General features: G+C 43.5%; 3 protein-coding genes and 1 pseudogene across 4 annotated transcripts; 2 read left to right on the top strand and 2 right to left on the bottom strand.

The window, feature by feature from the left end:
* Positions 1-17,624: 17,624 nt before the first annotated feature.
* On the top strand, positions 17,625-28,490 carry PLA2G10 (phospholipase A2 group X; the record flags this gene model as incomplete). Its single annotated transcript, XM_084882133.1, has 5 exons — positions 17,625-17,697; positions 17,783-17,890; positions 20,662-20,812; positions 22,620-22,729; positions 28,100-28,490. The coding sequence occupies 5 exons, from the start codon at positions 17,625-17,627 to the stop codon at positions 28,240-28,242; spliced, it is 585 nt and encodes a 194-aa protein (XP_084738259.1). The 3' UTR covers positions 28,243-28,490.
* A 2,597-nt stretch (positions 28,491-31,087) lies between these two features.
* BFAR (bifunctional apoptosis regulator) lies at positions 31,088-55,076 on the bottom strand. The gene is made up of 8 exons (XM_084881143.1): positions 54,852-55,076; positions 45,583-45,919; positions 44,198-44,402; positions 43,338-43,507; positions 40,761-40,905; positions 36,911-37,084; positions 34,091-34,293; positions 31,088-32,586 (listed from the first exon to the last, which is right to left on the bottom strand). The coding sequence occupies exons 2-8, from the start codon at positions 45,843-45,845 to the stop codon at positions 32,394-32,396; spliced, it is 1,353 nt and encodes a 450-aa protein (XP_084737269.1). The 5' UTR covers positions 45,846-45,919; positions 54,852-55,076; the 3' UTR covers positions 31,088-32,393.
* A 2,673-nt stretch (positions 55,077-57,749) lies between these two features.
* PARN (poly(A)-specific ribonuclease) lies at positions 57,750-192,511 on the top strand. Its single transcript, XM_084881134.1, has 24 exons — positions 57,750-57,916; positions 58,329-58,406; positions 59,894-59,973; positions 60,543-60,610; positions 60,697-60,778; positions 62,988-63,048; positions 67,897-68,062; positions 68,828-68,893; positions 70,100-70,138; positions 70,446-70,488; positions 72,608-72,688; positions 77,972-78,028; positions 81,674-81,751; positions 86,315-86,358; positions 86,945-86,987; positions 87,642-87,717; positions 92,181-92,291; positions 92,736-92,805; positions 108,642-108,697; positions 109,799-109,885; positions 113,604-113,678; positions 161,853-162,039; positions 182,073-182,257; positions 191,537-192,511. Exons 1-24 carry the CDS (start codon positions 57,898-57,900, stop codon positions 191,587-191,589), a joined length of 1,905 nt encoding a protein of 634 aa, XP_084737260.1. The 5' UTR covers positions 57,750-57,897; the 3' UTR covers positions 191,590-192,511.
* On the bottom strand, positions 98,425-98,764 carry LOC311621281 (large ribosomal subunit protein eL42-like; annotated as a pseudogene). The gene has a single exon. The product of its transcript is annotated as a large ribosomal subunit protein eL42-like (transcript).
* Positions 192,512-251,304: the final 58,793 nt, after the last annotated feature.

Here is a 251,304-nt window from a genome sequence, read left to right on the forward strand (position 1 = left end):
GAAATTCCCTGCATGCTGAATCTCTTGTGACATAGTGTTTTAATTTAAGGGTTCAGGGGATCCCAGGCATGGTGGATTTGTGTTGGTGGCAGGAACAAGAGAGAAAAAATGACAAATACCATTTAAAGGCTGACTAAAGAATTTCTCATTTTGAAAGTCTTAATGCTAGGTTTAATCTAATAGAGGACAGCAGTTATTTAATTAAATATATGCAATAAAGTTTTATTGATGTGACTAGAGAGGCAGACACAAGTGGCAATATGAGAGAATGGATGGAGAGGTGACAGGGAATAAGCAGAAATGGCCTCCTCGCAACATATAGGTTTAGTCCTAAGACATGACTGACATATACGAGGCAGAAGTGGGAGGCATAGTCTAGCTTGACAAAATAGTAGTAAGCATCAAGGCAGCATGGAGTGATGTGGGATCATATATAGGGCGGGGCCAAAGTAGGTTCACAGTTGTTCATATGGAAAATAATACAATAATTAATAAATAGTAATACAAGAATAAACTTTGTGTTTTGCATACTCATATTGTAAACCCACTTTTGCCCCACACTGTATGGGTAATGGCAAGTAACTTAGTATGGCCATGGTGAAAGCTGGGTTCTGGGAAGAAAGAAGACCTGTCCAAAAAGCCTACATATCCCAAAGGTCTTCAGGACTGGCCCTTAGGCAATAACTCTTGAGCCTTTGGAATATGCTGCCTAATAAAAACATTTACATTTAAGATTAACACTTATTTAGTCGAAAATGATGGATATGAGTGTCAACCTCTGAACCAGGAAATCATGATTCAATTTCTGGTCAGGAAACATGCTCTGCGAATGACTTGATCCCCAGTAGGGGGCGTGCAGAAGGCAGCCTGTCAATGATTCTCATTGGTGTTTCTAGCTCTCTCTCCTTCCTTCCTCTCTGAAATTAATTAAAATATATTTAAAAAAGAAAGAAATGGAAACACTTAAATGAGAGTTTGCCATCTGTAATAAAGAGTCTGGCTCCATTTTACCAGTAATAAAAAAAGAGAGAGATTTGTTGTCCCACTTATTTATGCATTCATTGGTTCATTGTTTTTAATTTTTTTAATTTATTAATTTGAGAGAGGGAAATATCGATTTGTTGTTCCACTTATTTATGCATTCATTGCATAAATATGCAAGCTTCTTATATGTGCCCTGACTTCAAACTGGCAACTTTGGTGTATCAGGACAACACTAACTGAACTGCCCGGCCAGAGCATTGGTTGATTCTTGTATGCTCTCTGATAAGGGATCAAACCTTGTTGTATCAGGACAACATTCTAACCCCATGGTCCGCAAACTGTGGCTCACCAGCCACATGTGGCTCTTTGGCCCCTTGAGTTTGGCTCTTCCACAAAATACCACGGCCTGGGCAAGTCTATTCTGAAGGAGTGGTGTTAGAAGAAGTTTAAATTAAAAAAAATTTGGCTCTCAAAAGAAATTTCAGTCGTTGTACTGTTGATATTTGGCTCTGTTGATTAATGAGTGTGCTGACCACTGTTCTAACCAACTGAGCTACCTGGCCAGGAAAAATCCTACAACCTTTTAGGACTGGTAAATGGTTCACAATCGACGAGGACGCTCTCAGTTACCTCTAATTTAACTGTTGCCGGCATTTCAGGTATTTCCTCATTGCTATTCCACATCACACTCAGTCCCAGAGAGCCGCTTCACAAATAGAATGTTTGGGAAATGCGACATAACCAATTCTCTACAGGCTCTGGAAAAGTTTAAATGAAGACTTTTGCGTGTTAAACTCACTGCTCCCCATCATCTGATCCTTGAACCACTTTCCACCAAAGACCTTTTAGAATTCTGCAGAACTCACGCCATTAGAAACACATCTTCCAAATACCAAGTTTGAATACTCCAAATGATTTCCACAGGGTAGGCACTACACTGTAAGATCATTCTTTGACACCAAACCTTTTAATAGAAAGCTTTCCTCCTATCTGGTGAACCAATAATTTTCTCTGGCGTAAGTCAAGGAAGATATAGAAGATTCTACAATTCACACACTGTAAAACTGACTGTGTAGTGAAAGAACTTTGTAATTGGACAGATTTGTACTAGAGGACAGCGACAAAGAACATGGGCACTGGGGCTGCACTAGCTGCACTGGGTTCAAGTCTTGCCTCTGCCACTTTCTAACTACATTACTTTGGGCAAGTTGCTTAATCAAATTGCTTAAGGATACAGTTCACATCTCTCTCTAATAGTGTTTACCTCCTGAGGGTTGTAATTACCCAGCACATCACTAGTGCTCAACAACTATTTCTCTTAAGTTACTTTGAATTTTATATTTATTAAATTGTTACAGAATTCCAACATTGTTTTATTTTATTTCTCTTCACTCAAGGATATGATTATTGATTTTAGAGAGAGGAAGGGAAAAAGAGAGAGAAATATATCCATGTGAGAGAGAACACCAACCAGATGCCCTTCACATGTGCCCCGATCGAGCGATAGAACCTGCAACCCAGGTACGTGCCCTGACCAGGATTTTTGAAAAATGAAACTTCATTATTATCTCTTTCTCAGCTTAATCTATAGAGTAATGCCTGCTATTCTCGGTAATGTTTGCTAATTTCCCAATTCGTTTTAAATGAAAATACCTTATTTGACCAGAACTCTCCTTATCTTTAAAAAATTTTTTTTAAATTGGTTTCAGAGAGGAAGGGTGAAGGAGAGAGAGATAGAAACATCAATGATGAGATTTGACCCCACATGTGCTCCGACCGGGAATTGAATAGTGATCTCCTGGTTCATAGGTTGGCTCAAGCACTGAGCCACACTGGCCAGGCAGAACTCGCCTTATTTTTTTTTCAAAAAAAACCCCATGTTTTATTGATTTTTTACAGAGAGAAAGGGAGAGAAAAAGAGAGCTAGAAATGTCGATGAGAGAGAGACATCGACCAGCTGCCTCTTACACACCCCCTACCGGGGATGTGCCTGCAACCAATGTACATGCCCTTGACTAGAATCGAACCTGGGACCTTTCAGTCCGCAGACTGACACTCTATCCACTGAGCCAAACCGGTTTCAGCTCTCCTTATTTTTTAAAATGTCTTTTTCAGAGCCCTAGCCAGTGTGGTTCGATTGGTTCAGAATACTTTGTTGCTTTCTGGAAGTATCCCACTTCACTGGTGGATAAAAATCAAAACACACAACGCTATTATTTGCTCTTGATACTTAAAAAACAGTGCCCAATCAGTGATTCTCTCTCATCATTGATGCTTCTCTCTCTTTTTCCCTCTTCCTTCCTCTCTGAAATTAATAATAAAATTTTTTTTTAAGAAGCTCTAGCTGGTTTGGCTCAGTGGATAGAGTGTTGACCTGCAGACTAAAGGGTCTCAGGTTCGATTCTGGTCAAGGGCACATGCCCAGGTTGTGGCTCTATCCTCAGTGGGGAGCGTGCAGGAGGCACCCAATCAATGATTCTCTCTCATAATTCATGTATCTCTCTCTCTCTCTCTCTCTCTCTCTCTCTCTCTCTCTCTCTCCCTTCCTCTCTGAAATGAATATATATATTAAAAAAATAAAACAGTGCCAAGAATTTGCCTTTGAAGATTAGTAAGGAACTCTCTGGAGGTCCTATGGTGAGGCAGGTCTGCCTGATAGCTGCAGTGACAACCTTGTAAGGTTTCAGAATGTCATTCCCAGATGTCCCTCTGTGATATGGAGATTATTTTGAGCTAAAAACAACCAGGACCCTGGGGGTTCAAGAGACACTCCACCCCGCTTAACTACCTAGGAGAATTTAAATTAGGGGCTTTCCCCATAAGAATTATCACCAGAAAAAATTTTTATGACCCAATAACAGGGAAGAGCAAAGTAATTACTGAATGAATATCTACTCTTTTTATTGTCCTGCAATGAGCCTTCCTCCCTCTGAACACCCAGCTCACCTTACCTCAGCCTCAGCTGAGATGGTCTCATATGCTCGCTTTCCTTCTTTGTCTCTGAACCTCTCATGTATGAGGGGTCCCTGACTCATGTGTGCCCATATGTGTGTATGTAATGAAGTTTGCTTTTCTCTTGTTCATCTCTCTCTTATAGATTTAATTATTAGGCCACTGGAAAGTGCTATAAGGTAGAGGAAAGGTTCCTCCCCCACAGCCTCCTCATACCAGCAGGGCCAGGAATAGAGCATTTGGGATATCTTTCCTTTTTGATAAATTCAGAACGTACATATTTTTCAAATCTCTGTACCTTTCTTCTGACTCATAAGAATAGTGATAGGGCCGAAACCGGTTTGGCTCAGTGGATAGAGCATTAGCTTGGGGACTGAAGGGTCCCGGGTTCGATTCCGATCAAGGGCATGTACCTTGGTTGTGGGCACATCTTTAGTAGGGGGTGTGCAAGAGGCAGCTGGTCGATGACTCTCTCTCATCGATGTTTCTAACTCGCTATCTCTCTTCCTCTCTGTACAAAATCAATAAAATATATTAAAAAAAAAAAAGAATAGTGATAGGTCAGTGGGGAGAAAAAGGAAACATATTAATACTTTCAACAATAAAGATTAAAAAAGAATAGAGATAGAAGCTAAATTTAAACATCATATCAAAATTTTTATTTTTATTTTTTTAAATATATTTTATTGATTTTTTACAGAGAGGAGGAGAGAGGAATAGAGAGCTAGAAACGTCGATCAGCTGCCTCTTGCACACCCCCCACCGGGGATGTCCCCGCAACCAATGTACATGCCCTTGACCGGAATCGAACCTGGGACCCTTCAGTCCTCAGACCGACGCTCTACCACTGAGCCAAACCGGTTTCGGCCATATCAAAATTTTTAAAAAGCTCTCTGACCAGTTACAATACTATATTTCTCTAATACATTTAAAGTTAAAGAATATCCTGAAGACTAACAGTCATTACAATGCTTGATAAGCAGGAGGCATTGTAAGTCCACATGAAGGAGACTTTAACTTCAAGAGAAAAGTAAAAACACTTCTGAAGCATTTTATATGAAACTTTTATTTTATTTAGCTATTATGAAAAGTGGCTTTGTTGGAGCCAAAAAACTCTAACCACTTAGCATGTCACATCTTTTTATCCAATCATTAGTTGAAGGACATTTAGGTTATTTCCATGTCTTGGCTATTGTGAATGATGCCTTAGTTAGTTATAGGAATGGTCATATAATACTTTAATCCCCTGTTGTTAAGTATTTAGTTTTCCTAGTTTTCCCCAATTGTGGATGCAGAACATCATTGGATATAGTCTTATTGTATATATCCAATTATTTCCCTAGTGAAATTTCTAGTCCTTTGAAGAGACATTGTTCTTTCAAAGGGCATTCTCCTTAAATGCAGCCCCCTCGTTTAACAGGATGTTAAGCAGCAATTGCCTTGATGTCCCAGCATTGGTGACTAAGGTTTTGCTAGCTAGGGCAGGAGTCTTTCTCAGGGCATAAGACCCTCAGCCACTACCCTGACCATTAATCCCTTCCCCATTCTGTATAAAATGACCTGTAAAGGGGAGACATCAGGTGTGGGAGCTTTGTGGGCAGTGCCATAAAAAAGGCCCAAGCAACTTTAAAAAAAATATATATATATTTTATTGATTTTTTACAGAGAGGAAGAGAGAGGGATAGAGAGTTAGAAACATCAATGAGAGAGAAACATCGATCAGCTGCCTCTTGCACACCACCTACCAGGGATGTGCCCACAACCAAAGTACATGCCCTTGACCGGAATCGAACCTGGGACCTTTCAGTCCACAGGTCAATGCTCTATCCACTGAGCCAAACCGGTTTCAGCCCGAGCAACTTCTTATAGAAGGACTCAGAGGAAGGGACTATAAAAAGGAGAGACTGGGTGGATGGATGTGTACTAAGGCAGAGAGAGGAGGACTGATGAGAAGGCAAGAGAGAATGCTGGTGCTGGGGCAGCCAGTCTCTCCACCATCTGGTGTAGCAAAGATGTGGGAGTCTTCCCTGCTCAGATGGACACTGGGGAGGTGGAAGGTTTGCAATAGAAATTACAGAAGTATAAATTTTGAAAGATTGAGATAAAGATGAAGTAAATTTTTTTTTTAAATCTTGCCAACCATATGGCTTTATACTATCATTAAAATCTTAGGACTTAATGCCTACTTAGGATAATAAGATTCATTGTTAACAATAGTGGATACAAATGCTTAACTCAAGTAGCCTTATTGCCGAGACCGGTTTGGCTCAATGGATAGAGCATCAGCTTGGGGACTGAAGGGTCCCGGGTTCAATTCTGGTCAAGGGCATGTGCCTTGGTTGTGGGCATATCCCCAGTAGGGGGTGTGCAAGAGGCAGCTGATCAATGACTCTCTCTCATCAATGTTTCTAGCTCTCCATCTCTCTCCCTTCCTCTCTGTACAAAATCAATAAAATATATTTTTTAAAAAAAGAAATTATTAACAATTTTCCATTTTCTTGATCTGTTTTTTTTCTTCAGGTATAATTGTTATTTTTGCCTCAAATGTAGCTGGAGAAAAGAAAGAAGCATTAGCTCTGCTTTTTCCTTGTTTCTCACCATTTTCTGAAGGTTAGTTTATTTAGAACTATAATATGATTTGTAAATCCAATAACTGGATATTGTAAGACACAGTAAATGCTAAAAATGAAAACATATGAGAGGAGGCCACTCGTAACCCCTTTGTGTTGTGGTACTTCCACTCTTCCGTTAGTATAACTCCGTGATGACCTGACTCCTGGAACATGTGCGCATGACATCACTCACCAGTCAACATTACATTATCAGGAAGCTTAATTTATTTTTTCTTTTTAAATAAAAACAAATGTAAGTAGAATTTTTCATCTTTGATCGCACACCCCGATGGGTTCTTTCACTCCCTGTGGTTGATGCACCTCTCCATGAAGACCGCTGGCTTAGAAAAGGGAAGGAGAGGGAATGAAGAAAGGTGATGTCCCACCCCCTCCACTTTGGGTCTGTCCTGCAAAGTAGGGAAGAGGAAGAACCTTACATCCTTTATGAGAGTGGAGCTTTAAACTGAAGTGGGATTTTTAAAAAATGTATTTTATTGATTTTTTACAGAGAGGAAGGGAGAGGGATAGAGTTAGAAACATCGATGAGAGAGAAACATTGATCAGCTGCCTGCTGCACACTTCCTTCTGGGGATGTGCCCACAACCAAGGTATAAGCCCTTGACTGGAATTGAACCTGGGACCTTTCAGTCCGAGGGCCGACGCTCTGTCCACTGAGCCAAACTGTTAGGGCGAAGTGGAATTTTTTTTTTTTTAAGCAAGGAAGAGTTGTATTTTTTTGTGTTTTTAAATATTTTTTTATTATGTAAAAAAATCTTGGTGACACATGATAGGGAGAGGGAGAGGGAGAGATACATCGATAATGAGAGAGAATATAGATTGGCTGCCTCCTGCATGCCCTCCACCAGCAATCGAGCCTGCCACCCAGGCATATGCCCTGACCAGGAATTGAACATAGATTGACGCTCAAACCTTGAGCCACACCAACCGGGCTGAAGTACAATTTTTTTTTAAAAGATTTTATTTGTTTGAAAGCAGTTTTAGGTTTACAACAAAGTTAAGAGGGAGGTACAGAGATTTCCCATATATCTCCTGCTCCTGCTTCTATTACCAACATCACTCACCAGGACGGTACATTTTTTATTTATTTATTTATTTATTTATTTATTTATTTATTTATTTACCAAGGATGGACCTATATTGACACATCATAATCACGCAAAGTCCATAGTTTGCCATAGGGTTTGCTCAGTGTTGTGGGTTTTATGGGTTTAGATGAAGGTGTGATGATATTAGACTATCATTATAATACTAGAGGCCTAGAGCATTTTCCTTGTCTGAAAGGTGCTCTGTGCTGGGCCTATTCATCTCGCTCATTTTCCACAGCCATGGATCATTTTGTTGCTCCCATCACTTTGCCTTTTCCAGAATATCATATTGTTGAAATCATACAGTTGTAGATTGACCTTTTTTTCCACTTAGTTATATGCATTTATGGTTCCTCCATGTTCTTTCATGGCTTGAAAACTCATTTCATTTTAGCACCAAATAATATTCCATTGTCTATATGTACCACGGTATTCATTCACTTCGCCTCCACATTTTGGCCGTTATAGTTAAAGCTGCTGTAAATACCATATGCAGGTTTTCGTGTGCACAGAAGCTTTTCAACTCCCTTTGGATCAATACCGAGGAGAGTGATTGCCAGATCATATGGTAAAAATATGTGTTGTTTTGTAAGCAATCACCAAACTGTCAAAGAGACTATACCATTTTGCATCCCTGTCACTGCACAGCCTCACCGACATTTGGTGTTGTCAGTGTTCTAGATTTGGACATTCGAATAGGTGTGTAATGGCTTCACGTTGTTTAAATTTTCACTCTCCCTCTTTTCCCTCATCCCCACCAATTGATTTTAGAGAGAGTGAAAGGAAAGGGGAGAGACACACAGAGAGAAACATTGATGTGAGAGAGACACATCAATTGGTTGCCTCCTGTATGTGCCCTGACCAGGGCCAGGGATCAAGCCTGCAACCAAGGTACATGCCCTTTACCAGAATCGAACCAGGACCCTTCAGTCCGCAGGCTGACGCTCTATCCACTGAGCCAAACTGGCTAAAGCTAGGGCTGAATTTTCTTGATGACACCCAGCAGGAGTTACAGCGAGAACTACAGTTTTCTCCTCTTTGATGAGGAGCACATTTTCATGTGCTTCTTTGCTATCTGTTTATCATCCTTGGTGAAGTGTTTGTAAAGCTCTTTTGTCTATTTTAAAATCAGGTTGCTTTCTTATTGTTCTTTAACAAGTTTGGATCATTTGCAAATATTTTCCCCAAGTCTGTGGCTTGTTTTCTTATTTTCTTGACAGTGTTTTTCACAAAGATGTTTTTAATTCTAATGAAGTCTGGTTTATCAATTTTTTCATTCATGAATCCTGTTTCATCTAAAAAGTCATCACTGAATGCAATGTTGCCATTATCACTTAACCTTTTCCCAGCATTCTTTCAGGTACTAGAGTCACAACGTTAAACAAGAAATTGTCCTTATTCTCTAAAATGAATGCAATTCTTGAGACATTGGATAATAATACCAAGTAATGTGGGCAATGCCAGGGTCTTTCACAAACTATTATGAGACTTGACTAACTGACATATGGAATAGGCTGGAGAAATAGAATTGTAAAATAAAGCAATGTGGTACTCTTGCTTACATTAAAGAAAAAGAAATCTACTAAAAAATATATAAATAAATAAATAAATAAAAAGTCATCACTGAAAAAGAGATAATTAAAAAATAAAAAGTCATCACCATCCTGGCCAGTTTGGCTTGGGAGATGGTGTACAAATCCTGAGGACTGAAGAGCCCTGGGTTCGATTCCAGTCGGGTACACGTACCCCGGTTGCAGGCTTGATCCCCAGCCCCAGTTGGAGTATGTGTGAGGGGCAACTTATCAATGTATCTCACATAGATGATTCTCCCTTTCTGTTTCTCCCCTTTCTTTCCACTCTCTGTAAAAGTCAATGGAAAAATATCCTTGGATGAGGGTTAACAAACAAACAAAAGTCATCACCATAATCAAGATCATCTAGATTTTCTCTGATGTCTTCTAGGCATTATACATACATATATACATGTATGTATGTGTGTATGTATGTATGTATGTATATGTATATATGTATGTATAATGCCTAGAAGACATCAGAGAAAATCTAGATATATATATACATTTAGGTCTCTGATCCATTTCAGTTATTTTTTGTGAAGGGTACAGCCTATTTATACTTTCTTACTTTTTTTCATATGTATGTCAAACTTTTCCAGTATCACTTGTTGAAAACTCTGCCTTTGTTCCATTGTATTACATTTGTTCTTTTGTGTGGAACTAATATCTGGCTTGTCTATTTTGTTCCATTGATCTATTTGGCTGGCCTTTCACCAATACCACAATGCCTTGATTACTGTAGCTTTAGAGTAAGTCTTAAAGCTGAGTAGTATCAGTTCTCTGGCTTTGTTCTCTTTCTTCAATATTGTTGTTGACTATTTTGAGTCTTTTCCTTCTCCACATAAACTTTAGAACTATTTTGTCAATATTTAAAAAAGAACGTGCTGGAATTTTTATTGGGATTGCATTGAATCTATCTATCAAATTGAAGCATCTTGGTAACATTAAGTATTCCTGTCCATGAACATGAAATAATTCTCCATTTTCTTAGTACTTCCTGGATTCGTTAATCAGTTTTTGTAGTTTTCCTCATAGATCCTGAACATAGTTTGTAAGATTTAGGCCAAAGTATTTCATTTTGGGAGTTGTAATGTAACTGGTATTGTGTTGTTAATTTCAAATCCATTTGTTCATTGCTGTATACAGGAAAGCAATTGGATTTTGTATATTAATCTTGTATACGGCAACCTTTTTATAATTGCTTATTAGTTCCAAGATTTTGTACATAGACAATCATGTCATCTATAACCGAAGGCAGTTTTATTCATAACCAATGTATTTATTCTTTCTTCTTGTTGTCATATTGCATTAGTGTCTTAGTCCCTTTGGGCTGCAGTAACAAATTACTACGGACTGGGTGGCTTATAAACTATAGATTTTTCCCCCCTCACAGTTCTAGAGGCTGGGGAATCTAAGATCAAGGTTGCAGCAGATTTAGTATCTGGTGAGGCTTACTTCCTGGTTCATAGATGGCTATCTTTTCTCCGTGTGTCCTCACATGGAGGAACGGAGTGAGAGAGCACCTTGGGGTCTCTTTCTTATAAGGGCACTAATTGCATTTATGAGGGCTTTACCCTCAGGACCTCATTGCCTCCCAAGTACTGTCACCTTGGTGGTTAGGTTTCAGCATATGAATTTGGGAGGACACAAACGTTCAGCAATTAGCTAGGACTCTCAGCATAACGTTGAAAAAGGGTGGTGAGAGAGGACACCTTTGCCTTATTCGTGGTGATAGCAGGAAAGCTTCTAGTTTCTCACCATTAGCTATGATATTAGTTGTAGGTTTTGTGAAGATATTCTTCATCAAGAGGAAGAAATTTCCTCTATTCATAATTTGCTGTATTCACTTTATTTTAAAATTTGTATACCATCACCATTAGCAGTAAGTTGGCTGAACAATTTAGGATTGCTTGGTGTAGGTGTTCTGTCCTTAGTATGTGCAGTCAAAATGGCATATATTCAAATCTCTTGAAATAATTTCCCTCCTTGTGGTTTTCTACCAACTACTTATACAGACAGATTCACTTGTTTCAGTTTGTTTTTATCTTTAGAGATATTGTTCTTGTAATTTAATTTTAACTTAAATTAAAATGAAAACTTTCACATGAATCTGTAATCAAAACTAATAAAAATAAAATACATTAAGAGAAGTCTATCTATTACCCTTTCCTTAGTCTTATTCTCTATCAGTAACCTAGGCAACCATTCTTGTTATTGTTATTAATCCTCACCTGGGGATATTTTTTCCATTGCTTTTTAGAGAGAGAGTGGAAGTGAGGGAGGAAAAGAAGGAGGGAGGGAAAGAGAGAGAGAGAGAGAGAGAGAGAGAGAGAGAGAGAGAGAGAGAGAGAGAGAGGAGAGAGGAGAGAGAGAGGAACAGAGAGAGAGAGATATGACAGAGACACATCGTTTGGTTGCCTCTCCGACCATAGCCAAGGATCGAACCCGTAACCCAGGTACTTGCCCTTGACCTGGAATCAAACCAGCGACCCTTTGATGCACAGGTCGACACTCTAACCATTGAACAATACCATCCAGGTCTAGGTAACCATTTTTATTAATTTTTGGTTTATCTTTCAGTTGTTACTTTTATATACAGAAAAAGTTATATGTACCTATATGCATTTATATCCTCCTTCCCTTTTAAACAAAACAGGGCCTACTGTACATACTATTTTACACCTTGCCTTTTCTTTTCACTTGACAATATGTTCTGGAGGTCACTCTTAGCTATATGCAAAATTCTTCCTAATTAAAACTGTACCGTTTCTAATGAACAGTTATTAAAATGGTGAAGCGGTACCATTTCCCTATGGATAGGCATTTCTGTTGTTTCCATTACTTTACTATTATAAGTGTTAAAATGAATAGCTTTGAGCATATGCCATTTCATGTTTTTGCCAGTATGTTTGAGATAGATTCTTAGAATTGTATTGCTGGATCCAAAGGTGAATGCATATGAGCATTGGCAGAGCACCAAAAGGTGGTGGGTTCGATTCCTGGTCATGGGCACATACCTGGGTTGCAGGTTTTTTCCCTGGCCCCAGGGTTGGGGTGCTGCTGGAGGCAACCAACCAATCAATGTGTCTCTCTCACATTTATGTTTCTCTCTCTCTCTCTCTTTCTCTCTCTCTCTCTCTCTCAATTCCTCCCTCACTCTCTTCCAGGCTCTCTAAAATTAGTGGAATAAAAAACATCCTTAGGCCGAAACCGGTTTGGCTCAGCGGTAGAGCGTTGGTCTGCGGACTGAAAGGTCCCGGGTTCGATTCCGGTCAAGGGCATGTACATTGGTTGTGGGCACATCCCCAGTCAGGGGTGTGCAAGAGGCAGCTGGTCGATGTTTCTCTCTCATCGATGTTTCTAACTCTCTATCTCTCTCCCTTCCTCTCTGTAAGAAAAATCAATAAAATATATTATAAAAAACAAAAACAAAAACATCCTCAGGTGACAATTAACAAAAGCAAAAAAAAAGGTGTATGCGTATGTATTTACTCCATACTCATTAAACAACACCCTCTTCTCCCTCCCTGCAGTCCCTGGTAACCACAGGAATACAGTCTTTTAAAAACCACAAAAGGGAAACCAAAAACTGATGAGTATTGTTATCCTTATGTCTGTGTCTCTGTGTTTTTAGAATAATATCAAGATATCTTTTCTCAATAGACGAGCTTTATTTAATTAAAGTCTAATTTTGTTTTTATTTTAATTTTTTATCTGAATCATAAAAGTTTAGGTTTTAATAGAAATTTGGAAAATTAAGAGACAACAATAAAAATAATGCAACTCCACCACCAGAAGATAACCAAAGTTAGATTTTGTTACATTTTATTCATTTTTTCCCCTGTCTTTCTTCTTCCCTCTCCCTCCCATTCCCTCCAGAGAGCCATGTGTATATTGGAGTGGGTATGTGCATATAGATATACTTATTTATATACGGCTCTCTTTTAGTTGTGTGGTCTGTGACTATAAAGGTAGGATTATACTGTGAATTTCTACTTTTTAGAGTATTTTTAAATGGCCATTAAATATTATTCAAAAATACAATATTAGAATGATGCATATTCTAGCATATGAAAAATCTCATAATTTAACTATATTTTTATTGTTGAATATTTAGGTTGCTTCTCAGTTGTTTTTGCTCTTTGTTAAGGATCAATTTTGTGTATACATCTTGTCTGAGTATTTTCTCTTCTTTTTCTTTTTGAGTATTTTATTTTCTTAGAGCTATTTCTAGAAACAGGTTACTAGGTCAAAGGGTGTGCTGGTCTATATAGGGATGCACCATTCTTTTATATGTGGTCTCATGAGCTAGAAAAAGCACCCAGATTCACAAGCTTCTTGGTATGTGTAGTTATTTTACTTTCTAGCCATAGAGGAGTCCCCACTTTTGTTATAAAGAAGAAATCCTTTTACTCATCAAACCTTTGTAGCAACCTTTGGTCAGTAGACCAGAATGAAATCTGAAGATGTGGCTAAACTGGGACCCACAATAGAGCATAGTTAATTCATATGCATAACTCACCCCTAGGCAGTGAAACCGATTTCTGATTCTATTCACCTTCTGTCATAACCCCAAATCTCTCAGCACACTCAACTGAGGCCCTTTTGGACATGATTTATAATTTACATTTTTTTAAAATATATATTTTATTGATTTTATACAGAGAGGAAGGGAGAGAGATAGAGAGCCAGAAACATCGATGAGAGAGAGTCATCGATCAGCTGCCTCTTGCATACCCCCTACTGGGGATATGCCCGCAACCAAGGTACATGCCCTTGACCGGAATCGAACCCGGGACCCTTCAGTCCCCAAGCCGATGCTCTATCCATTGAGCCAAACCGGTCCCGGCTATAATTTACATTTTTAATATGATAATTTAGGGGAGAGTGTAGGACATTAATATATTTGGTAATGGCCCCCATGCCCTGGTTATCTAACATAATTAGGAGCAAATTATTCTGTATGAATGAGTTTTGCAGATGATTGAGGCTAACCAGTTACAGTGGTTGATTTTTGTTAGATTAAATTATAATTAAAGATTATAATTATGATTTCCTAACTTTTTAATTATAATGGACTTGCCAGTTTAAATGAGGTTTTCTCTGTGCACATGGATTGGGAAATTCCTTGAAAGCAAAAGTCTTTCTCCATATATTTATGTGGGATATTTTATCTCCCATTGCTCATAGGAGATCCTTAGAAGAAAGACAACGCTTTTTATCCCATGTTTTGGAGAGTCTGGAGAGCCTCATTGAATACTTGTGTGCCAGGCAGGCCCATGTGAGGGGTTCAAAAGGAGAGACCATGCCTTGAGGAGCTCACTCCAGTGGAGAGAATGACTGAGAGTGGCAGATGAATGGCCTGCTGCCTTAAGTTTTCATAGAAGTGTTACGGAAAGGGGACTGCCCTAGGGTCAGGTGGTAAGTGTGTGGATTCTTGACTTACGTGCAGGAAAGATTTTACAACATTGGCCCAGGTGATTTTGAGGGTACATTTATTAAAACCGGGGACAGTGATACAAGGAAGGGCCTAAGATAGAAGAAACTACAGAAGAGAGCCTAGGTGGGGTGGCTTTGGCTCTCTAGAAATGTTATAAGAAAGAAATGAGCTCTGGCAGGGTTGCTTTAGCTCACTGGTAAGTCTAAGAATGGCGGAGGGTGTCTTAGAAACAGGTTCAGGGGTTAGCCCAGGACAAGCTGTCACTGACCAATGCTCCCCTGGTTGCAAGTTTCGTGAGGTCCCTTAGAGTTTAGGTGATGCATGCCTGTACGGGGAAGGAAAAGACTTGGGTGTGCTCCCCAGGATGGAGAGCTCTTGCTGGATGGGACTTTTCATTTTGAGGCTTTGGGACTGAGTCAACCACCTGACTTGCATGGGACAATGTGAGCTATTCGTGAAAGTTGAATCAGAAGCGTGGGGCCCTTCCCACTCTTAAAAATGTCTATTTGCATATCTCTAGCTCATCTATTTTTAGTATTACTTTGGTAAGATTTTGATGCAAAGACCCTATCTATGGTGTTATGGGAATAAATAGTATTTTCATTTGGAAAAAAAAGGCTGGGAGTTTAGGGGAGGTCTTAGGAAAGGATCTCAATAGAATATTCATCATTTTTATGCTGATGTGCCAAAATGAGATTTATTCCCTTAATTCCATCTGTCCTTGGCACAAATGGCACTAGTTGGATTTCTGCTACCTATCTCCCTTAGTAGGGTGATTTAAACTAATTAGCCTCTGGATGAGGAGAAGTGTAAGCCATTTATTCTTGTCTTTGGTTTAGGGAAGATAGGATTACTAGATGGTTGCAAGCTGCTTGGTCATTTATCTATCTGTTTCCGTATTTCACTTGCCCAGGAATTTTCCTAGCGTCTTACTATCCTGCCTCAAGAAGGAGGCAGACAGAGATTTGGCAACATGTAGAAACCAATTTGAATCTGGGGACCCACCATTCATGGTTCTTAACCTCTGAGCCTCAATTTTTTCCTGTGAAATGGGGACACCAGAGAGATCTGAGGCTGTGCTAAGATCATGTGTCTGGCCCTGGCCAGTTTAGCTCAGTGGTAAGAGCATCAGCCCATGCACCGAAGGGTCTCGGGTTCGATTCCAGGTCCAAGGCACACACCTGGGTTGCAGGCTTGATCCTAAACGGGGCACATGTGGGAGGCAACCAGTCGATGTGTCTCTCTCACATCAATAAATATTTCTCTTTCTTACTCTCCCCCCACGCTTCCACTCTCCAAAATTCTAAAAGGTGAGGATTCTTAACACGTTATAGCTAGTGAGACATAGTTACCTAGGGCCATTGTTGCCTAGGGCCAGCCAGTAGTGTGTGGGTTCTTGACTTTGAGCAGGAAAAACTTCACAATACCAGTCCAGGTGAATATTAGAGAACGTTTATTCAGTCTGGGGAACCATGAAACAAGGAAATGAAACAATGTCTGCTTTTGGCTCACTAAAAAGTCAGAGTAAAGGGGGCCCTAGGGACGTGTGCAGGAGTTTTGCCTGGGGACTAACTGCTGTAGTATTTGCTGCCCTGATTACAAGCCTCGTGAAGTCCCTTTAGGCATGCCTGTGGGGAAACTAGTGGGGGGGGGGCGGGAGGATGGGCATGGTCCCGGGAGGGAGAGAGAGGGCTCCTTTGTCTGGATGATTTTATCTCTCTTGCAAGCAGGAATTTTAGGGAAGGTCTCAGGAGACGGTTTCAGCAGGATATCCATCCGTTTTCTGGTGTGCTCCTTCGGGATTGTGATCTTTACTGATTTATCAATGTCAGGGGGTCCTTAGTCAATGCAGCTGGCCCTGGTGTCACCCACCTGGTCTTGCTGCTTCTCTGGGCCTGGAGCTGAAATACAACTGAGGGCCAGACGTTATCTCTAGGGAGGTGACCTTCTGTATCTGCCGTGAATTGCTCTGCCCCTTTGTTCAGCTCTCTGTCTCAATTTCCCTGTTCCACTCACTGGCCTGTCTCAACATGACCATTATTAGTTGCCATTATTATTATTATTTTTTACGAGAGCTTGGCTGTGGAGAGGAGAGGACCCTCGGAGTTCTACTCTCAGAAGTAGTTATAACGAGAAATCATCAGCAATCGATGACACTGGGTAGGGACAAAGGGGGACAGACGTGTGCCACAGCTGTCACTTCCTTTCCATGCTGAGCACCTCCTGTGTCCGTCTTCACTACCTCGATGTGTCCCTTGGAGGAGGCTTTAGGACCCTCCCAGATGAGAAGCCTGAGGCCGAAAGGGCATGGGGTGTGAGGTCAGGGCCCCTCCTACGCCAGTTCAGCTCTTTCACCAGAACCCACGTGGGGCAAATCTTTGACTCCTTCAGTTTCCCAACTGTGGCGGAAGTGGTGGGGAGGGGGCAGTGCAGAGCTGATTTCTAGAGGTATTTGGAACACCAAGTTTCCTACATTTAAAGCGTTTAAAATAATTTGCCTCTCCCTAACTGGTCTGGCTCAGTGGATAGAGCATCGGCCTTCGGACTCAAGGGTCCCAGGTTTGGTTCGAGTCAAGGGCATGTACCCTGGTTGCAGGCACATCCCCAGTGGGGGGTGTGCAAGAGGCAGCTGATCGGTGTTTCTCTCTCATTGATGTTTCCAACTCTCTATTAAAAAAATCAATAAAATACATTTAAAAAACACACCACACAAACAAAAAAAAAAAATAGTTTGTCTCTCCCTCTCCTCCAACTAACTCTTCTTTTGGATGCCCAGGTGAGGGCTGGAAGGGGACTGTAGGTAATCATAATGTTAATAGAGCCCCGTTTTGAGCATTTACGTGGTGGGTCGACCTGTGCTACACTCCTTCCCTCCCTAATTCTCCCCAAACCCTAATCCGAGGTTTCCTGGGCCAGAGACTCTCTTTTGGCCTCCAGCGCCCATCCCTGGACCAAGATGCAGAGGTCCGGGAGGGACTTCTCTGGCCGCCCCAGGGGCCTGCCCTGGCCGGGCTCCCTCCAGCCCTGCGGTAAGGTGAGGGCAGGGGCGGGACTGGGCGGGGCGCGGGGGAGGGGGCTTGGGCCCCAGTTTGGTGACTATATTACACGGGTCAGCCAGATCGCCCCACACCTGCCGCCTTCCTGTGGGTCAGCTGCCCCCGTGCCAGCCAGTAATGCTGCCGCTTCTGCTCCTCCTGGTACCAGGACTCCTGCCCAGCGCAGGTGAGTGAGGAGCGCGCCCCTCCTGGGACTCCTTCAGCCCTCCCTCCGCCCCAGCCCCGCTCCCCACCCCTCTGCAAAGAACTCCAGCTTACCAGCCCTTTCCAAGGTCCCAGGAGCCCCACAGCCCCAGCCCTCCTTTCTCTGGCTCACTGACACATTTCTTACCAGGTTTCTAAGAGCCTTTTCCCCAGTCCTCCTCAAGAGCTTCCACTCATCCATTCCTCCCTGGGACCCAAACTGGGCTAGCCCTTCCCAGGGGCTCGGTGTCCTCCCCAGACACCCCCTCCATCACCGTAACCATCTTCAGCGACCAGACCCTCCCGGTGTCCACCTGTCCCCGGGGTCTGACTACCAAGGGGAGGAGCAGGGGAAGAAGGGACTGCCCTACCTGGGGTGGCAGAAGAACATAAGGTTGAGGAGAGGTCCCCTCAGTGACTGCCCGTTTTTGGGGTGCGCAGGCACACACTCACAGGGAGATATACAGACACCACATCCTATACATACACACCCCCAGCCTCACCTGGGCACTTAGGTGTAGGGCTCATGGACAGACTCACACACAGACACAAGCAAAGATACCCCAAGGAGAACACACACACACACTCTCTCTCTCTCTCTCTCTCTCTCCCTCCCCCCCCCCCCCCTCAGGCCCATAGGAATATAGGAAGCCCAGACAGCCTTGGCACTCCTGGCAAGGCTGCCGTGGGCAGACAGAGCAAACAGACCCCAGCGTGACCTGCCCCACCTAAGAGGGAGTGTTTTCCTTGGTTCCAAACCCGGTGCTGGGCCTCTGCCCCATGCTTGGGTTCTCCGAAGGGCTGTCCCCAGGACCCTGAGATGCCAGAGTGTGGTTAGGTCAGGGTGGCGGGGGGGACCTCTGGGGACAGCTGGGGGGTATAGGATTAAGACTGGGGTCCTGCATATATGCTTAGACTGGGGCTTGGTGGACCCAAAGGTCAAGGGACCTTGTATGGAAGCCAGCTGTGTGCCAGGGCATCTGGAGCTGCCTATGGCAGAGATCTGCCCTCCAAGAGCTCCCCGTAAGCAGATGGCAGCACCATGGGACAAGGCTCCTGTGGTTGACCTGAGGGTGAGGCAGATTCTAGGAGCTGACAGGTGAGCCGGGTGCGGATGAGGTGAGGGCATTTGCAGCACAGGATAGATATGTAGCAGGAAATGTAACTGGAGGGACAGGAAATGATGAGCAAGATCTGTGTGGTGGGCATTCAGAGGGGACACTGCAGAGGAGGGAGGGGCAGGCTCCTGCAGGGCTCCTGGGCTGCCGTGAGGCCCCTGAGCTTCCTCTGAAGAGTGATTTCAGGCAAAGGCGTGGGCAGCCGGGAGCAGCACATGGCAAATCCTGAGAGAGCGAGTGGGACTGAATTCCGGTCTGTAGTCCTAAAAAGAGTCAGTGGAGTAAAAACTTCTTCTAGAAAAGAGACACGATGACTAGATGTAATGCATAAATCTCTGGATTGGCAGTCCCAGAGCCATGGAGAGCAGAATCCCAGGGATCAGGCAGGTCTGGCTGGGCCTGGGCGTCTGCTCTGAGGCTCACCAGCCCTGTGACCTGGGATGGGTCCTTGCGCCTCTCTTCGTCTGAGTCACAGGGAGTGTGTTCTCTGATGCCCACCTCACAGAGAGCTTGGAGGTGCCTGACCCTGTGCAGGGGCCCCCTCCCTGGTGCCCCTCAGCTCTGGCACCCTGGCAGGTCTCCTTCCCCTGCTGTTATTGGGCAAGGAGGACTGAGCACTGGATTGGGAGTCAGAAGTCTGGGTCAGAGCCCCCAATCAGCCAGGTTCTTGTTGGCTGAGTGGCTGTGAAAGGCAGGGGTTCCCATTGCTATGCGACACATATGGCTATGTGTAAGAGCCATCATTGGGCTCGGGCCCCAGGGCCTCCCTGTGTGGGAGGGAGCTGTGCGTAGGCAGTGAAAATAGGAGACGGAAAGGGCCCTGAACCAGCGTCTGGATGGAAGTGGTGGTGATGGTGGTGGAGAGAACCAGGGACGGAGATGCCTGCACAGAGGAGCCCTCGTGGTGGCAGGGACCCTGTTTAGCTCATCTCTGATGTCCAATGCTCATCACAGGCAATAGGACAGACATTTTTAAAATATATATTTTATTGATTTTTTACAGAGAGGAGGGGAGAGGGATAAAGAGTTAGAAACATTGATGAGAAACATTGGTTAGCTGCCTCCTGCACACCCTCTACTGGGGATGAGCCCACAACCAACATACATGCCCTTGACCAGAATCGAACCTGGGACCCTTCAGTCAGTCCACAGGCCAACGGTCTATCCACTGAGCCAAACCGGTGAGGGCAGTGGGACAGACATTCGATGCACAACGTAGACTCTGACCGTGTCAGAAATTGACAAGGGCAGGAGATTGGGAATCAGGGCATTGCAGGAAGAGGGCCTAGCGGTGAGATCCTTCAGATGCTGTGGCTCTGTGTCTTGTTTTCTCTTTCATGGCTGCCTTGAAGATATTGGTAATAATACCTAGAGCTTGCTATATGCCAGGTGCTTTACATACATGATCTCATTTCATTCTATGAAGATAGAGGCACTTACACCCGTAATTTTATAGATGAAGAAAACAAGGCACAGAGAGTTTGAATAAGTGGTTCACGGTCACCCAGCCAGGGACTAGGAGGAGCAGGATTCAAACCCAGGCAGGCAGTCATCGCGGCTCTTTTCAGGCCAGTGACCTTTCCAAGGCCCAGGGGAAGACGTGACCTTCACCCTCTAACTTTTGTTTCCTCCCCAGCTTCCTCGAAGTCACATGTGCACCGACGTGGGCTCGTAGAACTGGCAGGGACCATACACTGTGTCGGCCCCCGCAACCCTCTGGCCTACATTAGCTACGGCTGCTACTGTGGCCTGGGAGGCCAAGGCGAGCCCGTCGATGCCATTGACCGGTGAGTTTGTGTGTGGGCCAGGCTAGAGGGTCTCCCACCCTCTGGGGGAAGGTAAGGCCCATGAGGAGATGGCACACTGCACTATCTTGGAGGCAGAAGTCCTCCTGGGGAACATTGTCAACTGCCCCCTCACTCTGGTTATGGGATGATTTCTTTGGCTGAAAAACAACAACTCACACAAAACTGATCAGACTTCAAGTGCACCAGAAACTGGAGAACCCCTTGGAGTCCTCACCACAATCCCATTTCAGAAATGAGGAAACTGAGGCACAGAAAGATTAAGTAACGTGCTTGGGGCCACATAGAGAGGAAGGGATGTGGGTTTATGGCCCTAATCGCTGCCCTCTGCTGTCTGTCATGTGAGAAGTGCCTGTTCTGTACAGGACTGTGGACGCATATCTATCCATGACTTCTCATTCACCCTCATGGCCATCCTTCAAAACAGGCACAATGGCCATCCCTGTTTTATGGACAAGGGCCCGAGACTCAGACAGGCACAGCCACTCAAGGTTTCCCCGCAGCTAGCACGCGGCAGAGGATTTGACTGTCTCCTCCTTATCTCAGAGGATGTGATTGTGATAAGCAAGTCTGGACTCAGCCTTGCGCCTTCCAGGCTCTTGCTGCCGGCCATGCCCTCCCACACGCTGGTTGTCTGGTTCCTGCACTTCTTTCCAGATGCAGATCAGCATTACTTCCTCTAGGAATTCTTTCCTGAAACCCAGTTGGGCTTGGCACCTCCTCTGGCTTCCAGAACCCTCTCTTACCCCTCATCCCAGCACTTCTCACTATGCATGTAGCACCTGGTGGCTTGTCTGCTTCCCTCACCAGACTGGGAGCTCCTTGAGGGCAGAGTGAAATCTGGCTGACCTGTCCCTGCCAGATCAGCTGAGGGCTCAACACAGCGTGGGGCTGGTGGCTGGGTGGAGATAATACCAGTGAATGAATGAATAATGGGCAGGTTTAGGGGTATTTGTAGGTGTCCCTTAGGAAATTTTTCAATAGTAAATTATTATTATTATTATTATTATTATTATTATTATTATTGAAGTCCTATATGTGGCAGGCCATGGGTTGGATACTGGTGACACTGTGAGAAATGGTCCCACATCTTAGAGTGAGGAGGACCTTCTTGCTAATGAGGGTCTCATTATAAACCTGCCCTGAAGGGAGGTCCCCTGGTTTTCTGAGAGGGTGTAACAAGGAGCCCCCTGGGAAGTAGGGGGCCTGATGACCTTCTGGGGATGGGAGCTAGTACTTAGGCTGAGACCTAAAGGAGGAAGAGTGGGCATACAGTTGTCCTAGCCCAGTGGTCGGCAAACTCATTAGTCCACAGAGCCAAATATCAACAGTACAAGGATTGAAATTTCTTTTGAGAGCCACATTTTTTTAAACTTAAACTTCTTCTAACTCCACTTCTTCAAAATAGACTCGCTCAGGCCGTGGTATTTTGTGGAAGAGCCACACTCAAGGGGCCAAAGAGCCGACTGTGGCTTGCGAGCCGCAGTTTGCCGACCACGGTCCTAGGCAGAGGGCAAAGGTGGGAGGCAGGCTCGTTCTAGCAACAGAGAGGAGCGTAGTTCTGCTGGAGCTCAGAGACTAAGGGAGTGAAGCAGGCCGGGCCAGGCTCGAGCATGGCTAGAGATGGTGGCAATGCAGGACCCCCGGAGGTCAGTAGAAGTATTTCCCAAGTTAGGAGTCTCAGGAACAGAGTTTGGACCAGAAGATGCTCACCATAGTCCTGGCATGAAAAGATAACCAGGAGAGCAGCCTTCACCCACCGGCTGGTCTGCCTGTCTGCCATCCACAGGTGCTGCTATCATCATGATTGCTGCTACCAGCGCGCCAAGAAGGAGGCCGGCTGCATCACCAAGCTGCAGTCCTACCCCTGGACGTGCAACGATCAGCGCATTGAATGCGGTGAGTGCCCAGCAACACCCACACCAGCCTTCCCCGGCGCTCCTGGGGCATCTGCTTGTAATAACTTACCACTGCTTCCAACCCCCCAGAGACCACCCTTTGGATTGATCTAAAATAAGTAATTGTTAATGCTGAACACTTAAAAAAATAAACAAAAAAAACCTTTTTCTTTCTTTAAAAATAATTTAAAAATATATAGTTTTATTGATTTCAGAGAGGAAGGGAGAAGGAGAGAGAGATGGAAATATCAATGATGAGAGAGAACCATTGATCGGCTGCCTCTTGCAAACCCCCTCCTGGGGATTGAGCCCACAACCCAGGCATATGCCCTTGATCAGAATTGAACTCGGGACCCTTCAGTCTGCAGGCCGACGCTCTATCCACTGAGCCAAACCAGCTAGGGCCGAAGAAACCCATTCCTTTTCTGTCTGGACAAAAATAGAAAAAGAGAGAAATGATACCAGATATAAACCACGTAACTGTCCATCGGATGGGGCCTGGGTATATAAACCCATGACATATCCTCACTGAAGGATCTAGCCTCACTGAAGGATCTAGCCTCACTGTGGAAGACGGCAGCCTGGAGAAAGGATAAGGTGGAGCCTTATGCTGATGTGGAAAGATGTTGAGTGAAAAAGCAAACTACAGAATGACATGTTCAATAAAGCACCGCTGTGTCAAAAAGAATAACTTGCAAATAGTGCCATGCTACTTTCCGTAACTACATGTGGACGGACACTTGTAAAACTCAGAATAATGTAAAGATACACTCCAAACTGAGGATGACTGTGGTCATTTCTAGGGACAGAATCAGGTCGAGGGGAGTGATGATAGAAGGCAATGTTATGTTCTCTGTAATGTTTCCATTTTTTTTTTTTTTTAAAAAAGATTACCTTCATGAATTATTTGTGAATTAAAAACTAAAAAGAAAAGGAAAATACAGACTGATGGGATCTAGGCAAATTACTTTGACATGCAATGAAACAAAATTAAAAAAATGTGGAGGAGGATGGATTGACAGATTACTTTCTTAGAGATGGTATTTATTAGTGGGGTGATTAGTATATCTCATTATGGTTTTTATTAGCTTTTCCCTAATGATGTTGAGCATCTTTTCATGTGCTTGTTGGCCATTTTTATATCTTTGGAGAAATGACTATTCAGGTGTTTTGCTCATTTTTAATTGGGTTATTTGTCTTTTTGTTGTTGAGTTATAAGAGTTTTTTTTTTTTAATATATTTTATTGATTTTACACAGAGAGGAATTGAGAGGGACAGAGAGTTAGAAACGTCGATGAGAGAGAAACATCGACCAGCTGCCTCTTGCACACCCCTCACTGGGGATGTGCCCGCAACCAAGGTACGTGCCCTTGACCGGAATCGAACCTGGGACCTTTCAGTCCACAGGCCGACGCTCTATCCACTGAGCTAAACCGGTTTCAGCGAGTTATAAGAGTTTTTAATATATTCTGGGTACTGCATCCCTATAAGATATGTGACTTACAAATATGCTCTCCCATTCTATAGGTTATCTTTTTCCTTTCCTTTCTTTCTCCTTTCCTAGTTAATCATCAGCCGAGGATATTTTTTCCATTGCTTTTCAGAGAGAAAGAGAGAGTAGAAGGATCGGAGACAAGGGAAGGAGAAACAGAGACAGAGACAGGAGAGAGAGAAAGAGAGGGAGAGAGAGAATGTGAAAAAGACAGCCTGGGCCGAAACCGGTTGCGGGCATATCCCCAGTAGGGGGTGTGCAAGAGGCGGCTGATCAATGACTCTCTCTCATCGATGTTTCTAACTCTCTATCTCTCTCCCTTCCTCTCTGTACAAAATCAATAAAATATATTAAAAAAAACAAAACAAAAAAACCCAAAACAAAACCTTTAAAAAAAAGAAAAGAAAAGAAAAGATAGCCTGGGGAGGGGACGAACCTGCACCCCAGGTATGTGCCCTTGACTGGGAATCAAACCTTGGACCCTTCGGTGCTCAGGCTGACCTTCTCATCACTGAGTCACACCAGCCAGGGCTGTTTTCATTTCCTTGAAAATGGTTTTTGTTAATGTTTTTATTGATTTTTAGAGAGAGAGAGGGAGAGGAAGAGAGAAACATGGATGAGAGAGAAAGCTCATTGATCAGCTGCTTTCCACACACCTCCTACTGGGAATTGAGCCTGAAATTTGGGCAGGTGCTCTGACTGGGAATTGAACCAGTGACTTCTTGATTCATGGGTTGAGTCTCAACCACTGAACCACACTGGCCAAGGCTCTTTTCCTATTCTTTTCTTTTAAAAATATATATATATTTTATTGACTTCAGAGGGGAAGGGAGAGAGAGAGAGAGAGGGATAGAAATACCAATGATGAGATAGAATCATTGACTGGCTGCCTTCTGTACATCCCCTACTGGGGATCAAGCTCACAACCCAGGCATGTGCCCTTGGCTAGAATTGAACCTAGAACCCTTCAATTGTAGGCTGATGCTCTATCCACTGAACAACTGGCCAGGGCTATTTTATTGGTCATGTCTTTGGTGTCCTATCTATGAACCCATTGCTGGATCCAAGGCCATGAAGCCGTATGTCCCTGTTTCCTTCTAATAGTTTTATCATTTGAATCTTGCATTTAGGTCATTGATCCACTTTGAGCTAATTTGTGTATATGGTGTGTGGTAAAGGTCTAACTTCATTGTTTTGCATGGACTCTCCAGTTGTCCCGGTACTGTTTGTATAAGAAACTATTCTTTCCCTTGATGAAAATCTCTTGGTCCTAGATGGATGCTCTCTCTGGTCCTCAGTTTCCTGACCTTGAAGATGCATGTAGCAGAGATGAAACAAGGGTTTATAATCTGACAAACAGATTGGGCAGAGGTTACTACTCTCTCCCATCTCCGCTCCTCCCTCTCTCATCCTGATCTGAACCTCTCTCTGACCCACTACCTCCCACTAGAGGGAACTGAGGTTCTGAAGTGATTTTTCCACTGGAACCCTACCTCCTGCAGTGTGGTCTGTTCTGGAGGCAAGGAGTTACTAGAAGGATGGTCTTCGATAGGCACAGATCCTCAGCCATATCTCCTGGCATAAGAACAAGGCTGATTTCCTATTGAGAGACAACATTAGTGTTTAGGACTGAAAGTGGCCCAGGCATCATCTCGTCCAGCCCTCTCCTATGGAGTGGGAGAAACTGAAGAAAGGGAAAGAAGTGACTTGCCTGACGTGGTGGTGATGTGCCTACTTCTGGGCACATTCCCTGTCCCCAAACTGCCCCTTCCGGTGTGAGCGGGGAGGAGGTGAAATGGGCCTTGAGTTGGAAATCTTAAAGATCTTCCCCTTCTTCCCTTCAACTTGCCCCTAACCATGTTAAGATGGAATTTGTAAAGTATTTGTTGATGGAGTCTGTGCCTGTTTACAGAACTGCCCTCCCTGAACCAAAGGAAGAGAACCAAAATATGTATTATACACTTTTGACTAAAAATATTCTCTTATTCTGTTTGGAGATATTCTGAACATAGTTGTTTATTTAATTACAGGTGTGGCCCATTTTCCATTTATGGGCCTGACTTAAATATACTTAAAAATGTTAAGCATATAATAATATTTACTGGCAGGCCTTTATTTTAAACTTAACCCATGGGAGCTATTTTTCCTTTTACATTTTTATTATTCTTGAATAACATGATGCTATTAGGTTCCTGAGGCTATGGAGTAGTGAGACCAAGACTTGCTTTTGAAAGAATCTTTCTTGCTCAGAGATGAGGGTGGGAACAGAAGGGAGGTACAGGTGCGGGATCATTAGATCCTGGGCTATAGTCCTGGTCCACCCCTTTCCAGCTCTGTGTCCTTGGACAAGCTACTGAATTCCACTGAGCCTCCCTCACTTTACGCATCCATAAAATGGGAATAGTAACAATTAGATGCAGTGTTTGTGTGAGAATTGGAAATGATGTGTGGCTTTTCCATATTCTCTCAACAAATATTATTGAGAATATATTCTGTGCCAGCCTCTATACTAGGATTTAGGTAAGACAGAGAAGTGTAGGCCAGCTGGTGTAGCTCAGAGGTTGAATGTTGACCCCATGAATCAGGGGGTCATGACTTGTTCCTGGTCAGGGCATGTGCCGGGGTCTTGGGTTCGATTCCCAGTAGTGGGTGTGTGGGAGAAGACCAATGAATGATTCTCTTTCATTATTGATGTTTCTCTCTTTGAAATTAATAAAAACATAAAAAATAAAAAAAAGAAGTCTAAAAGGAGAATGGGAAATTGTCTGTGCCAAGTGCTTTTATAACTGCTGTGTCAGAAAATAAAGCAGGTGAAGTACTTAATCTGCTACAATATGGATGAACCTTGAAAATGTGATACAAGGAGCTAAGTGCAAGAAACCAGGCACAAAAGATCACATGCTGTATGATTCCAAGTGTTTACAATATCCAGAATAGGCAGATCTAATGGTTGACAGACTCAAGAGAGAGGTTTTGGGAACAACATCTTTATCTGTACAATATCTCTTGGGGGTGATAGAAATGTTTTGGAACTAGATAGAGGTGATGGTTACCCAATATTATGAATGTACTAAACCCCACTGATTTGTGCACTTTTAAATGGTAAATTTTGATATGGGAATTTTTCCTCAATAAAACAGCAGGGATGCAGTGTGGGGGCTATCCTTTTATAATGAATGGTCAGAGTAGCGGCAACTTTAGGAGGTCAGCTTCAGCTTACTAGTATCCTGTATCTCCTGCATTTTACCCATTTGGTCTCTTTCCATTCTCTCAACAGTCCTTAGAAGTAGGTACTATTAGTATCCCTGGGTTGCACTTCAGGGAGGGTGAAGTGATGTGCTATAGGCGCATATCTACTACATTCAATGTTGATCGAGTGCAGGTTCAGTGCCAAGTCTCCCCTGGGCACATGACGTAGGCGTCCTCACCCAGGCTTCCCAGTAATCCTGCAAAGTGAATAATGCCCCATTGTAAATGAGGACTTGACTCATTTAGGCAAGATCACACAGCTAGGAAACAGCAGAGCAGGCATTAAAAAAAAAAAAAAAAAAAAAAAGGCCTTGATGGTTCCCTACTGCTAATGGATCATCAAATGAAATTGTGTAATATTGATACAAAAGAGAAGCTAGCTCAAATGGACTTTGGACTCAGCATTTCAAAACACTTCTCTGACAACTTCATTTCCATTTCAGCAAGATGGGGCCAATAGCACTCCCTCCTGGAGTTGCCCTGACGGTGGAGACCACATAGTGAATTGTCAAGTGTCACACGCATACAATTTATGACCCTTACTGCCAACAGTGTTACTGGTTTCCCGGATGTGTATCCTCAAGTCTCTGCAAGTTTCTGCTCTAACCTCGGTTTACCCATTTCTTTCAGGACCAACGGAGGATAAATGTGAAGAACTCTTGTGCAAGTGTGACCAGGAGCTTGCTTACTGCTTAGCCCTAGCTGAGTACCATTTAAAGTACCTCTTCTATCCACGTTTCTTATGTGGGTCGGGCCCGCTCAAATGTGACTGACTAGTTTGACTTGAAATGTTTTGCACAAGGAAATAAAACTCTTTTTTTCACTAATCAACAGCCACATTCAGTTCATATTCAGAGGGGAACCGAGTTAAAGTGTTAAAGCTGCAACCTGTGTTTGTTCTTCCTCCCTCTCCAAACTTGGGGCTGGAGCCTGTTTGGTTGCCAGTTTGACTAAGGTCAAAACCCCATCCTATTTACAAAACCATGACAGTGTTTGTAACTGTATTGGATCTGGTACCATGTTTGAGGTTCAACTTTTCTGAAAAGGCTGAGCTTGTCTTCTAACCTGCTCTTGATGGACAAACACCTGCTAAGTGCCTGGCCTTGTTCTAAGTTCTGGGTTGAGGCAATAAACAAGATGACCACATGATACCATCCACCCTTGTGAAGTTCAGGTCTAGTAATTGTTACCTCAAGAAAGAGTATTCTTGCCCATCCTACTCCACCTTTTTTTATTTGTTATTTTTTTTTTATTTAAATCCTCACCTGAGGATACTTTTTCCATTGAGTTTTAGAGAGTGGAAGGGAAGGAGGAGGTGGAGAGAAAAACATTGACATGAGAGACACATTAATTGGTTGTCTCCTGCATGGGCCCCTACCAGTGCTGGGGAACTTGCAATCAAGGTACGAGGTACATGCCCTTGACCGGGAATCAAACCCAACACCTTGTAGGCCAATGCTCTAACCACTAAGCAACCAACCAGAGCCATCCTACCCCATTTTTACTAGTTAAAATTTATTTCCTGATTATAAAATACTGCTTTCTAAAAAAGGCAAATTATCACTGCTTTCTAAAAAAGGCAAATACAGAGAAATATAAAGGGGGAAAAATTATCCCATTTCCCACAAACCATAATGACCACTTTTAGCATTTTAGTTTGTTGTCCATCAGTCTTTTCTATATTAAAAAAAAAAAATGTAGTTGAATCCTGGCTGGTGTGGCTCAGTTGGTTGTGGATCTTCCCATGCATGGAAATATGCTGATTCAATTCCTGGTCAGAGCACATCCCCAGGTTGTGGGCTTGATCACTGTTTCTCTCTCCCTTCCTCTCTCTAAAAATCAACAAACTATTCTTCTTTAAAATGTAGTCGAAACTCTTTGTTTCTTCTAAGCTTTTCTCCAGGTCATTAAAAAATATTTAATTTTTTGTTGCTAATCTCACCTGAGGAAATGTTTTTCCCCCATTGATTTTGAGAAAGACACATCGACTGGTTGCCTCCCGCATGTGTTGGGGATCAAGCTTGCAACTGAGTTATGTGCCCTTGACCAGAATCGAACCCACAACCCTTGTCTCAGACCAAGGCTCTAATCACAGAACAAACTGGCCAGGGCTGGAAACTCCATTTTAAATAGGTATTATGTACCAGTTTATAAATTGCTCACTTTAGAGTATTGGTGGTTTCCTATTTTGACCAATTACTCATGTGTTGGCAATACTTGTGAATACATCTGCCAAATCCCACAGCCCACCTTTTCATCATCCCTTAACTCAGATTTGCAGAAATGGAATTCTTCAAAGGGTCTGAATATTCTAAATGGACACCCTCTTTTGCTGCATGTAAACCTGCTATGACTGAGGTCTGAGGGAGCAGAGGCAGCTGTGGCTCTGGCTCTGAAGTACCTGTCCTCCTGCTGACTATTAGTGCAAGTCCAGCCCAGCCCATTTGCTCTCGGCCAGGTCTCTTTGGCTCTCCCCTGAGCAGATATGGATAGCTGTGGGGAGCTGCCCTGAATGCAGGGGTCCTATATGCCTGAATGCAGGCATGGGTGTAGGACACAGCTCTCCATGTGCCCCCTTTCCATTAACCTAAGTGGAAAATTACTACTACCCCTAGGAATGCTGCTACCTGCAGATGTCTTTGCTTTAGGATAAAACAATTGGTAGGAGCCTGCTGACACAGAAGGAGCTGCAGTTAAGAGGAAGATAGGTGGTTGTAAAAGGTCAGATGGTTGTAAAAGGTCAGGTGCTGAAGGAACTTATCTGTACAGGAACTCATCATGTTAGCAGAAACGGCCACCTGCATGATTGCCTGAAATAAATACTTCCTCCTTCAGAATTGTATTTAAAGGTTGGAAAAATAAAATTCGGGACTGCAGACCTCGGGACTGAGCCCTCCCGACCCCATCTGTTCTTGTCTGTCTTTTTCTTATCCTCACCCCCTCATTCAGGTACTGTTCGTTGCCCGCAGGTTCCGGCAGATAGCACCCCATTTGAAGTAGAATATGGGGAGTGGGTGGAGGGCACTATTCTAGGAGTCTGGCAACCTGTAGTCCAGCCTGTGTCCTGCTCCACTAGTGCCACCCAGTCTCCATCTCTTTATCTGGAAAGAACAGCAACCCCTCAAGGCAGGAGACCAGGGATGTGCAAATACTGCAGTGTCCCCAAACTTGCAGTGCCGCCAGCGTCTCCGGCGAGTCATGGGTGTTAAGCAGGAAAAGTCAGGCAGTCCTGGGCCTGATGAGCAAACACAGGAGGAAGAAACCATTTTCCCTCCTTTCACTTAAGAAACCTTAGGGCAGGGGTCTTCAAACTACGGCCCGCAGGCCACATGCAGCCCCCAGGGGAGTCTGATCCTGCCCGCCCGCCAGGTTTTTTGGGCAGTGAGGGCAGCCAAGGTGTTACAGTAGGAATTAGTAGTTCATATAGTCTGGCCCTCCAGCTCTCTGAGGGACCGTGATCTGGCCCCCACTTTAAAAAGTTTAAGAGGACCCCTGCCTTAGGGTGACTCCTAGACTCAACGTTCCCATCAGGCAGGGAGACTTCAGCATGACTAGTAGGTTGTAGTGAGCAATTCAGATTTTCATCATGTTTTCTAAACAATGTTTTTTCTACAGAAGTTTTGTCTTTATAAAAAATATTTTATTTTTATTTCAAGTAATTTCTTTAAAGTTTCAGATGCAAAGTCTGAGTGAAATCTTCAGAGATACAAAGGATTAATGAATGATTCACGGAGTCACAAAGAAACCCTTTGGACGCAATTTGTCTCGAGGCCTGTCAGGGGTCACATTAGGATGAAATAAGAGGCAGAGTTCATCTCATTCATATTTACAATTACATTTTGTGTAATTACTCTTGCTGTTTTATACATCAGAACAAGATGATAAAGATTATACAGTGTGAGGTCAATGTATAAAATGCTTCATTAAACAAAAGAACTATCCTGGATTTTACATTATTCAAAACAAAGCAAACCTCAAAACAAAACAATTTTTCAAATCCTCACCTGAGGAAATGTTTTTGTTTTTTTTTAATTTTTAAAAATTGATTTTAGATTAGGGAGAGAAACATCAATGTGAGAAAAACATTGACTGGTTGCCTCCTGTACATGCCCAGACTGGGACTTGAATCTGCAACCTTGGTGTACAGGATGACACTCCAACTGAGCCACCTGGCCAGGGACAATTTTAAGTAGCACTGAGGCAGCACAGCCTGATATCAATTACCCTCTGTTAATACCCTGACATCCCACTCAATCCTCCAATTCAGAGAAAGAGATCCAAACTTTCAATGATTAGAAGTTAGAAACAGGATGAGTGTAACCGTCATTCTGGTCTCAAACTGAATCTTTTAGGTATTTAACTCTTCAACCTCTTAGCAACTGTTCAATAAAAACAATTGTATACTGAATTTTGGTGTTTCCTCTGTATTTTTTTGTGTGCAACTGTCTATGCCTATGACAAAGTCTTCTCCCATTTTCCTAAACTTGACTTCAAGGACAGGCCTGCCTCCAATAAGCCGGATCTCGGGCTGAGTCTCAGAACTCCAGCTTGCCCTGGCAGCCTTGGTCAATCACTGGAGTTAGGACTGCTGACGTGGCAGCCTTCTGATGTCACCCCCACCACGTCCTCTGAGGACCCTGGTTCTATGCAAGCTGTAGGGGATGGGGCCTCCCAAGTTCCTGTGAGCAAGTAGATGGGAGGTGCTGCTGCTGTGTCGGCCCAGCTCTGGGATGTCAGTCCCTGCTGCCACATGACAGGCAGAGGGAGAGAGGACCTGGTTGTAGGCTTTGACAGAGAAAGCAGCACCTTGTTTACTAGGGAAAGAAAACAGGAAGGCGAGCGCGCCCAATCTCTCTTCACGTAAGCATCGAGGCTCAGATGTCAGGGAGGCTGCAGGAGTCCCTCAGAGCGTGGGCAGTGCCACTCAAAAAACTTGGGTTTCCAGCCGTCGGACTTCCTTGACCACAAGATCGATGTTAATAATTGGGTTAAAGTACAGGGCCCAGTAAAATAAGCAGTTGCAAACAAACTGAGGAATGAGGGGCCAGAACATGGCCACAAAAAGCCCCTGTGTTGATACTTTCCAAAAATGGCTCCACATCCTCTGAGGCACAGTCCTGAAAAAGAGGAGAAGCATTTGAGGGGTGGAATAGTGCTGGCGATTCTACAGACAACACCAAAGTGCTCAGACTTTGGCCGCCTCCCAGTGCAGAGTCAGGTGGCCTTGCTTTCTGTCCCCATTGCCTGAGACACAGCTTTGCCTGACCCATCCATCTTCAACGCCCAGGCTGCAGCCTAGACGGTGCTTCTCCAGGGCGCTATCTACACCAGGTGAGGCATCCCACTTTAGCCCCAACTCCACTTGCTTCATCCTGTGCTCATTTGTATATATTTAATATACATATTTTCTCTGCGAGGCTGTAGACCTTCAGAGTAAAGACTGTCTAGTTATCAAAAGTCTGCAATGCCCAGAAGAAAGCCAGGGGTGGAGAAGGGGCTCAATTACTGTACATGAAGAAAGGAGCTCACTGAATTGAAATAAATGAGGGAGAGTCTTGTCAGGTTCTCAGAACTATTGATAATGCTGCTCCTGATTGTTGAAGCCAAGACCTGTGAGTTCTATAGGACATTTCAGACTTCAAGGATACTGTGGTTATGTTACTTCTGCCTGCCAAGCAGCCATTCCTTTCTTCTAACAACACCTTCTAAGTTTTCCTTTGGGGGTGCCTCCCTCCTGCACTCTTTTCCATGGGGTCTGGGTGGGGCTGAAGCCAGCCCTGGTGGGGGATGAGCACATGCCTGAGCCTGGACAAGGAGAGCCCCACATACCCTGTACCAAGCGATGGGCTCAGGGGAGCACGTGACCCAGTCTGGGCCAATCAGAGAAAGGCATGTGAGCCCCGAGGCTCACGAGTACTATAGGGAAAGAAGTGCTCTCCTTCCAAGTGCTAAGCTGCTCCGATCTATGCGTGGAGCGACCCAAGGCCCTCACTTAAAGAGGCTGCCTAAGGCTGACCTGTTAACAGGAAAGAGCCAAGTTGCAAGAGGGAGACAGCGCCAGTTTGGATGGTTACATTTATGTCTCTGCACCCAGCTAAGTGGGAAGCCTTAAATGGGCATTTCCCTTTTCAGGAAAGCCAATTCAGATTGGTTTCTGTCACTTGCAACCAAGAGTCTTAAGTCAGTGACTGTCTAGTCCGATTCTCAGTTTAGGCATTGATCCAGAGACTTTATTACTGCTCCAGTTGGCAGCAGAGCAGGATTAGAACTCATGCCCACAGGATCTTTCACCATATGCTTTACCATAATGCTGTTGTTTTTTATAAAACACTTTCATTTTCCCCACTTCTTTATCCCCTAATTATTAAAATCTTCCATGTACACCCTCCACTCCCAGGAATTATGTGGTTGGGTATGTGGGATAAGATATATGGAGAAACTTTAACAATGAGCACCATGAAAACCTCTCCACCCTGCTACCACAAGGTGACTTTTCCTCTTTGCTGCTTAAGTAGGTGCTTAAAAACCAGAGCACGAGGAGTCTTTGTGTCTAAGTAATACTTTAGACACCTTTTCCAGTCCCCGTGGCTCCAACTATATCCAATATGAAAACACACTTACTTCAGTTCACTTCTTGACCAGATCCTCCAAAAGGAGAATAATTCCAGAACCGAGAGTAACATGGCATTGACGATGAGAAACCGAGACGTCCAATAATGGACTTCTAGCCAGTCCCAAGCAAATTCAGCAATCAGCTGGTACGGAAGGAAGGAGTATTTGACAAGGAATTCTCTCCACTGCTTCCATGTGGGCTCTCTAAGATCCTTTAAAAATAACACACAAATAAAAATGGATAAAAAAATTATGATCAACTTTTATACAAAATATATTGTAGTTATTCAATGAATTTTACATTTATTCACACACACACACACACACACGCACCTAAACCATCTAAAATGAAATTTCCATCAACTCACCTTATAATAATTAATCTTACAATGGCTAAATATTACCAAAAAGGTTGAACTGAGATGCTTGTTACATAATTCTAGAAGTTCAGAAGTAAAAATCTAATCATGAATGATAAAAAATGGGGTTGATATGAATTGAAATGAACCAGTTTTATAATTTCATCATCACTGCATGTGTAGCTCAGTTTCCTAAATTCAACGTCTTAGCTGTGGTAGAGAGTTAATAGGTCATGGAAAAATTAAACACAAACTTTGGAAAAATAATTTTTGGGAAAATAATATCTGATTACAGATATTAGCAGATAATTAACAAAGGTATTTAAACAATCCAGAGGCATCCAGAAGTTAATGGAAGGTCAGCACAACGGTGTGCAATGAGTATTCCAAGAAACAAGTTAGCCTGGTGCACAGGCAGGGGTTGCTGGGCTTGTTAAATGGAAAGATCAGGTAAGTTTCTAAGCTCCCAGTCCAGCAAGGCAGTAACAGCTAGAAAGTGGGTAATTAAAGAAACATTGTGCAAAGGGGCTCATCAGCAGGCTTTAAACCAGTGTTTCCCAAACTTCTCTCAAAATGAGAATCACCTGGTGGAGGTGTTAAAAACACAGATTCCTGAATCCCAACTAAGAAGTGCTAAACTAGAATTTTTGGGAACATATAGGTAAAATTGTATACTTAACTACAACATATAAGTAAAATTGTATACTTAAGTAATTGCACACTTAAGCTTAGAGCACTAGTTGGGAACATATAGGTAAAATTGTATACTGAACTGGAACATATAGGTAAAATTGTATACTTAATCTTAGAGCACTAGTTAAGTATATAATTTTACCTATATGTTCCCAAAAGTTCTAGTTTAGCACTTCTTAGTTGGGATTCAGGAATCTGTATTTTTAACACCTCCACCAGGTGATTCTCATCAGGAGAGAAGTTCGGGAAACACTGCTTTAAACTATACCCAAGGCTGAAGTCAGGTAGGATACTTGCCTAAAATGTTTTAAAAAGGACATTAGGAGATTTAGGAATTCTATTTCAACATTTATGGGTGTGGATCATAAATGACAATTCCTATATCCATATGACTTTTAAAATATATTTATATATATATTTTTTTAATTCATTTTTTTTTATAGAGAGGAAGGAAGAGGGATAGAGACAGAAACATCTATGAGAGAAACATCGATCAGCTGCCTCCTGCACACCCCCTACTGGGAATGTGCCCGAAACCAAGGTACATGCCCTTGGCTGGAATAGAACCTCGGACCCTTCAGTCTGCAGGACAACCCTCTATCCACTGAGCCAAACTGTTAGGGCCTATGTGATTTTTTGATGTAAACAGATCAGAGGGATTGCCCAAGAGCAGCAATGCAAAGGACAATATACCCTCAAAACACAAGATATCACCTAATCAATGGGATCCACCAATGATTCTGAAGAATCCATGGGTCAAACTGAAGAAACAAGGGCCATGATGGGCAACCATTTCAGGTTATAAAGGACTCCCATCAGTGAGCTGGACGCTGGCTTACTGCAGTGTTTTTCAACCTTTTTTGGGCAAAGGCACACTTGTTTCATGAAAAAAATCACGAGGCACACCACCATTAGAAAATGTTAAAAAATTTAACTCTGTGCCTATATTGACTATATATAAAGTAATTCTCTTGAATAGGAATCAAATAAACACAAAGAAAGTATTTTATAATTACTTTATTATGAAATATTAAGTAAACAAAATAGTGAAAAATTATAAAATTCTTGTCTTGTCTGCACCTACGGCACACCAGGCAACATCTCGCGGCACGGAACAGCGGTTGAAAAACGCTGGCTTACTGTTATATCTTGTGGTAAGAAAAGCAATCATTCACCCTTTGGGGATCCTATTAAAGACAGATTACCAAACTAGCAGACTCGTAATCTCACCGTCAGACAATCTGGACCTGTCCTCTCCTTTATAATAAAAGAAATGCTGGTTTTCCCTCCTATACATTTTAAGTCCAGAAGGTAGCCCCTCTTGCTATGCAACGTGGGAAACAAAAGAGGGTTTTTTGGGTGGGAAAGTTCTTTTTAAAAAAAGTCCTCACCCAAAGGTATTTTTCCATTAATTTTTTAGAGAATGGAGGGGAGGGAGGTGGAGGAGAGAAAGAAAACATCGATCTGAGAGAGACACATCTAGTGGGTGTTCCTGCACACACCCTGACCTTGGATCAAGCCTGCAACGTAAGTGCCCTTGGCTGGGAATTGAGCCCACAGCCCTTCGGTCCTCCTGGGCTGATGCTCCCACCATTCAGCCAGACCAGCCAGGGCAAACATTCCTTCTTCATTTTCTTTTGTAAGGGATCTCCTTACAGAATCCAAATGAAAGCCAGGAGTTGTTTGCTCTTTATGACAGGCTGCCACCGTGTCTCCAGTTCTGCAGCACGCTGAGAAATGGTAGAATAAGTTCATTCAAGGCACTCCGCAGACCTACCAAAAGTTTGGTGAGGATGTCCTCCTCGGAGCTGTCTTCTTGCAGAGGACAGATGGTGTGGATGAAGGGCAGGAAGGTGTCTGTGTAGTCAAACAGGTAGAGGTACAGCAGACCAAGCCTGGGGGAACTCCTGAGGGCATACAGCAGGAACAGGGACCTGCCTGGGTTCACAGCCTGCAGAAGATAGTAAGCACAAGGCCATGTTACAACCATGGCAGCCAGCTCTCACCTACACTCTGTCTGCAACCTCATGCCCTTTGCCATCAGCCATTTTTTGCATTGTTTGCATAAACAATGAATAGCAGAAACCGGTTTGGCTCAGTGGTAGAGCGTTGGTTGGTCTGCGGACTGAAAGGTCCCAGGTTGGATTCCGGCCAGGGGCGTGTATGTTGGTTGCGGGCCCATCCCCGGTGGGGGGTGTGCAAGAGGCAGCTGGTCGGTGTTTCTCTCTCATCGACATTTCTAGCTCTCTATCTCTCTCCCTTCCTCTCTGTAAAAAATCAATAAAAATATATTTAAAAAAACAAAACAAAACAAAACAAAACAATGAATGAATAAATGGAGAGAAAAGGCTAAGTTATATAAAGATCCAACCTCTCTCCACAGCTAGGAAGGGGAGGGGGAATGAGAAGCATATTCTGAGGCACTACTAGTAGAACACAACCTTTTTATCCGAAACCAGTTTGGCTCAGTGGATAGAGCGTCGGCCTGGGGACTGAAAGGTCCCGGGTTCGATTCCGGTCAAGGGCATGTACGTTGGTTGTGAGCACATCCCCAGTAGGGGGTGTGCAAGAGGCAATTGATAGATGATTCTCTCTCATCGATGTTTCTAACTCTCTATCCCTCTCTCTTCCTCTCTGTAAAAAAATCAGTAAAATATATTAAAAAAAAAAAAAAAAAAGACCACAACCTTTTTATTGTAGAAAGCAATTCTGCAAAATTAATCACTCTTTTTAAAAATATTTTTTATTGATTTCAGAGGAGAGGGAAGATGAAGAGAGATAGAAACATCAATGACGAGAGAGAATCACTGATTAGCTGCCTCTTGCATGCCCCCTACTGGGGATCAAGCCCACAACCTGGGTATGTGCCCTTGACTGGAATTGAACCCGGGAAACGTCAGTCTACAGACTGTCCCTCTATCTACTGAGCCAAACCAGCAAGGGCCAAAATGTATCACTCTTAAAAATGTTTTAATTTAACCAATTTATTAGTGGGCACCACTTAACAAACATATTCTGAAGTGAAGAAGGTCTTATGTACAAAATGCTTAGCATTGCATTGTGTTATGATAGAGAAAAAATAAAATCTGCGACCTAAGTAATAAAGTTCCAGTAGATATTTAACCACTGAAAAATGACTATGAAAAGTTTTGGAAAATGCTCATGAACAAAGATGGAATGATATGAGCATCAATTAGAATAATTACTGAAATGATTAAACACATCAAGAATGTTAAAATCTACAGTTAATGATCCCAAAGAAAGATCAGGGTGGATCTTTCCTGGTTGCTGGCAGCCAGCCCCGTCCCTGCCATCAGTCACCGTCTGTGTGTGGGGCGACTGGCGGGGTGATTGGGGCCCCACTCACTTGTACCCACCTTGGCCTGGTGCTGCCCAGGTCTGCCACCATCCACCCTGGTTCCCTGTTTACCCTGGGGAGATTGGAGCCTGCTGGCTGGGGGAAGGGACCAAGAGGTTGCTCAGCAGTCTCCAATTAGGCAATCAGGGCCTGCATGCTGGGAGCAGCTTCTGCATTAAGCGCATGCCCCCTGGTGGTCAGTGCGTGTCATAGTGGCTGGTCGTTCCACTGTCTGGTCGATTTGTATATTAGGCTTTTATTTATATTAGAGGCCCAGTGTATGAAAATTTATGCACTGGAAGGGGGTCCCTCAGCCTGGCCTGCCCTCTCTCAGGGGCAGGAGCCCTCAGGAGTGGGAGGCGACCCAACAATCAGGGGAAGACGACACCATATCACACCTCTGTTGCTGCCACTGCTGGAAGCACAAGCCTCAGCCAGCCCTGGTTACCTGAGCCTCAGGTGGCCCTGGGAGGCTGGGCAGCTGCCATCGAAGGCTTGCCTGCACCTTGGGCCAGCCTAGGCCTCTGGGGGGCTAAGGGGGCTGGGGGATTCCGGAGGCAGGTTGCAGAGCAACAAGGCCCACCTGATGCCCCTGCGGGGCTGAGGGGACTGGGCACCACCATCTTGTGGTTGTGGGTGCCACCATCTTTATGGGTGGGGTAGTCAATTAGCATATTTCCTTCTTATTGGCTGTAAGTGCTTCATCTTTGTGATGACATGAGGGAGGGTCAATTAGCATATTCCCTCTTTATTAGATAGGGCGAGCCTCTTGATGGGAGAAAACACCCTTATCTATGAGACAGCCTTGCCAAAATAAGAAACTGAAACCAAAGCAAGCCTCTAGATCAAATTACTAGAGTACAGGATATGTTAGGGACAAAGGGACCTGTTGGGTGACAACACAGAGATAATTAGCAAAATTCAAGATGTGGGAAAACTACAGGACAAATTATCTGGTTTCTTCAACAAATAAATACAAGGTAACAAAACCAAGGGGGAGGACCCATAGACTAAGAGACTTAGGAAATATAACAACCAAAAGTGGGCTTTGTTTGTACCCTGTTGGGAACAAATCTACGGGAAGGAAAAAATGATGTGGGATATTTGAATACTGACAAGCGATAATATATAGAGAATTATTTTTGGGGGTACAATGGTGGTATTTTAATTATTTTTATTTTTTTTTCAGGCTTTATTCTCCCCCCCCCCCTTTCTAATTGAATTTATTGGAGTGACAATGATTAATAAAATTATATAGGTTTCAGGTGTACAATTCTATACTACATCATCTGTATATTGTATTGTGTATTCAACTCCCCAAGTCAAGTCTTTTAAGGGCTCCTTAAGGGGTAAATCCTCTCAGATTTTCAAAATAATCTTTAGGTGAGGGTATTGTTGAAATAGACATGGCCCTGGTATGGACAGATGGCAGTTGTTATCCTGCTTTTGTGTATGTTTGAAATTTCCCATACTAATAGTTTTTACAAAGTCTAACTTCTAAAAATAAAAATTTGTGCCCTAACTTAGGTGAGACATGAACATATATGGGAATACTTCATTCTAAAGTATCGTTTCCCAACGTTTTTTTCATTATTATCCCTTAAGAAGTCCTTAAAAGACATTTCTCATTAACTACCCCCATGCCCATGAATTATTAATACCACATAAACATACAGTTAATACAGAAATGAGAATAATCTCAGTGTACACCAACAGGAGAATGCACCACATTGTCACAAATTAGTGCAATGGAAAACTGCCCACAAGAGAAAACGAATGAACTAGAGCAGCAGAGATAAACACCACTTGCAGAAGGACAGGCTCAGTTCATGCTTCTTAGGTTAAGGTTAAAAACCTATAGAACAGCCCTAACCAGTTTTGCTCAGTGGATAGAGCGTTGGCCTGTGGACTCAAGGGTCCCAGGTTCAAATCCGGTCAAAGGCATATACCTTGGCTGCAGGCACATCCCCAGTTGGGGTGTGCGGGAGGCAGCTGATTGATGTCTTTCTCTCTCATCGATATTTCTAGCTCTCTTTCCCTCTCCCTTCCTCTCTGTAGAAAAATCAATAAAATATATTAAACAACAACAAAAACACCTATAGAACAAATGCTCGTAGTGCTTGTAGCCCCACTGTAGGATTGTGGGACCTACTATATAGTGAGGATGGGAGGCAGGGCTGTGATGTTTTCTTAAGCAGTTGGGCATGCAGATGATTTAAGTTGTTCTCTATACTCTTTTCAATTAAAAAAAAGAAAAAAAAGAATTCACCTTATATTCCCAGAGATTTTGGGGGGGCTTCACGCCTAGTGCTTTGACGCGCTCCAATTCCATGAGGATGGCTCTTCTGTGGCTGCTGTTTTCTATGGTATATGGTGCCCTTGAAAATTCTTCTTCTGTCAAAGTTAAAAGCAATCTGTGGTGGAGAAAGTGATAGGAGATTTTTTTTGAGGTTGTGTACTGGAAGCAAACTTTCCACAGAGTTCCAATTTATCAACACAAATAAATACTTAAGCCTTGAGGTAATGTAAGACACTTAATATGTGAAATACTATTAATAGCAGCAAACAACTGACTGCCTATCTGCCAATGACTATGTGAAAATACTTTCAAAAATCATCACTGATCCATTTAACAATTCTGTATGGTAAGTGGCCTTATGCTCATTTTGTGGATGTGAAAACTGGCTCAGAGAAATAAAGTGACCTATCCAAGCCACATTCAGGTCTGCTTTGCTCATAACCTTTGATCTTTCAGCTATGTACTCTAACCTCTCACATATTACTGTTTTTTCTTTTTCTTTTTTTAAACATCAGAAATGGGACAATTTTATTTATTTCATTGGAGAGGAGGTAGAGAGAGAAACAGAGAGACATCGATGTGAGAGAGAAACATCAACTGGTTGCCTCTTGTAGGAGCCCCAACTGGGTATCAAACCCACAACCTGGGTATGTGTCTTGACCTGGAATTAAATCTGCCACCTTTTGGTGTATGGGACAATGGATGCTCCAATCAACTGAGCCACACTGGCCAGGGCTTACTCTGTTTTTTAAAATTGTGTGTGCAACCCTAATTGGTTTGGCTCAGTGGACAGAGAGTTGGCCTGCGGACTGAAGGGTCCCAGGTTTGATTCTGGTCAAGAACATGTACCTTGTTTTTGGGCACATCCCAGGTGGGGAGTGTGCAGGAGGCAGCTGATCGATGTCTCTCTCTCATCGATATTTCTAACTCTCTATTCCTCTTCCATCCTCTCTGTAAAAAATCAACAAAAATATATTTTAAAAAAATTGTGTGTGCATAGAAAAAAAGTTGGGAAGAAAGCCAATAAAACATTAGAACATTAGAAGTAGTTGTTTTGGGGTATTAATTTAATAAGAATAATTGTAGATGTCTTATCTCTTCTCTTTCATCAGAAAACACAAATCTACCTGCACAGTGATTCATGTTAGAAACTCTCTTGCGCACTGGCAGGGGAGCCACCACCAGCACTGTTGGAGGCCTGTGCACTGATGTCCTTCTGTGGGTAATTCGGTAATATCTAAGTAGCAAAGGTCTACTCCCTTTGATCCAGCAATTCCAGGTTTAGGAATCTGTCCTCTGGAAGAAAGACAGTTCAGTTATGCAAAAATATAATGTATTAACTAGAATTTTTTTTTAAACTACAATTCTGGGCTGGGGGAGGGGGTACACTTTTACACACACACAAAAAAAAACTCCAGACAATTACAGTGGGAGCATTCTGGTTCCACAAGAGAGTCATATATTGGAAGTTCAGGAAGGAAGGAAAGTGGAACAGTCACACAGCCTGGCAGTGAGTGGATTCCAAGTCTGAAACAAGCAGCTACTCTCAGCACTGCATGGTGTTCTAAGAAACATCCCTACACAGTCCCTCCAAGGAAGGGAGGGATCCCAGTAAAGATGGACAGTGCTCTGGAAGGGAAGGGTTTGTTGATGGGCAATAGCAGGCCTCTTCAAGCAACTTGTGAGTTCCTCATACTAACGAGTTCCCCCAGGTACTTGCTACAAGGTTGTGTGAAACTGTCTATAAAGGAAAAAGAAAATAATCCAAACATATTTTGGTAGAGATCAATTAAATAGACTCTAGCACAGCGGTCGGCAACCTTTCGGACCTCATGGACCACCAGTGGTCTGAGGAGACCTCTGCTCTAGCATATAAACATACGTATGTTTATGTGTACATGTACACAAATATGTAAATATAGACACAGATCTATTTAGTACACTGTATTTTCAGTTTAAAACAGTTTGACAGTTTCTCAAAAAGTTAAACACACACTTATGATCCAGCAATTCCACTCCAAGAGTACTTAAATATATGCCCACACAAAAACTTGTACACAAATGATCACAGCAGAATTGTTCATAAGAGTCCTAAACTGGAATCAACCCAAATATCCACAAACTAAAGAATGGATAAATAAAATGTGGTATAGCCATATAATGGAATATTATTCAGCCATAAAAAATGAATGTTACTTGGATGAACTCTTAAAACGTGATAAGTGAACAAGCCAGACCTAAAAGGCCACATATTGTATAATTCCATTTGTATTAAATATTCTGAATAGGCAAATCCACAGAGACAGACAGTAGAATGGTGGTACATAGGGCAGAGTGATGGGGGAAACAAGGATTGACAGCTAAAGGGTAAGAGCTTTCTTTTGGGGGTGATGAAAATGTTCTAAAACTAGAACATTATTGTATCTGTGAATACATTAAAAACCACTGACTGTACACTTTAAATGGTGAACTTTCTGGTATGTAAATATGTCTCAAGAAAGCTGTTTTGAAAGATGTCAGAAATGTGTCCAAGGTTCTGCTCCTCACCTTCCATTTACTCTTTCGGCCAAAAACCTGTCCCTGTAGAGAGAGGCCCAGGGGCCCAGCTGCTCCAGCCAGAGGACCACCTCTTCCGCCGTCCACTTGGCCACCGCCTTGTGCACCAGGAGGTCGTGCTCGGATTCCCTGCTGCTCCAGTGGTACACGAGCAGGACCACCTGCGGAAAAGTGACAGGGTTCTTAAGACATAGCGAAGGTAGAGGTGCCAGTTTCTGAATGTGGGGCAGGGGAGGGAAGAGGCTGAGCTTGAAGGGAATTATGCCAAGTCTGTACACAGAAGCAGGGCAAGGCCAGTGCCAGGAAGCGGAGGAGCACGACTCTTGGCAGGCTCAACTCTCTGCTGACTGTTGGGTCGTAAGGCAAGAGAGACCGGAGTGGGACTCTTCACAGGGTACCTGGGAACACTGAATCCATGACCCCATCATCCTGGCCAACATGACTAATCATGTGCTTTTTCTATTGAAAAATTTATAACGTTTAGATTTCTGTAGCATGGAACTTAAATAAAGGAAATAGTCTTTACACTGGGAGTTAGTAAAAGGCTGTGCTCAGGACTCTATCAAGGGAGACATGGTCTTATATTCCAATTCTGTCACCTATTTCCTCATCTCTAAAATGGGAGGAAGATGAAATGAGAGAAAGTTAACATTTACCGGGCTCTGTCTATTACATTGTCTACTTGAGTAAGCAACATCCTCAAAGAATCATACAACTCAGCAGATTACAACGATTGTGCTGAAATACCACAAACAGCTATGTCATCAATCAATCATTTAGGTTATTTAAACAGAACTGGCTTCAGTAGAAACCCTGGGAGGGTGGGGACAGTGAAAAAGTTACAAACTTACTGCCACACCAGTTAAAGCTGTGAGCACTCCTGAAAAGAATCCCCCTCCTCTCTGCTGATTCACTCGGCCTGTGTTGGGAGCTAAAGAAATCTGATCATTCCCATATTTCTGAAAGGCTGCAAGACTCTGGACTATGTCATTATTCTGCTGAATGTCTTCAAATCGCATCCTAATGGCATCAGGAAATAACTTTTCAATGGCATCCCTATGGAGAACAGAAAAAAAGAAATCACAACAGAGTTGTTTTTCTAAATATACTTACAATGTTTAAAAGCCAAAACAAAACTGTCAACATTTAATAATATGCAAGTACTCTAGTACTTTTGAAACAGCAAAAAAGTAGTACATATTAAGAAAACAGCTAAATAAAACACAGTATATTAATACAATGGAACACTACATAGTTTTAAAAATGAATTTCCTGGATATCAGTTTACCAAGATGGATAAATTTAAGACATACATATTGTTGAATGAAAACAGTAAACTTTAGAACTATACAGATAGAATACCACTGATATGAGAAAGTCTTATTGGCGCGCATATTTGTTTAAAAGTCTGAAAGAAATCACAACTAAGTCATAACTGACGCTACTGTGGGGCAAAGGAAGGAAGGATTATGAGACGGGGATGAGGTCAAGAAATTTTTAGCTTTATCAGTAATGCTCTAATATTTTAAAAGTAATGCAAACAAATGAATGTACGTACTTCTTAGGTCAGTGGTTGGCAAACTCATTAGTCAACAGAGCCAAATATCAACAGTACAATGATTAAAATTTCTTTTGAGAGCTGAAAACCGACTTCTGCGCATGGGCCACCAAGTTTCAATTGCACCATATATAGATAGCCTTTTCCCCATTAGACCTAGGGTGTTTTCACTGAATACACAACAATAAAAAGTATTATATGGCCTGGCTGGTGTGGCTCAGTGGTTAAGTGATGACCTATGAACCAGGTCACAGTTTGATTTACCGTCAGGGTACAATCCCAGGTTGTGGGTTTAATTCCCAGTGTGGGGGCGGGGAGGGGGTGCAGGAGGCAGCTAATCAATGATTCTCTCTCATCACTGATGTTTCTATCTCTCTCCCCTTCTCCTTTCCTCTCTGAAATCAATAAAAAAATATTTTAAAAATGTATTATATGGCAAAGGATTACAAGCAATGGTCTGATAACAAGAAATGCTTGACTGTAAACAAATCACAGTCACCTATGAGGAAGGGAGTCTGGGTTTTCAGGTCCTTGAGCTCCCCGATTTACATCCCAGCAAATTCAGAATGACAGCAGTAGAAGTCAGCCCTGTGTCTCTGTGTTTTTCAGACATGGCTGCCCCAGTAAGAGAAACATATCGAATAAGCTGTATGTGCTGTTAACATGGACTGAACATACCTGAGGAGAATATTGACTCTGGGGAAACCTTCCCATTTTTCTCTGCATTCTGGACACTCTGTTTTCTTTGAAGAGGTCCACCATAAAGCTAGGCAGTGCCGACAGAAGCTGTGCCCACAGTTCAAGGTGGTGGGGTTAACCAGGATGTCGTAACAGCAGTGGCAAGAAAATTCACTAACAGAAATCTGAGGGCCGGTGCTCTCGAGGGGATCATCTTGCTCCAGGGTCATCGTGTGCAGGTCATGTTGCTGAGACTCCTCCATCTCTTAGCAAATCGTGGGATTCACAGGCATAGAAAATTTCAGACTTAGAAAACTGCTATAAAGCATCATTAAATCTAGAAAAAGAGAGACAGCAACAGAAATAGGACAATTCGTTTAGTAGGTATTTGAGATTATTGCCATTCAATTAAAGCTAATTTTTAAATGTGACAAATTTGATTTCTAAAAATTCACATTCCAAAAACCAGATAAACATTATTGAATTTCTTCCTGGCCTATCTGTCTTACTCTTGAAAATTAGGCAAAGCAAAATAGTGTAGTGGCAAGTTCAATAGACTTGGGTGACAGTGTGGAAAATTCTAGATCCTTCTCTTTCACTAATTTCTTCTGAAAATTTAATTCTCTAGCCTCAGTTTTCTCAATTAAAATCTTTTCAATGGGTGTGATTTAAAATAAACCAGCTTCTTGGCCTGGTAAAATGTCTGGAGTTGGCAATAATAGATGTATTGAAGCCCTAGCCAGTTTGGCTCAGTGGATAGAGCATTGGCCTGCAGATCCAAGTTCCTGGGTTCAATTCCAGCCAAAGGCATGTACTTTGGTTGCAAGCTCCTCGCCGGCCCGGGCCCTGGTCGGGGCTCATGCTGGAGGCAACCAACTGATGTGTTTCTCTCACATCGATGTTTCTCTCTGTCTTTCCCTTTCTCTTCTGCTCTCCTTAAAAATCAATGGAAAAATATCCTTGAGTGCAGATTAACAAAAAACAAAACCCATACACATGTATTTCATGTAAATAACACATTTTGTCCAGATAAACATGCCTTTCCGTTAGGTAATTATTTGTTTTATAAGCATTCGGTTTCAGAGGCTCCCGCAGGGGCAGGTCCAGGGAGTGAGGGAAGCCTTGTTTTTGAGATGCTCTGTGCCCGATCAACCCCACCATGGCTCAATGTTACCCTTTTCCCCAAAGCAGCCCAAACATGCATATCATGCCCTCTGCATCTGGCCAATTTGTCCCAGAGAAATATGCTAATATCACTAATATGCAAATGGCAAAGGACCCATTCTCTTCTTATTCTCAGCTGGGTCTCAGGAGACTTGATTAAGAGGCAGTATGATGGAGAATACCATGGAGTTAGAATCTCAACTCTCCAACTCACTAGCTGTGACTGCATAAAATTTCCTGAGCTCCCTGAGACTTTATTCTCAGCTATGAAATGGTGGGAACAGTACAAAACCTTCAAGACTTACTGTGAGGATTAGAGACTGTGACAGTAAAGTGGTTAGGATGGTGTGGTTGTAAACAGGGGCTAAAAAATGATTACTTATTGTGTTTCCAGCATTATCACAATATAGGCACTAGTGGGTGAGTTTCTTAATGTTGCTATTGTGAAAAGAAAAAAAAAAAAAGTAAATCAGTCACACTGATCACACAGAACTCAGTTTACCCTCTGCAGGCACAGCAGGTAAGAACACAAGTCCCAAGTCTGGCCAGTGTTGCTCAGTGATTGAGCATTGACCCATGCCCCAGGAGGTTGCCAATTCAATTCTGGGTTGCAGGCTTGGTACCCCTTGGGGACATGAAGGAGGCAGCCGATGATGTTTTTCTCTGCCTCTTCCTATCCCTGAAATCAATAAAAACATATTGAAAAAAAGAAAAGAAAAAAAAAGAACACAGGTCCCAGGATTGGGCTGCCTTGGTTTTTACCCCACCTCTGCCCTTTACCAGTTGTGGATCTGGACCTCTTTGAGTCTCAGCTTTTTCATGTATAAATGGGGGTGGTAATAGATTTACTCCATCAGGGGTTTTTTGTTTGTTTTTAATATTCTAAGAATTTTTATGACCAGTTAAAGAGAAGAGTCCATATTAACTTGAGAATACAGTATCGGTCACTCTGTATCACTGAACCTATCTTTTTTTAAAAAGGTATTTTTCTTTTATTTATTTATTTATTTATTTATTTTATTTTAATATATTTTATTGATTTTTTACAGAGAGGAAGGGAGAGAGATAGAGAGTTAGAAACATCAATGAGAGAGAGTCATTGATCAGCTGCCTCTTGCACACCCCCTACTGGGGATATGCCCGCAACCAAGGTACATGCCCTTGACCGGAATCGAACCCGGGACCCTTCAGTCCCCAAGCCGACGCTCTATCCATTGAGCCAAACCGGTCCCGGCTAAAAAGGTATTTTTCAATTACAGTTGATGTTCAATATTATATTTGATTCAAATCTCCTTTGGGAGGTTTTAAGGATGAAATGAGAAAAATGCAAGTATAAAGTGCCTAGTACAGATTGGGCATACGGCAATTTACCTAATTTTCAAATGTTGTGATATGAGAATTTTATCACCCCTTAAAGGGTGAACATTTTTACATAGAACATGAAAACACTATAATTTAAACTAGCAAATCTATAAATAAAGACTAGAAGAACATACAATGAAGTATTAGTAGTGGGTGTGTTGGGTGGAGAGGGTCATGATTGGTTGGTTGGTTGGTGTTTTTTTTGTACGTATGAAGCTGATCTTAATGAAAATGTCTGACATTATAATAATTGTAAAACACACACACACACACACACACATATCCCTAGCCAGTTTGGCTCAGTAGATAGAGCATCAGCCTGCGAACTGAAAGGTCCCAGGTTCAATTCCAGTCAAGGGCACATGCCCAGGTTATGGGCTTGATCCCCAGTGGGGGACTTGCAGGAGGCAGCTGATCCATGATTCTCTCTCATCATGGATGTTTCTTTCTTTCTTTTTTAAAATATATTTTATTGATTTTTCACAGAGAGGAAGGGAGAGAGATAGAGAGCTAGAAACGTCGATGAGAAAGAAACATCGACCAGCTGCCTCTTGCACACCCCCTACCGGGGATGTCCCCGCAACCAACGTACATGCCCTTGACCGGAATCGAACCTGGGACCTTTCAGTCCGCAGACCGACGCTCTATCCACTGAGCCAAACCGGTTTTGGCTCATCGTTGATGTTTCTATCTCTCTCTACCTCTTCCTTCCTCTCTGAAATCAATAAAAATATATTGATAAAACTATATTAAGTATACTGTATTGTATTTCTTTTGGCCAAACACTAATGGGAGATTTTCTTTTTTTTTCAATTATTTTATTGATTTTTTACAGAGAGGAAGAGAGAGGGAAAGAGAGATAGAAACATCGATGAGAGAGAATCATCGACCAGCTGCCTCTTACACACCCCCAACAGGGGATGTGCCCACGACCAAGGTACATGCCCTTGACCGGAATCGAACCAGGGACCTTTCAGTCTGCAGGCTGACGCTCTATCCACTGAGCCAAACCGGTTTCGGCTCTAATGGGAGATTTTCAACTCAGAATAAACAGAATTAAAGTTTAAGCTTAGTGTTAATTTAAATAAATAAAATAATACAGCTGTTTACAATCGATGGTAGCAAAGAGGGAAACAATCTTTGTACAGGCCTATTAAAAACTATTCTATTTGGAAGAAAAGAACCTAAAAAAATGTTCTTAATGACAAATTCTAAATTATTTCTGATAATCACATTTGCTCATTACTTATATGTTTAGGAACACTTTTTGTTGTTGTTATTAATCTTCACATGAGGGTATTTTTTCTATTGATTTTTTATTTTAGAGAGAGCAGAAAGAAGGGTGAGATGGGGAGAGAGAAAAATAATCAATGTAAGGACAGGGAAGGCTAGGGGTGGGGGTAGCGGAGAGCGAGCCTGCAACCCAGACATGTGCCTTTGACAGGGAATTGACCTGAGACCTTTTGTTCACAGGCTGATGGTCTAACCACTAAGTAACACTGGCCAGAGCTGTTTAAGAACCTTGAAAAATTAAGTGTTTTATCTTGTAGTCTCTTCAAATTGCTAAAGAAGTGAGAGATCTTATATATAGGTTTCTGGAAAAAGAAATCATATTTTGAGTAGTTTCTTTACTTGGTTAATATTTAGTTATTAAACAACTACCATGTGGACAGTATCATCCCAGGAAATAACTGAAACACTGCTATTTACTAAACTTTTCCTATGAGCTTTGACACTGGGAAGGCCCTTTAGGTATATTCATGTTCACATCTGGACTCAGTGTCAAAGGAAAGATACAAGGCTTCCATGGAGGGCTGGGCAAGGGGTCAGAAAAGATGGGCCTGACTTGGGCGCTGCTCTCAGTGTTTTCATGGGGAGCAGTGAGTGATACAGGAGCTACAGGTCAGATACAGGGTCTAATATGCCTGGTTAAAGACAGGTGAGCCAATGGGAGCGCAAAAAGGTTTCAGAGGCAATGAGATCAGCACAGCTGTGCTTTAGGATAATAAATCTCATCAAGAAGGATTAGGTTGGAACAAGTTACAAATTAATTGTTATCACTGTTGGAACTAGGTGATAAAGATGAAAATGGCAAAGATAGTAAAAGAAAGGGATCAATCTATTCAAAAGATATTAAGAAAATAATTTATGGCCGAGGCTGGTTTGGAGCATCAGCCTGCGGACTGAAAGGTCCCGGGTTCGATCCCGGTCAAGGGCATGTACTAGTAGGGGGTGTGCAAGAGGCAGCTGATTGATGATTCTCTCTCATTGATGTTTCTAACTCTCTATCCCTCTCTCTTCCTCTCTGTAAAAAAATCAATAAAATATATACTTAAAAAAATAATTTCTGTCTCTCCCCTCCTTTCTACTTTTTAAAAATCAATGGAAAAATATCCTCAAGTGAGGATTTAAAAAAAAAAAAAAAGAGGGAGAACAAGTGTATGGATTTTAATCATTTGCAGAGAAATGACTGTATATGAAGTTAATTTCTCACAAATTAGCCTTTTAAAACTAGAATGCCCCAGTAGCTCCTAGCTTACCAGATCTGAAAGTTTGTTTTTCATGAGAGAAAACCAATCACCCACTGACATCAGAGAGTATTTTATAACTCCTATTTTGAAAAATTGAGGTAGTCACCGTTTTATAATTGTCTTCAACAAACTAAAAACTGCATAGACTTTGAATACAACTTAGGAATTTAGCTAGTTTCATTTTACCCTAAATTCAAAAAGTGAAAGCTAATAGAAAGAATGTACATCTTAACCAAATTCAGTTGATCTTTTCTGCTATTTCTAGTGTATATATTAGGGTTATTTCCATTAAAAAGGAAGAAACATCGTGTATATATTAGAGTTATTTCCATTAAAAAGAAAAAAAAAGCAGCAATTTTAAACGATGAAAGTGCCTCTTCAGTGATAAAATCGAGCGCAGACACTGAAGTTCCCCGCTGAGGGTTCTGACCTGGGTAACACACCCTCCTCCACTGGTGGTGAGTAAAAGCTGCTTTGAGAAGGCCCAGTGTTCATGAGGCTGCTTATAGCTGTTCTCAGCACGCTCACCAGCAGGCTGGCGCTGTGAGGTTCCTGGCTCTTTCTGAGCTCCTTCACAAGTAAGCATGTGTTAGAACATCCCTGTAGCCTCCTGGTCTTTTCCCCTTGTCTCAAAGGCCTCAGGGAGACTGGGGGCCTATGGTTAGGATTGATGCAAGAGAGTCATCCCATTCCCACCTCCAGAGCCCCATTTACATGGATACACTTAAAAGTCTGTCCTTATAACACTACATTATCCCAATAATGTAATCAATAACAGTTATTAGTTCAAAGGACTGAGCTGCTCCTTTACTATCAAGGCCACACCAGAGAGCTGCTATTGCAAAGCTGGGAAGTCCAAACCAGTGAAAACAAACTAGAATCTAACAACACTGCATTTTGAAACATGAACTCTCACATGTGACTCCTACAGTGAGTATGGTGTCCTAGGAGATAAATAAGCAAACATTCACAAGAGAAATAGGGGTGAGGTCCTGGACAGGGTGGCTCAGTTGGTTGGGTGTTGTCCTGAGCACTGAAAAGCTGCTGTTTAATTCCCAGTAGGAAGGCATGCAGGGGCAGCAAATTGTATTTCACTGTCATGATGTTTCTCTCTCCTTCTCCCTTCCTCTCTCTCTCAAAATCAATTAAAAATCTTTTAAAAAAGGAAAAAGAAATAGGGGTGAGGGTAGTGGGAGCACCCCATTTCTGGCACCCAAGTCCACCTCTGGGACACCACTGTTAAACAATACCCAAATACTACAGACATTAGCAAATGTTCAAAGAGTGACTGCGCATTTCTAGTGACTATGAAAAAAAAAAAAAAAAAAGTGCCCAAATGTAAGCAGGGCAAGAGTCAGCGATGGCAATAAAAGAGACTTATGTGCACTTCTGGCAGGTGGCAAAACTGGCTTTGATTAAGAGAAGCCTTTACAAGAGAAGAACTTCCAGGCTCTTACCATACAGAACCTGGTGTTTTTCCTGGCCCCAAACAGATCTTCTTTCTGGGTGAGGTCAGAAATCACTGGGACAAAGGTAGCGAGTAGCTCACTGGATGTTGACTTGCTGCCTGAATGTCTTCGCCCGTGATTTACTGCCTGTGAGCGGTGTTGAGCAAGAACGCACTGAAAAGGGTGTCCTGGCTCTCTCTAGAGACTGTCCTCTTTCATTTCTGTTACATGGCATATATTAAATGATCCATCTGTATTAAATGCTGTAGATATACAACGACTCAGAAAATTATCCAAAACTACTGGTAAGTACCAGTAAACCATACCTTAGCTGTTATTTATAAGCGATTCTGTTATGATTCACATATTAAAAACTGACGTGTCCTTTCCAGGTTTAGCTTGCTCTTATACTTTTTGCACATTATTGTTTGAGTAGTCTTTGCCTTTTGGACCAAATCCTGAGGTCAGAAACCAATTATCACACCTGAGTTGCTGGGCTCCAGAAATTTGTAAATGAAAATCAAATCAACAAAAATTGACTCCCTATCACAGTAATTTCTTAGATCCTCCATCAGAATCACCTGGGAAGTTTGATGCTCTCTGGGAAAGAGAATATCACCAAAGGATATCTGGGAGAGAGGCTCAGGAATGTCCATGGTAAGCGGCTCAGGAGAGATTCTTATGCACACATAAGTTTGGTAACTACACAGCTGTTCCATATGGGAGCATCTCCTTTTATTGTGCTTCTATTATTGCAGTTCACAGATGTTGCATTTTTTAAATTATAGGCAGGTCCCTTTACCAGCAAAAAGATTGCAACTTGTTTTATTGAGATGGCCTGGAACCAAAACCAAACCCACAATATTTCTGAGGCAGGCCTGTACAACAAACATTTATATGCTCTAAATATAAGTTTCAGACAACATATGGGTAAGGTGTGAACAGAATAAAGTTTCAGTAACACTACTAATCGCATGTGCTCTTCCCTCCAGTCCCTCCACACACCACTGCCCAAACCATCCTCCTGAAACACAATTCGGATCAAGCCCTTCCTTTGCTCAAGCCAGTTCCACCAATTATTAGTTGTTTGGCCTCAGGCAAACCGCTCGACCTTTGTTCTGTTTCCTCATGTGTAAAATGGGGATATTCATAGCATCTCCATGATAGGGTTGTTGATGAAATGAATTAACATGTGCACAGCACTGAGAATAGTGCCTAGCACCTAGTGCAATTTAAGAGTTAACTATTATTATTGTGGTTATCCCTTACTATGCACCTACTTCATACTCTAGTCCTACATATTAATTCCTGCTCCTTTGCCATATCACGCTGTTCCCTCCGTCTGTAACACAGCTCCACACCATCCGCGTCAAAAGTGTCCAGCTGGCAAGACCCAAATTAACTTTCTATTTGAACGTCTTTAACGATTACCTGCCTTCCGCCCAATTAATCCTCCCTGTCTCTGTTACCTCACCTCAAATACTGAGATTTTCCTGGAGAAGCTGTTATAGTTCAGTCAGTATAGTCTTCAGAATGAGAGAGACCTGGGTTCCAAAGCAGGCCTCATTTATTCTCCCTGAGCCTCTAATTTCCCATTTATTAAGTTCCGGAAAATAATATATACGTTGAAGGAGGCTTAAGTGGTAACTTCTAACCATAACTACTGAATAGTCCACACTATTAATAGTTGTATTTACCGAGTATCAGCTATATAAGTAGTGCCAGCACCAAATACTAGAGCATTTAAAAAACAAAAGAAGAAAAAAAGAACTGGAGAAACAATATTTTATCAAGTTTTTGAAGACAGACAGGTAACAAAACAGCCATAGCAAAAACAAACCAAATAATTCACTACGCACGTGTGCACCGCCAGGACTCTGGGGTGTGTTGAGGAATGGAAGGGGGAGTGACCCTCCTTCCTATTGGCCTTTCGGAGCGTGACATAAAGACAACCCCCCATGGACTGACGAATGGGCTTCGGCGGGGAGGACCCAACAGCTATTGACTCACTCCTCTCCACAAAGCAGGAGGGCAGCCACCCGGGGCACTGACAGGCCCTGCCAAAGATTCCGTTAGACCCACAGCCTGAATCTTATGTGCCTATTAAAAAAAAAAAAATTCCCTTTTGCACAAGTTCAGAATTCTTCCCGTAAGTACGGAACCACAGAGCTGGTTCTAGCCTTTCCCCAGTGTGACTGCGCGGTTTCACTTTCGCCTTCCTGCGCACCCGTTATCCGGGTTTAAAACGGGGAGCAATCGTTCCGTTTTGTGGCAGGGAGTGCCTCGCCAATTAGAACTGAATAAATGCCCCGCCAGGCATTCAGGAGAAGCCTAATAAATTCTGATCGCACTGTCGCAGGCTGCGGCAGGTGCTCCTCGGGGGCACCAATCATTCCCCCCTTCACCGTGTGTGTGTGTGTGTGTGTGTGTGTGTGTGTGTGTGTGTGTGGAAGCGACCCCCCCCCCCGCCCTGGGGTGATGCCGGAGCGACAGGTGGATGCTGACCCTCGAGGGCACACCAGCGAGGCCCGCTGACCCGCCGTGGGCTCTAGGGAAGGGATGGGGGGAAGTTGGCCAAGAAGGGGGTCTTCTGCGCCTCAAGGCCAGGACTGAGGTTGCTCAGAACTCGGGCCTGGATAAGGAAAGCCCCGCGCGCCTCCTCGGACCTCGAACCCCGAACCCCAGGACGCCCGTTCTCTATCCTCACGCCCCGAAATCGAGCCCGGGTCTCCCTCTCGCTCTCCCCCGCCGCGCGGCTGCTTACCCCTGCGCTCAGGCCGGGGCCCACGCGTCCGCTGCCCCAGCCTGGACCCCGCGGAAGTAGAGGAGGTGGCAGCTTCACTTCCGGAAGTAACCTAAGACAGCCAGGGAAGGTGCCCGGGGCTCGGACCATAGAGGAAAGGTCGCACTGGTTTCCCAGCTCCCCCACCCCGCGACCTCCCCGCCGCCTAGAGCGGCCACTCCCCGCCGAGGAGCTCCACGCATGCGTACCAAGCCGGCCACGCCCCTTCCTCTTCAGGGACCCCGGAGGGCAGTGCGTGTAACGCCCGGAGGCTGGGGTTCCTGTGCGTGTGCTCCTGGCTGCTGTGTTTGAGTCTGGAGTTTCGCAGAAATTAAAATAATATGACAAGTCCGCAGTGTACTTCACATAGGGTTTTTTTTCCCCCCCCCGCATTCACATTTTTATGCAGAAAATCAGAGGACTGTGGCTAACGTGCCATTTACAGTATAAAGAATCAGAATGAAAATGACCACTTTTCCCCCCCTCAAGCCTCTTGATACGTTGAGAATTCATGCTGAGTTAATCCGTTTTAAATGGATGGTCTGGAGATGGTAAAATTGGTCATTTGGATGACTTCTACCTATGAAAGTGGCAAAGAGTAAAAAGAAATCTGCCTATCCTGACATCCAATCAGGAAATATTTGTTCCCTGATTGGATGTCAGGATAGGCAGATTTCTTCTAAACAGAATGCCCCGCCTGTGCCAGTGCCCGAAGTCTGTGAATTCCTTTTCTGGAGGATAATCTGGTAATAGGTGTCAGCGTGTGTGTGTGTGTGTGTGTGTGTGTGTGTGTGTGTGTATGTGTTAAAGATATACGTAATATAAAAGTTACCATCCCCCCCCCCCCCCATTTTTAAGTGTTACAGTTCAGTGGCAATAAGTATATCCACAGTGTTATGCAACCATCATTACTATTCATTTTCAGGATTTTTTTTCGTCTTCCCAAACTGAAATTCCATATCCACGTAACACCTCCTCATGGTCCCCTTCCCACAGCCTCTGTCTACTTTCTGTCTCTAGACTCTGACTACTCTAGTTACCACACATAATTGGAATTGTACAGTATTTTATTGTGACTGGCTTAAGTCACTTACATAAATAAATTGAACTGCAACCTTTAGTGTTCAGGACGACACACCAACCAACTGAACAACCCACCCAGGGCAGAATTTCCTTATTTTATATATATATATATATATATATATATATATATATATATATATATATATTATTGATTTTTTACAGAGAGGAAGAGAGAGGGATAGAGAGTTAGAAACATCGATGAGAGAGAAACATCGATCAGCTGCCTCTTGCACACCCCCTACTGGGGATGTGCCCTTGACCGGAATCGAACCTGGGACCTTTCAGTCCGCAGGCCGACGCTCTATCCACTGAGCCAAACTGGTCTTGGCTCCTTATTTTTTTGTCTAAATAATATTGCACTGTATGTACATATCACATTTTGCTTATTCATCTGTTGATATGGACACTTGGGATGTTTCCAGCTTTTGGCTATGGTGAAAAATGCTGCTAATAAATGAATTAGCATATATAATTACCCATAACTTAAAATAATATTACAAGTCCACAGTGTACTTTACATAGAATATTTTTGGTGAAGTTAAAAAACTAAGTGGAATTGCTGCATCATATAATTCTATTTTTAATTTTTTAAGAGCCACCATTGTGGCTGCACATTTTACATTCCCTCCAGCAGTACAGGAAGTTCTAATTTCTCAAAAAATGGATATGAAATGGTAACTTATTGTGATTTTGATTTGCAGTAGTGAAATTGATCATTTTTTCATGTACTTGTTGGCCATTTGTATATCTTCTTTGGATAAATGTTTATTCAAGTCCTTTTTACATTTTTTAATAGGATTGTTTTTGAGTTGCTGAGTTGCAAGAATTCTTTATATGTTATGGATATTAACCCTTTATCAAATATATTATCAGATATATGATTTGCAAATATTTTCTCCTGTTCCATGCATGGGTTGTCATTTTACCTTGTTGGATAAGTGTCCTTTGATACACAAGTGTTTTTAATTTTTAAAAATATATATACTTTTAAAATAGATTTTTTTTTTATTTCAGAGAGGAAGGGAGAGGAAGAGATAGAAATTTCCGTGTTGAGAAAGTATTATTGATCAGCTGCCTCCCCCAGGCTCCCTACTGGGGATGTGCCCCTGACTGGAATGACAATTGGGACCCTTCAGTCCCAGGCCCTTCAGTTCCCAGGCCAAAGCTATCCACTGAGTCAAACCAGCTAGGGCTAAAAATATATTTCTATTGATTTCAGAAAGGAAGGGAGAGATGGAAACATCAGTGATGAGAGAGAATCACTGATCTGCTGCCTCCTGCAGGCCTTCTGCTGGGGATCCAGGCTGCAAGCCAGGCATAGGCCCTGACTGAAATAGAACCTGGACCCCCTGGTTCACAGGTTGAAACTCAATCACTGAGCAACACTGGCTGGGCCCACATTACCTTCTTAAATAGCCCTCTCTCACATTATTATTATTATTGTATCATCCTGCTCTTTTCAAAAAGATCGTCATGCTTCCAAGTGGCAAGTTTGATTCCTGCTTTACTTTCCCCTCTTCCCCCAAGTTAAGCTCCAGTGGGCCAGGGACCTAGTCTTCTGTTCATCTCTGTATCCCCATTCCTTAAAGCGTGCCTGGAAGATACTAGGAACCCAGGAAATATTTGTTCCCTGATTGGATGTCAGGATAGGCCGATTTCTTTTAAACAGAATGCCCTGCCTAAGTGAGATCCCCTAGCCTAGGGGACTTCGGAAGCCACGCCCCTCCCCTGTCCCTGGAAGGAGTGAGGGAAGCCCAGCCCTGGCTCCGCCCCCGCCGTGACGCTGGGTCACGTGACTGCGCGCCCGCGCGCCCCGTTCCCGGAAGTCGCCACTGCGGTCTCTGTAGCTGGTGCCTCAGCCGCTGCCGCTGCTGCCGCTGCGGAACTCGAGGAGTAGAACGGCCGCGGCGGCCCGGGCGGGCCCGGCTTCCGGCCACCCTACAGAATGGAGATAATCAGGAGCAGTGCGTGTCGTCCGTGCACCTCCCCGCGTCCCCACGGCCCCCTTCACTCGGCCTTCTAGGCCCCCGGATCACGGCCCGCCAATCTGCTTGGTGGGGCCGGAGGCGGAGGCAGCCTCTTACGAGTGTACCCGCCTCTCCCCCAAGCCTGTGTGCCTTTTGGGGCGCTTGTTCCTCTCTGTCCCGTGCCCCCTCAGGGCCTTGCTCCTCCCTGGTCCGTACACCCTCAGTCCTTGTCCCTTTCCGGCCCCTGCACCCCTTTAGGGCCTGGACCATCTAGATTCCTTGCATCCCCGCAGTGCTTGTCCTCGGGCCCCAGGCCTTAGGAGCTCCGTGGCCCTCCTCCCCTAGCCCTTTAGGCGACTGTGGGCAGAAGACCAAGCCACCGGTTCTGAGCTTCTCGGTTTTTCCGCAGATTTTAAGAGTAATCTTCACAAAGTGTACCAGGCCATAGAGGAGGCGGACTTCTTTGCCATCGATGGGGAGTTTTCAGGTATCCCTCCCTCTTTGCAAGCTCGCGGCCGGCACCTCGCAGTGCGTGGCCCGGCTCCTCCTGACACCCTCCCTGCCCCTGACTTCTGCTTGCTGGCCCCCTTCCCCTGTGTATGGCCTTGGAAAAGTTTACGTGAGTCTCTCAACATTTCCTCTTCAGGGTTTCAAAAGCAGGGAAGTGGGGGCTTTTTGATGGTTGGGGCTCTGAGGGTTTCGGATAGAATATGGCTTTGGTGCTGCTTAAAGCAATTTGACAGAGCTTCAGGGTTAGTTAGGGTCAGGCTTTTGTGTGTGTGTGTGTGTGTGTGTGTGTGTGTTAGATAAATACACAACATAAAATTGACCATTTTAACCACTTGAAAATAGGTAATTGGCACTAAGTACATCCACATTTTGTGCAACCATCTCCACCATCCTAAACTTTTTCATCTTCCCAAACTGGAACTCTATATCCTTTGAACAACTCCCAATTCCTCCTCCCTCCCCAGCCTCTGGCAACCACTATTTCTATCTTTATGGATCTGACTATTCGAGGCACTGCCTATAAATAGAATCATACAATATTTGTCCCTTGTGACTGACTTTTGGGTTAGACTTTATGCATTTGTGGAAGTGTTTATTTCCCACCTTGGCCTGGGTGTGTATATGTGTATAATACTTTACCAACACATACAATTGCAAGGAGTTTTTCTTTTTGGATTAGATTCATTTTTTTTTTTAGAGATTAATTTTTAAAGTGTTAAAGTTAATATGAACAGTAGACTTGCTTTGGTATAGATATCCATTTTCACTCTGATTTTACACATTTGAAAATTCTTCAGCGCTTTCTAAAGGAATGCATGCTGAGAGTAAATACAGGGTGTTCCCCCAAAGTGTATAAAAGCTCATTTCGATTGATTCTTTTAAATTTTGAAAATGAACTGTATGTTAATAAATTCTGACTTTATAATCTTAAAGTGTGTATAGATTTTTGGGGGACACCCTGTAGATCCTTGGCTTTAACTATACATACATGCCTTTTCCAGTTGGATTCAGTTCTCTGGGAAGCTAAGAGTTTTCACCAGAAATAATTTTCTCTTGACCTGGAATATACCTTTTGTTGTATAGATGTTACTCCAAACTGTTGGCCAAGGCTGGGACTCTAACAATAATAAACATCAGAATTTGTTGATATCAGATTATGCTTTAAACTTTTGAAAGCAGTAAAACTTAATCATAGATATTATTTTCTTAATTCTTGTGTTTTGAAACCTATTTTAGACACTGGAACTGCCAATTCTGAAATAGAAACATTCACATTCCTAAATTTGTTATTATAGAGTTTAGCTTGGTCACCAGTGAAATGAATGCTGATTTTGAAAAAGTGAAATAAGGAGCACTTTGTAATACATGAGATTATAAAATTACAGAGCCACTGAATAGGTGACTGACATTTTTTACGTTAGTATTTACTAACAAGTTAAAAAGCTTTTATTTATTAAAATCTAGGAATCAGTGATGGACCTTCTGTCACCACATTAACAAATGGTTTTGACACTCCAGAAGAGAGGTATCAGAAGCTCAAAAAGGTAAGTGGATGTGCTAGACACCCCTCTCCTCCATGTTGGTCCTCCTTACATTGAATTATAGAGAAATCTAATCATTAAACTTGCACATTGACTTCTCAACCCGAGCTATGAAATGATATTTTAGTGTTGTTTAAAACAACAGCAAAAATAGTTGTTTGCTGGAAAACATTTTGGGAGAAGGTTTAGTATTTTTAGTGTTAATTTGATTTATAGGAAGTATGATGTGGTTATTTTAATAATTTGAAAGTAGACCTAATATGATGCTCTGGATGGTGGATAGCTGTCTGAATGGGAAGAACATTAAGAGATGTATATAAATAAATAATGCTTCTAATACATAATCTGTAATCTGTTCTTAGACCCACCTCCATCGCACCCATGGATCCCGTAGAATTTCCTGTAACTCAGCCTAGGAATCCCTGCTCTAATTTCGGCCTCTTCCCTCCTTGTCCAACAGTATTCTAGCAAAGTCAAATTTAGTAATTAGAAAGCCCACCTGATTGAGAATGCTGTTGCTCACATAAAACATACAGCATTGTTTTGACAGATGTTTTATTTCCCTTTTCCAGCATTCCATGGACTTTTTGCTGTTTCAGTTTGGCCTTTGCGCTTTTAAGTATGACTGCACACATTCAAAGTAGGTTGTCTTAACAAGTGGTGGGAATGCTTTTGTCGTGGCATAATGTAACCCCCTAAATCTCCTTGTATATCTTGTGTCCCCAGGTATATAATAAAGTCATTTAACTTCTACGTTTTCCCGAAACCCTTCAATAGATCCTCACCAGATGTCAAATTTGTTTGTCAGGTTAGTAACATAATTGAGGGTTTTTTTTTCCCCCCTGATATGAATTGCTGATGAGTCCGTGGGCTTATGTGGAATCAGAATTCTCTTTAAAATTTGGTTCTGCCACTAATTTTGAGCTTTGGACAAACTTATTTCATCTCTGACCTTCAGTTTTATTTATTTTATGTTTTAATTTTTCCTTTTCATTGAATTTACTAGAGGCCCAGTACACAAATTTATTATATACCAGTTGGGGGCAGGGCCAGCCCTGGGGAGGGGCTGTGGATAGTGGGTTGGCTGGCCCTTTATAATCCTGTGTCTGGCTTCTCTTCCAGTAGCAATATAAGTTCATTTATGTCATCTCAACTTTCCTTTCTCCTGTGTGTAAGTAGTAATGCAGTTAAGAAACCCTGAAGGGTAGGCTTCTGGGTGACTGAGTCATGTCACATTCTTTCTATAATGAGGTAGTGTATAAGCAAATAAAATTGAGAGTTAATCTCAGGTATGCCTGGGGGTGAAGAGAAAAGATGAAGGTAATTTTAGTCTTGTAACCGATTTAAAAAATTTTTTTATTTTTTATTTTTTATGACTTAGCTGGTTTGGCTCAGTGGATAGAGCATTGGCCTGCATACGGAAGGGTCCCAGGTTTGATTTTGGTCAAGGGCATGTACCTCAGTTGTAGGTTCCTCCCTGGCTCGGGCTCCTCAGGGTGCATGCAGGAAGCAACCAGTCGATGTTTCTCTCACATGGATATTTTTATCTGTCTTTCCCTCTCTCTTCCACTCTCTCTAAAAAATCAATAAGAAATATCCTGGGGTGAGGATTAAAATTTTTTTTAAAAAGTTGATTTTTAGTGAGAGAGGGAGAGGGAAAGAGAAACATTGATGGAACATTTCCCCTTCCATTTTCATAAAGAAATCATTAATGTAGAAAACCTACTCTTTAACCATATCTCTCAAGCAAATACTGTAATGCATTTAATGGGACAGTACGACAGTCTGGATTGATGGTATAATGTCAAAGAATAGTTCAGGAAAGGTAATTCTCTGAGGGGTTAGAGTAAAATGATTCATTTGCATTGCCTATTCAATTCAGACTTAAGACAAGAGTAAAATTAGAGTAGCTACAGTAATATTTCTTACTCTTCAACCAGTTTGAGTAAGAACTTTGTGATTTTGCCATTCTTCTATACATTGTGTAATATTTTTTACTTAATGTTTTTATTTAAATTTACTTAAATATTTCAACTCACCCTAGGTTTCAGATGTTTGTTGAATATCTTGTTACTGGGAATTTTTATCTATTTTGATCTTGAATGTAAAGAACATCCAGTCAAGATTTTGGATTTTCAGAATCCCAACGGTAATTTTAAGTAGATAGTGATATTTTATAACCTGCACATTTGAGCTACCTTAAAGTTGAACTGGGGTGAGATAGTATAAATATATTTTATTTTTACTTCTAGTCTCCTAGTCAGTACAGTGATCAGGAGTTTTCTGCCTATTGGCGAATATATGTTCACCAAGTAGTTTTCTTAAATATTGTGAAACAAAGAATATTTGTTTTCTCTCTCTCTCCCTCTCTCTCTCTCTCTCTCTCTCTCTCTCTCTCTCTCTCTCTCTCTCTATATATATATATATATATATATATATATATATATATATATATATAATAAAAGGCTAAGTGACTGCCTGACCGTCCAACTGGCCGATACATCTGATGCACATTGAGCTACGGTGACTTGGCAGTGTCGGTTCTTGGGTGACACACCCAGAACCAGAGAGGAGGGAGCTCCATTCCTTGCAGGACCATGCAATTCCACCTTTGGCCGTGGGTTATATTGCTGTGGCACTGTCGGCCCTGAATCTGGTTTACTGCCAAGCTTTGGTGACTTCTATTATAGAGAAAGGGCAAATAGTGATATTAAAATTTTCTTCTAATTAATTTCCTTTCAATGTGCACAGATCTGTGCACCAGGTCATTTGTAAGTTCTAAAGGAGCCTGGATAGTTTTTTTTTTTTAGTTTTTTTTTTAATTAGTCTGGATAGTTTAAGTCAATTAATGGGTTGTTTGGCAGCCTGGGAGTAGAAATACCTTGTCTTCTGACTTTTGACATGTTGTTTCCTTGTCTGGTTGCTTATGTTTACTCACCTGAGTTACTTCTCCGCTTCTGTTTACATAACTGCCATTAAAATCACTGAAATGTATGTCCTGTTTACTCTTGTTTCAGAGCTCAAGCATTGACTTTCTAGCAAGCCAAGGATTTGATTTCAACAAAGTTTTCCGCAATGGTAAGATTATCTGTGACTTTAGAACGTGAAAATGTGGATTTGGTTGAGAATTATCTTGTTGTGCTTGCTCTCTAAAAGAGAATCTCACATTTTCAGTATATCACATGCAGCCTTCTAGGTTTAAAAAAGTTATTTTTTTTTAACTTAAAAAAATTATACCATTAGTTGTCCTGGTTTCTGAAATTTATAGTTGTTTTTTTTTTATTTGTTTATTTTTTAATTCTTACCCAAGGATATTTTCCCCATTGATTTCCAGATAGAGTGGAAGGGAGGAAGGAGGGGGAGAGAGAGAGAGAAAGAAAATTAATGTGAGAGAAACACATCGATTGGTTGCCTATCTCATGTGCCTCTACCAGGGTTGGAGAACCTGCAACTGAAGTATGTGTCCTTGACCAGGAATTGAACCCGGGACCCTTCTGTCCTTGGGCTGATGCTCTAAGCATGGCCAGGGCAAGTTTTTGAAACCTTTATTGTGCCTTTCCCCCCAAACCTAGTTACCCATGAACTGAACAGGAGAGTAGACACTACTTAACTGGCTCTAATGAAACCTCTCAAACTCCCGATTTTATTGAGTAAAGCTTACTCATAGTTTATTCTATGAATTAATTACTTATACATAGTTAATAACAGAATAACATAGTTATTCATAATTTGTTCTATGTGACTTGTCTAAAATTTGTGGGGAATGCTTTCCTGTTATCTTTCAGTAAGACAAGTAGTATGGTATAGTACTTTAAAAAGTAACTGTATTTCAGTAATCTGTAATGAAAAACTCCCTTTTCCTATTGGTGTTTGTTTTATCACTTGAGATGGTTTCTCTGTTTCTCATGGGAGAAAAAAAGTCTGTGTAGACTGTACCATCATGATGGCTAACTTGCTGGTGTGATAGGCTGCTGAGCACTCTGAGTAAAGGGACTGTGTCTCATTTCTGCCCTTCGTGCATAGTATGATTCCTCCTCTTCATCAGGGGGAAGTGGCCATTAAATATCTAATGAGTGCATGTCTGATAATAGAGCATACAAGAGTGGTTTTCCTTCTTTCACTCATTTCCCGAACATTGTTTGGAAAACCTGTGGTTTTTATCAGCATTATTAAGCACCTGCTGCTGGTAAGGTCAATAACTCCTTTTACTGTAATTATTTCCCTAAATTGTATTCTTTCCCATGGTGAATGTAGAATTATTGAGTAAGGTGAGGAAGGAAATTTTTTTAAACAAAAGTACTAGAACATAGACTTTAAATAAATTCACTTCCTCTCAATGTGGTCTTCCTGGGAGGCCTTTAGAATGCATGCTATGTTTATTTTTTTTTCTTTATTGATTAAGGCATTACATATGTGTCCTTATCCCCCATTGCCCCTCACCCCCATGCCCTCACCCCCCTGGTATCTGTGTCAATTGGTTATGCTTATATGCATGCATACTAGTCCTTTGGTTGATCTCCCTCCCTTACTCTCCTCTGAGGTTTGATGGTCTGATTGATGCTTCTGTGTCTCTGGATATGTTTTTGATATGTTGTTTTTTAATTGCTTCAGTGGTGCTGTATCTTAATTTCTATTGTTGATTTTGACTTTTGGAGATAACTAAAAAGTATTGGAGCCCAAACTGCTTAACATAGTGGGTAAACCAAGTGGGTAATACAATTTGGATATGTAAAATAATTTTTTTTTTCTTTTGGCTCATACTTGGTTCGGAAAACCATTATAAAATACAAGTCCCAAATGTAGTCAGAACACTTTGTTGGCATAAGCACAAAATTCTTTTTAAGGAATTACTTTAACCAAACTCATATGGATGTAGTATAGTTTCCAACTTGATGGTTTTATTTTCATAAAAGGAGAGAAACAGCCAAATTAGAGTGTGTCTCTTTTTATTGTTTTGTAGTCAGAATAATTGGGATATTTTAGTCACAGATGGATCAGGACCCCCAGGCCATCTATTGTTACCAGGATTTTTTCTTCATGCTGTTGTTGGTATTCTAAATCTGATATAGACCTTCACTTTTCTTCCTTATCAGATCTTTCCAGTCACTCTTTGTAAATGCCAGACCCCTTTCTCTTGGTAGCTTTGTCAGAAGTGTATTGACTTCCTTTTATGAAGTGGAACCAGGTGACTCCTTGTTAATGTTCTCCCTGAAGCATCAAACGAAGGTCGTTTTTCCCAGCTCTCTGTTTATACCTCCAGCCAGGCAGTAGTAGGCATCCTTGCTTCCCCATGCCACTTTCAAACCATTTGAATTTTCTCTTCTCAGGAGCTACAGTTTTTGTCAGGACCGTCACCTAGCTCTGCCACCCCTCTTTCTGCTGCCTTCATGGGCATAGCATTCACTGACAACTTTGGCTTATTTGTCTTTCCACTCCTACCTTTCTCCTCATTCTGGGTGAACTCTGCATCCACAAGGATGACCAGCAAGTGCTCTGTCTTACTGTTTCTTGATCAGGTGGTCAGTAGTCCTTGCCTCTACCTCCCTTAGCCATTTACTCCTTTGATAGCATCATGGGTCTTATCACCCACTCCCAACATTTCTTGTTGAGAGCACTAACTTCTGTTCTTCTCATTCACTTACTCCAGTACCTTATTTCAGCAATCTGTTGACCTGCATTGCGTTTTCACTGTCAGTATCCTTCCACTCTCTTGTTCCACTCTCCTGTTTTTACTTCCCTCCGTATCCATGTGGTCCATCATATCCTTCCTTCTTTCCCTCTCCCTCCATTGCACTTACCTAACAAAGTTTCAACCCTGGTTGGATCTGACTCTCCACCTTCTCTGTTTCTGAACATCTGAATATTTCTGGAAAACAACACATCTGAGCTAATTCGTTACTTTAAATTCATGATCACAAGCTCCAAATAAACATTCATGCCCAAAAATCCTACTTTATTGACTTAGAAATTCCCTTTCCAGCTCTCTCTTTTGTTTTTTTTACAATCTCTTTCTCCAAACTTCTCACCCTGTCTCTGCCTCTCGTTGAAAATAGAAAAAAGCAGAGAAGAGCTGCTACAAGTTCTCGCCACCAGACTCATGTCTGAACCCAGCCTTCCTACTTCTGTTCTTTACAGTGAAGAGGAGTTCCTGCGACTGTCAACGGCTAGTCCCTGTCTCCTTGTCAAGCACTGGCTTCTCCAGTTTCCCCTTCTCTTTTCCTGAATTATTTTCTCTTCTCCACTGCATCATTCCTGTATATTTTCTCAAACTTTGAACTGAATTTGGTAATTTCAGTTTCTTCTGTAATGAATGTAGGCAATAACCTTAGCAGTGTTGTTATTTGTTGACAGATGTGATTTAATTCCATCATTCTTTCTACAAAGTTTGTTAGTATCCCATGGCTTTTAAAACCATACATATCCCAATGATATCTAAATTTCTCTCTCAACACCTGTACCTTAATGATTTTATATATTCAGGAGGTAGCTTTTAGTTTTCATCTTTGAAGCCTCAATCCTATTTGCCTAGTTTCCCCACACCTCATTAAGTGGCACTATCATCTTCCTAATTGCTTAAATTTAATAGCATCATTTTTTATTTTGCTCTTTTCTTTATCCCTCATCTCTAGTATATCAGTAGGTTTGTCTGTTGTATCTTTAAAATTACTCTTCCCATCTTTAGAATAGCCTAAAATATTCTAAATCTGTAATACTGGCCTTCTGCCTATCCTATATAATAAAAGCCTAATATGCTAAGTGTCGGACTGTTCAACTGTTTGACCAATTGCCATGACGTGTAATGACCACCAGGGGGCAGACACTCTGACTGGTAGGTTAGCTTCCTGCTGGGGTCTGGCCAATTGGGACTGGGTGAGACAGGCCGTACATGCCCTGGAGCCTTCCTGCCATCCCTCCTCACCCTGATGGTGCACCAGTGGGGTCCCTCAGCCTGGCCTGCACCCTCTTGCAATCCGAGAAGCCTTGAGTGATTTCTGAGAGCCGGTTTTGGCCCAATTCCATGCACCGGGCCTTTAGTTTTGTAAATAAAATTTTATTAGAACACAATTGTGGCCATTCATTTACTCATTGTATATTACTCTTTTCATGCCACAAGAGCAGAGCTGAATAGTTGCAACAGCTACCCCCATACATCCCACAAACTTAAAACATTTACTACTTGTCCCTTTAAGAAAAAGTTTACTGATCTCTGATCTAAGTGATCATCTCTTGCCTGGACAATTATAGAGGACAATTGCTTGTAGCACTGACTTCCCGACTCCAGGTGATCTTTTTAAAACATGAGGCAGGTAATTTAGTTACCTTGTTTAAAATCTTCTAATGGCATTCCATTGCTCTTAGAATATAACAAATTTTTACTGTGGCCTGTAATCTTGCTCCATTCTCTCTCCAGCCTAGTGTCATGCCATCTTCCTGTTCTTTGTGTTCTGGCCATACCAGCTTCCTTGCTGTTTTTGGAATAGTCCATGCCATGTCCATCCTCAGTACATTTATATTTACTTCCCTGCTGGAGATACTCTTTCTTTTTTTGCATATCTGAATCATTCTTATGCTTTGTGCCTCAGTCACAGTGGCCTTCTCTGATCATCCTGGCTAAAGCCATTTTATTTACTACACAGTAAGATGCATCTAATTTGCTCACTGGTAGATTCCCTAGTACCTTATACATTTCCTGAAACAATGTTTAAGTGCCAAATAAAATTTTGTTAAAAGAATAAGTGAATGGAGTGTATGAATAGAAAACATATTTCAAAATCATTTGCTTTTTCTGCTGATTTTTTAAATTTTTTTTTAGATATAGTTAAATTAGACCTTTCTTGAGTATTTTAGGCTCTTTGGTTTGTTAAACAATTTTCATGTTAACACAGTTACTTCTACTAATACATTTTTCTTAAAAACTCTGTTTAGGAATTCCATATTTAAATCAGGAAGAAGAAAGACAGTTAAGAGAGCAGTATGATGAAAAACGTTTACAGTCCAATGGTGCAGGAGCTCTATCATATGTGTCTCCTAACACATCAAAGTGTCCTGTGACGATTCCTGAGGATCAGAAGAAGTTTATTGACCAAGTGGTGTAAGTTCATAAACTGGAACCAAATATGCATTGTGTAATGTGTATTGGGGGCAGGACTGACATCTGTATCTTGAACCTGTGCTGCCCATACATACTACTCACAGAGGTGTGATGTTGTGATTGGAAGGATTTAATTATGGCATATCTGAATGTGTGTGATAACAGCACATAGTAAATAGGATTCTGTTTACTATACTTAGACTTGTCATGTCACTGTGAAGGCCTTCTGCAAAAGCCTGGTAGCCACTGTCTAGTTCCTCTGAAGGCAGAGCAATGAAACAGGCCCATCCACATGTTTACAACATGTCCATGTGTTTTTCTTTCACAGTGAAGTTTCTGATAAGCCATTGTACCATTGAAGGAGTGTCTAGGCTTTTTTAGATTATTTATCAGTATAACTGCTTTACTAGAAAAGTAAAAATTTAAATCATTTGTATGGGTGTAGCCTTGAGTTGTCATTAATTTATTGAGAACAACAATAAAAATGAATAAGCCAGAATAAATTAATTTTCTTCAAGCCTTATTGTGACCTTATCCCTTAAAGCAGTGTTTCCCAAACTTTTGACATATGTGTACCCCTTCTATAATTTTAGTAACGCTGAGTACCCCTTGTACTCACGAGAAGGTAGAATTGGGCCCAGCTAAGCACGGTGCAGTGCATATCCCCACCAAACTCTTCCCGTACCTCTGGGGGTACGCGTACCACACTTTGGGAAACACTGCCTTAAAGGTATTGACATTGATGTTTTTATTTTAACTTTTCAGAGAGAAAATAGAAGATTTGTTACAGAGTGAAGAAAATAAGAACTTGGACTTAGACCCATGCACTGGGTTAGTTGCCCTGAATCTTTTCACATCTTTTTGGGGAAAGGTAGATGATTTTTGACATGTGCTGTATTTGGCCTTGGTGAACAAAATAGCTTCAAAGGCATGGAGCCATGGAACAGATTGACATACCTCAGTGGGGAGGGACGGAGGAGATGGGAAGAGATTAACCAAAGAAATTACATACATATGTCATAACCAATGGACACAGACAATAGTGTGGTAAAGGCCTGGAGTGGGGCAGGAGCTGGGAGGAAGGGAGTGAAAGGGGGGAAAATTGGAGGACATCTGTAACACTGTCAACTATTACAAAATTAAATGAGCAATAGAAAAAAAAAAAAGACAAAACAAAACAAAAACATTTTCATAAATAGTGTTTTTATTGTAGTCATACTCCCAAAATCTAAGCACTAACTTTAACATTAATTCAGTGGGTCTGATAATATATAGAAACACTGAATGAGAGCTTTGTCTCATCCTGCAAAGGCTTAAACTGTTGTGGAACTTTGGTTTAAGTTATGCTTAAGAGTGGCATAATTGTTTTAGTCTCGAGGAGTACTTAATTTATAAAGGCTTCAGAAGAGAATTTACTCTCAGACTACTTCTATGCTTTTAATTTTTCTGTGGTAAAAAAAAAAAAAAAATCAGTGTTTCAAAGAGTCAGTAACTTAAACATTGTACTTTTTTCTTTGTGACTAGTTTCACAAAAGTATTTAAGTGCATCTGTCTACCTTAACTCGATATAAGCCACAGGAAGTAAAACTTCGGTTAGAAGGGAACTCCAACCTCTTCTATAAAGGTAGTACAATAATATTAAAGAACACTTTGATGAAGGCAAGTGGTGAGGAATCCTCACACTTCAAACATCCTGCCCATTTAAAAAAATATATTTTTTATTGATTTCAGAGAGGAAGGGAGAGGGAGAGAGAGACAAACATTAGTGGTGATAGAGAATCATTGATCAGCTGCCTCCCACACACCTCCTACTGGGAATTGAGCCCAAATCCTGGGCATGTGCCCTGACTCCCTGGTTCATAGGTCAATGTTCAACCACTGAGCCACGTCTGCCGGACATTCTGCCCATTTGCATATTACCTGTCACTTTTATTGAAGTTCTTAAAAAAATTAAATGTCTTTCCCTACCAGTGCTTGATCAATTAGGATTTTCTTTGAATAAGCCAAAACCAATGTCTTTTTCTCTTGTTTTTATAGGTTCCAAAGAAAACTAATTTACCAAACTTTGAACTGGAAGTAAGTGTTTATATTATATACAAGAATTCTGTGAGGGACCCAGGATTTAAAAGTGAAATATAATCTTTTAGCTCTCATTTCATTTATAGAATTCTACTGTACTTGGTGATTTGACTATTTTAAATTATTGTGCAGCGCTTTATTTTACTTCTTCCTGGGGTGTGGGCTCATTTAGCAGCTGAAATATTATGGACTGTTTTGTCATAGTAATACTTATTTCATATTTAATGATTTAATTAAATTATAGTTATATTAGTTGCTGTCATTTTCTCCTCTACTGATGTGATGTGTTCTTCCTTTTCTTTAGGTATCCCAAAGGCATTCATGTTGAGACTTTAGAAACTGAAAAGGTAACCTCAAGCATTATCCAGGGCTAATAAACACATGCAATGGTACATTGATATGTCAGAAGTCGGAATTCACTTCTTGGCCCTGCTATTTATGAGCTGGGTGACCTTTAGCAAGTTCTTTAACTGCTTAAAGCCTCATTTTTCTCATTTGTACATGGGCATGGTAATGCTGATCTGTAATGCTTTTTTATGCTGATCCAGTAGAAGTGAGCAGGCTTGTGAATTTGAAAGCATGCAAATGTTAGTACATGTTTTAATTAAAGCATTCCTGTTATGTGGACAAGCAAAATTAAAGTTTAGAATTTAGGCCATAATTGTATGCATAAGTATTGTCAGTATCCCCAAGGTGTACTGACAGAACTATGATGGGTGATGGTGAGTTGATGATGGGTTCCTTTTGCAAAATTTTAGGATTTTAGAATTTAGGTGTTGCTCTGAAGTCAGATGTCAAATTATATAAAAGACTAGAGGCCTGGTGCACAAATTTGTGCATGGGTGGGATTCCTTGGTTTGGCAGGCAGTGGGGGCTGATCAGGGCCATCTTGTCCAATCCTATTGGGGCTGGCCAGCAGGGGAGAGGGACTGTGGGAAGTTGGCTGGGCATGGAAGGTTGGCTGTGGGAGCGCACTGACCACCAGGGAGCAGCTCCTGCATTGAGCGCCTGCCCTTTGGTGGTCAGTGCGTGTCATAGCAGCCAGTCAGCCGGTGGACTGGTCGTAAAGGTCGCTTAGGCTTTTAATTAATTAATTAATTAATTAAAATATATTTTATTGATTTTTTACAGAGGGAAAGGGAGAGATATAGAGAGAGATAGAAACGTAGATGAGAGAGAAACATCAACCAGCTGCCTCTTGCACACCCCCTGCTGGGGATGTGCCCGCAACTCAGGTACATGCCCTTGACCGGAATCAAACCTGGGACCTTTCAGTCCGCAGACCGACGCTCTACCACTGAGCCAAACCAGTTTCGGCTAGGCTTTTATATATATAGATTAAGTGAATTAAGAAACAATCTTGCTAGAAATAAATCTCAAACTTTGACATAGAAGATTTTATGGTGTGTTTAATTGATAAAAAATACAATATATGAGGAAGAAGGTATCTGACAAATTATTAGAAAATCCAGGATTTTTTCTATGTTCATGAAATATGATGTACAAACTTTATTTTAAAACCAACTGTTTAGATGCAATATAATTTCTTAGTATTTATCTTGAAAAGTGTCTTATTCTCACAGTCTGTTGATAATTTTTTATTTTTTAAAATATATTTTATTGATTTTTTACAGAGGGAAGGGAGAGGGAGAGAGAGAAATATCAATCAGCTTCCTCCTGCACACCCCCACTTGGTATGTGCCTGCAACCAAGGCACATGCCCCTGACTGGAATTGAACCTGGGACCTTTGAGTCTGCAGGCTAACACTCCATCCACTGAGCCAAAACCGGCCAGGGCAATAATTAAAAATAAATTTTTTTTTATTGATTTCAGAGAGGAAGAGAGAGAGAGAGAGAGATAAAGAGATCAAGGATGAGAGAGAATCATTGATGGGCTGCCTCCTGCACACCCCCTACTGGGGATCGAGCCCACCACCAGGGCACCGGAATTGAACCCGGGACCCTTCAGTCTGCAGGCCGACGCTCTATCCACTGAGCCAAACCAGCTAAGGCTGTTGATACTTTTTTTTTTATTGTTTTTTTTACAGAGAGGAAGAGAGGGATAGAGAGTTAGAAACATTGATCAACTGCCTCTTGCACACCCCCTACTGGGGATGTGCCTGCAACCAAGGTACATGCCTTTGACCGGAATCGAACCTGGGACTTTTCAGTCCGCAGGCCGATGCTCTAACCACTGAACCAAACCGGTTTCGGCGCTGTTGATACTTTTAACTGCTGTTGTGTTGGATTAATAAACCATGGGAAATTGTCATGAAACACAGAAGCAGGATTTTAGTTTGTAATGCATCAACTCAACTTTTGGTGGCATTTAAAAATCCTTTCAGTGTTTTTAGCTCATGAAAGACATGAAGTGATAAAAATGATAACTTCTCATGGTAGCAGAATTTGGAATTTTGTGGGTCAAGTTGCTTCCAGAAAAGTGTATGTTGGTTTTATGTCTTTTAGAAAGAGCGATACATAGTTGTCAGCAAAGTGGATGAAGAAGAACGCAAAAGAAGAGAGCAGCAGAAACATGCTAAAGAACAGGTAATTGAGTTACATTCATTTCCTTCCGATGATAAATGAGACCCAAAAGAAATAACTTTCTCTATATTTATAGATCATTTGTTGCATTCAATTTAATGATTAGTTTCCTACAATAGAAAAATTGAATTGGTAGGAAAATCTAGAATAGAACAAGGCGAACTTAAGTATTTAGACATAGCCAACAAAGTGAGTCTGACATGGTTGACCAATCTTCCCTTGTATGAAGCAGTCTTGAAAAAAGTGTTTTTGATTATCATTGGGATTATGTGTCATTGGCTTTCATTGACTGTTAACTAATACCACTATGTCTGATTTCAAGCAAGTTACCAGTTTTACTACAACAAAGTTTAGAATATATGATTTGACAGATTAGGATGATATGGTCGTATTTGTGTTGTTGGAACATCATCTTGATTGCTATCTAGAGAATGGATTTGAGAAAGACTAGAGGCAGGGAGGCCTGTTAAGCTGTGGTATAACATAGCTGAGATATATCAGTGATCTGGAATAGGGTAGTTAGTAGTAGTTTTGGTGAAATCTGGAGATATTTAGAAGGTATAATCAGTGAATTTGTGATTGGATGTGTGTGGTGAAAGGGGAAAAGGGAAGGAAGATGCTGATGCTCAAGCTTGACATTTGAGCAACTGGGTAGACTGATGTCAGTTCACTTAGACGGAGCGGGCTTGAATGATATTGGTGGGGGACACAAGTGAAGAAGGTTTTTTTTTGTGTGTGGGTGCATGTCAAACTGACATATAAGGTAGGATCACATCTGACTGATTCAACCAATAAAGACACAATAAACCATTTTTAGATTTAGATGTTTTATTACTTACATAGAGAAGGAAGCTCAGCCAAAGGTGCCAGCTACATGTGGTCCTTGTTCCATACACAAAAAGACAACTGAAAAAAAAAAGGGGCCAGATGGCTGCAACATGAATTGTGGATACTCCATTATTAAGGAACCAATTCTAGATTGCAGCCAGGTGCTTTGATATTCTGCAGCTTTCTTCTGACAAGGGTAGGCTGCTGGTGGTGTGGTGGTGAGGCAGCAAGTCCCAAGCCTCATCAGAATCTGGGAGGCAGTGAGAAACTATCTCAGCCTCCTGGGACAGAGGGAGGTTGGTGGAAGATGGCATATTAGCAACTCCTTGCAAGCTTCTGCCTCCCATCCTTTCTTCCTGGGATGTTTCACCAAGATGCAGATTACTTGCAGCTCAAGCCTTCACCTGTGTGGCCTATTTGGATTTGTATGGGGTCACCAGGGTCTTTGGGACATCCAAGGGTAGGTGTCCGTAGGCAGAGTTGTCATTCTGGAGCATAGGACAGAGGTGAGGGCTACACTTGATTGTTGTTGGCAGAGAGACGGACTGGATTAGAGTACATACAGTGTGTAGGAGGAATGAGAAGAGGACTTAGTGTAGGATTCTAAAGACCAGCATTTAAATGATAGAAGTAGAAAAATGCACCAGGAGGTTATTGTGACACAGCAGCCAATGGGAGGGAATGTTTGAAGAAGGGGATGTCAACAGTGTCTGCTACTCTAGGGAAGGGTAAGGATATGGTTATTGGGTTTAGTCTTTGGAATTGTTTTTCTTTTTTAAAAAAAAATATATTTTTATTGATTTTTTACAGAGAGGGATAGAGAGTTAGAAACATCAATGAGAGAGAAACATCTATCAGTTGCCTCCTGCACACCCTCCACTGGGGATGTGCCTGCAACCAAGGTACATGCCCCTGACCAGAATCGAACCTGGGACCCTTCAGTCTGCAGGTCGATGCTCTATCCACTGAGCCAAACTGGTTTCAGCTTTTTCTTTTCTTTTTTTTTTTTCTTTTTTAAATTTTTTTCCATTTTTTTAAATTAAGGTATTATATGTATACATATCTTACCATTGCCTTCCTCCCCACTCCCATACATGCCCTTCCTCCCCAGTTTTTCATCCATTGGTTTTGCTTATATGCATGCATACAAGTCTTTCAGTTGATCTCTTATCTTCCCCATATTTCCCTACCCTCCCCGCTGTAATTTGACAGTCTGTCTGTTGCTTTACTGTCTCTGTACCTATCTTTTTGTTCACCAGTTTATAATGTTCTTTATCATCCATAAATGAGTGAGATCATGTTGTGTTTTTCTTCGGCTTTTTCTTTTTAAAATATTCTTTTAAAATGTTGTGTTTTCATTGTGGTAAAGTAACACAGAATTTACCATCGTAACTATTTTTAATTGTACAATACCATAGTGTTACATACATTCAGATTGTTGTGTAACCATCAGCACATCTATCTCCAGAAGTCTTTTCATCCTGCAAAACTGAACTCTGTACCCCTTAGACATAGCTCCCCATTTCTCCCTCTTACCGGCTCCAGGTACTTTCTGTCTCTGAATTTGACTACTCTGGGTATCTCATATAAGTGGAATTATACAGTATTACTGTCTTATTTCACTTAGCGTAAAATCCTCAAGGTTCATTCATTTTATAGTGTGTAACAGAATTCCTTTCTTTTTGAGGCTCAATAATATCCCATTTGTATACCACATTTTCTTTATCCATTCATCACATTTTCTTTATCTATTCATTTGTCCACGAACAGTTGGGTTGCTTCAACCCTTTTGTTCTGAATAATGCTACTATGAACATAGGTGTACAAGTATTTCTGAGTTCTTGCTTTCTTTTGTTAAAAATATTTTTTTATTGATTTCAGAGATGAAGGGAGAGGAACAGAGAGTTAGAAACAGCAATGATGAGAGAATTATCGATCAGCTGCCTCCTGCACACCCCACACTGGGTATTGAGATCCCACGTGGGCCTGTGCCCCTGGCCAGGAATTGAACCCTGACCTCCTTGTTCATAGGTCGATGCTCAACCACTGAGCCAAACTGGCTGGCTGAGTCCTTTGGTGTATATACCCAGAAGTGGAATTGTTGGATCAAATGGAAATTCTGTTTAATTTTTTGAGGAACTGCCGTATTGTTTCCCATAGTGACTATACCACTCTGCATTCCCACCAACAGGTCACAAGTGGTCCTATTTCTAGTAATACTAGTTAGCTTTGGGCGTTGTTTAAAGAGGTGAGCAATTTCATTGAGGGTGATGCTAGAGAGCAGAAGGCTGCGAGTATCTGGGGTTAAACTGGAGCTAGTTAGTGGAGGAAAGTCTTTAAAGTAATTTATATTAGGTCTAGTAATAATTAATGTCGTTTTATAATACTTTTTTAAATCGAATTTATTTAAACAATACAACAAAATTTAATCAACAATATAGTTGCCGTTGTTTTCTACTACTTGTGCCCAACGCTCAGGAAGCATTTTAATCCCTCTGTTGTAAAATTCTTGTGATTTTGATACAAAAAATTCAGTCAATGCATTTTTGAGGCATTCTTCATTATTAAATTTTTTTCCAAGAAGAAAGTTTTGCAAAGAACGAAACAAATGGTAATCGGAAGGGGCAATATCAGGAGAATATGCAGGTTGAGGGAGAACTTCCCATTCCAACTGGTGCAGTTTTTCAGCAGTGATTCTTGCAGTATGCGGTCGTGCGTTATCGTGGTGAAGAATTACGCCCTTCCAATTAATCAGCGCGGGTTCTTTTTCTCTTAAAGCTTGGGCTAACCTTTCCAATTGGGCACTATACACTGCACTTGTAATGGTTTGGTTAGATGGTAAAAGTTCATAATGAAGAATTCCTTTAAAATTCCACCAAACACACAACATCACTTTTTTCGCATGCAAGTCAGGTTTTGGCGTGGGCTGCGGAGCCTCATTTTTGTCCAACCATTGAGGCCGCCTTTTCAAATTAACATACAGCACCCATTTTTCATCTCCGGTAACAATTTGCTCTAAAAACGGCAAACGGTTTTGACGAGAGAGGAGCGAACTGCAAATTGTGACTCTTTGATTACAGTTGTTGTCGGTCAACTCATGAGGAACCCATTTTCCAAACTTTTGGACTTTGCCAAGTGCACGCAATTGATTGGAAATTGTTTTTTGTGAACAATTTAAAGTTGTCGCAAGCTCTTGTTGGGTAATTTGAGGATTTTGCACCAAAAGAGCTTGAAGAGCTTCTTGATCAAAATTGGACACACGGCCTCAACCACTCTTGTCATCTAACGAAAAATTTCCCTCGCGAAATTTCTCAAACCAACGCTGGCATTTTCTGGCGCTAACTGCATCTTGACCAAGAGCACTACAGATGTTTTTTGCAGCCTCACTTGCTTTTCTTCCTAATTGGAACTCGTAAAGCATGCAGTGCCGAATATGCTCTTCATCCGCCATCTTCTTAGCCCTAGTTTTGCAACAAAAACCAAACCAAACACAAACTTTTTCAAGCAAAACTTATTAATTGCATTTCACACGTTCTGTAGATACCACGTGTTTGAAGGTTATGTCAATACAATTCAACGCCAAGCAAGATTTTAAACGAATGTTAAAAAACGACATTAATTATTACTAGACCTGTAAAGAGATAAGAAGGGAAAGTAAGTAGTTGCATGGAGCTTAGAGTTAAGGAAGGAGTTTCTAGATAGGAGAGAAAAATTGAGCCATTGAGCCTATTTCAACACTGTTAGTAAGGAAAATAGGAAAGAAAACACAGGGGATGAGTTTCAGAATGCTGTACTATAAAATTTTATAAAAATGCTTTCGATAAGGAACAAAAACAAGAAATTAGAGCCTGGCTGGTGTGGCTCAATGGTTGAGCATTGACCCAGGAACCTGGAGGTCAGGGCACATGCGAGGGTTGCCAGCTGGATTCCCAGTAGAGGGTGTGCAGGAAATAGCCAGTCAACGATTCTCTCTCATCATTGATGTTTCTCTCTCTCCTTCTCCCTTTCTCTCTGAAATCAATAAAAACATTTTTAAAAAGGATTATGGGAATGCTATTTTGATAAGTTGACTGCTGCATGGATGTCCTAAAAATTTAATTCAGTATTGAATTTGGCCAGCAGGTGGCAGATTTTAAAAGTTGTATTTTTAAGATGGGTTGATAGACTTTGAAATTGCAAGTGATGGTAAGCCCCAGCACTGTTATTTTAGTAATTAATCAATAATTAAAAAAAATTTTTTTGCCTCCTGCTCATTCCACTTTCTAAAACAGAATAAAGGAATACTATAAATCATTTGAGATGCAGTTTTAGGGATGATAGATGCAAAGCAGGTGAAAATAAGCTAACTCACTATAAAATTTCAGTGGTTTTTTTTTTCCCCCTTTGGCTAGGGTTTAACCCATGAAAATATAGGAATATAGTAAGTGAGTAGTTTTTTGTTTGTTTGTTTTACATTAGGAAGAACTGAATGATGCTGTGGGATTTTCTAGAGTCATTCATGCCATTGCTAATTCGGTAAGTGAACTGGACTTTTTGCTTTTAACTAGATTCCAGAACATAACATTGAAGGTGAAATGCCTAGTTATCATTGCAATTAATCATTTGGTTACATTTAGAGTGTTTACCTGGTATGGAGGAAAAAGTTAGAACTTCATAAAGGTAGATTGTTGTTATGATATGCTTGGTTTGACATAATTGCTGTCACCATTTTTTAATCCAAAGCACTTTTTTTAGAAAACTTCTCTTATAAATTCATAGGAGGATTATAATATGAGGTCCTTATATGGCTACATGAAGCCAATATTTATTATTTTCAAAACCAATAAGAAGTAGGGTAAAAAAATAAGGAACATAAGGCAAAACAGTCAGGTGTTGGAAGGTGTTTTTTTCTCTTAAAAGAATCTAAAGGATGAAAAATAATTGTCTGTGTTGAGTTATTCTGCATAACTGTAATGGAATCTTATATCGAATAGCCTAAAAAATATTTGACATTTTAAAAATGTGGTTAGCATTTGTGTAAATGTGCTAGAGGGTTCTGTGGTATATATGGTAGACATTTTTTGTTTTGTTTTCTAAGTCATTTTGGAAAAGAGGCATCCACATGCTGAATAGATAAACTGGATCATGCTGCTTGCGGTTTTATTAATTACATATCCAAGTCAGATTGCTTGCTTGGATGCTAAATTTCATTTTTTTCCTTGAATAGTTGGGCTTGGGAGAAGGACTCATTTTTCTGAAAAGAATTCGTCTTGTCCCTAAGATGTTGAGCTTTGCACCAGAAGCTTTAAGGCCGTAGAGACCCTGTCAGAGTTCCATGGCTGTCTCACCATTGTCTTCAACTGGGGGGAAATAGAAATTACAGAAAAGGGCTGGCTCCTAGGAGCTCCTTCTCTAAAGTAAGCAATCTGATTATCTCTAAAGTAAGCATTTTGATTATCTAATCAGAATGGAATAGTAAGCTGGCTGAGCCTGGAGGAAAGATGAGAGTCTCTTCAGAAGTGGCTAAGGTCACAGGTATCTAGAAAAACAGTCACATTTGCTCACCTTATACACACTTAGCTAGAAGACTTCAGATAAGTAGTTGGCTTGACTGAGGCTGACCCTAAAGAAAGAGATGTGGGACATTAGTAGGCTTTGAGTTCTCTTGTAGCATTCATTATAGTTTAGTTAGCTGGGACATTTGTTCACCTTGTACAAATTCGGATACCATATCTTGCTGAGTTTCTGTGTTTCCTCTCTTGTCTTCCACAGAATAATTCATAGTATGTGGCTGACCTTTGATAGTTTATGTCACAAACCATACTATGAAAAAAAGCTCTATTAGTGATGCAGATGTTTAAAATTTAAAAGTTACATGCCTTAAAAATGCTAACATTTTAGGTTAAGCTCTGTAAAGCTAGTGAACAGTAAATACTCTTAAATAGCTATGTCACACCAAGTTCTTTTCCTGTCACTTTAGTAATAAATCTATGTTTTCTATAGTTTTAAAAACTATTTTTACTGACTTTACACTTACAGCAAAGTTGCAAAAATACGGGCTGGCTTTAGCTCAGCGGTTCCTTCGAGTACAAAAATAGTACAGAGTTTCCATGTGTTCCTCACCTACCTACTCCTAATGTCAACTTCTTATATAGCCAGACAGCAATCAGAACCAGGGAAGTAACGTTGGCACAATATTATGAATTAAACTGTAGACCTTATTTGAATTTCACCAGTTTTTTTCACTAAGTATTTTTTGTGTTGTTGATTTTATCTAAGATCACACATTACATTTACTTGTTATTTCTCCTTAGTCTTCTGCCTTGATATTTTTAAACAGTATTGCTTGCATTTCATCAAATGTTCCTCAGTTTGGATTTATCTGATCTTTTGTATGATTCGACTGAGGATACTAATATGCAGTTTATAAACCAATATTGCTGAAATGGTGGTTCAAAGTGTTGACAAGATGATGTCTGCTAGACTTGTACACTGTGAAATTATTACTTTTCCCTTGGTGGATAATAAATATCTCAGGAGAGATTTTGAGCCTATGAAAATCTGTATTTTCTCAAACTTCGGCTCACAGCATCTATCAGTGAGTCTTACCTGCAGCCATTATTACTCTGATGATGTTTGGCGAATTTGTATTTTCCTCTTTTTACATTTGTTCTTGGCATTCTTTTGTAAGGAAGAGCTATCCCTTCTCCCCTGTTTATTTAATAATTTAAAAAATGTATGAGTATGGACTCAGGGAAATACATTTATTCTACAGATTATAATGTAGTATTTTTATTACTTATGCTAGAGGCCCATTGCACAAAATTTGTCCATTGGTAGGGTCCCTAGCAGCTGCTGGCTGCTGGCTGCTGGCTGTCAGCTGGGTACTCCCTTCCTTCCCTCGGCTGGCCCCCCTGGTTGAACTCCTGGATGAACTCCTGGTTGAAGGGACAATTTGCATACGTACTACACTTTTATTATGTAGGGTTGTTTTTCAATTTGTACCACCTTTGACATCTAGTCACGATACTGTGTTTTTTGTTCTTTTCTTTCCAGCCTCCTTCATTTATAATATAGTTAGGTTTTATTAGTGTTAGCATTCCATATTGGATTTCCTCCACAACTTTTCTATAGTTTCAATCAGTGCTTGATATTTTAGCATTGAATTAGGTATTCACAATGTGCAGAAACACTGAGCCTCAAGGACAGCTTGTCTGTTAGATTTGGGAAATTTTATATAGAATTATTTATTTCAAATAATTATGTTTAGTCCAATGAGTCAAGAAGTGTTACTCTGAAGGTCCACTGGAACATAGTAAAAAGCTCCACTATAGTGACCTGATGCTTTATGTTAAAAACTAGAGTCCCAATGCATGAATTTGTGCAAGGGGCTCAGATGCCTCAGCCTCGCAGCCCCAACTGCCTTGTGGCCCCGTGGCCCTGCCCACTGGTCATTCTGGAAGGTCGTTCCAGCATCTGGTCTAATTAGCATAATAGCTATTTATTATACAGGAATTTATAGGATGGTGTTATCTGGCTAGCTAAATCTAAGTTGATATTCCATTTTGGTAGTTTAATTTTTATCAAAATGGAGTGAACTTATTGCATGCATATTGTACTTTAGTTGGTTGAAAGCAATGATTTTGTTGAAAATGGTATTTAAGAACATGCCCATGAATTTTGACATAAGTGATAAAGGAAATGAAAATTTATTTTGTTTATTATAATTAGAAAGTAATTTTTATCTTTCAGCATTGTTATGAATGTATCTTTTAAAAATAAATGAGTTGTTTTAAAGAACACAGTTCTAAAGTAGATATTTGGAGTTCACAAATAATTTGATAGTGCAAGGGACCTAGTGTTTTCAGATTTTACCTTTTTAACTTGAGACCTTCAATCAAAATTTAGTACTCTTGATTCTTGTGGGTGGCAAGATTAATAAAAAATTAGAGAAGATCAATGAAATCAAAACCATTTGGAGCTTTTATTTTGCATTCTATATTTAACATCCCAAAGTTTAAAAAGGATGAAGTCAACCCTAAATTTCTTATTTGCGTATATTTATGTTTTTTTTTAATGTGGTAAAATAAGTTTAGTAGAAAATCCTCATGGATTTTCATTCTCCAGCCCTACTATAATTTTGTACCAGGACTTCTTTTTCCTAACCTTGACTTTCTTTAGGGAAAACTTATTATTGGACACAATATGCTCTTGGATGTTATGCACACAGTTCATCAGTTCTGCTGTCCTCTGCCTGAGGTAAGTGACTTGCCAGCCTGTGTTGAAAATTCATGATTCTTTATTACTGAGAGAGTGTTCTCTACTTGAGTGTTATTTTCTTGTATGCAGCATGTTCCCAGAGAGGGAGGTCATGTGCTTAGGTGTACATTAAAAAAAATAAAAAAAATAAAAAAAATATGTGTGTGTATATATATATATATATATATATATATATATATATATATATATATGTATAAAATTGACTTTTTACAGAGAAGAAGGGAGAGGAATAGAGAGTTAGAAACATCAATCAGCTGGCTCCTGCACACTCCCTACTTGGTATGTGCCTGCAACCAAGGTACATTCTCTTAACTGGAATTGAACCTGAGACCCTGTAGTCCACAGGCCAATGCTCTATCCACTGAGCCAAACCGGTTAGGGCTTAGATGTACATTTTTAAAAAAAATATCTTTTTATTGATTTCAGAGAGAGGAAGGGAGAGGAAAGAGAGATAGAAACATCAATGATGAGAGAGAATCATTGATGACAGAGAATCATTGATTGGCTGCCTCCTGCATGCCTCCCCTACTGGGGATCAAGCCAGCAACTCGGGCATGTGCCCTGACCAGGAGTCAAACTGTAACTTCCTGGTTCATGGGTGGATGCTCAACCCTGAGCCACACTGGCCGGGCTTGGTTTTACATTTTTGAAGGGGTGTACATGTATGTACAGGGCATTTTAAGGGATCTTCAATCATCTGCCATTGCCAGAGCAAGGCTACACATTTGCTTTATCTTAATGTCAGTGGTTTGCTCATTAGTGCTGGGTAGGGGTTCCTCAGCCACAGGTGTGGTTGTCTAATTTGCTAACCCTAACATTAGACATAGCAGGGCCATTGAAGCTGAGTGGTGCATTAGATCCAGTGAATTGGATCGGCTCCTGCAGAGTTCTTGATTACCTCTTGCTAAGCTGCTTCCCTTAGATTTTCTGTTGACCTTGTTTTTTTTTCTTTTGCTCTTGGAGCCAGGGCGTCTCAGTGCATGAAAGCATGAGCCTCTTTGGCTCAGGAAAAGAGCTTCTCTTCTGTCTCTTTCCTTCTGCTCCCTAACTTCACATGGCCTCATCTCACTTGTCCTCCCATCACCTGTATTTACTCTTCGTATTTTCTGTCTTTTAGTGGTCTCACTCACTTTTGTAACTTCAGCTGAAGACACTGACATTAGTCTCTTCAGCTGTGATCTCTCTTAGAACTGGGAATACAGTTGATGCTGGATTCCACATGTCCCTACCTGGAGAGCCTTCAGACTGAATGGTCTTTAAAATTAACAAGTTTCAGCCAAAGCCGGTTTGGCTCAGTGGTAGAGCATCGGTCTGCTGACTGAAAAGTCCCAGGTTTGATTCCGGGCAAGGGCATGTACGTTGGTTGTGGGCACATCCCCGGTGGGGGTGTGTGCAAGAGGCAGCTGGTCGATGTTTCTCTCTCATCGACGTTTCTAGCTCTCTATCTCTTTCCCTTCCTCTCCGTAAAACAATCAATAAAATATATTAAAAAAAAAAAAGTTTCAAAGGAGATATGTAACTTGCATTACCTTTTCTTTCCTTCTTATTGCCTTGAAATGAGTTCCTTCTATGGATTCCTTTATTATAAATGATACCCAGGAACCAAGACTATATTTAACATTGGTTTTGACTTTTTCTCTTCCCCCAGACTTGGTCAGTTAAAAATCCTGACAATTTTGTTTCCATGCTGTGTCTTGCATTTGGATTCTTTTTATTTCAATTGCAAATAGACTGTTTTTCATCTGGCGTTCAGCAAATTTCAGACAGCATTCCTTGACTCACTTTATCCTTCAGCCCAACCTTTAAATCACACGTAGACTTTTCCTATAAAGGGCCAAGTGGTAAGATAAGTATTTGGGGCTTTCCAGACTGCACAGCCTCTGTCATAACACAACACTGCTGTTGTAGTCCCAAAACTGCCATAGAATGCATAAAGAAATGGATGTGGCTTTGTTCTAAAAAACTTTGCTTAAAAAGTAGGTGGTGGGCCAGGGTGTGAATTTGCATTGTATAAATCTAAAGATCTAATATTTATCTCTTACTGGCCAAAAAAGTAGCAGCTTTTCTCACTTAAAAAAAAAATGTTTTCATTGAGTTTTAGAGAGAGAGAGGAAGAGGGATGGAGGAGATAGAAACATTGATGAGAGAGGAACATCATCAATCGGCTCCTGCCTGCACACCCCCTACTGGGCTCGAGCTCACAACCCCAGCATATGCCCTGACCCTTTCAGGTCCTGGGTCGATGCTCAACTTCTGAGCCACACCAGCCAGGCTCTTGTGACGTTTTGACCTTTAAAGCAATGAAGTTATCAGTGAGGAAAGAGGAAAGTGTATTTAATACCATGTTTATAGGTGTTTTGGATACCAAGCAGAGTTTGGCACATTGTCGGTATTGAATATTGATTTAACAAATGAGTGCTTTCCCACTGTGCCAGTTTTATAATCTTCTGATAATGTATGTCTCTGTTCACATCATTGACCCTGCTTAAAATTCTGAACAATTCCACATTCTTTCTCTATGCAGTTGACTCTTTTTAGCTTGGTATATTAAGCTTTCTGTGATCTAGCCTAACGTTCTCTCATAGTCTAGCCACTTGTTATTCTCCTTATTCCAAGCCAGAATGGCTCATTTGTTCCCTGAGAAGTGCTTTGTATTTTGTGGTTTTGGAATATAATTTCCTCCAACTTGAATACTCTCTAGCCTTTCTCAGTACTTGCTGTATACAACTTTACCTATCTACCATGGTCCAGCTTATGCCTCCTCCGGGAAGTTTTCCCTGCCTGCCCAACAGGTGATCTTTTCTTTTTCTGACCTCCCACAGAACTGTGTGCCTGTTATGGTGCATGGATTTTGTCTTTACAGCTTACCCCCCTTTCTCCTGTTAGGTGATTAGTGTCTTGGACAAGGAGTCTAACCTTGTTGTTGTCTTTGTATAAATGTCCAGCATAACAAACAAACAAAATAAATGCCTAGCATAGCTTCTTGTAGGTAAGCACTTAATAAATGTTACCTTGAATGAAACCATTTTTGAATCACATTTTAGTAGAAAGAGCACGTGATCTGTTGCAGAGCAGGAGGTGGATTAAGATAAGTGGTTTTATCCCTTGATTATTACTAAGGTAACCTGAGTAAGTTACTTAACCCATGTTCTATCATTGCCAGAAGAAAGTCGTTTTCTTCCATCTATCTTCGGAAGCAGTGATATAAATGAGAAAACCTATATAAAATGGTAGAACTTTTACAAACACTGGTACTAAAACATGCATTTGAAAGTAACTAAAGAATCTTTATTTTGGAGCTACCTTTTTAAGGGAAAGTCTCTTAATCTTCATGGACGTTTAGAAGGCGCTGGTTTAGAACTTTGCTATTGCTGGCCCTGGAAGTAGCCATAATTCTAAATTTTTCTTGCTATGAAGCTTTGTAATGGTATTGAGAGATTATAAACAGTACTCATTGCATTTTTATTTGAGTTAGCTTTGAAACCCCTTGTTCACGTATTGTCCATTAATTTAATGATAGCCATTTGAAAGCTGGTGAATTTTACAAAGTAGCTACATTCAGTCTGTATTTACAGTTTGAAGAGCTCATTGGGAATGGCTGAAGAGAAGTGTAGTTACAAAGGGTCAGGAATATGACTGTCAGCCTAGTGAGGCAATTATGCAGGTAAATGAGTTAATTTAAAATTAGAGCAGTCTCATTCAGCTTTAGACTTCCTGATTAAAATAAACTTGGAAAATGAATTGTCTAATGTAGGTACTTGCTGTTGGTGCCATTTTAGTAATTTTCTGAGTACCTAAAACAGGAGTCATGTGTACTGGTATATTGGAAACTGTGTGTTTTAATGGTAATTTTTATTTTTTAATATATATTTTTATTGATTTCAGAGAGGAAGGGAGAGGGCGAGAGAAAGGGATAGAAATATCAATGATGAGAGAGAATCATTGATTGGCTGCCTCCTGCATGCCCCCTACTGGGAATCGAGCCTGCAACCTGGGCATGTGCCTTTAATGGGAATAGAACTGTGACCTCCTGGTTCATAGATTGACGTTCAACCACTGAGCCACACCAGTCAGGCTTTAGTGGTCATTTTAACGAACATTTCAAAAGTATTCCCAATGAAAGAATAATCTAGTTTACTAGTACAGTATCCATTTCCTGTATAAACCATTTTTAAAAATAAAATTTCTAGTTTCTTTATAATGATGAATTTGTGTAATAGAGTTATTACTGAAAGTTTTCTCTATATAATAGAAACCTATTTCTCCTACTCCTATTTCAGTCATAAAATACTTAAATTTGTTTTGGTTTTGAAAAGGTTTCATCTCAGGCCATATGATTCCCAATCAGTGAGGAAATTATGAAGATTTTTATAAAGTTATTATCAACTAGAAACAGGTCTGGCAGTATAGCTTTAAAGGGCCTGTATGAGGTATAACAGTTAGTTTAAGAAGAGATCTATGCTACTATAAATATTAATGTATGTTTTTAAAACTGTGAGTGTACCAGTAAAAGTTTAACAAGTCCATTTTCTTGTTTTTTAGGACTTAAATGAATTTAAGGAGATGACAACATCTGTTTTCCCCAAGTAAGCTTCCTTTCCGGATTTATCTTTCATTTAAAATTAGAGGCCCGGTGCACTAAATTCACTTATGTGAAAAGAAACAGTTTTCATATTAGTCTCTATCTCTCTCTGTTTTTTATTATTCCATTCACTGAAACAGAATAATAAGAAATTACAATAATATAAACTTACCAAATGCAGATTTTGACCCTCTAAGAATTTATAGTGTATAAACGTGGGCAGTAGTGGTAGATAGTAATGACTTGGCAATATTAGACCTGTAGCAGTTTTTGGACCATGTAAAAACATATGAGGATATTTGACTTCTTCTTGAGATTGATGTAGCCCACACCCTCTCAGGATACAAGCAAATCCAGAACTTGTGCTCTGGGTATGGCAGAGTGTGGACTGTCCTGCAGCCTCTTGAGCAAGTCCCTGGGTGAGGAGACCAAGTTCCCAGTCTAACTTAGCAGGGATGCCAGCGCCAGGCTTACAATGGCTAATGTGCTTAATTTCCCTGTCCACTTTTAAGACAATAGGCTTTTCATTTGAGTACATTTTGAACATTGATATACATTTTATTTACCTTTAAAAATTCTTTTGTTTTTAGGCTCTTGGATACTAAATTGATGGCCAGCACACAACCTTTTAAGGTATTTGAAAAATTTGAACTATATTTGAAGTTCTTAAAATTGCTAAGAGCTTTGGAATTCTGGTCTATTTAAATGTTTTTGATAAAATCCATTCCCCAAAAAGAAAAAAGAGAAGAGCGAAAAAGAAAAAAAGAATTGGCAGAACACTAGAAATAAATATATCAAAATGTGAATAGCGGTTGTCTTTTGATGGTGGAATTGTATTTCTCCCCCTTTATTCTTTTTGAATGTAAATTTTTAACATTAAAATAGATAATTATATTTTTGAATAGGTTACACAGGCACACACTTCTTCCTTTATTTTTCTTATTTTATATATGTGCTAATCAAGAAAATTTAAGTAAAGGTATAATCATTTGCTACTTTGTGAAGGGACTTTATACAGCTGAGTGAAATGAATGTCAGCACAGTATAAGAACAAATATAGCTTTCTGGCCCAAGGTCTGTAAGTATTTAGCACATCTGTTTAAAATCTTTCATATGGCTAAACCTTCTATATGCTGAAAATTAAACTTGCTGGTTTTCTTTTACATTGAATAAACGATGACTCCACACTTATGTTTCTTTAAAGAACACAAGGGGGCAGTATCTCTTTAATATATATATTGCACTGAGATGATGAAGGCTTGTAATTCTCTACTTACTGGTTTGCAGGATATCATTAATAACACATCCCTTGCAGAATTGGAAAAGCGGTTAAAAGAGGCACCTTTCAATCCTCCTAAAGTTGGTAAGAATACAGAATATAAAATGAAAATCCAAACCTTTTTGTGATAATGATATATTGATTTATATTGTAGAAGAAAGGTGAAACTGCTCTAGCAACAACATTGTACATTTATAGATTTTGGCTAGATTAACTTGCTTATGCTCTGTGTTGAATTCATGCTTTCTCAGTAGAAGTGATCTTCTAATCTTACATCTATTTTATGTGCATGGATTTGGGTAGCCTGCTCTTTGAGAGCTTTAGCAATTAAACCTTCAGGGCTTTTATTTCCTAGTGCTTAGAATTCTCCCCAAACGGTGTGTTCTTTCTATGGTGTATTGTTTAAAGCAGAGACAAAAAGTAGGTGATTAATTGTCAGGACTAGAATGAAAATATCCTTTTTGTTTCAGAAAAGCCCAAGGTTTTCAGATGAGAAAAGAGAGTCCTTTCCATCCTTTCCTCCTTCAGAGGTAGCTCCGGAGTGGAATAGCAGCACTGAGGGAAACTAGAAGTAGGGAGGAATATTTCTCAGGCCAGAGATGTTTTGCCAACCTGGCTGTGGCCCCAACCCAGGTATTTGGTGAATCTTCCAGGTGTCACTTCCTGGTTTCCTGATTGCCTAATTGTGCTGGTGATACTGTAATTAGTCTCCCATTAGCTGTAATTTCTAAATTCTGAAGACATTGATAATAGGACTAAGAGCTCAGAAATTGTCAATGACAGGTACTAAAGTAGTCAAGAATACTGGTTATTTTCTTTCCTTTCTGGGTAATAGTCCAGAAAAGGAGTTAAGAAAAGCAGTGAGTGGCCCTCGCCTGTGTGGCTCAATTGGTTGAGCATGGTCCTGTGTACTGAAAGGTTGCTGGTTGGATTCCCAGTCAGGGCACGTGCCTGGATTGCAGGCTTGATCCCCAGTAAGGAGGGTGCAGAAGGCAGCCCGTCGATATTTTGCTCTCACATCTATGATTCTCTTTCTCCCTCTCCCTCCCACCTCCTCTAAAAGTCAATAAAAAAATCTTTAGGAAAAAAAGCAAAGGGACCGGGACCGGTTTGGCTCAGTGGTGGAGTGTCGGCCTGCGGACTGGGGGGTCCCAGGTTCGATTCCGGTCGGGGGCATGTGCCTTGGTTGCGGGCGCGTCCCCGGTGGAGGGTGTGCAGGAGGCAGCTGGTTGATGTTTCTCTCTCATCGACATTTCTGACTCTCTCTCCCTCTCAGTTCCTCTCTGGGTAAAATCAATAAAATATATATTTAAAAAAAAAAAAAAAAAAAGCAAAGGGGCGTGGGTGGGGGAATGGAAACCTGATGTTTTTCTATAACAATATAACTATAACGGAAATGATTTTGGAAATCTGTGTTTCAGCTGATGGTAGAATAGAGGCTATTAATTAGTTTGCTATTGTGTTATATAAGATTTAAAACATATATATATATTTTTTGATTTTAGAGAAAGGAAGGAAGGATAGATAGAAACATTGATGAGAAATATCGGTTGGCTGCCTCCTTTACTCCCCCTAGTGGGCATGTGCCCTGACTAGGAATTGAACGATGACCTCTTGGTTCATGCTTTGAGGCTCAACCATTGAGCCACACCAGCTTGGCTAATATTTTTTTTAAACTTAAGTCTTAATATTTAATACTTACAGAGGCTAAAAATTTTTGTACAGAATTGTATTGATGTAAAAATAGTTATAGCCTTTTCATTGGTAATTTCCCTTCATGATTTTGATTTTGTTGTAACCTTTTTGATACTCATTTTTTGAATAGTTCTAGGAAATAATTTGAGTTACAGTTGTATCATATTATTTCCATATATTACTATTCTGGTGTCTGGTAGAGAATTTACTCTAAAACAGGTAGGTCACTCTTCTCAGACAATATCCTCTCAGCATCTACATATATCCATGTGACAAAAGATTTATTATAAAATGGTCTATACTATGAGGTGGCCCCATGTTTCAAGGGATGCGTTACAGAGAGTTCTGAACTGCTTTTTTGGAGTTTGTTGTGCTTTCATCTTTAGATCTGTAAGCTTGGCAACATAGTAAAGGACAATATTGAATTGAACTATCAATATTGATTGGAGTCTTACTTTTGGGAGGATTATCTGCAGTGTTGACAGATAATAATTAGTGAGTATTTACTTTGTATCAAGCACTATATAAGATCTTTACTTAGCTCTTTATATCCTCACCAAAAAGGGGGACTTTGATTATCATCTTCATTCTACCAAAATGGAGGACCAGAGGTGAAGCCCAAGATCACATAGCAAATAAGCTGTGAGCAGAGATTCAAACTTAAACACAGTGGGGTTCCAGAGTCCATGTCTTTTTTTTTTTTTTTTTTTTTTCCTCCCCCAGAGTCCATGTTTAATCATTATTCTGAAATTCCTGTTGTGTCCCAGTGCTATCATTGTCTCTAAGAGTAGACACTCCTTAGAGAAATAGAAGAGGAATCATTGTCATAAAGTGAGGCGTGTTTGTAAATAGCACTGACATCTGTGCAATGGGGAGGCCTATGGCTCTCTTTGATAACATAACTGAGGCACTGCTCTTGTCTAGACAAAAGCCCTCATTTTTAGTGACTCTGTTATCTCATATTGTAAGGGCTTATGTGTAGAGAAATTCAGAAATTGTAGATTCACTGCAATTCCTATCAAAATATCAATGGTGTATTTTATAGAACTAGAACAAATAATCCAAAAGTTAATGTGGAACCACAAAATACCTTTATTAGCCACAGAAATCTTGAGAAAGAAGAACAAAGTTGGAGGTATCGTGCTGCTAGATTTCAAACTATCCAAGGCTGGATATAAAACTGTTACAAGGCTATAGTAATCAAAACAAGATGGTACTGGCATAAAAACAGTCATAAACAGATCAGTGGAACAGAATAGAGAGCCCAGAAATAAACCCATGCCTATAAGGTTAATTAATATTTGACAAAGGAGGCAAGAACATACAGTGGGGTAAAGACAGTCTATTTAATAACTGGTGTTGGGAAAATTGGACAGGTATATGCAAAAAAATGAAACTAGACCACCTTCTTATACCATATACAAGAATAAACTCAAAATACATTAAAAAATTTGAGTGTAAGACTTGAAACTTAGAACTTCAGGAAGAAAACATAGGCAGTAAAAACTCTGACATTTCTCTTAGCAATATTTTTTTTTTTATATGTTTCCTCAGACAAGGGGAACAAAATTAAAAAAATAAACAAATAGGACTACTTTAAACTAAAAAGTGTTTACGCAGCCAAATAAAGCATTAAAACAAAAAGATAACCCATGGAATGGGAGAACATATTCACCAATGACACAGCTGATATCTAACGTTTATAAAGAATTCATATAACTCAACTCCAAAAAGTAATCCCGTTAAAAAAATGGACAAATGACCTGAATAGACACTTTTCCAAAGAGGACATACCAGTAGTCAATGGATATATGAAAATATGCTCAAGGTCTCTAATCGTCAGAGAAATAAAATTAAAACCACAATGAGATATCATTTTACAGTTGTCAGAATGGCTATCATCAATAAGTCAGCAGACAGTGTTGGAAAGGATGTGGGGGAAAGGAAACCCTCGTGCACTGTTGATAGGAATGCAGATTGGTGCAGTTGCTATGGAAAACAATGTGGAGAGTCCTCAAAACATTAAAAATGGAACTGTCTTATGACCCAGCAGTTCCACTTCTGGGTATATATATCCTGAGAATCCTTAAACACCAACCAGAAAGAATATATGCACCTCTGTGTTCATTACAAGAGTTATTTGCAATAACCAAGATATGGAAGTGACCCAGATACCCGCCAGTATATGAATGGACAAAAATCTGTGGTACATGTATTTAATGGGATATTACTCAGCCATAAAAAAAGAATGAAATTTTACCATTTGTGATAGCACGGATGAACCTAGGGAGTATTATGCTGAACGAAATAAGTCAGTCAGAGAAAGACAGATACTAAATGATTTCATTTATATGAAGAACCTAAAGAATAACTATAAATGAACAAACAAAACAGAAACAGACTCATAGATACAGAGAACATACAGATGTCTGCCAGAGGGGTGGGGCATTGGGTGACTGGGTAAAAAAGGTGAAGGGATTAAGGAGTACAGGTTGGTAGTTAGAAATCAGTCGTAGGAATGTAAAGCATAGCATAAGAAATAGTCAATAGTATTGTTAATAACTATGTATAGTGCCAGGTGGGCACTGACATATCAGGAGAAATACTTGGTAAAGTATATGGTTGTCTAAGAGTCTCACTGTGTTGTACACCTGAGACTGATATAAAATAATATGAATGTAAACTGTGATTGAAAAATAAAGTTAAAAAAAGTTTTAAAATGCTTATTTAGGATATTTCTATAGCACATTCTGCATACAATTTGGATTTGGTAGGGCAATACACTTACCAGTCTTTATGATTTGTAATGTCCTTGGAAAAACTGTTTTTTCTTTCTTTTTTCTTTTCTTTAGAAAGTGCAGAAGGTTTTCCAAGTTATGACACAGCTTCTGAACAGCTCCACGAGGCAGGCTATGATGCTTATATCACAGGACTGTGTTTCATCTCCATGACAAATTACCTAGGTATTCACTGTACATGTTTCTGTCAAACACAGTGGTCTAAAGTGGATCTTACCTGTTTACTAGTTCCCTGGGATCCACTCACCCAGTTAGAAATGGGAGGGGACGGAGTCTGAGGAGATTGGGTTGGAGCAGGTGGAGAGTATACAAGGAGGAACCATTGACTTGTACCTGTGGAATGGTACTTGGCTCATATAAGTACTTTTTAAAAAATTTTTATTTATTATTTATTTATTTAATATATTTTATTGATTTTTTTTTTGCTCCCTTCCTTCCCTCCCATACATACCCTCCCTCCTCAGAGTTTTATGTCCATTGGTTGTACTTAACATATAAGTACTTTTTATCCTTACTGACCCATACTATTGATTTAAATATATTTTCCCCTGAATTTTCAGGCTTTGTCTACTTGACTATACATAATACTCTTTTTCTTTTCTTTATTAGGTTCTTTTCTTAGTCCTCCAAAAAATCATGTGCCTGCCAGTTCAAAACTCATTGAACCTTTTATCAACAAGTAAGTAATCAGTGGGTGTGGTATAGTCTAGTATTTGGAATGTTAATTAGGGATTGGGAGGTGTAGTACATCATCATTATTATTATTATTATTATTATTATTATTGTTACTAGAGGCCTGGTGCATGAAATTTGTGCAAGGTTCTTGGCCTTCGCAGTCATGACAGCTGCCTAGGCTCTTGCAGCTCTGGTTTTGTCCAGAGGTTGTCCGGCTGTCTGGTCTAATTAGCATATGCTAATTTATTATTATAGATTACTAGAGGCCTGGTGCACGAAAATTCATGCACTGGGAGGGCGGGTGGGGGGGGTCCTCAACCTGTCCTGCACCACGGGGATCGGGCCTAAGCCACAGTCTGAACTCCCTTTGCGGGAGGCAACCTGGCAGGCCCATCAGGATCAGGGGATGGCACCATCCACAACACCCCCTACAGCCTCTGCCAGTCTTTCTCTGTGGGATTGGCCTGGCCCTGCCCCCATCATCCCACCGCTGCCATGCTGGTGGCCTCCCACTGTGGGAGGCACCCAGGTGGGCCCCCCATTCTCTGTTTTCTCCCTCTGCCTGCTGGCAAGCGCTTTGGCTAGCCTGGCGCTGCCTGCTTGCGGGCCTCGCCCCCTGCCAACTGGTTGTTCTGCTGTTGGGTTGATTTGCATATTATGCTTTTATTATATAGGATTATTTTTTGTTAAGCCTCACCTGGTGATTTTTTCCCATTGACTTTTAGAGAGCGTGGAAGGAAGAGGGAGAGACACAGAGAGAGAAACATTGATGTAAGAGAGACACATCAATTGGTTGCTCTTTGCATGCCCCCAACCAGAGCTAGGGACTGAGCCTGAAACTGAGGTACATGCCTGTGGCCGGAGTTGAACCTGGGACCCTTTAGTCCAGTAGTTGCCAACCTTGGACCACAGGTTGGCAACTCCTGCTTTAGTCTATGGGCCATGTGCTCTATCCACTGTGCCAAACTGGCTAGGGCTGTAGTGCATTTTTAGATGAAATGTTTCTCATCTCTAGTGACTGAGATGTTTTTGAAAATAGAAATTGATCTTTTGGGAAATTATTTATTTATTAATAATATATATATATTTTTATTGTTTTCAGAAAGGGAGAGGGAGAGAGAGAGAAACAACAATGATAAAAGAGAATCATTGATCGGCTGTTTCCTGCACGCCCCACACTAGGGAATTGAGCCCCCAATCATGGGCATATTCATTCACTGGGAATCAAACTGTGACCTCCTAGTTCATAAGTCTATGTCCAACCACTGAGCAACATGGGCTGGGCTAATTTATTAAACATATTAGCTAAAAAAAAGAAAGGAAAGAAAACATTGCCAATGATAGTGCATCTCATCTAAGCCAAAACACTGTTTTATGTTTAGATTACCTATAAAGGAGGCTGTGTGTGTGTGTGTGTGTATAGTGACATATAACTTACTCCTAACAAACTTTATATGTGAGATTATTATTTAAAGTTGTATTGTTATCTGATTAAATATTGTTTCTAAGAAGGTGTTGGTCATACAAATGGCTTTTAAAATAATCTATGGAGCTTTGATTGTCATTGCATCCTGAGCCCTCATCTGAATAGATCCAATGTACCTTCATTGTTGGGAGAAGTCAGTGTGATTTAGGGAGAAGTCTAAGTTCAGAACATTTTCAAAGAATCTCAAAATTATTACTTCAAAGTGCGGTTTGTGCTTTCTTGGCACAGTTAAGACTAAAGTTATGGATGTTCTCCTCCAGCAGGCCACAGTTTGGCTTTGTTCCAGAGCCCTAAACCTTCATCTTTATTCCAGCTTTCTTGGCAGGGTTGGTTCCGGGAGATTCTGGGCGAGCCAGAGAGAACAAGCGATCACCACCATGGGGGAAAATTATTTTGGTGTTGGGTTGGTTACATCATTTCCTTACATTTTGTGCAACACTTTACAATTCTGTCAGTGCTTTATTGGGTAAGAATTCTGTCTCCTTAGAACGTCTGAATAAACACTAGTATTAATGTGCTTGTATTTAGGTGACATGCTGCAAAGACAGATGTTAATTCCAAACATCTGGATTGCTACAGGTTCAGGATTTGTGTAGTCTCAGGGAATTTTATCATGCTGTGGCTTCTTATTTTTTAATCTTTATTCCTTACAATGGAAGTTCAGAAGTAATTGTGTTTGATTTTCCAGACATCTTTCAAAGTGGACTGGATAACAGCGTGGTGTATATTAGAAATTAAATTTTCTATAAATAGTTAGAAAATTAATTCTGCTAATAATTGAGTCCTTGCCATCTATCTAGATCTTATAGGTATTACAGGATTTTCTTAGCTCTTAACTCTTATTTTGGGGCAGTGCTTAGCTTTTTATTTTTTTATTTTTTATTTTAAAAAATATATATATTTTATTGATTTTTTTACAGAGAGGAAGAGAGAGGGATAAAGAGTTAGAAACATCAATGAGAGAGAATCATCGACCAGCTGCCTCTTGCACCACCCCCACCAGGATGTGCCCGCAACCAAGGTACATGCCCTTGACTGGAATCGAACCTGGGACCTTTCAGTTCTCAGGCCGACGCTCTATCCACTGAGCCAGACCGGTCCCGGCAGTGCTTAGCTTTTTAAATCTTTGAAAGGACAGCTTATTTCGTAGGCTATGAAACCTATAGGTGACACTAAATATTGTTTGGATCATGGTTATTCTTTACATTTTAATGTGCGTGATGTTAAGTTCATAGTTCAACAATATTTTTCAAAAATTTCAGCTGGGAGATATTTACTTATTTCCATGAAATCAACTTCTTATAAAACCAGATGATACAAACTGGGTTAGCTACAGGAAGCACCTATTTTATCAGTGATCTTTGTGAGCAACATGCACTCAAAGTAAGCTTTGATTAAAAAGCTTAAGAGTTTATGCATTTCTAGATCAGTTTAATATCCTATATAATAAAACTCTAATATGCAAATAGAGCAAATGGTGGAATGATTGGTGGAACGACTGGTTACTATGATGCGCACTGACCACCAGGGGACAGACACTCAACACGGGAGCTGCCCCTGGTGGTCAGTGCGCTCCCACAGGGACAGCACTGCTCAGCCAGAAGCCGGGCTCAAAGCTGGCGAGCACAGTGGCAGTAATGGGAGCCTCTCTCCTGCCTCCGCAGCAGCACTAAGGAGCAGTGAGCCTGGCTTCTAAGTGGTTTTCCCGCAGGTGGACAGTAAGGAGCGAGGGGTCTGGGACTGTGAGAGCTCCAGACTGCCAGCTTAGGTTCGATCCCTACAGTAGGTGTACATCCCCTGAGGGGTCCCGGAGTATAAGAGGGCACAGGCTGGGCTGAGGGGACTCCCCTTTCCCCAGTACACAAATTTTGTGCACTGGGCCTCTAGTTGCTAATGATCTGTAAGACCATTGCTCAAAAGAACTGGATTGTAAACACATAGCTTCACTTTAAACTAGAACATGGCTCCATTCAGATTTTTTTCTAAAACCTAGATACAGAGTATCTGAAAATTCTTGCCTAATTTGATTTTTTTGCGTTATTTTCCCCATCAATAAAGGAAGAATATTTTCTTCATCTTCGGAGGAAAATAAAATTCCAGAGGTTTTTGAAATGAAAAATAGGAACGGTCTTTAAAAAATATATATTTTTATTGTTATCAGAGAGGAAGGGAAAAGGAGAGAGAGATAGAAACATTAATGATGAGAGAGTATCATTGATTGACTGTCTTCTGCACACCCCACACTGGGAATCCGGGTTATACCAGGACATGTGCCCTGACTGGGAATTGAACCTCAACCTCCTGATTTGCAGGTCAATGCTCAACCACTGACCCACGCACCAGACAGAACTGTTTTTATTATTCTGTATTGGAACAGCCTGGTCAAGTACAGGCAAACATTCTTAACTTATTTAGAAAGTAGGAAAAGTAGTTGCTTCTTTTGACATCATTCTGTGTTAATATTGACCTCATTCTAATTATATGCAGGTTTGATTTATGATATATATTTTTAAATATATTTTATTGATTTTTGTACAGAGAGGAAGGGAGAGAGATAGAGTTAGAAACATCGATGAGAGAGAGTCATCGACCAGCTGCCTCTTGCACACCCCCTACTGGGGATATGCCCGCAACCAAGGTACATGCCCTTGACCGGAATCGAACCCGGGACCTTTCAGTCCCCAAGCCGACGCTCTATCCATTGAGTCAAACCGGTTTCGGCTGATTTATGATATTTTTTTAAGATTGCCCTTAAAGGAAAATATACAACAATTGTCATAAACATTATATTAAGAGGTTGATTTCATAAAAATTAGTTACTTTTCTGAGGGTTTTTATATTTTGGCATCAGGCTTTTATCAGTGTACCTCATCCAAATATGCATAGTTCTAACATAAATTTGGAAGGACATTAAACTGCTCCTGTATGCAAATAATTTGTTTCTCTGTTACCAGATTTATATTTAAAAAGTAAACCCAAAGGGAAGTAACTCTACCTATTTCCATATTATCCTAAACTGGCATTTGACTGCATTAGACATCTCTTTGGGAGCTTCATTGAGTCAACTCTTGAGAAGATCCCAAGATACCTGGTGGTTGAGCACTATGCAGACACTGAATGTAATATATGTTCTGTGCCATATTTGTCTACAGAATGTTCCGTCAGAGTTTTGTATGGTACCATTTTGTCTCTTTCATGGTGAGGGTACCTCCCATATTTCTGCTTAGTTTGTTGGACTCAGAATGAAAGTCAAGAGAGCTGAGCGATGGAAATCATGATCAGACCACTGCTAATGACAGGCTGTGTGGAATGTGCTCTTCGTTTAAGTTGTAGGCTCTCTGGTCAGGAAATGATTTTCGTTCTTTTATAATTTTGGTCAGTTTTAATCAATGAATGAAAAACCAGACTTAGAGGAAGATCCTTTGGTTAAATCCTTTTAAGCTTGAAAGAGCTAAAAATACTCTTTGCTTTTAGTTTTATTGCACCACAGAAAGCACAAAATCAGACTTCTGCCTTATGTTTTTTTTTTTTTAACAGTCATCTGTGTCTGAAAGACCGCTTGAACTCTCTTATGGATAACCTTTTTAAAGGTTTTTTGGGAAGGTTATTTTCCATATACCTCAGTTCTTAGAAAGAGAAGGGAAATGACTAAGTTTCTAATTTTGGCTATTCTCTATAAATAATTGAATTAAAAAGAAATTACGTGCAATTTACTATACACGTAGGATGGCCCTCTTGTTCTTGACACCAGTATTCTGAATCTGAATAGGATGCCTCTAGAAGCCAAGGTCTTTCTGGGATGACCCTACCACATGTTCTTTCTAAGCTGCAGATGAGGAGAGAAACCATTAGAAAGGATGCTGGGCTCTTGGACAAGTGGTTTCCTCCTTTGTAAAATGGGGATGACACTGTTCCCCTCCCACGGAGATTATAGATGGGATGATATGCAAAAGAACTTTGATAGTTCTTACTATTTCCCTATATATATTATTTTTCTTTCTTGACATATAAGAAAATTAAACATACTAGCAAATTAAAAAGTAGATATAGTAGTGGGATGTGTTTTTGGTTTTTTTTTGAGGTTAACATATCAAGATTTTATTGTCATATAATAAAACAAGATATGACGTTCTAGAACTAGATCACTTGACCCTTTCTCTTCTTATCTCCTCCCAGTTCAAAATGCTTTCATCTCTTGATAGCCAGCATTCTCTTAGATCTGCAGTTAGGCTCAATGCATTCAAGCCTCAGCACAATCTTCTTTGTAGTTTTAGCCTTTTTTCCCCCCGGAAAATAGGCTTAGTCTGCCCACCATAGCCACTTTGCTTCCTGTCATAATGCCACTTTCCCTGCGCATACAGAGAATCCTTGCCCTTCTTGTACTGTGTTACTCTGTGGGGTTGATGCTTGCCACACTTCTTACAGAAAGTTCGGCGGGTTTTAGGAACGTTCACCATGTTTGCGAGCGCTATCAGCAGTGAAAAGGTGTTTTGTTTTTTTGTTCAGTGATACAGAAGAAAATAAGTTACCACGTGGATGTAAAATGGGAATACAGTGGCAGCAGATGTGGTCTTCACGTTTGCTTATACCTACCTTTTAGTATTTGCTTATGAAAAAAATCATGATAAAGTGAGTCAGATTGGTATATAGCGAAAGCAAGGTTGCTTTGATTTGAAGCATTTCAGTTTTGCTATTCAAATGAATACAACAATTTGTCGAGGGTAGTATAGGTATATAGTATATGAAGGAGGAACCATTATGGTGCCTAAGATAAAGCACACCAATGTTTCGCCCTGTTTTCTCCATGGGAAGTAATCATGTTGGCAGTAAGTTGTTTTGGACATATGCATGTGCTTCATATTTAACATCAGAGAGATTTTAAACTGAAGGATTATAGGAAAAGAAAGAACTGAAGATCAGGGTTGTATAGTCATTCCTATCCAAAGGGGATTGATTCTAGGACCCCCTGCAGTTACCAAAATCCACAAATGCTCAAGTCTCCTATATAAAAACTAGCCTTCTCCTGGCTGCCGGCACCAACTTTCCTCTGGCACCCGAGTCCCAGGCTTCTCTCACAGCCCTGGCTTCATCCGGAAGGTTGTCCAGAAGGATGTCCAGTCTTAATTAGCATATTACCCCTTTATTATTATAGATGGTGTAGTATTTATGTATAATCTATGCATATTCTCCCATATACTTTGTCATCTTTAGATTACTTGTGGTATCTAATACAATGTAAATGCTATTTAAATAATTGTTATATTGAATTGTTTAGAGAATAATTATTATTATATATAATAATAATAGTAATGACAAGAAAAAAATATCTGTACAGTAGGCCTGACCACATAGTACATGTCAGCAACAACATAATGTTAAGAAAAATTTTTTTTCTATTTGTGATTGGTTGAATCTGCAGAGGGCCAACTGCACCTCCTTTCTTCCCAGCCCTTTCACTGTTAGTGGACTGAACAATTCTTACTTGCCTCATTTACTAGCAACTTGCTATTCATGCTCCACTGCATGGTATGCCAGGTCACGTTCCAGTCAGTAGTAGGCTATCAGTAGGCCACGTGTCTAGAAGAGCAGACTGCTTGTTTCTCAGGAGGGTGCCACCTGCAAGGTGGCTCTCACTGAATCTTCTCTTGTCCTGCCTTCCCCTCCTCAGAGGAACAAGAAGACAAGGCTACGGTAACTATTCTGATTCCCAGTGTTTCTGTTGTTTTTTAGCATCCTGGGTGATGGACTGAATGTATCTTTCTCATATACTATTCTGGTCAGGTATCTGAACAATTAGGTCCATAGTTTTAAGTGTTACAATAACCCCCACCTCATGCCCAGCACTCACATGGGACTTCCAACTCCCATGAGCAAGAGCTATAGCACAGTTTGCACATTTCCTTAAGAGATTCTAGTAATGCTGGAATCTTTGAAAGATTTCTTCTTCTCTCAGCCCGAGCAGTAATTATAATAGACTAGAGGCCCGGTGCCTGAAAATTTATGCACTGGAGGGGGGTGTCCCTCAGCCCAGCCTGCCCCCTCTGACAGTCTGGGAGCCCTCAGGGGCAGGAGGTGATTTGGCGATCAGGGGAAGGTGATGCCCCATCACACCCCTGCTGCTGCCACTGCTAGCAGCACAAGCTTTGGCTGGCTTTGGTTACCTGAGCCTGGGTTGGCCCTGGGCTGCTGGGCAGCCACCATCTGAGGCTTGCCTGTGCCTGGGGCTAGCCTTGAAGGCCTGGGGGGCTGAGGGGACTGGGCGCCACTATCTTCGAGGGTGCGGCAGTCAATTAGCGTATACCCTCCTTATTGGCTGTGAGTGCCACCATCTTTGTGAGGGCACGGCGGTCAATTAGCATATTCCCTCTTTATGTGGGAAAGGTACCCCACTCACATTTGGCTTTTAATCTGATAGGATGTTACTTTGACCATTAGATTGTGTTGGGCTGATTTCCTCTGACATTTTATAATCTTGTTTTGAGGTCCTGCAGAAGTTACCTCTGTCTAACGCTTAATTTAACATTTTTTTATTTGATGTAATTTGATATGGTTCATTTGATGGATACTGTACAAATCAGCTGCTGGTTTTCTCTTTTGTTTCCCCTTTCTTCCCTTCCCCCCTTATTTCTGGTGGTGTATTTCTGTTTAGAAAGGACAAGAGTTGGCTTCAGGACAAATGTCGGGTAACACTCTATTTGTCAAAACATCAAGTTGACTGGATTGAAAATTGTATGCTCCCCCCCTGAGTGAATTTAAAATAACTGATGGCACAGTAACTCCCTGCTAGCCAGTGGTTGCCTTTTGATTTTACATAAGAGCTTTAGTAAGCAAAATAAATGGGCTTATTTTCTGAGAGATGTCTGAATGCTTCCTACCCTACATGATGAAATTAGTTTTTTATAGCACATAAATATGTATAATGATGAACCCTTGCATACAAGGTTCTTATAAAGTGCTTTTACTGCTGTGCCCTGAAGGAAATACCAAGATCATTTGCAAGTACAGTAGAGCTGACAGTCATTAAAGGTTTCAATTTTCTTTTGGAAGGCTTGAGACTTAGGGTGAATTACAAATTAATTCACTGCTTCAGTTGTGTTGAGATTAGATTTTATACAACAATTCTGTATCCCAGTTTAGTGTTATGAGAGGAGTGCAGTTTTCCTTGGAAATCTTTTTTTTTTTTTTTAGGTAAAAGCTTTTTAGTAAGAAAAGTACAGTCTTGAAGAAAGCAGATGAACAAATGCAAATTGTTACTCATTGAATTAAATACTGAGTTTTTAGGAGGAAGAAGGAAAGTTTGGGGACTTGCAGTTTCTCTTTTTTTGCTAAGGAAAGAGATCAGAATAAACAGTTTTTTAAAATAATGATATGTTGTAACATTAGAAGTCCTTCTAGATCATTCAGGCCTGTGTGTACAAATCTGACATTACATAAAGTAAGTTCCTATATATTTAGATACCTCAATGTCTCGCTCAACCCTGAGGCAAACCTATTTGCTAGTTTTCCTGATGGTGATCATGGTGTGTGTGGACACATGTGACTGGAAAGCCGGATGCCCAGGTAGCCCAGATAGCAGCTCTTCCTGTGCTACAAATATGGGAAGTTTGTCCCTTTGAACTGTGGCAACATAGCTCTCTTCAGTGCCTGTTCCCATTGCCTAGAAAATTCAGTCTACCTAAAGCTTCTTCTCTTGTATCTAGGCTCTGCTCATCACATGAAGCCATAATTTAACCAGCCCCAAAGCATTACAAAAAAAAGTTTCTGAGATCTTATATCTTGAGCTCATGCTTCACTTATATACACTAGGGGGTTGGGTTTGGGTAGTAATTCAGGACTAAAACCTGACTTGTCCCTACATGCTCCTGCACATGGAGGCTTTAGACATTGTTCAGGTTAAAAGCCAAATGTGAGTGGGGTACCTTTCACACATAGCATTGGCAAGCATGCTGCTGCAGGAGCAAAATTAAATACTTTCTTTTATTTCTGAATAGAATCATTGTTTTCCATAGATTTGGTAATGTAGAATTTTAAAGAACTTTAATGATCTTTTCAGTTCCCTGAGATCTGAGCCTCTTGGACTTAGTATTCCTAAATCGCCATCAGGAATTTTGCATGCATTTTTGAATATAACTTTTGTCGTTTTTTTTTTTGTTTTTTTTTTTTTTTAATATATTTTATTGATTTCGTACAGAGAGGAAAGGAGAGAGATAGAGAGTTAGAAACATCGATGAGAGAGAGTCATCAATCAGCTGCCTCTTGCACACCCCCTACTGGGGATATGCCCACAACCAAGGTACATGCCCTTGACCAGAATCGAACCTGGGACCCTGCAGTCCCCAAACCGACGCTCTATCCATTGAGCCAAACCGGTCTTGGCAACTTTTGTCGTTTTTGTTTTCTAGAGATCAGCTGAATAAAATGGGTTAATACTGGCATTGTTTTACAATCTGATTTTATTCATGGACATCCAGGGAGTGGTTCAGTTAAGCTGGTGTCATCAAAGGATACCTTTGATCTTGTGTACTTCTTAAAGCAGCCTAATGTGTTTTGTGGTTGCCAGAATCTGTGTCTGAAACTTGTTGGTAAGGTTGGAGAATTTTGATAAATTTTAGAGGTGTCTGATTGTTTGTTTGTCAGTCTTCAGTGCTGCATTATTGGCTCAAGTTTAATTTGTGATGCTGGAGGTGTTCATTTGTGGCCAACTTAAAGAAACAGCTTGGACTTTTGCCAGTGAGATGCCAAGAGAGTAGTATAAGTAGTCTTTTATTCTTTCTTCTTAAAAATGAGAAAAATAGCTGCCAGAACAGTAACTTCCCCCAATTTACTTCTTGCATAGAACCTAGTTTCTTGCTGCAGTTGACCTGGTTTCAGAAAGTACTAGAAGCGTTATATTATTGCTTCCTGGACTTTGAGGTAGTCCTTGGTATATGTTTTAATAATTTTGTGTTTTTCTAAGCCAAAAACATTTAATATAAAAAATCATTAACACTAATACTTTTTTTGGAGAAGTTGGCTCAAATCATTATTATCCAGCTGATTAATTAATCATCATTAATGGCAATTAACCACACAACCCTAAACATACTCTTATTAACTAGTGATTCTCAATTCTGAGTTTCTGAGGCAATAGGATTAGGTGTGGCTCAGGAATTTGCATTTCAATCAAGTTCCCTGGTGATGTTGCTGTTGCTTTTCTGGGGAACCACATATATAAGGACTCAAGGTTCTAAGGGCTCAAGGCCCCTAAGAAGTTTTATATCTGAAATGAAATTCTTTTGTGAATAGTGAGCTTTCTTACACAGTCAGGTCATAGTATCATACTTCCTTGGTCGGAAAAAATGTTAGCAGATGGCTTTCTGTGAGTGCCATTCAGCTTAAGAGCAACAAAGGTGACTCTGGAGATAAAGGTGTTGAACATAGCCTATACGCTGTGTAGCCTGTTAAGAGGCTGAGCTCAAGCTACTCTGTCTGCTTTATCCTTGGATCTTTCCAGACATGTTTGAAAGCTGAGATAAACAACATCACCAGACGTATAATCACAGAATGTTTAAAAAAACTGACAAATGCCAAAAGGGCTAAAATTTGTTTTATGGCATCTGGAATGTCAACTTGAGTTATACAGTTTATTAGGATAAAATCCTGGTATAAATTTGGCTGTTGTATCAAATGGGAATTTTAATTTTGCCTGCATCGGTGTCAGTCCTTTAGAGAAGAAGTGCTAAAATACAGTTCATCAGAAAGTTTGCAGGAATGTGGCGAGACTCCCGCACAGTCTTCAATGTCTTTACCCAATTATAGCCATCTTGAATCTTCACTAAAATAGAGAAAACGTTTCATGAAAGTGTTGGGCCAAGTATCTTTTTGAATTTTCCCAAAAAAAGGCCTTCTGGGAGAAATTGCTCTTCAATGCACTTCACAGTGAAGAGACATCTTTTCAAATATTTATTAGCATTTCTGCTTTTCCAGTGCATTTCCTCATATGTTAAAATGAAAGCTGTCTAGTCCAGCGATCCATATGTGAAGTGTTTTATCAAATCATGCTAAGGAGTCAGTGTAGGCCTTTTGACAGCCAGTTTGTATGAGGCATTCATACAATCAAACATTTTAATTTCACTTTAAAAGGGCATGGATGTTACCAGAGCAGTGGCTTGCAAGTAGCCCTGAGTAAAGGGATGGGAGGCCACTGGGGAGTTTACTTTGGTTCAGTTCCACAGAGGCTCAGCTACAGTTTTAGAGTCGGTTTTCCAATTGCATGGCTCTCTCCAGCGGCACAGGCTGCCAAGTCACACACACAGTTGGTTTTCGTGTTCTTCCAGGGTTTGGAGCTATTCATTTCTCTCTAAAGCCCAGACACGGAGGTGGAGGCCTACGGGAAGAGTGAGAAGTGCTATTAATAATTCATTTGAAAAGGGTTTCTGTTTAGTTAAAGTATCAAGTAAGCAACCAAGATAGTATAGGATTAACTAACTGTAAAAAAATCTTTTGAGTATTTTAGCAAAGAATCAGTATTATTTCTTTTAATGAGAGATGAAACTTCAAAGTTAGATGAAATTTTAGAGAACAAATAGTCTGTATATTGCTTGACAAGAAATATCTTTATAAATTTTTCAGTTACAGTTGACATTCAACATTGTTTTATATTAGAGGCGCGAGGAGGTGCCCTGCCTCCCGCTGTGTGAGGAGGTACCCTATGTGGGGAGAGGGGGACCAGGATCCTAGCCTGACTCGCAGCGTCCCATGGCCCCCCTGCCTGTGTCTCTGTCTCTGCTCCTTCTGTCCGGTCATAACCCGTTAGGGAGTCCTGGCCTAATGTGCATATTGCCTCTCTCTCTCTCTCTCTCTCTCTCTCTCTCTCTCTCTCTCTATATATATATATATATATATATATATATATATATATATGGATTAGTTTCAGGTAATTGAATAGTGGTTGGATGGTTATATAATTTACAAAGTGATCCCCCTGATAGTTCTAATATCCACCTGGCATTATATATAGCTACTAGAGGCCCTGTGCACAAAATTCATGCATGGGTAGGGTCCCTGAGCTGATGGGGCCTTCCGGCTGCCAGTCAGGGCCTCCCTTCATTCCACCATGCCCCCTGTTGGTCAGTGCATGTCATAGTGAGCAATCAAACTCCTGGTCTCCTGATCGAACTCCCAAGGGTCCACTTTGCGCATTAGCCTTTTAAATATATAGATTACAATATATTCTATATGTTGTACTTTATATCCTCGTGAATATTTTATAACTACCAATTTGTACTTTTTTACCCAGCCACCTATCCTGCCTCCCATCTTGAAACTTTGTTTGTTCTCTGTATCTGAGGGTTTATTTATGTTTTGATTATTTTGTTCTTATAGATTTCACATATAAGTGAAATCATATGGTATTTGACTTTCTCTGTATGACTTATTTCACTTAGCACAATACCCTCTAGATCCATTCATATTGTCCCAAATGGTAAGATTTCATTCTTTTTTTACAGCAGAGTAATATTCTATTGTATATCTTGTCTATTTATGGACGCTTCGGTTGCTTCCATATCTTGGATGTTGTAAATAATGATACAGTGAACATAGGGGTGCTTATATCTTTTTAAATTAGTGTTTTGGATTTCTTTGTGTGTACAGGGTGGGGCAAAAGTAGTTTTATAGTTGTTTTATGGGAAATAATACAATAATTAACAAATAATAATATAAGGACAAACTCTATTTCACATAAACCTGTGAACTATTTTTGTCCTACCCTGTGTACTCAGAAGTGGATTCTCTCTCATCACTGATGTTTCTGGCTTTCTCTCTCTTTCCCTTCCTCTCTGAAATAAGTTAAAAAAAAATAGTTCAATGTAGTACCATTTGTTTATTTTTTCTCAGAAAAGATATCTTTCAAAAAAATTTTCAACCTTTATATGGTGAAATAAACTGGGGAAGTATTCTTTTTCAATGCTTTACTTGTATATAAGGACACTAGGTCTCCTAAACTTATTATTGAGGTACCATGATTTTAGAAAGAAAACAATATTTAGTAAGAAATAAAGTAATTGCTGACTCAGAACTTATGATTTTGCTTTATATTCTCCTCCTTCACAACAGGTGAGATGGTACACAGGATGCATAAGATTGACTCATTTGGCACTTCCAGCTGGGCTTTCTCTAAGAAAGTCGCTAGTTATTTACCCTGAGCCTCTCACTTCTGGTAGCCTTTATTATTATTTTTTTAAGTTTAAAAATAATAGTAAAATAATTTTGAAAAACAAAGTTTTGTTTCACAAAACCATTGGGATGGAGGTATTTTTCATTGTTGTTTTAATGACTAAATATTTTACGAAGCTGTAATTGCAGTATAAACTTCTGTGCTTATTTAAAACTTGAAATTGTATCACGATTTTTTATGTTGTGAAGTTTTCAAAAGTTACTTTGAGTTTATTTTGATTGTTTAATGTTCTGTTGAAATGATGAACTATAATTTATCAGCCCCACATATTATTAAATCTTGAGGTTGACTTTGATTATTGGTGTATCTGGCAGTATAGCCAGGAACATCTTGCTGGTTCAACTTTATTCTTCTAGCCTAACCCATGTAGCTCAATGGTTATCTTCTGTTGAAATTAAGATTAAAAAGTTAAATTATTTTTATAGTACTTGTTAACTTTTAAAATAAAGTATTTTTTATTTGGCTTTTAGAATTTGGGGACCATTGCTAAAGTTACTAAATGGAGAATTTAAAGTTATTTATAATAATAAAAGGAAAGCATGCTAATTAGACTGGATGTCTTCCAGACATCCTTCCTGATGAAGGTGGGGCTAGGGGGGGAAGCCAGGAGCCAGGGGAGAAGCCAGCCGGGGTCCCAGGTTCCTGTGGGGGCCCCAGGGGAAGCCAGCCCGGGATCTGGGTGCCTGCTGGCAGCTGGAGGAGGGAAGCCGGTGCCAGCAGCCAGGGGAAGGCCTACTCTTTCATTTTTTGTGTATCGGGCCTCTAGTACGAAGCATAAAAATACTTCTAACTGAGCTTCCTAATGAGGAATATCTTTCTAGGTTCTGGTTGGCAGTGGTGAGAATAGCTACTTGCAAGCAAAAACCTGTTGTTACGTGCTTTATATGCTTTGTTTTCTATTGGCATTGCAGTATTAATTAAATTGGATAAAGTAACTATCAGAACCAGAACAGTAAACTTGAGCCTAAATTAGTGCACTAAAAATAAATTTGGTTTCTTAGCCATAGGATTTGGTTTATTAAATTGTAGGCTAGGCAACAAGTTTTCAAACCACAGAGTACCATAGCTTTTTTTTTTTCCCCTAGTGTTAATGGAACAGTGTTATTCAGACTGATGGTTCCATTTGTAAACTGAATCATGCCTAGCTTGGCTTTTGAATGTCTGCTAATAAAATGCCTTAATTGTGGGTCAGTGAAGCCAAACTAATTGCTTGTTAGGCACTTGGATTGCTTTTTTAATTTCCTGTATAATGCAGTTTCTACCAAAAGTACACAATATATCGTTATCTAAATAAAACTCATTAAAATCATCTCACATACAACAGAATGTTTGATGTTTTGTCCATAATCTTGCAAAAAAGAGAAAATTGAGTGGCATTACAGAGGCTTCTAATTTACAAGTACTATTTTTTAAGTGCCTTTGTTTCCATTTTGGAAGTTATATATAAAATGACTGCTATGGTTTATGTCAGTGTGATAATTTTCTGTAAAAAAGATACCTTTGCTGTTTTCTTAATTCACAAAACAGCAATTAGAGGGGTAACCTCTACAATTTAGGGAACAATTGTTTATTGGTTGGTAAGATGTTTAGCACTAAAATACTGGTTTTCTCTCATTTTCTCTGGATTGACAGGCAGCTTTATAGAGGACTTTCTTTAGTTTTTCCTTACTAATTCCATTCATTTAACAGTTCATAAGTGCCAGGAACTGTTGTAGGTGTTGGGGTTACTCAAGGTTCTTTTTTCTTTTTTAAATGATAAATATTTAGCCATAGAGAAAAATTGTTGAAATGAATCTTAAGAGCTTTTCTTTTCTTAAAAAAAATTTTTTTTTTTATTGATTTTTTACAGAGAGGAAGGGAGAGAGATAGAAATATCAGTGAGAGAAAAACATCGATCACCTGCCTCCTGCACACCCCCTACTGTGCCTGCAACCAAGGTACATGCCCTTGACTGGAATCGAACCCGGGATCCTTCATTCTGCAGGCCAACGCTCTATCCACTGAACCAAACCGGTTTTGGCCTAAGAGCTTTTAAAATGATTTAAAACAGAGTAATTTGTTTAAGAAATTTCTAAAATATTTAATAGATGCCTGTGATTTTTAAGTATAAATTAGTTCATTATCTTTCTTTTTGTAGGTTATTTCTTATGAGAGTCATGGATATTCCCTATCTAAACTTGGAAGGACCAGACTGTAAGTGAAATTTTATTTTCTTACGCATCTACACATTTAAGTATGTGGTCTGGAAGGAATAACAGGAAAAGTATGATTGAAGAAAGAGCTTTATTCACTTAAAGATAGGCAGAGGTTTTTGTGGTTGATATGAATAGTATGCTTAAGTTAATGGTACCCTTGAGCCTAGATTAACTCATCTTTTTACTTGCATTTTCAAGTTTATGAGTATTGAATTAAAAATACATAATTTTGTTTCACTCAGAACTCTAAATTTATAATTTCTTATAATGCATAGTAGATTTTAAGATGTGTTATATCAGTACCAGTAAGTTCTCTATTTTCTAATTATTGGAGTACAGTATATTTAAGTTTAGTAGGTGATTTTGTTGTTATTGAAAACCTCAAAAAGCTAATATATTTGGGAGGTGGTTGCTTCTTCTTCTGATTAATCTGTACTTTATCTACATTGCCCCATTTTTCTTTTCCAAGCCTTTGGATGTTGGTCTTAATATATACTATAGGATCTAGGAATGGGTAAACTATACTTGATGATAATCATTGCAATGATACTGATTTGAGGACATACTGTTGCACTCCATATTAGTTTTACATTGTAATCTGTCATTCTCATAAATGTTCTGCAAGGTGAATATCGTCATTCCCAATTTAGAACCATGATTGGTTACAGTGGTTAGTTCCCTTGCTTGGAGTTGCACAGTTACACAATTAGCCCATTTAATTTGAAACAGTGTGGTGTGTGTTTTAGCTAATAAACATGTGGACAACTAGATTAAAAGGAGAAAGTTAAAATGTTTAGTGAAACTTCTCAAACTGAGCAGCTGTTTTTTGTTTTTTTCTTCTTTAAATAATTTTCACAGGAACTTCATGAGCAAAGATGTTTCTGCATAGAATTTTTATTATTATGTGTTCTATAAAATATCAAGCCTGATGTCTAGGTTAAGATGGCAGAGTACTGCCATTCCTAAGAATGCTTTTAGGAGTTGTCTGGTAATCAGGAGGCATTCATAATAATTCCCCAAGTTACTGTGGACTTAGAGAACCCTTGGAGTATAGTTCACTTCCCAGCTTTCAGCCTTTTATCAAAAATTTGTCTTGTAGTACAACCTAAACGTGATCATGTTCTCCATGTGACATTCCCCAAAGAATGGAAAACCAGTGACCTTTACCAGCTTTTTAGTGCCTTTGGTAAGTAACTCAAAGTATATATGTCCTTTTAACACTTTGCTCTTCTTTTGGTCAAGGAGATCAGAGGTATTCAGGTGCATAAAAGAATATTAATATGTAAGGCTTTAATCTGACTTAAGAAATTTTTGGGAGTTTGACATACTGCTATCTTTGTGCTAATATGATCTGAGGAACTTTTTTTTTAAGTCCAGATTTAGTTTTTAATCCTCACCTGAAGACATGTATAATTGATTTTAGAGAGAGAAGAAAAGGAGAGGGAGAAAGATAGAAACATCAGTGTGAGAGCAAAACATTGATTGGTGAAACATCAATTGGTTGCCTTCTTTAGGCACTACGAGGATTGAACTGGCAACCTGGGTATGTGCCCTGGCCTGTAATTGAACCTTTGACCTTTCAGTGTACGGCAACATGCTTCGTTTACTTGCATGGTAGGTGATGGTGCTCCAGTTAAACTGAGCTACACCGGCCAGGGCGATCTGAGGAACTTTTAATAGCACCCCACAGTAGAGATATATTATTAATTCGTGAAAAGCAAGATAGGATTACTATAACTTCCCTTCCTGCTGACCATGGAAAATAAATCCAGGCTCACGATATATCACTTTTAAGATTAAGGGCAGCCAATCACTCACTGTTTGACATTGAACATTCCAAGCAGATGAACACAGATGTTTGAGAGGACCAAGATATGTGATATGTGTCAAGTAGGGCAGCTTTTCGTTTTCCTTTTTATCAAGTCAGGGGATTAGGTTAAATTGAACAGTCTTCTGATTAGGGTTTATAAAGACCTTTCTGATTATAAGTCTTCAGCAATGCCTTCACCCATTATTTATTTATTTATTTATTTATTTATTTATTTATTTATTTAAATAAATTAAGTATGTAGGCTATTTTCTTTGGATATTCTTGAATAAAGCGAAAGCAGCAAAAACCTAAATGTCCAATAATAACATTTAGTAAATGTTTATCTATTTCAATAGACTAGTATGTAGCCATTTAAAAATATTTGAAAAGCCCATTTAAAAATATTTGAAAAGTCCATTGGCATGGCTCAATGGTTGAGCATAGACCTATGAACTAGGAAGTCAGGGTTCAATTCCAGGTGAGGGCACATCCCCTGGTTATGGACTTGATTCTCCGTGTGGGGCATGCAGGAGGCAGCCCATCAATGATTTTTCTCATTATTGATGTTTCTCTTTTTTCCTCTCCTCTCTGAAATTAATGAAAATATATTTAAAAAAAACAAAAAATATTTTGTTTATTAAAAGATGATAAAGTAATTATATATTTTAGCATTTAGAATAAAAAGCAGATACAAAGTAGGATTTCTGTGTAACTAAAATTATTATTTTTTACAAACTTGCATAGAAACTGTATTGAAAAGAAACATCATACTAGCATCACTGAATGTTTTAGATATAATTTTTTTCTTTATGCTTTCTGTATCTTCTAAAGCAGCATTTTTCAACCGCTGTTCCGCGGCGGCACACTAGATGTTGCCTGGTGTGCCGTAGGTGCAGACAAGACAAGAATTTTATAATTTTTCACTATTTTGTTTACTTAATATTTCATAATAAAGTAATTATAAAATACTTTCTTTGTGTTTATTTGATTCCTATTCAAGAGAATTACTTTATATATAGTCAATATAGGCACAGAGTTAAATTTTTTAACATTTTCTAATGGTGGTGTGCCTCGTGATTTTTTTCATGAAACAAGTGTGCCTTTGCCCAAAAAAGGTTGAAAAACACTGTTCTAAAGTATATATTAGTTGTTTTTTTAAAATATATTTTATTGATTTTTTTACAGAGAGGAAGAGAGAGGGATAGAGAGTTAGGAACATCGATGACCGAGAATTATCGATCAGCTGCCTCTTGCACACCCCCTACTTGGGATGTGCCCACAACCAAAGCACATGCCCTTGAGCGGAATCAAACCCGGGACCTTTCAGTCTGCAGGCTGACGCTCTATCCACTGAGCCAAACCGGTTTTGGCTATATTAGTTTTTTAAGTAAAACCTTTACACACTTAAATTTTAGAAAAGTAATTGAAAGCAGGCATATTTTCGGAAAGTTATCCTAATCTTTGCAGATAGTCTTCATGTCTTCTAAAATTCTAATTCTGCTTTTAAACTTAAAACACAGGTATAGAAATGCAGTAAATTTCACAGCTCATTTCTTTTGAAAGCTTTTGATGTTGTTTCTCATCTTTTATTGTTATGCTCTTATCCCCATATGGTCAAACTTTAATTGGCTAAATTAAGTAGAAAGCTCTGAGTAAATTAAAAAAATTTTTTAATTAAAGAAAATTACTTTGTGATATTGGACAAGTAACCCTTCTGTATTTTTGTTTACTCATCGGAACTGATGATGATGGTAATGATGATGATGATAAAATAATAATAATGTCACCCATTTCATAGACATGTCACGAAGATTAAATGAGCTAATCCATGGAAGGCATTTACAATAGTATGTGGCATATAGTAACTACTTAATAAATGTTAGCTATTATTATTTATGACAAAGACAGTATACTGGATAGAGAGGCAACAAAATAATAGTAAGTGACTTTCTAATTAAGTCATTATGGCACCTCATTGTGCAGCAGGAAGTGGGAGTTTTATCCTGTGATAGTAAAATAAACTAATTTCCTAGCCTTTGAAAATTTAATTGGAATTAAAATAGTTTTTCATTGCTAAATTCCAGTGTGTTTACCTTTTTTTGTTATTGTTGTTAATCCTTACCCAAGGATATTTTTCCGTTGATTTTTAGAGAGAGTGGGAGGGGAAGAGACAGAGAGAGAAACATAAATGATTGCTTCTAGCACACATCTCAACCAGGCCCGAGGATTGAGCCTGCAACCCAGGTTTGTGCCTGGGGATCATGCCCTTGACTGGAATCAAGCCCGAGAACTTTCAGTCTGACTGAGCCAAACTGGCTAGGGCTGTTTACCCCTTTTTTTTTTTCTTTTTTTTAAATTTCAGTTTTCTGTATTTTTTTTTAAAAAAAGAGTTGTAGCAGAATAATTAGATCTCCGGTTTTCTCTTTAGTTTTCTGCATCTTTCTAATCCATTCCTCTTTCCTTCTCAGTGCTCTCCTATATCCCATTCTGTTCACCCTTAACCATTTTTGAGGATTAGTCTCTGTGTGAAAATCATTTTGTTTTATTATACTGTTTTCTGCCCCTCTGTTTTTTCCCCCTCTGTTAGACTGACGTGGTTTCCTCTCTCTGACACCTTTTCTTTTCCCTTCATTCTGTTACCTGTTTTCTTTACTTGGCTTGAGATCAAATTGACTTTTTCTTATTTTTTGCTACATTGATTCCCATTGGTAATTTTCTAAGTTTATGTCTTTGAAAAGAAATGGTTGTGTTTTTTTTTAACTTATGTGGCCTCTGAATTTTGTTAGTGATCTTGATAGGAACAAAGTTTCCAGTTCTGGCAGGACACAAATCATGAAGGATATTTCTTTTGTTTATTAAAACAAAATTTTAAAGCTCCTTTTTTTTTTCTTTCTTCTTGGAAGTTTTAACTGAAGTAACTGCTGTAGTAGATTTATGATTACCTTTTAATAGTGATAAGATTTTGATTATATTTTAAACCACCTCATAGTTCTCTAAATTAACACATATACTGAAATATAACAGAGATATAAATGAAATCTGATAGCTATCTAAATGGTCAAGTGTTCACTTTATGTTTAATACAATATTACAGGGAACATTCAGGTATCATGGATTGATGACACGTCAGCATTTGTTTCTCTCAGTCAGCCTGAGCAAGTACAAATTGGTAAGTGTTTTGGACATTGTTTTGTTTATTAAAGTGGAAGCTTGCCCCCCACATCCCGAGGGGGTACATTCAGCTAATTCACAAGCATTGTAGCCTGGTATGTTTTGAGATTGTCTATAAAATAAAGAAACTAATTAGTGAGTCATGTTTACAAAAGAAAGTAAGACAAATTTATTGATTCATTACACATATTGCATAATATCTTTTTTTTTTTTTTACTTACCTCTATTCTGTTCCTTTCCCATTGCATTTTTTTTTTTCCTAAAATGAATTGCAGATTTACTTGTAGGTTAGAAGTAGCAAATTGAGAGGAATGGGAAACACCAAAAAATGATACCTATATTTACCCTTTGATCTCTACTTTCCCCATTATTTAATTTTTTGTGATCTATTTATTCCATTACTTGTATAAAATACTGTTTTAGAAGCAAATAAACTGAAAGCTATATTGTTTGCTTAAAATTTTTTTTCTTTTATTGATTTTTTTTTTTTTTTTTAAGAGAGAGAGAGAAGGGAGAGGGGGAGATGGAAAGAAACATCTTTCCTGCATGCCCTCTGTTGGGGATCAAGACAACAACTGGGGATTCAAACCTGTGGCCTCCTGGTACATAGGTTGACACTCAACCACTGAGCCACACTTTTTATAATAGGGTTATAAAAAGATTGAGTATCACACCGAGACCGGTTTGGCTCAATGGATAGAGCGTCGGCTTGGGGACTGAAGGGTCCCGGGCTTGATTCCGGTCAAGGGCATGTACATTGGTTGTGGGCACATCCCCGGTAGGGGGTGTGCAGGAGGCAGCTGATCGATGATTCTCTCTCATTGATGTTTATAACTCTCTATTCCTCTCTCTCTTCCTCTCTGTAAAAAATCAATAAAATATATATATTTAAAAAAAAAAGTTATTAAAAAAAAAAAAAAAGATTGAGTATCACATCTCTAGTTGAACCCTAAGTAATTTTGATATTAACCATCACAAAGCATTTCATTTTCTTAGGATGAAAAGTTATTGAATAAAATATTGAAAAAAATATGTAGTGTTAAGCTACTTATTCAAATAGATTTAAAGTTTCATGGTGCTTAATAATGTAAAAGGTATGAAAATTTTAAGTGATATATCTAATTAATTTTTTCTTATTCTTTAACAAAAGTGTCACTTACTAAAACTAACAATTTTGATAATGTAACTATAAGAGTAATTATATATGAAAACGTCTACAAACATACAGACCAGAGTATCTTGATATTTTTTAATATTATATGGCCATCACAGGCATACAGGCTGTTATAGAGATGAAAACCTTAGGTTCTGCATCATATTTTGTTGTACTACCTATAGTTATATGACCTTGGACAAGTTATTTAACCTTGGTAGATAAGCTGCTTCTCTCCATAAATTGAGGATGATAGCATGGAGTTCTTAGGGTTATTGTGTGGATTACATGAGCTCATGTACATAAAGCTTGACATAGCTTTGGACTTTTATTATGGTTATTAATAGTAGATTTCACTGTGAAATGTACTTCAGGAGCCCATGACACATCAGAAATAGCATCAGATGCAGGCTGTGAATGATGTTGCATGTTAAAAATTTTAATATTTGCTTATTTTTGTGATCCATTCCCTCATTATCCTTTGAAAGACAATTTAGGTAGAATCCAAAGGGGTTGGATTATTAGAGAACTAAAGATAAGTTCAAGTGGGAAGATAGGAATTCTGAGATTAAGAGTGTAGTGAAACTTCAGTGTGGCTGAAAGAACATTGAACAAGAACTCCCTACCTGCCTGGCTAATGTGGCTCAGTGGTTGAAGTTTGACATATGAACCAGGAAGTCACAATTTGATTTCTAGTCAGGGCACATGCCTGGGTTTTGGGCTCAATCCCCATTGTTGGGTGTGCAAGAGGGAGCCAATCACTAATTTTCTCTCATCATTGATGTTTCTATCTCCGTCTTTTCTTTATCTCTGAAATCAGTAAATATATATATAAAAAAACAACAACAACACACACACAAAACTCTCTACCCAAAGTCTAGTCACACCTTCTCTGCTCAGTGTCACACTGTAGCAGCCTCACTGTTCACATTTGGGTAACATTGAAGCCTTGCAGTAGGGAGAAGGAGGTGTACAGTCTATGACATCAGACTGACATGGGGACTAATTTTGCCTCTGCCACTTGTTAGCCATGCATCTTTGGGCAAATTATGTAAATTCTCTAAGACACAGGTTCCTCGTTTGAGAAATGGGGTTGATGACAGTTACTCTGTGAAATGAGACTAATTTATTCCCAACAAAGTACCTGCCATTCCACAAGCAGTGCTTGACAAATAGTAGGTAATTATTAAAATACTAGAGGTCCGGTGCACAAAATTCATGCACTGGGAGGGGGGTGGCCCTCAGCCCGGCCTATACCCTCTTGTAGTCTGGGAGTCCTTGGGGGATGTCTGATTAACAGGGAGCAGGCCTAAGCTGTCAATCGGACATCTTGAATGCTGCTGAAGATGTGGGACCCTTGTGAGAGCACACTGACCACCAGGGGACAGCTCCTGCATTAAGCATCTGCCCCTGGTGGTCAGTGCACTTTATAGTGAGTTGTCCCTGTCAGGCCAAAACCAGCTCTCCCAGCATCACCTGAGAGGGTGCAGGCCAGGCTGAGGGGACCTACCGGTGCACACTTGATGCTGGGGCAGGACATGGAGGTTGGCCAGTCGGGGATGGACCGTGGAAGGGCTCTAGGGTGTGCCTGGCCCTTCTCGCTCAGTCCTAATCAGCTGGACCCCAGCAGCAAGCTAACCTACTGGTGGGAGCATCTGCCCCCTGGTGGTCAGTGCACATCATAGTGACTGATCAACTCTCAGCCCTCTGGTGATCAGTGCATGTCATAGTGAGCAGTTGAGTGGCCTTAGCATATTATTAGCATATTATGCTTTAATTGGTAGAACGGACGACCTGACGACTGGACACTTAGCATATTATGCCTTTTTTATATAAGATCTGCTTGGCCTCTCTTGCTTTGTACAGAAAAAATGAGTGTGTGTAAATGCATTGACATCTGTAAAACACTAATTAGTAGCATTTACTTGAAAATACAAGCATAATTTTTGTTTATGTGTACGGGATGTCAAAGCTTCTTTTAATCTTTCCATTATACCATATTTGATGTTCAGTATTGATTTCTCCCTTACTTATTATTTGAAAGAGTCTTCAAACAGTAGCTTTTAAACTCAGTATTTTAGTCAATGACTTCAGAATCAGGTAGCCATAGAAGCACTCTGTTTGATTGTTTGCCTATGTTTGTTGTTTCCCTGACGGTAATATTGAGTCCACCTTATTCACCATTGAATCCTTCTCTAGTGTCTGGCACACACTGTGGCATGAATAAATAAATGTGTGTTTGAATGGGTAATATGGGGAATAGGCCAGGATGACATTGTGACATTTTTACCGTTTTCCTCAGAGATTAAGAAGTAGAGATGCCTATGTCTTTTTTCCACTGTTGTGTAATTTTCCACTGTGGTCTCTCTTCTTACACAAGAGGCAACTCTTAACATAAATACTTGGCTATTTGCACATCACCTAGGTCCCTTTAGAGCCAGACTGTGTCCTCTTTCTCCCCTCATCTCAGCTTCAATGTCCACTTCTCCGGATGTTTCTCTGACTCCATTTGAAGGGGAATGTAACTTGTTTTCTGTGCTAGCCTGGCATCCTTCATTGACACACCTTGGTTTTCTTCCCTGATAGACTATAAACTCTTTTAGTGCAGGGACCATATTTCTTGTTCACCATCATGTTTTCAGTGCTTAGGATAGTATTGTCTGACATTAGTTAGTGTACGTTAAATATTTATGTATCTTAAATGATATTCAAGGTATTATGACTTAAAATGTGTTTGTGCATGTGACGGATATATCTACTGTCTCTGGTCTTTAGCTATGATTTCTAAAATTATGCATGTTTCATTGAAAGACAATTTAAAATATGTTCTTTATGGTAATAATTCTTATGTGCTACAAACCCTATTAATATAATCTTAAATTACTTATTCATTTTTGCAGAAATGGAGGACCTGTTAGATCAGTATTGTAACATAGGAAAAATCATTAAATGCCTATTTATATAGCAAGCAGCTCATAATGGCTTCTTTGGCCCAGTTACAGGTTTTTTTTGTTGTTGTTAATCCTCACTTGAGGATATTTTTCCCATTGCTTTCAAGTGGAAGGGAAGTGGAGAGGGAGGGGGGGAGGGAGGAAAGGAGGGAGGGAGAAACTTCTATGTGAGAGAGACACATCAATTGGTTGCCTCCTGCACATGCCCTGACTGGGGGAGGCCTGCCTGCAACCAAGGTACATGCCCTTGACTGGAATTGAACCGCAACATTTCAGTCTGTGGACCAATGCTTTAACCACTGAGCAAATAGGATAGGGCTGGTTTTATTTATTTTTAAATCTCTAGAAGGTTGGTCTTTGCATTTACTCTAGTTCATAGCCTTTGCTAAGAGATTGGGGCCAAATTAAATTTATCTGGGAACCTGCCATATCTATAAATGCTGCACAAAATAATAAATGGGTCATTGGTTTTCAAGAATTGGTGACAGTGCACTTTAGTTCCTAATTTATTTATAGTTCATAAAAATTATCCCTTGACAAACAAAATTGTAAAAAAAAGAAAAGAAAAGAAAGAAATCCTACTTGATGAATTAATCTTTTGATAAACATTAAAATATTGTTTACATAAATGATAATGAAATGAGTCAAGGTGGGGAGATGAACAAACACAGGGATGAACGGATGAAGGAATGAATGAATACAGATGACATGTTTTTTTGTGTTCAGAGGAAGGAGAGATGACCGAGCTAAAATTCATCAATTGTTAATTGTCTCACCCAGTAGTCTTGGCTTCTCAACGTGGGGACTGTCTATAGCTATTATTTTACTTCCTGGGTGTTTGGGACATGCCGGGCACTCATTGGGAATGACATTGAGGAGAGGCCTTTGTTTGGCCCTTGAAGGAGGTCTGATTCTGGGTTTGCAGAGAAGAGGATCATGTCAGAGGTTGGAATGAAAGTGGATGTTTACTATAGTGTTTGTCAGACTGTGGCTCACACTCTCTCAGTGGGTTGTGAAATCATTTCAGTGAGTGTGATCAGCATTTTTATAAAAGGAAGACATTAGAAAAGTTCAGTGTACATCTTAAATAAAAAAGGTAGGTTTGCTTTTTTTAAATGTAACTTTTGTTCAGGTACACATCTGTACATGTATGGGGATAGGGTTGTAAGAAAAATGTATCGTAGGTCATGGCCAAAAAAGTTTGAAGTCAGATGGTTTAGGAGACTATCCCATGAGTGCAGAACACTGTGGCTGGGGAGGAAGCAAAGGGAACCCTGACAAAGGTCCTGATCCTCAGGTGCATTTTGGGGCTGGGGATTTGTGCGGACAGCATCTGGGAGAATCGCTTGTTCCTTTATCCTTACATCTCCGTGGGCCAGGAGTCTCGTCTTGTTTCTCACCAAGAAAGGAAGGTTGTGGTTATAGTGTATGACCCCACTCTCTATCCCCCTTGCTTTGTCTTCCTCATGGAAGGACAAATGGCATATCCGATGAGTGAAATCAGAAAAAGGCTGGCTTCAGGGGCCTTTGAGTGGGGTTACTGCATTGAAGAAGGCAGACCTGCAAATCAGCTGCTGGGGTCTGTTCTGGCAGCAGAGATTTGGAAGTAGTTCAGACTCTCCTTGCAGCTGTCATATTTCTTCATTGATGGGGCCTCCTGGTCTGGATTTATTTAGAAGGTGGCGGCAGTTATAGTATAAAGTACCACTTAGACTTCAGGCTACATCCATCTCAGCACACTGTACTAAGGAGTCCTGTACTTTGAGGGAACAGAAAGGTGATGCTAAGTCATGTACTTTGGGGGAATAGAAAGGTGATACTAAGTCATCATTAGCTCTTCTACTTCAATTTGTTCTTCAATTTGTTCAGACCTGTGAGAGTCGATGGTGCTCCCTAACTGCTAACCAGTATTAGTGGGAGATAGGGAAAGGGACAGATTCCGAGGGCCTTGACAGTGATTGTCACCTCCATCAAATTTTGACTTTGTGTGTGAACAGCAGAGAGCCTATATGCGCACCCCTTCAGGTGTGGGTGTTACTCTTAAATTACAGGTTAAGAAATTTCTTTCATAAAGCATGATTCTACAGTATGAGAGAGCTGAGAGGCTGGGTGTGGCTGCAGTGATTGCAAAAGTGGAATGACGACCAGCAGTGACCTATAGTTAAAAAAAATTTTTATTCTACGATTGGTCTGTGAAGGTGTTTACTTACTGCCAACATTGTTCAGAATTTTTGGAAGCTAATTTTCTAGTTTGCCACCCTTCTGGATTACTAAACTGTTTAAGTGCTTTTTAACGTCAGATATGACTTTCTATGTCTCAATTCCATTTCACCAACCAGAAGGTGGTGCTGTTGTGTTGGAACTAATTTACCTTTCCCTCTTCAAGTAAAATTTGTCAACTGAGCCGGGACCGGTTTGGCTCAATGGATAGAGCGTCGGCTTGGGGACTGAAGGGACCCGGGTTCGATTCCGGTCAAGAGCATGTACCTTGGTTGCGGGCATATCCCCAGTAGGGGGTGTGCAAGAGGCAGCTGATCGATGACTCTCTCTCATTGATGTTTCTAACTCTCTATCTCTCTCCCTTCCTCTCTGTACAAAAATCAATAAAATATATTTAAAAAAAAATTTGTCAATTGAATGCTTATTCATACTAAATCATGTGGACACATTTAGCATGTGTTGTTTATAGTATACCCTTCATGCAGAATTGGATCAGATGGGCAACATGAAACATTTTTAGGGTCAAACTTACAAAGTGAGGGGCTAGAGAAACTAGGCATAGGGGCTTTGATTAGCTGTTTGCTCAGGGCCACCTTTGCATGCAGGGTAAAGTGACAGTCTTATAGGAGACAGGATGGAGATGTCTGTTAGGTGCTGTTTGATCTATGTGTATTCTTCTATGATTTGGTTTAAAGATCTATGAATAGAAGTGAGAGAAATTTCCATAGAAAAAGAAACATTTTTTTCCTCTTCTCTTTTTGGAAAAGATCTGAGTTTCCTAGAGAAAAAGTCATGAATTGAGTTTATAAGAAATACTTTACTCAATTCAATGCTTACCTGAATACTCAACTAGCTGAAACACCCAAGCAATCTCTTATTTTAACCTCTTGAAAGGAATCCAGATGGTATAATGGACTTGGAGTAAATTGGTTGTGTGATAGTGAGTGCTTGAGCCCTCGGCTGTAAAATGAAGATGAGAACCTCTACTTCTTAGATCTGGGAAGAATTGATCTGGGTAATAAAGGTGATGTTAACACAGTGCCTGGCAGTAAATGTTCACTTCTTCCCCCATCTCACCTGCATCCAGAAATCCAGACATTAAAACAATCCTACCAAATTGAAGCAGTATTACACAGTGTATGTATTGCTGCATCACGGAGACTAAGTGTAAAACTTGTGGTGTTTGCTCAGCTTGAAGAATGACGTGCCCCTCAGGTAGGGCCATGTCTGTTCCTGTAAGTGACCTGGAGTTAAAGTCTTCTCCTTCTTGTACCTTTTGAACAAAAAACCAAAACTCTTGCCATGATGATTCTTGGTTGTCTCTCTTTTTCTTTCCCATGGCTTCCTATAGTAGGTATCATTCTGGTTACTCTCTTATCCAAGCAGTCAGGGGTCTCCCTCGGAGCTCACTCAGAGAGCTCCCTGAGTTACTGGAGCAGCTTTCTGGTATAGAAGTTAGCTTTTGAGTAGGTTCTTAGATACCATGAAGGTTCCAGAAAATTTTATAAGATTGCTGTAAGATCGGTCTATGGATTTATTCTCAGACTTAGGGTGAGAAGCTGGTTTGGGAATGGTCTCAAAAGTACAGTCACTTCTCGTATGCAGATTCTGTGCTTGTGAATTCACCTACTCATTAACATTTTTTCATAACCTCAAAATCAGTCCTCACAGAGCTCTTGGAGTCATTTATGGATATCTATAGAGAATGGTGACATTTTAGTCTCTCGACGCACAGGTTCCCCAGTGGAGGGGGAACAAGAAAACACTCTGCCTTCTTGTTGAAACTCTCATGGTGTAAACAAGCGTTCTTTTCACAGTATAGTTAGAGCCATGTTTTACACGTTTTTGTCCTTTTTGTTGGTGATTTGACTGTTAAAAATGGCCCCCAACTATAGTGTCAAAGTGCTACCTAGTGTTCCTAAGCTAAAGAACACCATTATGTGCCTTATGGAGAAAATATGAGTTATTAGATAAGCATCATCCATGCATGAGTTCAATATTAGTGAACCGACAATGTATATTAAATAAGGTTTCTTTAAACAGAAGCTCACACAAAACAAGGGTATGTGCTGATTGGTAAACAAAACCGTGTCTAAAGGCTTGCAGGAACCTAACCCTGGTTGTCCCTTAGAAGCAATGGTTCAGTGTTTGTGGACACTTCATAGAACAGAACTACCAGGAATAATGAGATTTGAGACTTTATTCTTTGTTCTTTTTCCTTCAGGGTATTTGACCCTAGGGAAAAGGTCAGAATATTTATAAATTTTAGAACCAGTTTTTATAAATATTAGAGCCCTTAAGGAAAAGGCTTTCTGAGCTGCTTACTCTTTGCTTTCCATCGAGTGGTCCCTGGCACAGAGTTCTGGAGAGTTGTGTCTGATAGAGACGCTGCTATAAAATGGGCTTGCTGTAGGGTGGTACAGCCTCTCCTAGCCTAGCAGGGCTCTGAGTCGGTTCCATGTGCTGGGTAGTTTGGTGCATGGGGACTTAGGATCTTCATTTGGTGAGATGAAGACAATGAACCATAGCCTCAGTGTATTGTGAGTTTGGCCATTTTTTCTTATTAGAGTTGAATAGCTAAAGGATTGAGGTTAGTTAATTCTGTGGTATGTTGAACATCTCTTCTGCACCTAGAATCCCTACAACTACTGAATTTGACTTTAATTGAAAGGTGATGTCTTTGTTTCTTCTTTTTCTTGATACCATATTTCTGCCAGGGAATCTTCTTATTGTGGATTTTCACCTTTTTTGTAATGTGGTGAGGAAATCAGGGACATGTGCTTTAGATTGCCAACATATTTATTTCAGCCACATTTTAACAACTTGTACCTTGGCTCCTTTAAAAAAGAAGGGGCCTAAGATGGGAAATGGTAAAAAGCAGTGGAAGAGCCACTTGATTCTTTTGCAGGTACTTGGGAAAAGTAACATGTAGCAAATTTGGTTGAAGTCAAAGTAAGAACACTCAGTGTCCCATTATGTAATCTGTCTTTTCCCCTCTCTACGTATAACACAGAGTACCATCTTTTCCTAGTGGAGCCTGCAATTAAGGACAGTATTGCTCTTAGGTTTGCTGAGCTAATCAAAGCCTTGGATTTACTGGCCACCTCTGACCTGGCATTTGGCATGTGGGTGATACTGAAGAGGGCTGCAGGGAGTACGGTGGCCATGCCTAGCAGGACCGTCCTGTGCCCCATCAGATCCCACAACTGGCATGCTGCTGCCTTAACTCATCTACTTGGAAGCTTGTTCCACAGACATGGCCATACTGACTGTCATTCGAATGGGGTGCTTGTGCATCCTGCGCTTGGGTGCCCTGCTTTGCTGGGCCTCAGAGATGTCCCTTTTATGACCGCTGCATTGATGTGACTGTATCAGGGTTAAGTACTGAAACTGACAGGTCTTGGACAACTTCAAACCAGGCTTCCTGTGTTTTCCAGACACATCCTTATCTTTCACATGGGAGAAGTCATCTGTTTTATTTCTTGACAGAGAACAGCTTTATCCTTTGGTGCCTTTACTTTCTCATGTACAGAGTCACATTTAGTAAGAGTGGCATGGGAACTCAATGAGATTTTTCTCAGACATCTTCAAACTGAATTCCATAATTATCTGTAAATATTCTAGATAACTTCAGATAAGCAGAAGAAAGGAAATACATTATTTACTCTCTTTTTTTGTGTGGTATTATTTGTTCTGGAAAGTACTGTATCTGTTATAGACTGGTTTAAAATCTGTCATTGTTTAAATTCTTTTTCTCCTTTCTCATGAAATTAGATCTTCCTTCCTCTTCATTACATATACTGTGTTGAGTTATATTTAAAGGGGAGATTTATTTTGATGTACAAGATATGTATAAAAAATACTACCATGCTCAGTAGGTGTGGCTTAGTGGTTGAGCATCCACCTGTGAACTAAGAGGTCGTCAGTTTGATTCCCCATCAGGGCAAGTGCCTGGGTTTTAGGCTCAACCCCTCAGTTGGGGTAAGCAGGCGGTAGCCAATTGGTGTTTTTCTCTCATTGATATGTCTATGTTTCTATTTCTCTCCCTACCTCTCTCTCTAACATCAATAAGAACATTAAAAAAAAAAAAAAGACATCTTTATTTAAAAAATACTACCATAATGTCTGGTAATGGAAAGATTTAATGGACTGAATGGGAAAGAGCCACATAAAAACCACAGGGGAGGATCTGAATGATACCATCGGTTATATTTTGTTGATGCTAATTCCTTGAAGAAATTTTTACAAGCAGTTGATACTCAATTTTAATACTGCTTCAGAGACATTTTTACTGAATAATGTGTGGGGAATTATATATAAGTGAGATCAGATGTTTTCAGTAAAGTATTTGAAGTAAATTTAAAGACTTTCCTCTAAATTGTCATTAGATTTCTAATTTGAGTAAAGGGAACTTCCCCCGCCTAGTCCTTCACCCCTTTTAAATCCTTACAAGCATTTTGAAAAGTGATTATGTTAGAGCTTGATCTTTGTCTTCTTATCTTGATAACTCCATTACTCTTAATGCTGCAATTTAACAGCAGTGGTGAACAACAGCTGCCCTTAGGAGTAAAGATCTTTTTTTCATAATTCATGTTTGGACAGGAATGTATTCCTGGTAATGAATCTTGGTTATCTAAACCAGTGGTCGCCAACTGGTGGTCCGTGGACCACTGGTGGTCCATGAGGTCCGAGAGGTTGGCGACCGCTGGCTTAAGGAAACCTTTTGGAGCAGTGGTCGCCAACCGGTGGTCCTCGGACCACTGGTGGGCCGTAAGGTCCGAGAGGTTGGCGACCCGAAAGGTTGGCGACTGCTGAAAACTGTCAGTGATGGACTAAGGTCTGATAATATGCTGGTTTGCCTTCAGGCTTAGCTCCTCTTGGAGAGCTTACTGATAAGGGAAAACAAAACAAAGAATTTATAATTAGGTAGTTGACTTGGGAAAACAGCGGCTCAGGAAATGTTTTAAGTGTTTTAGGCTAAGAAATTTTTTAATTTTAATAAAACTCAACAGGTTATCAACCTGTGAAAAACCACCTGCTTGCTTTGTTTCTAGGCTTCCCTCTCCAGAATGTCTTGGCCCTTTAACTCCTTAATCCCTGCATCACTCCAGGGTGATGCACATGATCAAGCAGGTTTTGTTTTCTTCGTGGAATTGATTAGTTAGCTGCTCTGTGCAATAGTTAATTTTTTTTAAATAAATATTTTAGAGTTGAAGAGAGAGGGAGAGAGATAGAAACATCAATGGTGAGAGAGAATCATTGATCGGCTGCCTCCTGCACACTGTCTATTGGGAATCAAGCCGGCAACCTGGGCATGTGCCCTGACCGGAATTGAACTGTGATCTTCTGTTTCATAGGTCCAAGCTCAACCACTGAGTCACACCAGCTGGGCCACTATCTAGGCCACTCCTGTTTTATCTTTATCAAATGCATGCTCTCTCCCTTTTTATTTTATTTTGAAGCATATTCTAGTACCAAATAATGCTCACTGGTAAATATTAAATATTTCAGTGTGTATCTCTAAAAGACAAATTCTCTTTTTATTTTTATTTTAAAAAACATTTTATTGATTTTTTTTTACAGAGAGGAAGGGAGAAGGGTAAAGAGTTATAAACATCGATGAGAGAGAAGCATTGATCAGCTGCCTCCTGCCATAATCATTCCATGTTCTATATAAATGTTTAGCCTTTCCTACATCAGCTTATTCCCATATAATATTCACTTTAGTTTCGAGTATAGACATCTCTGATTGTGATCAGAGAATTAGGACAGAAAGTAGAGATTGTTCTAATTTGTACCCTCGTCCCTGCTATATGATATTTGTTGCATCTTGCTTTATGACCTAAGTCAGTTTTTATAAATATTCCAAGGTTGTTTGAAAGGAAAGTGTAATTTTCTAAATGTGAAGTGGTGTATGGTTCCATAGGTCCATCCAGTAGATCAAGCTGTTAATTTATTTACTAATTACATTTCTTTGCTTGATTTATAAGTTGATAATTGGAATATATTTTTGAAAAACTACTGTGGTTTTGAAATTGTTGTTTTTTCCTTGCAATTCTGTCAGTTTTTGCTGTTGTTTTAATAGTGTTTTGTTCTGTGTTTTGTCCTGAACTGTTTTCTCTGATATAAAATACACCAAGTTTTCCCTGTTTTGTTTAGTACTTGCCTCAAATATCTTTTTTAATCCTCTTATTTTTAACCAGTCTGAAGTTGCTTTAGATGTGTCTCTGGAATAGCATAGATATGCCAGTTTGCTTTTCTTCAATCTGAGAATCTCTGTCTTTGAAATAGTGAATTTGGTCAATTTATCTTGACTGTTTACCATGCATATTTCTTTTTTCTTAATACCACTTGTGGAGCAAGCATGAGTTGTGATTTCTCTTACACATTCTTCCCACCTAAGGCCTTAGGAAGGCACAAGTGACATTGCCAAATCTCAGGACCAGTTGATGAGAGAGATTAGCTCTTGTATGTCCCTAGCTTTATGCCCTCGTCCAGTTCCTGCTCCTCACAGGCCTGAAACTGTGTCTGGGTCTCTGTATGGCTTCTGGAAGTTGGGGTCCGCACTTAGATCTTACACCTCTCCCTCCCCTTTGGCTGCCCCAGCCTTCTCTTGCTCTTAACTCTGCATTTAAGTTCTCTCTTATTTCTGACACCTGAGGATTTTCTTTTATTTTCTTTAAAGTCAGCTGTACAATTAAAAAAAAAACAAAAAAAACCTGGCTGATGTGTCCCAATGGTTGAATATTGACTCATGAACAAGAGGTCATTTATTCGATTCCCAGTCAGGGCACATGCCCTGGTTGCAGGCATGAGTGTTCATGAGGGTAACACAGTGTGGTATAGTCATCAGAGAAGTGAATACGATGGCGAGTCTTGAACCATAGGAAACTTCCCCGAGGAGTGTGAGCAAAGGGAGAGGAAAGGCTCCTTTGGTCTGGTTGTTGGTTTGAATTTTTAAAAGATAATCCTAAAAGACAGAAGAATATAATGAATACTCACCTCCTCTCCCTGCCACTATCTAGGCCACTCCTGTTTTATCTTTATCAAATGCATGCTCTCTCCCTTTTTATTTTATTTTGAAGCATATTCTAGTACCAAATAATGCTCACTGGTAAATATTAAATATTTCAGTGTGTATCTCTAAAAGACAAATTCTCTTTTTATTTTTATTTTAAAAAACATTTTATTGATTTTTTTTACAGAGAGGAAGGGAGAAGGGTAAAGAGTTATAAACATCGATGAGAGAGAAGCATTGATCAGCTGCCTCCTGCATACCCCCTACTGGGGATGTGCCCGCAACCAATCGAACCTGGGACCCTTCAGTTTCCAGGCTGACCCTCTATAAAGTGAGCCAAACTGGCTAGGGCCAAATTATTATTTTTTAAAAAAAACGAAGCAACAATATTATAATTGTTCCTTAAAAATAAATCTTTATTATTATTAAATATTTACTTACTATTAAAATTCCCAAATGATCTCAAGGGTAGTGAGTCTTTATTTTTCCATTTCAGTCAAAGATCCATATAAGGGCCATATACTGTGAATATTGAAATGTCTAATATGTCTCTTAACTTATAGCTCTTTGTTTCTCTCATTTGTTGAAGAAACAGGGTCATTTAACCTGTAGAGTTTCCTGCAGCCTGATTTTACTAGTTTTAATCCCTTGGAGTTGTTTCATATATTTTCCTGTCCTGTTTAACCTAGATCCATTATTTCATTAGAGGTTGCAATATGGTGATATTATAATTCTAGCATTCCTCTTTTTTTTTTTGTTGTTGTTGGAATACATCTCTAAAGAAAAACTTATCTGGAGTTTGCAAAAAGGACAGAATATAGTTTTGATTCTTTCCCTAAACCTACTGCCTTTTAAAGAGTGAGTTGATTTACTATAATTCTCCAATGGGGACTAGTCAGTTATTTTGTTTTAGGGTCATTATGAACTTGTGGACATAATGGCATGTAAGCATCTACAGTGTAATTCAGTCAGTTGCACTTTTGACCCTTACTAATGATGCAGTTGTCCTAGCCTCTCTTGGTTGGCCATTTTTTTTTTCCCCCTTCCCCTGTGTTATGACAAGGTGTTCCAGGCTCATCTTGTACATGTTCTGACCCAGACTCAAAATCAGCACATCTCCAAGGAAGCTCTGGTTACTTTTCAAGGAAAATCATATTTCCAGACCATAGTCTGGGTGCTAGAGTGCCAATTGTATTGGGCTGGTCATTGTTTCTGAGCCTTTACAACAGAGAAGCTAAGAAAATTTTATTTCTTCTTTCTCCTCCTCCTCTCCCCTCCTTTCAAATAAAAATACATCATGCGTAGAAATAGAATATACAACTATTCATTTGCTTTATCCCATTACATAAATCAGCAGTCTCATATAACGAAACCAACCAATGCAGTCACCACTGATAGGATAATTGAGAACAGTTTAAGACATTTTGCAGTTCTTTTTGCCTTAGGGTATCACCCTTGAGGGACTCCTTTTCCATTAGTCCCCTCTCTGTGAGTTTTATACCCCCAGCTGATACATTTATGTTCATTTGTTTTCTTATATTTTCTTAGTGATTGCTTTTAAAATTTAATTGTTTTGTAATTACTTACAATTTTCTCAGGGTTCCAAAGTCAAAGTTAAAAAACAAGATATACTGTATTTAGAAAAGTCCGAATTTTATCCCCATTTCCTCTGCTTTTCTCTCCCTTCCCTTATAAGTAACTACTAAAACTTTGTTTGTGCTCTATCCTTCCATTGCTTGTGTAGGTAAGTTTATATATTTATATTTTCTATTGCTTAGATAAATTATAATCTATATTTACTTTTTTTAAATTTTTTTTTCATTTCATAAGTTATCTAGATTACTTCTTAGTAATACCACTATAGTAATAGAGCATATTGTTGGATTTTATTTTGATAGCCATTCTGAATTTTTTTCTTTCCTTTTGTTTACTTTTTATTTTTAAAAAGAAAATTGTATTTAAGGAAAAGGGGATTGGAGATGAGAATATCCAAAGGGAAGGACTACACAGAGGAAAGGGGGTGTTGGAGACAGGCTCTGAGAGTTAGCCCAGAATGAGTGCCACTACCCATTGCTCCTCTGCTTTCAAGTCAAGGGGTCTCTTGGAAGTTAGGGGATATGTGCTTGTGGGGAGGCAAGTGGAAAGGGAATAGCACGGGTGTGCTCCTTGGAGGGAGAGTGTCCCTGATTTTTTTTTATTTTATTATAATTAGGTGAATTTGAGCCCATTTAAATATATTCATATAACCGATATGTTTGGCCTCAGTTTTGTCTCATTGTTTTATGTGACATATATATATATATATATATATATATATATATATATATATATATACACACACACACACACACACACACACACACACAAAGTCTTTTATATAAATAATCTTTCTCTGTATAGTCTGTTTTATTCATTCTCTCCCCCCATTACTTAGTATGATTTTGCTCGTTTATTGTTTTGTGTGGTTTTTTAAAAGAGCAACTTACATTATGTTCTAAGGGCTACTATATTCTAATGCCATTATGTAACTACACCTTAGTTATTTGCCCCCTTTTTTCATTGCCCATTAGTTCCCTCTGTTTGCATTATTCTTATTAACACACCTTTAGCCAAATCAGGCCACATGTCAATCTGAGATTCAAAGGGAGCAGTAAATACAGTGCACCTCTTGTTGAGGAAGGCAGAAAAGTCACATTGGAAAGGCTGTGCATAAAAAAAGGAAGAGTCCTAGCTGGTGTAGCTTAGTGGATAGATCATCGGCCTGAGAGCACTGAAGGGTCTCAGGTTCAATTCCCGGTCAAGGTCACAATTCTGGGTTGCAGGTTTGATTCCCCAGCTCTAGTCGGGGTATGTGCAGGAGGCAATCGATCCATATTTCTTTCTCTCTCTCTCCCCCTCCCTCCCTCCTCCACCTCCTCATTCCCGCTCACTCCACTCCCCCTCTTTTCCACTTTCTGAAAATCAACGGGAAAAATATCCTCCAGTGAGGAATTTTGGCCATTTTACAGTCTGCCACAACTAACATTATATTATATTTTAATCTTATCTATTTTTAGTTATTATTTATTGGCTCCCTGCTAAAATTAGCTAATAATCTTTTAGTTCTCCTGCCTTCCGTTTTCTCTGCATCTCATTTGAAGAAATACTAATTCTAAGGAAGGTAGCATTATTATTCTACTCCTCTTGTATGCCCTCTCATTCTCCTTTCTTTTTTAAATAACTATACTGTATCTACATTGTTAGAGCCAACAGCCGCTATGCATCCTACTCTCACTTAAAACCATCATTGAGTGTTAGTTTTACATGTAAATCCGTATACATATAATGCTTACTATCAGTACTTAAGATGACATATCTTCAATTAATTTGATTGTCCAAAGCTTATCCTTTAGTACATGTTTCAGAAAGTCATGGGAAAATGCTCCTGGAACTGTTGCATGTTAGTTTTCTATAACTTTTGAAAGTTTGTTTAGATAGATATACATTTTGATATAACAGAATATAGGTTCAAATATTATTTTCTTGAGTATTTTAAACACACTATTCTAGTTTCTTCTGGCTTTAAGTGCTTCTCTCAAAGTGTTATGGCAATCTGATTTTTTCCCTCCTTTTCAAGTGACTTGCTCTTTTTGATTTTTTACTTTACATGCATTCTGCTTCAAGTATTTAATATACACGTTCCACTCATCATCTCACTTAAATCACGTAAGTCATGATTATCATTGTTTTACAAAGGTGCAAACTGAGACTCGGAGAGATTCAGAAACTTACTAACGGCCAGTCCTAAGATGGATGTGGCTCAGATAGAATTTTAGCCCAGCGCTGCCTGATTTGCCAGCAACAAGGTCAGGCTCACCATGTGAAGTTGCTTGGATTATATCTTCAGGTAAAGTTAAAGATATTCGAGAAATGTTTGAAGGAATTAAGATGTCTCACCTGCAGAGAAGTAGATTCAAGGAGCCTATACCAAATGTCTGTAGGTAATCAAAAGGCTGTTAAAGGGAAGAAATTCCAGATTTATTCTGTGGCTCTACATAGAGAATTGGAACAAATAAGAAGACAGTCTTTTAAAAATATATATATTTTTATTTATTTCAGAGAGGAAGGGAGAAGGGAAAACAAGATAGAATCATCGATAGGCTACCTCCTGCATGCCCCACACTGGAGATTGAGCCCTCAACTCTGGCGTGTGTTCTGACTGGGAATCAAACTGTGACCTCCTGGTTCATTGGTCGATGCTCAACCACTGAGCCATGCCGGCTGGACGAAGACAGTCTCATTACTCGATATTAAGAACTGTCTAACAATTATGGTTGTCCAACAATGGAATATGCTGCTATTATAAGTAATGTTTCCCTGTAACTGGAGATATTCAAGCAAAAGTTTAATGACCATGTCTTGGGAATGTAGAAGAGACTCATGAATCAAATAATAACTGGTCTAAGTACAGTCAAGGCCCTGTCAGCTGTGCTATAATTTGGATACCGAAGTTGTTTTTTCTTAGCCAATGGATAAATGTTCAGTTCTCAGTAAAACCCCCTATTTTTTTGCTTTTGTTTTTGTTTATGAGAACTGCTATTATATCTATTTGAATCTTCTTTGCCTATCTTCTGTATCATTTTTCAAATCATTCTTTAAATCTCTTTATTTCCTTTTGATTTAAAATTTTTCTTTTTATTTTCTCTGTCTCTTAAAGTATATTGCATTCATTTATTCTTATGTACTTTGTATTTTGGTCTTCATTTGTAACATGCTTTCTTTGATACCTAATTGTTTCTTGTGTTCTGATATATTTTTTTAGTACTATTACTCCTTTCTGAGTTCTAATTCTGATTTTGTTTTCTCATATATTATATAATTTCCTTAATTTTTTAAAAGTTTATTTTAAAATATTAGATGCTGTTTTCATTCCTTTCATAGGGATGTCTTTTTGGCATGCTTTTATTGACCATACATGTAATTTTTCTGCTTCTTCTTTATAATAACTTCCTATGAGATTTGATCAAAATCCACTTCTGTTTCTTATTTTGGCTTATTTTATTTTTACTATTAAAACCTTTTAAAATTATTTATTTATTTATTATTGAATTTATTGGGGTGACATTTGGGTAATAAAATTATATAGGTTTCAGGTATACAATTCCACCATATATCATCTGTATATTGCACTATTAAAGCCTTTGAAGAAACATTAAATTGGTAACAAAATATTCTTTAAAAAATATTTTTATTGAGAGGGAGAGGAAGAGAGAGAAACATCAATGATGAGAAAGAATCATTGATCCGCTGCCTCCTTCATGACCCCTATTAGGGATCAAGCCTGCATCCTGGGCATGTGTCCAGACTGGGAATCGAACAATGACCTCTGGTTTATAGGTTGACACTCAGCACTAAGCCATACTGGCTGGCTCACGTATATATATTTGAGTTCAGTTGTCAGTCCCAGTGATTTAACTGCAATGAATTTGCCACTTCAAGTGGGTTAAAGCCATTTAATGTTTACATTGGGGATGTTGTTTTATTTTTATTTTTCCTTTGATTTTTAGAGAGAGGGGAAGAGAGAAGAGAGAGACAGAGATAGATAGACATTGATGTGAGGGAGACACATCAATTGGTTGCTTCCCACTTGCGTCCGTCCCCTACCAGGGCAAGGGATTGATCATGCAACTGAGGTAGTACGTGCCCTTGATTGGAATTGAATCTGGGTCCCTTCCGTCTGTGGACCGATACTCTATCCACTGCGCCAAACTGGCTAGGGCAGAGACATTGTTTTAAAAAGGAATTTAGCATCTCTAAGTACATAGCTTCAAGTTATGTAAGAAATGCTTATGGCTAAACAGTGAGAGACAGGAGCAGGTATATATTTTGGGATTTGACTAGCACAAGGGCAAGTTTGTTTGGAGGGGACAGTAAGGAACAGGTAAGTGTTGACTTGGGGCCTATGTAAAGTCATTTGTTCTATAGACCACATAGTGTGTTACTACCAACAAAGTCGTTATCTGAAGAACACTTAGCTTCACCTTGACATCTGTGATAATTAGCAGCTTCAGTTTATGTGACTTTTCTGTGTCATCTCATTTATTTAAAACGTCACTATTGAGTGCCCACTATATGAGAACTGCTTGTTCCAGGCACCCTCCTGCTGTAGGCCTTTTCACTGGTTACTTCCTCCACCTGGGATGATCTTTCCCCAGATATTAGGTGACACACTCCCGTATCTCACCTCTGTCCAGTCATTGTTCAAAATTTGTTTACCATTCCAATTAAAAGTAACCCTTTCCTTCCCACCCATACCATTGCCTTATTGTTCTCAAAAGCACTGTAATTGTTTGATTTTTTTTTTTTTCATTTTGTCTATACCCTTACCCCTAAGTCTATTTCCCCTTATTAGCATCTAAGGCTCATGATTTTATATATCCCTGGTGCCTAGAACAGTTCCTGACATGCACTGGCACTCAGCGGTTTGTTGTATGAATGTATATGTGCTGTGCACTGAGCTAAGTGCTGAGGATAATGTTGCACAAACAGGTGCCTCACCCTCAGGGAATCTGTAGTCTAGTGGGAGAGGCATAAGTTAGTCAAAAAAATGTGGAAGGTGCCGTATGGGAGCGCAGAACAGGGAATACATACGTAGCTAGTCTAGAGCAGTCAGGGTAGGCTTCACTGTGAAAGAGAGTTTTGAGCTAAGAAGTGAAAGAATAGTGTGAGCTTTGTGACAGAGGTGGGGAATTTCCAGGAAGATGGAGTACCTTTTAAAAAGGCTCAGTGGCAAGAGGGAGCAAGGCTTGACACGTTCAGTTAAACAACTTGGAAGAAGGCCAGTGCTGTGGGGGAATAGGGGAGAGGTGAGCAGAAAAGCTGGGCATGGCTCTGTGAAGCAGAGCTTTTAGGCCAACTTTGCTCAGTGTACTGTCTATAAAGTAGTACCAGTCACAGCCACATAGATTGGGTCACAACTCAGATAATATGGTAAATCACAATATGTATAATAAATACAGGATTTAACAGCATTTTCAAGCACAGAACTATAATAAGTGACGATGGAATCCATTTCTCAAGACCTAAGTCTGGTTCCCTCATAGCAATTTTGAGAGACAACAGATAAAATGCATGTAGTAGGCATGACAAATAGTTTGTATTTGTGTTACATACTAGAGGCTCGTAGCACGAAGATCCGTGCAATAGGCCTTCCTTCCTCTGGCTGCTGGCACTGGTTTTCCCCTGGCACCCAGGATCCAGGCCTTCCTTCCATCTTCACTTCGGTCAGAGTCTTCTCCGGCTGGAGCCTTGATTCTTTGTTTGGCATGGCTGCCCTCGCCTCCTGGGGCTAGTGATGGTCCCAGGAGGCTGCGGGTTTGGCGTCTGCCCCAGGGACCCAGGCCACTTGGTGCCTACATATGCAAATTAACTCATCAGCTTTGTTGGGTTAATTTGCATACTCCCGATTGGCTGGTGGGCATCGTGGCGGTATGATCAATTTGCTTCTTTCTCATTTATTAGTGTATTATAGATTAGCAAGGTCATAGTACTTTAATATTTCTGTTTTTAATAGTGTACTTGCTGAAGTTCTGAAAATATTTTTTAAGTGCTCCTGGAAAAGAAGCATTTATTATAGTTTAAGATTCTTTTTTAAAATTTTTATTTTGTTTAAAATATTACACATAGTAGTACATATATCTTCCTCCCTTCCCCCCATTGACCTTCCCTCAGTCTTCCCTATGCCCTCATCCCTTTCGCATGCCCTCATCCCACCCCCTCAGTGTCTTGTGTCCATTGGTTGTGCTTATATGCATGTATACAAATCCTTTGGTTGATCTTTTCCCCCTCTCCCCAACACTCCCCAGCTTTCCCGCTGTAATATTTTTGTTTTTAATAGTGTACTTTACCTGCTGAAGTTCTGAAAATATTTTTAAGTGCTCTGGAAAAGAAGCATTTATTGTAGTTGAAAGATTCTTTTAAAAGAAAGAAAAAACTTTTGCTTTGTAAAAGATGATCAGTTTTATTGCTAGGAGTGTGTGGATTAAAAAAGGGATCAGAGCAGTAATGCAGAGTGGACAGAGCAGGCCCTTTTGGAGTTCCATAGGTTCACTTTGATTTCTGAGGCCTGTTTCTTATGAGCCTCAGAAATCAAGGCTGGGAAAACTGCCTACTGAGGCATAATCAAATGCCTGTATAGAACCACATATCATGTTTGCTAGTTTCACATCTAGGCTTCCTGAGCATAGTCCAGAGCAGTTTCATCCAGTGTAAAGCTAAGCCGAAATAGTACTATGCTCATCTATCTATAACTAGTCAGTGAACCTCTTCCTCATAGGGGCCCCCTTGCCAGTAGCTTCTTTGTCATAGGCCTCTCAGGATCAGTGAGGATGAATGAAAATTATAGTAATACAATACTTAGCACAGGCCTGGCACTTAAGAATTGCTCAATAAATGGTAGATCTTATCTACAGAATGGAAGATAAAAATGATATATCTTACTGGGTTTTGTATATAATCCATGGCTTTTTAACTTATGCCTTCTAGAGAGAGAAAAGAAGATCACTTCTCTTTAGACCCTCAGGCTGTCATAGTTACTTTTTAGATGCATCTAACCATTTAGGTACATGGATCTCAACTTGAATCATTCAGGAGGCAGAGGAGAGCCAAAGATATCTCAGCCTCATATTTTTGTCATGATTTCAGCGCATTGATTCAAGCTTATGTTATGTGTGATGTATTATTAGCTACCCTCTCTGACTAGTGTTTGGAATTTGTCTGCTGCTTGAATATGTCCCAAGTAAAAATATTTTTTTAATAAACCATCAAACAGGATGTGGCTTGGTGTTTTCTCAACATTTGGAATAGATTTGTGTTAATATGTCTAGATTCTCTTTCCTTCTCTTCTGTGAACAACAGCATTTATTTCTGAATAGTGTGTTAAGGGTACCAGGGTATATACCGTATTTCCCCAAAAATAAGACATCCTCTGAAAAAAAGACCTACCTACAGGTTTCCTTCTGAATGAAATATAACGCATCCCCTGAAAATAAGCCCCCCCCTCCCCGTAGGCTAAACATGAGAGATTTGGTCCACTGATTCTGAAAGAAATGGAGTCACAAGAAATTCACCAGGAAATTGAGGAATTGGATTGTTATGATGATGTTCCAGAAGATGATGACATGATTGTCATTGAATAAATGAGTAAATTCTTGATACTGTAGGATTCAGTTTGTCTGGTTTGTGTTGACAACTACCGTACTACCGTACCGTATACAGGTAATAAATTTCCTTTATTTTCATTTAACAATAAATGTGTACCATATTCTTCTTCATGGAAAAATAAGACATCCCCTGAAAATAAGACCTAGGGCATCTTTGGGAGCAAAAATTAATATTAGACACTGTCTTATTTTCAGGGAAACAGGGTAGATTGTGTCCCTAGGACAGGCCAACCTATCTCATCCTTGACCTTTAAAAGATAATGGAACCTTGGACTTAACACTGTGTCACCTCATAGAGATAAGCAAGCTGTACGCTTTAGGGTTTGAGCTAGCAGTGAATTTGTAATTTTGTTTAATTTTTTAATATAAGGGAAGACTTTTCTACTATTTAAAGGAAATATTTGTATAGGTTACAGATAATAGAAGAGTAAGAACTTGTGATCTGACTTTTGTGTATTTTGGGGACTCCTTAAAAGGTGAAATGGTTTAGAAACTACCTTTATTGATCAACCCTATGGTTACCAGCATTCACAACTTTTGATATTGGTGAATATATTTTTCCTCTGTGACTCACTTGTCTACATTTCCTGCAATCTGTATAGATTTCTTTTCCTCTCTTGTCTTAGTTTAGCATAGCAGAAAAGCAAGTGTGGCTAGATGATAAACATTGCTGCACAGCAAAGTCAAAACACCCTGTCAGAAGATGGTAGTAGCTGGATGGTCTGCTGCTCTGTGCTTCTGAGGTTGTCAGAGAGACCTAGGCCTAAAATGCACCGTTCTGATGTGGTCTTTGGAAAAGCAAAGTGATAGGTTAAGAAACTAAGTCCAGCTGAAGATTTGGGTTTCATTATTTGTCCTTTGAAATAAGCCATTTTTTTTTGTGTGTGTTTGTTTTGCTCTTTAAGACCTTGATAATCATCTTCCTCCTCTTGTTCAAGTCATACAGGTTAATTTTTCTCCTTAATTTGTGATTTTAGGTCAATTTTTATAAAATCCTACATGAATTGTGGTTCTATAATATACAGGCACTTAATTATGCCTAAATAGGTAGTTTTCCCAGCCTTTATATTTTTCCAGAAGTGATAAAAATGATAGAAAAATATAGTACTGGTTAACTTGGCTGTTCTCTCCTCTGGGGAGAGAGCCTGGGGCTGTAAAATGCTTGAAATGCCATGCAGCAACACTGAGTAGGGTCAGTTAGTAATCTGTGGGTGTCTGGGAATCTTGTCTCAGTGTGAGTGTTTGCATGAGTTGTTTTAGTTATTGTTTTGTTGGGATGTATTTTGTTTGTTTATTGGCTCTGGGTGAGAATTTAGAACTCTGCACAGAAAAACTGTTGGGAATATGTTAGCATGATAAGTTGTATATCTTAACTCTGGTGAGTTGTGAAACCCATTTCTTAGGGATAGGACAAGAACACTTAACCATATTCTTCTTTACTAAATAAATTTAATGCCACAATGTTTATTCCTTCAAGAACAGGGAAATATGTACAAGCCTCCCCTAGAGTTGGGAAGTGCACTTGTTCATACGAAGCAGGTTTCTACCTGTAACAATAGCTTCTATAGGATTTTTTTCCCCTCCATCTACTAAAAAATCTGGTATTTATTTTAATACATTTTGCCTTAACACTGTATATTACAGTTAAAATTACAAATAAAAATGCTTTCAGGTGCTCCTCCATATTGGTGATATTTGACCATTATTAGAGCTGAATATTTGTGGGTTTTAAATTATAATAATGATGATAAAAGTTTATCATTTGATATCTCTCTTGTTGTGGGTTAGAGTGGAGTTTAGGGTTTAAAATTTTTAACCATCAAATATCCCTTTTCACAGAAAATAGATCGGTAATTACACTGCTTTATCACTTGTGACAACGTTTTAAAATAGTCTCTCAGCCAAAGAAAAAGTTCCTAAATAATCATATATTAAATCACATTTATTGAATAAAGCCTTTCTTCCCCTTCTCTCCACATTAGTTCAGTAAGTTTGTTCTTTCTGCGAGTTAGCAGGGCCAGCCAAATGATGCTATTGTTGTCATAATGCCAGGGTTCTTTTCCCAGCCTTACAAAGGGTTCAGCATTCTGGAGAAAGAGGCTGTGCGTAGATGATTGCGAAGTTGTCCGGAGACAAAAGATAATTTTGAAAGGCATTGGGGGTCAGAGGACCTCCAGTTAAAGGAACTGAAGACTCCTACCTTGACCAAGGACCTGTGCTTTTATTCTGACACAATTTGTCCTTAAGGCAAGGTGGACATATACACTTCAAACAGTAAGGTGGTAAGGTATCAAAGGGTACGGAAGCATTGTTAGTTTGGGGAATAGCCTACAGCTGTTCAGGTGTTTGGCCAACAGGAGGCAATAAAATGCCCTGAGGTGTCTGGCAGCAGACAATCCTATTCAGGTTTGGGGGAAGTGCCATTTAGCCGTTTCCAACAGGTAAACTACATATGTGGCCCACCTTTGTTCAACCCCCAAGTTCCATTAACCTTTTCATGGAACTCTTGTAATTATTACATGCTGGAATTGTTTCCCGGCATATTATTCCCAAATGCAGACCGGAAGTCAGGGTGCCCACCACATCAGGGGTAAATGGTCAGGAAATCAAACAAGTTGACACACTGTTTACATTTTTTCTTGGCTTTTTGAGAAATCTTTCAGTGATTTATTTCTTAGGATAATTTCCAAATAATTTTATTTACTTGCAATTTAGCTAATTTTTCAGAAATTTTACTTTTTAAAAGTTTTATCTTCTGATAATTTCATTATTCTCAGAACAATTTGCTTCTAAGAATAATTTAAAAATTCTGCCAAACATTAGCAGTTGTTGGCTTAAGGTATTTATTGAATATATCAAAAGATATAGGGATTTTAATTCCATTTGTGATAACTCTGTTTTCTTAAGCTTATAAATATAAATGAAGAATTGTGTTCAGTCTAGTATAGGATTTTTGAGGTTGAGCTATAGCCAAACACCAAGATAATAAATAGCCAAAACCAGTTTGGCTCAATGGATAGAGCGTCGGCTTGGGGACTGAGGGGTCCCGGGTTCGATTCCGGTCAAAGGCATGTACCTTGGTTGTGGGCATATCCCCAGTAGGGGATGTGCAGGAGGCAGCTGATCGATGACTCTCTCTCGTCAATGTTTCTAACTCTCTATCTCTCTTCTTTCCTCTCTGTACAAAATCAATAAAATATATTAAAATAAGATAATTAAATAAAAAATTGAGACTTCTTTTTCAAAGAAAATTTATTTGGTCTTTACTGGCATTGAATCAATCCGTTATTATTAATACGCTGAGTATAACATTTCAGCGTATTAATAATAATATATGTAAATGTATTCATAACTCAACCTTCCTGTGTACAGTAATTTAAAAAAATTTTGCTATACCACAGTCAGCTCAAAAGTTATCTTTTAAAATAGGGCTCTCTCCTAGTTATTACAGAGAGCAATGTGTGGGGATATGAGCCTGTGTTCCCTGCACACAGCTTTCAGATAATCTAATCAGTTAAATACAATAACAAAAAATTTTGCTAAATGGAATTGGAGAACATTATGCTGAGTGAAATAAGCCAGTCAATGAAAGAAAAACACAACATGATCTCACTCATTTATGGATAATAAAGAACATTATAAACTGATGAACAAAAAGATAGATACAGAGAAAGTAAAACAACAAATAGACTGTCAAATTATAGTGGGAAGGGTAGAGAGATATGGGGGAGATAAGAGATCAACTGAAGGACTTGTATGCATGCATATAAGCAAAACCAGTGGATGAAAAACTGGGGAGGGAGGGCATGTATATGAGTGGGAGGGGCAATGGAAAGATATGTACACATATAATACCTTAATTTAAAAAGAATGAGGAAAAATTTTTTTGCTATAGACCAAGTCTAAAAATGCCAGTTTTTGTGTATTTTTTATTTTTTAAAACACATGCTCATTACAGAAAATTGGGGAGAAACACACATACACCTAAATGGAATTTTAAAAAATTACCTAGAAGTAATCATGATAACATTCTGGTATATTTTCTTTCTTTATCTTGCCTCTTTATGTGGAGATAATCATACTATATATAGAATTTTAGGTTTTACTTTTTTCATTAATAGCTGTGAGAAATTTCCTCAAGTTACTTTAATTCTATGAAAACATGTTAACTGGCTGCATTAGTTAAATAAGCCATCAAGTGAATGTAATTTACTCAACAATATTCTTAAATATTAAATTTAAAAAAAATCTTTACTGCTATAAATAATACTCTCAAATTTCTTTGGGCTCAAGAATTTTGTGTGAAAGAAGGAATTCCAAGTACAAAATTAGAAGTTTCTGAAATTTTACTTAGCCTCTATTAATTACATGATAGATTCAGAGAATTGGATTTTTTAAGTTATAAAAATAAAACATTCTCATATATTGTCAGATTGCCCTATATAAATGTTGTAATCAATTTATAATCGATCCAATTAAAAAACCATTCTTATTAGCAGTTCTTTGATTACCTAGAATTTATTTTTTTTTGCAATTAGACTTCATACATTTTATTTTTTCAAATTTTTATTTTGAAAAATTTTAAGCCTATAGATAAGATGGCAATATTTTGTCATATTTGCTTTATCTCCTTCTTGCTCTGCATGCATGAATGTGCGCGTGTGCGTATACACACATATGTATTCATAATCCTACATAATAAAAGAGTAATATGCGAATTAACCATCAATCTGCTATACCCACAAGCCACACCCACCAGCCAATTAGAGCGAGTATGCAAATAAATCCAACCAAGATGGCTACTGCTCCCCTGCTGGCCTGATGGCCCCCAACTGCCCTCCCCTACTGGCCTGATGACCCCCAACTGCCCTTTCTTGCTGGCCTGATGGCCCCCAACTGCCCTACCCTGCTGGCCTGATTGCCCCCAACTGCCCTCCCTTGCTTGATCCCCAACTACTCTCCCCTGCCTGGGCCTGATGGCCCCCATTGCCCTCCCTTGCCAGCCTGATCGCCCTCAACTGCCCTCCCCTGCCAGTCTGATCGCCTGCAACTGCCCTCCCCTGCCACGGCCCGTCGGGACCCACCTTCTCCACATGAGGCAATGGAGACTCTGGGATTAGCTTCCTCTGCACCATGCAGAGCTGTGGGACCCTCAGGCCTCACTGTGTGGAGTGGCCACCAGGCCCTGCCTCTGCTGTGCATGTGACCATCTTGTGGCGATGTCGTGCGAGAGCGTGACACCACCTAGGTTTTTATTATATAAGGTACTAGAGGCCCAGTGCACGAATTTGTGCATGGTGGCGGGGAGATTGACCGGCCAGGGGAGGGACCACAGGAGCTTGGCTGCTGGCTCCAAGGCGGGAGCCAGCCCTCTGCCCCCCTGGGAAAGGGACCGTATTTGCTGCCACACATCCCTGGTTTCCTATCCCAGCTCCCTAAGGACCTGGTGGGATCAGGAGAGGAGGCGATAGTTGATGGGCCAGGTGCAGAAGAAATGAACACCAGTGCCAATACTGCCCTCGGCACCCTGCAACTGTGCGGTTCTCCCCCTCCTCCTTCCCTCACCACTGCGCTGCCACCATGGCGGGTGGGCGGCCCCTGGGGAAGAGAGAGGATGGGAGCAAGATAAACCCTTGTATTGAGGGCCGAACTTTCAATAGATTGCAATGAGGGAGCTGCTCTGCTACATATGAAACCCCAACCCAGAAGCAGGTCTCTACAAATGGCTTAGCACCAGAAGCTAATGGGGGTTGGCCAGCCAGGGGGAGGGGGTCGTGGGAGATTGGCTGTGGGAGCACACTGACCAACAGAGGGCAACTTCTGTGTTGAGCGTCTGCCCCATGGTGGTCAGTGTGTGTCATAGCAACTGGTTGACCGGTTGTTCCAGTTGTTCAGTTGTAACGGATGCTTAGGCTTTTATATATATAGACTAGAGGCCTGGTGCACGGATTCATACACCAGTGGGATCCCTCAGCCTGGCCTGTGGGGATGGGGCCAAAACCAGCTCTCCAACATCCCCCAAGGGGTCCTGGATTGTGAGAGGGTATTCTTGGGTGATGCACCCTAGAATCGAGCTCCCTTCTTTCTGGTTCTGGGTGTGTCACCTGAGAACCACAGTTGCCACGTCACTGCAGCTTAGCAGCTCCTGTGTTGAGCATCTTCCCCCTGGTGGTCATTATGCGTCATAGCTTTCGGTTGGACGGTCGCTTAGGCTTACACACACACACACACACACACACACACACACACACACACTATGGGTAGTACTTGAGCAAAAATGCCATTAAAATTTCAGTTTTCTGCCGAAACCGGTTTGGCACAATGGATAGAGCGTCAGCCGGTGGACTGAAAGGTCCCGGTTCAATTCCGGTTGAGGGCATGTACATTGGTTGCGGGCACATCCCTGGTGGGGGGTGTGCAAGAGGCAGCTGATCGATGATTCTCTCTCATCGATGTTTCTAACTCTCTATCCCTCTCTCTTCCTCTCTGTAAAAAGTCAATAAAATATATATATTTTTAAAAATTCAGTTTTCTGTATTGTTAAAGCAGCACTAGAATTATTTTGAAAAGTTTAATTGGTTCTTATTTTATGAGTTGTGTGCTTTTCTTATTGATTTGTAAGTACACTCTTTTATGATTATTCATTTTTAACATTTAATGAGTTATTAGTTATTAGATACTAGGTGCTGTTCTGAAATCTTTATAACAGTTCTATGAAATGCAGGTACCATTTCCCCCTTCACTTCATAGAAGAAACTGAAGCTTAAAGAGATTCATTCTGGGTTTTGCATTTTGCAAATATTTGTCCCATTTTATTTTGTACTTTTTTTTTTTTTTTAAATATATTTTATTGATTTTGTAGAGAGGTAGGGAGAGAGATAGAGAGTTAGAAACATCGATGAGAGAGAGTCATCGATCAGCTGCCTCTTGCACACCCCCTACTGGGGATATGCCCGCAACCAAGGTACATGCCCTTGACCGGAATCGAACCCGGGACCTCTCAGTCTCCAAGCCGATGCTCTATCCATTGAGCCAAACCGGTCTTGGCTATTTTGTACTTCTTGATATGTACTTCTATTTTGCTACATCAAAATGTTACATTTTCCCATAGTAACAACTATCAACTTATTCTTTTATAATTTCTGCAATTAAAAATTCCACATATTATATAAAATATACTAAAAATTTCTTGCTTATCTGAAATTCAGCTTTAATTGTGAGTCCTGTATTTGTATTTGACAACACTATTACTGAGACTCACCCTGCCCACTTTAGTAAAAAGTACAACTCCAATTTAAGCACTCCCTGCTTTTCTTTTTCTCCATACCATTGTATATATACAATGTATGTTACTTTTTTTATGTAGTATCTGTATTCCACTGCTGGGATGTAAATTCCATGAAGCCAAGCTTTTTTTAAATTTAGATTTAATATAGAAATAGGATAGTACATGCATTGGAAATGTATTACTCTATGAATTATTTCAAAGTGAACATACCCAGACAACTACCATCCAGGAGGACAGAGATTTTTATTTTGAATATATTTTTAATGCCTAAAAGGTACCCGACACATAGTGATCAGCAAATATTTGTTAAATGAATGTAACCGTGAGCTCGGCATTCAAGTTACTTTTGTCCAAATACAATAACTAGCCAGAAAATTTATTGGTTATTATTGTTTGTTATTCTATTGAAAGGCATAATTTTTGATGACTATGAATATCATAATTATTTAGCTTTCCCCCATTGTTGAACACTTAGGAGGTTTGTTTTTGCTTTTTTAAATGTATATGTGTATGTATGTGTGTGTGTATGTATATGTCTGTATGTATTGTATTTTTGATCTTCAAACATCTTTGTGCATTAAAAATTAGTCCTCATTTCAGATTGCTTTCATATACTGTTTTCCCAAAAGAAATTACTAGGTCAAAGCTATGAGCATCTCTAAGCCTTTTCTCATTCTGCAGGCAGTGGACCTGTCTGCTGAAGAAGGCACATAGGAAGAATTGACACCATGGCCCTGTGTTCCCTGCTTCAGAGAACAGCTAGCAGAGTAGGTGGCCAGTGCACGGTAGTTTCCTTGACATCATTTTCTTTGGTTGGTAGAGTGACTGAACTACTTTGGGTTTGAAGGCCTGTTATTCTCCTTACAGCAGCGATAAGATGTTGGCAAGTCATTCAACAGATTTCAGGTTTCTCCTCTATACAGGAAGGGTTCAGGGTCCATGGCATTTGACAGTGTGCACTACCTGCAGTGTAACCTCAGGAACTGATGACTGTAGCTTTAGTGCAGGTGTCCCCGGTGCTCAGAACTTACCCAGTCTTTGGTCCAGACCATCTGATCGATAAGCTTACTGATACAAGGCGACTACTTCCCTGGGACAAGAAGTACTTGTCAAGTGAATTAGGGCCAGGATGTGAGCTTAAATGGAAATATCACCTTCCCATTGTGGCCACTGGTATGCGGGGTTATAATCCCTTTCAGACAGATTTCTTTAACTCTGAGAGCGTATCTTCTCAGTTTAAGCTGCCCTCATCTTCCCTTGCTTGTACATGATACATCCCTATCTGTAACCTTTGCTGGAGAAATAGATATTGCATTACCCCTTTCTCAGACCAGTGAGCTCTTTCCAGGATTGCACTCAGTCATAAAGAGCTCCTAACAGCTCCATGAGTGTCGTTAGTGAGTCTAGAGTACAAATTGTCTGTAAACTACTCTGTGAGGACATTACATTCACCACTTCGCTGCCAAGAAAAGAGGTGAGGTTTTCTTCTCTCTCTGATGTGATCACTTTATCAGGAAGGAGACTTGATTACTCATTCAGCTAATATTTATTACTACAGGCTTCTGTGGGAGATATATTATACTTATCCCATTGAAAGGTGTAATTTTTAATGAATATGAATAGAATAATTATTTAGCTATTCCCTTGCTGTTGAACATTTAGGAGATTTGTTTGTGTCTGTGGGAGGAAGTTATTCTTAAGCTTTCACTAAGCGTCTCAACACCAAAGGAGAGCAGTTAGGAAAGCTTGGGGGTTGTGGGGAGAGAGTCAGTAGAGGAGGGGGTACAAGATGGAATTTCTCTGCAGTCTTTTGTTTAAACCATTCTTGCAAATATAAAAAATTCAACTCTAAAATACATACATTTTATTTTAATCTTAAAATGTGTTAAATGACCAGATAGAGTATTTAACTTTTCCTCCTTGATAATAAGTAAAATCTATGGTAAGAAAGTTAAGCCATGGTTATTCAGTGGCTTGTAGTAACTGCAAGCACAGGTCTGTTTGAAAGCTCTGTTAAATATTCTCTCCTGGAGAAATATCACGGGTGATATAAAATGTACTAAAACACATTCTCTGTCTTCAAAGAACCAGCTAGGGTTTGTATGATCAGAGGATAGGCACAAAGGTATGGAATGTATACAGAGATTGGAAAAAGTAGACTTATAGTACAAATAAATAATGAAATAATAAGTAATAACACAAGAATAAACTCTTTTGCATACTCACAACTGTAAACCTACTTTTGCTCACCCCATATTCACTAGGTTCCAACTATAGTTGCATCAGAAAAGTTTGATTCAAAGTATAAATTCAGATTTGCTCCTTTGGGGAAATTATTATTTCAGTAGTGAGACTGGTTTTGCTTGTCACTCCACTCAGTGAAAGAAGGTGTCCAAGTGAGTCGGAAATGAAATGGGAGATATGGATCTGCTTTTCCCACGTGAATATCAGTTCTCTCATTCTGCGTGTACTCGAGCATTCCACTGCTTAGAAACCATGTATGCTAGCATGAGTTTGTGTCCTGTAACATGATCTTTCCTCTGGTGTGAAAGAGAAGAAACAGCAGTGTGTTCCGACACTGGAGGGACGTGTTGGAGGCCAGTGTGGTGCCTGGGAAGGGAAGTTTCAAAGGGCAGTTTTATTTTTTAATCCTTACCTGCCTGAGGATATGTTTTTATTGATCTTTAGAGAGAGAAAGCAGGGCAGGGGAGGGGGTGTGGAAAGTGATAGGTACCGAGAGAAAGAGAAACATCGATTTGTTGTTCCACTTATTTATGCATTCATTGGTTGACTCCTGTATGTGCCCTGACTGGGGATCAAACCCACAATCTTGGCATAATGGGATGACACTCCAACCAGCTGAGCTACCTGGCCAGGGCCGAGGGTAATTTTGAATAAACAGTTTTCTCCCTTAGTCTCCCCTTCCCGCTCCCCCAATGCTGCTGCAACTCCATAGTGCTCGATTTCCCTGAAATGAACTACGGAAAGCACCTCAGCTCAAGGATAAGAACGCAGTTGTCCAGGGAGGGGAAGTGGTAGAACTGTCTCACCCCCAAGTGCACACTCACCACACTGCGCCATTCTGCTCATACAGTGGATATTAAAATCCTTTAAATAATGAAGCAGTCAAATTTTTATGTTATGTATAATCTTGACAGCATTCAGTCAAGGCTTCTGGAGAACCAAGCACAGGGTCTGCCTATGCTCTTTTTGGCAACAGCCACGAATCCTGGCTGCACTCTGGCTTAAGTTGGAAAAGGAACAAGCCCCAGTTGGTCTGTGTTTTGCTCCTTGTCCTTGATTTTCGGTTTACTTTCAGGTAGCTGCTTCCTCCTGCAGTCTCGCAAGAGCATATTTATGGGGAGAGACTGTGCAAGGGGAGGTGACCAGCTGTGAGCCTGGGAGAGAACACATGACACAGCATTCCAGCCAGCCCCCTGAGGATTCTCACCGCTCCTGCTTTAATAAAATGTGGCAGGTTGCCTGGCAACCTGAGAGGCGTGGGGCTTTTTTCTACCTACTTTACCAAAAGGCCCTCTATCAGCTCTTGGCTGTGAACACTCAGGGTGGAGTAGCAGATAAACTTGGCTCTGCTAGCCGACTTCCTTCTTTATTTTTCATGCCTCTGCCTGCATTTTAACATTTGCTGTCTCTTCTGTTCTCGTTTGTATATCACTTAAATGTAGTAGCTCCCAAATCAAGATGGGAATTAGTTAATGAAAATATGTTCCTTTTTATATTAATCAAAATGATTTCATTTGTGATTCAAACCTGTAGATTATCTGTTATATAGCAGCAGTCTGTAACATGCATTTCCTAGACTCCAATTTAAAAAATTTTTTTTTACTGATTTTTCACAGAGAGGAAGGGAGAGAGATAGATAGTTAGAAACATCGATGAGAGAGAATCATCGACCAGCTGCCTCTTGCACACCCTCCACTGGGGATGTGCCCGCAACCAATGTACATGCCCTTGACCGGAATCGAGCCTGGGACTCTTCAGTCCGCAGACCGACGCTCTATCCACTGAGCCAAACTGGTTTCAGCTCCAATTTGGTTTTGACAGAAGGATCAAGTTGTAGGCTTCGAAGCAAGCCTTGCTTGTTCTTTTCCTGTTGGTGAAGGACTCTAATTGTTGTCCTAATCAGGCACTGAGCTGAGACGCTGTCTGTGAGCTCACTGAAAAAATGTGGTTTGTGGAGCTTTACATCTGGGTCTCAGGGAAATTGCTGTCACATATACATATTTTTCTTCATTAAAATTATAGCATAGAGCCCCTACTGGGTGGCTCACTGGGAGTGTCATCCCATACACCAAAAAGGTTTATGGGTTCAATTCTAGTTAGGACATATACCTAGGTTGTGGGTTTGATCCCCTGTTGGGACACGTATGGGAGGCAACCAATCGATGTTTCTTTCTCTCTCCTCTCCCTTCCTCTCTCTCTAAAAAAAAAAAATCAATAAACATATTCTTGGGTGAATATTAGAAATTAAAAAAAATAATACCTATGCAAAGGCAGGATAAGTAAATTTATTCATTAAACAGACATACTTGAGTTTACATGCTTCAAAATGAGACTTACGTTAGAGGCATTAGACCTCAGGTTATAATTTAAAGGATGGTAATATTTTTATAGGGAAAAATAAATGTAGAGAGTATTTTTTTTAATCCACGAATGCTCCATTATTGAACATTCTGTGTACCACTGTGCAGATACTTGACTTTCCAAAGTTGTTTTTCAAATTCCTAATTTGTGTTGAGTATTTTGACATTGTGGGAAACCTTTACATCATTGGGAATTTTAAGATGCAATCTTATAAAATATCCCAAAACTTTTTAATATGTAGCAGTTTTATAACACTTGCCATTGTGTTGATTATTTGTATGTAAATGTTTTCAAGTGCAAGACATGACTTTTAAAAATCTAACCAGTTTATTTTGCATTGTCCAAATAGAAAAAAAGATCTACATTAATTTCACCTTATGATGTAAAAAAAAAATAAGATGAATATTTATAACAACTTAGAGATATTAACAACTGGAAGACAGGAATGCTGAACAATGTCAGTATCACTTTTAAAAAAAATTTCCTTATTCTCCTGCTGGCAAAGAATTTCACAGGTTCTTTAAATGTGCATGAATGGTGAAGAACTTGTTAGTTCTCTGAATTTTGGGAGTTGCCACCTTCTAAAAGTACTTACTCATCAAATGGGAAAAACTCTCATGCTGGCATGCTCTCCCTGCCTCCTTTCTCCCTGTCCCACTTTCCCTCTTTCTCTTCTTTCCTTCTCCTGCTTCTCTGTGTATAAAGTATTTGTTTGACTAGAGAAATGTCACTGCACTTGTTTAAGCTGCTTTGGCACCTAAATGTGTTCATGCCAGACCTTAACACCGCTTGTAGCAATGGCCTTTCGTAACAGGGAAACCAATTATGGGCGAGGAAAATAAAGAGGTGACATAGTTTTCCTAAAATCATAAAGGCTACAGTGATGAAATTTGGTAATTTAAAAGGCAAAAATAGTAGAATGAATGTGTTAAATGCCAAGATGGGGCTTTAAAAAAAATTTTTTTTTGTTTAGTTTTGTGCTGTCCTTTTGGGATGTTTGATAATCCTTAGGGTTTCCGTGTACAATCTGCAGATGGAACCCATCAGAGAAATAAATCAGTTGTCGGGCTCATCGTCTCAGCAAAGGGAAAGAGTAGTAACATTGATGTGGAAAATAGGACTAACTTCATCATTCTTCATTTATTTCCCCATTGAAAAAGTGTGTGACTTTCCGTATACTTCTGTTCTGAAGTCAGACATTGCCGGTTATAACAAATGCATTTCCTTGTCCCAAGGCAACCTGTACTCTGAAGAGCAGGATTGCTTCCTTTTGTTGTTAACCTATTTACTCTCCACAGCGGGCTGGCGCAGTGCCAGTTAGGGTTCCAGGAGGGCACGGAGGCAGCTGGCCTAAGTGTTAATGAAGTTGTACTGGCATTTTTCAAACGTTTTTGGTGGTGACAGATCATATGTGGGATGTCCTGGAGACACTGAAACGATGCGTGGACATTTGATGAAGATTTCAGAATGTCCTGCATCTATAGAAGGATCTCAGGGGTGAGGAGTGGGGAAGAGATGAAAGGCAGGGCCAGAAGGAGGACTCTTGTTCATAGGGTAGCACCATGGTGCCATCGTGAGAGCACTGACTGATTCCAGAGTGGCGGTGTGGCAAGGAACGGTTAGAGAACCACGGCAGAATTGCCCCATCTATGTGGAGTTTATAGTAATTTCTGTAACTCCTTTCTTACTAGGTTTGGAGAGGCCTTTTTTTGGTGACTGATTTCCTCCTTCCCAAGGGTAATGACTCATCTTTCACGTGAGATAGCTCAGCCCTGCCTGGCTGATAAGGGCCTGTCATTCTCATTTTTTTCTTCTTTTCCCTGGGATTTCAGTTGGCTAATGAATAAGCTGAGTCAGGAAGTGTAACTAAGTTCTTTTATCAAATGAAAACCACATCAAAACATCCACAGAGAGACATCTAATGAAAGTGCAAATATTGCCGCACAGCATCTCGCATTTCTGGTTGGCTTATAAACAGACTTTAAGCCTTTCAACTATTGAAACCTTTCAGTATGAAAATGTGATGCCCTGTCAAGCTTTTTGTAAGCCTGATTATGGGAGGTGGGGAAAAGATGGTGAACTTATGTTTTATTACAATAGCATTAATATTGTGGCGGACTCAGTGATTCATAAACAGCTGCACAAGCTGCCAATGTTAAGTAGTCCAAAAGTATTGTCTTGGTGTATGAGGTGTACATTTTTATTTGGTGTGTATTTGTATCTGACAACCAAAGCTTTGTTAGCAAGAACTAGTCCAGATTAAAGAACCCTGCTTAATTCTGACTTTAAACCCAATCACTATCTCCAGCAGTTCATTACACGCAGACTCTGATTGGTGAATAGGTTGTGTCCTGAAAGTCCTTTTGTTGATTAACCTTTTAAAACACAAAGCGCATTGTTACCTAGAAATGCCATTTTGAAAGGTGGGTGTCAGTGAGCTGTGGTGTGCCTCAAACTTTGGGTCAGGGCCCATTAGTGGGCCAGGAAATCAGTGCTGGTTGACACCAGTATAAAAAAAGAAGGGAGAAAGAAACAGAGAAAACATCAGAGTGGGTTCTGTGTAGGAAAGGTAGGTATTGTCTGGTGATACTATTGTAATTTAAAACCTATTGCACACTGTGCTGCCATCAGAGTGTAAAAGGCACTCCTGGAGTGCCATTTACCACCATCAAGCACCATAAACACCAGGCAAGTGACTTAACCTCTCCATTTGTTCAAATTCGTATTCAAAACAAGACTGTTTTGTATAAGTATAATTAGAGATGAAAGGGAATATGTTAAGATTAATATATTAAGGATATTGCAGAATACAGAATAATATGCAGGGTGCCCCAAAAAATGTATACTCACTTTAACATTGGATGGCTCAGTTTTGAAAATGAAATGTATTTTAATAAGCACTGCCTTTATAATTATTCAGAGTATGCATGTATACATTTTTGGGAGCACCCTGTATTAGGACTAGAGCCAGTGCAGCACCTGATGCATGGTGACCTCTCTATACCATGATTATTCTTTATTTTTTATTTATTTAATAAATCTTTATTGTTTAAATTATTACAATTGTTCCTCTTTTTCCCCCCATAGCTCCTCTCCACCAGGTTCCCACCCCACCTTCTGCCCTTCCCTCCCCCCCCCCCACTGTCCACATCTATAGGTATACAATTTTTGTCCAGTCTCTTCCTACACTCCCCACATCCCTTTCCCCCTGAGAATTGTCAGTCCACTCCCATTCTATGCCCCTGATTTTTATTATATTCACCAGTTTATTCTGTTCATCAGATTTTTTTCCCCACTCAATTTTTAGATTCACTTGTTGATAGATATGTGTTTGTTGTTCATAATTTTTACCTTTACCGTTTTCTTCTTTTCCCTCTTCTTAAAGAATACCTTTCAGCATTTCATATAATACTGGTTTGATAGTGATGAATTCCTTTAGCTTTTTCTTATCTGTGAAGCTCTTTAGCTGACCTTCAATTCTGAATGATAGCTTTGCTGGGTAGAGTACTCTGGTTCTAGGTTCTTGCTATTCATCACTTTGAATATTTCTTGCCATTCCTGTCTGGCCTGCATAGTTTCTGTTGAGAAATCAGCTGACTGTTGTATGGATTCTCCCTTGTAGGTAACTAACTGTTTTTCTCTTGCTGCTTTTAATATTTTCTCTTTCTCTTTTGCTCTTGGCATTTTAATTATGATGTGTCTTGGTGTGGTACTCTTTGGGTTCCTTTTGTTTGGGGTTCTGTGTGCTTCCTGGGCTTGTAAGTCTATTTCTTTCACCAGGTGGGGGAAGTTTTCGGTCATTATTTCTTCAAATAGGTTTTCAATATCTTGCTCTCTCCCTTCTTCTGGCACCCCCATAATTCTGATGTTGGTATGCTTGAAGTTGTCCCAGAGGCTTCTTACACTATCTTCATGTTTTTAGATTCTTTTTACTTTTCTGGTCGGGCGTTTTTTGCTTTTTTGTATTTCAAATTTTTTATTTGATTCTTGCGATCCTCTTGTCTGCTGTTGGATCTCTATATATTATTTTTTATTTCAGTCAGTGTATGCTTAATTTCTAGTTGGTCCTTTTTCATTTCCTCCAGGGTCTCACTAAATTTATTGACCTTTTCTAGGAAATTCTTGGAAAACTTTATAACCATGGTTTTGAACTTTATATCCAGTCGTTTGCTTTCCTCCATTTCTTTCATTTGGACCTGTTTCTTTGTCTCTCATTTTGGCTGCTTCTCTGAGTTAATAGAGTGGCTTTGTGTGCTAGGTGTCCTATAGGGCCCAGTGGTTCAGCTTCCCCAATTACTGAGGTGGACACTCTTGGTGCACCGCTTTGTGGGCTGTTTGCACAGTTTTGTTGTAGTTAAGACTTTATTGTTGTTGGTATCACTGGGAGGAATTGACCTCCAGGCCAATTGGCTGTAAGGATCAGCTGTGTCTACACTGGGAGAACTTATGTGCTAGAGACATCCTTATGAGACAAGACTTGCAAAAGCCTCTGTGCTCAGCTTGGATGGAGCAGAGTCTCAGGGCAGAGCAGACAGCATGGACTTCCTGTCAGCGCTGCTCTAAGAGGCTCCTGAATCTCAGTGTCCCGCAGTAATCGCTGCAAGCACCACTGAGAAAAAGCCACCCTTGAGTTTTGCCCGCTGCCAGACAGTTCAGTTTCTCCCCAAATGAGTCTGGGTCTCCAGAGTCTCACCCAGAACAGGGGTTCAGCTCAGTCAGGAGCTTTTTATCTCCCTCCCATTTGAGAAAGCCAGCCGCGTACTCAGTTGCCAGTCCTCTCTGTGTACGTCTCTGTACCTCTGCCTTCTGCAGCTCCTGTGAGTCTCAGTGTGCTTTTCTCTTTCCTTCTAGTTGTAGAATTTCCACTCAGCTAGCCTTCCTGTGGTTCTGGATGATGTCCATTTTGTCTTTTAGTTGTAATTTTCAAATTGTTGTGTGAGGCAGCAGTTTAGGTATTTACCTATGCTGCCATCTTGGTTTCTCCACCATGATTATTCTTTATTTGTAATCTTGTGATATGTTTATAAGCCTTATAGATAATAGTCTAACTAAAAACCGAGTACTTCCCTGGAGAAGAATTATTCAGCGTTCTTAATGTTTAGGATCTGCCATTTCCCATAGTCTAGAAGAGTTTTGATTTTGCTTTAAATTATTCTTGGGTAGTTGAGACATCAATCCTAATTTTCTCCCAAGAAGTGTGAAGAATTGTTAGGCCTTTCAGCTGTCTGTCAAGTTCATCAAGACTGTTAAGTATGGAATTGCTTCCCAACTCCCTATTTTAAGTTATGTATTTTGTCTTAAAAAAAAAAAAAGTTTTCTCTTTTTCTCTCTCAACTACCAATTCTAAACTTTTTTGGAACTCCATCTATTCCTGTGTGAGTCCATCCTAAAATTCCTTCTTAATTGCTGCATATCACTACCCCATCTTTTCAGGAGTATGTCAGCATTCGTGAAACACCTTTGTTTGTTTGTTTGTTTGTTTGTTTGTTTGTTTGACTTAGGCTTAGAGCAGCTGCTTTGTTGACAGCTTGGAGGAGTAGGTTAAAGTAGTCTTCAAAATCATAGGGAGATCGGGATTCAAATCCAGATCTGCCAGTTAGTTATTTTGGCCCTCGGCAGGTTACTCATCCTCTTTCAGCCTATTCTTGTGTGAGTAAAAAGAGAGCTACTGCCCACCTTGAGAGGCTGATTCGAGGAGAAAAAGAGCAGATTGGTAACTCTGCAAAGAAGGCCACTATCGCAGGCAGGGTCCTCACAGTAACCAGCCCATGGGCTTTACTCTCTTTCTGTCCTTCTAATCTCCAACCCTGGAACTCAGGAAGACCTCCTCCAACACCCCCAGGAAACAGCCAACTTCCAGGCTCAGCCTCATTCCCCCAGGGTCACAAAGCTCTACACACACCGCCCTTCTCTCAAATGTGGATCCCACACATCTCCCCCTTGGGCCTTGCGCTATCCCTCACCCTGGGGCCCACCTAGAAGCTTCTTTCCAAAGGCATGAAAACCTGCTGGATCCCTTCCATCTTTTGAGAAGAACTCCCGAGATCCCCAATTCATCTTTGCTCCTGATCATTTCCCTCCTTTGACAAATTAAGGTGTTCTGCATCCACCCTCCCCGCACTGTGTCCTCTTACTCTCATCCTACTGTGGTTTTTCCTCATAGCACCGAGCTTACTCTTACTAAGCTCCCAGCGTCCTCTGTGCCATAGCACCACTGGACCCTCTCCTCTTACCTGGTGACCAAGTCCATTGATTTTCTCATTCTTGAGCTCTCTATCACCGTCTTCTCTGGGCTAGTCCTCCTCTTTTTCAGCCTGCAGCTTCCCAGGCCCTGTGTATGCCCTTCCCCATCTATATGATGATTAAATGTCTGTGCTCCTATTTTCATTAGGAATTCTTTTCTTATTCTGTGCCTTTCCATTCCTATTACTGTTCTTCCCTCCTCACCCACCGTGAGGTAGAAGTGCACATCAGAGCATATCCTTTTCCTGACTAAAAACCCTGTGCTGCACTTAGCATGGCAGAGGCCTTCTGTGGTGTGTCCTCGCTCTAACTTCACTGTGGGTTCCTCTGCTCCCTCTTTCGGGCTCCAACATTAAGGTCTTCGTTCAGTTCCTAAGTCAAGACTGTGCTTCTTCACTCAGAGATTGATCAGGTCACGTACCTTTGGTTTAGAGCATAATTCCCTACTCCTGGTGATTTTAATTTAACACTGTCTACTCTCCCAACCTGCAAGTCTCAGGAAAGAACCAAATGCCATTTCTTTGGAGAAATAGTCGCCGTGTCCTAGGTTTGATCAGCTCTCCCCTGGAAACCCTGGAGCGCTTCTCTTTTCTAAGCCTCAGCACACACGTGGAGCTCTGTACACTGTCTTTGTCTCCCTGCTGAGCACAAGGACTGTGTTTCTGCTTCACCCTCACAGCTCCAGTTGCCTAGTCTTAGAAGATGGTGTGTTTGTTCATGACTGAATGAATAGATGAGTAAGTGAACAAATGAGAATTTAATGCATCAGTATCTGTATTCATAAATAAAAGGGTAAATAAATGAACAATTGAGAACTACGTTTGTAAAACAGTATGATTCTTGTTATATAGTAAGTAATCGATAAATGGCAGCTTTGTTTTTTTAATTGACTTTTCAGCTTATAATAATGAAAAGAAAAAAATACATACCACCAGTCTGGCTAATGGAAGCAATGTTCCTTAATGACATCATTCATTAAATGCTAAGGCAGTTGTTGTAGGCCATGGGAATTTAACACTTAAATAACAGCCTTTCCCCCTTACACTCAATTTTTTAATATCTCATATTTATTGTCTCTTCTTCCCTCCTGCCCTTCTCAGATTAAAATCATAATTTCTCACCTTGATTCTTACCTACCTGGTGTTCCTTTAAGAATCCGTCCCTTTCCATTCCTTCTCCTCTAGATGTGGGCTTTCTCAGGGCAGTGAATGTCTCTACCCTTCTGCCACACCCCAGTAGCTAGCACAGTACCTAGGACCAGTGTTTGTTAAATAAATGAATGATGAGGACTGTTTGAAAAGAAGGCTATTGCATTGTCAGTAGACTTAGTAGAAATTAATTGACTAATTTTGATCTTGGTACAGTTTTGAAAAATTATAGTTCAGACGTTTTGATTTTATACTTGTTTTGTATGGTTGATATATTGCTTTTTATATTTTCCACATTTTTACATAGAAAAGATTTTGCTAGATTGCATCCCCATTCTAAATGATAGCTATATTCCATGAGGTATTACAGACCTAGATATACCAAACCTCCTCACTTCTGTACACTGAGACCTTCTAATCTCCAATCCTGGAACTCAGGAAGACACCCCCGCCCCAAACCTCCCTCTGCGTCCCCCCCCCCCCCCTCCAGGACACAGCCAACTTCCTGGCGCAGCTCACTGAGTCTGTGTCCCTGTAGAATGTCTTATATTGGCTTGGGCACAGTGCTGTTTGTCGGAATTATGTTTTGTAATTTAACAGCATTAGGCATCTACTATGAGCCTAATTACTTAGCCTCATTAATTAGGCATCTACTATGAGCCAGTCCTTATGCTAGAAGCTTTGCAAACACATTCTCTGCTCTTTCTTATAAAATAGGTAGATCTACTCATTTTATGGATAAAGAAACAGAAGCCCAGGAAGGTAGATGACTTGCCTTAGGCAAGTTCAAGATTTGGGCAGAATTTGAACCCAGGTCTTTGGAGCTTCAGAACCTGTGATTCTCCTACTTGGCTCTCTTACCTCCCTTTTTTATATTACAGACTTCCAGTAAATGTCACTATATCTATATGTCCGCCTTTGTCCAGTTTATAGGAGTGTTTTCTTTGCTACTTCTTTGGCCTTAATTAGAGAACTGTGGGGTGGAAGGAGGTGTTGGACAGTGATCATAATGAGTGCCTGTCTTCCTTTAATTGAGGGGCTCATGATGTGGAGAGAGCACAGAGTCATAGGCATGACTGGTAGGTGGCAGAACCAGTATTACACCCTTCCCTACTCTGCCACTTCTCGCTGGGAGCTAGTTGAGTTTTCTCTCAGCCTTGTCAGTAACACCCACCTTCACTGTGGTAAGGAACAGTGAGGGGTGTGTGTGGAAGGTGTCTGTAAACACCCAGCTTCTCTTGCTATCATGCTCTGCACTTCACATATTTGGAAGCACGGTCTGCTTCCTTTTCCTTAATTTGTTTCCCATTTGGGTGCCCCCTCAGAATCAGTGCTATAGTGGATACTTTGGGAAAGCAGAGATGAATGAATCAAGTCCCCTCTGGCTCTTACTTCATTGTTTCCATCTGTCCCCTTTTGTGGGCTTGGATCTCTTTCCTTGCCTTAGTTTTCACTCTTTCAGGCTCAGTACTTTTTCAAAAAATTACCATTTGTTGGAGAAGTACACACAGGATGAAGGAAGAACAAGGACAAGGAATCACAAGCTATGATCCTCACCTTGTACCTGAGGCAAGTCCATTGGCCTTCTCGCTGCGAGGCTCAGGTGTGGTGATGGTGTAGGGAATGTTACTGCACAAGGGAACCTGCTCTTTAGCATCAGAGTCATCTCTTCTTGTTGCCAGTCAGGGCTCTTCATCCTCTAGATCAGGGATTTTTAACTGAATGCATTGTGACTATGTATCCTAGTTCTGGCTTTTTTCTCTTGAGAAGGAACAGGTGGCCAACGTATATAAAAGCTGTTTCTTCCTCCCTTTCCTTTTATAATCTTCCCCGCCAAAACCCTCGGGAGAGCCCAGGCACTACACAGATGAATAAGGCATGTTCCCTTCCTCAAAGGGCGACTGGGCCGGCTGGGTAAATGTGGGGGAAGAGTAAGAGCTGAGGTGAGGGCTAAATAATTCCCGAGGGCCCTGCATAGTGTACTAGCAAGTTGGGACTTTATCTGGAAGACTCTGAGGGTTTTCTACAGAAGAGAGTGGATGTTGTCAGTAGAGAAAGGATGGACTGCAGAGGGTAACATTTTCTGGGCTGGCCTGCCCACTTTTGCCTATTGGCACATTTGGGAATACCAAATATATCTCATCATGCTCCTGTTAGATTGTCCATTCCTGCCTGCACCTCAGTGTCTGCCGAGACTTGTGCATGGGTTGAGGAGAAATACATTCTGAGTCAGGTTTTTGAACAGAGGAAAATGGTCATAGGGACCAATAGGTTGGTGTGGTTTGGTTTTGTTTCTCCTTTCTTTAAAGATTTTAAAGTTTGCTCCTCTGTATAATTCAATATGAAACCCTTCATGTCCTATCTAATAAAAGTGGTTTTCATGCTGTTGAAAAACAATTTTTCCAACTTTTCCTTTTCCCCACCCCCTGTCATGCTGTCTGTCCAAAAGCAATCTTTGACAGACGCGTAAGTCTATTTCTAGGCTCCTCTACACCATTGGTCACTTAGTTTGTCTTTATACCATTACTACACTGCCTGATTACTGCAGCTTTACAATAAGCTTAGTTGGCTACCCAGCAAGTCCCCCTTTCTTTTCTTCTTCAGAAATGTCTGGGTTATTCTTGGTTTGTTCTTCCATTTAAGTTTTGGAATCACTCTTTCTAATTCCACAGAATAATTGAGGTATAACTTATATACAATAAAAATACCCTCTTTGTTGAATAATTCTGTATTTCAACAAATGTAATCACCACCACACTCAACATATAGGGCAGTTCCATCACCCCAAAATTCTCTCATCTCCTTGTAATTGACCTCCTCCTGCTGTTGGCTACCACTGCTCTGTTTTCTGTTCAGATTTGTTTCTCATTTCATTTAAATTTTTTCCAATGTTATATTAAAGTGCTGGGATTTAAAAAAAAATTTTTTTTTTTTTTACTGCAGTTACATTAAATCTATAGATCAACTTAGGAAGGAATCTACATCTGGTGTTAACTCTTCTTGTCCTTAAATATAATGTATCTATCAATTTAGAGAGACTTAGCTTGACAATAATGGAACGTTCTTAATTTTTAGAAAGAAAAAATCTAAACATTTTAAATAGTTCTATAAAACTACTAAAAGAATCATTTTATAAAATAATTGACCATCTAAATAAATACATAAATGCAAATAAATATATGGCAGACCTGTGGCAATATTACATTAAAAAAAAAGAAAGGAAGGAAGGAAGAAAGGAAGGAAGGAAGGAAGGAAGGAAGGAAGGAAGGAAGGAAGGAAGAAAGAAAGAAAGAAAGAAAGAAAGAAAGAAAGAAAGAAAGAAAGAAAGAAAGAGAGAAGGAAAGAAAATACCCATCTTGGTTTCAAACCAGCTTTATTGCTCTCCTACAAGGTCTTAGGCAAGCTGCTTAGCTTCCCTAATGCTCTGTCTCACTATCTGCGTGATGACTAGAACATCCCTTCCTTGTGGTGTTACTGTGAAGATTAAATGCTGAAATGTGTGCTGAGTGTCAAGAGACAGTGGACTCAGTGCAATGAAGCTGTGAGTGGATGAGACTATTAATGTGGAGGAACTGCTCTCACTCAGCTATAAGGAAACTGGCAGGACATTCAGTGTCTTTAGTTCCCCAGAGGCTTTAACCAAGTGTCACGACCGAAAGATGGCCTTGAATCATTTCCTTGACAAATTTGGAAAAGGTTGGTGTTGCCAAGCAGCTGACTACACGCTGCTTCTGACAGGCAAGCTGGAATCACTGGAGGACACAGCTGACAGCCAATTCATTTTGCTGATTCATCTATTAGAAGGGTGGCTTCGAGCCAGAATTTAGCTTCCAGATTAAAGGCCGAGAGCTGCAAAGCTGCTGGGACTTGAAGGAATGCTGGTAAATTATTGCCATGTGAAGGCCAGGAGTGAAAAGTGGATTGTTATTTGTTTTCCCTTTTAAAGCAGTCCTAATTCCAAATGTGCTCAAATAAATTCCCCTTCGGAGGTTAGAGGGTTGTGTGTAACATTCGTCCATGGGACTGAGAGTGAAACGATTGGAAACAATTGGACACTATTAAACAGCTCACTTGGCTCCTTGGTGATCCAGTTACCACTTTTGTTTTCATGGGGGATACTGACTCAGGCCAACTCTTTTACTTGGTGCACTGTAGTCCCAGTTAATTTCAAAAGAGAGATTATTGTAGATGTCATCCCTTTTGGGGACATTTGCAAAATGAACATGCTGGATATAGGAATGAAAGTTAAAGAGGAAAATCCAGGAAGTGTTTATTTACCAAGTCAGTACAGAATAATGATGGGAGACTCTATGGGTTCTCTGTGTATCATTTTGGTAGGTTAACCTGTTTTAGTAGATAGTCTCAGGGAGATAGGGAAATGAACTCTACATAAAGCTTGCATGTGACAGAGTGAGCTTAAGGGGATGGAGACTGTGTCTTTTTTTTTTTTTTTTTTTTTTTTTTTTTAATCAAATACCTAGCATAGTCCCTAGACAGACAGTGAACAATTACTGGATGGAACCATAGATGGATGGTGTTTGTTTACATGGACATTGTTGGGTGGTTAGATAAATAAGGGGAAAAGTCAGAAATGTGGCCACTGAAAGTAGAAAAAAGTAACTGTCACGAGGAATAAGGTTTTCAAGAAAGGAGTGACTTTGATCAATAGCCTGTCTCCAAAATTTGATGCCCATTTATCTCCTTGTGAGTGAGTCAGAGAACACCATTTTGAGCTCACATTTCAGTAACTTATTCTGCTTCTTTGGGAGACTGTATACTATTTAAGCTCCTTAATACCCTCCTGGTTTTTTGCTGTTTTTCTTTCTTTCTTTTTGTTTCTCTTTAACTCTAGAGTGAATGTTTGAAAAGTACAGCAAACTTCTTAGTAAAATTTGTGTTTCTATAGAATTGGTTTTTCTTTTCTGTATTTTTATTTTGCTCTTTAAATAGCTAAACATTTAGGACACGACATTCTGTAATCAACTATTGTGCTGAGAAGTTTTAGCAAATCTGGCCCACTTGGAATGAGGATTAAGTGTCAAGTGTAGGATATACAGAGCATCTGCTTCTCACACAGTTATCTTTCCCTCTGATTTCAGGGCCCTAATATAATTGAGTCCTTTGTCCGGTTCTGATGTTCTCAAATCCTGCATGCTTATCACCAGTTGCTGCATTCTGCCTGCACTCATTCACGTAATATTTATTGAGAAGTACTCTGTACCAAGAACTTTGCTAGAACTGGTTATATGGCTTCTCTCTCAAACAGTAAGGTGCTTTTGCAGCTGCCCACGTACCAGGTCAGCAAGGCCAGGATCTTACGGTCTCACTGCCAATGTGGGTAATAATTGTTGGCAGTGAGAGTGGGCTAGGAGAGTATATGCTCAAATTGCATGCGCCAGAATCAGCAAGTGGGTGCCTATCCACCCACAGGCCTTCCACGGGTCCTCACTGCCACTCCACCAGCTTTTCCATCCCACTGGCCTCTGAGAGGACACAGCAAAGGATTGCAACAAAACTGATCTGGCCTTAGTCAAGCATTAACACCAAGGAGGGAATAAGCTCCATCCAGCTTTCAAGTATTCCGGCCAGCCAGAGGCACATTACAGAGAATTAGCAGTCTTTAAAAGCGGAAGGAGAAGAGGCATGTCTTGGGCATTGTGGGCATCTCTTGAATTTGCAGAGTCTGAAGTAAGGTGCAGAGCAGCAGGAAGGCCCTGGCCTTAGGCTCAAAGTAACCTGGTTTTGCATCCCATCGCTGCCACCCACTTGTGGGGAGGTCTGCAGCAAGTCACCTGACTTCTGTGGCCCTGCTTTCTCATCAGCAAAATCAGTTCCTTCCTTTTAAGTCTGTTGTGAAGATTAGACATCATGTATGCAAAACACTGGACACAGACATATCAGAGAATTTCAGTATTTGACAGTGAAGATTGCTTTTATTGCCATTTTTGTTTTTTAACAAAATAAATGAGGGTTCACAGTTTTCCCTTAATAGTTTTGTTTTGTTGTTGTTTTCATTTTCTTACTCTGGAAATGAATAATTTTTAAGCAGCATTGCTATCTGCAAATATTTTGAAAATTAATCTTTTACTTACAGCATGTCGGTTATTTACAGTTTACAGAGCACTTTCACACTGTGGGTGAGGCTGTGGAGTAATGACTCTCTCTCTCCTCCAGATGAGGAAACTCAGACTTGGCGAGCCCAAGGCATGTTCCCAAGCCACCTGGCTTCTAAGTGTCAGAGCTGGTGTCTGAGCTCAGACCTGAATCCAGGGCTCCTTTGACTACCTCAGTGACACCTCGGGGGCTAGGTCAGGCTCTTTCATAATGACTTTTCTTTTTCTTGTAGCTGTCAATACCAGCAAATACGCAGAAAGCTATCGGATTCAGACCTATGCTGAATATGTGGGGAAAAAACATGAGGAGAAGCAGATCAAGAGAAAGTGGCCAGAAGATAGTTGGAAGGAGATTGAGAGAAAGCGATTGAATCAGTGCATATCCTGTGCTCTGCAGAATCACTATTACTGCACCAAGAGGTAAGAATCATTGGCTATTGATTTAAAAGCACAGTTATTCTAGCAATATCTTTTTTTCTTGCTCCCTACACTACTGTAAATAATAAATCTCACTTTTGAGATAGGACTTTAAAAAAAAAAACTTTTCCCATAATATCAGAAGTTACAGTTCTTTCTGTACTTTATCAACCACAGCTGGTTTACTCATACTGCTTACCATCTCTTGTTTCTTCTTACTTCTGACTCCATTCAACTTTAATGCTTCTGTTCTTGGTTCTCAGCTACCTTTTTTTGGGGAAACTTACTATTGTTTTGTTCTTGTTTGCTTCATGTTCTACAGCTTAGGAATAGATTTTATCACATCTGTATCTGTATATTAACCAAATGACCCTCCTAAAATTTGCATATTCCTTAGGATAGACCTTTAGTTTCTGGAATGTACTGTAGAAGTTATCTAGTGACCTCAGAATCTTTCTTGTATTTGAGCAGTGTTAGCAAATTCAATGTAGATCTTGTGGGTTACATATGTTTTAGCCGAGAAAGTGTTTCCCATGATACTTTTTAAACCATTTAAGTGATAAATGCACAAATTTTTAAAAGCTTGCATAGTACAAGAGAATATAAAATGCACGGGTGTAGGGGAATCTGCTCCTCATTCCCAGTTCTCCCTCCCTGTGACGGCTACTTTATCATTTTCTTTTGGTGGTTTCACTCTACCTTTAACTAAAAAGTCTTATCAACTTTGGCCAATATATCTTGATTGCTTCTATATAAAATTAAAAATTAAGCACATATAGTACCTTCCTTTGCTCTCTGTCCCCTTCTCACTTTCGTGAACTACATTAGGTTATTTATACTACTTCCTACTTTTTTTGTATCTATATTTTTGTGCTTTCTTGAGAAGTTGATTCCAAGAGATAGCAGGAAGTATATAGCATGTATATTATTATGATTGTACAAATATAATTCTCTAGTGAAGAAAGGCTGCATATTTGGGCCCACGGAGAAGAAAATGTATTCCTATGTCATTCAAGCTTTGCTAGCCAAAGGAGAATCTTCTAAATATCTCAGCCATTTTTGTGTAGATTTTTTGAGGGAACTAACTTCCTTTTCTAAGTGGTATATTGTTTTTTTTGTTTTTTTGTTTTGTTTTTGGCACATATATTGTATGATTAGTAAACTAAAAAATGCCTCTATTTCACCTTCCTAATTGATAATGTTCCTGGATATAGAATTTTAGATCCAAATATTTTATCCTTCCAGAACTTTAAATACATTACCACTACAAACATGGATTTACTTTGCTGTTTTCCTCCAAGGCAGGTGCCATGTTTTCTGAGTCTTTGTATCTCTAGCACCTAACTGATCCACAGTATGTACTCAGATATTTGGTGAATTAATGAATGAATAAATAAATACTCAAGTGTCAGTTTCCTGAGTGCTTGCTCTGGGCTAGTGTTTCACATTTTATCTCATGTGATGCTCATAGCAACATTGTGAGGGATGAGCAGTTATCCCCATTTCACAGAGGCACAGGAAATTCAGCAGTTCTTGAATTGGATTGGATTCCAGGGTGATCTGAAGAGCCCTGTTCTTTCCGCCCCATACATTTTCCAGGTCTGGGATAGCCCTGTCCTGAAGGGAAGAAAGTACTCAAGCAGATGGATTGCATTTAGATGCATGCCATACAGGGGGCTATAGTCTATAATCACCATACACCTAAGATAAACATCGAAGAGCTTGTATCTTTTCATTTAAAAGTGATATCCTAGGAAGCTGAAGAGAGGTCTTTTGAATTTCTGCTTAAAAGAATACCAAAACTTTTCATTACAAAAAAATATATATATTTTAAACGTGTACAAAAGTAGAGAAAATAATATAACAAAACTCCCATCTGTCACAAAATATCAATAGTGTGTGTCCAGTTCTATTTCATTATTTTTCTTTCTCTCCCTCTCCCCTTCAGATAATTTTGAAACAAATCCTAGACAGGATATTATTTCAACCTTAGGCTATATATGTATGTATCAAAAAGATAAGCAGCCATTTTAAAACAAAGCTAGACTACTACTACCATAAAAAAGTAATTCCTTAATATGTGTTCAGATTTCCTGCTCACGATTTTTTTTTAGATAATTGTTTTGTTTGAGCTCTAGTTTCCAGACAAGTTCACGTATTATATTTGGTTGACATGTCTCACTTCTCTCTTACTCTGTGAATTTCCTCTCTCTGGATTCCCTTCCCTCCATCCCTCATCCCTTTGCAATATATTTAAGAAACCAAGTTTGCTCTGTAGAATTTCCAATATTCCTGAAAAATCTTTTAAGGTTGTTTAACATGTTCCCTGACTTCTGTGTTTGCAATGAACTGGTAGGTAGTTCTATAAACTTGGTCAGATTCAGGACTGAACTAATAAAAAGAATATTTAAAAAAAAAAAAGAAAGAATATTTCATAGAAGGTTTTATGTATTTTCTATTATGTTGCTTTGTGTGGCATTAAAAGTCTACATGTCTCTCTTTTTGTGATAAGATTGCTCGAGTGTGATAAGGTTGCTTTTCTGGTTCATTCAATATGAAGTTTCCTGGTAGCTTTTCACTTGATAATTTTAGTAACCATTAATGATCAATTGCTAGATTCATTATTTCATTAAGAGTTGCAAAATGATAATATTATCGTTTGTTCCTTTTTCATTGATTACCACAAATGCTTTTATTTAAAATGTAAAATTTGCCCTAGCTGTTTTCTCAGTGGTTAGAGCATCGGCCCTTAGACCAAAGTATCATGGGTTCAAGGGCACATACCTCAGTTGCAAGTCAGGATGCATGCAGGAGGCAACCAACCCATATGTCTTCCTCACAGGGATGTTTCTCTCTCTCTCCCCACCTCTTCCCTCCCTCCATTCTTTCTAAAAATATATGGAAAAATATCTTGGATGAGAATTAAACACACACACACACACACACATATATAAAAGAGTAACATGCAAATTGACCATACCTTCATGATGCCCACCAGCCAATCAGGAGTGACTATGCAAATTAACCCAACAAAGATGGCGGGTTAATTTGCACATGCAGGGGTGGGGCGGGGCGGGATGGGGTGGGGGATGCTTGTGTTGTTGCCATGGCATTCTGCACCACCCCAGTTGCTCCAGGCCTCTGGGCAGCATGGGAAGGCGGAAAGGCAGCTCTGGGCCAGAGCGAAGGCGGTGCCGGCAGCCAGGGGAAGGAAGGCCCATTCTTGCAAGAATCTTCATGCATCGGGCCTCTAATATATATATAATTTATTTGATTATTTGAAGATATAGTTCATCTAGGAAAAGCAGAATAAATTCTTTAATCTCTATCCCCAACACACCTGTTAAAAAACAGTTCCAGAACAGTTTCACACTAGCACCTTCCAAAGGTGACTGTGCATGAACAATATGTATATATATATATATATATATATATATATATATATACACACACACACACACACACACACACATTTATATGTTACAGTTGCTTTTTAAAAAATGTGTTTTTTAAATCTATTGTTTAAAGTATTACATATGTCCCACTTTTCCCCCATTGAACCCTTCTAGCGTTTTCCTGTCCCCCTCCGCCTTCACTATTCTATTGTCTGTGTCCATGTGTTATACATATATGCATACAGGTTCTTTGGTTGATATCTTCCCACCAACCCCTGATTTTTAGAGAGGGGAAGGAGAAGTATAGAGAGATAGAAACATTGCTGAGAGAGTAACGTCATCCATCAGCTGCCTCCTGCATGCTCCTTAGGGGATCGAGCCTGAAACCCTGGCATGTGCCCTAACCAGGAATCGAAACAGCAACCTCTTGGTTCTGGAGGCAAAGCTCAATTGCTAACCCATACCAGCCAGGTGCTTTTTTTTAATTTTAATTTTATTTTATTGATTTTTTACAGAGAGGAAGAGAGAGGGATAGAGAGTTAGAAACATTGATGAAAGAGAATCATCGATCAGCTGCCTCTTGCACACCCCCCACTGAGGATGTGCCCGCAACCAAGGTACATGCCCTTGACCGGAATCGAACCCGGGACCTTTCAGTTAGCAGACCGACGCTCTACCACTGAGCCAAACCGGTTTTGGCAGGTCCTATTTTTTTTAATGTTCTTATTATCTTGTTATGACCAGTGGGAACCATTTTGAGTTGCCTTTTGAGTCTTCTGATATAATTCCAGTAGTCTTTAATAGCTTCTTTGACTTCTGGTATGCTTAACAAGATATTTCAGGCTCTTGTTATACATTTCCTACATTATATTTGGAGTCAACCATTTCTCTAAGGGGCTTGTTCCTTTTGATAGGAAATGGTATTTAGAAACCATAATCTGGGGTTCTCAGGGTGTTGATTGATACTGGTTTCTTTATTGTTTTATCGCCTTTTTTACTGAAAAGAGCTAGCAAGGTAGTCTTTCTTCCTTTCTTGAAAAAAGATAAGTTTATACTGATATTTCAAATTCCAGTTAGACTCCACAACTTATCTATTTAAAATTTTGTTTTTTCTTTTCCTTGTTGAAAATTCTGGTTTGTAATGATAGTAAATTAATTATTTACTTGGTTTATGCTACTACATACTATAATAGTTTGAGAATAACTCTATCAGTAGCATTACTAGTAATATACTTATTGAAAAATAATTTTATATTTTTTGTAGCGATTTTTGTCCCTAGAGTATATCTAGCTAGGGCTGAACAATCAAATTACCTTATTTTAAAGTCATTTGAAGTAATTAATTTTTTGTGTGGTTGAGCTACTAACTCAATAAGCATTTAGGTTTGCTTTATATTTGCTTTTATGGATTGCCTTTCTAAAAATTTAATTTTGTCTTATAATTATGTAAAGTATTTATATGGTTCCACAATCAAATCTACCAAGCTTGTCTCTCTGCGCCTTCTCCGGCTTGTTTCTCCCTCCCTTGTAGTGACCAGTTTTATTAGTTTTTAGTATATCTTTCCATTCTTATAAATACATAGACAACTGCATGTATAAACCCCAACCTTTTGTTAGGTAAATGGTAATGAACACATAACTTTTCTCTCCCTTCTTTTCCTCACTTGCCAAATAGCATGGAAGTCACTCTTATTCTGCTTCTTGCTTAAGTGTGATTCTTTACACTGCAAATGGCTTAGTGTTTTTTAGCCCCCTTATTAACCTGCTAACCTGGGTTTCATTCTAATTTAAAGGATCAACCTTGTAGCGGAACTCATGAATATTGTAAAGTCAGATGCTGGGGAAAGATCGATTCGTCACCCAGTGCTCTAGTTCAGATATATCATTGTTCTGTTACCTACCTTATTTCTTTCTCTGTCTTATCAGTATAAAGGTGTAAAGCTCACTGACACACAGAATGCTTTTTTGAATATTTACAGATAAATGTGAAATACAGGAGAGAATACTTATATTTACTAAGCAGATTCTTCATTCTAGGCACTGAGCGAGATGCTTCAGGTCGTTTCTTAAAAAAACAACTATGTAATAACTCATTGTAACTCTTGGTGATATTCCTGATTTATATATGAGGAAGTTGAGTCACAGAAAAGCCAAATAATTTAGCTGAAGTTACACAGAATTCAAACTTTATAGGTGTCTTGGATCCATAGCCCAGTGTATTTAAAAAATATATATATATTTTATTGATTTTTTACAGAGAGGAAGGGAGAGAGATAGAGAGCCAGAAACGTCGATGAGAGAGAAACATCGACCAGCACACCCCCTACCGGGGATGTGCCCACAACCAATGCACATGCCCTTGACCGGAATCGAACCTGGACCTTTCAGTCCCCAGACCGATGCTCTATCCATTGAGCCAAACCGGTCCCGGCCATAGCCCAGTGTATTAAGTTACCTCTTAGAAGCATGGCACATTTACATCTATGAGTATGCATGTTTGAGAAAGATACTCTCTCATTTTAATAAATTATCTTTTCTTAAAAAACAATAAACTGTTAAAGAAGCCCTAAGTTGAAAACTGAATTTCAACCTTGTTTCTTTGGGGAAAGGATTTAGATGCCTAGTCCTACAGATTATCAGTGGAAAACTATTAGTTTTTAACAATTTAAAAATACACAGAAGTGACCCTATGATGTATAAGTCAATATAAAAATTATTGAAGTACCATCCCTTTAGAATCCAGTCTTGGTCTTTGAGTTGATTGGTTGCTTTTAAGTAGAAGTTCCATAGCCCGTCTGGAGGAAAATGACTTGATGGTGAAAGGAAGGGGAAATTTTGAGACTATTCAGCCTGGAATAGTAGCTGGAGGCAAGGGGCAGTAGGAACCATGGTAAGGTTATGAAATGCCATTATGAAAAGAATAACGGTTCTTTATCCTCCCAGAAGACTGAGGAAGAACCCTGAGGGGAATAAGGTAGCATTATTAGTCCTATTTCACAGATTTAAAAAACAAACAAACAAACAAACAAGCAAACAAAAAAACTCAGAGGGGAAGTGGTTTGCTCCAGATCATAGAGCTGGTGACACAGCTCTTTTCTGCTGGTGGGCTATCTTCCCCTCCTCTTTGCTGATTTTGCCTAGATCCATTTATCTTTTAAGGGCTGTGTTAATTTCAGACTGGAAAGGTGGTACAGAGAGACCTTTAAAATCTGTTTTAAATTATTAAAAAAAAAAAATCACAGCTCTTTGCTCAGTCTTCCCTCTTACTCAGCTCCTTTCCACCTTAACATCAGAACAAATAAAGAAAGGATCACTCTAGTCTAAATGAGTTATTTTAAGAAATTCAAATAAATATTCAACATAAAACTAGAATCTGATTAATGTAGAATCTTAAAGTACCAGGCAAATTGGTTTTACCCTGGGAATGTTTCCTAAGACATAAAGCCAGGGAGCTTTCTTAAATCAAGATATAGAAACAACTCTAACAAATATCCCTTCTAAATATTGATTCATCTGCCTGCCTGGTGTCAGGGAAAGCTGAACTGGTCTAACCCATCTCCTTCTTTTGACTTCTTTTGGGCCAATAGGTCAGGACACCATTGCTTTCTTTCAAAGAAAGTATGTCATCAGGATTCCTGAGAATAATATAAAAAGAAAAGCAGACAACTTGAATAAACAAAATGTGATATAGAACACCCATTTTCAAACGGTGTGTCGTAAAACGTGCAATTCCTGACTAATCAGGAGCACTTACCTCTTTTACCTTAGATTGTCAAATAAAAAAATGACAACAAGCCAACACACTAGCCGCCTGATGCGGATGAATAAAAATTATGCATATTTTTTTGCTGTGCTGCAGAATTTTAGTTTGTGTGCCATGAAATGAAAAAGGTTGAAAATCACTATTACAGGATATTACTCAACTTAAAAAAGGAAGGAAATTTTGACATGCTACTATTGTACAACATGGATGAACCTTGAGAACATTATGCTAAGTGAAATAAGCCAGTCACAAAAAGGCACATACTGTATGATTCCATTGTTAGGAGGGACCTAAAATAGTCAAATTCACAGAGACAGAAAGTGGAATGGCATTTGCTATGAGCTGGGGGAGAGAGGGATGGCAGTTAGTATTTAATGGGTGGAGAGTTTCTGTTTTGCAAGATGAAGAGTTCTATAGACGGGTCGCATAACAATGCAGCTGAACTTTGTACTTCCCTATAATTAAAAATTTTTTAAAAGATGCAGGCTATCTGGAATGCAATTTTTTTTAATGGTAAACTGTCACTTGAAGCCTTTCTCATGATAATTGGGGATGGGGAGGGCGCTAACCTAAAACACTTCTAAAAGTTCAAGGAAATTATGAATCATCAAGAAAAATGGTTGGTGAATTTATAACTTTCAGTCATTACTTACCTGTTTTACACTTTATTAAATTGCTGTTGTAGATGTAAAAATTCTTAAGATAAAATATGGAAGGTAGGTAAATTGATTATAAATGCTGTGAGATCCGGCCTTCTTTTCTTACTTGTTGTATGGGCTATATATAGCATGTCTGGCAACCAGACTGGCTGATTTGTAGATGTAGGTCTGTCTGCTTTAAGAGAATGAAGTGTCACCTCTACAGAAATGGACAAAAACACAGCTGTGAAAGCAGAACAGTTGTAGTGATTAGAATTATGTATTTTTTTTTTTTTAAAGAGCTCAATCTCTAAGATTTCTATAGTTGATTTTTAAAAATTTGTACTTATTTCATTAAAATTTCAAAAATTTTAGTAATGACTTAGCTTTCTTTAAATTTAAAAACATAGGAGTTAGTTTCCATCTCCAAGAAAATTCATTATTTCTATTTAAAGGTTTCTGTATTCAGTAATTTAGAATTTGGTATTGAAAACCCACATTAGAGCAGTATGTCATTTCAGGATTTTATTTTAAAGGATTGAAAGCTCAGTTTAATATCCCCTTATATTTAATCTGACTTTTGATATTTTGGAACGCTTTCATGTTTCATAATAGAAGTAGTATTTGAAATAAATGTTTTCGTTCCATATCTTCATGTTACTTATTTGAATAACCATGATTAAAAGTAATTACCACCTGTGTATCTAATAATGTGTTATATTTTTCATACTTATCTTCACATAATAGTATAATTTTTTAAATGGTGCTGTCGATTGAAATTGCCCTCAACACACTTAGATGATTAAGGAAGTGAAATGCTATCTTTTCCATATCTATTAACCAAACACAAAACAAATTTCCGATTTGAGTTGCCCAGATCATGTGCAGTTAGAATTATTCCTGTATTATTTGTAGTAGTTTTAGCTGAAATAAAATATGAAATGTGTAAATTCTGTATTTTCATTTCTAGGTGTAGAAATCCTTAACATTTCTCTGGCGGTTCTTTTTTGACACTTTATGTCCTGCTAGTACAATATAAGCTGGCAGAAGCCACAGCGTGTTTGTGTTTATGTAGGGGAGGTCAGGTATAAGGATGAATGGCTATTATGGCCCAACATGAGTTTGGTCATTGTGCTGACAGGTGGTTCTATGTATAATTCTGTCTGCAGATTTTAGGTGCTTCCTTTTGTTCACTCAAGAATCTCTGAAGCAAATATTTCATTTCATTCAACTGCATTGCTGGGAGAGCAGAAGCCAAATACTTAACCACATGGGGACATTCTAGAGCTTCCCCCTTTTTTGCCCCCTTTGCAAATGCAAAAGAACTAAAATCTGCTGTGTATTTTCAAGTCTCTATCCCCAAAGTAGAACTAATTTTAGAATCTAAGTAATGGCTAAATTGATGTTAATTGTACAGTTCTTTGTATTTTTCTGTTTATTTGAAATTCTTACAATAAAATGTTGGGGAAAATGGAACTGTGTCTTCTAGTAACCTTGTATACATTTCCAACAGATTAGGGCATTCGGGGTTGTCTGGACACCCATGAGCTAATAAATAGCTATCCAGTTAATTACTTACCCTCCCAGCCATCATGACCATGCTCTACCAACTATTTATGCTCCTTATGTCTTCATTCTACTCCTTCTCTCTTCCTCTCCTCCTTTTCTGATGCTTTCCAAAGATTTGGACCACTGCCTCTGACATGGACCCCTCTCCCCCTTCTTGCATTTGTTAAATGTTTACTGTGTGCCAGGTACTGTATAACCTTTGCTGTTTTGTATAGTTTTCTTATTTGATCCTCACAATAACCTATTTTATAATTGAGGAGACTGAGACTCACAAAAGGAACTTGCCCTGGGTCACAACACCAATATATGACAGAACCCAGATTCAAGCCCTCATCTCTCTCATCTGAAATTCCAGTCATGCTCTTTATAGAATGTCCACTCCCTCAGATATCCACTTGTGATCCTTCCCCACCACCAGGAATGCCTTCTATGCCACCTAGAATCCTTGGGAATTCTTTGTCTGGGTAACTCTTAGGAGGAAGTAGGAAAAAAAAGTTGTAAATGGTTGTTTACTTATAATAGCATTCCAGTACCTAACAAATGATGTCTTGTGGTCACACAGAAAAACATGCAAATGAATGAATGATCAAGAGAACCTATAATACACCCAGAATATACCTTCATTTCCAGTTTCTTATTGGAAAATACCATTCAAACTGCTTTTTCCTATTAGTTTATGCCAGTTTTAATTGCTTTGCTGAAGGTAAGGCAGAAAGAAATTACATTCTTTTTATAATTACACGAGAGGCCCATTGCAGGAAGATTCCTGCAATAGGGCTTCCTGCTGCGGTGGCTGCCCTGCCTGCTTCCCTCCCTTCTCCCCCACCCCACTTGTTTGCTTCTCGGCAGCTCCCTTCTGCAGCACTTGGCTTCTTTCTATGCTGTCTTCAGTCTTTGCTCTGACCTTGACATGCAAATCTTGGTTTGGTTAATTTGCATACTCACCCTAATAGGCTGGTGGGTGTGGCTTGTGGGTGTATCGAAGGTGCAGTCAATTTGTATGTTTCTCTCTCTCTTTTTTTTTTTTTTTTAAATATATTTTATTGACTTTGTACAGAGAGGAAGGGAGAGAAATAGAAAGCTAGAAACATAGATGAGAGAGAGTCATCGATCAGCTGCCTCTTGCACACCCCCTACTGGGGATATGCCCGCAACCAAGGTACATGCCCTTGACCGGAATCGAACCTGGGACCTTTCAGTCCCCAAGCCGATGCTCTATCCATTGAGCCAAACATGTCTTGGCTGTATGTTTCTCTTTTATTGGATAAGATCAGTATCCACCTTATTTTATTTTATTTATTTATTTATTTATTTATTTATTTATTTTATATATTTTATTGATATTTTACAAAGAGGATGAAGGGAGAGAGATAGAGAGCTAGAAATGTCGATGAGAGAGAAACATCGACTAGCTGCCTCTTGCACACCCCCAACCGGAGATGTGCCTGCAACCAATGTACATGCCCTTGACCGGAATCGAACCTGGGACCTTTCAGTCCGCAAACGCTCTACCACTGAGCCAAACCGGTTTCGGCTCCACCTTATTTTATTGTCTTACCTGCTGTTTAGATGGAAACAAGTGTAAATATTTCTGTCTTTCTGTGTCCAACGCAGCTAGAAAGCGGTCAGTTCCTGAGTAGGGGCTGCTAGGGATTAAGAAAGTGACAGAGATAGAAGGAAAAAGCAGGTGGGACAGGAAGTTTTACTAAAGCCCAAGACAAAGGATTCTTGTGGCTTCTTTGTAATTGTCATTTCTGGGTGGGCCTAGATAATCATGTTTGTTCCTGGTGCTTGGCTGGATTTAGGTAATGAAATCCACCCTCTGGCCCCTGAGCTGAAGGTCAGGCTGACAACACACTTGCCCCTGGCAAGGTGTGTTTCCAGGATCTGGCTCTGCCAACACCAATGAATTCAGCTGACAATAATTTAAAAAATGTTCATGTGCCTTCCCAGGCGCTCTTTACAAAGAACCATATGAAGTTGGGAATAGATCAACTGTGGGGCCTTGGAATATCTCAGTTTGAAAACCATACATACCTTACCACATTTTTTTAAGGGAAAAATAACATAAAAGCAAATCAATCTCATATGATGCTGCAGAAATCAGTATAAAGAACTGGGGAATTCTTGGTAATGACCATGAGGTACATTAATTTATCATCTTAAATTAATGATTCTAAAATGTTGGAGGGGATTGGTTTCTAGTTTGCTATAGTCACAAATTATTCCCAGAAGGCACTTCAAAAATCAAACCAAGATGTGTAAGAAGCATGTCATTTCTTGGTAAGAGAACATCTGGTGACAGGTTGTCCTCTGTTCTGAAGAAGCTGAAATTACAATACATTCTTTATTTCATGAGGGAGAACTTGTTCTCTTCTCCTGGTAAAGCCATCATAACTCTGTTGATTCAACAAGTCAAATTAGTGCTAATGATGTCATCTCATCATCACTTTGACTAAATATATGATTTAGGATGTTTAAATTAATGAATATAATGAAACCATTAGAATTATAGTACAATAATATTTTCCATATGGTCGATAGCTTTCTTTTGATCCTCTTCTTTTATCCACAATTTCTTTCTTTCTATTAGCTAAGATCATTTGTCTACTCATATAGAAATGAGTTCCCTGGCAGAGAGTAAGAGTTGGTACCTGCCACGAGTATGAAAACCTCACCTACCTCCGTCCTTCGACATCATTTGTGAAACAGTAGTTCATTTCCAAATTTGAGCCTGATCAGTTGATATTTCGAGCTTTTTATCCTTCTCAGGTTGGATTTAATGGGTTTAAGAAAAATAGAAACCACCAAAAATGACAATTTCTGAAGAGATTTAAAGCATGTAGGATTAAAATACTAATACCATAAATTTTGTTTTTTTTCGATTACTAAGTGTCATTTCTACTTGCAAATGCTAATAATTGTGAAATATAGTAATATCACACTAATTCAGATGAATGGAAGTGAAAGCTAGGCATTTTTTTTGTTAATCCTCACCTGAGGATATTTATTTATTTATTTATTTATTTATTTATTTATTTATTTGGGAGAGATGGAAGAGAGAGGTAAAGGCAAAGAGAAACAACGATGTGAGAGAAATACTTTGATTGGTTGCCTCCTGCATGTACCCCAACAAGGGCCCAGGCTAAGGAGGAGCCTGCACCAAGATACATGCCCTTGACCGGAATCAAAACCAGAACGCTTTGGTTCTATCCACTGAGCCAAACCGGTAAGTTAGAGCAGCTAAATAAATTTTTGAAAAAATGTAGATATTTCTTTTAAAGAATGGGTAACACCTATAATTGTGTGAGCAAAAGTATTAATTGATAAGCCATATATTTGCTGGAAAGGACTTGGAGGTGATCCAGTCCATTTTTTGTGCTTACAAAGGAGAATTGGAGGGTCTGAGAAGCTGTGTCTTATACAAGGTCACAAAGCCAATTAGTAGCAGAACTGAATGTATCCATTTAACATAACCAGACAAGTAATGATTTATTGGTACAGTAGCTATTCATATGTTAAGTGGATCTTTGTCAAGTTCTTGATGGTTTTAAAATATTTCAATGAAATGTATGAATAACTAGAGGCCCAGTGCACAAAATTCGCGCATGGTTGAGATCCCTAGGCCTTGCCGGCAATTAGGGCAGATTGGGGCGATGGTCACCAGGCTGGGCGCTGAAGGAATGGATGCCAGATGCTGCCATTGTTGGTGCCCTGCTACCGTGTGGTTCTCCACCTTTCCCCCTCCTTCTTTCTTTGCCTCCATGCTGCCCTGCAGTGGGTGGACAGCAGGCCGGTCAGGGCCTGCTGGCTGGGGGGAGGGACAGAAAGTTGGCTGCCAGGCCCAAAGAAGGAGCTGACCCTCAGTCCCCCTGGGAAAGGGGCCACATCCGCTGCCACCCACCACCAGTTCCCTGTCCCAGCCCAGGGCTGAAGGCTCCAGTGGGGCTGGGAGAGGAGGTAGCAGTCGCTGGGCCAGGTGTGGAAGGAACGGATGCTGGATGCTGACACCGCCATCATCGGCACCCTGCCACTATGCAGTTCTCTGCCTCCTTCCTCCTTCCCTTGTCACCATGGCAGGCCTTTTACACAGCACTTAGATTTCCGTTTCCTCCTCCATGCAAAGTTCTTTGTCATGCTTCTCCCTACTTGCCATCTCCAAAATGAGCTAACATGCCATTCTCTGGTGTGCCTTTGTGAAGGTATTTATATCTCTCTACAGATAAATAATGTGTTCAATTGGTTATGTTTAATTTCCTGGGGAAAAAATTAAAGCAATTTATTTTCTAAAGTAGTTGGATTTTGGTATGGGAAGAGTTGGTCATTTTTCCTCCTATAATTTTGATTACATTACTGGTTTCCTTAGCAAATCCTTTCATCAGAATCAAGGGTAAATTTTGATGCAAAGTAAAATTTGTCCTAGCTTCTGAAAATTTTAGGTATTCTGTATTCAGCTCTAATTAATTGTATGTTGAGTTCTTTATTTAGGAATTGGTGTTAATTTCTGGAATCAATGAAAATGTCCTTGGGTGAGGATTACAAAAATGAGCTACAGTGAGTTACCAATAGGGGATTGTTTAATATATTTAAAATGAGTTCTTATAAACTACTTCTAATTGAATGCCATTGATTCTTTGTAACCCAGAACCAATTTTTCTCACTTAGGCCAATCTCATATTTGCAAATCAACTTCATACCTAGTACTGACAAATACATATATAAAATCATCCTCCTCCCAACTATTCCCATCCCATAAAAGATGTTCTTATTTACTGAGTAGCTATCAAACAGACATAGCTTATTTTATGTTCATTTTGCTCTTCGAAATCAAATTTTGTATTAGAAATAAGAGTCACAGTTATTAGCAATCTCCAAGGCAGAGTCTATCCAGTATCCTTGCCTCATTCACCCAGATCAGGCCCCAAAATACAGAAGCAGTTATGCTCATGGAATTTGAGTTCAGCATGAGAGTTTGTGAAGACAGAGGTAATGCATTTTCTAGCTCCCACTTCCTCAGATTTTTCCATTTCATTCTGCTGTGTGAGTCAGTTCGCACAGTGGAACATTCCCTCTTTCCCTTAGTTACCTTTGCTAGGGAATATGGTGTTATCCAGACAGACTGGGGAAGTTGTACTGTACTAAAATGTAAATCTTTTTTTAAAAATATATTTTATTGATTTTTTACAGAGAGGAAGGTAGAGAGATAGCTAGAAACGTCGATGAGAGAGAAACATCAACCAGCTGCCTCCTGCACACCCCCTACCGGGGATGTGCCCGCAACCAATGTAAATGCCCTTGACCGGAATCGAACCTGGGACCTTTCAGTCCGCAGGCCGACGCTCTACCACTGAGCCAAACCGGTTTCGGCTAAAATGTAAATCTTGTTAATATATATATAATTCAGGAGGAAATAAGCAAGTAGGTGTTTGTCACTTGGCCTATTGCATTGTGGGGAAAGCATCCACTGATCTGATCCATTCAACAAACCCTGACTGAAGAGGACTTGCTCTATAAGGCCCTGGGCCAGGCACTGAGGATCCTATGGTCAGCAAGGTGTATGAGATCATGCTCTCAGAACTTACATTCTAGTGGCATAGAGAGAGAATTAGCAAAAAAATAAATAAGCACGGGCAGAGATGAGTTTTAGGAGTGAAATAAAAGGCAGAGGATGCTACAGGGATAGCGGCTGCTTGGGCTCAGGGGTCAGGGAAACCCTTTCTGAGGGGGCCCTTTCTGCAAAGATGGGGGTGGAAGGGGGCTATGCAAAGAGCATTGGACTTGGAGGACAGCCTCAGATCTGCTTACCCAGCTAGAGGAAGCCATTTGATGAGCTTTTTTTGTATGTAAAATGGGAATGAAAACACATGTTCAACTTCAAACGGACATATACAAGTCTTAGAGAATTTTTAAACTGGGCAACCCTTTATAATGAAAGGCGGATAGTATTTTATCCAGCAGCGTGACCTTCCTAGCCAACTAAAGGACTTGACTATCTTTAAGACTTACTATGTAGCAACAGGAGTAAGACAGTATGGTGCCCCATAAAGAAGGGTAATGAAACAGAATAGACCAGAAACCCCCCCACACATGTGGTCAGTTGATTTCCAACAGTGTATTTTTTGTTGTTGTTCTTTATTTTTAATCCTCACCCGAGGATATTTTCTCCATTGATTCTTAGAGAGAGTAGAGGTAGGAAGGATGGAGAGAGGAAGAGGGAAAGGGAGAGGAACATTACTTTTCCAAATTCTCAAATCTTCAGCATTTGGGAACAAGAGATCAAAATTCCCAAATTATCCATTATTCTGTATATTTAATAGCACTTTATTATATCTTTTTAAATAATAATGAGTTAGCATAAAACAGTGACTCACTCTTCTGTGATAGGGTTATATTAAAAATTTGAGAGGTAGTTTGGTAAAGTAAGATATAAGTGCATGGTTATTATTATGAACCAATATACTATGAAAAATTATGTATTTCAATAAATAATCTCTTCCTGATATAGATATTTAGAACATGAAAAGATTAAGATAGCACCAAAGGAATGCCAAATAAATATCATTTAAACATTAAAAGATGTCACATATACTTAATATTTAAGTTATTCTCAAATGAGATGTTTAAACACATGTCTAGCTGGTTTGGCTCAGTGAATAGAGCATCAGCCCTCAGACTGAAGAGTCCCAGGTTTGATTCTGATCACAGGCACGTACCTTGGTTACAGGCTTTAGCCCCTGCCCTGGTAGGGGCTTGTGGGGAAGGCAACCCAATTGATGTGTCTCTCTCACATCAATGTTTCTGCCTCTCCCCCTCCTTAACATTCTCTCTCAAAATCAATGGAAAAATATCCTCAGGTGAGGATTAACAACAACAAACCCCATAATATTTCTGGTCAGAACAGAACTACTCTGATTAGTTGGTGAAGATATTTATGCAGCTCTGATCAGATGAGGAAAGCCTCAATTCTATTGGTTGAAATAGGATTCTAGGAACTCCTTTATAAGGGCTGGTTCAGATGACAGAAACACAGAGTGGGCAGGCAGTTTAGTACAGGCTTCTCCAGAAGTATGGGGTGTGTGAGAGGCCCCAGCATAGAAATAGCTGCTAGGCTCTGTTTTTTAAAATTTGAGCCCAGTGAGCCACCAGGACACATTTTTAGGCAGTATCTTTCTTAGGGTCCCAATTTTTGTTTATTATAAAAACTAGAGGCCTGATGCATGAAGATTTGTGCAAGAATGGGCCTTCCTTCCCCTGGCTGCTGGCACCGCCTTCGTTCCCAGTGGAACCGCCTTTCTGCCTTCCCATGCTGCCCAGAGGCCTGGAGTGGCTGGGGCGGTGTGGACTGCCTGTGTCCTGCCCCGCCCCTGACCACTAGGTGCCTGTGTATGCAAATTAGCCCAACCTCTTTGTTGGGTTAATTTGCATACTCACTCCTGATTGGCTGATGGGCGTCACAAAGGTACGGTCAGTTTGAATGTTACTCTTTTTAAAAAACATATATTTTATTGATTTTGTACAGAGAGGAAGGAAGAGAGATAGAAAAACATCGATGAGAGAGAGTCATCGATCAGCTGCCTCTTACACACCCCCTACTGAGGATATGCCCACAAGCAAGGTACATGCCCTTAACCGGAATCGAACCCGGGACCCTTCAGTCCCCAAGCCGACGCTCTATCCATTGAGCCAAACCGGTTTCAGCTGAATGTTACTCTTTTATTAGTGTAAATGATAGATGACTTAAAGACCCCTTGAGACAGGCAAACTGAATATTATGGGGAGCATTTAAAGAAAGGAACACTGAGCAGAGAAATGGGGAACATTCTCAAGGCTAGTGGTGTTTAATCAGGAATAGATGGACAGTAGCAACACTGAAGTGGGGAATATAGGCTCTATTGGGACTGATAAGCTCTCTAAAGAGAGGGTGGATATATGGGAAAGTGCATATATTGGAAGTTATTAAGGTCAATGTATATTGTATTTGCAACTCGACTGCCTAGTGGAAGATAAGGCTAGAAGAGCAGATTGGGACCCAGATGACAGTGATTCCTGGATAGTATGCCAAGCAGTTTAAATTTAGGTTTGTAGTGGAGAGCCATAGAAGTTTTTGAGCTGGGAACATCTTGATCAAATTTCTGCTTTGGAAGAAGTTTGGCAGCTTTGGAAGGCATGGCTTTGAAGGGGAAGAGAGACTGGAAAGAGGAGAAGAGGGAGAGACAGGCCAATTAGAGTCCTGTTTTGAGTCTGGGTAAGATAGGGAGTGCCCACAGTGGCAGTGGGTGAGGGGAGAGCTGGACTGGTGGTAGGTAGAAATAAATTGGGTAAGACTGGAGGCTGCTTGGGGGAGGCACTTATTAAGCTGATGAAAAGTAGTTAATGAGTTAATGAGGGGATGAGTTTCTCTGAAGGAGAAGGGCTCAGGCACTGAAGACTGAAAAGGGACAGGTGCTGACTCCGAGCGTGTGAGCCAAGTTGGTGGATAAACATCTAGTATCAAATGAGACATTTTGTTAATGGTCAAGGTTTCCTCTTTCTTGTATTAATAGGTTGACGATACTAGTATATTTATTAGTCATGTATAAACACACACACACTTTAGCCCTAGATTGTGTCATAGCAGGTATCAGAAGATATTCAATGAAATTTACTTGTTACATATCATGCTTCTCAGAAAAAAAAAATTTTTAACTTTTAATTTGAAAATAATTTCAGACTTTAAAAAAGTCACACAAATACTGTTATCAAACTCAAGTGCTTTGCCACTTGGGGTGTTCTATTCAAGACAGAGGTGGTTGTTGCAAAGTAATTTTATTTATTTGTAGCAAGTAAGAGGATTCATATTCAAAGCTCTGTCTCTGTGAAGAGAGGCTTAGCCATTGTTTATAAATATTGTTGGGTCTGTTACACATTGATTTCTTCTTTGTAGTTGGCTACACTTACCTGGTTGCGTTCCAGTCAAGCTCATCCAGTTTACAGCTGATCTGCAAAATACTGTGCTACATTTTAACATTTAGCAAGAATAACATTTAGAACTGTCTAGACCTTGAGACCCTTGTTGTATCTAACAAGAAACTCTGTCCAGATTCATCTGTTGTTAACATATTGCTCCATTTCTTTTTTTGCTTTGTGTACACATACTCTCTCCTCCTCCCTTTACCCTCCCTCTCTCTGCCTCTAAACAGCAGGTCCTCATCATTTCTTTCAGTGTTGTTTCACTATAATGTTGATTAGATGCCATTGGAACTTAACTTCTGTTTATATCAATTAGCCTATGGTAGAATTGGTTTTATTATATGGTTTGCTTCAGAGTCACAGAACCTATTGATGTCATTAAGTGAGGGCTACTGGCTTACTGTACACAGACTCTGTATTGCATTCTCTCTCCCTCTCCTCTCTTCAACTCCCCAACAACCCCCTCCCCACTACCACCAACAATACTACTTTTTTCCTGAACCATGTGAGAGGAAGTTAGATATATAGTGGTCCTTAATACCCAAATACTCTAAATAAGGCTATTCTCTGACATAACTATAGTACAGTTACCAACCTCGGTTATTCAACATTGATCTAATATTTAACTGTTCATATGTTTTTTTATTTGATCCCATATTTATAGCTTTTTTTCCTGCAGTATAATATTCAGTCTATAATCCAATCTAAGCACCAGTCTATATATATGTTCCATCCAACTTTCCTGTCTCTTTAGTCTTTTTTATGACTTTTTTAAAGAACACACCCCGCCCTGGACACTTTTTTTTTTTCAATAAAATATTTTTTATTTGGATTTGTGTGCTGTTTCTTTTTGATTATATTCAGATTATACAGTCCTGACCAAAATACTATATAATTGGGTAACCGAAGGTTTTTCAGGTGTAACATTGTGAAGTATTTACTTCCTAGGGAAGACTTAAGTAGGAGAATGTTCCAAGCAGAATGACTTGATTTTATATGTTTTTCAAAACTTGGGGGCTATAATTAAAAAAAAAAAATCTATTTACAGACTCATTTAGAAGAGACAGGACTCACACTGGCCATGTGGTCTCTGTTTTTATCAAGTTATATTTCAGGAAACATTTTCTTAAGGAAGAATTGGGACATATAATTCGATGTAATTCAACATGTCAGATCCTATGAAGCTTTAAAAGTAAAGCCAGGTTTAATTATATATTTGGCACCTTTTAGGAATAGGAGAGAATTAAGGGAAGGTGGGGTATGCCCTGTAAGTGTATTCACATGCATGTGCAGTGTGATAATTGACTCATGATTGCTTCTGTTCTGCTGTGTATCCATTAGGTAGTTGTGAAGAGAACAATGCTGGCTTCTGATTTAATGTAATCAAGACTATTATTTTATAGTAGTTCTACTAAAACAGAGACCAGAGATTTTCTTTTTTTAAAAATTGTTCTTTAAGCAATTAGAACAGCTTAGATTGTGTGTGTGTGTGTGTGTGTGTGTCTCCAAGCTTGATGTAGAACTTGCTTCTGAATAAGCTTGTCATGGGTAAACCTTTAGACTTCAGTTGATAAGGTCTTAACTTACACATAGGCAGCAGCTGCCCATGTTGTTGATTGCCAGTTAAGTGTTCATAGGATTAAGAGTATTAAAATATTTTTATAGGCTAGTCTTCCCGTTATTCTTAACATATTTCATGTTGTTCCACTGTCTGCCTTTCAGTCCTACAGCTACCAGCACAGGAAGAAAGAGAAAGCTGAGCCTCAGTCAAGCAGAAGCTGGCTCAGAGGCAAGAGAGACTTCTGACCTTGAGTTTGAGCAGACAGATTCCTGTGCTGAACCCCCCACCGAGGGAAGGAAAAAGACCAAGAAATTTAAAAAAATGAAGAAGGACCTTTCTCCAGCAGGTTTGTATGGCTCTTTCTGAAGTTCTGGAGCTGCGTGCTCTTTGGCGCGCAGGAAACTTGTGTTCTGTGGGAGAGGCTATGGTTGATGCAAGGGACCAGATGTTTTTAGGACCAGTTTAATTTAGTTTGAGGAATCCTTTAAAAGCCCTGGCTCTTTTTTTTTTTTTTTTTTTTTTAATATTTTATTGATTTTTCACAGAGAGGAAGAGAGAGGGATAGAGAGTTAGAAAGATCGATGAGAGAGAATCATCGATCAGCTGCCTCTTGCACACCCCCTACTGGGGACGTGCCCGCAACCAAGGTACATGCCCTTGACCGGAATCGAACCCGGGACCTTTTAGTCCGCAGTTCATTCCTTTGCATGTGGGCAATGAGCCAAACCGGTCCCGGCGTAAGCCCTGGCTCTTTAAAAAAAAAAAAAAAAAAAAGCCCTGGCTCTTGTTAGAAAAGGTTAAAGATGGTTATCCCATTTTGGTATCTTCTCTCTCCTCCATGGGTTAGAGGTTTGCTGATGTGCTTAAAGTAGCCTCCATATTTTAAACATACATTTAACTTGGCACAGAGGCCTACTCCTACACATATTATTTTTGGTAGCAGAGTTTTTTTTCACTGTTCCCACGAAAACCCCGGCAACCTGAATTTCTCTCTGAAGCAGAATTATATAAGGAGCAAAGGAAACAGGAAATTAGCACATGGTGAGAGCTTACTATGTGCTAGATGCTGTAGTAGGAGTTTTTTCCTTTCCTTATTTAATCCTCACAATAGCCCAGACAGGGAAGTGCCGTCAGAAACATGTGCAGGTCCCTGTAGCTGCTAGTAAGAAGCAGACCCAGAAGGTGAGCCCCAGCCCACCTGAAGCTGAAACACACATCCTCTCTGTCACTCAGACATGCTATGGAGGATCCATGACCTAGCTCAGCCCTTCATGCTCAGACCCTATAGAGGGCTATAGTGTGGGAGGAAGGGGCTTGCTTGTCAGATCCGGCCATAACCCAATGAGGCAACAGTCACAGTGACAATGATTATAGTTGCTGCTGACTGTTTGCCAAGGATCCAGCACGACACCTAATGCTTAACAGAAATTCTTCCATGTAAATATCTGAGGCAGTCATCCTGGGCCTGTCGGTTTACAGTTAAGAAAACAGAGGCCTAACGGATTACTGACTTGCCCAGGGTCATGGAGCAATTAATTCTGTCCTATAAGGAAGCTGCTGTTTGTAAGCACATTATGTACTGTCTGTTCGGGGAAGACGGCCCAGCTAGCTAGATGCCGTTATTCTCTGTTCCTTGTCTCTTTACATCATGACAGTCGCCCTGGTCAGCAGGCCCAACAACCAAACTGAAGGAAGGTAGGAAAGCAATGGAACGTGATTCACACCCAAGCTAGGAACTCGTGTTTCAGTTCATTCCTTTGCATGTGGGCCAAACTAGCTGTAGGAAGTTTTCTGCACCTCAGTATTAATGAAATGAAAGAAATGGCAAAATGTCGCATAAGCTTTTTTTACGATATGCTGATGCCTAACTTAACTGAAAACTTTAAACTCTGATTGGAAGCCTGGAGTGCATATTTGAGCTATCTCCTTGAATCGGGGTGTCTCCCTTTACTTGCCTCCCATGCTTTCCTTAAAATAAGTTCTTGAGAAGTTCTTAATCTGTAACATACTTAGTCTTCATCTGTGATACCTTGTTACTGCTGCTGATCTATACCTGCTCAGCACATGTTAAATATTAAATGTTAGCCGGACTTTTAGCGGTCACTCTGAGCATGATGGAGGGCTCCCTCTTGTATTCCTTTCCTCCATATCTTGTTCTCTCTTGAAGTTTTCAGCTTAGCTGTTACTTTTCAGGGACAAAATTTCAGGGTTTTTTCCTATCTCAGCATAATCTTAAAGGTATTAAAATCAAAATACCTAGTAATAGACTTCATTAATAGATTAGCTCCTTTTATAGCTTTCATCGTTTTAAATGAAAGCTTTATATGAATTATTTGGGGTTTTGAATTTATATCATCATCATTTAAATAGTTTTTTTCCCCTCGCCCATTGACAGTAAAACTGTAACTGCCAAAAGATATGAGAGAGAGAGAAGAAAAAAAAGATAGATTTTGTACTTCATTGTCAGTCATAGAGAGAAACATCCTGACAACTTTGAATTGAACCACAGAACTTGAGAGAATTTAGCTTTCTTTGGGAGTACCACTCAGCAAATTAGACCTAGCAGTGGCAGGATAGAAATGTAATGGATTCTTTTCCGTTGGTTTGCTGTAGCGTTTTGTCCTGATATTAGCAGCTGCAGGTCAAGTGTTTAGGTGTGGAATTAACCAACTTTGATTGCTTGGTGACTTTAATAAGGTTCTGCAGTAGTGAGAGGATCAGGTTCAGGCCCTGTGAAAGGTTTATCTTCAGCTCTCAAGTTCAGAGCCGTGAAGCCTGCTTGGGTGTTGGCTGGAACTGAGCTGCAGTGTTTGCAGTGTGGGACAATCTGTCTCAGAGACAGGTTAAAGCATCAAGTCTGAGCTGTGCTACTGTGGAGAGAGTATCTTGGCAGGTACTCAGGGGACTCACAGAGGGGTGTTGGGTACCCAGCACCCTCAGTGAGGGCATGAAAACATAAAACATTGCGTCATTTGTAGGGAAATTTCTCTTTTCCAAGAAGGACGTAGCAAGAAGTAAGACCTTAGAATGTCGTGTTCTGTGGCAATCCTGGGACAAAAGATGCTCAATAAACCCCACACAAAACAGTGCTGTTTTACTTAGTTATACATAGTAATATCTAAAGTACATGAGGAGGTAAGTATTAGAACCCTTTCTTAGCAAAATGACCCATTTAAGTTTAAATAATATACTAGACATTGTACTAGGAACGTCCTTTGTTAACTTGTTTAGCCCTTAGAAAAACCCTATCAAGTGCATGTTCAATTTCTACAGGAAACCAAGGCTCAAAGAGTTATCAACGGGCCAAGTCAAACATGCGGGGGTGGGGGTGGGGGGCGGTGAGGCTGTTTGATCCGGAGCTCACACATTGCACCAGAGGAAGCAGAGGTTCTTTGTGTACAAACATGAGGATTTCTGGCAGTTGTTCTGGATCAGAAATAGTTACCAACCTGGACTTTCAAGTGAAGTCTGATAAAAACCCAGCGACCTCTCCCCTTGGAGCTTCTACTTTATGCACACAGAATGTACTTAGTAAATATTTTTCTCTTAGGCTTTGCTGTTTCTATCCTACTTTTAGGAAGCAAATATGTAATATAAGCTCCCTTCTTTTATATTTATTATGTTTAGTCTAGATGGATAGTGCCATCTACTTTTCCTCTGCAGAATTCAAGGTACATAAAGGAAAACAATTCGGTGTGCCATTTATGCTGGAATAAACTGTCTTTGGGAAATGGTCCCAGGCAGTGTTTAATGGATGGGCTTCCGTAGCACACTTGTTTGGGATGACTAAGTGAAGAGGGTCCCTAGGGCCTGGAGAAACCCCAGCCCGCCTATAGGCCGGCAGTAGTCGCCTGACATTGAGCAGCCTGGCTACTCTGAATACTGATGGGCAGTCCAGGGCCGGAGGTTCCCTGAGCTCCCTGCTAGGCAGTGGGCACGGAGGAATGCCGGAGACATGGACCGTTTGTATTGACTGTTCTGTCATGATAGAGACGTTGCCCCAAGTCTCTCTTCCCCCTTGCATTTAAAGCAGCACATTAGACCTTTGACTTTTTGCCAAGAACCGTGAGTTTCACTGGAGTCTTGACTAGTCTGCTGAACTTTTCAAGCTCAAAGCCATAGGGTCAGAATATAAAAAATTAGAATCTTCATAGAGCAGCAATCTCCTTATACTATGACAGGCCTCCTTAGAGTCAGAAATGAGATCTGCAGTTGCTGCTGTTGGTCAGCTGAGTAACCAGGCTGGGAAAGTTCACAGACCCCCCCAGAAGCTTTTTAATTACTCCAAGTGTGGTCCCCAGCCGAAGTGTGGGAAGCAAGCAAGATGTGTGCTGCTCTGGGCTGTGGGGCAGTTTGCTCAGTGCATTTTTGTGCCTTCCCCGTTCCTCCTGGCAACTCTCCGGGACCCCCACGAACCATCCAGGGGGAGCTTCGCTTGCTGGGAAACCACCCTTTGGAGCATTTCCTAAGGAGTTAGTAACTTTTTATGGCACCCCAAAGGATCTTCCCAAATACAGCATTCCGCTCTGTAGAAAATGATACCTTGGCATATTTCCAGTGTACCATGTAGCTTTTAGATTCTCTTTTGGATTCATCTAAGGTCAGAGATGTCTTACCTCTCGGAGTTCCTTCCTCTCCACTCTAGTTAGTTGAAAGATAAATAAGCAGAAACAGTCACCAGTTGTGTGGACCACTTTTTAATCTCTTTTGTTGTTTTGGTTAATAAAAATAATGTGCTCATTATGAAAATCTGTAAAGCGAAGAAAATTAGAAAGTTACTTGATAGTCTGTTAATGTGTTTTACTCCACCTCTCATTTTTTTTAAAACATTTTTTAAATTGATTTTAGCCAGGAAAGAAGAGGGAGAGAGAAGTAGAAATATCAGTGATGAGAGAGAGAATCATTGGTCAGCTGCCTCCTGCATGCTGGGGATCCAGCCCACAACCCAGGCAAGTGCCCTGACTAGGAATCGTACTGTGACCTCCTGGTTCATAGGTCAACACTCAACACTGAGCACCTCAGGTTGGGCTCCACCTGTCATTTCTATACATCATTGGCATCATACTTATGAAAGTTAATATCCTGTTTTTCTCCATAAAAAAAATACAACAGCCGAAACCAGTTTGGCTCAGTGGATAGAGCATTGGTCTGGGGACTGAAAGGTCCTGGGTTCGATTCCGGTCAAGGGCATGTACCTTGATTGCGGGCACATCCCCAGTAGGGGGTGTGCAAGAGGCAGCTGATTGATGATTTTCTTTCATTGATGTTTCTAACTATCTCTCTCTCTTCCTCTTGTAAAAAATCAATAAAATATATATATATTTAAAAACAAACAAAAAAATAACAACCCTTAGCCAAATAATATTTTTATCAGCATAATATTTTATATTTTTGTTGTCTTTTTAAAACAACATTCCTAATATCTCTTACAGGACAGCCTTTTAAAAATATAAATTATGTACAATAGAAGTAATCACTTTTAGATGTACAATTTGATTAGTTTTAACAAATGTGAACATTCATTTAACAATCACTATGATTGAGATATAGACCAGGTCTATTATGCCCCTTTGTAGTCATCCCTGCCTGCATGCCTAGATCCTGATAACCACTGATATGCTTTCTATTGCTGTAATTTTGCCTTTTTCAGAATATCATAGAAATGGAACCAGACAATAGTTAACCTCTGAGTCTTTCATTTAGTATAATGCATTTGAGATTCATTCATGTTGTTGTATGTATTCATGGTTTACTCCTTTTTGCTGAATAATATTCTGCTTTATGGACATATTGCTGTTTATTTACCCACTAATGGCCTGGTGCATGGATTCGTGCACATTGAAGGAAATCAATTAGAAGGAATATTTTAATATTGCTATTTGCCCTTTCTCTGTAAGAGGTGTCAGAGATGAAGTGTCAGAGATACGTAATGCCAACAGTTGGTCTTCAGACATACTTTGTCAACCACACCACTTTCTTTCAGCTTCAGAATGTCAACAAAACAACCAAATTGACGATCGACAATAACAAATCGAAACACACTTATGTGATTGGCACCAGTGAGAGCTTTATATGTAATGTGCATGCGCGAGTCAGCATTTATTTTCAAATTACCAGTGTGCATCATATGTACCGGCCAGTTGGTCTGTTGGACAGATGGGTGGTCAGTTATTTAGCCTTTTATATATATAGATTTTGCCAGTTGGCATTTAGATTGGTACCAGATTTTGACTACCAAGAAACAAAATGCTATAAACATTTAGGTACAGGTTTTTTAATGGACTAATTTTCATTTCTTTTAAGTAAATACTGGGAGTAGAATTGATGGGTCATATGGCAAGTGTATGTTTGACTTCATAAGAAACTAGCACACTGTTTTCTAAAGTAGCTGCACCATTTGCATTCCACCAGCAGGGTAGGATAGTACCAGTGGCTCTATACATTGACAAGTACTGGTATTGTCCTTTTACAGCCATTCCAGTGGGCATGTAGGGATTTGCTTTGATTTGAATTTCCCTAATGACTAATTGATGTTAAGTATCTCTTTATGTGATTATTTGCCATCAAATCTCTCCTTTGTTCATATATTTTCCCTTCCCCCATTCCCTCACTGAGTAGTTTTCTTCTTATTCAGTTTTGAGAGTTCCTTATATATTCTGGATACAAGTTATTTTGGGTGTTTTGCAAAATCTTCCAAACTTTTCATATTCTCTGTGTGTGTGTGTGTACTTTACAGAGTTTTTTTTTTTTTTTTTTTTTTTTTTTTAATTATCTTAACAGTATTTTTCAAGTAGCAGAAGCTTTAAATTTTAACAAAATCCAATTTATCAATTTTCCTTGCATTATAACTTTGGTATTATATTTAAGAAATCTTTGCCTAACTCAAGATTGCAATGATTTTCTCCTATGTTTTCTTCTAAAAGTTTTATAGTTTTAGGTTTTACATTTAGGTGTACAATCCATTTTTAATTAATCTTTGTAAAGGATGCAAGGTATGGATTGAGGTCCATCATAGTAGGAGGCAAATGTCCTTAAGTATCTGATTTAAAAAATAAAAATTGTTCCTAAGTAGTTTTTGCACTCTAGAAAAACAGGACTGTGAAAATGAAAAACTGAGTTCCATGGAAAATTGAACATGGCTCCTTACCCACCAGCTCTGAGACTGACCCTTGGACAGTCCACAGTGATCTCTTTCTGGGAAGTGCTGGAAAGAACACTGGCTCGCCTACGTCTAGGTCTCCTTTAAGGTTCCTAAAGTTCTGGTTCCTCTGTACATATTCTTATTCAGCAGCTGCACATTTTAGACAGTGAAAATTAGCATCTTTTTGACAGCAGGCTGATGGCTTCCTGGGAACAACCATGCTCAATGTTGGGCTCTTATTGATAAGGGGAAGGGACCCAGTGTGTATGAAAAACTTGCTCTGCGCTAGGAATTTTGCGAGATCCCAGAGTCCTCTGCGGCATAAAGTAGTAGTCAGTCCATCTTATAGACGAGGCAGTGAAAGTGGTTCTAAGTCATCCAGCTAGTAAAATGGGCAAGCCAGATTTGCCCAACTCCAAAGTCCTTTCCATTATTTCTCACTAGGTCTTCACAGAGTCACTGCTGTGTATATGGTGGCATGTCACCTTACTCCTACTAACACATGTTCCCATCCATCTAATGGTAGGTGCTGCTATAAGCATGACAATGCAATTGCTTTTTGTCATTTACCTAGCCCCCCTTGGCTAGTTTTTTTTAAATTTTTTTTTTTTATTAAATTATTTTTGTACATATACCAATGCCCCTTCCCCTCCCATACATACCCTCCCTCCCCAGAGTTTTGTGTCCATTGGTTGTACCTATATGCATGTATACAAGTCCTTCGGTTGATCGTTTATCTCCCCCAGATCTCCCCAACCTCCCCGCTGTAATTTGACAGTCTGCTTGTTGCTTTACTGTCTCTATATCTATCTTTTGGTTCTTCAGTTTATAATGTTCTTTATCATCCATAAATAAGTGAGGTCATGTGGTGTCTCTCTTTCATTGACTGGCTTGTTTCACTCAGCATGATGTTCTCCAATTCCATCCAGGTTGCTGCAAACGATGAGAATTTTTCCCCCTTGGCTAGTTTTAATTCATTTCCTCACGTTGGGCATTGTGGCCTTTACCTATATAGTGGCTAATTGGCTGCCATTTATTTGATGCGAATTATAAAAATGCCCTTATTGATATTTATTTTCCTGCCTCCCAATAGGTACTGTTGGAACATATGAGTGAGGAGGTCAGGCCAGTTATGTTTATCGTGGGCCAATACAGCACTTAGTTATTCCAAGGACAGTGATTCTGGGTTTATTTTGTTCGTTTGTTTGTTTGTTTGTTTGTTTTTAATATTTTTTAGCAGAATCATATGAATCTTTTTCATGTGAGTCATCTCCAGCCATTTTCTCTCCTCAGGAGAGGTCTTGCAGTCTTCATTGTGAGTCCCAAGGCTTGCATGTTCAACACAGCAGTGCAAACATCAAAGTTCCCCCTCCTGGTCTGCTCCCCTGTCTCTCTCTGGATTTTCTCTCAATAAATGATCGGAAGTGGGATTTCTCATTTTAGCTGAAATGCCCGTGTTATTTCAGGTGTTCAGATCTCGTTCCTTTTAGGTATTCCTGTCATTAACAGTAGCCAGTCTCAGCTGAGTGATTTTCTACTTTGTGGGTCACCAAACCCCATATCTTCTTAAGAGTTACTCTCCATTTCAGGCATCATCGAAGACCTCTTTTGAAATTTTGGAATGTTAGCAGCTGGGGTTGGCTCTGCCCATTTTCCCTGCCAACCCTGCAGTTATGGCTTAAATAAGGCATGACACCAGTGGTGCAGGGAGAGCCTGGCCCGCTACACTTTCCATTGTGAACACGCCTTTTCCTAACTTAGTTCCCATTCGCTCTGCTCCGGACATCGGCGCTCCAGGCCCTGACACATCTGTGTAGTTTCTGTTGCAGAAAGTGGCGTGGATGGAAAAGGAGGGCTTCTCACTTTGAGTTGAAGCTGTTTGTAATGGAAAAGGTTCCGTCAGTCCACGAAGACCTTAGCCGGAGCTGCTGAGGTCGGAAAAAGCTACAAGCTTCTTTGCCCTTTTTGGGATCTCAGAACCCGCACTGGTCAGCTTCCCTCCACGCTGATCTCAGTGCCCGTAGCCCACAGATCACAGAAACCCAGCCTTCTGGGACTCGGCGGGGCTCTTGGTGCTGTAGACAGATGCAGACTCTATCTCAGCCACTCAGCCTCGCTGAGCCTCTTCCTGCATCTGTGAAATGGGGATATTTGTACCATCGTGTGGGGCTTATCTGAAAAGTAAACGAACAGTGCTCAGCATGGTGACTAGCAAAGAATATGGTGTGTGTGCCACTGGGAAATGTAAATGTCCACATGTTAACGCCTGTAAAATGACAGAGGCAGCCGAGTGGGGAGGGAGGCACCTCATGTCTTACCTGGGCTGTGTCTGTGGTGTCCTGCCTGTGCTGGACACAGCTCTCCCTGGACAAGACCTGTCAGGACTTTTCCCGCGTGGCCGTGCAGCCGCCCTGCCCTGTGATGGCGGCTCTGTTCTCCGGGGACTGCCCTCTCCTTGCTCATCTTGTTTTGTCTTTCCACCAGGAAGCATCTCGGACAGCTCTGCCAAGCTCTTTGAAGTTCCCGACACATGGTAGCCGAGGCCCGAGCGAGACAAGCCGCGGGTGCCGTGCTGGGAAAGAACCAGCGGACGTTGGAAGCCATACCCTGTTCAATGAGTGCGGTGTTGGGGGGGGGTTGAAAATGGCGTCGCCTGGAAAAAGCTCAGCTCTTGTTTTTGTGGCTGTGCATTTTCCCTTCCTTTCGGTTGTAAACTGTCTGCTGACACTCAGCACGGTTGTAGGGTGTACATTATTGACCAGTTACTTGTTGCTCGTGTGAAGCCTTCCCCGTGAATTCATTAGCGTGTGTGAGACTCCACCTGACGGGGGAGCTGACACTCTTGGGGGCTGTGATGACGAGTTTGGGGTTGAACTCCTTCCTGCTTCAAGGGGTTTCCTTGTCTCCCCATGCTCGGATTCCCGGCAGTCCCAGCACATGGTTACCGGCTCCGAGTGCGGAAATCGGCTATGTCTGTCTGCTTCCCACCTTAGCTGTCTGAAAACACGACGCTTTCAAGCTTATCTTTCCAGTAGGAGAGTCTCTACCGACAAAGGAGCTGACCATATGCCTTGGCCTCGGGCATATTTACTTAGAGTTGTTTTTCCCTAAGATGTGAGTTTCTTGCGCTGGGACAAGTAAGAAGGTTAATTTCTGTTTTTACGTGTAGTGCTCTGTTCACTCACCAGTGTGGTTGTCTCCTCCGTGTGTGGGTGGCTGTCCCGGGAGAAGGTGGCATGTGCGCACACCTGTGCGTGCCTGTGTGAAATCATGACAAAGCTGCGTGTACCCGCCCTTCCTCTGTCGAAGCAGATCACAGCGGAGACGGAATTTCGTGGATCTCCTTCCATAGAGCTGCTTCCTAGAGATCATTGTTAGATATATAACATTTTTGTATCACAGAAATAAAAATGAAAAATGTATTTCCAAAAGGTGAAAATTAAAGACATTTTCATAGGATTCTGTTTTTTTCCTTCCTTCCTTTTTTTTTTTTTTTTTTTTTTTTTTTTTTAAATAAGTGAATGACATATTCAGTCTCTACATAGGCATCATTTCTCTCTAAAGTTCAGCCCTGAAAAGCTGAGGTAAGTCACCGGAGCTTCTTTTTTCTCTCTAACCCTGAACCAGCCTCGTGAGTGAGAGCCTGTGCTGGTGGCCCTCTGGTAAAGGTGGCGTGGAGGCTGCGTCTTTCCACAGTGGGAGGAGTCTGAGCCCTCACAGCTGGCCGGAACTGCAAATGTGTTCTGCGAATTCAGATTTGTAAGACACTTCCCCACTTAAGAGCCTCTTAACGTTCCCCATTCTAGTCCTCTCCCTTCCGCAGGAGTCTGATAGCCACAAAGTTACAAACCCAAACTGGCCACCTCCTAAGCTGTCAGTGCTCCCAGCTCAGTGGGGAAGTGAGGTGGGAGAGTGGGAAACAGTAAAGGAAGGGACCAAGGCAGGAGCTTACAGAGCCGGCTGGGCCCTGCTGTCATTAAAGCTCACAGGGAAAACAGCTGGTACCCGACACTGCTTTACTAGTGAATAAGAGGGAAAACCACCTGAGATGGTGATTGACATACCTGAGAAGAGTACAAATGGCCTAAGGAGGGTGCCCTGCCAGGACTCGCAGATCGAGGGGTGGTCTAACCAGCCCCGGGTCTGCAGTGGGGGAGAGAGTGGCTTCTGGCCTAAGGTAATGAAATTCTTCATTGTCCCCTGACGCCCAAAGCTTCCTGCTCCAAAAGCTTTGCACCCACGCAGGTTGTACTCCTGTCAGAGAGGGGCTTGGTGAGGAGTGCTTTCTAGAAAGGACTTCTATTTCAGCTCCAGCTCTGTGGCTTTGGACACATCATTCACCCTCTCTGAGCCTCAGTTTTCCTCAGTCATAAAATTAGGATAATAAACCTGCTTTACAGGGTGGCTGTGAGAACTCGGATTATGTAAAATGCCCAATATACACAGTGCCCAATAAATTGTACTATTATTTGAAGATTATGCTTTTGATCTGGAACTAGTAGATGTGCTTCTGCAACTAGAGCCCACATAGGCATGGTCGGCGGAATTTGGCGTAAATACCGAGTGAAGCTCAGACATGTCCTGGCCTCTCTTTTCCCATCAGTAGCAAACGACTTAAACAGGTGAACTAGGTTGGCCCTTTCCCCCTTCTATACAGACCACCTAGGCTTTCTCAATGTGTCTTTCTAGCTTTGGCTTTTTGATAGTGAGGCCCAGGGGCATGCTGTTAGATGGGGCTGTGGCTCTTAGGTTTCTGGAGGACTGGCCAAATGGGGCAGGCCTGGCAGGGGGCGCCTCAGTATCTCTCTGCCCATAGTTTTGTAGTTCTTTGATTTCGGAGTTGTGGTGGAGACTGAGCACTGCGTCTCTGTTTTTATAGCTTTGTATTTTTCTACCCCGCCACCTCCCCAACATTTGATTATGAACATTTTCAAACATACAGAGAAGTTGAAAGAATTTACTCAGTGAACATGCATTTACTTACCGCCTAGATTGTACAGTTTCCATTTTGCTGTTTGTGTTTTATTATATAACCACTAGTGACCCAGTGCACGGATTCTTCACATTGAAAGGAAATTAATTAGAATGTGGCCAGCAGGGTGGGATGAGGCGAGATGTGCCAGATGTACCCTGGAGCCAACCTCCTGCGGTCCCTCCCCAACCGGCCACACCTGGGATAGCATCGTGGCTCGAAGAGCATCTGCGGAGTGAGTGAGGTCCCTCCAGCAGGTGGGTCCCTCGGCCTGGCCTGCAGGGATCGGACTGAAACCTGCAGTCCGACATTCCCCGAGGGGTCCCGGAGTGTGAGGGGGCACTCTGCAAAGTTGCTGTCGTACATGGTGTGAAATACAAACGCCAAGTGTGCACTAAACCATATTTGGGGTCATCAGTGCCCCAGCAACAACATAAGCCATGGCCAAAGGTGGAATCGCGTGGCCCTGTGAGGTGTTTGGCTCCCTCCTCTCTGGTTTAGGGATGCGTCACCTGAGAACCGCTGCTGCCAAGTCACTGTAACTCAGCAGCTCCTACTTCGAGTGTCTGCTCCCTGGTGGTCAGTGCACACCATAGTGACCAGTCAAATGGACACTTAGCATATTAGCCTTTTATATATATAGATTTGTCTGTCTTCCATTCAACCATGAATTCATCATTTCTAAGTTGCAAACATCAGTACAGTCCTCCACCCAAATACTCCAGCGTGCTTGTCATTAGTCAGAATTTAGTATTTGTATATATTTGGGGGTCTGTGGAGATAAACTTTATAATGAAAATGCCCAAATCTTAAGTGTACTATTAGCCTTAAAACTTAAAGAAAAGTTGTCAAGCAGCAAATGAGTTTATTCAACAGTAGCAGAGGAATTTCAATTCTGGACAAGCAGATTATGAGAAACACAGGCCAGATTGGAGAACAAAAGAGAAGAACCCTCTTTTGTAAAGGAAAGGAGGAATTTGGGAGGAGTGGTTCTGAACAAAGGAGGAAAATGAGAGATGGAAGTGGTGATGAGTTCTCATTGGTTGCAGGCAAGACCAGTTGCTGTTTGTGGCAGAGAGGACATTTTCCTTCTGCTGAAGTACAAAAGCTGCAGTGAGGGGTAGTGGGGGAGGGTCCCACAGCTTTCCAGCTCTACTTCCTTTTATTAAATCTTCACCTGAAGATACTGATTTTAGAGAGAGAGCAAGTGGGGAGGGCAGGGAGAATAACATCCCTTGATTGCTGATTGAACGTGCAAGCTAGGCATGTGCCCTGACCGGGAATCAAACCGGTGACCTTTTGGTGTATGGCAGTGTTTTTCAACCTTTTTTGGGCAAAGGCACACTTGTTTCATGAAAAAAATCACGAGGCACACCACCATTAGAAAATGTTAAAAAATTTAACTCTGTGCCTATATGGACTATATATAAAGTAATTCTCTTGAATAGGAATCAAATAAACACAAGGAAAGTATTTTATAATTACTTTATTATGAAATATTAAGTAAACAAAATAGTGAAAAATTATAAAATTCTTGTCTTGTCTGCACCTACGGCACACCAGGCAACATCTCTAGTGTGCCGCGGAACAGCGGTTGAAAAATGCTGGTGTATGGGATGACACTCCAACCAACTGAGCCACCCTGGCCCGGGCTCTGACTCCATTTTGAATGAGGCTTCCTTTACTCACTCTCACGTGTCGGGATGCAGAACATGACCATCACCCAGAATACTCCCAAATGCTTCTTCCCAGCCAACCCCTTCCTCATGTCCACCCCCAGAGGCAGCCACCAGTCTGAATATTTTTTTAAAACAGATTTTTATTGATTTCAGAGAGGGAAAGGGATAGAAATCCCAATGATGAGACTCATTCATCGGCTGCCTCCTGCATGCCCCGCACCGGGGATCCAGCCTGCAACCTAGGCATGTGCCCTGGTTGGAATTGAACTGTGACCCCCTTGTTCATAGATCGGCCCTCAATCACTGAGCCACACTGGCCAGGCGATACAAGTTTTATAAGAAACTTCCAGATCTTTTCCCAAAATGGTCAATCATTTTATCCTCTCATCAGCAATGTATGAGAGTTCCTGTAGCTCTCATCTTTGGAACGTTTGGTGTGGTCTGACCGTCCCAGTGGGTATATAGTATATCTTATTGCAGCTTTCCTTTGCAATTCCCTAATAACTAACGATAAGGTACTTATTGGCCATTTGTATATACTCCTCTGTAAAGTATCTGTTCAGTTTGCCTGTCTATATTTTATTGGGTTATTTGTGTGTCAGTTATTAAGTTGTAGGTGTTCATTATATATTCTGAAAATGTTTAGTCCCAGTCTATGGTTGGCTTGTTTCTTTCCTTTCTCTCTCTCTCTTCTTTTTTCCTGTACTAAGTTACACCTGACACAGAACACTGTGTAAGTTTAAGGTGGACAACGTGGTGATTTGATATATCCATACATCGCCAAAGGATCCCTACCATAGCCCTAGCCCACACCACCATCACATCACACATCACCATTTCTTTTTTGTGATGAGAATATTCATGATCCACTCTTCCTAGCAACTTATTTATTTTCTTAACAGTATCTTCTACTGGGCAGAAGTGTTTAATTCCAATGAAGTCTATGCTGACAGTTTTTTCCTGTGTCCTTTCTAAGAAACCATATTATAAAGATGCTCTTTTATGATTCTAAAAGCTTCATAGTTCTAGCGTCTGTGCTGATGTCTGTGGTCCATCTTGAGTTAATTTGTGTGTGTGTGTGGTGTGTGAGAACAGGCGTCGAGGTCCCCTCACTCCATGTGACTATCCAGTCATCCCATCAGCATTTGTGGAGAAGACCGTTCCTATTGGATTGCTTTGGTGCCTGGTGCAAAAAATCCATTGACCCAATACCAAGTGTGGGTCTTGAGTGTGTGTGTGTCTTTAAAAAGTGCTCTCAGGACTGCTGACCAGCTGCACAGAGAGGGTGTCATGGTTTCTCCGTGTGCCGGTCCCAGGGGGACAAGCCCTTCTCATCACACGGGGAGGAAATGCTGTGACCCGCGGTTCCTGCTGAGCCCAGGTCACTCTCCTGACCTGGGAAACTCGGGGGTGTTAAAAATAGTGCAATCTTTTGGGATCCTTTTTTTTTTTTTTTTTTTTTAAATCTTATGACTTAAGTTTTATGACTTCAGTTGAAATCTTCTATTACCCAAGTGGTTCGTGGAGCACAGCTATGTGTCTGATTTTGTCGAGGAGGGGAAATAGACTACCTGAAGGCCAGTTTGTGTTTCTCCTGATTGCCAGCCGCCCTCGCCATTTCTGTTTCGGCCTGCTGCTTTTTCTAGTCATGCCAGGACCTGAACTGGAGAAAGCTTTTGGTGCGGCTGGGCCTGGTGAAGCCGTCACCAGCTGAGAGGGTCTTTTTTAAAATGGAAACAGTTGAGACAAGATAATCCCATCAGAAAGGAGCTCTTTTATTAGGGAGGGGGAGGTCTTAATATTTCATAAGAGAAGATATTGAACCTTTTTGTTGTTGTTCTTGTTGTCAATCCTCACCTGAGGATATTTTCCCCACTGATTTTTAGAAAGAGGGAGGTGGAAGAGGAAGAGAGAGAGAAACATGGATGTAAGAGAGAGACATCGATTGGTTGCTTCCTATACACCCCACCCAGGGCCCAGGAACACACTGAAACCCAGTTACATGCCCTTGATCGGGAATCGAACCCAGAACCCTGTGCTGTGCGGGCCAGTGCTCTAAGCACTGAGCTACACCAGCGAGGGTGAAATGGAATCCTCACGGCTATTTTTTAAGGGAAACATTAGACCAGAAGCTTGAAGCCAAAGAACTTCGCCTGGGTGTGCGAATTGTGGACTTGTGCAGCTCCGTGCCCGGCGTGTGCGACTTGTCCATGGGAACGTCTTGCCGTATTTCTGAGACCAGCCGGAGCCCGGCCACCAGCCCTTTGGCCCTTGCCTCCCTCGCACAGGACGGTGGGGAACAGCACTCCTCCGTCCGGCTGCCGCAAGGTGCTCTGAGCGTAGACGGTGGAGTCTTGGACTGAGAGTGGTTCCCTACCACGCTCCAGTTGGCGATAAAAATCATAAACTCTCTTCCCACACCTCCCCTCTGTGCATTGCAGTTCCGCTGACCAAGAATCTTACTTTCAATACCAAGAGGCTGGGAGTTCAGAATCCTTCAATTCACTCAGGAAGGACTAATCTCACCCAACAGGTTGGCCTGCATTTGTTGAACGGGCTAGACATTCAATGGCCCCTCAGAACATTGTGTCTACGGGTTACCTTGACGATACAGTGTGGCTCAGAAGCATATGCTTCTGCCTGCTTCTGGAGCCTGGGCCTAAAGGTGGGGGAGTGAGGGTCTTTCGGGGGTTTTCTTGTTTTCATGAGGCCTGGCGATTCTCCGTTGTCCAGTTGACTTCATCTTCCTCATTGTGCATGAGTCAGCAAGCTCACAGATCCTGGTGGGTGGCGTGAGAGAACAGCCTCAGAGCCCTCATTGTCTCCCTTTTCCATGCGCTCATTTCCACATAGACTCGGGAGAGTTTCCATTAGTCACAGGGATGGAGGAACCCGCACGGTGGAGGCAGCTCGCTGCGGGCACAGCATCTGCCCCGGTGACGGCCCCGGCCGAGCTCGTCAGCGGATTCAGCTCCCTCCGCTGCCAGAGGGGCCGCCTCTCTCCTCACCGCCACTGAGGGACCGCCTCTCTCCTCACAGCCACTGAGCTGCCACGGTCACAGGCAGCACCCACAGGAGCTGAGCACCCACAGCGGCCTTCCCCCAGCTCATGGCCATTTCCCTTGTCCCCTTTCCCTAAGAGAAAACAAGAGTCTCCTCCTTGTAAACACTTCCCCTCCCCACTCTCTAGAACTTTCCATTTTAATGTACACTCACCCCCCCCCCCAAGTGGATTCCTTCTCCACTGTGTGTTTCTTCTGTAATAATCAAGGAAAGGTGTTGGAGCAGTACACTGAGCACTGCACGGGGTTTGAAATGTAGGTACTGTCATTCCCACTTGGAGATAAAACAGGCCCAGGTGGGCTCAGTCTCTTGCCCAGGGTCATGGTCAGTGGCAGAGCTGGAACTCAAACCTCAGGGGACGTGTCCCTCCCCGAGACTTGGCACTGACATGTCCATCTGAAGGGAGACACAGACATGTCAGTGGAGACGTGCTGAGGAACTCCCTCTGCATCCCCGAGTCTCCCTTGTGTGCGTACTGACTATGTCAGGTGTCCCGGCTCTGGGTCGGGCCCAGATCCCCCTCTGCACTCTCTGTTCACTCCCCGCTGCAGGAACGGAGCGCTCTACACAGACCTGCCGCCTCTCCTCCCACAGGCTCTCAAAGCTTTGTTCATCTCTTAGACTTCCCTCAGGGACACTTCCCCGAAGAGGGGGTCCCAGCCGCTGGGAGCAGACACACTGAAAGGCTCTCGATCGCTTGGCCAGCGTGGCTCAGTGGCTGAGCATCAACCTATGAACCAGGAGGTCACGATTCGATTCCCAGTCAAGGCACATGCCTGGATTGCGGGCTCAATCCCCTGTGGGGGGCATGCAGGAGGCAGCTAATCAGTGATTCTCATCGTTGATGTTTCTATCTCCCTGTCTGTGTGTGTGTGTGTGTGTGTGTGTATATATATATATATATATATATATATATATATATATATATATATATATATATATATATAAATTTTTTTTAAAGGCTCTCAGTCTACATTGCCAGATTGCTTCCCAATTTACCCTCCTGCCAGAGGGCTACATAGTATGATGTCCAAAGCACCCGCCTCACGCGCCAGCTAATCATTTCGCCTACAGAGGGCGCCACGGAGGCCCAGCCCAGCAAGAGACACACCTGGCCCTGGAAGCGCCCGTTCCCAGCAGCAGCACCTGAGAACTTGTTCGGAATGTAAATGCTTGGGCCTCACTCCAGTCCCACTGAGTCAGAAGCTCCAGGGTGGGGTCGGCTGTCTGGAAACCAGCCCTGCAGGTGTTCTGGTTGCTGCTCAGGCTGGGAGCCGCCGGTCTTGGGAAAGCTGCCTGCACTGCAAGAGAAATGCACGCGCTCCTTACGCACCAAGGGGCAAGGTCACGTCCATCCGCAGGTCTCGTGAGCAGCTGGCACCTCTGAGCTCCTGTGTGTCTTCCGTTTGGATCATTGGGGCCGTGTGCAAAATGTCGCTCTCTGATGCAGGGTCTCACTCTCGTGGAGGCTTGTCCTCCAGACGTAGAGGGTTATTATGTGCCCGGCGCGTTATTGCCATCCCTTGTGTCCCCTCGGGAAGGGGGAGAGAAGAGTGCTCGTAGCAGGTGAGACGCATCCTCAGCTCACACAGCTGGCGCGTGGCAGGCCTGAAATTTGAGGCCTGAGAGACGGAGTTGAGGTAATAATGTGGGAGTCTTTCACATGTTGCTCTTCTGGAATCTTCTGAAGCTGCCTTACGTGCCTTGAGAAAGTGGCTTTCCCCAGCTGCTTCTAACCTCGGGCTCCAACGCGCCAACGCCGGGCTCAGGCACAGGCCCCGCTTGCTTGGTTGGCAGGTTAGTGAGGTGATCTCTTATTTCCCACCACCGTCTTCAGTCCAACTCAAAGGGATTGCTTCTAGAGGGTTCTGACTCCAAGCATACCCCGCCAGGCCAGTGTCTCAGTTGTCTATCACTTGCCTGTGACATTTCATATGGGGAGTTCTCAAATCCTGCCTCAAATGACAGGTGGGGACCAAGGGCCCTTGGCCAGGGGGCTCAGGGGCTGGGGCACAATGTTGAGTGTGGCACTGGTGGTTTGTCTGAATTCAGGGTTGAGCCTGAGTTTTTTGATTGCTTTTTAAAAATATATATATTTTATTGATTTTTTACAGAGAGGAAGGGAGAGGGACAGAGAGCTAGAAACATCGATCAGCCAACTCCTGCACACCCCCCACAGGGGATGTGCTCGCAACCAAGGTACATGCCCTTGACCAGAATCGAACCTGGGACTCTTCAGTCCCCAAGCCGACGCTCTATCCACTGAGCCAAACTTTATTTTTTATTTCTTTTTATTCCTCACCCAACGATACTTTTCCCATTAGTCTTTAGAGAGTGGGAGGGAGCGGGAGAGACAGGGAGAAACATCGATGTGAGAGCGACACATGGATTGGTTGCCTCCTACACCCTCCCCCCAAATCAAACCTGGGACCCTTCCGTTTGAGGACCAATGCTCTATCCACTGAGGTAAACCAGCAGGGCAGGGCCCACGTTCTGGTGCACACGGGCACTCTGGCTGCCCTGGGCTTCAGGCTTGGCTTCCGGAGCGGCCGGAGTCCAGAGCCAAAGAGGCAGGCCAGGCTCAGCGCCGCCCCGAGGAGTCCCCTGGAGAGCCCCAGAGGTGCCTGTAGTCACAGCAAAACAGAAGGGGCTCCAAATATTCCCTTTTGAGGCCGGGGAAGGGGAGCCAAATGAAATGTGAAGAGGTGTCTGAAGGCCCGGAGGAAACCAGGAGGCCCTTCCAGAAGTTCTATTTGTGGCAAGGAACCTTGGCATGGGCCAGCCAGCTCCACTGCAAAAATAGACCGATGTGCCGAGAAACGGCCGGCTCTGCAAGCAAATGCCCCTCCGCGGCGGGCTGAGCCCAGACCAGGAGCCCTGCCCCTCGCCTCCGCTCCCCTCCAGACCCCGGCACCAAAAGCGGAGAAGAAAAGGTTAAACATCCTAACACGGACGCTTGAGTAGAGCCATGACTTGACTCTCACAAATGGGACCCGTGGAAACACAGGGCAAAAGGAAGGTTTCACATAAATGCCTGGGAACCAAATGAGCCTACAGCCCGTCCCTGCGGCTGCCAGCCCAGCTCCCTTCACTGTGGGCATTCTCCCCTTTGCCCGCAAGTGGGCGAATGGCTAAGAAAATGGGGTACCGTGTGCAGCAGGAGAGAGAGAGGCTAGACAGAAAATGTAAATCTTGACGTTGAAGGACAGGACCCCGAGAAAAGGCGGTCTCAGACCATCCTTCCATGGCCAGGCTGACAGCCTGATGAGGGCGATGGGGGTGAGGGTGGAAGGAGAAAACAGACAAGACAGACTCCGGGAGGCCACCTGACTGGAAGCCAGCGCTGGCGTCCGAGGGTGTCGGTGCTCCCCTGGCACAGGCCCCCCTCTCAGCGGGGAGGGCTGCTGGGCCACGTCGCTGTGCATGGCGAGCAGCTCCTGGCATCAGGTGGAGCCATGCCTCAACGTTCTCTGGGTGGGGGCGGGGGGAGGGTGACCCCGCCACATTTTTCTGCCCTGGACTCCTGGCCACCTTAAGGTTGCAATGACCAGATGCAAACGTGCAGGGTGAGTCACTGATAAAGAGTTGTGCTCCTTAGAAGGGGCGCTATATTTTATGGCTCAGGAAGGTGTTTTTTTGTGGGTTTTTTTTGGGGGGGTGGGCGGGGGTGTAAAGGAGCTTATTTATACCCAGCATCTCCTTGGCTAGAACTGGGGTTCAGCAAGCAAATTAGATCCACTTTCCCCTTCTGGCCCCAGCAGATGATGGGTGGGGTCTGCACCTCCCTCCCTTTCTCTCTTTGAAACGGAGAGCTGTCAGCGTCCAGCCACGGCCTTGCACTCAGCTGCCTCTCAGCCTTTGGAGATGAAAGGTCAAATGTCACCTGGAGTTGGCAGCCCCACTTGCCAGCAGCTCCTCTGTCTTCAGAGAGCTCGAGGGCAGCTGTCTGAGTGCTTAGGCCGGGACTCCCGAGGGAATTCCCTCTCTGCCAATAGAGAAAGGTCACCGTTGGCTGGAGGGAGAATGGCAGCTTCTGTCCCAGGAACTTCATAGCTGGTGGGTAGGATCCCCGAGCAAACAAAAGCGGGTCGCAAAGTGAGGGGAGTTTGTCTGGTTGACAAAGCAGGGCAGAGCGTGGTGAGGTGGGATTCAGGAGTGGCCGTGCCTTCAACAAGCTGGGCCAGGGATCAAGCCCGCAACCAAGGTACGTGCCTTTGACGGGAATCGGACCTGGGACCCTTCATTTCGAGGGCCAACATTCTATCCACTGAGCATAACTGGCCAGGGAAACATGGTGAATGAAAAGCAACAGATCCTTCAACAAGCTGGGTTCGGAAGGGCACTGGTTTGACAGGCATGTGCAGAGGCACCATCCACATACTTGCTATGTGGGCTGCAGTGGAAACAGGTTTTGTTTTTTTCCCCTGGCAGCACCTGTTTCTTTGAGCTCAGCTTCCCCAATCAGATAATTCTGCTAAGACCTGCCATTCAGAGCAGCCCATCCTCCGAGCCACAGGAGGTGGGCATGAGATCCAGGCCCAGCCAATCAGAGTGCCCCTCACCTCCTGGGCAGGTGAGGCTGGTTCTCTGCTGGAAGAGCCGGATGGGGTCACTGGCAGCCGGTTCCAGTGCACACGGAGAACCACTGGCAGCAGGAGGGAGGACAAGCCAATCTGAGAGAGAGAGCATATGGAGGGCGGCCTTCGGGGCCTGGGTCCATTTGTGCCCAATGCTAGACCTACCCCTTCCCGTAAATCAATAAGCCATCTCTCTCCTCTGCGAACCTCAGTCTGAGTTTCCTTTCTGTCACTTGCTACTACAAAAGCCTAACTATTACAGGAAATATTTGGATGCAGGAAGGGCCCTGCAGTTTGTGAAGAGACTTGCTAGTACAGAGTACTTGTAGGCTAATACAAATAGTAAAATAGAAATGTTAAGTGTTTAGCTTGAGGAAGTCAAGTGTTGTTTTTTTAAAATAGATTTTTATTTATTTCAGAGAGGAAGAGAGAAATAGAAACATCAATGATGAGAGAGACTCATAGATCGGCTGCCTCCTGCACACCCCACACTGGGGTGTGAGCCCAAGACCTGGGCATGTGCCCTGACCGGGAATCAAACCGTGACCTCCTGGTTCCTAGGTTGATGCTCAACCACTGAGCCACACCAGCCGGACGAGGAAGAGGAGTCTTTTCAGACCCTTGAGAAACACTCATTGACCGATAACAAATCCTTCAGAAAGGCAGGTTCCTAAAGGGGGCAATGCTGCCGTAGGTCAGGGGACTGAATGAAAGAAGGAAGTTCTTGCACATGAAAAGGCCACACAGTCATCACCGAGATGAGTTGGGCATCTCGGCAACACCAACTGAAGGCTGGTTTCTCGGCAAGTCCTGGGGTTTGAGATGGGCTTTCCTGGTTAGGGGGCGACCCGTCTCAGCCAGAGCCTCCGGCCAGCGCTGGTGGGGTCTGGCCGGGCTCCTCTCCAGAGGGGGCGGCTTTGTGCCCTGGCGCATTTTTCTGTCCCTGCTCGGAGGAGGCCCGTAGCCGGGGACAGCCTGCTTTCCAACACACACCATCTATTATCCAGACCTTCTGCTCTTTTAGTCCATCCTTCCCTGTCATTTATTCTCAAGTTGGGAACGTTTCCCAAACCAACGATTGCCCAGGCCACAGTGTTCCTTGCTGAATGTCCCCAGAAAAGACGGGGAACATGGTGAACACAAAACAGCCTTCACCCCCGGCCTCGGAAAGGGGCTGTTTTGCCAGGATGCTGTCACACCCCACTCCTTCCTGACGTCACACGGCGAAGACGGCTGGAAGACGGAGGGAACTCCGGATGATTCTCCCAAACGGATCTCTCTCTATGGTCCTTGGGAGAAGGTTATGTCTTGTAATGAAACAAATTGTAAGCCGAGCCCAGGCTCAACCACTTGCTTGCTTTCCACCTTGGATAAATTCTATGTACCTCTGAACCTCATTTTTCTGCTCTGTAGAGTGGGGATGATACGACTGCAGTATTTAAACCAGTTCAGCTGTGAGGGACAGAGCTCTGAATACAGTGGCTTAAAAAAACACTGATATAAAAGACTCCCGAGGCAGGCAGTCATTGGCTGGTAGTGTAGGTCAGGGACATCAGCACAGACCAGTCTCCCTCGGTCTTCCTATATTAGCTTCCATCCCAAAGGTCACATCACGATCCAAGGTGGCTGCTGCAGCTCCAGCCATTATGTTCCTGACTTCAGGAAAGAGGAAGTACACTCTGACTCACCCTTTTAGGAATCTTTCCACCACCAAACTCCTGTTCATATATCATTGGCTAGATCTTAGTCACATGGTCATGTCTAGCTGCAAGGGAGTCTGGGAAAGATAGTTGCGGTAGGTAATTGCTCATCCCTTCCTCCTGGGTTTCACTTCTTTGTGTGATTCCCTCCCCTCGTTAGGGGACGACAGTCTTGTAGTGATGTGTGCACCTAATTGAGGCAAGAATTTATGTATGACCCCCCCTTCCCCTGCATGTAGGAATCTTGTCACCCTGGAAGAATGTGAACTCTCAATCATTTCACATATAATGAAATCCCAATTTTTTTTTTTCCAGAATGGGTTGAAACCAAGGCATTTCAGTGAAAACAGGTGATCTGGGGAGGAAAAAAAATTGGCGATAAGTCCGAAGACTTATTTTCTCTCCTTCAATAATGATGGAAGATAAAAGGTGCCAATATTCTCGCTCCTTATTTTTATTAGTGAATGAGGATAGATGAGCACTTAATAAAACATTCACAGAAGGCTCCGCTGCATTATTAAAAATATTCTTTATCATTTTTTTGGAATTTCATAAAACAGCAATTTCTTTAAAATCAGTGAGCTTGAGGGGGGATGGGTGCATATGTGGGGTATTGTTCTTCTTTCATGCTGTGTTAGCATGCTTTTATAAACTTTAAAAAACTGACCTTCATAAGTTTTTAGCACGAAGTTGCCGAAACTTCTCAGGGTCTTGCCAGTACAATGCAGAGGAGCCCTGCCCACTGGAAAGCCACAGGGGGGGAGACTGGTCGCCGATGTCCCTGAGTGTGGAACTTGAGAGTCCGGCGTGGACTGGAGGGACAGGGCATGGGGAGTGAGACCCTGAGTTTAGAAAGTTGTCAAAACCAAATGACACATAGAGAGTTTGAACTCCGTCCCTCTCCTAAAGGAGAGCAGACGGAGCAGAAAGCAGGAAAGCACTGTGTGTGTGTGTGTGTGTGTGTGTGTGTGTGTGTGTGTGTGTGTGTACACATGCACACGCACAGGGGATAGGGGAGCTTTGGGTAGGAGAAGAACGTTAGGGAGGAAATGAATGCATTTTTTCTGATAAGGAACATTTATTAAGCAGGCGGGAGCTGGGTAGGCAGGTCCCATTGAGTCTTCCAGATGAGTGATAGCTGTCTAGCTTAGAGACAGTTACAGACTGGTCCTGGGGGTGACTGTTTTTCTTGACATGGCCCTCTGCTGCCATCTTCTCTATTAGGAACGCGGTTTGCTGTATTTAGCTGGCGGTACAGCATTTAGCTGGTGGGAACTCCCTGGCACTCTCTGTCACTGACCTCAGGGGTGGCCTCGTCACCCCAGCACTGAAGCTGCACACAAAGGTCCCTGGCCACCAGGATTCGTTTGAGACAGTTTCTTTCTCTCAGCCCGTCCCCTCGCCCGTGGCTCTGTGCGTGCCCATCTCTCAGCCTTGCCCATGACCCTGTGTTTGCAGTGAACTGTGCACGTTCTCCTCTCTGTGTTTTCAGAATATGAGAGTCAACCTCGACTGGAAGGTAGCCAGGGTCTGGGTCTCTAAGGAGAGGGGCTTGGACATAGAAACGCACTGGGAGAAATGCCGCCTGATGGCCGAGGCAGAGGTGGGGGTGCTGCTGCCACAAGCCGAGGAAGGCCAGGGCGGCTGGCAAACCCGGAGCTGGGAGAGGCCGGACAGACTCCCCTGAGCCTCAGAGGGAGCATGGCCCTGCCGACACCTTGATTTTGGACTTCCAGCCCCCAGCCCCGAGAGAGACAAAGTCCTGCTGCTTGAAGCCGCGGGTTTGTGGTCCTGGGTCACAGCAGCCCTGGGACTCTAACGCGGGCGCACAGTTCCCGTCCCGCCCCAAGGGCCTGAAATGGGAAACGGGCCCCCTTCCAGGAGGAGAAGTTCTCAGCTGATGAAAGATCCCAGCAGAAAAGGCCGCATTACATTTGTAGCCAATGCCACTTCCAAGGGGACACCACGCAGCCCCCCATGGCCCGGGGACAGCAGCGGCCAGCACCGGCCTCCTCCCCGCCCAGCTCTCCCGGGCTCTGCGGGGACGGCGGCTTTGGGCGGCGAGACCCGGTGACAACGGCTCCCTGTGCGATGGCACTGCCCTGCGTTAACACCGAGAACCCTGCACCCCTGGGCCCCCGGCTTCCCAGTAAGCCAGGAGGGCCCGTTCCCCGCACTGGGGCTGGGGCTGGGGCTGGGGTTGGTTTTATTTCCTTGGGAGCAGGGGACAGGCTCAAATGCCGTGTGAGGACCACAGGCATTAAAAAAAAAATTATATATATATATATATATATATATATATATATATATATATATATATATATATGTGTGTGTGTGTGTGTGTGTGTGTGTGTGTGTGTGTGTGTGTGTGTTTATTGATTTTTAGAGAGGAAGGGCAGGAGATAGAGAGATAGGAACATTGCCGAAACCGGTTTGGCTCAATGGATAGAGCGTCGGCTTGGGGACTGAAGGGTCCCGGGTTCGATTCCGGTCAAGGGCATGTACCTTGGTTGCGGGCATGTCCCCAGTGGGGGATGTGCAAGAGGCAGCTGATCGATGACTCTCTCTCATCAATGTTTCTGACTCTCTATCTCTCTTCCTTACTCTCTGTACAAAATCAATAAAAAATAATTTTTAAAAAAAGAGAGAGAGATAGGAACATTGATGAGAGAGAAACATCAGTTGGCTGCCTCCTGTATGCCCCCCGCCCCCCACCCCCCGACTGGGGACCAAGCTTATAACCCAAACCAGGACGTTTTTAAATCCTGACTACGTGCCGGTTTGTGCCTGGTGCTTTGTGAGTTGACAGGCCTCACCGCACACCTGAGGGGTGCTGTGGGTGTCAGCCCCCAGAGAGGGGGGCTCAGGCGTGTCGGCGGCCGGTCCTGTGCCAGCTGCGTCAGCTGGGGTGGGACACTCTCTGTAAAAGCCAGGGGACACACACCCAGCGACTCTCCAGCCACATGGGCCTCCCTGAGGAGTTGTCCGGCCAGAGAGAGCTTTAAAAGCCACGGAGCTGGGCAGGGGCCACTGGTCGTGGCAGCAGCAGTAATTCGGTGCCCATGGTTTCAACCCCATTGGTTTCACGTGTGTATGCTACCGCACTGGCCCCTAAAGGGCATGTGTTTGCCAGGCTCTGACCCGGTGGAGCGTGTGCCTGGTGGCCCAGCCTGGAGGTGGCAGGTGTGGGCTGTTCCCAACACACAAAGGAGCAAGTTTTCTGCCGCCTTCATTGCCCCGTGACGGCTCTGCCAGGCCCGGCTCCAGACCAGGCTGTGTGCAGGCCCCACACCCGCTGTTTTGGGGAGAATTCTCCCAGCAGGAGCCTTGATGCAGGCAGGCAGTGCTGGAAGACACAGATGGGGTCAGAGTGACTTTGGCTTCTGCAGGAGGCCAGCGGCGGGGTCACCTGCACACCACCTCTGCCTTTTTCTATTGGTAAAAGCAGAGAAATTGTCTCGTCAGCGCCTCACCTATAAAACAGGGCTCATACCTATATTCCTGGGTAAACGAGTTGTGAAAACTAAATGAGATAATTTGCTCTTTCATTCAACACATATATTTTTTTGAGCAGCTCCGAGGTGCGAGGCACTATTCCAGACGCGAGGGATGCTGTGGCGGACAAAGTAAGACGGAAGCACCTGCTCTCCTGGAACTGACATTCCAGACCAGGGGGCTGCAGCCCGCGGGCCAAGCCAGCTCGTGTTTGCACAGACTATACGCTGAGAATAGTTTTATGGTTGAAAATAAAAGAAGAATAACATTTCCTGAAACTTTATGGAATTCAAATTTCAGTGTCTATAAATAAAGTTTTATGGACATACAGCTATGCCCATGGGTTCTGGGGTTGTTTATGGCTGTTTCAGGGCTGCAAGAAGCAGAGTGGATGAGTCACAACAAAGATGACAGGGCCTGCGAAGCTGAACATGGTTCCTACCAGGTCCTTCACGGAAAAAGGATGTCGCCCGGCCGGTGTGGCTCAGTGGTTGCGCATTGATCTATGAACCAGGAGGTCACGATTCAATTCCTGGTGTGGGCACATGCCCGGGTTGCGGGCTCGAGCCCCAGTAGGGGGCGTGCAGGAGGCAGCTGTTCAATGATTCTTTCTCATCACTGATGTTTCTATCTCTCTCTCCCCATCCCCTCGCTGAAATAAATAAAAACATATTTTTAAAAAAAGAAAAGTAAAAGGTTGTCAGCCCCTCATCTAGATTCTTGCTACTCAGAGGGTGGTCCCTGGATCACAGTCTCAGCATCACCCAGATCAGTGGTCGGCAAACTCATTAGCCCACAGAGCCAAGTATCAACAGAACGACGACTGAAATTTCTTTTGAGAGCCATATTTTTCTAAACTTAAACTATATGGGTAGGTACATTGTTATTAACTTAATTAGGGTACTCCTAAGCTGGCCTTTGCTAAAAACTCAAGGGGCCAAAGAGCCACATGTGGCTCGCGAGTCGCAGTTTGCCGACCACTGACCCAGATGCTTGTTAGAAAGCCAGATCCCCAGAGCCTGAATCTGCATTTTAATAAGATCCCCGGGGGATGTGTGCACATGAAAGTGTGAGATATGCTGCTCTAAAATGATGCATGCCAACATGCTAAGCACAGAGCCTGGCATGGAGAACCCAGCTAAGGTGACCAGACGTCCCGCTTTTGGCGGGACAGTCTCGATTTTTAACAATTTGTCCCGCGTCTCGCGGCGTTTTAAAAAAGTCCCGATATTTGGAAAGATTCTTTCCAAAAATTGGGACTGTTTCCAAAAATCGGGACTTTTTAAAAACGCCGCGGGACGTGGGACAAATTGTTAAAAATCGGGATTGTCCTGCCAAAAGCGGGACGTCTGGTCACCTTACAGTAAACACCTACCCCTGTTGGGGTAAGCGACAGAGGGGCCCCCAAAGATGCCCAGGTCGTAATCCCTAGAACCTGTAGTATGTCGATTTACATGGTCCAGGAGCCCTGGCAGAGGTGATTAAGGAGGCAGAGGTAGGCCAGGCCCGGGTTTCCCAGGTTGGCCCAATGAGCAATTACTGGGGAGGGGCCTCCTGCGAGGGGCCAGGAGGATCGAAGGAGGTGGTGCAGCTGTGACGTGGCCAGGAGGCTGGAGCAATGCACTTGGAGGGAGGAGGAAGGTTCTGGAAGCCAAGCTGTGCAGGTGGCTCCCGGAAGCTGAGAAAGGCCAGGGAGCGGACTCCCCTCTGCAGCCCCCCGGCAGGAGCATTGGCCTGCCGACACCGGGGCTCTGGCGTTCTGACCTCCGGAACGGTAAGAGAGCACCTTTGTCTTATTCAAGTCCTAAGTCCGTGGTGGTGGCTGCAGCCGCCGTCGCTGCTGTCACCGTCATTATTGCTGCACTCGGAGTGCGGGCTCTGCCATCTGCCCGTTCGGTGGTTCCCGGCGTTGCTGAATCTCCGAAGCATGGAGATGATGATGGTCCTTCCTCGGGTCCCTGTGGGCTTAAAGGAGATGAGGGTGTGCAGTGGCTCGAGATGCCAGCTGCCATATGGTGGTTGACCCGGCTTGAGGAGACGCTGCCTCGGTGTGAGGTTGGGCCAGGCGTGTACCATCTCTGACCCTCCTCTGTCTCCGGGGCGGAACGGTGAGGCTGAGCCCAGACCCTGAGCGTGCCTGCGGGCCGGGCCCTGCTACGGAGAAGGCGGCTGTGTTGGCGGCCGCACTGGGGAATGGGAATCGGACCTCTGTCCTGGGTGCGCCCCTCTGAGGCGCTCTGTCCCGGTGTTGGGATCCCGGCCACAGTGGGCTGGTGGGGAGGAGGAGAATGTGCTCTTCCCCCGAGTGAATACCTGTTGCCTTTTGCTGTGGCCGCTGCAGACCCCCTGGCGAGGCTTCTGCCCTCACCGGGCCCATTCAGGGTCCACGCTTGGGGGGGGGGGGGGGCTGGGGCTCTGGACCCCAGGGTCTCTCGGGCAGAGGCCCCAGCTCCTCTGGGCCCAGGGGGAGTCAGCGTTCTGAGGCTCAGCTCTAACCAGGCGGGCGCTGTCAGACTTGGCTGCTCCAGGTCCTGGGCGTGGTTCCCTCGGGCCATTGGTTCCACTGGGTTGGGGTTGGGACCGTTTCTCCAGAGGGGTTTCCTTAAGGGCAGAGACCTGCTGGATATGATGTGGGCTCCTGGCCCCCAGCTCAGGTCCTGGCTCACAGAAAACATTTCCTGGGACCAAAGGGACTGAGGCCCCGGCGCAGACTCCAGGGAGCTCTTGTTAGTGGAGCCTCTGCCAGCTCCTAGGAAATGCTGGTTGACCAGGCGGCCCGGGATCTGGGAGGCACTGCAGTGGCCTCGGAGCTCTAAGGACTGGCAGCACTTACTGAGCACCTACTGTGTGCGGAGGATGTGATGCTGAGGGGCGCCCAGTGCCCTGTGTGCCAGGGGTTTGCAGAGGTTAGATATGCACCCAGGCTCTGAGGCAGGTGCTGGCTGGCTGCCCAGCAAAGACCTGGGAGTCTGTAGGAAATGAGGCCACGGAGGCCCGGGAGCTTCTGTCCCGTGGCGTGGGGTGCATCACCTTCTACTGTCTTTCCCCGAAAATAAGACATCATCCGAAAATAAGACCTAGCAGGGGTCCTCAAACTTTTTAAAGTGGGGGCCAGATCACGGTCCCTCAGAGAGCTGGAGGGCCGGACTATATGAACTACTAATTCCTACTGTAACACCTCGGCTGCGCTCACTGCCCAAAAAACCTGGCGGGCCGGATCAGACTCCTCTGTGGGCCGCATGTGGCCCGCGGGCCATAGTTTGAAGACCCCTGATAGCGCATGGAAAGATGAGACATCCCCTGAAAATAAGACCTAGCGCAACTTTGAAGAAAAAATTAATATAAGACATTGTCTTATTTTCGGGGAAACAGGGAAGTTCATGGATGTGCCCACCGACCTGGAAGCTCCCTGAGCCCCATGCGGTTGGGGTTTCACATGGGCTTGTCATGTAGGCATGATCAATCTCACCTCCATGTCCAGCCTTTCCCCTTCTTAAGCACGTCTTTTTCAGAGCCCTTTGTGGGCAAGGTCTGGGTTTTTGTCACTCTGGGCCCCCTGGGGAGCCGGGGAGAGAAATTCCAAGTGTCCAATCATGATTTCTCATTCTGGTGACCAGCCCCACCCAGGAGCCCACCCAGTCACTGCTTAGAAGTAACATGCTCCCAATGCTCTTATCACTTAGGCAATTGCCAAGGTTTGTGCCAGGAACCGGGGCAGAGACCAAAACATATATTTTCTATTGTCTCACAATACCACTTATTCACTTTCTTTGGGGGGCAGGCTGGGTCTGTCTTGCTCCCTGTTGTACCCCGCTCTCTGACACCGAGTGGATGCTCAATAACTGTTTGCGGAGGGAATGCACACAGGAGAAGGTCGTGCTGGTCTGGCTCTCCTGTCCACCCCGCACCTGTCCTGTTTCCACATTGCTGAAGGAGGGAGGGCTTCTTCTCTACCAGGCACTGTGCTGAGCCTCTTAGGAAGCCCCCTGAGGGAGGTGCCCTGAGTTCCCACGCTTTACAGATGTGGCAGTCAAGGCTCAGGGAAGTGAGGAGACAGGCCCCGGGTTGCATAGCATGGAATGGGAAGCTGGGATCTGATTCAATTTGCTCCAACCCCGAGCCCTTGCTCTGAATCCCTACCCAGCCGCCCTGAGGTGAGTCCCCATCCCGGCGCCTGCCCTCTGCAGAAGCAGGAGCCAGAGAATTTTGCGGGGCCCACATGCCCCACCTGGACCGCGGTCGGCTTGGAGGAGATCTACCTCCATGCGCTGGGTTACGTCCCGCTGTTCCTCACCGCTTCCCACAGTGGTTCCACATCCAGCCCAGGTCCTGCGGTTCCCACTTGTTTTTCGTAACCAGAGCGTCCCCAGTGCTTGGCGCTGAGATCCAGATTTTGGCTCCGGCTCAGGTTCCTGATTCCTTTGGGTGTTGAGATGATGTCAAATGATTGCACTGGCAGAGGTAAACCAAGCTGGGGGTCAGCAGGCAGGTCGTACTCAGGTGAGGAAGGAGCACCCGACATCGCAGTGCCTCCTTTACTCATTTCTTCCCGGCAACAGATGCTCAGAGAGGCTGGGTGACGTCACACAGCAAATGAGTGGAAGGGCAGAATTTGCACCCAGCACCCGAGCTCTTCCTCCCAGCTGCCTTTCCAGCTGCAGGCTGCAGACAAAACTGGACCCCGGGGGCCCAGAGTGACAAAAACCCAGACCTTGCCCACACGGGGCTCCAAAAAAGACCCGATTGAGTGCAAACACGATCAAAGCGGGACCGGCCAACATGAGATAAGATGTATTTTTAGACAGAGAGTGAGTCAGTCTGTGATGATTCACAGGCCTGGCCGGGCTGGAGGGGCAGCCCCAGGCCACGGGAGGGGACAGGAAGGCCAGGAGCGGCTGAGGGCCACGCCAGCCGGAGCCCCTTGCTCTCCTTCGCTCTGTCCAGGGTTGGATACTCACTGACTTGTCGGAAGTTGCGTTTTTTCAGTAAGTGCTCAAAAATAGGTCACATTTACGGAACTAGGAAATGACGTGATAAGCAGCTTACCATCACTTCATAACCATCCACACTGGGCCGGACACTGGGCCAGGGGTTGGGGGGATGGCAGAGAGCAAAACTGACAGAGCCAGGGCCTCCTGCACCTTCTGAAACAGCTGTAGGCATGCTTTCCCTATAAAGGGCCAGGGAGCAGTCCATATTTCAAGGTTTGTGGGCCATGCAGGCCCTATCACAGCCACTCAACTCCACTGTTGTAGCAGAAAAGCAGCCATAGGCATAAGGTAAATGAATGAGTGTGGCTGCGTTTCATTAAAACTTTATTTATAAAAGCGGGAAATGAGCCGGATTTGTCCTGGGAGCCCTAGTTTGCTAATCCCCGTTTTCAAAGATGCTTTCACCTCCCACTCCCCTTCATTTGCCCTCTACCCTGTGACCAATACACATCCTCCCCACCCTCCCGAAGCTTTCACCTCCCAGGTGGCTTGCTAGTTCTGCAGGTAAAAACTGGTATAGCCGAAACCGGTTTGGGTCAGTGGTAGAGCGTCAGTCTGTGGACTGAAAGGTCCCAGGATCGATTCCGGTCAAGGGCATGTACGTTGGCTGCGGGCACATCCCCGGTGGGGGGTGTGCAAGAGGCAGCTGGTCGATGTTTCTCTCTCATCGATGTTTCTGGCTCTCTATCTCTTTCCCTTCCTAAATAAATAAAAATATAAAACAAACAAACAAACAAAAAAAACCTGGTATAACCCCGGCCGCTGTGGTAACGAGGTTGAGTGTCGACCTATGAGCCAGGAGGTTTGATTCCCAGTCAGGGCACGTGTCTGGGTTGTGGGCTCAGTCCCCAGTTGGGGTTGTACAGGAGGCAGCCAATCGATGATTCTCAATCATCATTGATGTTTCTATCTCTCACTCCCTATCCCTTCTTCACTTTATTTAATCAATGCAAATATTTAAAGAAAAGAAAACTGCTATAAAACTCTACTTGAAATGAAAAAGGGTTTTTGTTGGCCTCACAAGTTCCCTACACAATTTATGGACCATATTGGACTGTGGCCTCCTGAGACACCAGCCTAGTGCTTGGGGCATGGTGGACATGCCCTAGGGCCGTGGTCGGCAAACTGCTGCTCGAGAGCCACATGCGGTTCTCTGGCTCCTTGAGTGTGGCTCTTCCACAAAATACCACAGCCTGAGTGAGTCTATTTTGAAGAAGTGGCGTTATAAGAAGTTTAAGTTTAAAAAATTTGGCTCTCAAAAGAAATTCCAGTGGTTGTCCTGTTGATATTTGGCTCTGCTGACTAATGAGTTTGCCGACCACTGCCCTAGGGGATGGTGGAACATTTGCAGAATGGACTCTCTCAGGGCTGTGCCCAGCCCTCTCTACTTTCTTCACTTTGGTTAGAAACTGGCAAAAATAAAGGAGGGGGCTGTTGTGACAGACTAGGGTCCCCTTTGGTCTTCTCCATCCCTCAGGGGTCTGTGCACCTTAGTGTCCCTACCCCACACAATGAGAGTCCAGCAGGAAAGCAGGCAATGGGAAGGACCCTGACCGGGGACCCTAGACTGGTGCGTATTGGTCACGAGGCACTGAGCCTCAGCTTTGTCATCTGTGAAATGGGCGGGGCCGGGCCCACACCTCTCCGGAGCTTGCTCAGGGGTGGACCTGAGTTACCGTGGCGGTGTGGCCTCTAAAACTCAAGGTGCACTGTCCCAAGTGTGCCGCTCAGTCCTTCATAGAAGTGGGGCTCCATTGAGGGTCTGGCTTGAGGTCATGGCCAGCCAGGGCAAGGCAAGGTTCAGACCTGGCCTCTCTGGGTCTCCCCTGGCCCTGGGCCTCACTGTGAGTCAGTGACATGTGCCTGGCCACCCAGGAGCCCCCGATTGCTGGCACCCACACCATTCACCGCCAGGCCCCAGCCCGAGGCCCCTCCCCACCATGTGGGTGTTTCCAGAAAGAGACAGCAGCACGGCTGAGCAGTCAAGAGGAACCCCACCCCCAAAGGGTTCAGAGGCCTGCACTCTGGGGGAGGGGCTGCAGAACTGGCATCCACAGACCCGGGTTCGAATCCCATGTCTGAGGACAGCTAGCCTCGTGACCTTGGGAAGGGACTGAATTTTTCGAGCCTGTTTCCTCTCTGATTAATAGAACGGTAAATCTCAATCACACACACACACACACACACACACACACACACACACAGAGCTGGTTCTTGCTATTCCTGTTAGTTATCTATAATATTAATAAAAGTGTAATATGCTAATTAGACCGGAAGTCCTTCCGGATGTCTTTCTGGATGACCTTCCAGATGAAGCCAGGGCTGCGAGGGAAGCCCAGGTCCCTGGTGTGCCGGCAGCCAGGGGAAGGAAGGCCTGCTCTTGCACAAATTCCATGCATCGGGCCTCTAGTATTCTATAAAGTCACTGCACACCCTGGGTTAGCAACCCCTGAAAGCTTGCTCTTAGGGGAAATTCAGGGTCCCGTTCCCGAGAGCCTCCGGTCAGATTTTTGTTGACTGATCAATATACAACCTCGTTTTATGTGTGTTTCCGTTTCAAGACACCTTGTTCACTTTGTTTGAAGCACATTGTTGATTTGTTAGCATTGAGCTCACAGCCAGCAGCCCTGACACTTGTACCTGAGCAAAGTTTACCTGATACGTATTTTCTCTGTGAAGCACACACACCCCAGCCTCCTGGCACTTGGGAACACTAGACAGCACTTCAGCGATATGTTTGGGGCCGTTTTAAATATTGCAATCACTAACAGAAAAACATACCCAGAAAATGCTACAAACATGGTGCTCAGTAGACCATGAAAGGGTTCTTTTTTGCAGTTCGAGAGCTGAAACAAGGCCGAGCATGGCTTAAAAAAAAAAAAAAAAAAAAAAAGGCAGCTGTAAAAGGCAGCCTCGGCCAGGAATGTGCATGTGGGTGACTCAAAATTTTTTGCCACTTTGCACATGTCTATGGATGACCACAGAAGCACTGCGGGCATTCATGTGAGGGTTGTAAACAAATTCTAATGAGTAGGCAATTTTGAAAATACAGACTTTGCTATTAAATAATAGGATTGATGGTATGTGTGTACATATGTGTGCATAAATATAGGAATATACAAGTATGGGATATGCTAGTACATAGCTGCATATAGCATCCATCCCTCTTGGGAAGGGGCCTTATGGCCCTGCTGCACTAACTCATTGGTCAGAAGCAGCCTCTGAAAAGGTGAGCTGCTCTTTCTGCATCTGAAATACTATAATGTTATTGAGAACTTGCTTTGTGCCAATCTGAGCCAAGCCCTTCACAGGCCTTAATCTCATTCGATTCTCAAATGGTCCTGGGAGTTTGGTGTTATGATAGTCAACGTGTTACAGATAAGGAATGGAGAGGTTAAGTAAATTCCCTGTGGTCACACAGCCAGCAAGAAGGATGCAAACTTGGGCAATTGGATACCATTCGCACAACCCTCCTCACCCGGGCCTGGCGCTGAGTGGTAGTAACAATGGCTGGTGTGTTTTGACTAGGAGTTAGTTAGACCCAGGCCCGTCTGGACGCAGATGTGTCATTCCATAGAATTGAATACATTATTATCCCCCAGAAGATGAACACCATTTCAGTGTCATGTAGTAGCCAGTCCACATCCGGATGTTCCCAGTTGTCCCACTCTATAAAAAAAAAAAATTTTCTTTAGCTGCCTTTTAATAAAACTTGATTTCTTCTTTTCTTAAATATATATATTTTTATTGATCTCAGAGAGGAAGAGAGAGGGAGAGAGAGATAGAAACATCGATGAGGAGAGAGAATCATTAATTGGCTGCCTCCCATCAGGAACTGAGCCCACAACCCAGGCATGTGCCCTTGACTGGAATTGAACCTGGGACCCTTTAATCCACAGGCCAAGACTCTAACCACTGAGCAAAACTGGCTAGGGCTATAGCTGCCTTTGAAAAGCAGGATCCTATCACACACAGTCCTACCTTGCATTTGGTTACGTCTTTTCAGCCTTTTAGACTGTTTTAATTCTGCCTTCTCCCCCCCCCCCCCCCCCCCCGCCTTAACATTGACTTTCAGAAGCATCTAGGTCTTTTATCTTGAGGATAACTTCAAACTCTGTACTTGTCTAATTTCCTCATGAGGTCATTCGTTGTTCCTCTGTCCCCTGTATGTCCTGTAACCTGGAAGTTAGACTGAGAGGCTTAACTGGCCTGACACAATGTTTTTAGCAGGAATGGCACCCCTGGGTACCATTAGGGAACTCACACTGGAAGGTCATGAGATTCAGTGATGCCAAGTTTATGGCTTCATTTAGGTGTTGCCTGCCGGGCTTCCCAGTTGTAAACTCTATTGTCTGTCCCTGTGGGGCGATGTCTGGGCACCTGGTGACTATCCTGCCTCAAAGGGCCTTCCCCTCGGTGCTGCCACGGCCCGCAGCCACCCGCTGAGCCAGTTATCGTACTGGCGTTCACAAAGCTGTGGTTTTGTGATGGCGCCTGCCACATTTCCCGCTGATTCTCTTTTATAGAAAAGACCTCTTCCACACTCAGTTCTCTTTGGCTATGCTCTGCAGAATGCCTGTAATCAGTGAACCTTTACTCCTAGAGGAAATGCAGGGTTAGGTTCCTGTGAGCCTGTGGTCACATTTTTATCAACTGGTCCATACATAACCTTGTTTGACGTGTGTCTCTGTTGAAAGGCGTCTGATAGGTGCTGCTGATTCACTAGCTCTGACCTCAGGGTCACCAGCGCTATAACGCGTCTGAATGAAGCTTTTCTAACACGTTCTCTAGAAGGCACATCGCAGGCTGCTTGCCCTAGGCGTACACACAGCATTGCAGCACTGTGCGAGAGGGCCATATCAAGCGGCAAAATCGCCGACAAAACCCACGGAAAATGCAAAAACATCACGGCAGGAAATAGACCACAAAAAGGACGTTTGCTTTCGACTTTCCCTATTAGAGCTGAAACAAGAAGCAGGTGTTGCCTTGTTCAGCCTCCACTGGAAACCTGGGTCGGGCGACGCAGACGATTTCCGGCTCTGTGCGTTCCGAGAATGACTGAGAGTATTGATTCTGAGGTTCCAGATAGGTTTGTAGCAAGTAGGCAAAGTTGCAGATACCGAATTTGAGAATAATGAGGATCAGGGTTTTTATTTATTAGCTATACTATGGTTCATTATAGTCACTACTAGAGGCCCAGTGTACGAATTTGTGCACCAGTGGGGTCCCTTGGCTTGGCCTGTGGGATCTGGCTAAAACTGGCTCTCCAACATCTCCTGAGGGGTCCTGGATTGTGAGAGGGTGCAGGCCAGGCCGAGGGACCCCACTGGTGCATGATTAGGGGCTAAGGAGGGACACAGGAGGTTGGACAGCCAGGGAAGGAACACGGGAGGGCTCCAAGGCATGTCTGGCCTGTCTCGCTCAGTCTGGATCAGGTGGACCCAGTAGCAAGCTAACCTAGTGGTTGAGGCATCTGTTCCCTGGTGGTCAGTGCACATCATAGTGAGTGGTCGATTGGTTGACTGGTCAACTGTCTGCCCTCTAGTGGTCAGTGCACATCATAATGAGCAGTTGAGAAGCCTTAGCATATCATTAGCATAGCTTTGGTTGAACGGATGACCGGAGACTTAGCATATTAGGCTTTTATTATATAGGGTTCTTTGAAAAGTCTGAGTATGGCCAAGGGGAGTCCCTTTTTGTCTTTGATAGCTTAAATATTTTAATTGACAGTATTACAGATGTCCCCTATTTCCAACCCCCCTTCTTGCTTTCTCACTTTTTAATTCAAGATATCCTAATCTCACCTGGAAGCAACCAGTCTTTCAAAGAGCCCCTGCTAAGGGAAAATGGTATTTAGAAACCAAGACCTGAGTAGTAGGTGTATCCATGGCCAGTGTCCCTGCTTCTTGGCCATTGCAGTGGACAGAGATAAGACATGTATTTGTAAAAACCATGTATGCATATTGACAAATTTATTCATGTATACCCATCGATATTTCCAATACAAGTTTTATAAAACAAGAGTGTTCTTTTTAACTACCTTCTTTATTGTGGTATAATACATGTAACATAAAATTGACCTCTTAAGTATTTTTAAGCATACAATTCTGTGGCATTAAATACATTTACATTGTTTGCAAAGATCACCACCATTCATCTCCAGAGACTTGTTTTTTTATCATCTCAAAGTGGAACTCTATACCCATTAAACAATAACTATGTTACCTTTCTGCCTCACCCCTGCTAACCCCATTCTACTTTCTATGAACCTGACTATTCCAGGTACCTCATGTAAGTGAAGTCATATAACCTCTGTCCTTCTGTGGCTGGTTTCTTACAATTGTGTATGTGTTTGAGATTCATCCATGTTATAGAATTTGTCAGAATTTTCTTCCTTTTGAAAGCAGAATAATGTTTCACTGTAGGTTTACACCACATTTTGTTTGTCCATTCCTTCATTGATAGAGATTTTGGTTGTTTCCACCTGTTGACTATTGTGAACAATGCCACTCTGGACACGGATGTACAAATATCTGTTCTTCACTACTTTTATATTCTACTAGAGGCCTGGTGCATAAAATCTGTACATTGGTAGGGTCCCTAGGCCTGGCTGGTGATCAGGGCTGGTCGGAGCCTTCCGGCTGCCGGTGGGGGCCTCCCTTCATTCCACCCACTGGTGGTCAGCGCATGTCATACTGAGCGATCGGTCTCCTGGTCTAACTTGCGTGGGGACAATTTGCATATTAGGCTTTTATATATATAGATTTGTATTTCTTTTCTCTTACACTGAAGATCTCGCTTCGTAAAAGCATTAGTATTTACTCTTTGTTTTCTCCTACAATATGCATATGACAGTTCCGAAGTTATAACAGCAAAGTTATAACAGCTCCTGAGAATATACAGGAGCCAGGAAGCAGATTGGTGGCTGCCAGCAAAGGGAGGAGGGGAGTGGGGAGTGACTGCTTAATGGTTGTGGAGTTTTATTTGGAGTGATGGTTGCACAACATTGTGAAAGTACTTAGTGCCACTGAATTGTACACTTGAAACTGTTAATTTTATGATTTGTAAATTTAACCTCAATGTTAAAAAAAACCCAAAAAACCTACTGGGTGCCCTTTAAGATTTCTTTGCAGTTCCTTTGTCTTTGAATGTATCTCTCTGAGGAGATGCAGATGAGTGGTGAGGAATACTTTGCTCATTGGGGTTATACTATTTTTTATTTTATTTTATTTTATGATTTTTTACAGAGAGGAAGGGAGAGAGATAGAGAGCTAGAAACGTCGATGAGAAAGAAACATCAACCAGCTGCCTCCTGCACACCCCCTACCGGGGATGTGCCCGCAACCAATGCACATGCCCTCGACCAGAATCGAACCTGGGACCTTTCAGTCCGCAGTCTGATGCTCTACCACTGAGTCAAACCGGCTTCGGCTATATTATTAATTTGATATATGATCAAGATTCTCCTTTTGGATTTGCCTTCTTTTCCTTTTTCCTTTTATTTGTTGATGATAAAACAATGCATGAATAAAATAAAATTTAAAATGCTCACTCTCATCCTTCTCCCCTGTTCCCCAGGCCCAACCAGCTCCCTTTGCGTGGCTGTTTTCTTTAGTTCCTGTTCATTTTCTTGTGTTTCTTTTTACAAAAACAAATGTAATAGGTAGACATGGATATCCTTATTTCTTCTTGTCTAACACAAAAAGTAAGGTACTGTACACACTGTTCTGTGCTTTCTTTCTCAGCACTTAAAATCGTACGGAATAATAGTTTACCAGATGTGGTGCACGCTTTTTGCAGAGTTTGGTCCTTGCTTTTCATTTCTGTATGTGGTCCATTTTATCCAGTCTCTTGCCTCTGGGGTACATTTTCTTTTAGCTGTTCTGACATGTCTCTTTGTGTTGTTGTTGTTTTTAAATATATATTTTTTTTATTGATTTCAGAGAGGAAGGGAGAGGAAGAGGGAGAGAGAGAGAGAGAGAGAGAGAGAGAGAGAGAGAGGGAGAGAGAGAGGAACATCAATAATAAGAGAGAATCATCGATGGGCTGCCTCCTGCACATCCTCCCCACTGGGGATTGAGCCCAAAACCCGGGCATGTGCCCTGACCAGGAATGGAACCGTGACCTCCCTCAGCCACTGAGCCACGCCGGCTGGGCGTGTCTCTTTATGTCTCAGTATTTAATATGTTTTATTGATTTTTTACAGAGAGGAAGGGAAAGGGATAGAAAGTCAGAAACATCGAAGAGAGAGAAACATCGATCAGCAGCCTCCTGCACACTCCCCACTGGGGATGTGCCCACAACCAAGGTACATGCCCTTGACCGGAATCGAACCCAGGACCCTTGAGTCCACAGGCCGATGCTCTATCCACTGAGCCAAACCACTGAGCTTATGTCTCAGTATTTAATTGACCCTTGTCAATTGCTTCTAGGTGACGAAGGAATCTCACAGTGTTCGTTTTGCTAACTGGTCCCTATAGGGAGCCATGCATCCTTCGCTGACTGCTTCGAGCTGCCAACTTTTCTGTGGGCTCCGTTCTCTCCAACACGTGCCTCTCTGGACTCTGTTCCAGCCCATCGACCCGTCGATTCACGTGGTGACAGCTGTTGCCCGCTCTCTGTCATGTAATCTCTACGTTCCTCCCCGGAGCATAGAATCAGGATGCCGGGCCCGCGTAGCAAGGGTCTAGTTCAAATTACACCACCTGCTCGAGCCACGCAGAGCATCCCCTCCCCTCAGGGCACTCAGCCAAAGACACGGAGATGACGAAAGCAAGTTCCCCTGGCTGCCAGGATGGCTGCCTCGGGGCTGGAGTTGCGTGTTGAAAGATCAATAGGATTTTCTGGACAGAGAAAAGGAAAGGGCAGTTGAAAACGGCGTGTGGTGAAACAAAGAGGCCCCCAAGAAGGAGGCTCAGGAGGAATTCCCTGAGGCGGAGGCAGGGGAAGGAGTGAGGGGCTGTCCTCTGTGCTGTGTGCCAGGAGCCCCTGGAGGGCTACAGCCACAGAGTGACCTGTGATCTGGTTTGGTGAGATGGAGCCAGGGCTAGAGAGCAGCTGCATTAGAGGGGCAGCGAAGGCCGGTCTGAGAGAAGCCCCTGTGCCCCCAAGTGGCTCTGGGCCGAGGACAACTCTGGTGCGTTGCCACTCTGGGCCTCCCCTCTCTCCCCTGCCTCTGGGATGGCTAGGCAGCATCTCTACCCTGGGGCCTGAGGGTCCCCCACCCTCCACCCCAGGGCCTCCCTGCACCCCCAGAAGAACGAGGCCTAATTGCAGGGCCTTTGCCTCAAGCCCACACCTCCTCCTCACGCCTGGCAGGAGCCTGGCCATGTGTCCTGCGCTGGGGCATAACTCCAGGCCCCGAGGCACTGGGAGGAACTGACCAAGCCCCAGCACCTCTCCAGTGACCCTCAAAGGGACCAGGAGATTCGGTGGCAGGGCTGAGAGATTAGCCTGGGGACTCACCCAGGACCCTCAGGGGTGGTGAGTGCGGGACCAGGCTGGCTCAGACCTCTGAGCAGGAGCGGACAGAGAGGTGGTGGGATCCCAGGTTTTGAAACCACCTGCTGGGAGAGACCCCAGTGGGCCCAGAGCAGGGGGGAGAGGGTGCCCCTGTAATGCACGGTCCCACCACTGGTTTGCCAATCTGCCCGCCCAGAGGAGAAGCCCCCTGCCCTGCTCCCCACCGGCAGCAGTAGGGAGGGGCCTTTTGTGGTGGGGAGGCTGAGTCCGCCTGGGAGCAGGGCACCCCTCCTGTCTGTGGGGTCTGGGATCTCCCCTGGGGCTGTGTCCTGCCTGCTCCGTGACCTTGGCCAGATGAACCCCTTTGCCCTGCCGAGTCTCTTTTGTCCTCTGTAAAAGGAGAGACTACCGGACACGCCTGGGACACAGCCTGCCTTCTGTCTAGTCCCAGGGATGGCCAACGGGACAGTGGAATATTCGGCCTTTCGTGTCTGGCTTCTTTCGTTTAACGCAATGTAACCAAATACATCCATGACATAGTGTGTATCTGTTCTTCATTCTTTTCTTATGGCCGAATAATATTCCGTTACATTAACACACCATTCACTTGTTGATGGACATTGGGGTTATTTCTTCTTTTTGGCTTGTATGAATAACGCTGCGATGAACATTCGTGTGCAAATTTTGTGGGAATATATGCTTTTGTTTCTCTTGGGCATCTCCCTCGGCATCGAATGTCTGGGCCATGTGGCCAGTCTCTGTTTAACGTATTGAAGAACTGCCAAACCGTATCCCAGAGTGGCCGCTCTAGCCCTTCACACGAGGGCTCCAGACCCTCCATCCTCCCCAACACGTGTATTGTCTGTGTTTTTCACTCTAACCATCCTGGTGGGGGTGGGGGCGTCTCATGGTGGCTTTGGTTTGCATTTCCCTGAGGGTGGTTGATGCTGCTGAGAGCCTCATTATGTGCTTGTTGGTCTTTGAATGTCTCTTTTGAAGAAATGTCTATTCAGTGATTTTGCTCGCTTTTCATTGGGTTATTTGTTTTCTTGAGTGACCAGGTTATTATGACCTCTGAACGCATAATAATCTGGCCACTCAGTGTAGATCCTATATAATAAAAGGCTAATATGCAAATTGTCCCCTCGACCAGGAGTTCGACCAGCAGGCAGGCTGGCCAACCCCCCATGTCCCTCCACCTGGCCAGGCTGGCCAGACCCCATCCATGCACGAATGCATGCATCAGGCCTCTAATATCTATATGTATTCAGAGATTATAATAATCCGGCCACTCAGTATATATTCTGGATGCAAGTCCCAGGAGGGCATCATGTCTCTGTGCCCAGTGTAGGCCCAGGCAGGAGGGTGGTAAGACCCCCTGTGGGCCTCTGCCTGGACCACCGAGCTGAGACGGTGCTGGCCCCGCTGGAGACAGTGCGGAGGGAAACCTCTGGGCCTCGGCTGACTTGGATCCAGTCAGAGTGGAGCAGGGAGGGCTGTCCTCTGACAGCTGCCTGGGAGGAGATCCTTACCTCTGGCCCCTGACCCCCTCCCCCTTCTTCTTTCAGGGATGGGGTCTCCAACACCTTGCCCTTGTCTACGTCCGGAGCCTCCAAGCCTGACCTTGATGCTGGCTCTCACCAGGGGGCCTCAGAGTGGCCTTTGGGGTTCCTGCGCCAAAGAGAGCCCCAGGTGGGGGAGCCGGCAGCTCCCCACGGCATCCTTTCCTCCATCTCCCTCCTCCCCCCACCTCCAGGCATTACCAGCTGCTGCTCTACAGGTTTCCGGGTGACCCCAGAGGCAAGCAAACCCCATCTTGGTTAGCCAGAAACAGACGCGAGGAGAAGGGGTGTCTGTCCCCCGAGGGCAGCGGTCACCCTCCCCAGCCTGGGCAGGAGGCTGGCTTTGCTCCGGTGCCCGATGCAGGTGGCTGCCTGGGCGGGAGCGGTGGAGTCAGGCCCCGGAGGCCGATGTGCTCCCTGCCCTGGGGGCCCAGCAGTTCACTCTCTGCACCTTGGCTTCCCCTTCGGCAAAACGGAACGAGATCCACCACAAAGCATCAGGGGGCGCGCTGGCTAAGAGATAACGGACAAGGCAGTTCGGGGGGGTCCCCCTTCATCATCTAACAACTCACCCTCGAGACCCACCCGGCAGCACCTCCACCACCCGCTCCGCAGTGCTGTCTCCTCTGACGTCTCCTAGTCGGCCAGTGCCTGAGGTTTTTCTGGGCTGGAACGGTGGGTGCTGCTGTAAGGGCACGTAAACCACCCCTTTGTCCAGGAAGGGGCATCGTCGATGTGGGCCAGCAGCCACCCCGGGGGCTGTAGGGAAACAAAATCCCCTTTGGGGGCGCTATTCCTGCATTGAGGGGAGGGGGCTGGAGTAGCAAAACGACCAGCCCGGGCCACATGGGGACTTAGCCAAAGGCGGGGCTTGAACCTGGGGCTTCTGGCTTCTTTCTACTCAGCAGCCAGGTGGACCTGGCTTCCAGGTCTCCTCCCAGGGAGCTCGTTGGGTCGCTCAGCACTGTGACGCGTGCCTGCTGGGCTAGGGTCCCGGGAATGTGCCGAAACCCACCCTCCCCCGTGGTTTTTGAAGCCTGGAAAGGGGGCCTCCCAGGTCTGGGGTGGAGAAGGGAGCGACCCGAGACCCTCTTCTTGGAAGCTGGCCAGAGCGGGCACTTCTCCTCCTGGTGAAACGTGAGGGTTTTGTGGCGCGGGGAGCGGGCTTTATTTTTAGTTATTTATTCATCCCCAAGCTGTAGGGGTGAAGGGACACATAGGTAGCCCCTCGCGCTGTCATCTCACCAGGTCGTGGTAGAGAATTTCCAGTTCAAATGAAGGGTGAGTATTTGTTTGACGTGGCCCTGCTGGGAAGGGTCTGGTGAGGGAGAGCGGAGGTAATGTATGCGGATGAGGCATAGCATCCGGAGCCCGTGATGAAGTCTGGCTTCCTTGGCTCCTCCGCCGGCCCCTCCCACTGCGGCCGCAGCCAGGCTCTGCTGATGGGGCTGGAAAGACTGACTCCCGGCTGGCCTGCCTCCGAGGTCAGGGTGACCGTGAGCTGGGCCCACGCCCGCCTCTCAGACACACCCACCCCGCCCTGCCAGCGGCTCCCATGTAGGTCAGGGGCCTGGGGTTCCTCATGGCTGGGCTGGCTGTGGATGGAGCAGACTCCCTCCGCTGACGCCGAGGAAGCCCCTCAGGACCCAGACTCCCCGCTGGGTCCCCCACGGCTGGTGCAGCCTCAGCTGGGCCCGTGCACACACAGCCATTCTCTTGGTGGGACTCCCGTTGGTGGCGAGGAGGTACAAGCTGTCACCCGTTGTACAGACAGCCCCTGGCCCACGGGTGTGTCTGACGCAGGGTCAGGTTCCGACTGCCAGGGACGGGGGTCCCTGCTCTGCCACCTCCTCACGAGTCTCTCTGAGGCCTGTGCAGATGAAACAAGATAACACGGAAAGGCAGTCTGGCAGGGTCCGATAAGTGCACATTCTGATGTGGCTATTGCTCAGCCTCTGGACACCCAGCCTGTGGGTCTTCCCTCATTCTTCAAGCCTTCGGGTGTGTGCTGACGGCCAGTGCTGTCCTCAGGGACACGGGTAGGTGACAGGATGACACTTATGTCCGCATAACCTCAGCCCCTTCCTTGTCCCGGCCTGTGCCAAGCTTGGGTGACGGACAGGACACAGTGTCAAGGGAAGCAGGAAGTGAGACAGAGGCCCTTGGGGTCAAGCACTGTCTCAGAGGAGGGTCAGCTGGCGCTAGGGGCAGGGGTCACCCTGTCAGGGCTTCATGCTGAGGGTCCGAGGTGCCTGTTCTAGGGAACAGGTCCCCAGTAGGAACAAGGCCGGAGGAAGGAGGGGGCACCCTTGGGTCTGCCCCGTGGGCTTGGTGTGGGCGGAGGGCAGCTCTCGGGGATGCACCAAGACCCAGCGTGCCATCCTTCCGTCTCGGAGTGTCTGCTTGACAGCAAGCACGTCCTCGACTCCTCCCAGGGGCCGGGAGCCTGGCCGGGGGCTGCAGACACGTGCACTGCGGAACGGGATCCGCTGTCAGAAGCGCCCTGAGAGCCTCAGCCCTGGGGTCACAGGGGCTAATCCCACCAGGGAGAGAGGTAGAAGGAGTCTGGGAAAGTTGCAGGGGAGAGATGTCTGCAAAGGAGCGGGTCTTGGGACAAAGAAGAGGGGGGTTTCAGGCAGAGGGAGAAGCCTGTGCAAAGGCCCTGGGGCAGGAGAGAGCCCATGATGTCAGCCCAATCCATGAAGCTGTTGTTGCTTTTCAGATGGGGTGAGGCTGGGTTAGCTCAGGGATGGGCGCTGTGTATCTCCCTGCTTCCAGCTCAAGTTACAAGATCGCTGGTTTCTGCAGAAAATGTCTCCTTTCCTCCCTCCTTCCTTCCTTCCCTTCCTTCCTTCCTTCCTTCCTTCCTTCCTTCCTTCCTTCCTTCCTTCCTTCTTTCCTCCCTCCTTCCTTCCCTTCTTTCCTTCCTTCCTTCCTCCCTCCTTCCTTCCCTTTCCTTCCTTCCTTCCTTCCTTCTTTCCTTTCTTACTTCCTTCCCTTTTGTTAATCCTTACCCAAGGATATTTTACCATAGATTTCTTTTCAGAGAGAGTGGAAAAAGGAAAGGATAGAGGAGAGAGAGAGAGAGAGAGAGAGAGAGAGAGAGAGAGAGACATTGATTGGCTGCCTTCCTGCACGCAGGATCAAACCTGCAACCTAGGTATGTGCCCTTGACCCAGAATTAGACCTTTTGGTGCACACACCAATGCTCTAACCACTGAGTGCACTGGCCCGGGCTCAGTTCCTTTCTTTATCTCTGACCAACCTCATTATCTGGGCTCCCAAGAAGGAAAGATCGAGGCTCTTCATGCTTCTTGCATTTAAAGACCAGCCAGAAGGGTAGTCTGGGGGCAAAGGTCATGTCCCCTAGAGGCTGGCCAGACCCTGCTGACCCGCTGCCTGTGTGTGCGGGTTACAGCGCTGATGGGCCAGCCTGCGGGGCCCGGGCAGGCCTCACAGAAGCAGCTCCCTGGCCTGGGCTGGTGCTGCAGTGTGCGTGCTCCTGGCGTCCAGCCGGCTCTGCTCTCCTCCCCTCCTCTCCCCCATGCAGATGGGGGTTAGAGCTTGCTGCCAGAAAAGATGGGGTCCCAGCTCTGTCCGTGGAAGCTGCGTGATCTTGGGCATGAAGCCTTTGCCTAGGTTCCTTGCTTAAAAATGAGGACAACACCGCCTGCCTCCTGAGTCTGCTACAAGTGTCAGCCGAGGCAGTGTTTGCCCGGAGCCCACACAGCTGGACGGGGGGCCCAGGCAGCTGGCTCTGGGCAGACACTTCGCCCTCCGTGGAGGGAACGGCCTGGTAACAGGGGTCACGGCGTGCAGCCCCGGAGATGCCTCCTGGCTGGGCCTGGGTGCTGGGCGCCCGTGGAAAACAACCCAGGCGTGTCCTCTCCGGGTGCAGGGTGCCGCGGGGGCACAGGGTTCAGGCACAGTATTGTCTTGCTTCTAAGATATATATATTTTTTTCTTAGATGTGAACAATTTCCAAAATCTGAATGCTTTCTGAATAGCGTGCCTGTTTTATTTTTGTTTCTTTTCAAAAAATATATTTTATTGATTTCAGAGAGAAAGGGAGAGGAAGAGAGAGCTAGAAATATCAATGATGAGAATCACTGATCAGCTGCCTCCTGTACGCCCCCTACTGGGGACCGAGCCTGAAACCCAGGCATGTGCCCTGACTGGGAATCAAACCCTGACCTCTCGGTTCATAGGTTGATGCTCAGCCACTGAGCCTCACCGGATGGGCATAGCGTGCCTGTCTGATGGGCAACGGCATTGATTGGCATCACTGATGCCCAGGTGCTCGCTCCTGGGTCCCCTGGGGGCTGGAGCAGAGGACAGAGGGGTCCCTGGCTACGTGGAGCCCACACCCATGGGGGAGACAGAGGGAAAGGAATATGTTAACAAGATGACATCAGGGAGCCCTGAACTCCAGAAGGAAATGAAATAATGCAGAGAAATGGGGAGTCACGGGGAGGGGTCTTGGGATGACCTGCCCCTGGAGAGGGAAGGCTTCTCTAAGGAGGTGACTTTTGAGCTAATCCCTGAAGGGGGAGAATGGGCACAGCGTCCAAAGGGGTTAATTTTTTAAAAATACATTTTTATTAGTTTTTGAGAGAGAGAGAGAGAGAGAGAGAGAGAGAGGGGGGGGGAAGGGAGAGGGGTAGAGAGATAGAAACATCAATGTGATAGAAACATCGATCTGCTGCCTCCTGCATGCCCCTGCTGGGATTGAGCCCGAACCCTGGGCATGTGCCCTGACTGGGAATTGAACTGGTGACCTCTTGGTTCATAGGTCAACACTCAACCACTGGGCCACACTGGTGTGGCCCAAAGGGGTTTGTTTTACTGGAGGTGGGAGGAAATGTGTGACAGGGAGCTGGTCTTGGGACAAAGCAGAAGCAGGTAGGCCCAGCTCAGGGAACCTCCTGGGCAGAGGGCCCGCCTTACGAAGTGGCCTGCGAGGGCCCGATCGGGTGGCTGGACACCAATGAAGGTGTCACTCCACAAGGAAATAAGGTTGGGGTCTGCTGAGGCTTGTGCCCCCCACACATGTACCCCCACATGCAAGTCCTGGCAAGACCTGCCGGGAAAGCACTTTGGGCAGAGGACGGTATGTACAAAGGTCCCGGGCTGGGAGGGGACTTAGCACATTCTGGAACTGAAAGAAGTCCAGCAAGGCCATTGCAGAGTGAAATGAGGAAGGAGGAAAAATCCAGAGACAAGGGCCGTGTCGCCCTGGGCCTGCCGGCCTTGGCTTAGGATGGAGAAGAGGACGAATTCAGCTCCATGTGCCGCATGCTTTTAGTGGAGGTCCTGGGGGTCCCTGGGGACTGAGTTACCTCTCCCTGGGGAGTCAGAGCGCTTGTCTATGAGCAGCAGAGAGAGCTGGAAACCACTGGGAGGAGAGAGAAGAGAGGGTCCCGGGGAGGTGGCCAGAGGTTGGGTGACCCGACATGGCCACAGTGAGCTTTGTGCGGCTTGTATACCACCTAGATCTCTCCTGGGGGGAGGGGGGAGTTAAATACTTAGGAATCGGGATTAAAAAAAAAACAACACAATACATCTTTCTGACTTGCTTGAAGAAGCTCTGGCAGTCCTGGGCCCACACTCCCACATGATATGCGCTAGCTGGAGCTGAGTGAGTGTTGGAGGCCTGTGATCTCCTGTTATCCGCAGTCTCCACTGCTCCCTATTGCCTCCCACCGGCCTCCGTCCCTCCTTGGTCCCCAGCCCGGTTCCCGAGGGCTTGTGAGTTTATGGTGCCTGCTGGGGGCAACACACTGGGATGGGACATGGCGGCTGGAGTGGGGGCTCGGAGGGGACAAGGTGTGCCAGGAGCCCCCAGGTGCCTACAGTTCTTGACCCCAGGCAGTGGGTGTGGGGTGGAAGGATGGCTCACGCCGGCCTCTGCCCCAGACTGGTCTTGCTGGGCTTCTCCCGATGACACACCGGGGCTTTGTGTTCTCTCCCCGGGCCGTCTCCGTCCCTGCCCCATCACACCCTCCTCCCGGCTGACCTTTCATCCCACAAGGAGCCTCTTCATGCCTGGATCCGACCCTCCACAGAGTCAGCCTGCCGAGAGGCTGTCATCAGCAGTAATTAAAGGGCTCCCACCCGACTCCGGGGCTCACCCTGTGTGGGAGCCTTCATTCCCGAGGCGTGGGCGGCAGGGCGGCCCCTGGACGGTCCCCAGGGCCTCACTCTCCTTGTGTTGGCTCCACACCCGCGGGCACCCCGTTTCCCTTAGTCATACACCACCGGCCGAGGCTCCCGGTGACTCAGCATCCGCACTGCCGTGCCTGTGGGAACCAGAGCTCCCCCGCCGTGCGGAAGGAGCTGCAGGCCTGAGATGTGGCTTCGGTCCAGCATCTGCCCTCACCTCTGGGGAGGGGATCCAGGAGGGAGCCGCCCTCGTGCGGGCCTCACCCTGAGCACACGCATTCTCGTCCCCACCCGCCTCGGGGACGGAGTTCCTGCCCCTGCCAGCGTGGGGGTTGCAGGAGTCCCTTCTGGTTGCTTCTAGCTGCTCACCCGCCTGCACGGGGCCCTGTCCTTCCTGCGGGGTGCGGCCACTTTTCTTCTTTGCGAGGGAGAAGGGCACCGACGGACGTGGAACGCTGCAGGCTGCGGGCGCTGAGCACATCCCAAAGCGCGGCTCGAGAGCCACATGCGGCTCTTTGGCCCCTTGCGTGTGGCTCTTCCACAAAATGCCACGGCCTGGGCGAGTCTATGTTGAAGAAGAGGCGTTAGAAGAAGTTTTAAAAATGTGGCTCTCCGAAGAAATTCCAATCGTTGTCCTGTTGATATTTGGCTCTGTTGACTAAGGAGTTTGCCGACAACCACTGGGCTAGCCCACTGGGCGGAGGGGGAAACTGAGGCTCCGCCACACGGTGATGAGATGGGAGTTCAGATGACCCGGGACCTCTTGTGGCCCCACTGGGCGGTGGGCTCTGCTTCTGAGCGGGGCAGCCAGCAGTCTGCCTGCTGCCATCCCCGGCTCCTCGGAGACACGTGACCCTGGGAGGGCCCGACACTGTGGCTAGCTGCCTGCCAGGACGGACCGGCCCTCTCTGGTGGGCATGCTGGCCGTGGCCCCAGGCTGGGGGTTGGGGGCTGGGGCCTGGGCTTAGCCAGGCCCTGCCAGTCCCCAGGCTCTCCAGCGAGGGCCCAGCTCCTGGCAGGTCTTGACGTGGGAGCAGAGAGACAGTGACCTTGCACTTCCCTCCCAGCAAGTGCTTCCGCTGGGAACACGCTTTACAACCAAGTCATCATCCTCACAGTCACCGAGGGCTCCACCCCAGGGCTCTGCCTGCAGGTTCGAGTGGCAGCCCCTCCACCTTGAACACGTTTCTCAACCTCTCTGTGCCCCCCGTTTCTCTTGTGGCCGATGGGGGTGGTGCAGGGCCACATGCTGAAGGATCTCATGCGCGTAGAGTCCCCACACAGGGCCGGACGCCGAGCCAGCTCTGTGCACGCCTGTGGCCGTCTCACTGGACCGTCCCGGCTGCCTGTGAGATGTGTGCCGTCGTGGGGCCCGTGCTCTAGGCGAGGAAGCTGAGGCTCACAGCGAGAAGCGACTTGCCCCAGGCCAAGTCATGGTTGTAAAGGGCTTGAAGTAATTATGCCGATGAGGGGACCAGGCGAGGCGGGCTGGCTCTCCCCGCTCCCAGGCACCCCGAAAAGCCACCCTCACCCGACAGGGACACGCCGCCCACTGGACGTAGGTCCCCTTGCCTGGGAGCCAGCTCTCCCAGCTCCCAGACCTTGGGGCCCCCCGGGGACACTCCTGGGCATCGCACCCCTCGGACCCCTCTTTTGTTAGGTGCCATCTCTGTCACCCACCACCCAGCCAATTTCCAGAAAGTTCTCTCTGGGAGGTCAGAGAACCCTGGACCTCCTTCGGCCCCATCCGGCAGCGGGCCTGGCGTGGCTGGATTCCAGGACAGTGGGCAAGCGTCATCTGCTCCCCCAATGCACTCGGATGCAGCCCTTCTGTGTGAGGATTCCTGGGCTGGTGGGAACTGTGGGTCAGCGCTCGGGGCACAGCCTGCTCACAGGGTCCGAACCACCCCTGCGCATCAGCGTTTTTGTTGTTGTTGTTAATCCTCACCCGAGGGTATTCTTTCCCATTGGTTTTTAGAGAGAGTGAAAGGGTGGGACGGCGGGGGAGAGAGAGAGAAACATCTGTGTGAGAGACACACACATCCATTAGTTGCCTCCCACACGCACCCTGACCGGGACCAGGGGTCCAACCTGCAAGCCAAGTACATGCCTTTGACAGGGAATCCTACTCATGATCCTTCAGTGCAGGGGTGAAGTGGGGGGAGAGGGTGGGGGGTTGGAGCTGGTGCTCTAACCACTGGTCACACTGGCCAGGGCCATATAGGCATTATGGAAGATTTCAAACACGAACAGAAATCCAGAGGCCCAGCCCGTGATTCTGGCCTCCCCACCCTCTGCGTCACCATCCGCAGGGTTTTGCAACCTTGCCATCTCCTTGTGAGTCCCCTCTCTTCTTCCTCCTTGGTTTGGCTGGAGTATTTGTTTGGCTGGAGTATTTGAAGGCCAGTTGCAGACATCATAGCATGCGTGTCATTTTTTTTTTTTTTCTTTTCAGGCTTTTGTGTGTATGTGTGTGTGTGTGTGTGTGTGTGTGTCATTTAAAAAAAATTTTAAATTATTTTATGGATTCCAGAGAGGAAAGAAGAGAGAGAGAGAGAGAGAGAGAGAGAGAGAGAGAGAGAGAGAGAGAGAAACATCAAAGATGAGAGAGAATCATCGATCAGCTACCTCCTGCACGCCCCCTACTGAGGATCGAGCCTGGAACCCGGGCATGCGCCCTTGAACCCAGGACCTTTCAGTCCGCAGATCGAGGCTCTATCCACTGAGCCAAACCAGCTAGGGGCTGTCATTTTTTGAAAACTTTTCATCTTGAAGGTATAGAAGGTAGGAACTTCAGCTCTAAAATAAGTCCCGGGGCTGTCTCGTACAGCATGGCGACTGTCGTTAATAGCGCTGTATTGCATCTTGGAAAGTTGTTCAGAGAGTCGGTTTTAAAAGTTCTCAGCACAAGAAAGACCCTGTGTGTGGCTGGGGGCACTCCCCACCCAGGCCTGCCTGCACCCGGAGCCTCCAGCCCTGCCCTCTCCGCCTCAGCCGTGCGTCCTGCCCGGAAGAGCCATCCCTGGCTCCGTCCCCTCCCCCGTGGGCGCGCTGGGCCTCTGCCCGCTGGCCGTGCTCTGGTGTCACGCTGGTGCTGCCGGCGGCGAGGACGGTGAACCTACCATTTGTGGGGCGCTGCGGCTGGCGCCCGAACATGTGATTTCGTGAGATTGGCTTGGCCACCCTGCAGGCAGGGCCGTTCCGTGGCTTCAGAGAGGCGTCCAGAGGCTCACCCAGCTCGCAGGCGGCAGGGCTGGGGTTTGAAACGGTTCCTTTGACCAAACCCTGGGAGACTCCCCGCCGAGCCAGTTAGGAAGGTCTCTCCCCAGCTCTGCGGGAGGAGGCTTGTCTTGCGTGCCCAGGATGGGACGCCCTGGGACCTGAGAGACCTGGGGGTGGCACCGGTGGCAGGTCTGTGGGTCCTCGGTGGTCCAGGGGGCACGGAGGGGCCCGTGGGATGCAATCTCTGCCCTTCTCGCCAACTGGCCTGCCCCAACCGTACTCACACCTTCCCCTCCCTGCCGGTGAGGCCAGGGCGCTGACTGGGGTCCCTGAGTGTCCCGGTCTCCTCTGTGTGGGACAAGCCTCTCTCCCCTCGTGGGCAGGGCCTGCCCGTCAGCAAGCACCCTGTGGTCGGAGGGAGGCCAAGCAGACGGGCAGGGGACGTCTCTGCTCCCCTCACCCACGTGGCGAAGGGGGCTGTTCCAGCGGGACTCGTGCGTGGGCTCCGGGGACGGCTCTCGTGCGACAGGACATGAACACGGGGCTTCTCTGTCCCAGCAAACCCGGGTTCGGAGCTCTGTGTCTTCATTTCTGGGCCTGCTTCTCTCGTATGCTCTGGTTTTGTCCGTAAAAGGGGTTTGGGCATGAGGATTTCTGATCAAACCGCGTCATCTGTGCCCTGCAGGGGGCGGCGGGGAGCAGAGTCCGCTCCTCCTGTGCTTGGTTCGGGGGCATTTCCCTGAGCGCCACAGTCTGCCAGGCTCAGCGCTGGGGACAGAGGGGACCAGGCATGGTCTCTGCCCCCTGGGGAGTCAGGAGTGAACAGACCATCGCGATGCTGGGTGGTCCGTGCAGCAATGGAGGGGTGCTGCGGGCGGGGGAGGGCCTCTCAGGGGGGCTTGTTGAAGCCTGAGGTGAGCCATAAAAGACTGAATGGGAGGGGGCAGGTAGGACGGCACCCCGGCCAAGGCCTGGAGGTGTGTGAGTGCACTTACACTTCTCCAGGTGTCCCGGGGGTGGGGTTGCCCAAATCACCCCCAGGGCGCCCTCCGTGCTGGGTGCTGAGCTAGACCGTAAGGCTGGGCTGCCTCTGTCCCACCCAGTTTGTGCCTTGGGTTTGCAGAGTGTGTGTGTCTATCCTTGAAGATTTACAACTCTATCCATCGATCTGTTCATCTGTTCACCCATCTGTCTACCCATCCATGTACCGATCCAGGTATCCATCCATGCACCCACTTGTCTGTCTGTCTGTCCACCCACCATCCATCCATTTGTCTGTCCATTCATCCATCCCCTCATCCATCCATTCATCCATGCATCCTTCCAGCCGTCTAGCCAGCCAGCCAGCCAGCCAGCCGGCCAGCCGTTCCTCCAGCAAGTCCTCCCGGAGCGCAGTCTTCCCCGCGGAGGCAGGCAGGTGAGGAGCAGACACAGACGTGGGCTGAGGTTGGCCTCGCTCCCCGCCGGGGCCCTGCCCAGGGCCGGCCTGGACTCGCCCTGGAGCCCCTCCCCTCCCCGGGCTGCCCGGTCTTGTTGGGAGGGAGGCGGCCCTCACCTCTGGGCCTGGGAAACTGTCCCTGACAATCTGCCCTTGAGAACGTTACCTCCCCAGACAGAGGGGGAGAGGATCGGCCCAGACCACAGGCTCCCGGGCCGTGGGCCTCCTGCCAGCCCTGCCGGGAACCCCGCCCCCGGGGCCTTTCCGGGGCTGGGAATGCACCGTCCCAGCTCTGCCTCCCCACCCAGGCCTGTGGGTTTCCGACGGCACTCCAGATGTGCACGCCGCCCATCGGGCATCTCCACTGCTCTTTCCCCGCCGGTCCCGGGCCTCTCAGGGCCTCTCGGTCGTGTGACTGACAGCATCTGGGGAAGCTAAGCCGTCACTCACCTCCCGGTGGACCCCGCTGGTGTCCTCTGCGTGGCGGCCCGCGACCCGCTCCTGTCTGGCCACTCGGAGGTTTGAGAAAACTGAGTCCGGCTGTAAAGCATGGCCACTGCCTTCTCCTGACAATGGGATGGTCACCCAACACCGTGTCCCCACGCCTGCCTGTCAGGGCGGGCTGGGGCCCACAGAACTGCTTGTTCAGAGGAAGGGTGGACGCCCCAGCATCTGGCTTCGTGGTGGAGGAAAGTGCGCAGAGTCGTGGGGCTGAGCGGGGAAGGTCCAGTGAGAAGGAGCAGCTGCTGCCAACCAGGGGTGCTCGTGGCGCCTGAGGGACCAAGGACGTGGCAATGACTTGTTTTCGCTGGAGCCCAGTGCGATGGGGCCCAGTGCGACGGGCTTCATTTTATTTAATTTATTTATTTTAAATATGTTTTATTAATTTTTTACAGCGAGGAAGGGAGAGGGATAGAGAGCTAGAAACATCGATGAGAGAGAGAGACATCGACCAGCTGCCTCCTGCACACCCCCCACCGGGGATGTGCCCGCAGCCAATCTACATGCCCTTGACTGGAATCGAACCTGGGACCCCTTAGCCCACAGGCCGACGCTCTATCCACTGAGCCAAACCGGTTTCGGCCCGGGCTTCATTTTAGCTGGAGGGCCCAGCCGTTCCTTGTGGGAGGGGTGGGCTTCCTGAAAGGGAGTGAGCTTCCTGTCCCCCAGCCAAGAAGCAACCCATCCTGGGCCAGGGAAGGCTGCGGGCACCGTGGGCCCGGGTACCGGACGGGTGGGACCACTGTTCCTCCTTCCAGAGGGGAGGTGGGTTCAGAGGACGGAGGTGAGCCTCAGAGGTACCCTGAAGACAGGCCCGGGGGCTGTGGACAGAGTGCTATCTGTGACCCTAAAGGCCGGTAAAGGGGAAAACAGGGCGGCAGCCTGGGTGAAGTTGGACGCTGATGGGATCCTGGCAGAGTCAGTATCGTTTGGATACGTCATAAAAGCCTGACGCTTCGTCACCACAGGTTTTGTCTTGGGCCATAATCTGCCTGATAAATGCTCACTGTGTACCCACTTTTGGGGTTCCATGGATAAACCAAGCCATCCTTGCCTCAGGGAGAACACAGGCTGGGGCGTTGGGGGGACTTCCTGGAGGGGGTGGCATGCCTCAGAGGGGGTGGTGAAGGATGACGTGAGCTTTTTACCAGGCGAAGGGAACAGAAGGTGCAAAGGGAGAAGGCATGGAGGCAAGGTGCTTCCCAGCAATTGGGCCCAGGGGACTAAGGCGAAGGGGTCCTGGGGACTGAGGCCGGAGGGAGGGGTGCCCATGCGGTGAGTGCACACTGGAGGCTGGGCCAAAACGGCCTGGTCGGGAGGCTCAGGAGGTTGGACTTAGAAATGTACCCTGTTGACAGTGGGGAGAGGAGAGGTGAAGGGTAAGAAAGTGGGTGTGTTTTATAGAGCCTTCAGCCCAGTGTGGAGAACGGGGAGGCAGGAACGACTGCAATGCCAAGAGGCGGCCGTGTGGTGAGGAGGAAGGAGAGGGAGCCCCGAGGGCCGAGGGCCAGCGGGGGTGGAGGAGGAGGTGTCCGTCCCAGGAGCTGGGGAAGCAGAGCCAGACCCCGGTGATGGTGTGCTGGGGGGATGTCCCTGGAAGGCCCTCCCCCAAACACCACACGGAGAGGTCACCGGGGTTACCAGGGGGAGGGGAGGGAAGACTTCAGATGTGAAGGATGAAGGTGAGCGGGCACATATCCGGGGAGAGTGGGGCTTCTGTGGCAGATGGCACAGCATGTGCCAAGGTCCCGTGGCAGCTATGGCAGAGAGGAGAAGGGGAGAAGGTGGCCGGTGGGGCTGGGCAGGGAGCAAGGTAGGAGGGGAGGTTGGAGGGTGCGGGAGCCACTGACGTGCTTTTGGTGGCAACCCCATCGGTGTGCGTGCAGTGGTCCCCAGGCTACAGGAGGCGGATCCTTAGACGAGTGCAGGAGTTGGAGCCTGCGTCCAGGGAGAGGGGAATTCCTATGACTTTCCTAATCAGAAAGGCAATTACGCTGAAACTGCTTTGGCTCAGTGGTAGAGCGTCGGCCTGTGGACTGAAAGGTCCCAGGTTCGATTCCGGTCAAGGGCATGTACCTGGGTTGTGGGCACATCCCCAGTTGGGGGTGTGCAAGAGGCAGCTGGTCGATGTTTCTCTCTCATCGACGTTTCTAGCTCTCTATCCCTCTCCCTTCCTCTCTGTAAAAAATCAATTATATATATACATAAAAGAAAGGCAATTACACGGCATGCACTGTGTGCATTCATTTCCTCGGCCGTGACCAACGCCACAAACAGGTGGCTCACGGCGATGGAAATGGGTTCGCTCCGAGCTCTGGAGGCTGGGGGGCTGAAGCCAAGGTGCCAACAGGGTCCTGCTCCCTCCGGGGGGCTCTAGGGAAGAAGCCTTGTGTCTTGAGGGTTCTGGAAGATGCCTGCAGTCCTTGGTGTCCCTAGCTTTGTAGCTGCATCACTGACGTCTCCCTGTGTGTTTCTGTGTCTCTTCTTATAAGGACCCCAGTCCCTGGGTCAGAGCCCACCCCTCCTGCACACCCCCTACTGGGGATGGAGTCTGCAACCCAGGCACGTGCCCTTGACTGGAATTGAACCCAGGACGCTTCAGTCTGCAGGCTGATGCTGATACTCTATCCACTGAGCCAAACCAGCTAGAGCAGTAATGACCCTATTTCTGAATAAAGCCACGTTCACAGATACCTGGCATGAGGACCTCAGCATACCTTTTTTGGGAAACCAATAAACCCACGACCTAGGATCCCCACTATGCAGATTCACGGCCCTCGCCGGATGCTCATTCTGTGAGAAATTTCATGCTGAAAATTCATCAAGCTATACATTTATGATCCATGCCCCTTTCCGTACACGTGTTATATGTCAATTAGCGGATTATCATGAGTACATAGGCTGAACACAGAGACCAGCGGCAACTGTACCGTGATATTAATACACAGACGTTCTCCCCGGGGTGGTGGGTTTATGGATTAATTTCATTTTCCAATACGTTCCACGTTTCCTGCCATCAGAAGTGTTACCTTTATTAAATAATCAATCACGGATATCGCAGACGCAGAGCTGGGCCAGAACCGTAGGCAACGGTCCTTCCCGGGCCCCAGCGTCATTGTCACAGGCAGTGGGGGTCTGAGTGGGAATCTGACCTGCCCCGAGAGTCCCTTCCAGGGGAGTATTTTTAGCCACATTACCCGCTCCCTCCCAATGTCTCTGCTCATGATTTGTGGCCCCGGTGACTCCGCGGGGCTTGGCGGTTACCTCACCTGTGTCCTCTTCAGGACGGAGGACGGAGGTAATAATAGAGCTGACCTCATGTGTGGCTGGAAGGCCGCGGGACAATGCACGTGAAACCCTCTGCGCGGGGCCTGGCACAGGCACTGGCTGCCACACATACCCTCCTGATGAGACAATGCCCACAGGCCACGCCAGGCATCGCAGAGTGCCAGTGGAAGGGCTCGGCTAGGCGGGGGAAGTCCGGAATATGATCCCGCGCCCTGTTGCATATGGTCTTCCCTGGGGAACCAGTAGGGTGGTGGGGGTTTCCCCTTTCTAGGCGTGTTTTTGTTTGTTTGTTTGTTTGTTTAATATATTTTATTGATTTTTTTTTGGGGGGGGGGGAGGGAGAGGGATAGAGAGCTAGAAATCGATGAGAGAGAAACATCGATCAGCTGCCTCCTGTACACTCCCTACTGGGGATGTGCCTGCAACCAAGGTACATGCGCTTGACTGGAATCGAACCTGGGACCTTTCAGTCCGCAGGCCGACGCTCTATCCTCTGAGCCAAACCGGTTAGGGCTCCAGGCATGTTTTACCACTTGTGTCTGATTGTGTGTGCCGGGAAGGCGCTGCGCCGCCAGGACGAGGAAGCCATCCCTGGAAAATTCAGAGGAAGCAGGTGGGGGTGGGGGTGGGGGGTGAGATAGTGAGGTGCTGGCTGGACTGGAGGGGACGGTGTGGGGAGGGGTGTTCTTTCTGCCCCGCAGGCCCCGCCCCGCCTTGGCCCCGCCCCTGGCCCACCCCTCCCATGACCACGCCCCCCAGGAGGCGGGGCTTGGCCGGGCCGCTCCCACAGTCGCCCAGGGCTTAGGAATGTGGGCTGTGCCGCGTCTGGAGCTCGGTCTCCTTTTGGCATTTATCTGTCCAAATTACAAAGCGGGAACCCGCTGTCCTGCCCAACAATTCTTCCTCAGATAAACTGGGACTTGTGGGACTTTATTGAAGTACAAGGTTATCTTTTCTTTTCTTTTTTTGGGGGGGGATAGCAAAGGTGGAAATGTATTGAAGAACAGTACAGACTCTGGCGTGGGGAGAGGGAAAGAATCTCACAGCACAGACTCCCAGGTGGGGAGGGGGAAAGAGTGCCCCAAGGTGATCTTTTGCAGCACTGCCGGTGAAAGTGGGAGATTGGAAACCCCCGTCAGTGAGGGGTCTCATTTAGAGACACGGGCACGACCTACGGAACGGACCTACTGTGTCCACGGAGGCGAGGAACCGCGAGGAGCCGGCCCTAAGCTGTATTAGGGGAGAAAAGCAGGGTTCAAACCGGATATGCCTGCAAAACAAGGGCAGGAGAAGGATATAGATTTGTATTCGCTGACATTTGCATAGAGAAACTGTGCCTGCCCACTGAGTGTCTAAATATTACCCGCGGAAGTGGGGGTGGAACCTTGTGCTCAGGGGACACGGGGAGGGGTGAGGAAGCCAATGTGCTCGTTGCTTTTTTTTTTTTTTTTTTTTTCTTTATCTGGACCCATGTGAACTTGCTACTTTTCAAATCTCAAATTAGACACAATGTAGTATCGTGGAAACAAAGCGTGTCTTAAGCAGAGCAGCAGCTTGGCTCAGTGTCACACGGAGTCTTGCTTCGGCCTCACATAGCTGTGTGACGCTGGGCCAGGTACTCAGCCTCTCTGTGTCAGTTCCCCCACTGAGGAAGTGGGGGAGGAAAACAGTTCCAGCCTTTGGGGGGCGGGGAGAGGATGAAACTGTGCTCCCTGCCTGGTAGGCAGCAGCAGGCAGGCAGCAGGGTGACCCGGCGGTGTGGTGGGCTTCCTGATGAGAGAGCACAGGCCCCAGGAGGCAGGATGTGGACCGCAGAGCGGCTCTGAGTCCTCTCCGCTCTCCGTCTGTGTCTTCCCTCTGCGGCAGGGGCCTGGGCCTGATGACAGCCGCTTGCTGAAGCACAGGGGGACAGGGGGGTCTCCTCCTCTGGTTCCCTTGCTCAGCGAAGGCAGCAGGCCAGGCGGGGAGACGTCCAGGCGTGGGTCCTGAGGGTGTGTCTGGGAGCTGGGGGGAAGGGATGGCGATGAAGGCACGTGAGCCTCCGGTTGCTGGGGCTCCATGGTTTGGGCCTGGGCACGGTTCCTGAGGACCCAGAATGGCGAGTCCTCGTTGGTACAGCTCTGGCCGCTGCCCTCTCTGGCCCTTGGAGACCCCAAGAGTGGGGAGCCCCGCGTGCAGTCCATGGCATCACACCTCACGACTGTCCCCAGCCCTCGTGCCGCACCGGTGACACCGGCAGAGGGGCGCCGCCTGCCCGAAGCCAAGCGGTGAACAAACAGCGTGCCTGACCATGGCACTCAGCCAGAAGCCGTCTCATCTTCTGCCCTGAGAGGCCTTTTCCAGAAGGTTCTACCCGTCCTGGCTCTGGGGACTGGTTTTACTCACTTTGTTCTCCTGTGACACGGGGTGATCGCCCTCCTGCCTCGAACCCCTGAGGACTGGGGGAGGCGGGCAGTCACTGTGGAGGGAGCAGGGGCCCGGGGACCTGCCGTCTTGTCTGTGTGTCTGCCTTTACCCCGCGCAGATGTTCCTGGAATGTGAGTCAGCACGACTCTGTCACTTGATTGCTCACTGCCACGAGGTGGACGTGGGCAGGTGTGTGCGCCGCTGCCCCAGACTCGGGGATGTTGGAATTCGAGGTTTGTATACATTCGTTTAATTCCTATGAAAGCCTGCATCCTGCCAGGCAGCTGGGAGAGTTCAGCCTCTGTATTTCAGGCTGACCCACCTCTCAGAGTTGACGCTGGTCCGGGGGCTGGCCCTGACCAGGACAGGTGATACAGGAGGCCTGGAGATTGGCAGTTTGGGGCTGCCCGGGCCAGGACACCCCAGCCAGGGTCTCCCCGTTTCCTTCTTGAGGTCTCTGTCACTCAGGAGTCAGAACGGCTGTCCCCTGCCTCCCATTCTTCCCCGGTTGAATGTAATCTTTACCCTCCTGTTTCCAACATGTTCTTGGCCCACGCGTGGTGTCCTGGCCCCAATTCTCTGAAGTCCCCGAGGGCCTGGACAGGGACTGGCAAACTCTCTGTAAAGTGTCGGTAAATATTTCAAGCTTTGCTGGCTAGATAGTCTCTGTAGCAATGACTCAGTTCTGCAATTGTAGGTCAAAAGCAGCCCTAGGCAATCTGTCAATAATTGGGCATGGCCGCATTCCAATAAAACTTTATTTGCAAAGACAGCCAGAGAAGCAATCAACTTGGAAAACAGTATGGAGGTTCCTCAAGAAGTTAGTAATAGAACTATCATATGGCACAGCAACTCCACTTCTGCGTATATATCGGGGGGGGGGGGGGGGGCGGGAATTTTTTAAAAAAAGAAAGAAAACACTAATTTGAAAAGATATCTGCAGCCCTGTGTTCCTTGCAGCATTGTTCCCAATAGCCAAGACTTGGGAACCACCATGGTAAAGAAGATGCAGCGCATCTATCCAGTGGAATAGTATTCAGCCTAAAAGGGAAAGGAACCTGGGGGACATTGCGCTCACCGAAATAAGCCAGGCACAGAAGGATAGAGAGTGCATGCTTGTACTTACCCGAGGAGCCTAAAATAGTCAAATCCATAGAGACAGAGAATGGAATGGTGGTTCCCAGGGGCTGGGGAGAGGGGAACAGGGAGATAGTAACCAGCAGGCATCGAGTGTGAGCTGAGCAAGAGGCATAGCTCTAGGTTTGCTGTACGACCCTGTGCCTACAGCCAGCAGTACCGTGTTGCACACGTACAACTTTGTTCAGAGGGTAGAGCTCATGTTAAGTGTTCTTAAAATAATAATTAATAATAATAATAATAATAATAATAATGATAGTAGTAGTAGTAGTAAAGGGGGCAGCGGGCTGAGTTTGGCCTCCAGGGCAGGGGGAGGCCCTGGCCCGGGCCTCTGGAAGCTGTGGCCTCCCTCGGTGGTGACTCTCCCGGAGGCAGTGGGCGGGAAGGCTCTGTCTAGTCAGGAGGAAAAGGAGAAAATGCCCGGGGCGTGGAAGAGAACCAGGCTTTCCTCCTTGTACACAGCTTATTTGCGAGGCCTCTGTGAGTCAAATCACACCCCTTGTTTACCTTGGGGGAAGATACACACGTCCCTGGCGGGATTTGCCTAAAGCTCGTGACGCAAGGTCATCAGATTCTCCCCCGCTCTCCGTGAACCTCTGAGCTGCTGCACGTCCCAGCGCTAGGATGTGGGGCTAAGGTCTCTTGCCCGGAGGCCCCGCTGAGCCGGGTGGATTCTGGTCCAGCCACGTTCAGCCCGTGTGACCGAGAGCAGAGGATTCCTGGTCTCTGGGCTTCCTTGCCTAATCTGTAAGCAGGGGAACTCACACCCCCAGTGCTCAGGGCTGTCACAGAGCCTGGCGGAGGTGGGTGGTCACAAATGGGAACTGACGGCCCAGCCTCACTCTGCAGGAAAGGCGAAAGGAGGAAGGGTGTTCCGGGCACGCTGTCTCTCTCCAGTGAGAAGCCTGTCCCCCAGCCCCTCCCCGCCTCCTGGCCTTTGCAGTCACTGTTCCCAAGGCCTGGAGTACTCTTTTGTTTTACACATATTTTTATTGATTTCAGAGAGGAGGGGAGAGGGAGAGAGAGAGAAAAACAACAATGATGAGAGAGGATCATCTATCGGATGCCTCCTGCATGCCCCGCACTGGGGATCGAGCCTGCAACCTGAGCATGTGCCCAGACCCAGAGTCGAACCGTGACCTCTGGTTCATAGGTCGAGGCTCAACCACTGAGCCACGCCAGCCAGGCAGCCTGGAGCACTCTAACCCCTCCTCCTCCTCTGAGATTCAGGGCCTGCGGGGGAGGTTCGAACCTGAGCAGCGCACACGTCCCTCAGCTCGCTGAGTGCTCCTATGTCACTGTTTTGAAGCCTTCATGCTTCCTGAGCCAGGGGCAGTGAATTTCCATTGGGTACTGACCCCCCACAACTTCTGTCTCCAGTCCTGGCGGGGTTCGTGAGCTGAGCGTCTCCCCCTGCTAAGACCATTCCACCAGTTTCCTGTGGCGGGTCTCACACGTTTCCTCAAAGGCAGGAGCCTAAAGCAACACAGATGTTAGTGTGTTACCGTTCTGGAGGTCTGCAGTCTGACATGGGGCCGCAGGCCTGGCTCCTTCCAGAGGCTCTGGGTGCGGGGAGGGTAACCTGCCCCCTGCCTCTTCCAGCCTCCAGGCAGCCTGCGTTCCTGGGCTCATGGCCCCTTCCCCCAGCTTCAAAGCGGGCAGTGTCAGTGCCCTCTCTCCTGTCTGATGGCGCTTCCATCCTCACGTCTCTGGCTCTGGCCCTCCTGCCTCCCTCCAATGGAGATGTGTGGTTAGGCTGTGCCCACCAGGATAATCCGGGAGGTCTGCCCCAGCTCAGAATCTCTGCTTTATTCCCACCTGCAAAGTCCCTTTTGTCACCAACGGTAACAGGTTCTGGGGTGAGGATGGGAACATCTCTGGGAGCTGTTACTCAGTCTGTCACAGCTGCTACAGCTGGGCGGGCAGGGCCTCGTCTGCTCACCACTGCATCCTCCTTACCCAGCCCATTGCCGGCTTTTAGTAGACATGAGGCCCGGAGCATGAAATTCGTGCAAGGGGATGAGGGGGTGTCCCCTCAGCCCAGCTTGCACCCTCTCCAATCTGGGACCCCTCAGGGGATGTCCCACTGCCAGTTTAGGCTCACCTGCTTGCCTGTCTGGTTGCCCCTAACTGCCCCCCACTGCTGGCCAGGTCACCCCCAACTGCCTCCACCCTGCTGGCCTGGTTGTTCCTGTTGCCCCCGCCCCCTGCCAGTCTGGTCACCCCTAACTGCCCCCCTGCTGCTGGCTGGTCACCCCCAATTGTCCCCCCTGCTAGCCTGGTCGCCCCTCAGGCCCTGGTCGCCCCGTTCAACCTGCTGTTCAGTTGTTTGGTCCTCCCTCTCTGACCTCCCTGCAGGCCTTGTGGCCCCATGCAACCTGCTGTTCGGTCGTTACTGTGAGGGTGTCCTGACCAATTTGCACGTTACCCTTTTATTAGTATAGATGCTCCATAAATAACTGATGAATGAGTGAACGAGGCACCGTGTATGAGTGGAGCACCCTCTGTGAGGACTGGGAGGGCAGGGGGCTGGCTCGAGCAGGGCCCAGACGGTCCCTTTGCTGGGCTGGAGTTCCACCGGGTGTGGGCAGGGCCACCAGAGGCCGGCCTTAGGGACAGAGCCCAGTTCCCACGTGGGTCAGCATTCCTAACGTCTCCCATGCCTCTGGCTGCCCGGGAAAAGGGCATATGACCTTTGCTTTCCTCACTAGACCCCGTCCCCTCCTCTTCCCCGGGGTCACCCCTCCTCTGCCTCTGTGGGGCGGGTGGAGGCGGGAGCAGTGAGGCAACCAAGCTATGGCAATGCCCTGCCCGGAGAGGCACCGCCAGGGGAGTTGCGTCATCGCAGTGGGGACAGGACCATCCAGTGACTCCGAGGTCATGCCTAAGCGCCCGCCCTCCGCCAGCTGTGGGCGGTTTCCCTTTGGCCACGCTAACTGCTGAGCCTGACTGCGTGCCGGCGCCAGGCCAGGCCAGGAACAGTGCAGGGCAAAGGCCAGCGCGTCCCCGGCGGGGCACTGCGCCCGGTCCGTGTTGTGGGTTAGAGGACAGGCAAGGCCACACTTCAAGGTCACTTATTTCAGAGAGAGCCACGAGCTGTGAAACGGTGACCACAGATGGGGGGAGGGGTCCGTCTGAGAGAGCCTGGCCCAAGCCTCGAAGCAGGCCGGGTGTGAGCCTCGCCCTGGAGGACTGGAGCGCCAGCCCCGTGGGAGCCTGGGCAGCCGCTTCGGGCAGGGGCAGGGGCGTGGCAGAGGCCAAGCCTGGGTAGGATGGGGACAGAAGGGAGAGCGGGGAGAGGGGACCTGGGCCCTGCAGACCGGAGGGGCTGGCTCTGAGCGGAGGGGGCAGGGAGAGAGCCTGGCGGCCTGAGGAGGGGGCTTGGGGGAGAGCTCCCGGGGGCTGGGGGAGCGGGCTTAGAGGGAGAACACACCCTGGAGGCCAGCTCACCAGGACTGTTACGTGGGAGCCTGCTCCCCACTGTGCCACCCCCTCGGGGCCCCAGCGAGGCCCCTCCCAGGGCCAGGCCTGGGGGGTGTCACACAGAGCCTGGCCCTCTCCAGCCGCAGAGAAGTGCTGGTGCAGGGAAATGCCAGCCTCACTCTAAAGCGGGGCCACTGTCCCGGGGCCGGGTGCAGGGCTGGGTCTCCCCCTCCCCCACCTCCTTCCCAAACCAGTTGTCCCTTCAGTGGAGTCCTTGGGGACATTGGTAGCCGTAGGCTCCAGGAGGGCCCCTGCCCACCTCGCCCTGGGGGACAGAGGACACCAGGAGACCCTCCTCTGAGCTTCTGGGGACTCCTGGAGTCACCTCCCCTCCGGAGGGCCTCTGAACCCCCAGCAGCCGCTGTTCTTGCCCATCACCCCAAAATAAACCTCCCGGGGCGGGGCGCAGCAGACCTCCCCAGGGTGGTGCCGGGGAGCAGCTTGAAGGTCAGCACCCAGCTCTGAGCAGGGAGCAGGCCGGGTCCGGGTGTCCCCCGGGACCTGGTGACCAGCTAGCGAGAGGCCCTGGCACAGCGCCTTTGCCCATGGCAGTCCCTCCGCCCGGCTCCGTCTTGCCACACTGCTGACTCTGGTCACTTTTGTTCAAATATTGAAATGCTTCCAGACTGTTGGCCAAGAGCTGCAACCCGGTGACTGCCTTTTGAGTGTCCCTACCACCCCAGCCGCCCTGGCCTCACCCCCGGGCACCCATGGCCCAGCACGGAAGGGTTAGTGCTCCGTGGCCGGGGGCCCCAGGAGGTGGCGATGCTCTGATGATGGTCTGGAGTAGGGGTGTCGAACTCAATCAGAGAAGGGGCCAAAATCTAAAATCCAGCCTAAATCGCGGGCCGAATGGTTTACTGAACAGTCATAAACTGACAATGTCATAAACTGACAGCGGAGTGCAGTGATGACAGCGCGGTGCGGGCCACATTGCAAGGCCTGGCGGGCTGGATTTGGCCCGCGGGCCTTGTGTTTGACACATGTGGTCTGGACGGTCAAGGTCAAATACATCCATACCGCCCCTGCTGCCTCCCCCTCCCTGCCTTCCCACCTCTCCCGTGGCTCCTCTCCTCGTCTTGCAGAATTTCACACAGTGAGAGCCTGAGGCTTGGCGTGCCCTCAGGCAAGCTACCAAATGCATCTGTGTCTCGGTCTTCACATCTGTGAAATGGGCGAGTCCCTGGTTTATTTTGCTCAGCCAGGCCTCATGTGCTGTGAGTGAATCAGGGAGGAGAGGGCGCAGGCCCTTCCTGGCCTGCTCTGTGCCCAGGGCTTCCCCCCCGCCTTGTCCTGGACTCTCCGGAAGCCTAAGTGGACGCCCTTTCGAATGCAGCTCCCTCCCTCTCCCACAGCGATGCGTGTCTGTGCTGCAACCCGTCCTTGTTCAATAGTGGTAGCCGCCAAGCCTCCATTCATTTGCTCCTGTGTTCATCCATCCGGCGCACATTTACCGTGGGCCTACTGTGTGTCCGCTGCCGTCCCGGGGGCCGAGCTTCCTGCAGGGAGGGACGGGCAGATGCCTTGGACTTCACGGGAGCTATTTCCAATGGGGACTGTTCGGAAGCTGCTGGAAAGAATGGGGTTGGCTTCTGGGAAAATAGAGATGGAATCGGCTCATTTCTGTAAAAAGGGCACAAATAAACCACACGCATGCCAATGCATGACTGTGCCAGGAGAACTGTTTGGAAGGCAGAATGTCCAACGGCCCCCGCCCCCTACCCTCCAGGGGCACGTGGGGGTGTGGAAGGGGTTTGAGTGAAGGGGAAGGAGACTGGCTGTTTAGCTGTTCACGTCTGCTGTTTGTCTTGTTCCAAGGAGCATGCACTGCTCCTACAGCTGGGCAGGAAGACCCGAAAAAAGGCACTTTTAGAGCCGAAACTAGTTTGGCTCAGTGGATAGAGCGTCGGCCTGCGGACTGAAAGGTCTCAGGTTTGATTCCAGTCAAGGGCATGTACCTTGGTTGTGGGCACATCCCCAGTAGGGGGTGGTGGGGGTGGTGTGTATAGGAGGCAGCTGATCGATGTTTCTCATCGATGTTTCTAGCTCTCTGTCTCTCTCCCTTTCTCTCTGTAGAAAATCAATAATATATATATATATATATATATATATATATATATATATATATATTTTTTTTTTTTTTTTAAGGCACTTTTAGAAATGGACACACTGGGTTCTGCGCCCACAGCAGGGGGCTGCCTTCGCTCAGTGCGTTCTCTGCCCGGCGCTGCTCTCAGCACTCACAGGCCGCTGTGAACACTGTGGGGGGATTGGGGGGTGCTGTCGTTACCCCAATTCTTCAGCTAAGGAAACTGAGAAGCAGGGGCGGGTGAGTGACTTTCCCAAAAAGACACAGGTGCCCGGGGACAGAGAGAGGTCTCCCCTCCCAGTATCCAGTCGCCGTGTCTGGGCCACCGTGGGTTGGGATGTAGGAAGGGCCTTGGCTGTCCCGGGCCGCTTGGGAACGCCTACATCTGGGGTGTCAGCCGAGGGGCATGGCCACTCCCACGGGACTGAGGCCTTCCCACTCAGCGTGGCGCCTCTGAGCCTCAGTCCATGTTCACAGCCAGGCGGGGAAAAGCCAGTGCACACACTCCCTCCTGCCCTCACCTTGCGCCAGGGATCTGCTCAGAAGCCATGTGGGTCAGGCCCTGGCCGAGGAGCTCATTTGGTCAGTCCCGTGGTCTGCAAACTGCAGCTCGCGAGCCACATGTGGCTCTTTAGCCCCTTGAGTGTGGCTCTTCCACAAAATACCACGGCCTGGACAAGTCTATTTTGAAGACGTGGCGTTAAAAGTTTAAGTTTAAAAAATTTGGCTCTCAAAAGAAATTTCAGTCGTACTGTTGATATTTGGCTCTGTTGACAAATGAGTTTGCCGATGATGGTTAGACCATCATCTCTGCACACCAAGGTTACATGTAGGAGGCAGTGTTCCCCTCTCTCCCCACCCCACATAGGCACAGGGTCCCAATGCCCAGGGTCTGGCCAGGGAGGGCCATGCCAACAGGTGGGCAGCTCCGGGCAGGGCAGTGACTTGGACTCAGTTCCAGGGGCGGTTGTCAGGTTTAGCTTCTCTCCGGAGCGTTAAGCAAATGGTATTGGGCATTTTCCGTACTAAGGGGCCAGGTCACATCTAAGAATCATGCCAGCACACCCACTTCCCGATGGGGCAAAACTAGAACTTGGCCGTCATCAAGAATGGCTGCCAATATCTAGCCCTGTGAGACGCCATGTAGGGAAGCAAGGCCTTTTGCCACGGCCACCTCCGGCATGTGGTAGGCCCTGCCTGTGGGGTTGGGTGGTGACAAGAGCAGTCTCTGCCTCCTGGAGCCCACATCTCATGCGGGGAGGCCAACAGCACCACATGGACATCTGAGACATACATATCAAGAAGGAATCGGTTCTGCAAGAAGCTGGGAGAAATGGGCGGGAGGCGTGGCACACGCGAAGGCCCAGGGGCAGGAATGAGCTCAATGCGTCTGAGGAATGGACGGATATCCGTGTGGGAGCACGGGAGCAGCAGGAGCTGGAGGAGAGTGGTGGGGCTGGGGCTCGAGGTGTGGGCAGGGCTTGGCTCACCATAAATGATCACCCTGGCTGCTCTGGGCTAAGATGAAAGCTGTGATTTTATCATCCCAGTGGGGGCCACTGGAGGTAGTAAGCAGGGTAGGACATGACCTGGGTCACCATACATGACCATCCTGGCTGCTCTGCAGAGAATGGATTGAGGAGGCCAAGGGTGGAAGCAGGGAGGGGAATGGAGGGGTTGCTGCAGGCGAAAGGGGGTGCAGATGATGGTGGTGGCAATGAAGGCAGAGAAACTCAGTTGGATTCAGGATATTCTGACTTAATAGGTTTGGATGTTGGGGTATGGGAAAGAGAACAATTTCGTGAATGACTCCTGGGCTTTCGGTCCGAATGGCGGTGTTGAGTGGACAGAGGAGTGACTGGCTGGGCGAAGAGCAGGTTTGGGGTCAGAAATGATGCAATCGGAGTCTGGTGACAGCAGGGCTGCAATGGGGCGAGAGAGAGCCTCTGGAATGGAGGAAGGATGCCCACAGACCACACGTCCGATGGCACCTGCGGACCACGCGAGCCTAGAACGCACTCCCACTTGTTCAAACCCGAAACATGCGGATCGTTGCTGATGGTGGCAGGCGCCGCGGGTCACCCACCCACATCCCATCACCTGTGTGTCTTCGAGGGCCCTGGCCTGGCTGCCAGCTGCAGCACCGTGTTGCTCTGGTTGCTGGAGCCTGCTCTGCCCTCTGACACGGCAGGAGAGCGTGGGAGGTCACATGCTCTGGGGACAGCCCTCAGCCAGTGACCGGAGACCTGGTGTGTGAGTGCCCGGCTCCCTCACCGCTCCGATGCATCCGTTCTGAGGTGCGTGTTCCACCCCAATCCCCGGGGTCCTCGGGACAGATCCCCGGGTGCCCGCAGACATAGCTTGCTTCCAGGCAGGCCCTCACCCGCTTCCTTTCTTGCCTCCCACCCCCTTCCCACCTACACTTTCTCTCAGTCCTCCAATGCATCAAGCGCACCCTGCCCCTGGGCCTTGGCACAGATCATTCCACCACTCGAACCTTTGTTTCAGGATCGGCTTCTGGATCAGCTTTCACCCTTCATTCAGTCTCTACGACCCACCAATTCTTCTTTTAGCAAGCACCTCCAATGCCTTTCTCGACCTCACGGCCACCACGCTGGTCCAAGCCGCCAACATCTGCGCCTGGACAGCTGCAGAGACATTTTTATCAATGTCCCTCCTTCCGTGGCCTTCCTATAGTCTGTTGCCCACACAGCAGAGGTGTAGGTTAAAATCTGTATGAAATCTTGTTCCCCTCCTGCTCAGAACTTCGCATTGCTTTCCCTACACGCGCGGAGAACGTTTCCCGTTCTTGCCCTTAGACGGAATGTGTGCGTCCTCTGGAAATCCATTATGTTGAAATGGAATCCTCAGTGTGATGGTGTAAGGAGGTGGGGTCTTCAGGAGGCACATAGGCCATGATGGTGGGTGGGGCCCTCATGAATGGGATCAGTGCCCTTATAAGAGAGACCTCAGAGAGTTTTCTTCCCTTTCTGCATGTGAGCCCACAGCGAGGCATGGCCAGCTG

Source organism: Pipistrellus hanaki, assembly GCF_964339955.1.
Source record: "Pipistrellus hanaki genome assembly, chromosome: 4".
In the NCBI taxonomy this organism is placed as follows: Eukaryota; Metazoa; Chordata; class Mammalia; order Chiroptera; family Vespertilionidae; genus Pipistrellus; species Pipistrellus hanaki.

Excerpts from the sequence above, each read along its gene's own strand:
- BFAR (XM_084881143.1), bottom strand. The coding sequence starts at position 45,845 with ATGGAGGAGTCTCAGCAACATGACCTGCACACGATGACCCTGGAGCAA. Across the intron at positions 37,085-40,760 it reads AAAATCTCTGGGAATATAAG|GCTGTGAACCCAGGCAGGTC; the intron begins GTGAATTCTTTT and ends TATCTTCTGCAG. Across the intron at positions 34,294-36,910 it reads ACATCCTCACCAAACTTTTG|GATCTTAGAGAGCCCACATG; the intron begins GTAGGTCTGCGG and ends TTATTTTTAAAG.
- PARN (XM_084881134.1), top strand. Across the intron at positions 59,974-60,542 it reads GGTATCAGAAGCTCAAAAAG|CATTCCATGGACTTTTTGCT; the intron begins GTAAGTGGATGT and ends TCCCTTTTCCAG. Across the intron at positions 162,040-182,072 it reads CACTATTACTGCACCAAGAG|TCCTACAGCTACCAGCACAG; the intron begins GTAAGAATCATT and ends TCTGCCTTTCAG.